At 40.7% G+C, this 288,358-nt stretch overlaps 1 protein-coding gene across 4 annotated transcripts; it reads right to left on the bottom strand.

Moving 5' to 3' along the window:
• Positions 1 to 63,456: 63,456 nt before the first annotated feature.
• On the bottom strand, positions 63,457 to 229,144 carry RB1CC1 (RB1 inducible coiled-coil 1). Of its 4 annotated transcripts, none has more exons than XM_084620270.1 (24): positions 228,904 to 229,144; positions 214,294 to 214,411; positions 209,199 to 209,328; positions 203,162 to 203,288; positions 202,635 to 202,805; positions 173,921 to 174,123; positions 173,149 to 173,584; positions 167,365 to 167,535; positions 153,327 to 153,511; positions 152,207 to 152,393; positions 152,030 to 152,111; positions 150,606 to 150,667; positions 149,215 to 149,318; positions 146,558 to 146,684; positions 132,553 to 134,444; positions 115,265 to 115,424; positions 112,569 to 112,677; positions 112,177 to 112,417; positions 99,396 to 99,450; positions 96,830 to 96,877; positions 76,950 to 77,008; positions 71,958 to 72,094; positions 65,121 to 65,191; positions 63,457 to 64,400 (listed from the first exon to the last, which is right to left on the bottom strand). In XM_084620270.1, the coding sequence occupies exons 3-24, from the start codon at positions 209,267 to 209,269 to the stop codon at positions 64,323 to 64,325; spliced, it is 4,776 nt and encodes a 1,591-aa protein (XP_084476396.1). In that variant the 5' UTR covers positions 209,270 to 209,328; positions 214,294 to 214,411; positions 228,904 to 229,144; the 3' UTR covers positions 63,457 to 64,322. The 4 variants fall into 4 exon arrangements, with proteins under 4 accessions (XP_084476396.1, XP_084476397.1, XP_084476399.1 ...); XM_084620271.1 differs by having other exon boundaries at positions 71,967 to 72,094; XM_084620273.1 differs by lacking the exons at positions 173,149 to 173,584; positions 173,921 to 174,123.
• Positions 229,145 to 288,358: the final 59,214 nt, after the last annotated feature.

Raw genomic sequence — 288,358 nt, 5'->3', positions numbered from 1 at the left:
GATATAAATGTGGTGTACAGAAATCTGCTAGAGTCACTCTTACTAATTCTCTTTATCCACTCATTCTCTTAAAAAAAATCGTGTGTGTATGGGATGATTTGCTGTTTATAAACTCCTTTCTGCTGGTTGCTTTGAAATAAAAGTAGAGCAGATACTTATGTCTTACAAGAACGCCATGTAATTGATCAGTGTTATGAAACTTTAAAATAAAGCTGATAAGAAAACACACATCTCTAAAAGTGACAGAGATTAAAAAAGAAACCCAGAAATCTGTAATAGTAAGTAGTCTCATGAAGGAAACTCATATTACACTAAAATATCCATATAACCCTAATGCCAATCAATTAATCTGTTCTCAAAATGTGTTTAAATACCTAATATATCACAACACAATAGCGGAAATGCTAGCATTATTTCAAAATGTGGGAAAGGACAGATCAAGTTTATTATCAGTAAAAATTAATCTCAGATCAGAATATATTAGTGAAACAAACAAACAAAATATATAAGCAAATAAAGAATATTTGTATATATGGATATCTTTTAAATCTAATGCCTGAGATTGCATACAATTTCGCTTATTCCCTTGGAAATTTTATACTAGCAATAATTTTTATTGACTTCCAAGCTTTTATTGGCAACGATGAGAGAAGCACAAGTGAATTTTAACTTGATCACTCTACCACTATTAAAACTGAAGAGTATCTCAATCTTGTCTAGCAATATAATTTACCACATGTATGTATGTATATTTAAAATCATTGTCTATACAAAGTTAAATGATACACAGGAAAGGTTCCTAAATACCAGTTGGGAAGCTCTTAAAATAGTAATTTAATTACTAATTACTCTTTCTTCAGTACACTTGTAAAACATGAGACCCAACAAACAGAACCTACTAGATCAATGAAACAGCTTAAACAGACTCCGGCAAAACACAACATCACCAGGTGCACATAGGTAACCAATAAATGATAGATGGAAATTAAACACCTAATTAATAGAATGCATCAAGGGCTAAGAATAATTAGACACATTTTTTTGTGAGAAAGCAGACAGCAAAGCAGACAAGGTTGTTGGAGCCTATTAATTCTTTTCTAAAATTGACTCCAGGCAATAGGTTTCCGATACTGTGACCATAGTACAAGAGACTGAGAGTTTCTATAAAAATCTATACAGCTTCCAAGGCATTGATGACCTCCAATCCACAAACAATCCCCTAACAAATGTGGAGCTTTTATACTGTGTGTAAATGAGCCTACAAAATCTAGACAGGATTTGAAATGCATCTCTCTAATTAATCCCCAGGTCCAGATGGAGTCTCTGTAGAATTTCACAAAACCAAAACTAACTTACCAAACATTTGCCTAAAGCTTAAAATTATATCAATTGACCACCTAAATGCTTGAAACCCAAATTACAGTATTATTTAACTAACCAGCCCCCAAGTCATTTTGCAGTTTACAGACCTGCAGGAATACTGAATAGGGTGAGCAGTATTATAGTTTAAATGTTAACCCACAGGTTTGAGGAACATTTCCATGTAATAGTTAAGGACTAGATTATTCCTGTTTGCCCCAGGCTCCTAAATAGGGTTGACAACCCTCCAGGATTGGCCTGGAGTTTCCAGGAATTAAAGCTTAATTTTTAATTAAAGATGTCATGTGATTAAATCTCCAGGAATACATCCAACCAAAATTGGCAACCTTACTCCTAAAATGGCCCATGTTAAACCAAATACGAACATGAATATTAGCAGGCAGGCAAAATAACTAAGTTCAGATTGGTTTAGTTGAGGTTAATTAAATTTGTTCCATGATTTAAACAGGACACTTAGTTTTGACACAAAGAAGAGGAATTTCTGCACAAAGATTCATGTTTTAGTGGCAGATCCTGTTTTAAAATTCTATAAGCCAAATAAAACCTTCAGGAGAGAAAGATAGAACTCATAAAACTTTGTTAGGATTTCTTGCAGGTTTTTATTTTTCTCCTGCCACAAGTTCCACCCATGTTAGTCTCACATGGTGGACAAGGGTCCTTCAGAACTCAAGTTTCTGGAGTAAAAGTGAATTGCAACCCTGGAAACCCCTAGGGCCTCCTCTCAGATGGATTTACCCTTTGAAGCTGATACCTACTCTGCCCCTCCTCCCAGCATCATGCTTCCTTCAGCTGCCAGGCTGCAGTCAGGTCCTTCAGTGACACCTATGCCTTAACTTCTCCTGCACTGCTGTCACTGAGCCCAACTTAATGATTCTCTCAACAACATTAACTCTTATTGGCTTTTCAGGCAAAGATACTCCCTATGTTTGAAGGGAGAATACCATGTGGAGTAGCTGCTCCTTAGCTCCATGCCTTCATGGCCAAATAAATTTCCTCCTATGTATCACTCTGAATCAGGAAGCCACAAGTGAGTGGTGAATTACTAATAGTGTATAGTGAATAGCCAAAGCAAACAGTTTGCAAACATCCCAGAATCTAAATTCTGTTCAGATAATCTATCATTCGGGAAATACATTCACAGACATCAGAATAACATTTTCAAATGATTCACAGAGAGAAAAAGTGCTACCTTTGTTAGATGATTTATTTGTAAAGAATAACACCGCAATGTAGTATATTTATAATGGTATAGGTCTTTCTAAGGTATGTAAAAGGCACCTTTGTATAACAAGGATCAGAGTCTTGGTTGGGATATATGAAAGTGATTTCAAAGAGTTTTCATGTTAGAACTAAAAGCCTTACCTCAATAAGATGTTCTGCTTGATACGTGCAGTTCTTTTAATATATCATTACATTTCCTTGCACACCTGAGCCTTCAGGGCAGTTTCTCCAATTACAGGAAGTCAAGAACTGTCAGCTCTCTTTGAAGATTCTGGCAGAATTGTCAGTGCAACAGGAATTCATGGTTCCATCCATCAAGGTTCTGAGAGAACCCCCAACTTCCACCAACCTCAGTGGGAGTGGTGGGGAGCTCAGCCCTGCACAGAAGCATCCAGTGCCTTGCAGGTTCACAAACCCAGTGTTCCTTTTAAAGAAAACCTTCAACATTGTGCTGTATGTTATACTGCTGCTCAGACTGCCCCAAGACTGCCCATAAAGTGTAATATGTGGCAGCAATACATGCAACTTATCCCATGGAAACAGTAGATCTCACACTAAGATAATTTGAAAACCTCATGAATAGCCAGCCACTCAGAATAGGTTAAATGTTTGGAGTAGATTTAGTTTAAAGCAAATTAGTTTGTTGTTTTTTTTAAAGGGACATCAAAGAAAAAACTCATTTTAATCTTTGATGTGCCCTAGATGGTATTTGTTCCTCAGAGTTTCCTAACGCATGACTGGGTACCTGAGAAATAATAAAGAATAGCTATTCCTTTTAATTGCCAACTGCTGTCTCTGTCATTTTAAAATGCTCAGACTTGAAAGCCATTTCAGACCCCAGAGATTTATTAAAGGTGCTGCTTTCTCATCAAAGGGCTAGGTTTCTCTTCCAGTAGCCTTGAGGAGGGTCGCAATAGTAGCACAACCAGAAGTAAAGTGCTGTATTCTTACAGGGATTTAGGTCTTGATGCACATGATAATTCCACCACAGTTTTCAAAGAGAAATTGCAGGGTGTCTATTTTGTTTTTTTGTTCTTTTACTTCCTGCAGTTGGAAAATCTGCCCCAGGGACCCATTTGGACCAGGATATTTAAAGAAGGCTGTTTGCATTAAAAGAACAGTTTAAAACAGTAGGAATAGCTAATCTTAAATCTTCTATTTAAGGCAGTAAAGAAGGACTAGCAATGGAAACTTTCTATTATCCACACACAAAACCTAAATTCATATGTTTTAAGGCCACATGAGACAATCATGATAATTAAGTCTCACTTCCTGCATAATCAGAAGCCAAAGACCCCCACCCAGCCATTTCTGCATCAAGCCCAAAATATGTCTGAGCTATGACATACCTTAAAGATCGCAAGTGATGGTGAGTGAGTCCACCACATTCCTCGGTAAGTTGTCTTATTGCCTGATTACCCTGCTGCACATTTAAATTCACAAAATCTCAGGAAGTGCAAGTTAAAAATCTATACACCATGAACAAAGGCTGTTTAGATGCTTGGATATGTCATGAACATTATGCATTGTGTGACAAAGCTCCTGCTCTACCTTGGTGGGTCTTGCGCTTATTGCTGGATTTGCTCGTCTTGGAGCTTCACGGCAGCCCTCAGCTTGGCCTTTTTTCTGAATCCACAGTCCAGGTCAACTCCTCCTGTGTCTGACCAGGAGTTGGGAGGATTTGGGGGGAACTCGGGCCCACCCTCTACTCCGGGTTCCAGCCCAGGGCCCTGTGGAATGCAGCTGTCTAGAGTGCCTCCTGGAACAGCTGTGTGACAGCTACAATTCCCTGGACTGCTTCCCCATGGCCTCCTCCCAACACCTTCTTTATCCTCATCATAGGACCTTCCTCCTGGTGTCTGATAATGCTTGTACACCTCAGTCCTCCAACAGTCCACATTCTCACTCTCAGCTCCTAGTGCATCTTGCTCCCAGCTCCTCACACACGCACCACAAACTGAAGTGAGCTCCTTTTTAAAACCCAGGTGCCCTGATTAGCCTGCCTTAATTAATTCTAGCAGCTTCTTGATTGGCTGCAGGTGTTCTAATCAGCCTGTCTTAATTGTCTCCAGAAGGTTCCTGATTGTTCTGGAACCTTCCCTGTTACCTTACCCAGGGAAAAGGGACCTACTTAACCTGGGGCTAATATATCTGCCTTCTATTACTCTCCTATAGTCATCTGGCCCAACCCTGTCACAATCGTCATAGACTTTCCAATGCCACCTACCTTCACACCTTCATACAAAAAAACCTAATACTATAGCTACATTCACCACCCATACAAAGTCACCAGCAGAGTTGGCAATTTAGGAAAACAATGCAGAAGGACCTCATTTACCCAAAAGCAAGCAGGCCAGCCATCCTGATTTTAGCCCACAAGCAAGATTCAATGAGGCCAGCCATTTAACAGAAAACAGTGGTAGATATAATCCAGGACTTCAAGACAAACATTTATGCACTCTCGTCGGGCCGATACATAAAAGCAAATAGGCAATGAGGATGGGACATTAATTCAGATCCCTGATGAGAGGTCTAATATGTCTACACTTGTTTTTGTCGCATCCCTAAAACTGTCAATGGTGGTAGATGAAACAAAGAAGGAGAGTGTGGTGACAGTGATTATTTTGTTGCCAGAAAGTGCTGGTGGTGTTGGGCAGATTATAGAATCTTAGTACTGATGACCTTGTGGAGCTTCAATTTTGTAAAAGTGACCAGAGCATATTGGCTTTATTGTTTGATTGTAAACCAAACTCAAACTGAAGTGTGTGGATATACACATCACTTTGTTTTACAGCTGAAAAAGCTTGCTCTGATGCATACCCCCCAACAACTATGACCTTGTGCTTCTCAGGCTTATATCTCTTGTCAACAATTTAGATTTCTACATTTGCAACTGAAATCTAAGACATCATGTTCTTATGAACCCAAACAACCCCAGGACTGTTCCTTGTGATGTTCCAGACACCCTTGACCTCTTGATGCTTCCATTTAATTACTGTTTACTGTTTGAGGCAGTTTTTCATCCAACAAGCTCTTCCATATACCACTCAGTACCCTAGTCAATGACGATAGTATCTGATGTGAAACTTTGGAAATTGCTTACTGATACTCCAAATGTATTTTGTCTATTTATGGTTTCATTAACAGCAAGTTAAGGAAGTATGATCTCCCACTCATATCACCATGCTGACTGTTTCTAATCAAGTTATGCTTTTCTAATGTTCAGATTTGTGAAGCCCATACTGTGCTTTACTAATAATTTTCCTACAACTGATGTTAATGTAGTGGTTCAGTTGTTATCTAACACTGTACATCTCATGGACATTTTCAGAAATGACGTTCTGTTTCCCACTTTGAAATTCCTTGGAATCTGGATGGAAAGCAGCAAAATTTATAAAGATGTCAGCTGCTTCTTCTCTCACTTGCAAAGGAATACAAGAACCAGGCCTTTGCTGGTGGGATCCATGCAAAGACATTTACAGTTAAGGCCCAGATGGAAATTAGATTCAGAATAATCTCTAGATCAAAAATAAATCATTAATAAGAACACTTCTTGACTTCTCCTTACTGATTGAATGTGTATCTATAGTCAAAAAAGCTAACAAGATCTTAGGATGCATAAGGAACAGGATGGTGAATAACGCAAAAATATTATAATATCTTTATACAGATCAATGGTGTGGCATCATCTGTAATACTGTGTGCAGTCCTGGTCACCCACTCTCAAAAAGTACACTGCAGAATTAGAAGGTGGGGGGTCTGAAGTGCAGTGAAAATTACTAAGGGCATGGAAAAATTCTCATAGGAAGAGAGATTGAAAAGATTGGGATTGTTTTTATTAGAAAGGAGATGAATAAGAGGGGACATGCCAAAAAAATCAGTAACTTCTTTTCTTGCAGTCTGATAATACCAGCACATGGAAGCAATTCCATGAAATTAAAAGGTGGGAATTCAAAACTGATAAAACGGAATATGCTTTCATACAACATGTGATTAAATGCCGAAAACTCATTGCCACAGGAAGTCACTAAGGACAAGATATTAACAAGATTCTAAAAGGGATTGGACATTTAGATGGATATCAAGAATATCCAGATTTGTCATAATGAACTGTAAATTTAGCATAAGGGATATTAACACTCATGCTGTAGGGCAGAGGTAGTCAATAAGCAGAACACGGACCAAATATGGACTTCTAGATGCTTTTGCTCAGACCCTGAAATCTTTTTATTTACTTTTAATTATTGTTAATTATTGTTATTATTTGATTTTTTTGCTCTAAAGTCTGGACCTTGAGCATACCTTGACCAAGAAATTTGGATCTTGAAAAAAAAAAAATTAAATAATATACTAGGGCTGTCAATTAATTGCCGTTAACTCAATCAATTGATGCAAAACAAATTAACTTGATTTAAAAAAATTAGTTGTGATTAATCGCAGTTTTATAAACACAGTTAAACAATAATAGAATATCAATTTAACTGTATTATAAATATTTTGGATGTTTTTCTACATTTTCAAACTATTGATTTAAATTAAAGAACAGAATACAAAGTGTCAGTGCTCACTTTATATTATTTTTATTACAAATATTTGCACTGTAAAAAGATAAAAGAAACAGTAGTTTTCAATTCACCTCAGACGAGTATATAGTGCAAAATCTCTTAATCGTGAAAGTGCAACTTAAAAATGTAGAATTATATATATTTTTTTACATAACTGCCTCAAGAATAAAACAATGTAAAACTTTAGAACCTACATATCCACTCACTCCTTCTTATTCAGCCAATTGCTAAGACAAACAAGTTTGTTTACATTTATGGGAGCTAATGCTGCCGGCTTCTTATTTACAGTGTGACCTGAAAGTGAGAAAAGGCATTCACACAGCACTTTTGTAGCCAGCACTGCAAGTTATTTACATGCCAAATATCCTAAATATTTGTATGCCCCTTCATACTTCAGCCACCATTCCAGAGGACATGCTTCCAAGCTGATGACACTCATTAAAAATATAATGCATTCATTAAGTTTGATTAACTCCCTGGGGGAGAATGCTATGTCTCCTGCTCCGTGGTTTTACCCACATTACACCATATATTTCGTGTTTAGGCAGTCTCTGAAGACGACTCAGCATATGTTGATCGATTTAAGAGCACTTTCATTACAGATTTGACAAAATGCAAATGAGATTTCTAAAGATAGCTACAACACCCCATCCGTTTAAGAATCTGAAGTGCCTTCCAAAATCTGAGAGGGACGAGGTGTGGAACATGCTTTCAGAAGTCTTAAAAGAGCAACCCTCCAATTTGGAAACTACAGAACCCAAACTTCCAGAAAAGAAAATCAACCTTTTATTGGTGGCATCTGACTCAAATGTTGAAAATCAGTGTGCATTGGTCAACACTGCTTTGGATTGTTACTGAGCAGAACCTGTGATCAACATTGAAGCATGTCCTCTGGAATGGTGGCGGAAGCATGAAAAGGCATACAGATGTCTGTCATATCTGGCACATAAATACTTTTCAACAATGGCTACAACAGTACCACGCGAACACATGTTCTCACTTTCAGGTGACACTGTAAGTAGGAAGTGGGAGCTCCAGCATGGACCGAAAGGGAGACACTGGATCTGATTGCTGTATGGGAGAAGAATCTGTGCAGGCTGAACTCCAATCAAAAAGAAGACATGCTAATATATATGCCAAAATCACACAGGGCATGGTGGAGAGAGGCTACAACAGGGACACACTGCAATGTCGCATGAAAGTTAAGGACCTCAGGGAAGCCTTCCAAAAGACAAAGGAGGCTAATGGTCACTCCAGGTCACAGCCCCATACATGCCGCTTCTATGATCAGCTGCATGGCATTCTAGGGGGGGACCTACCACTACCCCACCACTGTCCGTGGACACCTGCAAGGGGGGGGGAGTCTCACGCAACAGGGAGGAGGATTTTGTGGATGTGGAAGAGGAGGAGGAGAATGTGTAGCATGCAAGCGGTGAATCCGTTCTCCCTGGCAACCAGGACCTTTTCATCATCCAGGAGCCAATACCCTGCCAAGATGGGATCCCCGACCCTGAAGCTGGAGAAGGCAGTTCTGGTGAGTGCACATTTGTAACTACAGTACAGGGTTTAAAGGCAATAGAGTTAAATGTTTGATTTGCCCTGAAGAATTGGGCTGCATTTGCGGCCAGTACAGCTACTGTAAAAGTCTGTTAAGGTGTCTGGGGATGAAGCGGGAATCCTCCAGGGACATCTCCATGAAGCTCTCCTGGAGGTACTCTGAAAGCCTTTGCAGGTTTCTGGGGAGGGCTGCCTTATTTTGTCCTCCACGGTAGGACACTTTACCATGCCAAGCCAGTTGCAAGTAGTCTGGAATCATTGCAGCACAAAGCATAGCAGTGAATGGTCCTGGGTTTTGGTCGCATTCAAGCAACATTTGGTCTCTATCTTTCTGTGTTAGCTTCAGGAAAGTGATATCATTCATGGTCACCTGATTGAAATAGGGGAATTTTTGTTAGGGAACAATAAAAGGACCCCGTTCATGCTGGGTTGTTTGCTCTTGGCTAAAAGGGATCATCCCGGAGAATAGCCATGTGGCGGGTGGAGGGGTGAAGGGATCATGCCAGAGAATAGCCATGTGGTGGGGTGGGAGGAGGTATGTGCTGCACATCCACCCGAAAACCAGAGTCCCTCCTTTTAAATATGAAATCCAACCAGCATTGCTTGCTCTGGGAAAGGATGGCGCTGCAGTTTGAAACCATTCCCACATGTTATGAAGGTGACAGAAGCCAACCCTGTGTACCAAAAGGCTTACCATGGCTTCCTGGAAACCAAATTCTAATTGCCCCGCCGTGTGTGATGTGTCACCATACCAGCAGGTGCTCAATATAAAAGGCAAAATGCAACCTTGTACTTAAAGCATGTGCTGTCTGCTGTGAATTGCTTGATTCGCTGTGAAAGAGTCTCCCTTTTGTTTTCAGAAATGTATCATTTTAAATTTTATTCTCTCTTTTTATTTCCACCCAGGTGCAAATGTTTCTACGCTCCCCATATCATCTCCATCCCTGAGGTTATCACAGATTAGAAGGCCAAAAAAACACACTCGTGATGACATGTCTTCCGAGCTCATGCAGTTGTCCCACACTGATAGGGCACAACTTAATGCATGGAGTCATTCAGTGGCAGAGGCCAGGAAAGCATTAAGTGAGCGCAAAGAGCAGAGGCAGGAGGCGATGCTGAGGCTCATGGGGGAGCAAACGGACATGATGAAGCATCTGGTGGAGCTGCAGGAAAGCCAACAAGAGCACAGACCCCCGCTGCATCCATTGTATAACCACATGCCCTCCTCTCCAAGTTCCATATCCTCCTCACCCAGACGCCCAAGAATGCAGTTGGGGGGAGACTCTGGGCACCCAGTCACTCCACTCCAGAGGATAACCGAAGCAACAGAAGGCTGTCATTCAAACAGTTTTGATTTGTAGTGTGGCTACAATAAGCAATTTGGCCTTGTCCTTCCCTCCTCCCACACCCCATCCCACCCGAGCTACCTTGTCAGTTATCTCACTTTTTTTTTTATTTAATAAAGAAAGAATGCATGGTTTCAAAACAATAGTTATTTTATTTCCTTTGCCAGCTGTGATTGAAGGGTGGAGGGTGGTTGGTTTACAGGGAATTAAAATCAACAAAGGGGGCAGGTTTGCAGCAAGGAGAAACACACACAACTGTCACACCGTAGCCTGGCCAGTCATGAAACTGGTTTTCAAAGCCTCTCTGATGCGCAGCATGCCTAGCTGTGCTCTTCTAATCACCCTGGTGTCTGGCTGCTCAAAATCGGCCACCAGGTGATTTGTCTCAACCTCCCACCCCGCCATAAACGTCTCCCCCTTACTCTCACAGATATTATGGAGCACACAGCAAGCAGCAATAACAATGGGAATGTTGGTTGCTCTGAGGTCTGACCTAGTCAGCAAACAGCATCAGCGAGCTTTTAAACGTCCAAAGGCACATTCTACCACCATTCTGCACTTGCTCAGCCTATAGTTGAACTGCTCCTTACTACTGTCCAGGCTGCCTGTGTATGGCTTCATAAACCATGGCATTAAGGGGTAGGCTGGGTCCCCAAGGATAACTATTGGCATTTCAACAGCCCCAACGGTAATTTTCTGGTCTGGGAAATAAGTCCCTTCTTGCAACTGCTCAAACAGCTGAGTTCCTAAAGATGTGAGCGTCATGCACCTTTCCCGGCCATCCCATGTTGATGTCGGTAAGACGTCCCTTGTGATCCATCAGCGCTTGCAGGACCACTGAGAAGTACCCTTTGTGGTTTATATACTGGTTGGCAAGGTGTGACCTGCACAGTATGACCTGCACATTTCCCAGTCACTACCCTTGACAGCAGAACATCAGTGATTGCATTGGCTACTTCGATCACAGCAGTCCCCACAGTAGGCTTGTCCACTCCAAATTGATTCCTGACTGACCGGTAGCAGTTAGGTGATGCAAGCTTCCACAGGGCTATCGCCACTCGCTTCTCAGCTGTCAGGGCAGCTCTCATCTTGGTACTCCTGCACTTCAGGGTGGGGGAAAGCAACTCACAAAGTTCAAGGAAAGTGGCCTTATGCATGCAAAAGTTTCGCAGCCACTGTGAATCATCCCATATCTGCAACACTATGTGGTCCCACCAATCTGTGCTTGTTTGCCGGGCCCAGAATTGGCATTCCACTGTATCAACCAGCCCCACTGCCACCATGATGTCCCAATTGCCACAGCCCGTACTTTCAGGAATGTCTGTGTCCATGTCCTCATCACAATCATCCTCGTGCTGGCATCTCTTAGCCTGGTTCTGCACATACTCCAGGATAATGCATGAGGTGTTTACAATGCTCACAACAGCAGTGGTGAGCTGAGTGGGCTCCATGCTTGCCGAGCTATGGTGTATGCAAGGGTTACCCAGGAAAAAAGGCATGAAATGATTGTCTGCCATTGTTTACATGGAGCGAGGGAGGGGCAACTGACGACTGGTACCCAAAACTACCCTTGACAATGTTTTTGCCTCATCAGGCATTGGGAGCTTAACCCAGAATTCCAATAGGCAGCAGAGACTGCAGGAACTGTGGGATAGCTACCCACAGTGCATTGCTCTGTAAGTCAATGCTAGCTACGGTACTGAGGAAACACTCCACCGACTTAATGCGCTTAGTGGGGACATATACAATCGACTGTATAAAATTGATTTCTAAAAATCGGCTTCTATAAATTCGACCTAATTTCATAGTGTAGACATACCCTTAGTGACTGGCTGAACAAGAAGACTGAGTGGACTTGTAAGCTCTGAAGTTTGACATTGTTTTATTTTTGAGTGAAGCTATGTAAAAAAAAAATATAATTCTACATTTGTAAATTGCACTTTCTCAATCAAGAGATTGCACTACAGTACTTGTCTGAGGTGAACTGAAAACTACTATTTCGTTTTCTTTTTTACAGGGCAAATATTTGTAATAAAAATAATATAAAGTGAGCACTTTGTATTTTGTGTTGCAACTGAAATCAATATATTTTAAAATGTAGAAAACATTCAAAAATATTTAAATCAATGGTATTCAATTATTAACAATGCAATTAAAACTGTGATTAATTGTGATTAATTTTTTTAATCATTTGACAGTCCTAGTTTAAACCAATTTCTAATAACTAGAGATCAGAACAACACCTAATATTTGAAGCAGATTATATCATAGCTACCTATTTTGGGGTACTTGCTCTTTCCTCTGAATCATCTGATATTGGCCACTCTCAGAGACAAGATAATGGATTAGATGGACTTTGGGTCTCATCCAGTATGACAGTGACTATGTTCCTGTCCTGTTCTAGCCGCAGCCTGTAGGATCCACTTCCAACTCACCATAAATAAAGCAAATGGCATGTGCTGCCATCATCACATTTTCAACAGAACGCCCACCAGCTGTGCATCTTTGGCACACAAATGTTCTCCATTCTCTCCCTGCATCTGTCTTAATTTGCAAATCATTTACATCCATGGTTACAAGTTACACAAATAATCCTTCTTCATAAAAGAGTCAGGGAATGAGCTTTTCCCCTTAAGTATAAAAACACTAGCCAAAGATCCCTATTTTCTATAATGCTGACAAGAACTAAGGAATGGACAAGCTGGTGCAGGAAAAATATAGAATTGAGTCAAACTTTTTTAGGAATTCAAAAATGAACAGTTTTGTCTCCCTGTTTGACATTGTTTCTCAACTCTGCTTTTTCCATTTCTATGCTGGGCTCAGAGTGAAAGTGCAAAAACACTTTAGAAATGCTGCTTTTTGTGAGATTTCTAGCCAAGTTCTGCAAACACAAGAGCTTGGATTTTTCATATCATTTTTGATATTATGAAATTCACCAGCCTGTGAGGATCTACTGAGATACCCAGTACTGGCAAACCCAAGCATTCAAACATCATGAATCAGCCCACCCCACTTGCCCCTCAAAATCATGACTTAAAAACGGGAGTATTTTTTTTAAATAATACATTTTAAGGTGTTTTTTTTTTTCTGAGGGTGGGGGTCTTATGGTACATGACCCTTATGATTTATGTGGGTATACTCAGGCCACATTTTTCAAACTTTCCCCCAGCCCCAACCATGAGAGCTAGACACTTTAAATATAAATAAATATATAAATAAAGAAAGTTGAGGTTTTTATGAGAACATTTTAATTCTAGTTACTGGGGTTTAAGCAAAATACCAAAGAGCATGAGATTTGCCACAGAATGATGAGAATTTGCAACACTGGCCATCGATGACACTATCTGAACACCCAGAAATGCCTATTTTTCTCCTCATTCTATTCTTTACTGATCAAACTCTAAAAAGATCAAGACCCAGAGGAAAATCCTGGCCTCATTGAAGTCAGTGGCAAAACTCTCATTGGCGTCAATGGGATCAGGATTTTCATCCTGAGTTGTCATAAGATGATCAAGAATTACACACCAAACCTATACAACCTTCAACCAAACCAGCACCCTGCCTGATGACAAGCTCAAGAGCCTTGATTTCGATAAGCAGGCAAAAGTTTGAAAGGACTCCTTGGAAATGAAAAGGTCACCAGCTCCATTATAAAGGATGAATGCAAAGAAGCTGAACTATCCTAGTTTTTCAAGTCGTGAACAGATTCACAGAACACTTCAATTTCCCCTTGCAGGGATATTACTTGATTTTGCTGAATAAAAAATTTTGCATGCTCTGTCTTCTCTCCTTTTTCCCTGGACCTATCCTACAAGCACATATTGTATCAACCTCTAGTGCATGGGTAAGATAAGTAAAAGTCTGGGAGGGTTTGGACTGTTCCAGTTTTCTGGGGTGTTCAGATTGATTATACTGAAACTGGCATTTTGTTCCAGCTTCAGTGTCTAATCATCTTCCCAGCCTAATTACAATTCTCCTACTCAGCCTCTTCAATACAAGCTACCCATTGCTCTCTCCCTGGTGATAATATTAAGTGACACCAATTTTTAAAAGACCGTTCATGAGCACACATGCCCTGAATCATAGAATATCAGGGTTGGAAGGGACCTCAGGAGGTCATCTAGTTCAACCCCTTGCTCAAAGCAGGACCAATCCCCAATTTTTGCCCCAGATCCCTAAATGGCCCCCTCAAAGATTGAGCTCACAACCCTGGGTTTAGCAGGCCAATGCTCAAACCACTGAGCTATCCCTCCCCCCAGGCTTTTTTGCTTTGCCTGTAAAAGACTTGTCAATACTAGTCTACGCTATTCTTGGTACTTGGAGAGAGAAGTCAGCAAGGTTAGATACATGGCCTTCAAAGAGACTGGAGACAAACTCCCAAGGATCATTCCAAAAAGACAAGAGGAAAAGGAATAATCCATTTCATTGGCTCCTTCCATTCCCCCTACTATCTTGGTCACTGCTGAAGCCGCTCTGCATTTTTGTGATTTCTTGATTACTAGGGGACCTCACTCCTTTGCCTTTCTAGAGGCATCATGGGGAACAGCTGTTGTCATTTAACTAAAACAGTGGGCTCAGTGCTCCAAACCAGAACATGTTTATGTTTGGGACAGAAAAAAGATAAAAGGTGGAGATCATTAACTAGAGTGTTGTTCCTTTTGTCAACAGATGTTTAAACTATATGTATTACTTTCTGTGTTTGCAATGTATATACTTGCGGCTCATGAAGCAGGATGCATTTGTGTGGATCTGGATTGTAAACACTGACTAAGGTAGAAAGGGCATCTTTTTGGGTGGTGCATGCAATGGAGCTGTAATTTAGGATTCCCAGTGATCATTTACCTTTACCCAAGATGGCTGGCTGAGACTTAGGAATCCCCCCCTGCCTGGGTTTGGGACATGCCATTAATACAAGTCACATAACTAGACTTGTGCACTCTTTTATGTCCTGTTTTTAATTTGCATCTTGTTACTCACTAATATGTGCCACAACTTTGTGACAACATATTGCAAGGAGAACACAGAGATGGGTTATTTAACCAAGTTAGTGCTGTATCCAGCAGACGTATCTGGAGAGAACACACGTGCTGTGCTGCCACATGGGAATGTAACACATACGGCCTAACGTTCCATTCATTGAAAAGGAATGTTAATGGACAATGGTAACTCTGTAGGCGCAATGGAGAACCATTAGCAAAAGGGTAATTGTGTGTGTGTGTGTGCGTGCGCACACGTGAATGTGTGGATATGCCGTATAATTTTAATTAGAATTGGTGCTTTCTTTTATTGTCTTTCAGGAGATTTAATTTAGCTGGCTGCTTTCATGTAAACACAGTACGTTAAATGGCCATGTTTCTCTTCCCTGAAGCCAATACAATTCAACCCTTTTCTTTTTACTTCATTTAACCCCGTTTAGTAGCCTGTGCCCCTCTTACATAGCTTAGATAGCATTGGGCTGAAAAGGAGAGTTCTTAAGTTCGAGTTAATTGGCCGAGCTAAAATAGGATCTGACACAGGAACATAGGAATTGCCATACAGGATCAGACATGAGATACATCTAGTTTAATATCCCGTCTCTGATAGCTGCCGTTATCAGATGTTTCAGAGGAAAATGTAAGAACCCCACAGCAGGCAGAAGTGGGGTGATCTGCCCCCTACAATAGGTCTCATCTTGTTCTATAATAGCTAGTGATTGGTTCACGATTTGAAGCACAAGATTTAATACACCTTTAGGCAGGGAAGGAATGCCTGGCAGACATATCGCCCTGAGCTCCCTGACATTTATATGGAGGGAGTGATCCTCCTGGGACCAGAGGCCCAGCATACTGAGGTTGCCAAGGTGGGCTCCCAACCCCAGTTCTGAGGTATTGGAGATCAACGTCACCAATGGGAGCGGGGCCACGAAGGGAACACCTGCCAACACCGATCACAGATCTGTCCACCAAGTCAGGGAGAACAGCACGTTTAACAGAACTCTGACCTCTAAGTCCAACTGGTGTCTGCCAGGAGTGTAGACCGTCACTGACCACATCTTCTGGGGTCTGAGGCACAGCCACGTATACCAGACTATGTAAGTGACCTAGAAGCCTGAGGCATACCCGGACTGGGGTGGGGCAAGGATGAGCAGATGAGCTCTGACATGTGCGATGTGCTCCAACATAGCTCGGAATCAGGTCTCCGCTAGGTAGAACTCGCTTGAGGAGTTCCTGGTGGGCCCTAAAATCGTCCGGTGGCAGCAGGTTGGAAGGTCCCTCAAATACCTCATTGATGGAAGACGAGGAGGAAGCTATCACTGCTGGTGTGGCTCACTCTTATTCCACTGCTGATGTTGATTGTGCCAGAACTGCCAGAATTTTGGTACTGGGGCCTGGTTCTGAGTCAGTCTCTGGTGCTGATCATGTCAAAGTCAGGCCTCATCCTTCAGAAATTACTGAGGATGCCTGCTGGGAATATGTTCCCAGGATGGGAGGGAACCCCCAAGCATTCCAATAAGGCCATTGGGCCAGCCATTGAGCTGGTGACAGACCTGCAGCAAAATCGGCCCATAAGATTCATGGCAGTGCTGTCTCGGAGGAGGACTGGGTTCACTCTCGGACTCCAAGGAGGACACCTCCCTCGGAAACCAAGGGGGAGCTGTCTCTGCCATGGTGAGCAAGACAGTCATGCCACACTGGGAAGCGGTGATGTGGGACTGCTGACCAGTGCCTCGAAGTTGGAGACATGCAAGGTGGTGCTGGAGATCAGTACCAGGCAAATGATGCAGTGGTAACGGGGAACATCGAGTGGGCAAGTCAAAACAGCAATCCATGCCACATCAAAGGACAACGAGGTGGCCTCATAGGTTTCCCCTTGAGGGACCTTCCTTTGAGGACTCCCCCCAGCACCAGGCCCAGGTCTCGAGGCGTGGGCTGCACTGAGAGAGACATCAGGTCCCTTGCCACCTGAATGCCCTCCACTGTCAAGACAGCTGGTAGATACAACAGGCCCTGACCACTTCTGAGAGTCGGTGGTAGGTCCCAAACCAAGTTCAGTGCCCTAGGTGTCATCACCACTGCCAATCATGGTTCTGGGACAGATGAGTGTCTTGGCATGGGTCTCAGCTCATTTGGAGACTCCCACATGGCTGTCCACAGTACTAGAGAGCATCCCATGTCAGTCCATAGCATCTTGTGCCTCTTCTTGTGCACAGGTAAAGGGAAGTGGTGCTGGGAAGGGCTTGCTGGAGCACACTTCACTGAGGCAGACATACTCTGTGACAACTTGGAGTGGCACCGGTTCCTAAGCTGGGCTGAGGGCGGCTTCCATCAACAGGGCTTTCAGCCAAAGTCCCTGTCCTTGAGAGGGCATGTCCTGAAGCCCGTGCAGATGTTGCACTTCTCTTTAACATGTGCCTCCCCAAGGCACTTAGGCAGCTCGTGTGCTGGTCACCCATGGGCATAAGCTGTGACAGGCAGCACATGGCTTAACACTCAGGGACAGGGGCATGCCCCGTCCCTGGGACAATGTCCCAGATAGGACTCTTAACTATTTACAAGGGAAAGTCTAAAACAGTCGAAGAACTAAAGGTGAACCACTAGGGAACTTGCAATCGCAAGGACCATTCCTGCAAGCATCACAGGCGATAAGAAGGAACTGAGAAGGCACAGGGCCGGTGGCACCCCATATACCGGCACATAAGCAAGGGGCTCCAGGGGCGCCAAAACTGGCCCTAAGGATACCACTGAGGGAAAAATCTCTGGAGAGCCATGCATGTGGGCACGCAACTCACCTAACATGGAATCGACATGAGCAAGCACTCGAAGAAAAAGACATAGTTCTCAATGCACGAAAGGACATGTAAGGTGGATGCCAAGGTTCAGTGAGTATAGTGACCAAGGAGGGAAGTAGAAAAATGGTCAACCTTAATTCTGGCATAACTCAACTTGGTTTTGATTGCTTGATTTTGCAATCTTAATATTTTTAGTGCAGGTTTGGGGTATAGATTGTTTATATAATGCCATAAAGTTATACAGCATTTTACAAAATTACATATGTTCACTTATCAGAACTAAAAATATATATTCTATGAAAGAAATTAATTTAAACCATAATTTGTTTTAATAGCTGTTAAATAATTTCAATTTCTCTTTCACTGCACAACCATGTTAAAATTACATACATACACTGATACTACAGTATAATATGGACAATTAGTGGAGCTGGTAATGTAATTAATAGTTTCCTCGTGTCTGTTTGCAAACGGGCCAGGAACAGACTGTATTCATTGTTTACAATTATATACTGAATAATGTAGGCTGCAGCATGATCATGAGTGGTTCATTGCAAATATTTGAAATTTGAGCAGTTTGGATTAAGCATGTGCAGTAAGTATGTTTTTCTTCCCCTACTAGAGCAATATGGCTCAGGGTTTGCTTATTCCTGGGGATTTGGGGGATTTGTGTGCGTGCTTATTACAAAATTCACTTTTTTCAAATATTCACTTAAAATGTGCTGTTTCAGCAAACATTCCTGACTGTAAACTTGTTAGGTTAAGCTTGAAAAATGACCACCAGGAGGCCATAGTCCAAATGAATTCATTACATAAAAAAGCGAATAGCTGTGGAAATTTATTGGAAGTGGTCAGCCAGCTATACTACCGCAATACTCTGCCAGAATAACAGAAGGTCTATGATTTAAGGAGTGCTGAGGGAACAAGCTTTGAGGAAAAGTTGGAAACCTATTTCTCTCAGTTATGTATATGGCCCCACTACTGTAGTATCTGAGCACCTCACAATCTTCCACGTATTTAGCCTCTCAACAAAGTAGGGAAGTTCTGGCATTCCCATTTTACAGATGGGGAACAGAGATAAAAAACAGGCTAAATGACTTGTTCAAGGTCACATAGAAAGTCTGTGGCAGAGCAGAGATTTCAGCATCAGGTCTCCCAAGCACTGGACCTTCCTTCCACTCAGAAGGAAATCTACTGATAGATACATCGTCATTTGCTGATCGGTTATAATAAAATATGGGTTCTTTTCTCAGGCACAGTTCTTTGCCGAGGAAGAAGGCCAAAGGGGAGGGGAAGTTAAGAAAAGTAGTGGACAGATTTTGGAGGGTAGAATGCATTGGCCATGCAGATGTTTAACATAGGCATTAGTCACTCCCATAGTAACAACTTGATACCTATCCTTACGGGGCACCAGGTGAGGAGAATGGATCAAATCGCAGGGGAGAAAAGCAGGTTAAGAGAAGAAAACTTGCTTTTCTTAAGAGAGTGAATGATCTCAATAAAGTCCAGAAAGGAGGAGAAGGAAAGGATAAAGGTGGACAGAAGGGGAAGTCATTGGGAGCAGCAGAATTGTCATCATGAATTAGGGTACCCTTAGACAAAAAAAGTGACAAAGGGGTAGATAAAGCCAGAACAGCTTTCTTACTGAGGTGAGTAACAGGAGCCACTGGAGAGTGAGCCCTGGTATGTGACAGGATATAAATTTGTCAAGTCACAGAGCCAGGAAATAAAGAGCAGTTGTTTACCAGCATGTCTGTGACCCACGTCTTCATTGCAGGGAGGAAAGAAAGGAATGGCAAGTGGCCAGGAAAGTGTTTCAGAATGGGGAGCATTGCAGTAGAAGGAGTGTTTGGGGGAAGTGTGAATAAGATCTGATTTTGTTTCACTGAAATCAGTGAGAGTTTTGCCTTTGACTCCACTGGGTGCAGGATCAGGCCTCAAATGAAGAAGTCGTTTCCACATTCCCTGTATCGATATACCTCATTAGACATGGAGCTTGCTTCCTAAATCATATAAAATGCCAGATTTACCAATCCCAAAGGGCTCAAAGTAGATGCATGCCTAATTCGCTGGGCAGTACTTTGAAAGTGTGCCCCAAAGTATATGAAGTCAGAGGGATGCAATATTGCACTTCTTACCACAGTTATAGATTCAATGCAAAATATTGCCCTCAATTCACACAGCTAACTTCCACTGACATCAGTGGAAGTTATGAGCCTGACTTGAGTGCAGTATAAAGGTTGCAGTATAGTATGCAATGCTCAGACTAAGCCTGTTTAATATGGGTACGAACACACAGCAGTTACGCAGTTGTCTCTAACATGACGAAAGTATCAAAGGTGAAAGGTTTTCTGTAGACATAGTTTATATTTTGTGACATATGCACGCTGACATTTTCCTGAATCTTAAGCATAACAGCTCTTTATTTGTGGGTTTAGAGCTCTCCTCTGTGAATGGAAACATTAGCTACTGGTAAAAATATTCATGTGCTCTTTGTCATGCTGTTTTTATGGATGGAAATTCCATCTATATCTTGATCATGAACTGACAAGTAAAATAATCTTTGGTCTTGTGTGTTAGTCACATTTTCCCTGATGCCTTTCACAGAACTAGTGGCATACATGTATTCTATTCTCTGTAAATGTTCAACTGTACCTTTATCAGATGCTATTATCTGGAGCAACCATAGGTGCTTATAACTTTTTAACCATTGGACTAAAATTTCTCAGGCTTACTACATATATACAATATGACTTTAATCAGAGCTTGTTTTAGGTGTATTCACCTTAATGCTGATTTGAGCATAACTGTGACATTATCCAGGGTACAATCTAGACTGATGGACAGCTGTGTTCTCTCAATTCTCCAACCTGGGATGCCTTTTACTCTGCTTTTCTGTGAGAACCACTCATGGACTGATCACACACAGCCTCCAGCATGTAAATCACTCCCACTATACTGTATGAGTGCTATTGCTGGCCACTCATGAATTACACTGCAGGGCAATACCAGCAACTCCCAGTTCCAGACTTTCCCCCAGAAATGTGCGTCTTGTACTGCCCAGCACCCACCTGGATAACACAAGCTCATATAAAGTCCATCATTTCATTAATAGACAATGATATGCGCAAATCCTCTTATCTCAAATGAAGTTTCCCAAGCACTTCAATCCAAACACACAGGTTTAGATAAAACAATAAAACAAGTTTATTAATTACAGAAAGATTTTAAGTGATTACAAGGAATGAGGCATAGAAATCAGAATTGGTTGCACAGAAATAAAAGTCAAAATGCAACTAATACCTAACTTAACAAGCTAAGTGAATTCAAAGCAAAGGTCTCTCTCACCACAAGTTCCAACAGTCTTACTGGCTGAATCCTTCCGTCAGGATCTCCCACCACTCCAATACTGCTTCTTCCTTCTTCAAGTGTTGTTAATGCTGTTGGTAGAGAGAAAGGGAGAGAAGACTTGGGGCCTTTGTTCTGTCCTTTTATAGCCTTTTCTCTTACCAAGAATCGTCTCCAGTTGATGTTCAGGAGACAAAGCCTGTGTGGACAGCAACGTTAAGCTACTTCTTTGTCAAAATGTAGATTTTTTTGCTCACATCCTCTTTCCCGAGGAAGAATGGTCACTTAATCAAGTGATTTGATCTTACTGACACCTGGCTGAGGCATTGTCTTTGGGAAACTAGTTTGTGACTGCCCTCCAGAACATGTTGGAGCATAGCCCAGTAATGCCATACAATAGAATCTTTTAACTTTATATATAATGTTGCCACACATATTTTACCAGTACAATAATGATAAGCAATATTCATAAGTAATGATCATGAATACTCAAATGATACATATTTTGTACAAAATTTATTGTAATTCTGTGAACATAAGAACAGCCATCCTGGATCAGGCCAATGGTCCATCTAGCCCAGTATCCTATCTTCTGACAATGGCCATTGGCAGGTGCTTCAGAAGGAATGAACAGAATAGGTAATTATCAAGTGATTATGAAAGGGATGAATGTAGGAGTACAGACTGTCACAATAACAAATACACCGTTTGGATATCCTTTTAAGAAACAAACCTATAAAAATTAGGCTTTCCATTTTTAATTATTGTTTAAATTTGTCATAAATATAAAGGGAAGGGTAAACCCCTTTGAAATCCCCTGGCCAGGGGAAAACTCCTCTCACCTGTAAAGGGTTAAGAAGCTAAAGGTAACCTCGCTGGCACCTGACCAAAATGATCAATGAGGAGACAAGATACTTTCAAAAGCTGGGAGGAGGGAGAGAAACAAAGGGTCTCCGTCTGTCTATATGCTGTTTCTGCTGGGGATAGACCAGGAATGGGATCTTAGAACTTTTAGTAAGTAATCTAGCTAGGTATGTGTTAGATTATGATTTCTTTAAACGGCTGAGAAAAGAATTGTGCTGAATAGAATAACTATTTCTGTCTGTGTATCTTTTTTGTAATTTAAGTTTTGCCTAGAGGGATTCTCTATGTTTTGAATCTAATCTAATTTGAATCTAATTACCCTGTAAGGATCTACCATCCTGATTTTACAGAGGTGATTTCTTTACTTCTATTTCTATTAAAAGTCTTCTTGTAAGAAAACTGAATGCTTTTGCATTGTTCTCAGATCCAAGGGTTTGGGTCTGTGGTCACCTATGCAAATTGGTGAGGCTTTTTATCCAACATTTCCCAGGAAAAGGGGGGGGTGCAAGTGTTGGGAGGATTGTTCATTATTCTTAAGATCCAAGGATCTGGGTCTGTAGTCACCTAGGCAAATTGGTGAGGCTTTTTACCAAACCTTGTCCAGGAAGTGGGGTGCAAGGTTTTGGGAAGTATTTTGGGGGGAAAGACGTTTCCAAACAGCTCTTCCCTAGTAACCAGTATTTGTTTGGTGGCGGTAGCGGCCAATCCAAGGACAAAGGGTGGAATATTTTGTACCTTGGGGAAGTTTTGACCTAAGCTGGTAAAGATAAGCTTAGGAGGTTTTTCATGCAGGTCCCCACATCTGTACCCTAGTGTTCAGAGTGGGGAAGGAACCTTGACAAAGTTACTGCATGAATATATTTATTGCTTTGTGTGCCGATATTGTCTAATTTTCCTCCAATTAATGTTATTAGTGAAGTCCAAATATTGCTCAGAGAAAAATTAAAGGAGATGATATATCTGATGCATTGAAATCACCAATGTGCATGCTTTTTTTCCTGTAAGACAATAAATGGTTGCTACTGTACATATTTATCACTTACGTATGTTAGTTCTTCAAGGTTTTCAGACCACCTTTATGTGACATAAAACAAAGCAATGATATATATCAAAGCACTAAATCTGAATGGTTTAACATTTAGGGCTTGTCTACAGTACCCACCGGATTGGCAGGCAGTGATCTATCCAGAGGTAGACGCGATAAATCGAATGCTGAGCACTCTCCTGTTGACTCCAGTACTCCACCAGAATGAGAAGCGTTAGTGGAGTCGACAGGAGAGTGTCAGCTGTCGACTTACCACAGTGAAGACACCGTGGTAAGTAGATCTAAGTACCTTGACTTCAGCTACGCTATTCATGTAGCTGAAGTTGCGTATCTTCAATCGACCTTGCGCTGTAGTGTAGATAAGACCTTACATAGTTTTACAGGATATTACAGTAACTATCTTATTAATTTTATGGAGAGTATCTATTGGTTAACAAGAATTGTAGGTGGTATATGTAGCTTTCCAAGATGATTGGTTGTTGTCACTCACTGAAGCCCTTTTAAAGTTTCCACATTTGTTTTTGTCCTTCTCTGCATTACAAAAACAATGTACCCACCACAGTCTTCATGCAATGGGGTCTTTTGTCCAGCTACCTAGAAGAAAAGCAGCATTGCCCCTTTAAGAGCTCCTTTTGGAGGCTATCAAGTGCAGGTACTCTGTGTGGAAAGGTGACAGTTATCAGATAAAATAGATTGGAAAAGGCTTTGAAAGAAAGCATCCTTAAAGGAGCTGAGGGAGGGGGTTGGGGGCTCCTAGGACTTGTATAGCATGAAGCCCAGGGCTCGCCTTTTCCTAACCATTTTCAAGGGAGTTGAGGAAGGGGGTTTAGGGCTCCTACATCAGGAACAATGGGGAGCTACCCTCCTCCTTTTATAGTCCCCTTTCACCTCATGCAAGCTGGGCCCTGATTGGGGATTATTTGGAAATGATTAAGGAACAGATGATGACCTGCACTATACTATTGGTTGCTGGGTACTCCCAGATATTTTAAGTGAATAAAGTTTCAGCCTAATTAAATCACATCCATTGCTTCCTGTCTTTCTTATGGCATGGCCAGACAATATCAGTGAGGGCAATTCAGATATTCTTACCTGGAAAGACACGTTCAAATATCACTCTATAAACCTTTCAGTTACCATTGAAGGTATTACATCATTCCGCTATTACATCACAATAGGTGTTCACGCTGTCATTAAAGCTGATGATGTCTGAGGTCACTTTTCAACCTGGTATTATTCACATTGTAGAATTTCAGAAAATTCATCTCAGGTTTGTTCCGTTGAGATGGTATGGTTGGAATTAGTTGAATGGGGGAGGGGAAGGAATGCTTATTTAAGCTGCACGATCTTTCTTCTAGGTGTTTTTATACCAGTGAAATTTGCTGTTAGATTCACCGGTGAGCCATTCAGTTTGGTAAAGGGTGGGTTCAGGCATTCCAGAGATATGCTGGTAGGCAGTAGATGTCACTGATTACTACCCATTGTACCAATATGCCTTTATCAAATGGAAAGGATTTTTCACTTGTTTTAATTCACTACAATACTCCTATGTCTCTCTCTCTCTCCCCGCTCTCTCTCTCACACACGTACACACAGGCTGGAATGTTTTGTCCGACTTTTTTTATTAGTTATTACCCTGTACGTCTGTAATGCAGTTCTTCAAACAGTTTGTATTAGCTACAGCACTCTCATCTGTCTCTGTGGCAAATTCCATAACGTCTGGGACGTTTAGGAAAAAAGGGAAGTTTATACTTTGCTAAATAATGTCTCTGTTTTTTTTTTTAAACACACGTTTATTAGCGTTTATGCACCTTGGGGAACATTTGGAGATTAGCCTGTAAAGCAGAACCGTACTGGAAGTGTAACACCTACCACTGGGCTCGCTTCTAAGAGGATGTAAACCTAAACTGCATGCAAGTCTCATCACATCTGGCATTTGATTAATTAGCGCTAGTGCACACATGAAAGTAGTACAGTAGAGTAGACTTAATGGCATCATCCCAGTTGTTGGTCTTTCATCCTGTTTTAGCAAAATGCTTAAGATGAAATCCTGACCCCATTAAAGTTAATGGGAGCTTTGCCATTGACTTCCTTAGGGCCAGGCTTTCACCTTTGGTTAGCAGAGAATGTCATTTGTACCTGAAATAACCTCTATAAGTTGGTGCATGTTTCCCATCAAACCTCTTGCCTCACCATACTGTTCACAATCACTGAAAAAAGGTTAAAAGTGATTTCCCCCTGCCCAGTTGAGCTGACATGCATTTGAAACACACAGGCCACCACGGCTCAAGAAGACATGTAATATTGTCAGCTTGAAGAGAGTTAAGGCTAACTAATATTTGACAGGTTCTGGAAGGAGGACGTGAAAGACATTTTGGTTTGCTGAGCCAGCATTAGTAGATGCCTTTTAACAAGCATTAAAGCACCAGAAATTGCAGCGTATATACTTAAATGAGCACAAACAAATATCCCAATCAAAGAGCAGAACTTGCATTAATTTTAATGTGTTTCCTGGTACATTATTCTCCTTATTAAGATACCGAAAACTTATTTATTTTAAAGTTGACTGTAGTCTGCAACTCCCTGCCGTACAGAGCCCTATCTTCCAAAATGGAGTCTGACCATTGATATCCATGGCCATGCCCAGCATTCTTACTTGACAGGAGCTGCTACGACACTCAACCCTATTACGTAGATTTCTCTGGCCCACGTAAGTCAGGGATGGGCCAGAATTGTGCTGTAAAGTAGTGCATTGTATATCTCATTAAGCACTTTTCAAAAAGAATAAGCAGAAGTTACAAAAATGATTTATTTACTGAAACACAAAAGCCTGAATTTGTCGAACAATTTTGCAGTTTAAGTGTGTGCACATTTTTGCATAAAAATCCCCTCAAGTGCAGATCACAATTGCACTTTTGCACAGATTTATACATTCAGGTCTGGTTCATGCAAGTGTGCCTGATCTTTGGTGAACATCTGGTGGGTACTTTGGACCAAAATGAAGTTGTGATAAGAATTACTGCACTGTGTTTTCTGTACATGAACAATGGTGCCATAATTAATCACCCAAAATAAATAGCTAGGCTATTCCTACTGGCCATCTTAGAGCTTGAGTCTAGAGCTAGGTGAATTTTTTTTTGGATTAAGCTATTTTCCACAGAAAAATGCAGATTCAGGTCACCCAGAACACTGAATGAATTTGTGTCAATTTCTGCAAATTGTTTCAGTGAAAACAAAAAAAGAAAAAACAAACAAGTGTTGTGACACTTTGTTTTGACATTATCAAAATGAGACATTTTGATTTTGCAAGCTAGATTCACAAGGGAATTTAGGCACCGTTCACAAAACCAGAAAGGAGGGGGGGGGCACCTTTTTTTTCCCATAATTAGGGCGCTCATCTAGGATGTTAGAAATCCAGGTTTGAATCCCTTCTCTGGGGGGAGTAAACCTTTTAATTCAAAAATAATTCAAAATCTTTTAAAATGCCATACAGGGCTCCTTGTATTTCAAATTATCAGAGGGAAAATTTCAAGAACCATTTTTTTTTGCCTTTCCAAAATTACCAACAGCCTCCTCACCATTTTTTAGCTAACTATGAGCCTGGAAACTTGTGCCATTTCTGTGGCAAGGTCTGCAGCTGAGAGGAAAGATTGCAACCTCCTACCCAGATGCAGATGGACCTTGGCTGCTTCTGCTCTCTGGACTGCCCTTCTCTGGAAATCAATTGATCCTTTCTTTCTGTGTGGCCTGTATAACATGAGAATCACATCCAAATTATAACAGCTGACTCCTGGTGTCCTGAACTGAAACATTTCAGATACTCATCGGTCACTTATTCTGCTCTATAAGTTCTTGGTCACCATAAGCAATATTTCTCCTTAGTTGAGTCACTCTGAAGAGTTTTGTAATGTCTGAGAATGCCAATCCCACATCACAGCCCTTCATAAAATATTTGGGTGCAATCCTGACTCCTTTGACCTCAGAGGTAAAATTCCTACTGATGTTAATGGGACCAGAATTCCCCCCTTTATCTTCATAAAAATGATGGTTGCTGCCACATAACTTGAACTTTACAATGCCAAACGTGACATGATTTTTGTTTCGTGTTTACTTGATGTAAGCAGCCTATTTTGTGTTTATTGTTCATTGATCTTCTTAGTATGGGGTGCTTGCCAATGCAGTGTTAGCTCAGATGTCATGCTTCCAGTGTCCCTGCTTGTGAGGACTTTGAGAAAAAGGTCCAGTCATTGGCAGAACCAGGAGAAAATCCCCCTTTCATAGTGTTATGGAAATGTGGGATGTTTTTGCTTGTTCAAATCAAAATTTTTGCTTTTTTCTTTTTCTTGGAACTGAGGGAAAACTGGGGAAAACTATCAGGATTCAGCTCCTGCCTGTTTCCCTGAAAAGAAAGAGACACTTTTTGTTTTTTTTGGGGGGAGGGCGGGGGGAAGGCCCCCCATGGACCATCACTTTCCTATCTTGGGAGCCACAAGAGATGGGGAAAGAAGGAGACAGTGGAAGAGGGGAGACAAAAGTGAAATGTCATTGTTTACAGATATGGAAAGTAGTCATATGGGCATGGTACCCAAAGGCCCTGGTGTGCATGTACTGCATAACCACTGGAAGACATAGTCCTTGCCTTGAGGATCTTATGGTCTAATTAAAGACAAAGTGTGAGAAGTAACTGTGACTAAGAATGGCTAGGGAGGAGCAGGGCATCATTGACAAGTTCATAAAGTTACATAGGGAAGCTGAAATTGAAAGACTCCCATTGACTTCAATGGTTTTTGCATCAGGTCCTAAGGGCATGACTTCATGTCTCCAAGTCATTCAAAGGTGTTTTGATGGAGGTATTATTCCCCCCCACATCTATCCATTTCAGATTATATTTGTGTAGGTGCCACAGTAGAAATGGGCTACAGGAGGAACCTTTCTGTGGTTGGGTGTGACAGCACTGAGTACCTCTCTACAGGTTGGTGAAAGGCTATTATAGCTCCTAGATGGACCCTAAGAGAGCTTAAAGATAATCCTGACTTTTTAAGGTTCAAAGCATAGTCTATGTGGGAGAGTCACGGATGTTGGGGAGATTTGTTGGGACGTGCACCAGATCTGAAACCTGGACCATTTCTGCAGTAGGTCCATAGTGTGGCGGCCTTTCTATGTGTAATAGAACCTCTTGTAACTCCCTTGAAAAGGAGCTTTCTAGAGGTTGGAAGTAAGCAGGAGCCATGCCTGGAAATGGAGAATCCCCAAGTTGAGATGTAGGATACATCCTATGTTCTGTGAAAGGAGGTGCGGAATGGTCAGGGGATGAGATCATTGCGAGCTGTGACAAGTAAGGTACCATATCTGTGTCAGTGAGGTAGGAGCACTCAGAAAGATGTGGGCTCCATCCCTCTTTATTTTCAGCAGGACCTTCAACAAAAGGGGAAACTGAGGGAAGGCGTAGAGAAGGTCCTTGTACCATGGGAGGTGGAGAGCATCGCTCATCAAGTGTTGTCCAATCCCTGCTATGGAGCATTTCTTGTTTAGGTAAGTAGTGAACAGGTCTGTGGATGGTGTTCCCTATTGTATGAATAGGTTGTGAAGTACTGACGGTGTATCTCCCACTCATGGTGGTCTGGTAATTTGAGACTAAGATGTCCACTATTGAGTTTTGTTTACTCGGGAGATAAGCCGTGGGCAGTGTAACGTGGGAGATGCACCAATTCCATAACCTCATCACCTCTGCACATAGGGAGGGTGACCTGCCTCCTCCCTGCTGATTGATGTAGTACATACAGGCTATGTTGTCTGTTAGGACCTTTGTGTGTGATGCTGTGATCAGAGGGAGGAAAAGGATGCAGGTTTTCCTAAGAACTCCCAGATTGAGGAGATTGATATAAAGGGATATCTCCACGGACAACCATTTGCCTTGCATCGTGAAGCCATTTAGATGCTCACCTCACCATATGAGTGGGGCATCGGTGGTGAGGAGCAACAACAGTGATGTTTGCAAGAAGGATATCCGTTTGCAAACATTGGTTGGGTTTTTCCACCAGTCTAAGGAGTTTTTGATCCTGGTGGGTAGTGATAGGTTTGTACAACCTGTCCTTGTTTGGTCTGTAAATGGATCTCAACTACATTTGGAGGCATCGTATGTGAAGTCTGGCATGCGCTGTCATAGCAGTGCCCACTGCCATATGTCCCAAGAGTTGGAGGCAAAGCCCGGAAGGTATTTGTGGCCTGCTTTGAATGGTGTCTGAGTGTGACTAAGGATAGGAACCTGTGTTGAGGTAGGAGCGCTCTGGCCTGTAGTGAGTTGAGGTCGGCCCATATGTGTTCTGTGCTGGAAATGGGGACTAAATCATCTCTTTTTTCCTGGTGTAAAGATACCCAGTGACTGGAGGGTAGCTCTGGAATCCTTCAGAGTGTGAAGGGAGGCATCAGTCTTCTCGGCAAAAAGCTTCATGCCCTCAAACAGAAGGTCCTCAACTGTGGACTGCATCTCTTTTGAGAATCCTGACAAATGAAGTCATGATGCTTGTCACATCACCACAGCTGTGGAGATGGATGTAGCTGCCATGTCGGGTACATCAAGGGCAGATTGCAGCAATGTCTTTGCCGCTAATTGGCTTTCCTGGATAATGGCCTTAAAGGAGTCACAATGTGCCTCAGGCAATTTTTCAATAAAGTCATTCAGTTTATAGTGGCATTTCGTCATGAGGACCTGGTGGTTGGCAATACAGAATTGTAGAGTGGCCAAGGAGTATGTTTTTTTTTCTAAAAAGATCAAGACGCTTCCAATCCCTGTCATAGGGAGTAGCCCTTGACTGGTATTGTCGGCTGTGAGAGTTGACGGCACCCACCATGATGGAACTGGGTGGCAGCTGAGAAAAAAGGAATTCAGATTCCTTGGCAGGAACACAGTATTTTTTGTCCACTCACTTGCAGTTTCGCACCACTGATAGTGGGGTTTGCCACACAGTCTTTGCCGGGTCTAAAACACACTCATTAATTGAGATAGCGATCTTTGAGAACAAAGAGTGGAGGATATCAAAGAGCTGCTAGTGAGTGTCCTTGACATCCTCCAATGGTATCTGGAGGATGTCTGCCACCCTTTTCACCAGCTCTAGGAAAAGACAAAAGTTTCTGCCAAAGATGGGGGGGGAGGGCATGATGGCTTCATCTGGAGGACGAGGAGGATATGGTCCTTGGTATCACTTCCTCCTCAGTACCACCTTCTTGTTCCTTTATGTCTTGAGGCAGTTCCAAAGCCCTGGATGCTGCTGCCAAGGGGATGTGTCTGGAGGATTCTCGAGCAAGGCTCTAAGCTCAAGAGGTATGTTGTCGGTGTGTGTCCCAAGGGTCCCTATATGGCCAATGGTGTGACATATAACTCATTGGTGGCACCGATGGGTAACCATACCAAGATGGTGGTAGTGGAGGGGCCATCTGTGGATACATCCTTGGGTCCTGCTGGTAGTGAGAACCATATGGAGCTTGGGAGGAGTACTATGACACTATCTCCTCTGGCTCACTGTCTGGATCCTTGCTAGAGAATGGAGGGGCATGGCATGGCAGCAGGGATACTTCTCGAGCTTGGAACAGAGGCCTTGGTACCAAGAGGCAGGGACTCAGGTGCATCTGGCATGCAGAGGTCTCTGGAATGGTGGTATTTTGCTGGTACCAATCGTCCTGGCATTGGTAGCTGTGCCAGTGGGGACAGAGACTTTGTTCATACTGGTCTTTCAGGTACCGGGCAGAGTGTCGCTGGTGGTAACAAAGTGGACTCATGTACTGAGAGCATCTTTTCAGTGTGTTTACTCTTGTCCTTCAGTACAGATGACTTGGTGCTGGTGCCCATTGAATCTGTGGGCCTGTCAGCGGTACCTATAGCCATTAGTCTTCATGAGGTACGGGTGCCAGGCTGAGGTGATCTCAGTGCTGGCGGTGCTGGAGATACTGAGCGAGATGGTGATTGCTTATGGGTATCTCAGGGCTCACTAAGAGGACTCTCCACTCTCTTCTTAGATGATTTGTGAGAAGGATCTTCAGCCTGTTTCCTCAATCCACATCCCTTATATGTAGAAGACTCATGTCTACTAGACGACTGGAGCCGGAGAGCTGCCTCCATGAAGATGATCTTCTGGCAGAGCTCTCTGTTTTTTAGAGATTTTGGCTGGAGTTGTTGGCAAAGACCACACTTCTGCTGGATGTGACCTTCACCAAAGCAGCAAATGCACTGAGAGTGCATACCGCAACTGGGATCGACTCTTTACAGGTGTGGCATTTCTTGAAGGCCTCTGAACCAGGCATATCCTGTTGAGGATAAGGATTCTTGGTGGGGGGGAAGGGTGGGAAGAATATAAAGTATCTTTCTCTTTTTTTTTCTTTTAAAGGTAAAATAAGAAAGGAGGTTTTAGAAACACATGAGATGAATAGATAACAATAAAAATGTATCCGGCCTCAGAGTGCTTCTCACCATCAACTCTCAAGTATATTACTTAGTGCAGTGGCCCTCAGCGTTTCCAGACTACTGTACCCCTTTCAGGAGCCTGATTTCTCTTGTGTATCCCCAAGTTTCACCTCACTTAAAAACTACTTGCTTACAAAATCAGACATAAAAATACAAAGTGTCACAGCACACTGTTACTGAAAAATTGCTTACTTTCTCATTTTACCATATAATTATAAAATAAATCAATTGGAATATATATATATATATTATCCTTACATTTCAGTGTGTAGTATACAGAGCAGTATAAACAAGACATTGTCTGTATACAATTTTAGTTTGTACTGACTTTGCCAGTGCTTTTTATGTAGCCTGCTGTAAAACTAGGCAAATATCTAGATAAGTTGATGTACCCCTGGAAGACCTCTGTGCACCCCTGGGGATACATGTACCCCTGGTCGAGAATCACTGACTCAGTGGGACTTATCTACCTCCTTGTTTTTCCAGGACTTTGTATATGATGGGGAGTAATTTTAAACATATGCTGTGTAAACCCATACTTACAAACATCTTGGACCAGATTATCCTGTGTTAGAAGGTATCACTCAACCAATGTAAAGCTGACCTAAAGTTATCTTAGGGTGACACAGTTGGGACCTTCTCATGGTGAAGAGCTGGGTCAATGGAGAATTACAATACCACATTGCACATACATCTTGGAGCTGTACTCTGTGCTACTCAGCTAGAGATGAGTATTAGGGCTGTATTATTAAGTATTATTAATAGGTTTTTCCCAGCTTACCTTTGATTTAGGAATTAGCAGGAGTGATCTTCAGATCCACACTTTCGCAGGTAGTGGCACTAATAATTTCAGTGTCTTTCATGTGATCTGTTGCTGAAGATTCTCAACATGAAACAACTAATTAACCCATTTTGACTTTAAAGTGCCTGATTCTGCAAGCTTTACTCACATAAATAACTCTTATTCATGAGTGTTCCCCATTAACTACACTGGGGTTGTTTGCATCAGTAAGGGTTACAAGGTCAGGCCCTAAATATTGAGCTTTTGGCTGTTATATTGTAGCAATTATTTATTCATACTGAGTGCCTGGCATTTTACAGGCAATAGAGGTAATTACATTGTAATGAGCTGGATTGGAAATGGAGGATTGATATTGCCTACATAAGAGAATTAAGAAGAAAGTGTTGGTGCATTTCAACTGATTCATTGCTTGTGGAGGTATCTGGATGGCAAAGGTGTTTTGAGGGGTGGAGCTCTTGGGATGAGTGTGATGTGAGGTCAGGGCACATGATCAGATGTAGCTAATGAAGAAATTGTATGAATTTAAAATGGAGGTAGAGTGCTGGGAGTTTCTTGTATAGTCACCTCCATGATTTCTTCTATTCAGCCCCCACAACGTATGGTCCAGCCTCCCTTAGGTCATCTGTAAGGCCCCTAGCTGTCCACATTTCTGTCCCTCTTTAAGACTCACTTCTGATGAGCTGCTTACAGTGAATCAAGCTGACTTGTATGTGAATTGCCTATTATTATTACATTTCTCTTAACTGCTGTCTGTCCTCAGATGCCCTTTGAAGTAGGGACCTTCCTTTCTTGAGTGTTCTGGAGGCATCTAGCAGATCATGGGCACTACCATAAATAAATAAATTAATAATGTGATTGTTTCTGAAGAAACCCAGAAGGGGGATAAATCTGCAGCTGAGATTAAAAAGTCTGGCAGCAGAGGGGCAAAGGAGCTAATTATCCCGGTTCAATGGGTAGTGATAATTCCAACTTTATAGGTCAAGCAGTTTCTAGTCTGTAACAACTCTAGTAATATCAATAACTGACTGACTCTTGAATGGGCAATCAGTTTTTCAACATACCAATACTGGAATACTATGTCCAGGTCTGATGTTCACATTTTTAAAAGGATATTGGGGGGAAATGGAGAGAAGAGCTACAAAAATGATTCAACGGAGGACTGAAGAAAATGCCTTAAAGACATCTATCTGTTCAGCTTATCCCAAAGAAGACTGAGAGCTGAAGTGATTACAGTGTGTAATTAACTTCAGAGGGAGAAAACTCTAGATACTAAAGGGCTTTGTAATCTAGTGGAGAAAGGTACAACAAGAACCAAAGGCTAGTAGCTGAAGCCAAACAAATTTAAATGAGGAATTAGGCACTTTTTCTTTTAACATTGAGAGTGATTAACCACTGGAACAAGTGGACAAGGGAAGGGGTTGATTCTCCATCTCCTGATGTTTTCAAGTGCCTTTCTGGAGGCTATGCTTTAGCCAAACACAAATTATCGGGTCCAATACAGGGCTAACTGGTGAAATTTAACTGCCTGTGAAATACAGGTCTGGCTGAATCATCTAATTGCCCCTTCTGGTCTTAAATTCTATGAAGAAATAAAAGCATGGAGAAAAATGTCAGTGTCCCCTTGGGTACAAGGGTATCATTTTCAGAAAAAAAATCAAGGGTAGGAAGGAGAAGGCAAACTCGTATCAGCATACAGAACAGTATATGTGATTATATTATAACCTGATAAATTGGGGGTGGAGACAAAAAGTGGAATACAGACCTATGAAAAAGTCAGAAAGGGCGGGGGAGACAAACCAAGGTTGAGGGTGAGGGGTGGGGACCTGCCTTCCTTGCCTCAGAACAAATGAGACCCCTGCTTGAGTAGCAGATTGAAAAACAGCTTCACTTATTGTAAAACTGTTACCCTATATCCTAAATAGCAGCTCAGGCAAAGATTAAACAAAACCTAAATAATTATATGTTTCAATATAGATTGCTCACTGAATTATGTGAAACAAATCATTCCCCAATTGAGGTTAAGAGTAGTCCGTTTTCCATCACATGAATTCCAGTAATAATTCACTTGGGCCTTTAAATTCAGAGCTATTAGTGTCAGTGACTATTTCAGCAAAGTGCTGTAGATGAGCTAACTTTGTAGGAGAACACTCTTGCAAAGGACCAGATTCTGCCATCCTTACTTGAACTCAAAACTCCTACTGATTTCAGTATTCATTGTGCTTGAAGAAGATCTGCAGGATTTAGCCCCCTTTAAATAAAGTAACGTGTGTGTGCTTGGCCTCTGAGTACAATAACTGTAGGCCTTAAAGGTAAATTATTAACCCTCCCTGGGTAAAATAAAGCCAATTTCTGATGTGTTTTTAATTTTTACATTTCTTTTAGATTTGACTGGCTTTTTTTAAACAAAAGCAGCCTTCTACAGACATCACAGACTTCAGCCGATTTTTAACGATACTTGGCATGAATATAATCACCAAAGAATTATATTGAGTTTAGATTAGATTTCCTTTCCTTTTAGAAAGCAAGCCACGCAGTTGTAGAGATTGGTTATTGAAGGATTTTGTTTATAAAAGATAGATAAGAAAAACAATCCTTCAATTTATTTTCATTGGACTCTTTGGAATTCCAAGGATTCCATTTGCATTCCATATAAATGGATACTTGTCCATCAAAATTATATGTCTAAAATAAAATACCTGAAGACAGACTGCTCACTATGTACCATTGTATTTTGACTGGAAGAGTCAAAAGTTATTTCATTTACTTGTCTTCTTTTGGTTTGTGCCCTCTGCCATAGGTCATTTTCTAATTCAAGGAAGGGAGCTATTTCAAGACTATGGCGCGGAAATGTTTGTGATTAGCCTGGCTATCCCTTAGGCTTTTTCCTAGTATCCTAGCTACTGGAAAAGGAAAGAAACACTTTACCTTTACTCTGGTAGGTGCAGTAGCCACTGGTTGATTTCTTTTTCTTTCAAAAACATTGTCTGTAACCTATCTCCGTTCTCTCATTGTTCAGAGTTTCAGCATTGTGCATGGTATTGGGTATTCTCTAGCAGGACGATGAACAAGCACTCTTTAAGAAAGAGGCATGCTGAGAACACTCTTTCCAGGGTATTGTTGCCACTTGAGCCTATGCACAAAGCTAAAATGTGGAGCCTTGCAGGGTTCTTTCTGTTTGGATGAGAAATCAGCGAGAGGAGTCAGCTGTATTTTTGGCATAGTCTTTTTTATGCACAAAAAATGTGCACAGAGTCTGACTCCTGTTTCCCTGAACACAGTGGAAACAAACAACAGCAGGAAGTTTCCTTGCTTAGAAATCCCCTGGTCTGCTATTCCTGCTAGCTCTGTGCTCAATAAGCTCTGTCTCATATCACATACACACCTTTACCAAGTAGGCCCACCTTTTAGTGTAGGTTCACCTCACCTCACATACTGACTGCACCTGAAGTGCATGCAAATAATTGGTTACTGCCAGCTCAAAAAAACAAAACAAAACAGAAGGTGGTATGGGCAACCTTTTTTCCCCATGTTTTTCCTTCAATAGTGTTAGATGGAATTCTGTGGGTGAGGTGAAATGGGCTGTAAAAGTTGGTGAAGAGCTTATACATGTCAGCAACCATGAAGCTGGCAGAGTAAAGGTGTGTCCGTTAACAGGGCATATTGGGGTATTGCTGAAAGAAGGTACAGTTAAGGTTGTATGGGCAATCTTAACTGTGCATTGCTTGGTTTTCAAAAGTAAGTTTTGCTCAACTCAGTGCTTTGCAACATACCTCCAAGCAACCCGAACTCTGCATTAATGTCATTTTTTTCTCCTTGAATTTCCTAGTTTTTTTAACAGGAAATGATATGTTGTTGATAAGTTATTTAGGCAGTTGCACATGTGTTCTGCAATTTGCATATCAAGCCAGTCAGTCCCCATCCCCATCCCTATCAGCTTGGCCCCATTAGCCCTGCTTCAGTACACTTCCCCAGCCACACCACGGCTCATTCACTGCATTCCCCTCTTTAATATCTCCTCCCTTCCCCCTGCTGCAAGCACAGAACAGGTCTCCCTGAATTTTTCACTCCCTGCCATAGTAATGTTTCTATTGCCATTAATTCCCCTACACTCTGCCCTGAATAATCTGACTCACATGCAGTACCTGGAGAGTAGGACAATTGTGTAACAGTGGAATTGTGTTCCTGATCATGTTTCAGAATGGTTCTAGGGAGGCGTTTCTGGCAGGGCCAGCGAGAGAAATCACAGACAGTGTCTCTGTTCCTAAATACTGACAGTTTTCTTTGAGAAAAAGATCCTCTGATCCTTGTCCAACAGATGTACCCCCTCTCTGAGAAACGGTGAGAGTTAGATCTTGTAATGTTTCTATATATGCTATACAGTACCCATTTTCTGGTCAGCCACAAACCCTCCAATTTACTACTGATGTTCTTCCAACACTTATTAATAGCTTCCATATTGTCTCAATTGTAGCAATTTTCAGACGCTTAGCCAAATCAGGGAAAACTATCACAGCTCCTGGATGCAAATCTCTGATGCAGGCCAAATCTGCTCTCATACATTGTATGAGGCATACACCAGGAATAAGGCCCAGATCATGTCCACACAGGTGAATCACCACAATGTCTGCATAGCCTTGAATAGATTTGAGAGGGGGCAATATTACACTAGTGACAAGTAACAGGTTCATCACTAAGGCTAAGATTATGTCACGGAGGTCACAGAATCTGTGACTTCCAGTGACCTTCATGACAGTGAGGGCCCAGCAGCTGACCAGCCTCTGCGGGTGGCAGGGGACCCTCCTGCACTTGCCCAGCAGCAACCCCTGAGCTGCCCAGCCACCGCAAGCAGCCCCGCCACCCCCTCTGCAGCTCCCAGCCAGCAGTGGCAGAGGAAACCTAGAACTGCTCCATGCGGGCTGGGGACCCCCTGCAGCTCCCAGCCCCTCAGGACGGTGGGGGGACCCTCCCAGCTCTAGCCCTGCAGGGCAGCAGAGGGACCCCTCCCAGCCCCTGGACAATGGGGTCCCTGTAGCTTCCAGCCACTGCAGGGAAGAGCAGGGTGCTGGACCCTCCTCCCTCCCCATTTTGTCAGGGATGTTTTTAGTGAAAGTCAGGGACAGGTCATGGCTTCCGTGATTTTTTGTTTATTGCCCGTGACCTGTCCATGACTTTTACTAAAAATATCCATGACAAAATCATAGCCTTATTCATCACTCAAACTGGCTACTTTAGAAACGTATTCAGGTTCAGTTTGAGATTGGTTAGACACACACAGAGATCTAAACATCTTAATCAAGAGCCAATGCCATCCATAAATGAAAATTATCGAGCAATAAGTGGATATAAAGTACACCGCAATTAACAAAGTTGACATTTTTCCAACATCATGGACTGTTGAAAACAGAGATAGAACAGATCAGTCAGTGGAGGTCACTGTAATTGGTGATGATGGTTTTGGCTGTCACCTATTATGTCATTCCAATATTCCAACTGTAAACATGGATATGCCCGTTTTTATAACTCTGTTTATACAGAACGTATCTTCAGCCATATTTTATTAAGTCTCTCCACATGTGGCTTTCCAGGTAACCGTAATTGAGTTTTCGATTGCTGACATAGCTATTTGCAAAGGAATCCGACTAAGCATGTTGATTTCAGAGGACTTAGAACAGTCAACGTTTAAACAGAAGTCATAATGCAACCTTAACTATAGTGGTGCTACACTGTAACAGAGACTGTCCCTGCCTCAAAGAGCTCACAGCCTAAGTGAATTGCGGGAAGGTGTGTGCATGGGTTTGGGTGCATTGGCAGAGCTGTGGGGTGCGGGAAGATTGGGGGGGCCTTGGCAGCACAGGGAGTGCAAGGGGTTGTTGTGCACTGACAAAACTGTTGAGTGCAATAAAATTGGGGTGTACTGGCAGACTTATGGGATGCTAGAAGATTGGGGTGCATTGGCAGACATGTGAGGGGAAGAGAGGTTGGGGTGCATTGGCAGAGCAGGTGGATGCCAGGCTTTCCACACCTGAGCACCCAAACTCTCTCCCCTCCCCTACCACCCATCTCCATTTATCCCCCTCCCCTTTCTAGAGCCTTAAATCCCTCTCCCCACCATTCCCCAACTCCTCCACCCCCTAATACCTCCTCCTCTCCCAGGAAGCATTCACATGCTTAATTTCCCACCCCCAACCAGACACTTGCATTACATTGACCTCAATATAAAACTGCCACCCATGACTTCAAACTGTAGAAACCTCCAGCCACTCAGTCCAAATCTCCTTTTGTCTTAGATGGGCATTTGTGATTAACTTATCCTTAGTAACATTAATTGAAGAGTGAACTCTCAACCATAAATCTCATTTTGCTCTGTGATTCATCCAGTCATAAATACCTCTCAAAGTAGGTCTACACCACAAAGAAAACAAACAAAAAAAACCCTTGGCTGGCCCATGCCAATCGACGGGGACTTGCAGGACTGAGGCTATGGGGCAGTTTCATTGCTGTGTCGACTTCCAGGCTTAGGCTGGAACCCAAGCTCTGGGACCCTCCCACCCCGCAGAGTCCTAGAGTCAAGGCTCCAGCCTGAGCCAGGAATTCTACACAGCAATGAAACCATCCTGCAGCCCGAGGCATGAGTCAGCTGCGGGGGTCTAGCTGCTGTGCAGGCATATCTTCAGTTTAACAGTACAAAGCACTGGAAGGAAAGGGGTTGGGGAGGAGAGCCTGGAACTCAGGAACCCCTTGGTCAAATGACCCTGAATTCAGATCACTACATCTATCCTGCAGCCCCCAGGAGGCACGCCACATTTCAAAACACAACAAGTAATGGGATTGTAGAAGATTTACAAGAGTCATGCTTTAAATCATATGAAATGGTGAGAATGTAAACCATCTAAAAATGTACATTTCCTTAACTATCATTCTCAGTCTCGGTTCTGCAAAGATTTAGTGGGTGACATGCACTGCTTTAGATAAAATGTGACAGACAGACCATTTTGACCCACACCACATCAATAGTTTGATCTCTAGCCTGTTTGAACTCAGATCTTCTATCACTGCAACCCCAAGCTCAAGTAATCCCAAATCTGGATCACTATCCCTACCCTGCACCCTACTGAATCGCACCAAATTTCAACAGGTTCTGACTAAGCATGTCTACTTTAGAGCAGTGGTTCTTAAAGCCAGTCCGCCGCTTGTTCAGAGGAAGCCCCTGGTGGGCCGGACCGGTTTGTTTACCTGCCGCGTCCGCAGGTTCGGCCGATCACGGCTCCCACTGGCCGCGGTTCGCTGCTCCAGGCTTTCCCTGAACAAGTGGAGGACCAGCTTTGAGAACCACTGCTTTAGAGGACTTAGAAAGGTTGACCTTTAAACAAAAGCCATGGTGCACTCATAACTATCAGTGGGTCTGCCACACCACTATAGTAAAGGGGAAAGCTTCCATCCACAGACTGAAATTAGAACTCTACACTGCTAGTATTAAAAAGCTATCCTATATATGTTGTGTTCACAGAAATACTTGGGGATGACATCGAAGAAGAAAAACCTGAAAAAGCAAAACCATGGAGAAACCTGGTCCCCTACCATTGCTTTGTCCATCCCTTCTCCCAAATAAAACATAAAATAAAATGCTTTATCATCTTTTACTCTTAAAAAAACACAACACACCAACTTTTTCACAACTCTATTGCAACAACAGACAGGATCTATGGTGAGGCCTAAAAACAACAAGAAAAGTGTACTAAACCCCTGATCCCGCAACTAGGTCCACACTGACAAATGCTTAGCCATGCACAAAGTCCCACTGCAATCAATGGGATTCCACATAGACACAAAGCCCTGGTCTACACTAGGAGCTGAAGTCAAATTTAGCAGCGTTAAATCAATTTAACCCTGCGACCGTCCACATGACGAAGCCTTTTTTTCCAACTTAAAGGGATCTTAAAATTGATTTCCTTACTCCCGACAAGGGGATTAGCGCTGAAATTGGCCTTGCTGGGTCAAATTTGGGGTACTGTGGATGCAATTAGACGGTATTGGCCTCCGGGAGCTATCCCAGAGTGCTCCATTGTGACTGCTCTGGACAGCACTCTCAACTCAGATGCACTGGCCAGGTAGACAGGAAAAGGCCCGCGAACTTTTGAATTTCAATTTCCTGTTTGGCCAGTGTGGCAAACTGCAGGTGACCATGCAGAGCTCATTAGCTGAGGTGACCATGATGGAGTCCGAGAATCGCAAAAGAGCTCTGGCATAAACCGAACGGGAGGTATGGGATCTAATCACTGTATGGGGAGAGGAATCCATGCTATCAGAACTCCATTCCAGTTTTCGAAATGCCAAAACATTTGTCAAAATTTCCCAGGGCATGAAGGACAGAGGCCATAACAGGGACCCGAAGCAGTGCTGCATAAAACTTAAGGAGCTGAGGCAAACCTACCTGAAAACCAGAGAGGCGAACAGCCGCTCCAGGTCCGAGCCCCAAACACGCCACTTCTATGATGAGCTGCATGCCATTTTAGGGGGTTCAGCCACCACTACCCCAGCCATATTGTTTGACTCCTTCAATGGAGATGGAGGCAACACGGAAGCAGGTTTTGGGGACGAAGAAGATGATGATGAGGAGGAGGTTGTAGATAGCTCACAGCAAGCAAGCGGAGAAACCGGTTTTCCCGACAGCCAGGAACTGTTTCTCACCCTGGACCTGGAGCCAGTACTCCCCGAATCCACCCAAGGCTGCCTCCTGGACCCGGCAGGCGGAGAAGGGACCTCTGGTGAGTGTACCTTTTAAAATACTATACATGGTTTAAAAGCAAGCGTGTTTAATGATTAATTTGCCCTGGCATTCGTGGCTGTCCTGGATAAGATTGGGCATGGTAGGACACTTTACCACTCCAAGCCAGTGGCACGTACTTGGGAATCATTGTAGAACAAAGCATTGCAGTGTATGTTTGCTGGCATTCAAACAATATCCGTTCTTTATCTCTCTGTGTTATCCTCAGGAGAGTGATATCATTCATGGTCACCTGGTTGAAATAGGGTGCTTTTCTTAAGGGGACATTCAGAGGTGCCCTTTCCTGCTGGGTTGTTTGCCTGTGGCTGAACAGAAATGTTCTCCGCTGTTAGCCACGGGGAGGGTGGAGGGGCTAGCCACGCGGTGGGTGGAGGCAAAATGTGACCTTGTAACGAAAGCATATGTGCTAAGTATGTAATGTTAACAGCAAGGTTTACCGTAAAAGAGTGTACCCATTGTTCTATAAAATGTGTCTTTTTAAATACCACTGTCCATTTTTTTTTCTCCACCAGCTGCATGTGTTTCAAGGATCACAGGATCTTCTCCTTCCCAGAGGCTAGCGAAGATTAGGAGGCGAAAAAAATGCACTCGTGATGAAATGTTCTCTGAGCTCATGCTGTCCTCCCACACTGACAGAGCACAGACGAATACGTGGAGGCAGACAATGTCAGAGTGGAGAAAAGCACAAAATGACCGGGAGGAGAGGTGGCGGGCTGAAGAGAGGGCTGAAGCTGAAAGGTGGCAGCAGCGTGATGAGAGGAGGCAGGATTCAATGCTGAGGCTGCTGGAGGATCAAACCAATATGCTCCAGCGTATGGTTGAGCTGCAAGAAAGGCAGCATGAGCACAGACCGCAGCTACAGCCCCTGTGTAACCAACCGCCCTCCTCCCCAAGTTCCATAGCCTCCTCACCCAGATGCCCAAGAACGCAGTGGGGGGGGGGGGCTCCGGCCACCCAGCCACTCCACCCCAGAGGATTGCCCAAGCAACAGAAGGCTGGCATTCAACAAGTTTTAAAGTTTTAAACTTTTAAAGTGCTGTGTGGCCTTGTCCTTCCCTCCTCCACCACCCCTCCTGGGCTACCTTGGTAGTTATCTCCCTATTTCTGTGATGAATTAATAAAGAATGCATGAATGTGAAGCAACAATGACTTTATTGCCTCTGCATGTGGTGATCAAAGGGAGGTGGGGAGGGTGGTTAGCTTACAGGGAAGTAGAGTGAACCAAGGGACGAGGGATTTCATCAAGGAGCAACAACAGAACTTTCACACCGTAGCCTGGCCATTCCTGAAACTGGTTTTCAAAGCTTCTCTGATGCACACCACACCCTCCTGTGCTCTTCTAACCGCCCTGGTGTCTGGCTGTGCGTAACCAGCAGCCAGGCGATTTGCCTCAATCTCCCACCCCGCCATAAACGTCTCCCCCTTACTCTCACAGATATTGTGGAGCGCACAGCAAGCAGTAATAACAGTGGGAATATTGGTTTTGCTGAGGTCTAACCAAGTTAGTAAACTGCGCCAGCGCACTTTTAAATGTCCAAATGCACATTCTACCACCATTCAGCACTTGCTCAGCCTGTAGTTGAACAGCTCCTGACTACTGTCCAGGCTGCCTGTGTATGTCTTCATGAGCCATGGCATTAAGGGATAGGCTGGGTCCCCAAGGATAACTATAGGCATTTCAACAGCCCCAGAGTTCCTGAAGATGCGAGCATCATGTACCTTTCCCGGCCATCCCACGTTGATGTTGGTGAAACGTCCTTTGTGATTCACCTGTGCTTGCAGCACCATTGAAAAGTACCCCTTGCAGTTTATGTACCTGCCAGCTTGGTGCTCCAGTGCCAAGATAGGGATATGGGTTCCGTCTATGGCCCCACCACAGTTAGGGAATCCCATTGCAGCAAAGCTATCCACTATGACCTGCATATTTCCCAGGGTCACTACCCTTCATATCAGCAGATCTTTGATTGTGTTGGCCACTTGCATCACAGCAGCCCCCACAGTAGATTTGCCCACTCCAAATTGATTCCCGACTGACCGATAGCTGTCTGGCGTTGCAAGCTTCCACAGAGCTATTGCCACTCGCTTCTCAACCGTGAGGGCTGCTCTCATCTTGGTTTTCTTGTGCCTCAGGGCAGGGAAAAGCAAGTCACAAAGTTCCATGAAAGTGCCCTTACACATGTGAAAGTTTCGCAGCCACTGGGAATCGTCCCAGACCTGCTACATTATGCGGTCCCACCAGTCTGTGCTTGTTTCCCGAGCCCAGAATCGGCATTCCACCGAATGAACCTGCCCCATTAGCACCATGATGACCACATTGCCAGGGCCCGTGATTTGAGAGAAGTCTGTGTCCATGTCCTCATCACTCATGTCACTGTGCTGATGTAGCCTACTCGCCTCGTGTCGCTTTGCCAGGTTCTGGTGCTGCATATACTGCTGGATAATGCGTGTGGTGTTTAATGTGCTCCTAATTGCCAAAGTGAGCTGAGCGGCCTCCATGCTTGCTGTAGTATGGCGTCTGCACAGAAAAGAGGCACGGAACAATTGTCTGCCGTTGCCCTGATGGAGGGAGGGGTGACTGACGACATGGCTTACAGGGTTGGCTTACAGGGAATTAAAATCAACAAGAGGGTGTCTTTGCGAGAAATTGAATGGCCCCCTCAAGGCTAGAACTCAAAACTGGGTTTAGCAGGCTGTTGATTTCACAGAGGGAGGGAGGGAGGAGAAAATGAATACAAAACAAATCTGGTCTATTTCTTGTTTTGAGCCACTTAATCTATCTTTATACATCTTGCTGGCAGCAGACTGTGCAGTACAACTGCTAGCCATTGTCAACACCTGGGTGCTTGGCAGAAGACGGTGCAGTATGACTACTGGCCATCATCTTCTGCTAGCTGCAGATTAAAAGACAGTGCACTGCCAGTAGGACTCAATCGCCATGAGACAAAACAAGGGAAATGACCTGGCTGAGTCACTCCCATGTTTGCCCAGGAGCCCGGTTAAAAGAGCACCCAGGACTACGTCGATGACGGCTACCAGTCATACTGCACTGTCTGCTGCCAAAAAGCAATAAACTGCTGCTGTGTAGCAATGCAGTACCGCGTCTGCCAGCACCCAGGAGACATACGGTGATGGTTAGCTTGGCGGGCTCCATGCTTGCCATGGTATGGCATCTGCACAGGTAACTCAAGAAAAAAGGCGCAAACGATGGTCTGCCCTTGCTTTCACGGAGGGAGGGAGGGAGGGAACGGGGGCCTGACGATATGTACCCAGAACCACCCACGACAATGTTTTAGCCCCATCAGGCACTGGGATTTCTACCCAGAATTTAAATGGGCAGCGGAGACTGTGGGATAGCCACCCACAGTGCAATGCTCTGGAAGTCGACTCTAGCCTCGGTACTGTGGACACACTCCGCCGACTACATGCACTTAGAGCATTTGTGTGGGGACACACACAATCAACTGTATAAAAACGCTTTCTACAAAACCGACTTCTATAAATTCAACCTAATTTCATAGTGTAGATATACCTAAAGATTCCAAACACACTAATTCATTTGCAGAAGGAGGGTCTTAGGAAACGAGCTAATCAATATAAATCTAATATCCTAAAAATCCTAATACTAACCCTATTGCAGGGGATGGATTAAGTTTTGGATCCACTCATGTCAGTGGAAAGAGAGGCCGTGACGGACATCTTTCCAGGGGTGCTGGAACTAGGGGTGTTGGGGGATGCTGCAGCACCCCCTGGCTTGAAATGGTTTCCATCATATACAGGGTTTACAGTTTGGTTCAATGGCTTTCAGCACCCCCACTCTAAAAATTGTTTCAACGCCACTGCATTTGCTTAATCTGCTTCCCATTGTGGGAAGTACTTATACCATCTTGGATTTGATGTCACTTCTAACACCATGTAATGGTTAATAAGCTCTCAGGGGGCAGTTTGGCTAAGGAGAAGGCTCATGCAACTCATTAATTGCAGGAGTACTTAGATCAGACTGAGTCTATTCAGGCTTCTGGAACCATATAATTTACATTAGGCATGCTCAAAAACATCACATATTCATTACTATAGTTATCTGCATATTAATGTTACACTGTCTGATTTGCCTAGTGACTCCCTTACCATAACCTATATAACAAATGCATGTACATAGCTGCACCGTGCCATGCTTCTGAAATATATTTTCTAGTGCTGTCGCAGGTTTACCATCATTCAGTTATGATCATTTAGTTGTAGATTATAATGTGGCAAGAGATTCAGATGATTTACTGTAGATTTTAATTACTAGTATTTTGTTCTTCATCCACTTTTCTAAAACTTATGTCTGTATCTATTTTCATAATTCAGATGTAGTCTAATAATCCTACACAAGAGTTATCATCAGCTGTGAAAAAAACCACCTAAACCAATTGGCTTCTAATAGGACTTACTCTATAATTATACAATACATATCAAAACCCAGCAGCCCAATTGGAGAAGGAAGCCCCTGTCCTTTAGAAAATAAAACCACTAAACATAGTGAAAGGTGTTGCATATAAAAACAAACATTTATGTAATTAATACTTTAGTTTTGTTTTTTTCAGTAAAATAAGCAAAGAAATTCCTTTAGGATGTTATAAAAGATTCCTTCCAGGCGCTTTACATTTTTTAGCTGTTAAACTACTGAAGGAGCAGCTTATAAACAGCCATATAATTTATATAGTTCCTTTGCAACTCGAGTAATAACCCTCCTTTGGATCAGAGTTTCAGCACATTATTTTCACATATATTTGAGTTGTCTTATAGGAAATATGGATATGCAGCCAAATGTGTCAACTAAAAAAACCCCCAAGACAAAAACATAAAACTGACATGACGTTTCTGTAATATATCAAATTAAACAAGCAAAAACAAATGTGCCACTATTGTTTTTCCATGTGCCAGATACCTGTTGTCGGGGATTTAGGAAAATGTTTTCACATTAGCACCCAAAGGTTAGTATGTGGTGGTGATGGCTGAGATTGGCTCATACTATTCTTGTGTTTACAGTTTAAGGCTAACAATAAAATGGAAGACTAATTTTTTTTGCGGGGGGGGGGGAGGGAGGCATAATATACTGGTTGTATTAAAGACAAGAGTTATACATGTAACCCTTCTGCCCATCAGAGTTGGTAGCAACAAGGGCCGGGTTCAATATCTAGGGGATCCATTCCAATAACACAATGCAAACCGGCTCGAGCCCCCACCCAGTGACCTGGGACAAATATATACCACCCCCGCTGGGCGCCTCCAAGAGGCAATATTTCCCCTCTCGCAGGCACATAGTCTGAGTGTAGCAAAAGCCTTTTAATAACAGAGAGAAACAATGTGGCATTATGTTGGGGAAACACCACCAACAGGATTCATAACACAACCCATGAGCAAAAAAACCCCACCCCAAGCAAATTGGGGCATGCCCTTTTCCCTTTGGTTCTTGAGTCCAGCAACCCCAAATCACCCAAAGTCCCAAAAGTCCAATGACCCAAAAGTCTCTGTCCCTGGTCAGGGCAGCCCCAGAGTTCGAAAGTTTATCTGCGGAGCTTTACCTCCCAACCTGGGTGGAGATGGGACGGGGGTAAGAGGCACCTTACATGATCTGAAGCTGACCGCCCCATAGCTCCATAGCTGCACTCCACTCCGCCAGCCGCCCCACAAACTCCTTCGCTCAGTTGCGCTCCGCTCCGCCAGCTGCCCCACGAACTCCTTCGCTCAGCTCCGCGGCCCACAAGCAGCTCCTGCCATCCACAAACTGCTCCGCGTCGAACTGCTTCACCAGCCTGTCCACAAGGCACTCCAGCCGTCCCGCAAACTGCTCCACAATATATCTTCAGGCTCCCCCACTACTTAACACAACACTCAGTGATTTCAGCTCTTAGGTGAATTCAGCTTGTAGTAGGGGAGCCCCAGTGCTGGTGCACTGTCAGCCCAAAGTGAGCTCAGCAGCCTATAACTAGACTTCTAATGAAATCAAAATTAGCTCTGATATTTCACAGTGGAGAGAGGAGGAAATGCAATTAGCATGTAAGGCCCTCACCAAGGGGCCCATGCCATCAAGTATTAATACTTGTCCCCAGCCTCTCTCCATTCACAGAGTTTTGGAACCCATGACCCTTGCCTAGCGAGTGCTACTTAGTTGATGGTGAATCCCTCCATCATAACAAAAGGCCACGTACAGTTCCAAGCACAGTTCCCATAATCAGGGTAATAACAATTTATTCTTCCTGCCCCAATAACAGAGACACTGGGGATCCCACAGCAGCCAAAGTGACCATTTGGGCAGCTATGGTCTCATTCTAGGCGGGGTGGGTGTGCCTATGCAAATGAGATCGGCCCCTGAAGTTCTTTTCCACAACTTGCCACACCTCACCACCAGATGTCAGGGTGGAGCTCATCCTGACACTGCTTACATACATGTGAAGTTTGAATTGCTTGGGAAAGGGGACAGTGGAAAGTGATGGAGTAATAGGTTAGATTTAGCTCTTTGTGTGTGTGTGTACATAAGTATGTCACATTACATTCAATAATCTCTGTCAGTTGTTACCGGGTGTTCCTTATGCAACATAAGGACTATAGCCTTGACAGCAACACACCCTGTGGGAGAGGACACCGTTCTCATGTAATGCTTGGATTTTAATTTCTCCAGGAATGGTGGGTGCACAACTCTTGCAACAACCACTCTGTGCACTGTTGGTCTCTGCCTCAAGCATTGTTCAGGTACCGCACAGCGCCATCCACAACCCCAGTACAGGGCCACTTTTCAAAAGCTCCAGAAGAAGCTTTTTTTCATGATGCTGAGCAAGGAGCAAAAACTGAGCATTCAGCCTGGCCTCCATTTTGAAAAAGGATTTGGAAATAGCACCTGTTTCTGGGGACTTACGGACTTAAGTGTTCCAGAGAGTTATGGCTACTCCCAGAAGGACTTTCTACATATCCCACAAGCCATTGCTTCTAGAAGCTGTGCCAGGAACTGTGGGATAGACACCCAGATATCAGTGTAACAGGGCAGTTCAGTGCAAACATGGGCATGGAGCAAAACGACATCCAAAGTACTTACATCACTACGGTCCCAGCTGTTGCTTCACCACAGATTCAGATCTCCAGCACAGACACAGCCCTACTGCACTTCATCACACTCCTTTTCATTGTGTAATTGAAACCCTAAAAATCATCCAATATCCAGTGCTCATAACACACAGAGACCAACTGAATGCCAGGGGAAGTGAGGAAGCAGCAGCTGCCCTGCCCATTTTAGGAGTGGGCTCTTACTGGTGAAGGACCGTATGGGGAATGATGCAATTGGGTAGATAATTATTTTAGTGTGTAACCGAAAACGTCAATGTGCTACTAATGATCAGCAGTCAAAACATATCAAACAAATCACCAAAGCTGCAGAACTCTGGCCATAAAATGTGTGTGTGCGCATTGCTGTTATGGAATGTATGCCACTGACAAAACATGGACAATCACAGAACACTCTGTAACCCAGTCTGGAGCAGAAAGAATGTTGTGATTATTGCGCTAACACTTCTGTTACAATTCTGGGCCCAAACTAATGTGTTTGGTCTCTAGCTGAACAGTGCTACCAGCTGATTTTGACACAAGTAATTTCAGCAATGTGCTGGCAAGAATCAACTGTATTTTAAAGGGGCTTTGCCATTGAAGTCTAGTGAACTTTGCCATTCAAATCAGCAGAAACAGGATAGCCACCCCCAAATATAATAGTCTGATTTGCATTTTGCAGCAACCAGCTAACTAATGGAAGCTGCACACAAATGCTATTTTCTTATTTGGACAACTTTGGGGCATAAAAAACAAAACACTTTTATAGTATTTAATACTAATGCAGACAGTTTCTGTGAAAAACAGAAGAACATAACGTCCTTTTTAATACCTATCTCCTTTCAATTGCCCAGTAGTGCAATGATAAGAATGTGTTTAAAATTCTGTTTTACAACTCTAACCCACTGGTCAGTATGTATTGTGTCCCTCTCTGCCAGCTCCTTAAAGGATGAGACTCTATTAGCTCTGAAGCAACAAGTCTAGTTCTTTAGCATAAAGTGTAAAGATTCATGCTTTTAATTCTGGAGGTCTTCAGTTCAATCCTTCATGTTGGCCAAAATGGCAAGCATCACATCTGATCCCAGAACATTAAAGGGCTTTCTACTATGCTGGTCGATATAATCAGACTCATAGGAACACAGCTAACAAAGCATATCGGACCAATCTATTATCCTGTTGCTGATAGTGGCCAGTAATGCATGTCTTCCAAGGAAGATGCAAGAGCCCCAAATGGGCATTTGTGGAATAGTTTGGCCACAGTGGAAGTTTTTCCCTACCCCACTGAATTACAGATTCGTTTTTGCCCTAAACCATAATAGTTTTTCTCTCTTACAAACCTTTAATTTTTTAAAAAATAATCTTATCTAATGTAACTCTGGATGTTTTCATTATCCATATACTTATTGTTTTATTGAAAGTTCAAGGCTGTAGGAAAGGGAAAATTGTAAGCGAACATTTATGTCTATAGGTTTTAGATCTAAAATTTAACCTCCTATACCATCAAAAGGAGTTGAGAGCACTCAGAGATTTGCTAGAATGGGCTCTAAAAATGCGATTTAATAGGGAACATCGTACACACATCCACGATTATAAAAGCTGCATTTTCTGCTCCCCTTACCCTCTGCCTATTTAGCTATGCAGCAGCAGTGAAGTGACAAGCAGCATCTCCTAGAGTTACGCTGACATTAGATGACATCACTCCAAGATGTTTCTCCAGGATAAAATGTTGTTTAAGTTTGTTGCTTAACAATAACAGCCATGTTAGTTTCAGCTCTACGTAAAAAAAAAAAAAATGTTAGTTTTTGCCAGATGGAAAAATACAAAATGAGTAAATGGGGAAAAGTTTCAAACTATTGAATACATCAGTTTCCTCACTGTTAAACATTTGAACCTTATTTCCAGTTTGAATTTGTCAAGCTTCAACTTCCAGCCATTGACTCTTATCTTTTGTCTGCCAGATCAGAGATTTATCAGAAATCTTCTCCCCATGTAGTTACTTAAAGACCATGATTAAGTAACTGGCATTTTGGGAACCATCCAGACCAGAAAGGGGCTCTGTCACTGCCTCCCCTGTAAACTTGGATGCCCGGGTGCTGTGCAGCTGTGGGTCAGACCGACATGAGTAGCCTGCCCACAAGCATAAAGTCTCACCCTGGCTTTCACCAGCCTACTTACTCCTTGCAGGGTGACACCAACACATTTCCAGTCCCAGGCCTTCCCAAATCCATCCTTCCCGAGTTCTTAACTACCTGACACTCGGACAAATCTGCTCTGGTTTGTCACCCCCTGAAGGCATGAACTCTGCGCCCCAGACACCAGCTTACTTTGGCACACACACTCCACACAGTTTGCCCAACAGACACCTGCTTGGGATAAAAATAATCTAAAAAAATTATTTAATAGAAAAATCACAGATCCAAAGATGAAATAGCAAGGGAGAGCAAACACATGCAAGATACACAGAAAAGAAACATAAATACACAACCTCAGCCTTTACACTTCTATCTTAGATAAAATTGCTTTTCTAATTCAAGTTACATATTGCCTTTGAACAGTTTCCCAGTGTACTTGCCAGCTATGTGAGGGACCCAGCGTTCACGGACAGCTTGCTACCTAGAGGCTGTCCCTCAGTTTCTGGATGACAAGCCTCTGTTCCAAGCTTCTTTTAAAAGTGTAGCAAAGATAATTTCATTATGCTTGTGAGACTCAGGCTCTCTCTTTAACACTGCAGCATTTCTAGTATTTTAATATATAATTAAATATGATTCATATTTAATTTTAAATATAATTTTTAACATAATTGGAATTTAACATATACCCACTGAACTACTGTTTCTAGTTTGTAAAGGGCCTGGGACTTCTACATTAAAGTCACTATCTAAATGTACAATATACATTTTACTTAATTTGGAAAGCTTTAGAAGCTTGCTGGCTATTATTTGTCAAAGCTCAGTGGAAAAATATTCAATGCATGCATCATATTTCTCGTAAATCTTCAAGTGTGAGTACAAGAGGTTACTCAGAGATAACAGTAAACGTAAGAATTAGTAATACAATGAAAATTTAAAGAACTGACATTAAACAAAAATATTTTAGTGCTTAAGCATTATGTTGATTGATTGCCTTTACAGCTGCATACTGTTCTCATTCACAAACTCTAATTCACTCTGTATAAAGGATGTTGGACAAAAACTAATTAACTAAACCAAATCCAAAATATAAAAGGCTGATGTGTGCTCTGAAGGATAGACTGTCAACCTGGAATCTCATTAAAATAGATAGAACTGATTCTGTATTTCAGTGAAGTTTGTTCTGATTTACACTAACACTTTATTGTCTGTTGAGTTTTGAGTAGAATGCATATACTGTCTATACAAGATAATCCTCTTCTTGAATTTTTGAAAAAACTTTGATAAATTATTAGTTTTCTAAAACAGTATCAGGAAGTTTTTCTTGTGCAATTTGAAAGCAAATAAGTTTATAATGGGAACAAAGTCCACTTATGTTCTGAACATGAATTCCATCCATGTGCAAGAGATGTGGCATTCATAAAGAATATCACATTAATCTGCATACCGGTGTTTGGCATAACTAAACATTATTTCCTAATTACGGTTTCAACAGGATTTTTGTTGACAAAATGTTTTTAAAACAGAAAATGCCAGTTGTCAGAAAGCTCTCTTAGATCTAGAATGGAATTACTGGTCAAAATCACAGAAAGTCCAGAATAGCTCAGGGGCTAGGGAACTCACATGGGATGAGGGAGATCCAGGTTTAAGTCCCTACTTTGAATTTGATAGACTAGGGACTTGAAACCTAGGTTTCCCGTATCTCAGATGAGTGCTCCAACCACTGGATTACTGGCTATTCTGGAGTGTGTCTTTTTTTCCACAAAAAAATCCAGAGGGTCTCCTTCCAATGTGGAATGGAAACAAATTCCAAAACCTCAAGATATTTTTGTGAAATTAAATTCTTGTATTCTGTTCAGCCACACTTCTGAATATATTAAATCCTTCTAATAATAGCCACAGAACACACTTCAATTTTTCTAATTAATTTTGGCTAAATGAAAAAAAATTTTTTTTGAGTCAAACTAAATACTTCGTTTAGTTTCCAAGGCTTAAAAAAAACCCTATTTCCCCCCTCCCCCTCCTATAAAACTGAGATAAATTCCAAAATGAAACCTCTTTCCAAAATGAAAATTCAAAACATTTCATTTCAAAAATACCAAAACAAACCACCTAGACATTTAAGAACTTCCCCCCCTTACCAGAACAAGTCACTGAAGTCAACCTGAATTCATGAATTGTTTCAGTCAACCTGAATCTGTATTTTTTTTGATGAATAAATCATTTGCACACAAAAATTTGCCTATGGTGGCTCTTTGTTATCTATGGCAGTGGTGGGCAAACTGCGGCCCATCAGGGTAATCTGCTGGCGGACCATGAGACAGTGTTTACATTCGCTGTCTGAAGGCACGGTCGCCCGGAGCTCCCAGTAGCTGCGGTTCGCCGTTCCCGGCCAATGGGAGCTGTGGGAAGCAGCGTGAGCCGCAGGCTGCAGGTTGCCCACCACTGATGGATGGGTTTCAAACAGAGCAGTTTACTATAGGCAGTGTTCTTTTCATATTTTAATTTATATAACTTTAATCATGACACTATTTTGATGTATATATGAAAAATTAAAGCAATTAATATTAATTTTTGACCAATATCTACAAAACAGAACATTCCCACTCTATCCTCCCTGACAAATGCCCATCCAACTACTGACCCAAATCAACAAGCCAGATTAAACAACCTGAATCTGAACATTCAGTGTGGAGGAACAGCTGACACAAGGATTTTCCCCAAAATAAATGAACAAAGACTATAAATTGATCCCAGGTGGGCCCGCCAGATCCCACAGATGAGTCAACAACTTCAAAAGCAATGAAAGGGTTTATAAAATCAGCATGAACCTTACTTCTGCAATTCCTCAAAAGGGGCTCATCAAATAAACAAATATTTAAAAGAATTGTATCAATGAAATATAATACTTATTGACTTTTGTATTTCAGTTGTGTCTAGAGGCCAAACATGTTAGGGCCCCTCTTGTTCTAGATGCTGCACAGTGTAAATGACAGTCCCTGCTCCAAACATAGGGAACACTTTGCATTCACAGCTATCAGAACACATTATAAAGGGGAGTAAATCCTCACCCTTAGAAATGGGGTGAGAATCAGAGGATTAAGAGAGAAAAAAGGCAGTCTGCTTTGGAAACAAGATCTGGAGATGAAAAGCCTTGCAATCCTTTGCGTGTGGAACTACCGATTACTGTGTGCACGCTTGTGGACACACAGCTGAGAATTTTGCAGAAGAATTTAAAAAGAGAAGATGTATTTTGGCTTTCCTATGCAAGAATTTTGGGACAAATCCAGATTAAACTTGAATCACAGGGAGTGACATCTCCTGAGAAAAGCAGTTTGAGATAAATAGGTAAAAGGCAATTTAAGCAACGAGACAAGCAGCTGCTGGGGCATTACAGCAAGGCTGTCTTGGTTAGTTTCACAGGGCACAAGACCAAAATTATTGACCAACCACAATGTAGAATAATAAGCTTCCATAAATGCAATGCCAGAGGGTTCTGGTGCTACTATGAAATGGAATTTGTCAGTGTGTGCAAATAATGAAAATAAACTCACTGTGATTTCTGGGAATAAATATGGTAATGCCATCTCCTCCGGCAGCTAATCATAATGATTCATTGTGTTTGAAGTTCAAAAGCCATTTCATGACAAAAATGTGCTTATACCTAACATAAATCAAAGGTAATGATGTGTATTTGGGAAAAATATACAATCTAAACATTTTCTGTACCCACCACTTTTAACCTACTGTTCAAAGGAAGAAGCGTGTAGTTTTACATAATCAGAAGTCAAAATGCTGCAAAATTCAAAATTTGCAACAGAATTACTTCAATTTTACAATACCCAAATATGACATTGTTAAACTTCCTAGCATTGTTGAACTATTAAGCAAGTAAGTTCAACCTGAATTAAAATACTCAGAATGAACATTCATTTATGCGAAATTACAATAGAGTTAATAAATGGTTCCATATAGACGTTATTAATATGGCTGGAAAACAAGAATTCTGTTTCTCAAGAGAATGAAACTAAGACCTTTCCAAATTTTCTGTGGAAAAAAAATTAAACTCTGACTCAACACTAGTCAATAGCCTGGCAGTTGGGGCATTCACCTGGGATGTGGGAAACCAAGGTTTGAATCCCTGATCTGCCTGATTCAGAGCAGGGACTTGAGTCCGAGTCTCCCATACTCCAGGTGTGTGCTCTAGCCCCTGTTCTTTTGGCTGTACTAGGGTGGGTTTCCCGCTCTCTAACCAGAAATTCCTTCCAGGACCTGAGAAACCTTTCCTGTCAAAGTTTAGTCAAAACCAATACATTTGCATGAAAAGTTTCAGTTTGGATGAATTGGCATTTTCCGACAAAAAAATATGTTCTCAAAAAAATCCTCACCAGCTCTATTAAAAGACATTAATAATTTTTTTTACAATGGATGCTAAAATAATTCATAATCATTTGCCACTTACTGTAATTTATCATTATTACACTGGTACTGCAGACTGCTTGGAAAAGCATATAAGAGCTTCAATGAATGCTAATTATAGCATATAGAAATGTCATTGAAGTATAATATCCAAACAGGTGATATGTGATAAACTCCCTTATTACCAAAATTAAACATTTCAGTGTAAGAGCTGGGAATAATTAAAATGCCTCTTTTTAGCACTTAATTTTAAATGAATGAGCGCCACATGGTGTATGTAGGCTCGGAATGATTATTCTACTATAACTAAAACTCTGATATTTAATCACTCTCTCTTCCAACTAAACAATGCCTCCACCTGCATGGGAAGAGGGACACCTGGAGCACTTACCACTCCGTATGGCACAGACACATTCTGAAGAATATTAGGGGACAAGGGGCAGTCAGCTGCCAACACAGCTAGCAGCCACAGAAGGGGTATTGCTGGGTGAAACAAAGACAGGTCCTTGATCCTGCTTCCTACCCATGTGCACAAGGATGGCTGTGTTTGAGGGAGAGCTAACTACACTGGCCGCACATATGAAGTATCCCGTACTCTGCCCTCAGAAATCATAGAATATTAGGGTTGGAAGAGACCTCAGGAGGTCATCTAGTCCAATCCCCTGCTCAAAGCAGGACCGATCCCCAATTAAATCATCCCAGCCAGGGCTTTGTCAAGCTGGGCCTTAAAAACCTCTAAGGATGGAGATTCCACCACCTCCCTAGGTAACCCATTCCAGTGCTTCACCACCCTCCTAGTGAAATAGTGTTTCCTAATATCCAACTAAGACTTCCCCCACTGCAACTTGAGACCATCACTACACTACACAAATCACTGCACTTTTCATAAGTAAACACACTTCTGCTCACGTGGTTCCACCCCCATGCCATCCTACAACCATAGGAGCAATAACTGAACCGTAAGCACTGCCATTTCCTGCCTTCTGCTACACTGGTTGAACCAAAGTGGTGCAAAGAACCTTAAACCTGCTCTAAATGGGCAGTTGAGTATTCCCCCAGCATGGAAAAATCCTTTACTGGCATAAAGTAGACAGATGGCTCTTGTGATCACCTTATTCTGGCCTACCTGGTGTAAAGAGTTTCACCTTTGACATAATGGCTCAAAAGGGAAAGCATTAAAGCTGCTGTAAATCTCCTTGAAATGATTCCTATCACCTCCTTTGATTGGAGGAAGGGCATAAAAATGGCTTAAAACAAAGTGCTACTAACCCCAAAATCCTTCAGGTTATTCTATTTTGTTAAACTCTTTTAGTCTTGGAGCAGGTATTTCATCTCTTTCAACTTAACCTTGTTTAATAGCATGTAAGTCTTCTTCTGGATGTAGCCTCTTCCAGAACACAGAAAAGATCTTAAAAATAGCCCCCATTTGTGGTAAAGTATATAGAATTAAAACTTTATTTCAATTGTTTTTGTGTTTTGTAACTCAAGACTGTTCATTCCTTTTTAGTTTATCATTCATTTCAAAATAGATCCACCACTGTTCAAAGGCGAGACTAGTTGATTAAAATTTGTTCAAGCAGCAGCATGACATTTTGCCTTAAAAAAAAACAAACCCTGAAAACCCCCCAAAAAAACAGTGACTTGCAATGATGCAAGTGTATACAGAATCACATAAATCAGCAATGGAAAGTACCTATTAGAAAATCTAGTCCCTCCTCTACCCTGGGCAAACACATCTTATGCAAAATATAAAGATATATACCAGGTTATATTGTTATGGGGCAAGATGAAACATAAAGGTGGTGCATAACATTCATAGTTCCAGGAATTAGTAAGGCTGCACCATCTAAAAAGTATGTAAACTAAATATTTTTTAAATGACTGTTCAGAATCATTACCAAACATGTTACGGTTTTGTTTGACAGAATTTCCATTTTAAATATACATAAAGATTATAAAATGAAACACATGACAAATATTCCTAAAATATTCAAGCTATTGCTGGTTGTTTATAGTCTAGAAGTATGACTTCATGAAACAATTATAGTCCATATCCTGACATTCTTTTTAATGGTGAATATAAGCAAGGAAGGACTTTTCCTTTTCAGAGTCTGCATTTATGATTAATAATTCCAGTGCTTTATTTCTTCAGGTGATTTATATATTTACTTTTCACACTCTGACTTCTGGTCCCAAGCTCGAAGAATTATCACAGATGTGATAGCTATTACTCTTATACTGTTCAACTACTATCATTTGCCTTGAGTAGGAAGAAAAGAGACATGATTTATATCTGTAAATATTAATAGAAGCTAAATCAAAGAAATCAAAATGCAACTTCCACAATATTACATGTTCTCAGTTCCTCCCTCACTTTCCACATGTAAGATGACCGGGTTTTAGCAGATTTTATCAAACTGTTGAGTCAATGACCTATGGGGCTATTTACAGTTAAGAGACTAGCTGCTTAGTTAATAACAGAAGATAAAAGGAACAGACAGACTTCTTGTTCTTACACAGGGGAGTGCTAATCCTGAGTCTGGCATGGTATCTGGTTTTAGGTATCTTGAGTTTTGTGAGCCCGCACATAGGAGAAGTGTTGAGGCTGCAGTAACTCTCATGAAGTGTGGAAGTGTGTGGAAGTGAGAGAGGGGCCAGGTATTCAAGGGGCTTAGATCACCAAGATAAGTTGCTTGGTCAAGTTAGGATAAGGAGGTGTTCTCATGGGCCGTGCTACCCCCTCTACCACCGATTAGCCTGGAAAGCAGGTGTTTTTGAGTCAATGAGAGCTTTGTTTCAGAACAGTTAATGTGCTCCTGTGTCTCAGGGGCTGGGAGTCACTTGGTTGTCCTGTCCTTTTCCTGAAAGAGTTCCCCAGTCAGAGAGTTCCTTCCTCTTCCAGAAGAATCACTGGGGGAACTTTTACTTGTCTGCATTCCACCTGGGTTATAAAGCAATGGAGGTGGAGGAATCTGATTCCACATCTGGAAGAGACGAGGCTCCAGGCCTGCTGCTGTTGGGGGCCCTTTCGTTCCCAGAAATGCAAAAGCTCTGTGGGTATTGAACCTTGCTCAGGTTCCATGCCCAGTGAGCCTGCAGATAAGGGTGTTGACAACTTAGATATTTTGTCACTAGATTTAGTGACTTTTTGGTTTCCTGAGTGAGAAAATAAGTGTTAAAGTGACTAGTGACAAATCTAGCAACTTTCATTGCCAATTACAGTGACATTCAGAGAAAAGTTTCAGAGTAACAGCCGTGTTAATCTGTATTTGCAAAAAGAAAAGGAGTACTTGTGGCACCTTAGAGACTAACCAATTTATTTGAGCATAAGCTTTCATGAGCTACAGCTCACTTCATCGGATGCATACTGTGGAAAGTGTAGAAGATCTTTTATACACACAAAGCATGAAAAAATACCTCCCCCCACCCCACTCTCCTGCTGGCAATAGCTTATCTAAAGTGATCACTCTCCTTACAATGTGTATGATGATCAAGTTGGGCCATTTCCAGCACAAATCCAGGGTTTAACAAGAACGTCTGGAGGGGGAGGGGGGGAGGTTAGGAAAAGACAAGGGGAAATAGGTTACCTTGCATAATGACTTAGCTGCTTCCAGTCTCTATTCAAGCCTAAGTTAATTGTATCCAATTTGAAAATGAATTCCAATTCAACAGTTTCTCGCTGGAGTCTGGATTTGAAGTTTTTTTTGTTGAAGAATTGCAACTTTCATGTCTGTAATCGCGTGACCAGAGAGATTGAAATGTTCTCCGACTGGTTTATGAATGTTATAATTCTTGACATCTGATTTGTGTCCATTTATTCTTTTACGTAGAGACTGTCCAGTTTGACCAATGTACATGGCAGAGGGGCATTGCTGGCACATGATGGCATATATCACATTGGTGGATGTGCAGGTGAACAAGCCTCTGATAGCGTGGCTGATGTTATTAGGCACTGTGATGGTGTCCCCTGAATAGATATGTGGGCACAGTTGGCAACGGGCTTTGTTGCAAGGATAGATTCCTGGGTTAGTGGTTCTGTTGTGTGGTATGTGGTTGCTGGTGAGTATTTGCTTCAGGTTGGGGGGCTGTCTGTAGGCAACGACTGGCCTGTCTCCCAGGATTTGTGAGAGTGTTGGGTCGTCGTTCAGGATAGGTTGTAGATCCTTAATAAAGAGTTGGAGGGGTTTTAGTTGGGGGCTGAAGGTGACGGCTAGTGGCGTTCTGTTATTTTCTTTGTTAGGCCTGTCCTGTAGTAGGGGTGACTTCTGGGAACTCTTCTGGCTCTATCAATCTGTTTCTTCACTTCCGCATGTGGGTATTGTAGTTTTAAGAATGCTTGATAGAGATCTTGTAGGTGTTTGTCTCTGTCTGAGGGGTTGGAGCAAATGCGGTTGTATCGCAGAGCTTGGCTGTAGACGATGGATCATGTGGTGTGGTCAGGGTGAAAGCTGGAGGCATGTAGGTAGGAATAGCGGTCAGTAGGTTTCCGGTATAGGGTGGTGTTTATGTGACCATCGTTTATTAGCACTGTAGTGTTCAGGAAGTGGATCTCTTGTGTGGACTGGACCAGGCTGAGGTTGATGGTGGGATGGAAATTGTTGAAATCATGGTGGAATTCCTCAAGGGCTTCTTTTCCATGGGTCCAGATGATGAAGAGGTCATCAATATAGCGCAAATAGAGTAGGGGCGTTAGGGGACGAGAGCTGAGGAAGCGTTGTTTTAAGTCAGCCATAAAAATGTTGGCATACTGTGGGGGAATGTGGGTACCCATAGCAGTGCCACTGATCTGAAGGTATACATTGGCCCCAAATGTAAAATAGTTATGGGTAAGGACAAAGTCACGAAGTTCAACCACCAGGTTAGCCGTGACATTATCGGGGATAGTGTTCTTGACGGCTTGTAGTCCATCTTTGTGTGGAATGTTGGTGTAGAGGGCTTCTACATCCATAGTGGCCAGGATGGTGTTATCAGGAAGATCACCGATGGATTGTAGTTTCCTCAGGAAGACAGTGGTGTCTTGAAGGTAGCTGGGAGTGCTGGTAGCGTAGGGCCTGAGGAGGGAGTCTACATAGCCAGACAATCCTGCTCTCAGGGTGCCAATGCCTGAGATGATGGGGCGCCCAGGATTTCCAGGTTTATGAATCTTGGGTAGTAGATAGAATATCCCAGGTTGGGGTTCCAAGGGTGTGTCTGTGTGGATTTGATCTTGTGCTTTTTCAGGGAGTTTCTTGAGCAAATTCTGTAGTTTCTTTCGGTAACTCTCAGTGGGATCAGAGGCTAATGGCTTGTAGAAAGTGGTGTTGGAGAGCTGCCGAGCAGCCTCTTGTTCATATTCCGACCTATTCATGATGACAACAGCACCTCCTTTGTCAGCCTTTTTGATTATGATGTCAGAGTTGTTTCTGAGGCTGTGGATGGCATTGTGTTCCACACGGCTGAGGTTATGGGGCAAGCGATGCTGCTTTTCTACAATTTCAGCCCATGCACGTCAGCGGACTGGACTATGTAGAAGTCCAGTCTGCTGTTTTGACCTTCAGGAGAAGTCCACCTAGAATCCTTCTTTTTGTAGTGTTGGTAGGGAGGTCTCTGTGGATTAGTATGTTGTTCAGAGGTATGTTGGAAATATTCCTTGAGTCGGAGACGTCGAAAATAGGATTCTAGGTCACCACAGAACTGTATCATGTTGGTGGGGGTGGAGGGGCAGAAGGAGAGGCCCCGAGATAGGACAGCTGCTTCTGCTGGGCTGAGAGTATAGTTGGATAGGTTAACAATATTGCTGGGTGGGTTGAGGGAACCATTGCTGTGGCTCCTTGTGGCATGTAGTAGTTTAGAAAGTTTAGTGAAGAATAAAATGGACACAAATCAGATGTCAAGAATTCTAACATTCATAAACCAGTCGGAGAACACTTCAATCTCTCTGGTCACGCGGTTACAGACATGAAAATTGCAATTCTTCAACAAAAAAACTTCAAATCCAGACTCCAGAGAGAAACTGTTGAATTGGAATTCATTTTCAAATTGGATACAATTAACTTAGGCTTGAATAGAGACTGGGAGTGGCTAAGTCATTATGCAAGGTAACCTATTTCCCCTTGCTTTTTCCTCACCCCCCCAGACGTTCTTGTTAAACCCTGGATTTGTGCTGGAAATGGCCCAACTTGATTATCATACACATTGTAAGGAGAGTGATCACTTTAGATAAGCTATTGCCAGCAGGAGAGTGGGGTGGGGGGAGGTATTTTTTCATGCTTTGTGTGTATAAAAGATCTTCTACACTTTCCACAGTATGCATCCGATGAAGTGAGCTGTAGCTCACGAAAGCTTATGCTCAAATAAATTGGTTAGTCTCTAAGGTGCCACAAATACTCCTTTTCTTCATTCAGAGAAAAAAGTCACCAATATGCATAGTCACAAAATCATTCACAAGCAAGTGTTAATAAAATCCATTCCATGCTCTTCTTACTACACTCTGTTGCACAGCAAGTCATTGTCATTACATCTCAATTGAGCATATCCTGAGAAGGAATCACATTCCAGGGTTTTTGGGGCTGAGATTGCTATAATCTGCAGGAGAGGAAAAGAAGTTGGTGGAGGCTAATTAAATGTTTTGCTAAAGCCAGGCACACTTTGGAGAGAGCAGCACATTAGCCAGGGCTTATTTTTACCCAAGTGTGTTTTCTCACCGCTCCGTAGTAGGTAGCGCATCCTATGATGCAGGGAAAGATGGCTAATGAAGGGGGCTGGGCCGGGGAGGCAGGCTAGCCAGCGTGAGGAGAGCTGCACAGATGGAACGTGGGGTGGGATGAGACTGGGCCGTGTGCCCTCATGGGGCGGCAGGCACTATGCCTCCAGGAATGAAGCCCTTATTACAGGATCAAAAGTGGAGCTATCTTGATTTCAGTTCCTCTTTACACTCCCTCTGGCTTGGCCTGGGGTTAGCTGCCCAGGGGTTTTCAGAAATGAAACCCTGGAAGCGGTGGGAAGGGGTCTGCCTAGCAGACTTTTGTTTTTAAATCTACTGAGCTGCCTGCAGCGCCGAGCTCAAGTCAGGTGAATGCCCTCTTCCCTCTGGTTCTGGGCTCTCCCTTTCACTAACCTGTCGGCAAGGAAGGGAGGCTCAGCTGAACTTAACCAACCCCAGCCAACCTGGGCTGCAGTTTCCTTCCCAATGAGCAGAGGGCACCCTTCTGATGATGACAGTGTACTGTTGTAGTTGCTTCTCGTGTGCAAGAGAATGCAGTAAGAAGAGCATGGAATGGATTTTATTAACACTATTGAGCTGCTTGTGAATGATTTTGTGACTATACTTGCCTGTGTGTGTGTGTGCGTATATTTCTGTGTTGAATTCTTGGGAAATTTTGTTCGTTTTTTTGACTCCTTTTGAGTGCTTAAACAACTATATCTAGTGACTTTTCAGGGTTTGTCAGGTGACTTCCTGCTATGTGCCAAGAAATTAAATGAGAATAATTCATTAGTTAAAAAAACCCTTTAATTTCACTTAAAGTAACAATTGTATAAACAGGCATGCAGAAGTAATGGTTAAGCTATTAAAACATGGCATATGTTGAGAAAAAAAACTTGTAGGTGCCAGGCCTTTTTACCACTCCATATGCTAAAAGGAAGAATTGTGGTATCCAGGTATGTGCCAACACCATGTATAACCCAACTCACTAAGCAGACTAAAAAATGCTATTGGGTAAATCTTTCAGACCTGGAATCTGACTAATTTGGAGGCAAAAGTCATTGGTCAATAGAAAAGTACCATTTTAGAAACTCAAAAAGAAACACCACCCATTTAACTGGCAATCAACACCTATCTCACTTTTGCAAGTATTCAAAACTACTGAAATACTTTTGCTGAAGAAAAAATTATGTTTCTACTCAGAAGTCATCTAACTCATCAACTGGATTAGTTTTCCACAAGTTACACAAATTTGACATCCAGCAAGAAGTGTGCCTTGAAGCTGTCACAGTTTTAATTTACTCACTGATATCTATTGCAGTTTGGCAGATGGAAGATGAGAAGCAAACTAGATTTCTATGCAGGCCCTTCAAAAGTCTTCAAAGCTGTGATTTAAAAAACTACTTCTAATACTCAATAGGTGTTTGATATCAGAACATTTTAGATAAATAAAAGAGCATGTCCAGGAGCTTTTTAAAAGTAACGTGGATCAGCTGGATTGAAAAATTTCTTTGTGATTATGTTGACAGAGTCTCTGAGCTTTGTGTGTGTTTCTTTCTTACATACAGCCCACCTCTGTGTAGAAACCCCAGGTTGAACTCTAAGCCCAACTTACTTGCTAAATCCAGACCTCAAATTCCCCAGTGTTCACAAAAGCAAATGTTTTGGAACCAATGTTTTCATTTGCGCCCCATCTAATTATTTCCACAAAACATTAAGAAGAAAGTACCTTTAGAAAACAAAGTGTCATTTGTTCATTACAGTTTAGTTAGAACAGTATACAAATTATCTTCCTTGACCTCAATAATTCATTTGAATAATATGTCCACTCATCGGATTTGCTGACAAAACATGGATTGCCATTTAATTAAATCCTATTTGTCAAGAGGAGCCCCATCTATCTACTGAAAATTACAGAATGGTATTATATGAAGTGGACATTTAAAAAGGCACACACTATTCAGACATTTTCAGGTTCAAATCTTTATTGTTTTAAAAGTCTACATGTCTTTTACAATTACAATAATTTGTTACTTAAATGACTCTTGTATGGTTAATGTACAATGAGTTTTTTCCTGAAACTCAACCATGAAATACAATTTTCATCAATATGATTTTTCTAAATAGATTAATAAAAGAGTTCTGTGTTGTTGGGAAGGTTCAAGTGCTTCACTTTAAATCTAACAGCACAGGGATTCTTCCCTTCAGAATCTATGTGATCAATCCATCAAAAGTGCTTTTGAAGATTGCAGATTTACCTGTGACTGATTTTCAGATCAGCCCATCAAATTACAAGGTTGTTTTTTTAAACATTAAAGGGCATTTTAACGTAATGAAAGAAGATGCAGCAGTTATCTTTGTTCATCTACTGAGGCAAACTCATGTTGAAGAAAAATTATGATTATTGGCATGCAATGAACACTCCTCTTTAAATAGTTGATGAATTTATACATATTATAAAGAATCTGTTAAAGAGTGCAAGTATTTAAATGATTTCACAAAAGGACATATGCTGGTAATAATGGTAACTAACATTTAACATCTGAATACAAGCTAATTTATTTAACAGGCATTTAACATGGCTAATAATAAGCCATGATGCACAAGGTTTGCCCTTTGAGAAAATGAACTCCTTTGGTCCACACTCCTAAAGTTATCTGGGTAAAAAAATTGGAACAGTTATAGGACCAGGGATTTTAATGAAATTCTTGTTTCTAAAATGTAACCCATTAAAAATTAAAAGTAGTATATCTGTGAAGCATATTGTCACATGACCTCAGTATAAAAAGATGGCCTTCTACTTGGAGCGATGAATGAGCACTGAAGGACAATCCAGAAAAGAATGAGACAGAATGAACAGAGTTCCCACTGTGTTATACTTTTTTGTTCCACGGCACTGCTTTCACTCTGTAGAACTTTGTACCTAAAGGAACTTTAAATCTGTTTTGTGCCTAAGGAAAAAAACAAATACAAATACTTTAAATTACATCGCAAAAATGTTGTTCTATTTTATTCTGCTTTCACTAAGATTTTTTAGAGCAGGAAGTTATTTGCACCCCCAGCACTCTTAAAACTGGTACATGGAGGCAGACTAGACAACCCTATTTGTCTGAATTGACAGCTGAGACCAGCCAGTGATAGCTTACCATTAACAGGGAGATGTGCCAACTGGCTAGTAGAACTATTGACTGCTCTATGCTGCTGCAGGGGTTAGTCCTCTGGCCCTGTGATGCAGCGATGGCTCAGAGGTCAAAGCCTTTTAGAAATGAGTATTTTCCTCCTGATTTATGCAGTCTCTCCAAAATAGCTCATACAAAGCAGTGGCCCCTGTACCAGGTAGGATGGGAAAATTATAGATAAACTACTTCCCCAAATTCATTTTAAGATTTGCATAGGACATTTCCAATTAATTCATCCAGGCAAGCATAAACACCCTCAGTTAAGAATCTATCAGTGTGAATATTTCTAATCACCAGTTAGAACTATTGGGTAGATTCTGCCATATTTACTCAAGCTGAGTAGAACTTACTCCACAAGCAGTCTCATGCATTTCAGTGGTGCTACTTGAGGAGAAGATAGTACTGTACATGGTTAAGAGTAGCAGAATCTGGCCTCATTTTCCTTGTATACTGATCTTAATAATTACATATTTTTCAGTAGTATTCCTGTACCTTTTTTGCCTGGCAATATTCCTTTTCCATTACTTTTCCTAGCACCCAAGGTCTTCTAGATGCACCTGAAGCTAAACAGAATCAAAACAGAGCATACAAAGAAGACTGTGAATTTGTAGGTCTTTAGTAATTCATATTAAATAATACATTAGATGGCATATTATAGCTCTTAAAACTAGATTTAGCGTTTATTTTTATACATGCAGTTATTACTTATATAAATTGAAGTTTTCCTTTACATATAAAACAAAGGAACCAAGTAGTGCAATGAGACACAGATACTAAATCATTACTAAAAGTATTTACTGTATATTATTACCACAACCTGAGACTAATACAACTGGAAGAGTTTAAAAATCACATATATTTTTCAGCATTTATGCTGTTTTATTTTTTTAATTTCTCTGTTTAGTTAATGAAAACAGACTCACTCACTTCTGAGTTTTCATGAACTAGCTCAGTGCATCAATGTCTGGGCTGTGCACTTTATAGAGGAATATTTAAATAAAACAAAAAGAAAAGGAGTATTTGTGGCACCTTAGAGACTAACCAATTTATTTGAGCATGAGCTTTCGTGAGCTACAGCTCACTTCATCGGATGCATACTGTGGAAACTGCAGAAGATATTATATACACAGAGACCATGAAACAATACCTCCTCCCACCCCACTCTCCTGCTGGTAATAGCTTATCTAAAGTGATCACTCTCCTTCTGGGCCATTTCCAGCACAAATCCAGGTTTTCTCACCCTCTGCCCCCCCCACACACAAACTCACTCTCCTGCTGGTAATAGCTTATCCAAAGTGACCACTCTCCCTACAATGTGCATGATAATCAAGGTGGGCCATTTCCAGCACAAATCCAGGTTTTCTCACCCCCCCACTCCCATACACACACAAACTCACTCTCCTGCTGGTAATAGCTCATCCAAAGTGACCACTCTCCCTACAATGTGCATGATAATCAAGGTGGGCCATTTCAATCATGCACATTGTAGGGAGAGTGGTCACTTTGGATGAGCTATTACCAGCAGGAGAGTGAGTTTGTGTGTGTGTGTGTGTGGGGGGGGGGGGCGGAGGGTGAGAAAACCTGGATTTGTGCTGGAAATGGCCCACCTTGATTATCATGCACATTGTAGGGAGAGTGATCATTTTGGATGGGCTATTACCAGCAGGAGAGTGAGTTTGTGTGTGTGTTGGGGGGGGGGGGCGGAGGGTGAGAAAACCTGGATTTGTGCTGGAAATGGCCCAGAAGGAGAGTGATCACTTTAGATAAGCTATTACCAGCAGGAGAGTGGGGTGGGAGGAGGTATTGTTTCATGGTCTCTGTGTATATAATATCTTCTGCAGTTTCCACAGTATGCATCCGATGAAGTGAGCTGTAGCTCACGAAAGCTCATGCTCAAATAAATTGGTTAGTCTCTAAGGTGCCACAAGTACTCCTTTTCTTTTTACGAATACAGACTAACACAGCTGTTACTCTGAAACCTTAAATAAAACAAAAATCTGTTTTCATTGACATTTCAAATAAAAATCAAAACACACTTGTAGTTAATATTACAGGTTTGTAAAACCTCAACTTCCACTACAAATATCCTGGACCTAACTGTTAACCACCTGACAAGTGTTTTTTAGCAAGAAGTAGCCTTCCATCTCTTCATACTGCCCGCTGCTCATAATCCCAAGTCCTCACCAAGGCGCTCATTCCTTACCCCTCCATGTTCCCATGACCCCTCATTATCACTTATCTGGCCCAAACATGAATAGTGGCGTACCATTCGCCAGGCTTTGGTTCCATTGGGAAAAACTGGAGATGGTCTTTATTAGTAAAGACAAAAATAGTGAGAAAGCCCTGACACGAGTAGCTTAAAACATTTTAAACCTGAGATTTGCAAAAATATTGCAGAAATGGGCAACTCTGCAACCAGTTTCAGAGTTTATCTAATCCCATCTCTCAAAACAAGCAGAGGCAGATTAATGCAAGACTGAATAAATAATATTCAGCATAATAGGTGGACATGTGAGGGATTAATATTACTGTGAGAAGCAGATGTGCATGCCTGAGTGTCAAAGGGCAGATACAGACACAGCATTTTTGGGAGTCCTAAAATGGTAACTTCCTGTACTTGAATACATATTGATTAGTGTCCATCACAGCCATACCATTATGCTCATGGCTGATCTGGGAATATGGGAGAAGAATAGTGATATGGTTCTTTAGAATTTATCCCAAACTTAACTTGTTTCATGAGGAGGTGAATGAGTGATCTCTCCTTTCCCCAGCCTTTTGCTGCACAAGGGGAGCCCAAGTGCTTGTTTCTTTCAACCCTAGCACTCAAGTTTATATTTCTTTCAACTCAAGGACACAATGGTAGCACTCAGTTTACATTACCAAAGATGCCTTTTGTAAGGAAATGGGCCTGAAACATTTAGGAAAAGGAAAGTGAAATTCTACTTTATATTTCTAGTTCTTCCAAATTTTGGGCCCCCAAGACACAGGCTTTGCCGGTGCCCAAGTAGCAAGATCTGTAAGTGGTGGACAAAACTAAGTCGCTTGGAGGTAGAAAGGGGGCAATGAAATGGGAATGTAAATTATAAGGGGTTGACCTCACTGGTTGATGTTAAAGCATGTGCAAGGAACATAGCAATGTTTTTAAGAGATTACTGTAAGTGTGAAGCAGTTGCAGTGTGCCTCTCTAGATCAGTAATATCTGCAAGAACCATACTCCATTCATTTTCTTTGTGAGATGCTTTATGTCTATTATTATGTCTGTCACCAATCTTCACAGCATTCCCAGCAGTTATTAAATTTATGACTAATAACTTAAAACCAAACTCTAAAAAAGTGGTTCTATGCACATCCTCCTCTCCACTTTGTAAGTCACAGTACTTTTATCTTGCCATCTTTATTTGCCAGATTCACACAGAAAACAGGGAGAGATCAATTTCCCAAAACCACTTTTAATAAAGTCTTATTATCCTGTATATCGTGTGTTTCATCCAGACCTTTAAAATTATCTCTGGCCTGAGAAAACCTGTAATAAATTTCAAATTGAGATGCTATATGTGGGAAGTTAAAGGACATTTGTGTATGCACCAAATTTGTTTTTTTGTTGGAGCCCTCCTTGTAATTAGCTGAGGCTGGACACACCTTTCCCCATCACTGTGTCTCTTGCACCAAGTCCAAGTATAGCCTGTTTACCCTCCTTTCCTTTTTTCCATCCATTCTCTCCCACACCTCCCTTTTCTGTTTCCTTCTTCTTTTCAACAACTTTTTTTTTGGCTTGCTTTTCTGAAAAAAATCTTTTAGTGAAGTCAGGGTTGGTGGGCTGCTGCTTGAGTTCATTGTCCCATATACGTAAGATACTACTTTGCCCACATGCACTGGAGACTGTTGAGGGAAACACTGGGGAAGATGGGCAGGACTAAAGGAGCTGCATGCCACTTCCCATTGGCTGTGTTTGGGTGTGCGCACATATTCAGGGTTACGCAGCTTGCCTTGCCTCACTGCTCCTTTCTCCTGCCCTAGTCATACTAGACTACTCACATATGCCCCAAGGGGAACCACAGCCAAAGCTGGGAAACACTAAATTATAGGTTTATAAAAAAATGGCAGAAGTATGATTGGCTCAATGTGCACAATAGGGTCCTTTTTATGCAAAGTGTCTAGCAACCTTAATCATGAAGGGAGAGTACCATCTCTCCACAATTTAAACACGTAACATTATTGGGAATCAGGAACTTGTACATACCCTATAATTACACAAATAAAGGATCTTCAAATTTGAAAAAAATTAAACAATAAATTTGTGCTTATAGTTATACACTTCTTAACATTCTCTTTGCTGAGGATGTTCATGTAACCTCACATGTGTAAATCAATGGCTATCAAAATGAATTGGAGGGAAAAACATGTTGGTTTGGATACCATTAGCCTTACTTTAAATTTCATAAAATTATGGCTGTGACACTGCGATGCCATTGTTAAGGTTGCATTCCATTTTGTATTTGACGTGGGAGTTTAACCTGTTTTATAGGAAATGCATAGTGTATCAGTCCCAAATTTTTAGCACAGTCTCTGTACTCTGTAAGAGTTTGGTGGGCTATTGGGAACTATGTAATTATTTTGCTAACTAACAAGAAGTTACTGGCATTATTCATCATAATTCTCTTCAATGGTTTGCTAATGGAGAAAATGTTCTATGGTGGGAACTTTCCTTCTGATGCCTGTGGAAGCCTTTATGAACAGATTAGGAGAGGAATACAAAACTGTCTTTTGATACATGCCCTCACTAATGTTCACTGCATCCAAAACTGGTGGCACAGGGAACAGATTTTAAGAGGCCATGGCCTTTGTGTTGCAGAGAAGATTTTCAATGAACTCGCTACTTTAAAAGTTTAAATACTTATTTCATGAATTGCATATCATAACAGCAAGCAAAACACTAGGAACATTGAAGTGAATAAACATAAATAGCAAACAGAAAGGAAGCTGCAGTTTCCTAAGCTTAATTGAGGGAAAACTGAAATAAGTACCCCACAAAAACCTTGAAACACTTTAAAACCACAGAAAAACCCTGCTGCGCTAAACTTGAGTGCAAAGGATTAACACTATCTAAAGCAGCAGTTCTCTGGCTGTGGACTGCGTCCCCAAATGGGGTTCCACCATCAGCAGATGGGGTTGCAGAGATTCCCAGCGTGCAGAAGATGTAATTTTGCTCTGCACAGTATGACTTCACCAGTGAGGAGCTGCCAAAACCTTAACAACGGGTTCCCTCCTCACCCCACTAGGGGGTCGTTGCCTACCCACGCCCCCCTGGGACTCCTGCCCCATCCAACCCCCCCACGTTCCTTGACCCAACCCCCAGGACCTCTGCCCCCAGAACCAGGTAGGAGGGTCTCGTGGGCCACTGCAGTGGGTGCCCACTCACCCCTAAGAACCAGAAGGACCTGCCAGGGGGTGAGGTGGGGAGTCCTGGAGGTGCTTACCTGGGACAGCTCCCGGGAAGCATCCGGCAGGTCCCTCTGGCTCCTAGGGACGGGGGAGCATAGCTAGGGGGGAGTGGGGGAGCGGCCGCTCCTGCACTGAACACATCAAAAGTGACGCCTTAGGCGCCAACTCCCTGGGTACTCCGGGGCTGGAGCACCCACGGAAAAAATTTGGTGGGTGCAGAGCACCCCACCCTGTGCCTGGCCCCAGCTCACCTCCGCTCCGCCTCCTACATTGAACGCGTTGCCCCGCTCTGCTTCTCTGCCCCCGCCCCTAGCTTCTCGTGAATCAGCTGTTCGGCAGGAAGCCTGGGAGGGCTGAGAAACAGGCCGTGGCTTCACGCTCAGGCTGAGGGTGGTGGAGGTGAGCTGGAGCGGGAAGCGGTTCCCCTGCGCCCCCCTCCCCACCAGGTTACCTGCTGTGGCGCGGGTGGCCCTCCTCGCACCTACCCCCCCGCCCCAGCTCACCTCCACTCTGCCTCTGCCTCCCTGGGCCTGAGTGAAGCTGCCGCCTGCTTCTCAGCCTGCCCCAGCTTCCCATGCAAACAGCTGATTCACGGGAAGCCGGGGGGATGGGGGGTGGGAGAGGGGGGCGGGCAGAGAAGCAGAGCAGGGCATTGCGTTCAGGAGAGGAGGCAGAGCAGAGGTGAGCTGGGGCCAGGCGTGGGGCGGGGAGCTGCTGGTGGGTGCTCTATATCCACTAAATTTTCCCCTTGGGTGCTCCAGGACTGGAGCACCCATGGAGTCGGCGCCTAAGGCACCACTTTGGGCCTGTTAAATTTAGAAGCCCTTTTAGAACCGGTTGTCCCTTGCAGAACAACTGGTTCTAAAAGGGCTTCTAAATTTAACAACTGGTTCTAGCGAACCGGTGTGAACCGGCTCCAGCTCACCACTGGACTTCACATGCACGGTGTCTGCGAGGTCATAATGCTCTACAAAATGGCATCCTCTGCACAGCGTGACCTCATCTACCATATGTACCAGGCATGCTGTGCTCTTCAAAATGGTGGCTTCCATGCTGTCTGAGGCCCACAAGGAAATAATTCACTAAAATGGGTCGTGCTGGCAAAAAGTTTGGGAACCCTTGCTCTAAAGCAAACATTTTCCTGTAAGAAAATTTGAGCCCTGCTGAACTTCATCTATGTCGGGTTGAGAAACAGCAGCAAAAGTAGGCATTTAAAAATCATGAAATAAAAAGTTATGGTTTCCAGTTCTCTCACACTGAACATATAGATCCATAAAATTCCATCCATGCTACAGGGGATTTCTTTGCCTGGAGGGAAAATACCTTTAAAATAAAACTGAGTCCTTGGTTTTTTTTTAAAAAGTCAATTCCTTCTACAGCACAGGTGGAAGTTCAAGCCTCTGCAATGGGCTCACACCTCAAATTTGTAAATGGCAGCACAAAAACAGACCTACACAGCCATCATCAATACTTTGTAGTTATTTTAGAACCATAAATAGTAACATGACTAAGCCAAATGGTAATTTCATATGGTACATGTATGAAATGTGCATGTATGTATGAATAAATATAGTCTGTTTTATAGTATAAATCAAAAAAGGATGAATGCATTTTGCTCTAACTGTCCAAAGTATTCACTTCTGGGACAAAACGTAATATGGAAAAGTGCTGCCCAAAAAAAACCTTTCAGAAAATTACTGAATGAGGCTAAAATGAAAAACTCAATGCAAGATTAACTACAACTTTTGCTACAAATATACATTATGTCTATAGCTAAAACATACATCTATATATGTAATTATTAAAGAGCTGTTAGAAAAATAAGGATATAAGATCATGTTACGTGCCTCAGAACATTATGCCACAGAGTTATCTGACACTTACCACACTCACCTGGCTTCAGATCCAGCGCAGCAAGAGACTCTGAATGTAAGAAATACAATGTTGGACTGACAGTAAATAATACATAGTTGTCATGGCGTTCGTCCAAGATAATGAGAACCAAATCGCCAACCTGAAAACTAGATAAAGTAAGAATACTTAACAGCAAAATATAAAAATATAGTATTGAATATTTACACTGATTACTAAAGCACTTTTTTCAAGCATTACACAGACCTACTTATCATTGTCTGAAACACACTTTAGAATTTATGCATATCTGTACATTATGTAATGCCCAATAATTATTAGGTTTCCTATGAGGACAGTGTTAATTCCTCTTGGTTTTTTAAAAAAAATGTTTTGGCGCCTCTTTTTTCTCCTAACAATGTGCTTCAAACAAATTTTTCTGCACGAAGTTACACATAAGTAACTGTGATGCTTCCCAGAGCTACCCAGGGCTGTGAGGCACCTTGCCACCACCTGCTATAAGCATGACGTAGTCTTGTCTGTTCCTGCTGTGGATCAGCTCCTTAACTCCACCAGCCTCTGGCAACACAAGCACTACTTTCCGGGCTTCTGCAGGCCTCCTTCTTTCTATACTGGTTAGCAATAGGCACAAACCAACCTTTGACCATCCCTCTGGAGAGATCAGCCTCTGTTACACGGACCATGCACTGAACTCTCAGGTCATCCTCTACTCACAAAGGAACAGCACAAACCAGCTTACACAATTCAACTCAGGATTGCTACTCTGCTTAACACACAGCATTTAGATATATTATAGTGAAGGCAAGAATAAGCTTATAATCAAATGATAGTAAGAAACAATAATGGAAAAATGATTACATATAAAACAAAATCATAACACGCTTTCTAGAGCTTAAACTTAACTCACAAGACCTACAGGATAGCTTATCTCAAGCCCTTTTCCCAGTTTTTTCAACCAGGATGACTGAGATCCCCCTTTCACAAAATCTAATCTGCTGGCAGCTTGTCTTCAAAGACTGAAGGATGCCAAGGTGTGTCTCTGCCCCTTCAGATATATCACAGCAGACCTTTGATCTTCACCTGAAAACAGGGTGTTCCACCTTTCTGCTGTTTACCTCTTCCTGTGTATTACTTCTGAAATCTCCAAAACTCTTCATTAGCAGTTGATTCAGCGCTTGTCCACACCTAAAATGAAGCTGTGCCACTGTAGCGCTTTACTGAAGACACTACCTAAACTGATGGGAGGGGTTCTCCTGTTGATATAGGTATTCCACCTCCCTGAGAAGCGGTAGCTAGGTCAGCGGGAGAATTCTACAGCGGGGGTCAGTTTAATTGCATCGCTCAGAGGTGTGGATTTTTCACATCCCTATGTGACGCAGCTATACCAACCTAATTTCCTAGTATTGATCAGGCCTCAATATGTTAATAAACTTCTGCTGTAGGACACACCGTATACAATAGTCCACCAGGAAGATAAGTATCTTCTACCTCTTGTCTGGAGAAGTTCGGCTCAAGGTGCACTACATTTGAGTGACCTGCCTTTAACTACAAGACTTAGAGAACATAATTCTCAGCACATACACATAATTCCTCACATATTGTCATGCAAAGATTATGATGACTAGTGTAACACAGGCATTTATTAGAAACCTTACATGACATTCTTTTGGGGAACTGAGGGGATACTTATCATAGAATCATAGAATATCAGGGTTGGAAGGGTCCTCAGGAGATCATCTAGTCCAACCCCCTGCTCAAAGCAGGGCCAATCCCCAATTTTTGCCCCAGATCCCTAAATGGCCCCCTCAAGGATTGAACTCACAACCCTAGGTTTAGCAGGCCAATGCTCAAACCACTGAGCTATCTCTCCCCCTTGAACCCCTATGTAGCCCTGTGCCCTCTGCCAGTTGGCAACAAGAGGTCCTTGGGCCACAGCAATACATTGTTGGGGGTGGGAAATATCTCTGAGCTGTAACAGCTAATTTAGACCTCATCGTTTTGTATGTGTAGTTGGGATTATGGTTTCCAGTGTGCATTACTTTGCATTTATCAACACTGAATTACATCTGCCATTTTGTTGCCCAGTCACCCTTTTTTTTTTTTTTTTTGAAGATCCCTTCGTAACTCTTCGCGGTCTGCTTTGGACTTAACTATCTTAAGCAATTTTGTATCGTCTACAAACTTTGCAACCTCACTGTTTACTCCCATTTCCAGATGATTTATGTATATGTTGAGCAGCACTGGTCCCAGTACAGATCCTTGGGGGACCCTAATATTTACTTCTTTCCACTGAGAAAACTGACCACTTATTCCAAGTCTTTGTTATCTATCTTTTAATGAGATACTGATCCATGAGAGGATCTTCCCTCTTATGTCATGACTCCTTTTGCTTAAGAGCCTTTGGTGAGGGACCTTGTCAACGCTTTCTGCAAGTCCCAAATACACTATATCCACTGGATCACCCTTGTCCTTTCACTGTTTTTTTTTTTTAAATTTGGGTATACATATAGTTTGAGCCTCTATTATGGTGTTTTTAAAAACTTTCCATGCAGCTTGCTTTTAATTTCCATTTAACTAATCTACTCATTTGCATATAGTTCCCCTTTTTGAAGTTAAATGCTACTGTGGTAGGTTTCTCTGGTATCTTTCCCCCTATGAGCATGTTAAATTTTATTACATGATGGTTGCTATTACCAAGTGGTTCAGCTATATTCACCTCTTGGACCAGATCATGAGCACACCTTAGGACTAAATCAAGAATTGCCTCCCCCTTTGTGGGATCCAGGACAAGCTTGTTCAAGAAGCAGTCCTTAATGGTGTCTAGGTTTCAGAGTAGCAGCCGTGTTAGTCTGTATCCGCAAAAAGAACAGGAGTACTTGTGGCACCTTAGAGAATTTGTTAGTCTCTAATGGTGTCTAGAAATTTTATCTCTGCATTTGGTCCTGAGATGACATGTACCCAATCAATTTGGAGGTAGCTGATATCACCCATTATTATTGGGGTTTCTATTTTTATAGTCTCGCTAATCTCCCTGAGTATTTCACAATCACCATCATGATCCTGGTCAGGTGGTCACTAGTATATTCCTACTGCTATACTCTTATTCTTCAAGCATGGAATTTCTATCCATAGAGATTCAATGGTACTGTGAGTCATTTAAGATTTTTACTAAATTTGACTCTATGCTTTGTTTCACATATAATGCCATTCCTCCAACAGCATGACCTACTCTATCATTCCTATGTATTTTGTACCCTGGTATTACTGTGTCCCTTTGCTTAGCATCTTCTCACCAAGTTACTGTGATGCCTGTTATATCAACATCCTCATTTAATACCAGGCACTTTAATTCATGTTCCTGCTTAAAACTGAAAACTCTGTCTCATGCTTTTCCTTAGATGATAAAAGATTGTATGGACCTCTTTTGAGACATACATTTACAAATGTTTTGCAATCAAATGCAAGCATCTTCTAATGTAAAAACTTCCTAATGTCGTTGCTATGTTAAATGCAAGATGCTTTATGGACCATTATGGAACTAAATGACACTGCTATAACTGCACAGCAATGAGTACAGGATATTTATATTAATTGGGGACTTAAGTTATTTAGTTAAGCAATTTCCTTTCCAAACTCAGAAAGACAAGGACTTTTAAGAAGAGCAGTCAATGCCTTCTTGGATGGCTATTTAATTTTGAAGACCCTCTTTAACAATTAAGTTTAAAAAGAACTATTTTAAGAACTGGAAAACTTATCTCTAATATAAGGATGTATAAGCCCATCTGAAACCAAATTTCAGTTCCTATTAAGCTCTGATGGAACTCAAGCGATATTTAAGAAAATGGATGGAATAAAAGAAATAGTTAAAACTCTATCAGATGCTGAAAATTTCCTGCCACAAGAACAAAGACAATTAAATGTACACTACATATGAATTAACAGACTACATGTCACGAGCTGAAGATATTACTAAGACCAACCCATGAGCCAGTGAAAGGACAACCGCAGATATGAATCCTGATATGAAGCCTGAAAGAGGTATTTTTCTCCTTCCAAGGAATCAGAAGAAAGAGCGGGATAAAGCTTCTCTGAACTGAGGAAGCAAACTAGCAACACTCCCTGCTCCTATCTTTCAACTCCATAAACCCTCTCAATGCAGCCTCTCATCTCTGCTCATTGTCTCTATAAAACAGCCACAGAGCTACATCAAGAAGCAACTTTCCAGTTCAGATCCAACATCTCTCAGACCTTCCTTTACTTAATAATTATAATAGTCATAGTTAATTGCAATTATCTTGCTTGTTCTTAATCATGATAGAATTACTTGGCACTCAACTGGAAACACCCCTTTCTACCTCACATTATTATAAATAACAATACGAACTCGGATTATTAGAAGTGGGTACTAACGCACAGAATAAGATACCTTAAAGGAAAGGACGACCCTGCTGTAAACATCAACAGTGAAATCTGAAGTCAATAGCAAAAAGCCCATTGGGTCCAGGATTTGCCCCCAACAAATTTTAACAGCACCTAACCAGTTACCCATGATACACATCTCTTTGAAAAAAGGCATCTTCACAAGTAATCTTAGGAATTCACATGATATATTTTTAGCAGAGTTATTCTGAATGGAGTAATTATTTCTTGGACATAAAATCATAGCTGAAATCCCCAACTAGATTTATCATTATAGAAAAGCCATGAAATGAGAATGAATCCAAATTATGGTGATGATGTTATACAAATCATTTAAAAATACATTTATAGCCTCGTGGACCATGTATTGAAAGCTTGATTGTAAAAGAATATAAAGAATCAAATTTAATAAAGATTTATTACTAAGGAAATTCACTGTAGTCTCAGATATGAATTTGAGGTTAAGATGCTGAAAAGAATTACTACACATTACCTCCACATACTTTACCTGTACATTTGTTATTGAAGACATAAAATTTATTGAGCCATATCAAGAACAAAATGTGAGAATAAAATTATACTTACTCTCGGATAGCTATTTTTTCAGAATGTCTTGAAGACACTGAAGACATGCTTTGGGACATCTAGAAAAATGATGAAAGAGCAAACAACTATAAAATATTGGCAGCATACATTGTAGATAGAGGACAATTAAGATTGATTTAATTTATATATGAACCATGACAAAAATATTAAAACTAACACATGTTCTTATTACCATCTTGACCATTTTGCTTGTGTGTATACTTTCCCTTTTCTTGTATTTTGCTTTGGTCCTTTTAAAATGTAAGCTTTTTGGGACAGGGATTGAAACACAGCACATTTCAGGTGCTTCCGTAATATAAAAATTATAGTAAGAATAATAATTACAGTAAATTAAATTTTTATTTTGTATGGCCTCTCAACACGAATAGCCCAAAACACTTTAAAGAGTTAATATCAGAGTGAAAGAAAACTTAAGTGGTAGAAAAAGATGATATTTTTAGATGAGATAAAAATAAGCAGAGCATCACTAAGGCATAAGAAAACTACTGCATATGGAAGGCAGTTGAACAGACAGTTACTTTTATACTAACCGTGGTGGGACTGTGTGAAGGGTCAGAGAACTTGACAAAGCTAGACAAGAGAAAGGAGCAAGGAAGAGGATAAAGTTTATGGAAGGTTTTAAAAACAATCAGGACAATTTTGGAGTAGAACCTGCAATAATTAGTGAGCAAATGAAGTGTTTAATGATTGGGCACAACATAAATCAAACTACCTGTATGTGTGAGAAAGTGGGCGAAAGCATTTAACACATGCTGGTGCAGGTAGGATAAGACTGTGGAGACCAGGCTGAAAGAAGTTGAAGACAAGGATGAAAGTTTCAGCAGAGGTGCAAGTGATGCAGCAATGTTGCAGAAGATGCGGAAGGCATATTAGCAAACAAAGGAGATGAAAAAGTTCAGGTTCAAGAATTTATACTCAGTCCTGTGGACAGTGGAGGGAAATACCTCATTTGAGAAATTCTATGACGTTTTGTTTTTCAGGGTAACTCCTCTTGCCCAAAGGAGTATACCAAAAAGTACCTCACAGTACCACAATTTTACCTACAAGAAATTAAGGGCAATTCATTGCACTGCTTTTCAATATTTTTAAAAATAAATATAAATACATCAGCTTCAATCTCGCTGAATTTGAGCTCCTCATTTGAAAATGTACTTTTTCACCTCAATGACCACACCTCAAAAGGTATTTTTGCTCCGTTGTTTAACTGTGCAGTAGGTGTACTTTTAAATGTATTGAAAGTATTCAAGTGCATAAAAACGTTTTTCAATAAGATAGAGCTGCACACATGTTCAAACTGATTAACAAAAACACTGAACATATGAAAATACTTAGGAAAAAAAAGAAAAGAAATGTGAAGGCCAGATTTAAATATGGCTATCTATAACTTTATGCAACCGGCATATACATTTTAAGCCAAATCCAATAATCACCTACTTTTGACAACAATCCTAGGACTAGGTTACTGTGAGAAGGAACCCTTAGTAGCTACATACCCCATTGAGGGGAAAAAGGATTAATCTCCTCAAATATTAACAGGTTTTCATAAGTTAAACCTGATAAGTTTCATAAGTTTTCATAAGTTAAATACATAAAGTGTATTTATTCTCTGAGAAATTACTTCTGTGCTGCAGATTTGTGTCTTGATTCATTAGCACAAGTGCCAAACAGAAAGGTTGCTTCCTCTTTTCCCATCCTATATTTTGGAAAACTTCTAGGACAGTTTTACTTTGTGTAATGACCCATCCACTCCCAGTCTTTATTCAAGCCTAATTTAACGGCGTCCAGTTTGCAAATTAAAAAGTAAAACTATTTCCCCATGCTTTTTTTCCCCCTACTGTTACTCACACCTTCTTGTCAACTGTTGGAAATGGGCCATCCTGATATCACTACAAAAAGTTTTTTTTGCTTTTGTCATTTTTCTCCTGCTGATAATAGCTCATCTTAACTGATCACTCTCATTATAGTGGGTATGGCAACACCCATTTTTTCATGTTCTCTGTGTGTGTGTATATATTTATATCTTCCTACTGTATTTTCCACTGCATGCATCCGATGAAGTCGTTTTAGCCCACGAAAGCTTATGCTCAAATAAATTTGTTAGTCTCCAAGGTGCCACAAGTCCTCCTCGCTCTTTTTGCTGATACAGACTAACATGGCTACCACTCTGAAACCTGCATTGTGAATGACTTCTTTCCCAACTACTTATTCTCTTTCCTCATTCCCACCCGCAAAATAAAGAAAAGCCTTTCTGCCAAAGAAGTAAATTTCAGAGAAAAAACAAAAAGAAAGCCTTAGAAGAAGCCATTTTCAACTCCGCAAATGTACATAATGAAAAGCTCAGATCTATGTACTTTAAAAACAGCTTGTCTTAGAAAGATGTGTAACTGTCTTGTCGATGCAGGCACTCGCACGCTACATTTAAGATACAATTTTCAAAGGTGCCTAAAGGTTTAAGTCTCCCAGCTCCTACTAATATTCAATGGGAGCTGGCTGCCTAACTTCTTTGCATCCCTCCCTTTTGCCCAGCCTCAAATGACAGCTAAACTCAACACCTTGCGGAGTGTTGTCAAATGGCCAGACACAGAGAACTGAGACTGGATGTAATAGTTCCCTATGACAGAGAGGTGTTCTAAGGTTTAATTAAGGTGAAACGTAATTGCAAATCATTATCACAGTTCACCTGAGAACCACAGTAGTTAATTCTTACTAATACTTTTCTGTACTACTGAATAAACAAACTGTCTTGTACAGCTAAGTAACTGGTTGCAGGTTTATTTTAGAAAACTAAAGAAGAACAGACTTCTGAATGCTGAGCCACACTCAATACTATGAGAAATGAAATATTTTAATCAATACTTTAAGTTCCATATTGCTCAGGTTAATAATAGTCCCTTTCAGAGTCAACCCAAAGTAAGCACTGATTATGGCTGAATAGTTTTAATATATTTCTCTTGCGGTGTGTATTTTATATTTAATATGAAAGCAAATGGAAATACCCTACGGATTCTCAGATACATGCTTTCTTTAGTCTCAAGTATATATTGTAGAATCAGCCTGCTAGTATCATTACATGAGATACTGCAAAACCTTAATAAGACAGTAACAAGCTAATGTTAGGTTGTTTTTTTTTTTATTAAGTAACTTTGCATGATATTTCATAATAATTAGAAGATGAAAAAGTCTATTATAGGATGCACATAGAACTCAACTAGCAAGTTTACACTTCTTTTTTCTAGACTGGTTTTGGTCTAAAAGAAAACAACATATTTCATAAAAAACATGATCTATAAAAACTCTACTTTTGTAAGCATCATAATCTTCTGCATTCTTGAAGACAGTAGATATTTCCCATTTCCTCTGCTAGAATAGCATTCCTAATTTCCTCTCACTCCACCTTTAGAGAGTCAACTGATGGGCCATTTCCTCACCATCCCCTATTCAACTGCATAGGGAGTAGGAAGGAGAAACTTCAAGAAGTAGCTCTTCCCCTGGCCTTCACCTTGAACCATGGAACTTTCCACCCCTAGAACCTATGTGGGGAAGGATGGAGGTAATCAACGCTCTAAGGCTTTCCTGTGCACCAATAATTTAAGCAGAGAGGGGAAAGAAAAGGGTAGAAGGATAGAAGGATTCTTCTATCCTTGAGGACAGAAGAATTCGTTAGTATGAGAAGAATCCTATAGGTATGCTCCCCTTGCAATCAAGAGTACTGGTACCGAGCAATCAACCCATAACTTTCTCCTACCTTCATGGTTTATTGATGAATGCTTGTGTGATAGAGGACTAGAAAGACTTAGAAGTATTGACCACAAAAAGGTGATTTGAGGGATGGGGAAGAGTCACACATCTTTGGAAATGTGAAATATAACCAAATGAATGAGAGCAAAGAACATGATGGGGGGGGGGGGTGGAAGTTGGGAGCAAATGCAGATAGAAAGAGAAAGAGATGCATCAGAATACTTGAAATGAAAAGAAAGCGTGATTGAAGGGAAAAGGATAGGGAGGAAGAAAAAAGTCAATATAAAAGTTGTATTAAAAATATTTAAAGTTGAATGACATTTAGTAAATTGTAAATAATGTCTGTCTGCATATATGAGGAATGGAGTGATCTTCCTGCCTCTGGTGGATATTACCCTCTACAGATTCTAGTGAAGCATACAAGCAAGGATGACTTAAGAGTATTTTTAATAATACCGTCTCTTCAGGCATCGAGGGTGTCCCCCTCCTTCACTGGTGATTTCAATCTCTTCCAGAAACTCAGAAATGACAAAAACAGAGATGCGAATCCAAAGGGAAAGATAAGGGAAAGACTCTCAGAAAAAGAACCTTGAGTGAAAAACAAAGGAAGAGAGGAACTGGCTTTTTACTCTACAGAAGTTCTCATGGGGGAAAATCACACAGGTCCCTCAGGGGAAGCCTCTCTCATTGAGACCAGTCTGTTGTTAAGGACTTTTATGTCTATTTTTTCCAAATTCACCCTCCTCAGTGATAACCCACCTCAAATTACGTTCTTGCACCTGGGTCCTGACCCAGTTCAACACTAATACTATTTATATTTTCCATTTCTGGTTAGCTACCTAACCCAACAAGCTTTGCTCACACACCTGCCAATGACAAAAGGGAGTCATTTCTCTGCAATTGGCAGATGCTTCACAAAGCCTGCTTGGCTGTAAATGCTGCATAAAAGATCTCCAGCTGCACAAAGCAGAGGTAGGATTTTTAAGGAAGCCTCAAACTTATTCTTCACAGGGAAGTCCACTAACATTCCATGACAAAGCTCTTATGGGCACTGGATTTTCACTTGCTTCAAGATACAACTTTTCATTTCCAACAAGAAAATAGACTGAAATACTAAATATTTAAACATTTTTATTATTTCACACTAAGAAAAATTCATAAATACCATAACTATCAGCTCTAAGAAGCACTTTTCAGCTTCTCTCTAGATTGCACAACCCAGGTTTTATTGACCTTCAAAGCAATCCAGGTTCCCTCTCTCTACTTTATGTTTTTCATACGTCAATATATATATTTATATATATTACAATAGCTGCACTAAATATGATACAATGTTTGTAGTTCATAGTACTACACATTATATAAGGCCAGGAAAATAAAAGTATTTAACTTGTTCCCATTACTGAAGAAAGGTGATAACCTCTTCACAGTTAAAGCTACATGAATAACTTTCCATTATAAGCCTGATTTTGACTCACAGTTCACCAAAACTAAATGAATTCACAGTAAGTTTCTGAAATTTCCTTCTCAGAAGAAACTTTCTTCGGACAGCCTGGGGTGAATGTGGGAGGAGGGGTCAAGCCATTTGTCAAATGACAGATAAGTCAGTTTGCCAAATTGCCAAAAAACTGCTCCAAATTCTTAATGCTTTGGATCATAGCTCTTAAACACAGATTGGCTAGGGAACTCCCAATTATTTTATTAGTACATTCACAGCAAAAACATATCAACTAATCTCAAGGAAGCAGGTATGGGAAGAATAAGTACTTTTACCAATGTTAAAGTTTGTCTCCAACTATTTTAGAACAGTCGTAGAAGCTCTGTAATTTGGAGGAGGAATCTGAAATCCCTAGGGTCAAAGAGATGTATTTTCTTGTTCCTCTCAAAAAAGTCAGCCAGATTTAGCCAAGTTCTAAACGTTACAGAAAATCGCCATTTGCACATATGCAAAAGAACCTTTTACACTTGCCCCTAAATTTTCCAGTCACACTACCAATCCCTCACCGCAGAACAGCCTTTTGGGCTAGGAACTAAACTTGGCTAATAGTGAATTTCTTTCCCCGAGTGGTATTTCTGTGCCCTTCTTAACACTTCCTGAACAAAGCCTTATATCTCTATGCTAGGCCACAACATACTATCAGTGTCTGCATTTTGCATGAGGTAACAAAGTCTTACGTCTTTTCTGGCAGAGGTGGGACTAGGACCCAGATCTTTCATAGGGCATGTCCATGTCAAATCAACTTAGCCAAACTCCCTTTGTGTTATATTTGTATTACCTAAAATCATCACTGATGAAGTTTGCAGATGATTAGTAATAATAGTGATCTGAAACACTTGGTAAGTGGGGTACAAGTGAACAATACGCATGTTAATACAGACAAATGTAAGTTTCTACATCTAGGGACAAAGAATGTAGGCCATGCTTACATGATGGGAAGCAGTGACTCTGAAAAAAAAACCTGTGGGAGAAGAGGGGGTCATGGTAGATAATCAGTTGAACATGAGCTTCCAATGTGAGGCTGTGGTCAAAACTGCTAATGCAATTCTTATAAACCAGGAAATCTCAAATAAGGGTAGGGAGTTTACTTTACTTCTGTATTTGGCACTGGTCTGACCACTATTGGAATAGTGTGTCCAGTTCTGGTGTCCACAATTCAAGAGGTTGTTGATAAACTGGACAAGTTCAAGAAGAGCTAGGAGAATGATTAAAATACTCCTTACATAGTGAAAGACCCAATCTGTTTTGTTTAACAAAAAGAAGGGTAAGGAGTTACTTGGTTATAGTCAGGAAGGGTGCAGAAATTTGAAAATGGACTCTTCAATCTAGCAGACGAAGGCATAACAAGATCCAATGGTTGGAGGTTGAAGCTAGACAAATTCAGGCTAGAAACAAGGTACACATTTTTAACTGTGAAGGTTAATTAACCACTGGAAGGATTTATCAATAGTTGAAGTGGATTCTCCTTGACTAGAAACTTTTCAATTAAGATTGGATGTTTTTCTAAAACGTATGCTCTAATTCAAATAGGAATTAATTCAGGGAAATCCTATGGCCTGTGTCATACATGAAGGCAGAGCAGATGATCACAGCGTTCTCTTCTGGCCTTATAAGCAACACTTTAACCACTACTGAACACTTCCTTTACTGAGCCAGAAACAGAACTTAGGAATGTTGAATCCCAACAGTATAATGCCATCTCGAAAAATTGTTCAAGACACTGGCAAAGTTTGTGACATTATCTATTACTGCTACCAGTTATTTCTTTAATTGCAGTGGTACTAGAGGTCTGTGCCATATATACTGGGGAACCATAACAACGGACTGCCTTTTTTAAAAAAATTAAATAGCTGTGTTCTAGTAAGGTTGTCCTAAGTAACTGATTCCTTTCCCTAGTGCTCATCCATCTTCTGGTTGGCACCAGAATTGCTCCGTATGCCTGCATAGGTGTTAAAACAGCTACTGTCTCCTTATTTGCCAAAACCACTTCTACAGTGCAGTTATACATTCTAATACAAATATATATGGCATGTTGAAAATTTGGTGACACAATACAATAAGCTAAAATAAATTAAAAAACACTGTACTTATTGCATTAGATAGTTCCATAATTAAATTTATACCTTCCTTTTTAATGTATTCAAAGTAGTCACATAATTCCCAGTTTACTGCAGTAACTAGAATTAGACACCTTCCAACAAAATTAGAGTCCAGCTTGCCACAGAATAAACATGGTATTGCTTATACTGTTATGTACATTTTTTATTATTTAAAATTTGCCTTTTAATTTAACTAGGTGACCTTATTAAAGGTACAAGGGAGTGTCTAGAGCAGTGGTGGCCTGCGGGCTGCAGGCTACACGTGGCCTGTCAGGGTAATCCACTGGCGGGCTGCCAGACTGTTTACATTTGCACAGCTGCCTGCAGCTCCCAGTAGTCATGGTTCACTGCTCCTGGCCAATGGGGGCTGCAGAAAGTGGCGCAGGCTCCCATCGGCTGGGAACGGCAAACCTTGGCCACTGGGAGATGCGGCAGCCGTGCAAATGTAAACAAACTGTCTGGCAGCCCACAAGTGGATTACCCTGACGGGCCACATGTGGCCCGCGGGCCGCAGGCTGCCCACCACTGATCTAGAGGGTCTCTAAATGGCCTCTATCCTGCAAACATTTACATATGCAAGCAGTCCCACTGTGTTTACCAGTACTACTCACATGTTGTGTAAGTATTCACATGATAGGAACCTAACTCATTAGTCAGTAGACAAGTATGATGTATCCTATCAACAGCCTCCTCTTTAAAAAAAAGAACAAAACCAGTATCCGTACTCTTTGCAAGTACGGAAGCCCCTTCATGACTAATTTCTCACATCACTCTTCTCCAAACTTTCTATTTCTGCACTTACTTTAAGATGAAGAGACCAAAGCTGAAAGCAGTGGAAAATACGCAAGCACTGAACTTTTAATAATGACATTTCCGGCATCATTCTCTTATACAGTCTAAAATCAGATTAATTTTGAGCACTGCTATACATGGGAGACAATGTCACCTATGAATCATCCACAATGCACAAATAAGTCTTTTTTCCCCCTGAAAGTTCACAACTAATTTGGAACCTATCAAATGTGTAAAAGTAGCTTAAACTGTTCTTCCCAGTTTGCCAAACTTGAAATATCTTGCAGAATTTGCAGTACTTGAGAAAGTTATCTAGTTATCTTCAGATTTGTAAAGCCAAAGTCTTACATTTCTTGGTCTTTTATATATGTAACATTTTATTCCTGTTTTAGTTTTAACATTTTCATATTTTAACAGTTTTCAGAAAATTTTAACCCTGTTAAGATAATTACTTAATTTTTGTTTTAAAACTGCTCAACATAGAGCAGGTTGACCACCACTGCTCTAGACACTCCACTGAACCTTTAATAAAGTCACCTGGTTTGTTTTAAAACTTCTTAATGCTGACAGACCCCAGTTGTCTGCAGGTGGGATTGAATCTGGGACCTCTGAAGCTTAGTGCATGAGTCTCTACTCCATGTTTAGCTAAGGCTGTAGCTCATTAATCTCTAAGTGGTCTAGGTGTCACTAGAGAGGGACAGAACACCACACCCAGCAGTCATGGGTTACAACAGCACTTCTAATATATCCTTGTGAGATTCATAAGCTAGACAAACAGTCTGACAACCTTTCAATAGAAAGAAATAAACGTTTCTTATTGCCCAGTGTTTCCAAAGATTTAAAATAACACTACCATTCTCTTTTGCCTTTATTGGTAATGTGAAAAATAATTAAAAATTACAATAGTATCATTTCTTAAAAGGAGCACCTTCAGGTATTTATTTTGCTGCTGCTAGGGTAGACCCATACATTAACTTTAGTGAAAAGTGAAGTATTTAGTGTGTACATTATATATTATACGTAATACTTTAAATGTATGAATTCTCTATCTTAATGCAACAGCATCCAAGCAAAGAGGAGCATTAAAACATTACTGCAAACCCAGGTTTTACAAACAGATCAAGAAAAACATACTTTCCAGGTTTGTGCCTCTTGCAATTCAGGCAGAGAAGAACAATGGGAGGCAAACACTGAAGTAATTATTTTGTAAGAAACTTAGTTTGAAATGTAAGCATGTTCCCACCATCAACTCTGGCATAGTATCATATAGGCTCTCCAGTTTCTGTACCAGTGTGAAGCCGAGTAATAACATAACAGCCAGCATGATTTCCTAAAATAACAACTCTCAAATAAATCAACATGTCCTTTTTCAATATCTTTATATTTTTTATCTGTAAATTGATACTTGTGCTTACATGCATTAACCTCGGTTTACTACTTAGTTACCATTAATTCACAGAGCTCATTTTTTGGCAGATGGCATAAAGGTTGGGAGCTATAGAGTTTCTACAGAGAAATTTCTGAAGTGGTGTACCAGGAATAGAACTAGTTGAAAAAAATTCCATCTAAATGATTGTCTGACAAAAATATCTTTTTCACAGAATTAAAATCTTCTGTGAAAAAAATTCAGTGTTGCTGAAAAATGTTGATTTTCCATCAGGAAAATCAATGTAACAGCTGCTTGCCTGGAAGACTTTTATCAGTTTCACTTTCTGCAAAGTAAAATTGACAAAAGCTTTCCCAGGTGCTCTGACTCCCCAGAAACTCCTCCCCTGCAGAGTACCCTTCCAGCACCATTGGCTCTGGGACAACCCCACCATGCCAGAGGTTCCAGGCTCTCTGCCATGATGCGTCTCACTACTATTGCATTTCAAATAAATAAATAAATAAATAAATAAAAATAGTCATTAGCTTTTCTTAATCACCATTTTTTTTTCCAAATGTCGTTGGGCAAACAAGTTAAAGGAGACTTAAATACATCAAGTATGCATGGGTAGTGCCGCAGAGGAAGACAAAAATGCAAGACAAAGTAATAATTTTCAGATCAGACTAATTTTTTAACTCAAAAAGTATTCTGTAACAAAAACAAGTTTGTAAAGTATGACAAACCTTTGTAACTCTCCTTTGTCCTCACAATAAATCTTACAATTTTCAAATCAAACCAATTTTCCAAGATAAGGTTATAGTGAGATAAACCAGGGTTTTATAATTGAAAGGTGGTTGCAAACCAGTGGTGTATGCAGAAATTAAAATTTGACCCCTTTTGGAGGGACACATTCTGTTGTCCCCCACTCCAGGACCTTGCTCTCCCCCCTCTGCACCTGGTTTCAGGAAGAGCTCGCTGCTCCCCACTGCCCCAGCCCTGAAAGGAGCTAGCTCGCTCTTTCCCCTGCCCCGACCAAAACAGGAGATTGCTCCCCTCTCCCTCCCGCCTCAATTGCAAACTTAACATGAAAAAGCTACCATTTCACCATAATGATACATTTCTGGCTCCTTTACCCTCCAGAAGTTTTGATCAGAGTACATTGTTGGCTATTGATGATCCTGTCAGGTTAAAAAACATGTCTGCACTGCAAGTCATGGGTGAAATTCTGTGCTGGGCATCTATAAGACATCTCTGTCCACTTTCCTGATTCTGGGCTGCTTCAGGGCTAGAGTGGCCTGTGGTATAATTTACTATGAACAGCAGCACTGCCCACAATCTCTGCAGTTCTACATGCTATAGCCCTGTCCTGACATGCCCTTCCACTCCCAGAAACCCACTCCAGTAAGTCTCCCTATGCCAGGACTTGCAAGGAGGCCTTCAGAGAACACAGTCTGGCTGCATTACTCAAGCCTGGTCTACCCTTAAAAATTAGATTAACCTAGTTATGTTGCTTTTGGCTGTGAAAAATAATGTGCCCTGAGCACAATAGTTAGGTAGACCTAACCTCTGGTGTAGAGGTGGCTAGAGCAACTGAAATCTTCCATTGACCTAGTTACCACTTCTCAGAGAAGTGGATTAACTACATAATTGGAAAAACCCCTTTCATCGATGTAGGAGACATCTACAGCTACAGTGCTCCAGAGGCACAGCTGCAGCACCGTAGTTATGCTGCTATAGTGTAGACATAGCCTCAGTTCCTGTACTGGGGGAATTCTCCTTTGGGGCTGGAACTAATGCCCGGTGGGCTTTTTTACCTGGCATACATGGACAGAAACAGGTGTGAGAATCTCACCCAAACCTTCCAAATCTTAGAATTCTTCCAGGCAGTTAAGTGTGAAATGGTAAACCATTACATGCCTTCTCTTGGGTCTGGAATGAGTTGCAAATGTCCCATGAATGAACCAGCCCTGGTTTTGGCAGTGAGAATAGGAGGTCTGTAGACACCTTGTACAACAGCAAGTATTTGTCAATCTATTTTTAATCTCTCCTGAGCACCAGGATTTAGTTCAGGCAAGCCTCTTGCAGCATGCAATCAGTAAAAGAGAATTATATATTTATATTTTGCTTTTTTGGTCAGCCTGTTTCATATTTGTTAGATTGAACCACTAGTTTGTTCCCTAGAAAAGGAAACAGTCTCCTCAGCTGTTCAATCCTTGTTAGAGAACATACTTCACAGCTTGCCCAGCCTTCTATCTCAGCCTCACCATTTGCAGGGCTATCACGGACAGGTTATAATGTGAAATTTAGACTTCCTTAAATGACATGATTTCTCAGCAAACTGTGGGTCAATGTTTATGACAAGGTCTCCTAACATATACTTTTATTCATCTGAATTTATTTATATCCACAGATATACCTAAACCATCAAGTAACTTCTGGACTTCTCCACCTCACAAGCATACTTCATACTTACAACACTCTGGCTAGAAAGGCCAGGTAAATATGCAAGTTTTATTTATTTGGAAAAGTAGCTAAATGCAACAAAATATTCCTGTTTTTGTAACTAATAGATATTACTCCTTAGTTCTTCCAGCACCTGTCTTGCAACTATTTTACTGCTACCGGTTTCTAAAACCAAGTGGATATCCCCCCCCCAACCCCCCCAATAAAACTCTGTTAGCTCCAAGTGTTTGGTCACCTTTCCCAATTCCCAGACAGATATTTTTAACTTTATTGATGCACTGATGTAAAATTGGATTAATGCAGTGCTGATTCAGGCCCTTGTGTAATAATGCAGTGCTGATTCAGGCCCTTGTGTAATAACTTTTCATTGAAATGGTGCTCAAAATTGGACATAGGACTGAAAGTCATCTTGTTAACTAGCTCTAGAGTTCTAAGTCACAAGTAATAGGAATAAATTCAATGGGGTATGGATTGTCTTAAGGGATTTGTAATAAGATATGAGGCCTTTCACGAGACTGTAGGTTCCAAATCTGATTCAGCTTACTAGTTACCAAAAATTATTACCCTCTGATGGCTGTTCAGTGACCCATGTGAAATATAACTCATACAGTAGAGCCTCAGAGTTACAAACACTGGAGTTATGAACTGACCAGTCAACGGCACACCTCATTTGGAACCAGAAGTACGCAATCAGGTGGCAGCAGAGATTCTTCCCTCCCACCCAAAAAAACCCCACCCCAAGTACAGTACAGTTGTGACTGGGGTTCTAGTGGGGAGCCAGCTGTGGTCACTCAATTAGGGTGAACTGCAAAGAATGGGGCAATATCCCCAAAAGCTGGTGGATATTCCTGCTTCAACCACCATTCCAGGGGACATGAGTCCATGCTGATGACAGGTTCTGCTCGATAACAATCTAAAGCTGTGTGGACTGAGGCATGTACATCTTCATTATCTGAGTCAGATGCCACCAGCAGAAGGTTGATTGTTTCTTTTTTGATGATTTGGGTTCTGTAGTTTATGCATCAGAGTGTTGTTCTTTTAAGACCTCTGAAAGCATGCACCACACCTCGTCCCTCTCAGATTTTGGAAGGCACTTCAGATTCTTAAACCTTGGATCGAGTGCTGTAGCTATCTTTAGAAATCTCAAATTGGTACCTTCTTTGTGTTTTGTCAAATCTGCAGTGAAAGTGTTCTTAAAATGAACACCATAGTGCTGGGTCATCATCTGAGACTCCTATAACATGAAATACATGGTAGAATGCAGGTAAAACAGAGCAGGGGACACAATTCTCCCCCAAGGAGTTCAGTCACAAATTTAATTAATGCATTATTTTTTTAACATGCATCATCAGCATGGAAGCATGTCCTCTGGAATGGTGGCTGAAGCTTAAAGGGGAATACGAATATTTAGCGTATCTGACATGTAAGTACCTTGCAATGCCAGCTACAAAAGTGCCATGCAAATGCCTGTTCTTTCGGTGACATTGTAAATAAGAAGAGGACAGCATTATCTCCTATAAATGTAAACAAACCTGTTTGTCTTAGTGACTGGCTGAACAAGAAGTAGGACTGAGTGGACTTGTAGGCTCTAAAGTTTTAGATTGTTTTGTTTTTGAGCACACTTATGTAATAAACAAACAAAAATCTACATTTGTAAGCTGCACTTTCACAACAAAGAGATTGTACTATAGTTCTTCTATGAGGTGAATTGAAAAATACTATTTTGTTTATCATTTTTACTGTGCAAATATTTGTAATAAAGATTAATATACTCTTTGATTCCAATTACAGATATTGTAACAGAATACAATATATATGAAAATGTAGAAAACATCCAAAATATTTCATAAATTTCAATTGGTATTCTATTGTTTAATAGTGTGATTAAAACTGTGATTAATTAATCATGATTAATTTTTTTATCGCGATTAATTTTTTTTTAATCACATGAGTTAACTGTGATTAACCGACAATCCCTAAATACAACATACCAACATTGTTATAAACTGGATAGATTCTATCCCCATCTTTGTTGTTGAGAGGAGCTGGCTTTTTAGTATGATACAGTTCCTGTGGTTCCTTCATTCGAGTTGGAGCTTACGTCTGTCAACTTTTGCCTTAGCTTCTAGTTCCTGCAATCTAATATATGCCATTTTTTGTTCATGTTCAAAACACAGGCGTTCTCTTTCAGCAGCTTCTCTTTCCATATCAGCTATTTTTTGTTCATGTTCAAACTGCTGGTTTCTCACTGCAAGCATTTTTGCTGGGTCTGCTTTCTTATCACTGGCAATTAACAGATTTTTCATTTCCTGCTCTGGAGCTTTTTTCTTAAAAGACAACCCCCCCCTGTGAGCACAATTCTTCCAGGATTTTTCTGTTAGGATTTTGATCATGGACCACTCACTGTAACTGATTTTTAACCCTTAAACTCTCCAATATCAAAATTAATTTTTTGACAAGCGTGGGGTTCTGATCCAAAAACCCAATTAACCCGTGGCAATGTGTATCCTGCTGAGTACGCCTCTGTGACCGGGGTCCTAGTGGGGAGCCAGCTGTGGTCACTCAGTTAGGGTGAACTGCAAAGAATGGGGCAGACAATCCCCAAAAAGCTGGTGGATATTCCAATACCTAGATTTAGAATCATAGAATATCAGGGTTGGAAGGGACCCCAGAAGGTCATCTAGTCCAACCCCCTGCTCGAAGCAGGACCAATTCCCAGTTAAATCATCCCAGCCAGGGCTTTGTCAAGCCTGACCTTAAAAACCTCGAAGGAAGGAGATTCTACCACCTCCCTAGGTAACACATTCCAGTGTTTCACCACCCTCTTAGTGAAAAAGTTTTTCCTAATATCCAATCTAAACCTCCCCCACTGCAACTTGAGACCATTACTCCTCGTTCTGTCATCTGCTACCATTGAGAACATTTACCAAGACAGCATAAAACAGCTTATTTATTACCTTACTGGTTACTCAGAAATCCAAACAACACAGTTCCCTTAAAGTGATCCAGCCTCAGGCCTCCATCCAGTACCTAAGTCAAATATGATGATTTCTGAAAATCTTATTTCATCATATAAAAGAAAAGGTTCTACCAATCCCAAAAGGACTGGACACATTACCTCCAAGAAAGAAAAGGAGTAGTTGTGGCACCTTAGAGACTAACAAATTTATTTGAGCATAAGCTTTCGTGAGCTACAGCTCACTTCATCAGAGGCATTCAGGCTTATGCTCAAATAAATTTGTTAGTCTCTAAGGTGCCACAACTACTCCTTTTCTTTTTGTGAATACAGACTAACACGGCTGCTACTCTGAAACCTGTCATTACCTCCCAGGTTACTGAATATTCCAGATCTTACCCAAATACACGCTACAGCCAATTCTTATTAAACTAAAATTTATTAAAAACAAAAGAGAGTATGGTTAAAAGATCAATATACATATAGACATGAGTTCAATTCACTGAGGTGCAGATTCATAGCAAAGATGGTGGGCTTTGTAGTTGCAAAGAGTTCTTTCAGAAATAGTTCACAGGTTACAGTCCAATGTCCAAATAACATATTCAAGTCGTACTAGCGTACCTGGGACCTCAGTCTTGCGACTCAAACTTCCCCAGATGAAGCTTAAGCAGATCCAAGATGACAGAATCAGGACCCAAGGCTCTTTTATACAATTTCATGTCTTTTGACAAGTTGGGAGTTCAAAAGGAAATTAGCATGACTATGAAGGAGGTCCATCACCTGTACCTTAGCTACAGATTTAACATAAGGCAATTTTCTTGTTCCTCCACCATTCACGGATTATTTGCTATACATTTCAAAGAGAGATGAATACAGAGATATCCCATGTTTACAATTCATTTAAATGATAGGATGTTCTTTTGACCTCTGAATGATCAGAATACAGCATAGAGGGACTGTTGATTACATTGTCCACCCTACTCATACATATGTAAAACACAAACATTATCTCCCCACATGTCTGTTGAGGGTTATTTATTTTGCAGGATCTTTAACCCTTTCTAGCCATGCTGTCACAACTGTGTTAAATGTAAACTACTAAAAAAACCAAAGGGAAAGTTTAAAAAAAGATTTGACAAGGTAAGGAAAGATTTGACAAGGTTTCTGTGCTTGTTTCATTTAAATTAAGATGGTTAAAAGCAGAATATTTATCTGCATAGTAAGGTTTAAAGCTGTATTAAGCCAATGTTCAGTTGTAAACTTTTGAAAAAACAACGATAATGTTTTGTTCAGAGTTACAGATTATCTCTATTCCACTCTGAGGTTCTACTGTAGTCTCATTAATTCCTAGAAAACAACTGTCCACATAAAAAGCTTCCAAATTGTCACGAAGACTGGCAATCTCAACAGTGAGGCCAAAAAATGAATAGGTCATAAAGAACATTATCCCTTCTCATGTTCAGAGGAATTCTCTCCAGCTCACTGCTGAAGCATGCTGCTAAGAAGAATTTGTAGAGAAGCAAGCCTAGGTGCAATGGGGTCAGGAAACAAGGCTTTAACTTATGTACAGCTCTAACAAGAATTAATGAACTACCACTTCTTGATTTGACACTGGCATGACTAAATTTTGCCTAATCAGTGATCCTATCACTCATTAGTCAGTAACCCCTTATGAACAGTGGCTTTTTTTTTGTCCTTAGCACAGTGACTTCCAAATGACAATTTCCTCTGAAGCAAACAAATTTCATTATCTAATTATGTTTTTTTTTTTAAAAAGAAATGAGGGGAACAATTAATAAATTGAAGAGATTCACCTGTACAAAACGATTTATATATTGGGACATTGTTTTTAAAACTTTCCTTCCCGCCCCCAACACACACACACACAGTTCTACATTAGTTAAGTCATACCAAAGTTTTATTAGCTATTTCACAGTAAGCTTTCTATTTCTTGCCTGAGGATCTCTGCACTTGTGAAAGAGTCTTACATCTGCTATTTTATGCCGAAATGAACATTAGCAGATGAGAAAACTATTCTGAGTTTTGAGGTTTTGTTTACCAGAGTGTTCCTAGCATTAATTAAAACAAACTATTCAGATGGAAACGGTAATTTAATCATCACACAAGTAGACATAACTTTGAAATCCAGTCTTTACCAGACTGTTACAAAAGTGTTAAGAAGGTTCAGTTCTCAAACTACTGAAGACAACAAAAGACAGTGGCAGCAACTCTTGGTGGAATGTCCTCAGGTGTCATCCCATCACACAAAGCACCCCCATGTCTACATGAATATAATGCTGTTGAAGAGGAAAGGCAGTGAGATGCATTTTCCCCTCTCAAGAACTAAGCGTACTGCTATTTCATTGCTCCCTTCTGTTGTTCTGGGAGCTTCAGCATATGAACTTTGATCTCCCAATGTGTCCGCATGATGCAATAACCAACTTGCCAGCACAGCTTTAGGGTCCTGTACTTCCATCTCCTGTTTGGTCAGGAGGGGCAAACAAAACTATATAAAGGGACAGAAGCCCACAAGCCTGCAGAAGCAGAAAGAGGGGTCACTAGGATATACTCCCTGGATGCTTAAGCCCATGGAAAACCCACTGCTCCCTTTAAAGACAGGCTAGTAACTGCGTAGAGAGCTCCTGCACCCCTCCAGTAGGCATTGCTTTTCTATACAATTCTGTAGTCAACTCCAGACGTGATCAATCCCATTAGTATACAGCGAGAATTTACAGAGGCCCCTGAAGAACCATCATTGCTACCCTAACAAATCAATTTTAGTGTTTCAGTAACACAATAGGTAATACACATTAGGATGTATAATCAAGATTTTTTTTTTAAAAGGGGGCAAAAATTCGAAAAAAATACTCTCTACAATGTGTGAGGAATTTAGACCTGCAAAGTATACCATAATTATCAACAATTGGTTACATCAGACCACAAAGGTGCATAGTACTTCACAAACCCAGAGTAATGTATTTCAGTTCATACATCATTTGTGAAGATATTCCCAATCTTGATGGCTGGATTGTGTCTTTAAACCACAGCCTTGCATTGGCAGGAGGTGGAGAGGCTGTGTAACAGTGGAGCAACAGCATCACTATCCTTTCAAAGAAGTGCAGCATCTACTCCTTTCTAGCCCAGCCAGCTGTGTCCTCACTCTGTATCTCTTTGTCCCACTAAGGAAGCTAGTTCCACTGATGGCATTAGCAAAGAGCAATGACTCCACTATTCAGCTACAGTTCTACCCTGTCCCCTATCTGGTGCACCTATGCAGGTCCAGCTGTAATCTGGCTCCCGTGATACATATTTATTCAGACTTCAAAATAAATTACACATTAATCTCTTCGGCCTTAAGGAAAGAAAAAGTAAATAACTGGACAAAGTAAATTAGAAAAGAAACTGAAGACATCCATTGTTTTATCAACCAGCTATATCACAGCTGCCTTTTTAAATGTAGATGTTTTTCCTATAGGTGGTTTCTAGTTCTTGCCATATGCTATAATTAATATCAACTGAACTCACAAGAAAAAGAATGAGGTGTATTATGCAATTGCTTGTAACAAAAAAGTTTAAATATAGCTATACAAGAGAAATTTAAGCCATATAGAAACAAATACATGTCATCAAGTACAGACTGGGACATTTTTGTTGTTGTTGAAGAACTCATGAACTTGAGTAAACTCACCAGAATTAAAGAATTCAAGTTATCCAACCAAAATCTCCTCTCTCCCCCCTACAACTAAGATAAAATAATTTAAGAAACCGCAATTTAAGCTTCCACTTCACTATGGATATCTGAGCATGGTCCCCTGGGGACTGTCTTTCCCTCTCCAGTAGCCAGGAAATGAAAGATGTAGGTACAGGCAGATCCTCATTCTGCTTTGGAAGGGGAAATCACACAGTGGACTCTGAATGCTTGATATGAAGCAGATTTAAATATATATTCTGCAATCTCCAAAATTATGAAGATTTGTCTCAATTTGCACTGCTTTATTTTGTTGCCAGGAAATTCAGAAAGAATCTTCCTCCACAAGAAATCATGTACTTAAAATCTGTCTTGCTTCTTTAGGCCAATGTTCTCTAACCTTGTCAAGCACCCAAGACCAACCTCCCATCTTCTTGTGGTACTTACCCCAACTTGAGCACTTTTTTTCACCTACTCTCCTAAACTGAAATCTGAGCAGTTGTTTGAATTGCATGCCCCCATTAGGGTGACCAGAGGTTCTGATTTTATAAGGACTATCACAATATTTGGGGCTGTGTCTTATATAGGTGCCTATTACCCCTCACCTATGGTCCCGATTTTTCACCCTTGCTATCTGGTCACCTTAACCCCCATATAATTCATGTGGGTTGCAGTCTGACTTACCCACATGTTCCATCTGAATTATATGGCAAGCTGTTATGTCTCCTGTCTCATTTCCATTCCCTCACATGGCTCTAATCTCCCTTTCGAGTAAATTTATTTATTTTTTAAAAAGCTAATATAGTCCATAAGCCATCTGAATTATTTTTTCAAAAGGTAACTATTAAATGGCTATTAGTTGTACAAATGCCTGATGTGCATGTGTGCATGCATTTTTGCAAGTTTACCTTCTTAAAAATGTGACTCTTGGAGTTAATGCTTTTGCCTGTCTTTTCAAAAGACTGGTTTGGCTTGTATGCTTTGTGAGAGTAAAAGTCTCCCTTTGCTTTCCCCTCACCCCGCTGCCTCCAAGTTTTCTTCTATGGAAAAAACTGCCCTTGCCCCAACAATGAAATAACATCTTATATGGAATTAGATTACTCCTGATTGCCATTTTTTTCTTTTCCTTGCTTTGTTCTACTTTGCATGTAAAACTCTAAGGAGTGCAGAGAATTACTAGAGTTTACATTTTTAAAATTCTTGTTTATTTTTTAAAAAAGTATTTTATGGACAAGTGCACAAATATTTAATGTACTTACCAATCTTTGATTTAATCGCTTATTTTCCTCTTCTTTAAGTTGTAGTGTCTGTAGGAGACAGTAATCTAAAATGAATAACCAGTTTAATATTTATGTTCATTATATAGCATAAACCTGTAATAAATACCAAATAGTTGAACACTGCACTGTCCATGAACAAACTTTTTGTTGTAGGTGTCAGAATTTTAAGAAAACGTTTATAACAGGGGTGGCCAACTTGAGCCTGAGAAGGAGCCAGAATTTAACAATGTACCTTGCCAAAGAGCCACAGTAATACATCAGCAGCCCCCCATCAGCTCCCCGCTCCCAGTGCCTTCTGCCCACTGGCAGCCCCGCCGATCAGCGCCTCTCCCTCCCCACACCTCCCGATCAGCTGTTTCATGGCATGCAGGAGGCTCTGGGGAGGGAGGGGGAGGAGCGAGGGCATGGCAGGCTCAGGGGAGGGGGCGGGGAGGGGTGGAGTGGGGGGCAGGGCCTCTGGCAGACCCAGGGGTTGAGCAGTAAGCACCCCGCAGCACATTGGAAAGTTGGTGCCCGTAGCTCCAGCCCCGGAGTTGGTGCCTATACAAGGAGCCACAGGTTGGCCACCCCTAGTTTATAATCTCCTCATAAACAAAAGGGTACAGACATTTAAAATTAGAAAAAACCTGGCAACCACCATGATGCTGCTGAGCCCACTGTCAAGCTACTGGGGGAAGTGTCATCTCCATGCTTTTACTACAGTTTAACCATGAAACAGAGATAATCTGATTGATTCTACTGAACTAGAAGCTGGTGTGAAGCTCAAAATAGAATTTTAAGTGAAATAAAAATAAAGCCTGAAGAAGAGAAAGGAAGGCAGCTGGAATGGGACTGGAGACAAAAAAAGGAAATAGGAAGTGGGTTGTTAAACCTTTCAGACTTATACTTTAAAGAAAAAATCTAATTAATTAAAAACAGCAGATATTTTTGATGATGTTCCCAGTTCACAAGTGGGAGTAGCTACACAGTTGTGACTTCACCAACACAGTCCAATCAGTGAGAAATCAGTTCAAAGCAGTACTCGAATACAAAATACAACACACAGAAGAATGACTTACAAAGGGAAAATAATCTAATTTCCTGATCTGTGAACTGAAATTCTAGACTAAAACACTGCATTTTAAAAAAACACACAAAATAATTGGACTGCATTATAAGAAACACTTACTGTTCTATTGTCAGTTTTTTTATTTTTGTTTTTTAAAGAACTCTCACACCAAGATTATAGTACATTAGACTTTTAATTAAGATGATATAAATTAACACAGTGCTAGAGAAGTGGATGAAATCCTTTTACTTTGTTTCTTCTGAAATTAGTTTCAAGCATTTCTCATACTTCATGTCTCAGTGTTTTAATTGCCTTGTTTTGAAAAGAGTAAATACTTCTTAGATTAATATGTGAAAAGAAAAATTGGTCTGCAACAACTTGCATGGAATTTATTTAATCTCTGAATTATTTCCTTTATTACTACTATAAAGATCCATTATTCTCTAGGAAACCCAGATGTTCCCACTGGTTAATTTCTTGGTTAATTTTCTGCTATAAAAACAAACAAAACAGTGAACATTCATACAAAGCCTGCTTTACATGTTACGTAAAGTGTAAGTGGTCCTTAAAGACGGAATAAATTATATATAGACTCACTTTCAGATCCTGTACACTAAGAGAATGGTGTGAATTAGTCTTAATGTAAATGAAAATCAATCCCATTATTCCATGGTGTGACAGGGTCAGGCCAGATGGCTATTGGAGAGTAATAGAAGGCAGATATATTAGCCCCAGGCTAAGTAGATCCCTTTTCCCTGGGTAAGGTAACAGGCAAGGTTCCAGAACAATCAGGAACCTTCTGGAGACAATTAAGACAGATAGGCTGATTGGCTGCAGGTGTTCTAATCAAGAAGCTCTTAGAATCAATTAAGGCAGGCTAATCAGGGCACCTGGGTTTAAAAAGGAGCTCACTTCAGTTTGTGGTGCGTGTGAGGAGCTGGGAGCAAGAGGCACTAGGAGCGGAGAGTGAGAACGCGGACTGTTGGAGGACTGAGGTGTACAAGCATTATCAGACACCAGGAGGAAGGTCCTGTGATGAGGATAAAGAAGGTGTTGGGAGGAGGCCATGGGGAAGTAGCCCAAGGAGTTGTAGCTGTCGCACAGCTGTTCCAGGAGGCACTCTAGACAGCTACATTCCACAGGGCCCTGGGCTGGAACCCGGAGTAGAGGGTGGGCCCGGGTTCCCCCCAAATCCTCCCAACTCCTGGTTAGACACAGGAGGAGTCGACCTGGACTGTGGATTCAGAAAAACGGCGAAGCTGAGGGCTGCCGTGAAGCTCCAAGGTGAGCAAATTCGCCAATAAGTGCAAGACCCACCAAGGTAGAGCAGGAACTTTGTCACAATGGATAAAGCACTTTCCTTTGCAAATACTCATGTGCACCGGAATTTAATAATCATTTACTCCATCATAACTTTACACATGTACTAGTCAGCTTCAAAGCACTTTACACACCATTAAGTTGCTGAATGAATATAATAGAAGAGAATCTACTCACTCTTTCTAACAACATTATCCTCTGTTTTTCTTCAGACAACATATGGATGTTTTCACTAAGGACAAAAGAAAAACATTTGAGAGGTTAAGAAAATATGAAATAATGCAGTTTTCTCTTTTCCAAAATGTTTATCTACTGAAAGTTACTGTTTTACGGCTGTATCTCCTGTTTTATTTGTGCTATTTAAAGGAAATATATAACAAAAATCATATAAAATTTGAGGTTATTGTTTGAAATTCTCAAATATACTTGAATGCAAAATTGTCCATTTTAATGGCGAATACCACATGCTGCTGTCCTTCTCATGATGCAAGAATCAATATAGCTACCTTGCTGTTTTTTCTTGGTATATGCACCAGCATTACCATTTCTCAGTTTTCCATTACCATTTCTTAGTTATTATGGTGTGTTCAAGTTAAATGGAAAATTTAGTACCCAGGAATTTCCTTTCTGGGTTTAACTTCTGTCAGTCACTAATGGGTAGTGTTGTGTCTTGGTCTATGTGGATCTCAAAGGCTTCTAAGAGATTCTAGAGAAGTCCAGCCCAAAGAAAAGCCCCTCATTTCTACATGCTAGAACTCATTTCTATATGCTATAACTCTTCCAGAGCTGTAGAAAGACAAATTAGTAAGAAATAAAACCAATTATAATTAAAACTAACATTTTCACCCATAAGGAGAGAGGATTGCTAAATAAAATCACTTCCTGGCTCCCAATATGAAGACAATATGGGCAGGTCAGATTGCGTGAGATGTTAACTTTCTTTCTGGAATTATCAGACACTAAATTTTAAGATTCTGAATCCTAACATAACCCAAGGTATGGAGAGTAATGAGCAATACAACATAGTAGCAAGAAGAGGGGGGGAAAAAAGTTAATACAGATTAGAAGTACCTTGATCTATACATTCATTGGGAACTGGTTCTGGCAGCATCTTCCTACCAAAAGGTACCAAGTAGTCCATTTTGCGGTCTTTGAAAAAGATCTTAATAAACACCTGCAAAGACATTTTTTCCCCCAAGATGGTATAATAGAAGATGTGGAATGAGCTCTAAATCCCTCAATAACTAGCATGTCAGATGGTTTACATGATTCGACGATATATTTTTTTTTCTCCACCTGTCCAGAGTAGCTTTAGATGCTCAGAGGCCTGGGCGCATCTGGCAAAAAGAGAGGACTATAGATGTTGACTTCAAGATTGATTGCATATTCTTGGAATATACTTCGGAATGCTGCAAGCACATCTAAATTTATGTTAAAGCCTGTATGTACTCTGTGGAATGTTGAGTGTTTGAGTAGGTGGAAGAAAAGAATTTCCTGAGAAATACAGAAAGTAAATCCAACTGTGTTAGGAATTATTCTGGCATCCTGATAATCATTTTTTCCATCGAACGAACACAACAGCATCCCAGAATTTAGAGAATCACCAGTTTGAGACTAAGACTATAAAAGAGATGATAGAGTCTAACTAACAGATCTTTATAGACAGAGATTATGCTTCAAAAGGTGCTGTTGTCACAGCATGTAAAACAAGAGCTAATCCTATTTTTGAAAAAACAATCTTGCTGTTTTGAAAAGTCTTATTACTCTGGGCTATAAGATGATGTGGGTGTGCTTTCCATTCAGAGAGGCTTGTACCAGCACAGCACTCGAGGATTTGGTAGCTGAACTGGAGAGCCTGTCAATACATTCTACATCACTGTCCATCATTCTAATGGAGGATTACTTGAGGGATGAAACTTGACATCATGCCATACCTGGTGAGTGGTTCTGGATGCTCAATAAAAATATCTGTAGCTCTCTTATATAGAGCTTCACCCAGGATGGGATGTCTTATGAACACCCACTAATTTTGTGTTGATGGAAGCAAGCCCCACTTGATTGGGATCACCATCTCTCTTGCAAAGGCAGCTACCATCACTCCAACCTTGGGTAAAAGTGTTGGGTTCCCTAACTTTGTAAAATGTTATGGTCCTTTTGCTAAGGGTTTCCCATTGTTAGGAGGGTTATTCCACTCCTCTTGAATAAAATCCTTGAATGAAGGTCCCTGTCTCATTTACATTTTGAAAGGAATTATTTAAGCAGTAGGGTACTTTTTTTGTTTCCTGCTTTTTTAACTCTGTCAGTTGTGACTATCACATTGTAACATACTGTCTCAAACTGTCAAGAAGAACAAAATGTTTCCTAATTTTCTTTGATGACCGTTCATGGCTAGATTGGAATCAGGGAAAGAGGACCAATGTTGACTTGGATATTCTATTTTCCTTTGCAGCCCGTTGGTCTCAGATTCTTGACTGAATTATTTGCATATGAAAAAGAGAATCTCTTGTGTCCTCCGCTGTTCTGAGAAATTTGCTTGGGCCATGTGGATTCTCTCTCTCTCCAACTTAACATTTGGGACACAAAGCCCTACTGGAATTTTTTCTACCTACTCCCAAAAAACAAAATAACCCTCCTGAGATTAATTTGAGGGGCTAGAAGCCACTACGGGACCGGTGGAGGTGAGGAGGGAGAAAAAATGAGACCTAGGATACTTTGAGAGATCCTCATTTCTGTGGTGTATATGTGTTTGAGTGATTTATGCCCTGAATGGGCAGGGGAGAGCTCTGCCTTGTAAATATATGGCTCCTGGTGGTCTATGTTCTTTCTGTTCCTGAAAGGGAGGAAGGGCTGGTCAGAGCCTGGATGCCTGGCGGCTGAAGCTCGGCGTCCTGAGCTTTTAGTTAAATGGTTTTCCAACTATTTAACAGTACCCACTGTGTACTAGTGGGTACTAATATTTTTTTTTTCCAAAATATAAGTCACTTAACTGCAGGCTTTACTAAAATACTTCGCTGCACAGTTTTGTTGGAGACTGAGAAAGCCATTAAGTTTTTTGGGGTAAAATGATAAGTTATGCATATTAGTGAGGTTTTACTGTAGATTCATTTGCAATCGTATGGAAACCATTCATGGAACATATTCTTAGTAACACTACCAACACTAATCATTGGAAAAGGAAATATACTGGTTAATAAAACAATACTTACCTAACCAAAGGAAAGAAACGTCACTTCACAATCCCCCTTTAATGTGTTATTTATAATTAATTTGAATTTGTTTTAAGAGATAAATAAGAGGAAAAAACAGACTACCAAAAGTACCTGAAAGTAAGACTCAAAATTACTACCAAGGTCACCGCAAAATTTCTTGGGAGTTTAGATTCCAATTTCCTGTAAACCTGGTGGTAAAAAGGGTACTTAAAAGGAATAGGAGAGTCTAGTGGCTTTATAGATTAGTTTGAAGAAAACATTCCATCTATGAGAAGACGAAGAATGTACAAAGATGCTAATGGGAAGAGTGAAAAAGTAGGTGGACAAGTCTGATATCACTGGTGGAGAGAGGAGGAATAGGCAACTTGATAAAATATAAGCAAAGATAAGCAGGTACAGGTAGAGTTGTGAAGCACCTTAATGGGGGAGAACAAGAATTAGACATTATGGAAAAGGGAGAACCACAGAAAGCATTAAAGAAGTAGGGGGGGACAATCGGAAGAATGGTAAAGAAAGATTATTTTAGCAGGGGTGGGAGAGGGAGAAGAGAAGAAATATGGATAGAAACACAATTACTTCCTTTCTTCAACTTCATAGTAGTTTCCCTCCCTGCATGCCCTCCCCCCGAACTTTGCATTAGACTTTAAAGAAAAACAAAACTACTGACTGCTTAAAAGGAGTGCTTTTTCTGAGAAACATTGATACATTTTTCACATAGGCTATGTCTACACTACGAAATTAGGTCGAATTTATAGAAGTCGGTTTTTTAGAAATCGGGTTTATATATTCGAGTGTGTGTGTCCCCACAGAAAATGCTCTAAGTGCATTAACTCGGCGGAGCGCTTCCACAGTACCGAGGCTAGAGTCGACTTCCGGAGTGTTGCACTGTGGGTAGCTATCCCACAGTTCCCGCAGTCTCCGCTGCCCATTGGAATTCTGGGTTGAGATCCCAATGCCTGATGGGGCTAAAACATTGTCGCGGGTGGTTCTGGGTACATATCGTCAGGCCCCCGTTCCCTCCCTCCCCCCGTGAAAGCAAGGGCAGACAATCATTTCGCCCCTTTTTTCCTGAGTTACCTGTGCAGACGCCATACCACGGCAAGCATGGAGCCCGCTCAGGTAACAGTCACCCTATGTCTCCTGGGTGCTGGCAGACGCGGTACGGCATTGCTACACAGTAGCAGCAACCCCTTGCCTTGTGGCAGCAGACGGTGCAATACGACTGGTAGTCGTCCTCGTCGTGTCCGAGGTGCTCCTGGCCACGTCGGCTGGGAGCGCCTGGGCAGACATGGGCGCAGGGACTAAATTTGGAGTGACTTGAGCAGGTCATTCTCTTTAGTCCTGCAGTCAGTCCTATTGAACCGTCTTATGGTGAGCGGGCAGGCGATACGGACTGCTAGCAGTCGTACTGTACCATCTTCTGCCGAGCAGCCATGAGATGTGGATGGCATGCAGTCCTTCTGCACCGTCTGCTGCCAGCCAAAGATGTAAAAGATAGATGGAGTGGATCAAAACAAGAAATAGACCAGATTTGTTTTGTACTCATTTGCTTCCCCCCCTCCCCTGTCTAGGGGACTCATTCTTCTAGATCACACTGCAGTCACTCACAGAGAAGGTGCAGCGAGGTAAATCTAGCCATGTATCAATCAGAGGCCAGGCTAACCTCCTTGTTCCAATAAGAATGATAACTTAGGTGCACCATTTCTTATTGGAACCCTCCGTGAAGTCCTGCCTGAAATACTCCTTGATGTAAAGCCACCCCCTTTGTTGATTTTAGCTCCTTGAAGCCAACCCTGTAAGCACCCCTCCCAGCGTCAGAGCAATGGCAAACAATCGGGCATCTGAGAGTGCTGTCCAGAGCAGTCACAATGGAGCACTCTGATGGGGCTAAAACATTGTCGCGGGTGGTTCTGGGTACGTGTCGTCAGGCCCCCGTTCCCTCCCTCCCTCCGTGAAAGCAAGGGCAGACAATCATTTCGCGCCTTTTTTCATGAGTTACCTGTGCAGACACCATACCACGGCAAGCATGGAGCCCGCTCAGGTAACCGTCACCCTATGTCTCCTGGGTGCTGGCAGACGCGGTACGGCTTTGCTGCACAGTAGCAGCAACCCATTGCCTTCTGGCAGCAGACGGTGCAATACGACTGGTAGTCGTCCTCGTCGTGTCCGAGGTGCTCCTGGCCACGTCGGCTGGGAGTGCCTGGGCAGACATGGGCGCAGGGACTAAATTTGGAGTGACTTGACCAGGTCATTCTCTTTAGTCCTGCAGTCCTATTGAACCGTCTTATGGTGAGCGGGCAGGCGATATGGACTGCTAGCAGTCATACTGTACCATCTTCTGCCAGGCAGGCAAGAGATGAGGATTGCTAGCAGTCGTATTGTACCATCTTATGCCAGGCAGGCAAGAGATGAAGATGGCTAGCAGTCGTACTGTACCATCTTCTGCCGAGCAGCCATGAGATGTGGATGGCATGCAGTCCTTCTGCACCGTCTGCTGCCAGCCAAAGATGTAAAAGATAGATGGAGTGGGTCAAAACAAGAAATAGACCAGATTTGTTTTGTACTCATTTGCCTCCTCCCCTGTCTAGATCACACTGCAGTCACTCACAGAGAAGGTGCAGCGAGGTAAATCTAGCCATGTATCAATCAGAGGCCAGGCTAACCTCCTTGTTCCAATAACAACGATAACTTAGGTGCACCATTTTTTATTGGAACCCTCCGTGCAGTCCTGCCTGAAATACTCCTTGATGTACAGGCACACCCTTTGTTGATTTTAGCTCCCTGAAGCCAACCCTGTAAGCCGTGTCGTCAGTCGCCCCTCCCTCAGTCAGAGCAACGGCAGACAATCGTTCCGCGCCTTTTTTCTGTGCGGACGCCATACCAAGGCAAGCATGGAGGCCGCTCAGCTCACTTTGGCAATTAGGAGCACATTAACCACCACACACATTATCCAGCAGTATATGCAGCACCAGAACATGGCAACGCGATACCGGGCGAAGAGGCGACGTCAGCGCGGTCCCGTGAGTGATCAGGACATGGACACAGATTTCTCTGAAAGCATGGGCCCTGACAATGCATGCATCATGGTGCTAATGGGGCATGTTCATGCTGTGGAACGCCGATTCTGGGCTCGGGAAACAAGCACAGACTGGTGGGACCGCATAGTGTTGCACGTCTGGGACGATTCCCAGTGGCTGCGAAACTTTCGCATATGTAGGGGCACTTTCATGGAACTTTGTGACTTGCTTTCTCCTGCCCTGAAGCGCATGAATACCAAGATGAGAGCAGCCCTCACAGTTGAGAAGCGAGTGGCGATAGCCCTGTGGAAGCTTGCAACGCCAGACAGCTACCGGTCAGTTGGGAATCAATTTGGAGTGGGCAAATCTACTGTGGGGGCTGCTGTGATGCAAGTAGCTCACGCAATCAAAGATCTGCTGATATCAAGGGTAGTGACCCTGGGAAATGTGCAGGTCATAGTGGATGGCTTTGCTGCAATGGGATTCCCTAACTGTGGTGGGGCTATAGACGGAACCCATATCCCTATCTTGGCACCAGAGCACCAAGCCGCCGAGTACATAAACCGCAAGGGGTATTTTTCGATAGTGCTGCAAGCTCTGGTGGATCACAAGGGACGTTTCACCAACATCAACGTGGGATGGCCGGGAAAGGTGCATGATGCTCGCATCTTCAGGAACTCTGGTCTGTTTCAAAAGCTGCAGGAAGGGACTTTATTCCCAGACCAGAAAATAACTGTTAGGGATGTTGAAATGCCTATATGTATCCTGGGGACCCAGCCTACCCCTTAATGCCATGGCTCATGAAGCCGTACACAGGCAGCCTGGACAGTAGTCAGGAGCTGTTCAACTACAGGCTGAGCAAGTGCAGAATGGTGGTAGAATGTGCATTTGGACGTTTAAAGGCGCGCTGGCGCAGTTTACTGACTCGCTTAGACCTCAGTGAAACCAATATTCCCACTGTTATTACTGCTTGCTGTGTGCTCCACAATATCTGTGAGAGTAAGGGGGAGACGTTTATGGCGGGGTGGGAGGTTGAGGCAAATCGCCTAGCTGCTGGTTACGCGCAGCCAGACACCAGGGCGGTTAGAAGAGCACAGGAGGGCGTGGTATGCATCAGAGAAGCTTTGAAAACCAGTTTCATGACTGGCCAGGCTACGGTGTGAAAGTTCTGTTTGTTTCTCCTTGATGAAACCCCCCACCCCTTGGTTCACTCTACTTCCCTGTAAGCTAACCACACTCCCCTCCTCCCTTTAATCATTGCTTGCAGAGGCAATAAAGTCATTGCTGCTTCACAGTCATGCATTCGTTATTCATTCATCACACAAATAGGGAGATGACTACCAAGGTAGCCCAGGAGGGGTGGTGGAGGAGGGAAGGAAAATGCCACACAGCACTTTAAGCACAGCACTTTAAAAGTTTACAACTTTAAAATTTATTGAATGACAGCCTTCTTTTTTTTGGGCAATCCTCTGTGGTGGAGTGGCTGGTTGGCCGGAGGCCCCCCCACCGCGTTCTTGGGCGTCTGGGTGTGGAGGCTATGGAACTTGGGGAGGAGGGTGGTTGGGTACAGAGGGGCAGCAGTGGCAGTCTGTGCTCCAGCTGCATTTGCTGCAGCTCAACCATACACTGGAGCATACTGGTTTGGTCCTGCAGCAGCCTCAGCATTGAATCCTGCCTCCTCTCATCACGCTGCCGCCACATTTGAGCTTCAGCCCTCTCTTCAGCCCGCCACTTACTCTCTTCAGCCCGCCACCTCTCCTCCCGGTCATTTTGTGCTTTCCTGCACTCTGACATTATTTGCCTCCACGCATTCGTCTGTGCTCTGTCAGTGTGAGAGGACAGCATGAGCTCGGAGAACATTTCATCGCGAGTGCGTTTTTTTTTCTTTCTAAGCTTCACTAGCCTCTGGGAAGGAGAAGATCCTGTGATCATTGAAACACATGCAGCTGGTGGAGAAAAAAAAAGGGACAGCGGTATTTAAAAAGACACATTTTATAAAACAGTCGCTACACTCTTTCAGGGTAAACCTTGCTGTTAACATTACATACATAGCATATGTGCTTTCGTTACAAGGTCGCATTTTGCATCCTCCCACCGCGTGACTACCCCCTCAACCTTCCCCCCTCCCTGTGGCTAACAGCGGGGAACATTTCTGTTTAGCCACAGGCAAACAGCCCAGGAGGAACGGGCACCTCTGAGTGTCCCTGAAGAAAAGCACTCTATTTCAACCAGGTGACCATGAATTATATCTCACTCTCCTGAGGATAACACAGAGAGATAAAGAACGGATTTTGGTTGAATGCCAGCAAACATACACTGCAATGCTTTGTTCTACAGTGATTCCCGAGTACGTGTTACTGGCCTGGAGTGGTAAAGTGTCCTACCATGAAGGACGAAATAAGGCTGCCCTCCCCAGAAACCTTTTGCAAAGGCTTTAGGACTACATCTAGGAGAACCGCAAATGCCAGGGCAAAGTAATCCTTTCACATGCTTGCTTTTAAACCATGTATAGCATTTTAAAAGGTACACTCACCAGAGGTCCCTTCTCTGCCTGCTGGGTCCAGGAGGCAGCCTTGGGTGGGTTCGGGGGGTACTGGCTCCAGGTCTAGGGTGAGAAACAGTTCCTGGCTGTCGGGAAAACCGGTTTCTCCACTTGCTTGCTGTGAGCTATCTACAACCTCCTCCTCCTCCTCATCTTCTTCATCCCCAAAACCTACTTCCGTATTGCCTCCATCTCCATTGAAGGAGTCAAACAACACGGCTGGGGTAGTGGTGGCTGAACCCCCTAAAATGGCATGCAGCTCATCATAGAAGCGGCATGTTTGGGGCTCTGACCCTGAGCGGCTGTTCGCCTCTCTGGTTTTCTGGTAGGCTTGCCTCAGCTCCTTCAGTTTCACGCGGCACTGCTTCGGGTCCCTGTTATGGCCTCTGTCCTTCATGCCCTGGGAGATTTTCACAAAGGTTTTGGCATTTCGAAAACTGGAACGGAGTTCTGATAGCACGGATTCCTCTCCCCATACAGCGATTAGATCCCGTACCTCCCGTTCGGTCCATGCTGGAGCTCTTTTGCGATTCTGGGACTCCATTATGGTCACCTGTGCTGATGAGCTCTGCATGGTCACCTGCAGCTTGCCACGCTGGCCAAACAGGAAATGAGATTCAAAAGTTCGCGGTTCTTTTCCTGTCTACCTGGCCAGTGCATCTGAGTTGAGAGTGCTGTCCAGAGAGGTCAGAATGGAGCACTCTGGGATAGCTCCCGGAGGCCAATACCATCGAATTGTGTCCACAGTACCCCAAATTCGAGCTGGCAATGTCGATTTAAGCGCTAATCCACTTGTCAGGGGTGGAGTAAGGAAATCGATTTTAAGAGCCCTTTAAGTCGAAATAAAGGGCTTCATTGTATGGACGGGTGCAGGTTTAAATCGATTTAACGCTGCTAAATTCGACCTAAAGTCCTAGTGTAGACCAGGGCTAAATTTGGACCCAATTTTTGGACACTATACTCATTTCTTATCTAACATGGGAACATGCTCTCCAATAATAATTTATTATCTGTAGCCTCTGTTAGTGAAAGATAACTAACTAAGGCAACCGTACGTTGACAGTTTCAAAGATCTACATAATAAAAACTGTGGTGTTGTTTTGAAGTTTTTTTTAAATTACTACTCTCCCATTTTAATGATAATTGTAATGTAATTTAATTGTAATGTTTAGATAATTCAGAGGAAAACTAGTTGTTAGTGATGAACACTTTTTTTCTACCTGTAAAAACCACTTACTTATTTTAATTACTAACGAACACAAACTAGTCCTTTTTCCAGTGCTGCATATAAAAATAGATTACTTTGATTTTAATGAAGTATAAAGGAAACTGATAAACCATATAGAAAGTGTTCAGGAAAGAATATTAGAAATCATTGTAAAATTCAGAAGAAACAGTAATTGTCAAAGTGAGGAAGATGCAGGAAATCCAGATTCAAGACTGAACCTGTAACCCTAACTCACTCTTTGCTGAAAGAATCGCCCCACTGATGCTAGGGCCTTAGAGGGGACCACTACAACTGCAATTTTTAATAAAGAACATCAAAATTAAAAAAAGAATAATTAGTCATGGAAATGAATGAGAGCTGAGAACTGTTGTCATTTACTGAAATAGACTAACACCTCTATAGTTAGCATTTCTTCAGTTAACTGTGAAATAAGCTACACTTAAGAGATTTTTCTTTCAAAGCAAATTTTAACCAGAGAGACCATAGAAGCTCATAACAATGTAAAAAACAATACATTTTAGAGATTGCAGAAACTATTTCAGAAAGGTTGTGGTCTCCAGTTTATGTTGCTTCTGCATAACTAACATTTCCTATGAATGGTTAAGAACTATCAAATTCTGAATATCTGACGTTTGTAAGACTACTATAAATAGAAAAATGACAGGACTGAAAGGATTAAAAAGGGAAAACTGCTACAATTCCAGGTTCCTGAATTTTTTTCCAATAATGGGGATAAATCTTAAGAAGGAGGGTCTTGAACAGGTGCCTTCATCCATTTGCTATTGCTTGGCTTCATCATCTCTCCTAAACACCCAACATGCATGACCATCTCACCTACCACTGGTGATTCAATAACTTTCCTATGACAACTACAGCAATTGTTTACATGGAAAAATAATGAGAGCAACATATACGTGTTTTACATTCTTTTAATGTTATTTAGCACTTGCAAACAAGGAGCCAGCACCATATACTCAGCCAGTTCTCCACAGATCACCAGAATGCACCCGCTGGGGTTTTTGTCTGGACTGGCAGGAAAAACGGGTAATGGCTCCTTTCATGGTCTTGTCCCCCACTCAGGGCTAAGAGATGGGGAAGAAACACCTAAACTGATGGGGCTCAAGTAAGACAGTGGCCCCTGTGCATCTGGAGAAGAGTATATGAGCCCTGTTCCTTTGGCCAGAGACCCCTCTTGCATCCAGTTTAGTAGTTCCCACTACTGGGATTAAGGTAGGACCATGTTTTTTGGTTTGCTGTGTGCATTGCTTTATTTGGAATCAGGAAGGAATTTTTCCTTCACTGCCAGAGTGACTGGTACAGGGCATGTTTTTTCCCTTCCTCAGAGCAGTTCAGGGACTTGACAGGCTAAGTCAGAATGTAAGAATCAAGATATCGCAACTTAACAGGTGGCAGGTACTTGCCCCATAAGGGTCCAGTTCCCTGATAAACCAGAATTATAAGTGGATTTAAGACTATGTCTACGCTGGACTATGTCTTACGGGAGCTCGAGGTGTAATTTCTAGCTAGGGGAGACATACCTGCACTACCTTTCATCAAGCATAGCTGCAGTTTGTATGAGCAGGAGATGTACAAGTCTCCCTATATATGTACCTAGGGTTTTAGACTAACTGTACTGGAAATGTCTAGCTGTTTCTGCTGCCCATGCTACACTGCTATTGTAGAGTGCTAGTTCAATCAGACTTAGAGTGGGTATGTCTACCTGAGCTGGAGATTGCAACTCCAGCATAGATGTACTCTTAGGGAAGGTGCTCCATAAAGAAACTGGAGAATAGGTTTTGGGTGCCTCAGATCTGCTACAGCAAGGAGACAACTCCCAGACAACTCCCTTTCCCCAGCATCTTAACCTTTGTATGAGGAGAGGGCAGTGGAGTCCCAGGAATGGGCTGGGACAAAGTGTGTAGGGGTGAGGGGATGACAGCAGCCCTCCAACTAGGTGGAAATAATTAAGGAAGGAGTGATGACCTGTCCATAAAAGTTACTGCCAAATAGTTCCCAGAAGATAGTAAGAGTTGTGGCCTAATTCAATCGCATCCCTTGCATCTTGTCTGTCTTCTTCGTGAGTGTGAAGGACAAAGTATATATTACTAGTTTTCTACTGCTCAGTTTTAAAACGTTCATTACTCACTGAAGCCTATTTCATCTTCACTTTACCATTTTTTAGCCTCTAACTCAGTGGTTCTCAACCTATTTACCACGGTGGGCTTCATATGCAGCTCTCTATGTGTTGTGTGGGCTGCATTCACACAATATATATACTACCCATACAACTACAAAAAAAGATTAGTATTTGTTATATGTCAGCAATACAATTCGACGCGATATAGGACCTTTCATTTCAACACTGGCAAATATCTACCAAGAGAATTTTAAACTAGCAAAGTCAGTCAAAAAATTAATCATTTACTGTAAGAGTGGCATGGCATGGTGTATTGCCACTCTGACTTCCGCGCTGCTGCTGGTTGTGTGGAGGGGCCTGATCCTGCCCACCTATGAGGATTTAGGGACACAGTTGATATCGCTGGGCCTGATCCTACTGGGGAGCTGACGCTAGGTCCGATTTTTACTCCCCCCCACCCTCCGCTCCCAACGGGTTCTGTGCCTGCGGCAAGTGCCCCTCCCATCCTGCCGTAGTTACAGCCCTGAGGATGTCACATGGGCTGCAGCTGTGTGCTGACTGGGCTGTGGGTTGAGAACCACTGCTCTAACTTCTCTCTCTTCTAAGTCACCAGAAAACATACATTTCCTATAGCTGGTGACATCTGAACATTTTATACATGCATCTCAAAAAAGGCATTTTGAGCAAGAACATCAGATGAGTTCAGATCAGATAAAAGGAGTTCACTGAACAGCTCATTGGTACACTGAAATATTCAACTATACTCTGGTGTAATGATCTAAATATAGTCTACATATTTTAATATAATGCCTCTTATATACTTACTGCACAGCCATCATGCTAGTTTCCATTGCAGAATCCAGCCTTCCTTCATCTGTAATCTCTGAAGCCACTCTCTCTGTTTCAGCTGGGAGATCAGGTGCACAGGCTCCACAAGACTCTGAAGATGTAGGTAAATGTGCAGATGGAATAAAATTACTGCTTCTCATCTTATTCACGTCTTCTTCAAGTTTTTTCTTCTCTTCCAGTAATCGAGCACGATCTTCAGAAAGTGTTTCAATCAAATCTAGATGATAATAGAAACATGTAAACACTTTTATCTAAAAAAAAAAAGCAGCACAGTATATTATAACAATTATTTGGATTTAAACTGAAAATACTAAACTGAAAATATTACTACTTCAAAATAGATCAGTGTTGACAGAATATTTACTTACCCTTATCCCTTTCTTGCTGTTGGGTTATTGTTTTTAATTTGTCACTAAGATCGTTTATTATGTTTTCTTTCTTCATTTTTTCTCTTGTCAGCACGGTGTTAAAATTGGTCTGAAAAGTCAGAAATAGCATTAGGTAAAAGTAGTACACTGTAAATGAAAGCAACACATGTAAGACAGGAAAAAAAGGAAGAACCCATGGTATTGCCATTTGCAGTTTTCCAAACTAAACTGAAAGGCAAGGAAATCAACTTAAATAAGTACATTTTTGATAAAGGGATACACACACTGGAAATGTTTCCCTATTTGTTTTAATTAGAGTTCAATTATGAGGGCTTTTGGGTAAGGACTGGTTCTAATTTTGTTTTGTGAGGTGTGGTGTACATTTGTAGTCCTAATCACCACAAGAAATATATTAGCTGTGAATAAGGCCCTTTGTATTCACGAATACAATTAAATTAAAAACACTGAATCTGTACATTTCTGATTCTTGACAAATCCAGTAACACACTGTTCTCAGAACCAGTTATTCTTTAAGACTAGAGTGGATGTTATAGGATCTTGTACTAAACCAAGTTATTTACAATTAGAGATAAGCATAATGTGGTATTCATATTACCACATTAAAATATTAATACTTTGAAAGAACTTGAAATAGATTTCAGGGCACTGCATGAGGTTTTAGAAGGCAGAATTTCCCAATGCCAAGCAGGTGTTCAGACTAATTAGCACAAATTTGTAAGAGTCCTGGCTAATTAGCACAAACTAACAACTTTTAACAAAACAGCTGCTAGTCAGTACCATGCAATTATTTGCCTATATCACCCTCCTCCATGAACCACTTCACTGGCTTTCCCTTTCTGCACTGTATCTAGTTCAAGCTTCTTGTCTTCACCTTACAGCTTCCCATTCAAATACCTTTTTAAAAATCTACGTCTGCTGGAATACACAGAAGAAATCACCAACTAATAACCTAGTAGAGTGGCAATTGGAGGTAGTAATTTACGCAATGAAAAAAATTAAGACGTGAAACTAGACAGATGTGTGCCAGTCATCACCTTGACCTGTTTAGTAAGCTGTATCCCCTTCTTTCACAGCCATCTATTTGCATACCTTAAAGCTGTAAACTCTTTGGGGCAATGAATGTGTCTTCCCTGTGTTCGCACAGTATATAGCACATTTTGGGTGCTACTATAGATATAATAAAGCAAACTTTATATAGTTCACTAACAACTAAAGCAACAAGTAATTTTCTAAAATACTGAACACAGAAGAATGAAAACTGCCTAAGAGGTCCAGTGATTGCTATATCAATCAGATACACTTTCAGCATTTTTTACTGCTACAATACATTTTAAACAGGTGGAATGATGTTACATTTTGTGGGATTTGCAGTATGTGAAAACAAACTTCCCTGGAAAAAAAATGAAGAGTGGAGATTTTAATAGAATGCCATCAGGGAGATCTTTCCTCAAATACTCTGCTGCTGATGGGGAAAATGGCATGCTATGTATCGATACATTAAGGTGAGAGAAATCTTACAAAAGTCAACTTATTGTACAAAACATTATTAATTATTATCTGTTCTGTGGCCATGAAATCTTAAAATCCTCTAAATAGGATGCATGGATGGGCAGCTGCATTCTGCACCCCATTCACAGCCTACAATCCTGAAAATGAAAGTAATTATCAAACACTTCTATATCAGTTATTGCTCAGATTATTTGCTGTGTAAGATCTGCTCTGGTTTCAGTATATTTTTAGAAATTTTTCATTTGTCCATGAAGATTCTACCCGCTTCTCTCTCTCTCTCTCTCTCTCTCTCTGCCCCTAGCAATTCATGACTCTTGTCCAAAAAGTTGGATGGCTCAAATGACTAGAAATAGTGCTGTGCCTCAGTCCTTGTCCCATACTGATGTTGCTGAAACCAGAAGAGGTACTAAAGTGGAGCTCCCTTTTCAGTCTATTAATGAGATGGAGCTGCAAGGCAGGGCATGCTCCACAAAGAGTCCTTGACTTTGTAACCCTCACTTTCACCCTTGGTCCACCAGAGCCCACATTTGTTCACTTTCTAACCATGCTGCAAAATCAATAGTTTTAAAATACTTTTGGGGATGGTATGAGTTGGAGGATATTTTTATGAGAACAATCTTTTTTTGGTGGTTTTGTATTTTTAATTTATTGACTAGACGTTCATTAGCATAGGATGGGTGTCTAGAGAGATTTTTATAAATCTACAGTGAAATACAAAGTTGGGGGTTCGAATAGATTCTAAAACTCAGTCTCTACCTGAGCTGGCTGTTTGGGAACAGTCATGTGACAATGAACTGCCTGGTATTGGAAAGAGTGAGTTTAATATTGCTCAGAGATACTAATCAGAAGTTATGTTTAATGGGGTTCACCCTGGAGCTCAAATTTAGCCCTCTTGGCTGTAGAAGAGTTATGGTAACACAAGCTTATAGAAAAACAATGACATAGTAAGACTTCCCCTAAACTGGACTCTTTTCTCCCAAGTAGCAGAGAACATGCTTATAAAAATTCAATGCATTCCTGAACTGTGAAATTTAATATAATTTTATATAATATGTTGTCAGATGACAATGTAAATTTAGGAAGTACCAGATGGCAACCTAGAGATGGCAAAAATCAAAAATCTCTAAAATCCCAGAAAGAACATACCAATTTGATGACTCCTTTACCTGCTGTTCTGCAGTCAGAGACATTCTAAAGTTTTGCATTTCTTCATTCTTTCTTTTCTCTTGCTCTTCAAGTTGCTCCAGAAATTTTATTTTCTCTTCCTCAAGTTTTTCTTGAAGCTCAATAACCAAGCTTGATGCAGCAGATAATTCAATGGAAGGACTTTAAAAGAAATTTTTTAGAGTTTAAATATACATTACAGAAATACAGTTCAAGAACAGATAAATACAAGCAAAGAAAAACCTGATGAGTCCTTGCTCCTTCCTTACTCCAAAGATAGAGCAGTGGATATGCTTGTCCATTACAGTAATTGTTTGGCTACATGGACATGGCCTGAAACCATGAAATATGAAGCAATAGCACTGAAACATGGACACCAAAGCTAAGTGTTTAAGTCTGTAAGCATGAAAGCACTAAAAATAGGCATTATATTGCTGAAAAGTAACACTAAATAGCAAAGCAAGCATTGAAGTATAGGAATTAGGTGACAAAACAAACAGCAAAGCATTGAGAAATAAGCCTCAAGAGACTGAGGATAGTCACTGAAAGTCCTTAAAGTGCTGAAGTGAGTATTTATTAATAACAGACTGGCTGGAAGACTGGGACATAGAAGAGACAGCCCCTGAGCACATTTCATTGATGGTGCTCAAAAGAAACTGACTAAAAGGTCCCAAGGGCAGAAATTCAGCTTTGAGGATTGTGGGTAACTGCCAGTAAGCAGTTTGGTTTACATTCCATAGGATTACTGCTGTCCTTAGGGGTGAAAAAACTTCAGAAGCTAGGGCAGTTCTGAGAAACTGCAATTCAGGAGTGAGAATCCTGGTGGATTGTATCTTTAGAGATACATGCCTTTCCCATTGCAATCACAGAATGTATCTTTTTAAAAATCTAACTTCTATTCTACAGCAACACCTGTCTTAAAAAAGCCATTTGAAAGAACCAACAAAAACTGACTGCTCAATGAAGATAGTCTTCTAACATAAAAAGGAGTCAAAATTTCATCAAAATGGGGAGACTGAGGCACTCTTTTAAAACAGGTTTTCTAGTCAGGGTGATGGTCTCCTGCACAAGTTTCACAGACTATTTTTACATACTTTTTCAATGTTTGTGCTGCTGTCAAAACTTGGTGCTTAACTATCCTGTTAACAATGTACACAAACGTGTTAAAATATCTAAGGTAAACTTTCCCTCAAACAGTACAAGCCATGGATTCAATTCAAAAATTCCTGCCACTCCTAAATAAAGGGTTCATTTATTAAACCCTATTTTTAGATTTCAAGCCAATCACATAACTGTAGGAGCAAAAAAATAGAATAGCAACAACTATGACTGGGATGAGTTAATAGTAATTTAAGCCTGAACAGAAGAGCTCGCACTATGGGGATAAGTTTTGCAGAATTTATTCTTTTTAAAGACTTCTTAAAACAAAGAACACTAATATAAATGTCTTTTGGCATTGTAACTTAACAGCTGGCACTTTTAAATGTACGGAAATTGGTATGAATACCATCCAGCTCCTGTGAAAGGTTGATCTGTCAATCACGACTACTATAAAAGTAGTTGTTACAGCATGCTAGTGTAGCCTCTCTAGTCCCAGTTTTAGCAATTATTCATGCAAAGCATGGAAGAAGCTACTCATGGAGGAATTAATCTACACTAAATTATAAATGTTTTACAATTTGGCTGATTTTTTCTTAATATTACTGATTTAGGTTAACAGGCAGACGGACTGTTTAACTCATTGTTTTTCACACCTTGCTGACCCACTGTATCACACTGAAAGTTATTTGGTTTTCCCTGTGTGACACAACTGAATATTCTTCCTCACGGTCATATAATTAAAGCCCTATTTGAATCACGGGATGATTGTCAAATAATTGCAGCTGAGTTGCGGACAAGACATGGAAAATTGCAGAAAAGCTATAATGGACTTTTATTAATTGCAGTAATTTGGAAAAGCCAGGGAAGACTATTCGTTTAAGACAAATTTGCTTGAACAATATAAGCACTCAAATATTATGCCTGCTAATTTTTTTTGATAACCAGACATTTTGCTGCAACTATATTCCAGTCATTAATGTGCAGGGCTGACAGCCTAAGCCTCAGCCACTGTCAGCTCAGATAAATGGGGATCTACTTTAATAATGGGGAAAAAAGTGTGTGTTGCATACCTCAAAATGTATGCAAAAGTGTGGACTGTGAAAAGTAAGCTAATTAAAATCAAAACTGCGAAGGAACCCTAATATTGCAGGATTCGTAATATCACAAATTAAGTAGGGCTTTATATATAAACTCTAAACTTCTCAATGTTCAGAAAATATAACTTAATTGTGACAGCCAGCGCAACTTTTGGGGAGCCCTTTCTTTTAAAAGAGTGGCTTATATGTGATTGTATTCTACTCTGTGGGGGAGGGATACCACAGCTCCTCCAGGAACTAAAACTGTGGGTGGTGATTATGGCAAATCAGCAAGATTATAAGTCCCACAGAGTTACCACCTCCTGTGGGGGCTTGCATATAATAGTTCAAATTGGATTCTCCAGATACTGACAAATTAAATAAATAAATAAATAAATAAATAGCCAAAGTTTAAACTGACTCAGGGCTTTCTTTCTCATCCAGCAAATGGACAGGACCTTCCATCCAAAGGGGGTGGGAGGGAATAGAGAAAATCCTTGAGTGTTGGAGTGACTTGACCCACTGGGACCCCATAAAATTGATGGGTGACCTCCGGTAAGCTTTTAAAATATGTGTAGGTTATTTTACAGCTTTTATGTTTTCTCTGTAATGCTTTTATCTTAAGAATAAATGTGCTTGCTTAGAAGGAGCTGTGTGGTAATTTATAACTGCGGGCAATATACTGGTCATATAGCCTTCGGAGAGAAAGCAAAATGTAGAAACTATCCCATTTAGGCAGTTCGGCTTGCTGGGGATATCACAGTGTAAAATCAGGGAGCTATGCAGCCTTAAAACCCCAGTCAGGAATGAGAAAGATGCAGGTCTCTGCCCAAGAAAGGCGATGGCTGGGAATCAGAAACCCTTAAGCAGGTGCCCTTGGGAGACAGAGAGGGAAACACAAGTATAGTCTATCGTAAAACTGTAATACTGATTTCTTATCTATTTTGTCTAAGGTACTAAAATATACACAAATTTATAAAACTTTTTTTACTTCCCTATAATAATTTCTAGTATCATTATGGGAGAGGAAAATTAAAATTGTAAATCAGTGTTAAATGGTAACAGTGTATTTACCTGCCTTTAACAAGTAGCTTGATAATCTTCTACCCCTTTTGAACCTTCCTCAAGGAAACTCCATTGAAATTTAGAAGAGTGAGCATTTGCAAAAACTAGTACAGATTCTCTATGCAAGTGTATTAATGCTTTGGATACCCTCAGCTGCACTGAAAACCAGTTACAAGATTCTAATGCTCACTGGACAATAGGTAAACAACCCACTGGAGGAGAAACCTAATAGGGGAGAACTTTAGTCAAAGGGAAACTTTAACTTGAAATCTAATGAAGTTAAATTAGTTAAAAGGAGTTGCACAGATTACACAGTCCTATATCATGCCAATTTTTGTGATTTTACAGTTGCACTTTCCTACTTTTTAAGAATGTTTTTGTCTCTTCTGTTGCAGTGACCTTCACAAATGGAAAATCTAATTATACAAGAGACACAGTGAGATCCACTATTAAAAAAAAATGCTGTCAAAACATACATAGCATAGATGCAGTTGAACTGCTGTAGTGCTTTAGTGAAGATGGCAGAGCTTCTCAAGTTAGCGTAGTTAATCCACCTCCCTGAGAGGTGGTAGCTTTATCAACAGGAGATGCTCTCCTATTGACAAAGCACTGTCTAACAGAGGGTTAGGTCAGTATAACTATGTCACTTAGGGGAGTGCATTTGTCACACCCAAGCTAGATAGTTATACAGATATAAATCTGTAGCGTAGACCTGGACTTACTTATTCTAGGTGCTCTTTCTACAAACAGAAAGCAAAAAAATTACACTTATCTCTGAAAATTTTAAGATGTTATTTAAACTTTCCCCTCTGGATTTGGGGCTCTCTCTAAATTTCCACTGTTGGAAGATTGCAAAATAGTGTATTTTCTGGGGGAAGAAGGGCTGGAAATTATGAAAAAAGATTTTGCTACATTCCATAATGAAAGTGGTCATCAACTTTTTAAACTTGAATACACATAATAACATGTAAACTTTAAATATCAGTCTAATCAGTATGGGTCCACAAACACTAAAGTGCCTTCATCAAAAGTGAAAGTTTTGTATGGTGCCACTACAGGCCAGAGTTATGGTTTCCACTGAAGGAGAAAACTTTCAATTATGAAGAACAGGAAAAAGTGACCACTGATCCTAAAATAAGTTATTCTCATAAATTCTCAGAAAATTCATTTTCTAAGTGCTCTAATTTTGGGGAGCATATTTTTGTATGTTTCATATGTAACCAAGAGGTTGAATCCCTGCTTCCAGTGCAAAATTCAACTCAAATTTCTCTATCGAGTCCCTACTAATGCCACCATAATGCTGATTATTTTTCATGTTGACAAAAACATTTAGCTGGCTAGCAGATAGAAAAATGCTGTGCATAGTTTGTTTTACGCCATCATAAACAAATTGCTCGTGAGCAATAAACAGAGGGTGATACAGCAAATTACAACTCGTGAACTGCAATTAAGCACCCAAGCTGGAGCTTTTAGGGAACTAAAAGACAAAGCAGCTTTCCAATAATTCTGAAATATGAAAGTACACTCAGGTAGCAAATATATGCCCCATGATTAAAGGGGCATTTGGCATCCTCCTTAGGAAGGAGACAAGGATGCTTTCTTAATTTCATATGTATTTTAAAATGAGACAATGAACAATAAATCATTTAATGGAGCTTACAACTCATTCCCCTAGTTGACTATATACCCAAATTATTAGAACATCTGGTCAAAAAAGTGAGGATGGGCTTTGTACAACATATGAATGCCCGCATACACACAAGTGCTCCAAAATATTATTTAAATGTGAAAAGTGATCGTGCAAAATCATAATCTGATTGTGTCGTTTAGACCTTTTTCTTGTCACACCTATGTATTTATTTCCATCATCATCAATTTTCACTTCCACCATTTGGTAAATGGATGCAGCAATAGGAAAGGAGGCAGGGGAGCATTTGGTATATTTCCCCTCATTTCTTTTTCACAGCCACTTTGTTTTGGGGAGGGTTTTCTGTTATTTTTAAAAACATAGAAGGAAGCAAAAAAAGGGGGTAAAAGTTCAATTTTTAAAAACTGTTTGGCAGATTGCTTTTAATGGCCCTTAAAACATATACACAACTTTACCCTTTGTTTCCCAGAAGTCTTTCACGTTTCCTCATGAGTTTAAACAAATATAATGCATATTTTGCTTAAATATATTTGACAGTAAGAAATTTCCTGTACACAAATTCAAAATGAAGTCATTTTTCCTATTCTTTGCAACCTATAAGTCCATATCTTCTCCACAGCCAAAAGCATCCAGTTTCTTGATCCTATTTTCATAGTCCCATAGTTCCTATATGATTTGTATGATTTACTTTTGAAAACCTGTGCTTGCTCCTTGATCTGCATGGTTTTCCCAAATTTCTCTCCTTAAGCCTTTATCAACAGTCTCCTGTCCCAGCAACTTACCATAATTACAGTCTTCTCGTTCCTGAAAAAAACTCAGATATTGCAGCATTGCTGGTTGCCTGGAAGCATGCCAATGTCTAACCTAAGTCATATTTTTCCAAAAAAACAACACCAATCTATTGTACGTAATTGATAAAACTAAAATAAGACCCCAGGCCTTAGTTTAATTTCAAGGTACAAGGGTATACATACTATATCTTTCATCCACCCTGTTGTTACATAACAATTATAATACAACATTTTATAGTCACAGGCTGTCTTTGTCTTGCTTCTGTTAGGTTTGGTGTTCTGGCTCTGGGGAGTTTTTCTGAATTGGCTCCAGCATCACCAGTCTTACCTTGTGTCCAAATTCTTTGATAGCCTTATTGGTCCTTCAACTCTCTCTTTTTTCTGCTCTAATTCAGAAGTAGTAGGTCCAGGCATGTGGAGAACTGCTACATGTTATGGCCATGCACAGTTTCCCAAAGTTTCTTGTCCAATTACTGATTTTCTTCTCTTTATCTAGATCCTGTCTGAACATCTTTGGATTTATTCATCTTATTCTGACCCTGTTTTCGTTCCTATGCTGACCATGGGAGAAGAAAAGCATCCAACAGGGAGTCTGTCAATCCTCCGAATCGAGCAGAAAACATGGCATTTTCTGTTCTGCCTGGATGTGAACAGGTGCACCTGGGCAGTTCCCCACCTCTGGAAGATGAAGCTGACCACTTCCAGATGGAGAGACCACTCGTGACGAGATGAGAAGGTCCTGCTGAGGTGATCTGCCAACGTGTTCCAGGCCCCAGGGAGGTGTGTGGCTATGAGATGGATGCCATGCTGTATGTCTACAGTAGTTCCAGAGCCTGAGGGTTTCCTGGCGAAGTGCAGACAATCTGGCTTTGCCCTGATTGTTGATATAGAACATAGCTGCTGTATTCTCTTCAGGACCTGGACCACCCTGTTTTTTAAGTGAGGTAGGAAGGCTTGTCAGGCCAGGTGAATCATTCTGAGCTCCCTGACGTTGGAGGTGTAGGGAGCAATCATAACTTGACCAATGACCTTGCATGCTGAGATCGCCCAGGTGGGCTCCCCACCCTAGGTCCAAGGCATCGGAGACAAGGGTCACTGACTGAGACGGAGCCACAAAGGAAACTCCCTCCTATACTGATGCAGGACTCTGCCACCGGGTGAGTGATAACAGTACATGATCCGTGACCCTGACCACACAGTCCATGCTGTATGTGTTGGAAGACGTAGACCGATGCCAGCCATGCCTGCAGAGGACTGTGGCGGAGCCTCACGTGCCAGACCACATAAGTGCAGGCTGCCATGTGGGCGAACAAATGCAGGCACGTGTGAGCGGTGGTAAGAGGGTGGGTTTGCATGTACGAGATGAGGTCTGCCATGGCTTGAACCCGAGCCTTGGAGAGGAAGGCTCTGGCCTGAGTAGAATTTTTCTCATTTATTAACAGCCCCAGGTCATGACAGGTGGAACAAACCAGATAAAGATGCTGCTGCACCTGATCCCAGGATCAACCCTTTATAAGCCAGTCATTGAGGAATGGGTAAATCTGAACAACACTGGTGCAACGTGCTTTGTGAACGCTCTTGGGGCTGATGAGAGACCGAATGGCAATACCATGAACTGGAGATGGCGGTGGCCCAGCATAAAATGAAGGAAGCACCTGTGCCCTGATAAAATGGAAATACGCATCCTTCAAGTCGAGTGTGGCAAACCAGTCTCCTGGAACCAAGGACGGGATGATGGAGGCCAGGGAAACCAGCAAAATGTCAACTTTTTGAGAGGCTTGTTGAGATGACGTAGGTCCAAAATGGGTCTGAGGCCCCTTTTGCTTTAGGGATTAGGAAGCAGTGGGAGTAGAACTCCCTTCCTTTCATGTCTTGAGGGACCTCCTCCACTGCCCCTAGGCACAGGAGATTCTCGACTCTTGGGATGAGGAGTTGCCTGAAGAGGGACGGGGAAGGGAGGTGGGTGGGAGGATCAGCCACGAACTGTAGGGTGTAACCTGAGGATATTACTTGGAGCACCCAACAGTCCAAGGTCAGCCGAGACCAGGACAAACAGAAGGGGCAGAGGCAGTTGAGAAAAGAGTGGGAGGGTGGATCCTGGGAGGTGACTGGGGCGTCGTCCTCGAGTGCACCCTCAAAACGACTGCTTCTGGCCTCCTTGGTTCCTGGAAGGGCCAGGCTGAGCAGATAAACGGGAAGATGATGGGTGTCACCGCTTAGAACCCTAGTCTCTATCCTTTCTGCTGTAGGTGCCCAGCTGGGGAGTCTCCCAAGACCTAAACTATGGAGGTGGTGGAGAGAGAGGGCAGAACGGCTTCCTGGCCTGCTGAATATGGAGGCCCAAGGAGCGGAGAGTGGCACGGGAGCCTTTAAGGCCATGAAAAACAAGGAGTCCGGTTGCACCTTAAAAACTAACAGATGTTAGGCCATAGTGTCTCGAGTCTGTGAGCTGGGAGAAGAAACCCGCCCCTTCAAATGGTAGCCCTTATAGTCGCCTGCATCTCCTGGGATAACCCAGAGGACTGCAAGAGCTGCGCCTCAAAGCCACTGAAGCCATCTGAAGGTCCCCCTTGCCACCACTGTGACTTCATCCACTAAAGCTGCGAATTCCTTTGCTTGGTCCTGCGGAAGGGCCTCCTTGAATTTGTTAAGGGTGTCCCACAGGTTAAAACTGTACCCGGCCTAACAGGGTTAGACATCCGAAATTGCAGGCTTGCCATCAAATAAATCTTTCTGCCAAATAAGTCCAGTCTCTTGGCATTTTTACTTTTCTGTGTGCCACTGACTTGGCCCTGCCTGTCCCTAACAGCAGACATGGCCAGTGACGCCGCTGAAGAGTGTGCATACAGATACTCTAACCCTTTCGCAGGGATTTAATATTTCTTTTCTGCCTTCTTAGAAGTAGGTGGCATCAAAGACAGGGTCTGCCACTGCGATTTGGCAATCTTAAGGACTCCTGGGTGGACAGACAGTGCGACCTGGGCCTAGAGGACGATATAATGTTAAAGATGTCTTCAGACTCCTCTGCAGCCTCCTCAGTTTTTAAGTTCAAGTTGGTAGCCACCCTTTTAAGGAGGGTCTGGTGTGTCTTGAAGTAATCAGGGTGGGGGATGCCCAGTTGGGAAGGATCCGCCACCGCTTCATCTGGAAATGACGACGATGATTACACCACTGGGGGAGGGGCACGTTCCCCTTCCTTCTCCAGGGATGGCTTCTTAGGTATTGGAGTCTGATGCACTGCCCCAGTGTCAAATTCGGTACCGTGTTTCGATTCTGGTGCCGGCGATGCCAGAGATGGTTTGTTCGAGGTGGCCAGGGAGGACTGGTGGGAATATGGGCACACCGCATGGGTTCCAGTACAGCCATTGAGTGGGCTACTGTCCTGCTGCAATGCTGGTGGTGCAGGGTGCTGCACCAGCTTTGCTGGTCGGCAGCAAATCATCCCTCCTTGGTGGGGGGCTGAACTCCCAGTTTGAGACCAACCATTGCCCTTCTGGTGACAAAGGCAGAGCCTTTGAGGCCTGAGTCTGCAGGATAACCCTGGCCGACAACAGGCAAGGATCTGTGCCTGCCCAACTAGTGGTACTGGGGGGATGGAGACCTGTGCTGAGACAGGGAGTGATCACGTCCCAATGGAGACAGACATCTGTGAGACCGTCTGGGTGAGGATGACATGCGCTGTGGAGACGTTTGATGGGAAACTCACTGGTACCGGTGGCACAGGAGAACAGTGCCTCGATTCCAGTATCCCGTGTCTCATGGGGGAGAGTGGGGCATGAGGGACCTGGGTCTTCTGACCAGAGTCGCGATGCCAGGATCCTAAGGCATGGAGATAGGGACGTACGCCTGCGGTCTGGGGACTGAGCGCACTCCACTGCCCTATAGGGCAGGCCTATGATCAGCTTGCACTTAAGTGTTGGACCTTAGCCGAGTCTGGCACCTGGCACGCTGTCTGTGGTGCTGGTTGGCCTGCTTGTTCTTTGGCCACCAGGAAAGCCTGGGTTGGGCACATGGCCTGACATACATAATTTGCCCAAGGCCACCATCCCTTCTGGTGCCAGGGTGGGATCCGAGTGGGAGCAATCCGACACCGGATGAAGTGCAGCCTCCATGAAGAGGGCCCTCAAGTGAATATCCCGCTCCTTCTGGGTTCTAGGGCGAAAGTTCTTATAGATTCTGCACTTGTCCTTTATATGGGACTCCTCCAAGCACTTCAAACAACTGTGGTGGGGTCACTCAGACATCGGCCTGTTGCATGATGAGAATGGTTTGAAGCCAGGAGAGCAGGGCATTCCCCGCTCCAGGGCGAAGTCCCAGCTGGGACTCTAACTACCAAACTAACCTAACACTTAACTTAATGGCTAACTAAGTACCGACAAACTATATACAAAGACAGACAATGGGCTGTGAAGAACTGCTAACCTTCTTGCAATGCAAGACAAGGTGCTCCGACCAACCATCACAGGAGGTAAGAAGGAAGTGAGAGGGCACTGGGTCAGCAGCACCTAATATACCCACGCATGAGGGCAGCCCTTTTTTTAGTCTGTATTGTTACAGACACACTTGCTGACATCTATTTTGAAATAATTTACCAAAGTAACTGAAACTGATTATACTGTATTATTTTGACAAATAAGATATGCAGAATTTTAAAATACTATGTGCAGATTTGGGGTGGGGGGGCACAGAATTGCCTCGAGTATAATCTATAATTATACTTTGCACTCAATTTTAAAATTGCCAAAAAAAGCTTATTTAATTCTTTAAAAAGTCTTAATGGAATCAAAATGTTCTACATATTAGAAAGACTGTTACAAGGAAGCCTGGAATCTGCCTGGATCAGCATGTGAAAGCAGAGAATTTTGGCAAGTTTTCCTAGTGGATAGTCCTAAACCTGGAAATATAACTGATGAAAAATGTCTGGTCTCTGTTTCCACCTCTGGAAGCAGATGAAAATCCAGTATGAGGATTGTTGAGTGAGGACAGGATAGAAAAGTAGATTTATACTTTTGATTAATAAAATCTGAAAACTTCTGCTCCATCCATAACTATATATAACACTGAATCATAATAAAGTCCCAAATCTCTCAAGATTTTATATATGTGAAGAACAGGCATCAGCTGTGGTAAACAACAATGAACTAAGATGATGTGTGCCTGTCATAAACAAAAAGTTTTCTTCAGAAAAAGGGCTTCTCAGGGATACTACTGAAAGCTTGCACAGTTCCATCTCAGAGACTTCAATTCTATCACCTGTAATATCATAAATTCTAACATCCACTCTTCAGAAACATGGCTATTCACTGCTAGCCCTGGGCAGAAGCATGCATTGTAATTAAAAAGCTATTTTCAAATATTGTTACATTTTATTGATGATGATGAGTGCTTCAGATATTGATCTTTCAGACTGCTATGTTTTGTAAAATGACTGGGTTTTATTTTAAGTATGTACTATACGCAATTTCTCTTTGGTTAAGTCATGGGGTTTATGGTTCATTCTCCTCCTCTTCCGCCCCCTCCATATTCTTAAGTATCTTCATAATTTAGTAATTTGGCTTTCATGGCACTGTTCTTGTTCTCCTACTTATCTGACTACCACTAAGAATCTCCCCTAGCAGTCCCTTGTATTCCCTTTGCCCCCTTCCTGATGGGGTCGAACAAGCCTCTGTTGTAAGTTGATACCTGTTCTTTGGGCATCTTAGTCCTATATGACAGTGCGCAGACACAGATTTAACCATTATCTCTGCGCTGACCACTTCCAAATGTGTTTCACTCTTGGCCTCCCTCTTTTTGTCCAGTCCTATATATCATTATGTCTGAAACATATCAATGGAAGGTATGTCATCAGCTCTAACCGTAATACAAATAAAGAATTTGGGTTTAGTCATCTTTCTTCCTAAACACTCTTCACTTCCTCAATTCAAATCTACCCTCCATTGCCAATATTCACAATCTGGAGTCATTCTCCCTACACCTCTACACCTTTCAAAATCTTCCTGCATCAATGTCCATATCTGGAAAATAATTACAGAAACTTGTCTCCTATTACATACCCTACCATGCTAGGCATGATGCTCAGTTTCTGTGCATCTCTCCAAGCACATCTGAGGTTACTTCTTCAACTCCCATCTCTGTGCCTAGCATATCTTTTATGCAAATTCCTTCACATTCTCAAACTGCACTTGTGTTATTTTCTTTGCAACCAAAGCAATAGCGGCCAGTGAGCAGAAGAAGCTGATTAGTTGCGTTTCTCAGTTACTAATGCTGGAATCAACAAGAGAGTTCTTTTAGATTTACAACCTTTATTTAAGCAACTGATAATAGGAACCATTGAATTCATTTCCCCCTTCCTCCTCCTTTCCTTACAGACCTATGACCTCATTCATTATCAACTATAATGGTATATCAAATAAACCTGAGATTCGAAGTGTAACAACAAGCCTAAAACTAATGCAGTTTGAGAAAAAAAAACTAGATTTGATTACCTTTATTAAATAATCAAAATTACAATCCCTTTATATAAAACAGACAATATGCACTTTTAAAAATCATTGCAACTTTTGTACAAGACATTAAAAGTTTCAGACTTTACAGTATACTAACTTGTAAATTTGCTTGCTCTTTCACTTTTGTTCTTGTACTTTACTCATTCTAAAAGAACTTTCCAATAAAAGGCTTCAACACAATGTATAAAAAAAACTTTACCCACTGAGTACATTTCTGTGTCTGAAAGATGAAGCAAGCCAATATTACTTATTTCCATTTTGCCATTGACTTTAATGGGATTGGAACTGGGCCTAAAGTTGAACATAGTTAATAAGTGTGAAAGCACACAACTCCTTTAATTTAAAAAGTATATACCTTTAAAAGTTGTACATTATTCTTTGAAAATATGGTGCTTAGACCAACATTTAAATATGCACTGTTTGCAAAGCTAGATTATTAAAAAAACATAACTCTTTAGGCCCTACACAAACAAAACAATGTACATATAATATCATAGCCAATATTGCATACTCTGCTTTGTGTACATGCAGAAGCTTGTGTAAGTGTTGCTTTCCTCTTTTTTTCCCATCACACATCTATGTAATTCAGAATGGATGGATTAATGAGCTAGAAACCGGATTTGAAATATCTAGACTTCCTTGAACAAGTTTAAATCATGCAACAATCAACTCAACTCTTCATTTGTGAAGGGAATTTATTTATTAAAGTGCAGTATACAGCGTGGGCATATTTGGGATGAGACCTTACAAACAAGGACCTTTCTGTTTTACATGAGCACAAAAGATTCCATTACACGATTCATAATGGGCAGAGAAACTGCTCTATTTGCAAAACTTTCCCCATCCTGGATATTTCTGCAGCATACTCTACACCAGAGGTGGGCAAACTACGGCCTGCGGGACCATCCTGCCCGGGTCCTGAGCTCCTGGCCCAGGAGGCTCGCCCCCGGCCCCTCCCCCGCTCTTCCCCCTCCCCCGCAGTCACGTCACCGTGCGGGCAGCAGGGCGCCAAGCTCCTGCCGCTCTGATCAGCATGGTAAGGGGGTGGCGGAGGCACGCGTGGCGGGGGGTGGGTTGAGTAGAGGGTCCCGGGGGGGGGGGGGGGGAGTCAGGGGCGGAGGGTCGAGGGGCAGAGGTTCTGGGGTGGTCAGAGAACAGGGGGGGTTGGATAGGGTGTGGGAGTCCCGGGGGGCCTGTCAGGGGGCGGGGGTGTGGATAGATCGGGGCAGTCAGGGTACAGGGAGCGGGGGGGCGAGGGGGTTGGATAGGGGGTGAGAAGTGGGAGGGGGCGGATAGGGAGCGGGGGCCAGACTTTTTGGAGGACACAGCCTTCCCTACCTGGTCCTGCATACAGTTTTGCACCCCGATGTGGCCCTCGGGCCAAAAAGTTTGCCCATCCCTGCTCTACACTATGTGTTGCTTTTTTATTCACGGACTAAGAAAACACAGAAAGGGAAAGGTTTACCATGCTGCCCTGTTAATGTGCTTCAATGATGTTCTATAGAGACCACCAATAGACATTTGAAGTTAGACTTGGTATGATGACTGAATTATCTTTCACCTTTCTAAGATGGCCAACATGGGTGCCAATTAGAGTTAAATTTTGGAGGAGTTAAATTTCTTGTGTGGAGAAAAAACCCTATCCACTAAGGACAGAATCATTGTACATATTGGCTTCTGTCCAGATATTAGTTGCTTTTGTCTATTTGTCATTACTCCACAGTCAAGAAATGAACTAGTGATCTTTTAATGACATTTTCCATATCCTATTCATCTCCTGAGTCATCCAGTCACACAGAAGAATCCATTAAAAGACCTCATATCAGTGTTTATGACTACATTAAGGGCTTGTCTATACAGGAAGTTAGTGCACAGCAAACTAAGGTGTGAATTTACTGTACACTTGCTAGTCTGATTAAGTCCCCATGTGGGCACACTGTGCATTAAAAATGCCTTGAACGGTTTAGTTTATTACACTTTAAAGAGTATTTAGCTAAAGCACACAAAGGCACTTTTAGTGCATAGTAAGTGCACACATGGGGCATTAGTGTGAAATAGCTTGTGCACTGTAAATTTATATCTTATCTTGCTGCTCACTAACTTCTCCATGTAGACAAGACCTAACACTTCTGGGAAATTTCCCACTATAGCAATTTTATGATATGAACAGGTGTACACATGCCCCATAACTGCCAGAGAAAGCTTCCTATTTGTCACTGGTAATAGCTTTTTCAAGTCCCGTTTTAATGGAAACTTGTCTAATATAGATAGCTTGCAGTAAAGTTTGCCAAATAATTTCTATTATAAAGATCCTCCAATAAAAAAAAACTTCAAAAACAGACTCCAACGAGAAACTGCAGAATTGGAATTAATTTGCAAACTGGACACCATTAAATTAGGCTTGAATAAAGACTGGGAGTGGATGGGTCATTACATCAAATAAGAACTATTTCCCCATGCTTATTTTTTCCCCTGCTTGTCAACTGTTTGAAATGGGCCATCCTGATTATCACTACAAAAATTTTTTTTCCTTCTGTTGGTAATAGCCCACCTTAATTGATTAGTCTCATTACAGTTGTTATGGCAACACCCATTTTTTTCATGTTCTCTGTGTATATCTATCTTCCTACTGTATTTTCCACTGCATGCATCTGATGAAGTGGGTTTTAGCCCATGAAAGCTTATGCCCAAATAAATTTGTTAGTCTCTAAGGTGCCACAAGTCCTCCTCAGTTTTTTTGTTTTTAATTGATTATATCTTTGCCCAACTAACTGCCTGGCTGAATTTTTCTATGCTGGGTGTCTGCCTCAGGCTGAATGGTTTTTTTTTTTTTTGGAAAGTTTCAGTTCTCCTAGTTCAGCCATGTCCAAGCAAAATTAGGGATGACATTCTTTTGCTTATATTAATTCCTACAGTTATTTCACTAAGAAGCTCTACCAACTCCTTGCCCTGGGAGCAAGAATATGATATTTGGCAGAGTGTAACACTAATATCCAGGATGTTCCTTTTGCCACCCTCGTGAAAATGCACCCTAATTTGACAATGTCATAAGCATCTGGAAAACTGCTTGTGACTTAGTACTCAGTAGAGCAGTGGCTCTCAACCTTTCCAGACTACTGTACCTCTTTCAGGAGTCTGATTTGTCTTGCATATTCCAAAGTTATACCTCTCTTAAAAAGAACTTGCTTACAAAATCAGACATAAAAATACAGAAGTGTACACTATTACTGAAGAAACTGCTTACTTTCTCATTTTTACCATATAATTATAAAATGAATCAATCAATTGGAATATAAATATTTCACTTACATTTTACTGTATAGAATATAGAGCAGAACAAACAAGTCATTGTATGAAATTTTAATTTGTACTGACTTTGCTAGTGCTTTTTATGTAGCTTGTTGTAAAACTAGGCAAATATCTAGATGAACTGATGTACCCCCGGAAGACTTCTGGGTACCCTCAGCGGTATGCTTACTCCTGGTTGAGAACCACTGTAGTAGAGGATTGTTACCTCTTCAGTACACATCACCCATTCTGAGCACTGAATGAGGCAGGGGTGCTATGGAAAAAATAGTATGTGATCATGTAATTAAAGACTACCATAGTGTATAAACAGGCTGAATTAAAGTTGCATTGAATTAAAGAGTACATGACTGTATAAACTTAACCTTTTAATGTACATTTTTTGTATGTAGTACTGACAATAGAGATTTCACCATACAAACGATAGTGTTAAAATCAAACTGATGTGGATAAAACTAGTATTTAAATCAAATTTCACCTTTTTAAAATTTTGTACTGCAAACGTATAATATTTTTGAATTCTACATTTCAAGAAAAAACAGTAATTTTAGAACTCTATCATACTCACTGACATTTAAAAAGAAAAGAAAGATCTCATTTAAATTTGTATCCAGATCTTGGGCCACATTGTTTTTCTTCTGAGCTCTGTCTATTTCATTGGTATTTCATAATCTCAATTTACTCCCCAAGCCCATTTGTCTGTTTTATCTACCTACCATATCTTCAAATCTAGACTGAAAACTCAGAGACTGCTTCTCTTACTCATCTGTACTATACCGAGCACAATGAGATCTTTTATTGGGGCTACTAAGTGCTAACAATATAAATAACAATATGCCCTCTGTTATATTTATGTGACTATGGAAGTAAAGGACGTTTGCACAGCACTTAAAAACATTTGATCTTCTTTCTCTGTAAACATAATGAAATCCTGGTTGCCACACTCACACTTTCTTTCAGAGGCATAAGATGATATATTTCATGTAAGTTATCATGGAACAGTTGCTGGCAAGTGGCAGGTTTATCTGCTGCCAGCAAATGAGTGGTTGGTTGCCAAAAAAGGAATATGGTTTCTTAAAGCAGCTTTTATGTACCATAACAATATACTCGCTTCTGAAATGTCCATTGTACCATGGACCAGCACCATAACTAGATATTTGCAGAGTGTGTACCCTGAAATAATGTGGATGATGTACAATCTACATAGAACCAACCCTGAGTTACTCAGATTTTTTTTTTTAATAGATGTCTTTTTTTTTCGGACAAGATGGCGAGAAGATAATATTGCACACCCCAAGTGAAAGGATAAAAAGGTTTGATGTTAAAATAATGAATCTACCAAACTCTGCTTGTGCTTAGGATCTCTGTGTGATAGTTTTCAGTAGTTTATGAAGTTGAAATTCAAAAGCCCTATTTTTTTAAAACATTTAAAAATATGTTTCAAACCTTAAGATTAATTAGACACTGACTTTTTTAAAAGCTTGTATTAAACGTGGTTTTAAATCCACTATTCATTTTAAAGTTCTTTCCAGAGTGTTAAGGAACAGTAATGTAACTTAGCTCTACAAAATATTGAGTTAATTCATTAATTTAGAGTCCACTGATGCAAAAAAACGTTACCATCTATGAATCTTAACAGTTTGAAACTCTAAGTCAAAATAGTTAAACTGCATCATAAATGTCTAGGAACCAAGGTGGTATATTGTAGACTACCTTGTAAATGCAGTACACCACAAAAATTGTTGAATTATCTTATTTTTAGATCACTAACAAAGTACAACTTAATTCTTACAGTACCTCTGATTTACTTGCATCTCAAGTAGTTGTATTTTTTCCAAGAGTTCTTTTTCAACAGCTTTCCTCTGTAATTCAAACTCTTTAAGGGTCATTCGTATTGCATCCTCTTTTTCAATATTGAGCCTTTGAACAAGTAGTTTTCTTTCCTGTTCCTGGTTAGTTATTAACAGTTCTTTTTCCTCCTCAAGATTATGAATAAGATGTTCAAATTTGTCCTTCTGTTCAGACACAGCCAATTTTTCCTTTTCTAGGGCATTCGCTTCCACTTCTAATTTACTCTGTAGTTCTATTACTTGTTCTTTGAGACTTTTTTCTACTTCAAAAGCTTTTTGATGTAAAGAGGTTACTTTGTTTAATTCAATTTTAAGTACATTTGTTTCTTCTTCATGTCTGTCCACTAATTCTGAAATACACTGATCTTTCTCAATTGTCATTAAAGTTCTTAGCTCTACTAGGCCCACTTGATATTCATCATTATTAACTTGTATCTTATGGTTTAAGTTATCTAACTCCTTTCTTAAATTTTCAGTTTCCTTATCAATAAAGGACTTTAGGATCTCTTGTTGCTGAGTTCTGCTTTCTTCCAACAACATCTTCATTTCATCGGTTTCTGTTTCCTTCAGTGCAAGTTCAACTTCTAATTTGCACCTCAAGTCAAACAGATCAGAAACTTTGAGTTTTAACTCCTCTATCTGTTGCTCCTTATCTTGGACAACTGCTGCATGAGATTCCTGCATTTGTTCGAATCTCTGCTGGTTTTCTTTTTCTAACTTATCTAAACAATCCTTGTGCTCAGCTATTAGTTTCTCAAATTCCTGAGTATGCCTGATTTGTAGATTGTTTTCCAATTCTTTAAGGTGACTTTGCTCCAAACTCTGAAGCTCTGCCCTCAAAAGATGAATTTTTTCATCATTTTCAATATGAAGCTTTTTCAAATCTTCCAATACCATCTCACGTGACTGTCTCAGTTCTTTAATTTCACAATTCTGATTCTTCATTTGGCCTTCCAATACAAGTAATTTCCTATCTTTCTCATTCTGCAGACAAACAACGGCTTCTTTTTCATTCTTCACCATCGCAAATTCATTATCTTTATTTTGCAAAACTTCTTCAAGACCTATTAAGTCTCCCGTTAACTTTTTAATCTTTTTTTTGTTTTCTTCAACGTCTCCTAGCAATGTATCAATTCTAGTTTCATACTCACTTTTCAAAGATTGCAATTCTTTTTGATGTTTATCTTTCAGTGTTTTTTCAAGTGAAAATTTTACTTTTTGTATAATATTCCTTATTTCTACTGATGTACATTTTAAAGAATTTGAAAAGTCACACTGTTCTTTTTGTACAAATGTTCTAAAGTGACAAAGGTCTTCTTTTATGTTTCTTAAATTAAACTGTGATTCCTGGGCAACAACTCTACACTTCTCCATACGAACATTTAGAGAATCCTCCTTTACACAAATATTTGTGTCTTGCATACGTCTACTGTCTATTGCATTGATAACTGAAGAATAGAGGGACTCCACCATCATTTCTGGACTTTGTGGATCACTTACAATATGAGGAGATGATGGATTTTCCTCTATTACAAACTCATTCACTGCTGACATAAAGTCCGACTCTGGACTTTCTGCTAGTGAATCCAAGTCCAAAGACCCTTGCTTAAGGGCTTGCTCTAAGTTTGGATGAGCGATTGTTTCAAAATCAAATGTATGAGCATCAATGCTGTCTGGAGACAATTCATCTAATGGAGCTGGGGGACACACAGGTGGACACAAGGGACCCTGAAGACTGAGTGATGGAGGAGTTCTAGAAGAGGTAGCAATTGTGGTTCCTTTAGCACTTTCCATCCTTGGTGTAGTAGCAGATTGTGGTGATGCTTGACTACTGGAGATCTGCAAGTATAAAATTTAAACCAAAGCTTTACAAACTGAATGATAAATACATTAATTTTAAGATTTAGCTACAACTTGGCAATATCATAACAAATAAAGTAACCCGAGCACTAGAAAGTGTCACAATCATTATACATATAACTTTTCAAAAATGGACGCTAAAAAGTTAAGGAAATGTAAACTCAAATGGTTTTGACAATTTCAGCGTCTTCCTTGAAATCTTCAGTTAGCAAGTGTGTTGTGTGTGCAACATTAACTATATGTATACCAAAATTTACTATAATTACTGTGATTGTGAAGTATATGTAGTGTAATTTAAGGACTGTAATGTAATTTTATATACTGTACAAACATCTGAAAGTGATAGCAGTTGCCAAAAAATGCTAGGAGCCAGGAAATTAAAGAAAACCATCACATATTTGATATGAAAATTAATTATCTTTGCTACTGTGCTTTGTTTTCTAAAACTGTATGAACTTGCTTTTCTGAAAGTATTACTTAATGAAAAAAGTTGACTTCTGATTTACACTATAATAATATGAATAATAGGATGCAAAATTAAGATCTAGATGAAGAGAAAAATATGTCTAATGAAGGCTTCTCTCTGCACACAATTCCCTTTCTTCTTTTTAATCAACTGTTAAAACATTTTATAATAAAGTACATTTTTAGTATTTCAACAAAAATATAAGATTTCCCAACATATTTATAAAATGTTCTTGATGCAGTAAAACTCATCCACAGTAATACAGACATCGAAGGCAAATCAGGTTTCTCCTCTTTTTCACAGACGCAGAAAGATGCAACAACAGGGGCCTTCAATAGATAGCACAGAGAAGGGCACAGAAGAATGAAAAATAGCCTACCTGATGATTTTCTTTCTCAAACTAACCCTCCCCCATTTGGGCCACACCTCTCTTCCTATAAATACTGGAGAAAGTTCAGACTTGGTTAGGGAGCTCCAGAATTTGGCCATACCCCTTCTTTAAAACACTGAGGGCCAGATTAACCAGCCCATTAGATCCATGTTCTGCTGCCAGAATAGTACAAAGCAGACAAAGCTGGCTCACTCAACTTTCTGGAACTTTCCCTTGTGAAGTAAACTGAACCAAGGGGTCTTGGCAAATTTTTTATTTACTCCAGAGGATCCAAGGGCAGTCTCATTTCAAGTCTCAAGTGCTGGACAGATTCTTGAATTAGAAAGTGAATCTTATCCCAGTGGGGTAGAATAAGCCACCCAGTCTTGAACCTTTCTCTGATAAAGCAAGGGTTAATGGGCTATGATTATCTAGGTTATGTAATGTAAAGCAATTTCTGATACTAATGTAAAGAAATTTGCATGTCTCAGTGCAGTTTTCAGCTTCTGAATCACAAAATTCCCATCACTACTAGAGCTGAATGAATAATTGATTTGTTGGTTCACTAGCAATTCTGAAAAATTGTGGGGGGAAATTGGATCAGGTTGAACCATAAAAAAAAAAAATCCAATAAAAATGCAGTGAATTCAAAAAATCTGTTTTATTTGCCCCACTACCTGTGATGTGGGAGACCAGAGTTCAGTTCCTCCCTCTGCCTGATGTGGAGAACGACTATGAACTGCTACTGTGAATGACAATGAAGTCATTGGGCCAGAGAGAGAGAGCGTGAGAATGACACTACAGCCTGCTGCTTAGGGTATTCTCCTAGGATGTGGGAGACCAAGTTCAAGCTCCTGATCCAATGACTAAATTATCCACAATGGAACAGCCTGACACATCAGAATATCCCAAAGCCCAGTGGCTAGGGCCAACTCCTGTAACATAGATGACCCAAGTTCAAATGCTTTCTCCACATCAAGCAGAAGGGGAAGTCAAACCTAGGTCTTCCACATGCCAGGTGAGTGTTCTAATCCCTGGGCTTAAAGTTATAAGGAAGGTTTCCTCCACCTCCTCATGCCACTCAAGGCCAAAAGAGTATTTTTTTTTTTATTATTTTGGTCAAAACTACTGGACAGATTCATGTCTAATTTGTGAACAGGTTTGGGTCAACCAAAAATGCATTTTTCGGAGAAGCTATTCATCTGATACATTTTGCCCAACTTAAAACATTACAATTAGCTATAACTAGCAAGCTTTTTTTCAGTCTCAGCAAAGCAGGCAAGGACTGAATGAACAGAGACTAAGTTAGCTCCCCCTAGGTCAAGGCTGAGCCACAATGGCAGAGTGTAGGCTTTTTCTTTTGTGGATACCTAGAGAACTTTATTCTCCAGGACTAGCAACTGTCAAACACTAAATTCACACTCATGATTTACTTGATTATTTAGAGGTTTTCCAGTGCTGTCACTCCGAGGACTATGTTACTTATCAGTCTATGTATATTCCAAAATAATTTTCTGGAATATACCTTTTATTTCCTAAATACTACTGACAGAAAGAGTGGTACAATTTTCAAGCAGGCCAAGTTTGAACCTCAGAATCACAAATAAAACTTAAAACATTCATTTAAACAAGCATAAAAATCAGGACAAATAAAATGTAGATGATTTTGCTCTGTACTGAGTCTGAATTTATGTTATGGTTAATATACGGTTTTATTTCTAAATCAACATTCTGGAACAGAGGTTAAAACCCTACTTTAAAATGTGTATCTTATAGTTAACGTAGGAGTCTCATCACAAAGAATCTTGTTCGTTAGTGCAGAATTGCAAAGCACTTCGAATTCTGCTTGATATTCTGCTGTAATCCCAATGAGTTGATGCACAGCAATTAAAAAGACAAACCTGAGTAAGTTACTCATATTTCACCCACACAGACCCTCCAGATTCGCAAAAGAGCAGAAGTATAACTGAAATCTGTATATCCCAGGGAAATATACACGTAGAAACCAAAATGAATTTAATTAAAGGCATATTTACAATATTTAGTGTAATTGCTGAAGGCCAACTGGGCAATCTGCATGCTGCCCCCACCCCGAGCACTAGTTCCATAGCTCCCATTGGCCAATGGGAGCTGCAGGGGCAGCGCCTGCGGGCGGAAGCAGCATGCACAGCTGCTTAGCCGCACCTCTACCTAGGAGCACTCAGATCCGGCACCCCGCACACCCCCTCCTCCATGCCCCAAGCCTCTTCCTGCACCCATACTCCCTCCCTGAGACTGCGCCCCAACTTGAGCCCATTTCTGCACCCAAACTCCCTCCCTCTTAGTTAACTGGAATTTTTGACTTACCAGCACCCCTCATTCCTCCAACATGCTGGATACTGTACCTTTAATGTACAACAGGCATCCCATGACAAAGTAGAAATTTTTCAGAGACTGTTGCCCTTATGTTGTAACTATTTTTTAGGCCTCACTGCTGCAAAGAGTTTCATGAAAGTGGATACTTACGCCTACACAGATATCTCTGCAGGATTAGGGCCTTAGTAAAGTTACCACTGCCTGCAGAATTGTTCAGTAGAAAAATGAAGCGAGGCAGTTAAAATTCCTCTATTGCTATTTTCTGCCCTCCACTGGTTTACTTTCAGAAGATTACCTTCAACTATAAATGCTAGAAACTAATGGAAATCTTGCACTCTGTAGAATAGTATGATATGAGTACTCTTAATTGTCAAACATAGGCAGGGCATATGACAACCTTGACTTATATGGATAACAGCAATATCACTAGCACGAAACATAAAATTACCAGGTTTTCAAGCCTCAAAGCTTCAGGCAACAATTCCAAGTGGAAATTAGAAAGAGTAATGCAATTAGGTATATTAAAGAGTTTTCATGCTTCTCTTTTGCAACTAGCCACTGTCTAGAAAAGGATGCTGCACTTGTCTGTCTCAGTAGGCATTTCCTGTGTTCGTATTCAATACGGCCTTTTTAGCTATGAAAAAATCAGGTGATTTAAATATTAAAAAAGGGGGAAAAGTCTCCAAGAAGAGACACTATTTTTCTTAAAGGGATTGTCCCATGTTTGATACTACTATCAAAAACATTTTTTCCTTTGGGGTTAAATTTCAATGTATGTAATTTCTTTCAGTAAAACCTGTAAAAAATATTGCAGGACCCCTGCTGTAGTGACAAGCATCTGGATTCACAACAGATGCTTTAAAAATATATATATCAGCGACGCTTAAATATATTTAATATTGGCCAAACGAGAAACATGTTTTGATGAACATGAGCCAATACTGATGTCAGAGTGAGCATACTAAATATTACTTAAAAAGACATGTAAGGTTAGGAGGTCCCAGGGATTTCAGAAATCCAAAATTTAAAGAACGCAGCAGTCTTAATACCATATTTTAGGAAAGACTGAAATCATCCGTTAAAGATTAGCTTAATTCAAAGGTGAATGATTATTATTCAGAATTTGTATGGTGCATACCAGAGATGCATGACATTGTATAATGAATAGACGCATGGCCCCTTTTCCGAACTGATCACAAAAACATAGGGGCACTGGGGGAAACAGCAGGAGAGGAGGAAAAGCAGGAGAGAGCGAGGGAGGGAGAAAAGAATACACAATAAGTTTACAAGGTTGCTTGGATAGTAGTGTGCTTCATGTTAGTCATGTTATTTTTAAAAAAGTTTTATTTTACTGCAAAGGAATGTGTTTGAAGATTATGGAATAGTGTGGTTTGAAGCTGACCAGGACACTAGGGTAACACTTCTACTCTCACAAAAATGACACAAAAAAGGCTCTTTACTTAAAAGGTATCAAAGCATTACACATATCCATCCCATCTGAGAGCCAGCCTCGCTCATAATACAGAAGAACCTCAGAGTTACGAACACCAGACAGTTACAAACTGACCAGTGAACATACCTCATTTGGAACCAGAAGTATGCAATCAGGCAGCAGAAGAGATTAAAAAAGGGAAATGAAGAGTATGTTTTTAAAAACATAATTTGACGGGGTAAGGAAACTGTTTCTGTGCTTGTTTCATTTAAATTAGCATTGGTAAAAGCAGCATTTTTCTTTGCATAGTAAAGTTTCAAAGATGTATTATGTCAATGGTCAATTGTAAACTTTTGAAAGAACTATAAGGCTTTGTTCAGTGTTACGAACATTTCTGTTATGAATAACCTCCATTCCCAAGGTGTTCTTAACTTTGAGGTTCTACTGTACAGTGATTTTTAACATCACACTGGCATAGCGATTATTTACCTATTCAGAGAGAATAATGTTACTTAATGATCAAAATCACTACCTGAAGCACCCTAAGATCTCTTTGGACATCTCTCACTCAAATACTGACCAGGCTTATCTTTGTTTATACAGCGAGTTGAGAAGGCATGACAATCACTTTGTGATAATTGCACAAAATAATTTAGAGTAACAAGAAAGTGTTGGGGGAGGGCAGGTCCAAAAAAAAAAAAAATCACAAAATAAAAATATAGAGTGACAAACTGTCAGTGTTCATTAATACTTCAATGCAGCATGAAAAATAGGATGCACCCTACAATGAAGGGAAAAGTAGGTAAAAAAATCAATATTACTTAATATCAGGAAATTAAGAGTTTAAAAGTTGAAATAATCAGCTTTGAGGATCTTTAGAAAATGATCAACACCAGCATCCTTAAATAAATACCATAACCTATGATACTGTATATGTTTCCAGGGTTATTTAAACTTGTACATCATGCCAATGATATGTTGTTAAAAACATGTTAAAAGAATAAAACAGAGGTCCTATCAGGACATTTATCTACTGCATTTGGAATAGTATTTGAAGTTATTTATGCAGTTTGGGTATAAATGAGCCCCCATTTCCTTTCTTCTACAATTTGTCTTGTCAATTTTGGCTTTGACCCTACAATTCACTGAGTATAGATGGACTGCTGTGCCCACGCACAATGCATCACAAGAATCACAAGGTAAAAACCTTCGGAGTAATGGAGAGATTGAAAGATAATACATCTGTGGTTTGAACTCAGGAGATATTTATTTGAACCCAGTAGATATCCTTATAGGGATATGGAAATAACGTTTCTCAGTTCAAGAGCAGCAAACCAATCTAGAGTAGGCAGGGAGAGAATGATTAGAGACAGCTGAAATTTCCTGATGTATCTGGAGTAACGGGAGTAGAACTCTCTGCTTCTGGTGTTCAGAGGTACTCATTCTACAGCAGTGGTTCTCAAAGCCGATCCATCGCTTGTTCAGGGAAAGCCCCTGACGGCCTGACGGGCCGGACCGGTTTGTTTACCTGCCGCTTTGGCATGTTCGGACGATCATGGCTCCCAGTGGCTGCGGTTTGCTGCTCCAGGCCAATGGGGGCTGCGGGAAGCGGTGCGGGCCAAGGGACGTGCTGGCCACCCTTCCCGCAGCCCCCACTGGCCTGGAGCGGCAAACCGTGGCCACTGGGAGCTGCGATCAGCCGAACCTGCGGACACGGCAGGTAAACAAAACCGGTCCAGCCGACAGGGGCTTTCCGTGAACAAGTGGCTGACCGGCTTTGAGAACCACTGTTCTACAGCACTAGTACTCAGAAGAGCCTGTACTTTTTTTGTTAATAGCCCTTTGTGGGAAGGGTCCTTCAAAAGGGACGAGATGAGGAGCGTGCATGAAGGCTTTGAATTGGGTTCCATAGCCTTCCTTTTCTGTATCTAAAATCCATCTGTCCAAGGTAATAGTTGTCTATGCATTGTAAAATTTGGACAGAAGTTCTCCAGAACCATAGATGGGATCCTCCAAGATTGGTTAGAAGCTCTCGATTAACATGTCAAACCCATGGCCTGACATTTGGTAAGGAAGATGTGACTAAGGAGTTCTTTGTCTTTACATGAGGTTTTAAGATTTCTTCCTCTCCTGTGTCTGCAAAGATGTTTGCTGTCGAGGATGCTGTTGATAGTAAGGCTGCCTCCTCTGGTTATGGTACAAGAAGGATGAAAAATGTGGGCTACATTGCCAATGATACCTAGACATCCTCTTTCTATAAGGAGACAAATCCTAGACATCTTGCTATGGATCGAGTATCTTTCATTTTTTCCAGTATCTCATCCATTTTTGCACTAAATAGGTCAGCGATTCTCAATCAGGATTCCGAAGCCTCCTGGGGGACTTCAGGGGTCCATCAAGCAGGGCCAACATTAGACTCTCTGGGGCCCAGGGCAGAAAGCTGAAGCCCCATCGCATGCCACCCGGGGCTGAAGTCGAAGCCTGAGTAACTGTGGCATGGGGCCCCAGACAATTCCCCTGCTAGCTACCCCCTAATGCTGGCCCTGGCTTTTATATGCAGAAAACCAGTTATTGTGGCACAGGTGGGCTGTGCAGTTTTTATAGCATGTTGGGGGATGGCAAGGATCAGAAAGAAAAAGGTTGAGAACCCCTGAAACAGGCCACCCCGTTCAAAGGGTATGTCCTCCATTTTAGATTTCATATCAAATGGGAGAAAAGATGAATGTAACCAAGCATGTTTTTGTAGAGCTATTACAAATGTCCCTGATCTTGAGGTGGTAACAGAGCATGCCTGGCAATATTTTGACCTTTCTTAATAAGGGCTGATGTTAATTTCCTCTGCTCTTCTGGTAAATGTTTAATAAAATTGGACATCTTCTCCCCTAACTGAAATCTCGCCATAACTGCTTGGTAGCTAGCTATGTGCATGTTTAAGGGTGTGGAAGAAAATGATTTTCTGCCCAGAAAATCCAATTCCACCCTGTCCTTTATCTATGGTGCTGGACGGTTTTTCTTATCTAGACTTTTTCATTGTTGCTGTTGTAACTAAAGAGTTTGACTGAGTATGCACATGAGAACAAGAAAATCCCTCCTGTGGAATTTGATATAATAATTTGTCTGTCTTTTTAAAGACTGTTGACATGAAGATGACTATTGACAAGAAGGTTTGGACCAAAAGGGACTTTTGCCAGTTGCCAAAGCCCTTCCAATATAGGCAAGGAGACTATAGCCTTGGCAGTAGATCACAGAATATCATAAACTGGAGGTGAGATCCACAATTTTAAAATCCTATCAACCAATTCACAAAATTGAATTGCATCCTGAGGAAGATGATGCTGTTGCTATCCCGACATTGTCATCAGGAGATGAGCTACTGTGTATCTTTGAAGCATTATGTTGAAAGTCAACCTGTGGAGGTCCTTCCTGGTCATCCTCTTCTGAGAAGACCTGTTCTAAATGGGGGCAAGGAGAATTCTTTAACTCTCAGATCTGTACCTCACAGGTCTGAATCTCTCAGATCCACAGATTGCATTGATGATGCTCTGGCACCCAAGAGTTTGACTTCTAGTCTGCTAAGCGAAGAGGGAAGGAGCTGGCTCGTACAATCAGGATATCTAAGGAGGCATAGGTCAGTCCTGCCAATTTCCCCAGTCTGGTATCATATCCCCAAAGAATACACCGGGAATCTGGCATTACCTTGAGCATGAACACTTCACTTGGGAAAAGCCTGTCTCTTTGGCGTAATCATGGGATCTGGATCAGACTCTGATTATGGATCCGACCCCAGACCTGATATCAAAGCCATCGGTGAGATCCACAATGTAGGGATCCCAAACCTGGAAGGTGGAGAAAAGTTCTTCACTGGTGACCCTGTAGAGGTTTGAAGTGGATGTGGTAATGATTCCAGAGACCTCTCTCTGTACTTCTTCCCTTAATCTTTTGTCTGGCAGAAAATGCAATCTCTTTGGATCCAAAGAAGAGTGAAGATGTGGATGAATTTGAGATGTAACCTCCACTGCATGTTGTTGTCTTTGCCTGAACGGATCCGAAGGTCTCATCTTCAGATCTGTACTCTTGAATCCATGTTGAGGTCTTGAGTCTTTAGATTTCAGATCTGTGATTTGAAAGTGAGGAACAGTGGAGATATGCTTTAGTTTGGCCTTTCTCTTCCTCAGAACTGAGGCAGATGCTCTCAACACATTCTGCGGATCCTTAGGATGCTTGTCCAGATATGGGGCCAGAGAGGAATGTACTGTGGCTAAAGTTGGATCTGATCAATGGGACACAGTTGATTTGGAAATAGCATGAGTCTCCAAAGCCAAATCTCTTGTCTCGAATCCGGACATAGTTGTGTAGCCAGACAGCCAGCCCCCCCCCCCCCCCCCTCAGACCAGCATTGCTGGAAACACAGGAGGAAGCCGGAACAGGGCACTTAACATATATTCCAGCACAGCCTTTGAAGCTGTGCCTCTGGGAACATATACGATTAAGCTCACAGCAGGCAGAGGCCCTGTGACAGACATGGCTCTTAGCCCCTACTAAATAGCGTGATGCACACACACCAACATCCTAGGTGGGAAAATATTTACCCTGATAAAAGAAATGTCCAGTAGTCGAAACTTATTGTTTCTCTCCCTTGCAAGTGTAAACTACTCTTGCGAAAGCTGGCGTCACCCCAAGAGACCAGCCTCAATTTCGCATAAGAAAGGAGAAAGAGAATAAAGGAATACAGAGGTATAAGTAGGGGACCTACAGCACCATGATTTTTGAGTGCTTTTCACTATCTATCTGCTGGTCAGATAAGTGACAGCCTCCCAAGGCTTCTGCAGCTAAGAGGGTCCCTACGCCTTGTCCCTTATTCGTCTTTCCGTGGAATTGAGTGACCGATCCTGGCTTGGCACCGCTGGAATCGAGAGCTGCAAGGAGGGTAAGAAGCATCCACACCTGATCTCCTATTTTTAGTGTACACATATTTTGAAATAGAGCTCTATACTTTGTTTTCTTTCTTTGGGATTGTGGCTTCAGTTTTGTAACTTGTTTGTGTGTGTAACATCTCTACATTTAAATAAGTAGGCACTAGCAATTTTGTAACCACATGATTAGAATCTAGCTTAATAAATTTTGGTAACCGTTTGTGCATAAGCCTGACTTGTTTTCTCTGGTTTACTGTAAAGCAGCCAACACAATTAAAGAACCTCAGCTGTTTTGGCTCTAAAGCCTGGCCATTAGGTGAGAGTACTAAGAGCCTAGCATTCAGTTGTGCCGCCTCCACGGGGCAAACTCTTGGGGCACCTGTCAGTCAGTATTGACTGCCCGCTGCGAAGGAGCTCGGAGCTCTAGCAGTTAAAGTCACGGGTGGTTAGGACCTTGGGGCATCTGTCAGCCTAGCCCGGGCTGCCCGCCGTGAAGGGACAGGGCGTCCTAGCGGTTAAAGTCACGGATGGTACAAACGGGCATAGCTGGCACCTCACCAAACATCCTTGGCCGTCGGCTAACAAGTTGGTGCCGATTCTGGTCTCTTATTCTTCTTTTTGGATCCCTTAGAGCTATCGTATTCCAAAGGTTTAGCTGAGAAGGTCTCTGTTGTAAAAGAAGAGCCTGCCGTCTATTTTCTCTCATTCCTGGCACAGGGAGTGAATATGCTGCATATCTGACAGTATGCTGGTGAAAGATTTTCAGCCAAGCATTTTTGACACTGGACATGCCTAACTGAAGATGGGAAGACCACTGTGTTACCCTGGATTTGAGGGGTGGGTGTACATCAGAATGTGATTAAGTTAATTGCAACCATATTACGTTCATTCAGCCAACATGAAAAAGCTCACACCCTTCTTAGAGAAAATCTCAGGACAGCCTCTCATACAATGAAAAGGCTTTAAATCATAGTTAAGTGGTGAAACTTTTAAAAAGGGGACCTGGTCTGGTTCCACAATCATAGAATATCAGGTTTGGAAGGGACCTCAGGAGGTCATCTAGTCCAACCCCCTGCTCAAAGCAGGCCCAATCCCCAATTTTTGCCCCAGATCCCTAAATGGCCCCCTCAAGGATTGAACTCACAACCCTGGGTTTAGCAGGCCAATGTTCAAACCACTGAGCTAGCCCACAATCCTAGGAGAAGGAAGGGTAGGAGCCCTAAGATGGATGAACCTCAGGAGGGACACTATGCATACTGTCATTATGCAGTACTGAGACACATAAAAGAAGTGGTGTATAACAGTATACAATAGGGTCCCAGAACAAAATCCAAAGTCATGCATAAAGACTATATGAGACATTATCAGGTGGACAGAATCTCAGCTTGACTACCCTGAGAAACTAAGAATGTCGCTGTGGAAGCTGAGGCTGAAAGAGTTGCATCACAGATTCCCATTAGAACAGAAGCAAATGTCTCAGCCAGCAGAACCCACAGAAACAATGAACCGTCTTCAGGAACCCACTGGAAGCAGCCACTTCCTGGCTGGCTGAAAGGAAACCAGGTAGGAAAAGACAACTCCAAGAAGATTTGAATGGAAGTAAAATTGATTTGGGTTGGTGATGTGAAAATAATCTCACAGAAAAATACTATATAAATTAGCAAAGACTTAAACATATATATTTTTTAATTTGTTAAAAGTATTTCTTTTCTTTCTATTTTGGATAAGTCATTCATGGCATCAATGTTTTAAACTGCATTGGGATGTTGGGCAAAGCCTCAGCAGGGCTAAACCAAGTTGTCTGAGGGTTTCTCTGAAATTAGCTGCAAACACAGGAGCTAAGGATTCCTTGGCAAACAGAGTGCAGTAGAGGCAGAAAGTGAGAGTAGTCATGATAGTGCCTTGAGAGGGAGCAGAAGGACAGAGCTCCTTGAACTCACTCGAAAGGCAGTCTTGGAAATTGAGGAGGGAAATACCTGCTGTTTGTTTCTAGTGATTAAGGGAAACAAGACTTTGTGTATACTCTTTGTGAATAAACAGGATTGCACCAAAGAAATACCGGACTTGTGCAATCAATTTATCCTAATGGAAACAACCCATCTAAGCCCCAAAGAGGCAACAATAAAAGAAAACAGAGGAAAATAAAGAGATTTAAAACAAAAAATAAAACCATTTTAAATTAAATTTACATTTCAATTATCTAAATATGCAAATAAAAAGGCAAAAAGCAAAAACGTGCACATTTGCACACAGCAGTTTGATAATTTGGCCAAAAGTTAGGAAATGTTACCAGAATGATCCAAATATAAACTCTGGGGTGTTACGCTTCCTGTATTTTTTCAAAATGCCACCATTTTGCTTTCACTGAAGACTTTAGACTCCCAAAATCTTTGATAGTACATGATGAGACTTTCTCTTTAGGCCTATGCGAAAAACATATGCCCACCACATTAATCTTTGGATTTTGGAGAAAAGATTATATAATGAGCAACCTATTCAAAAAATTTATGAAAATATTCTTTTTTCTTAAAACCTTACCAAAGAAAAACAAAATACCTTTTGCTCATTCAGCAGGTCTGTAATGGTCTGCGACATTTCATCCAAACTTTGTGCTGCTTTTACCAGGTTATGTAGAGCAATTACATGCTGGTGAAGAGGTTCAAAGTCACAAAGTATGGGAACCCTTCAAAAACAAAGTATTTTTAAATTTTAATTTCTTCAATACTACAGTACCACAAATTCAATTTAAAATGTATAGATACAGTAAACAACCTAATCCTGATTTATTCATTTTCTTTATTTCACCAATTTTGCAGGCAATAAACTAGGGCAACAACTTTATTCCAGGTTCTTTACATTAGCAACTCCAAGCAGTTTCAGCGATAGCGTTCTTTCAAATGACAAAAGAAACTATTTAGATTTGAAGTACCATTTCTAAGAAGCTTTAGGTTAAACTCCAGGTTATGTTCTGCCTCCCTCCCAGCCCCCAAAGGAGAGGTTTATGAATAATACCTAGAGTTACAATAACTCTAAGAAGTGATGAAAACTATAACTAAAGAAGATTGAATTACAATGGATTTCTCAGCTGTTTTTAAAAAGAAACGGATTGGAAAGATTTACTGTATATCAAAGTTGACAGAATTTAATATAACATTGCTAACCCATAAACATTTTCCCCATAAATATTACAATAAGACTTTGGGAAAATATATTAATTCTTAACAGATGAACTCTCGATGCTGTGTACATAAAAAGACAGGATGATGAGTTTGTTGTGATCATGATGCAAGTGTCTCGTGCCAAGCCTCAATACTTCCCCCCCTTCAAAACTTCAATCCCTTTAAATTACATATGAACAGGAAAAGTAACATTAATACTAATACAATTAAAGTTGAACTATGAATATAACAAAAAGGGATGCGGTTTATATTAAAAAATAGACCAGCATTAAACAAAATAAAATTATTAAAACCTTAATCAAGGTTTGTGTGTGCAAAATATCATACGTTAAACGTTTTCACTGATTTTAGATTCATAATAAATGTAATATTAATTTAGCAATTCGACACCTCATTGTCTGGTATTCTTATATAAATAATTTATTGCAGGAACAAATGGTGATCTCAAAGGAAAAATATTGACTAAAATATTGATGGACACTATTAGAAAAGATATTTTAAAGAGAATTCTGTGAGTAGATGCCTTGTTATAAAGCATGGAAGCTTTTAAGAATTTCTAACCTACCACAAACAGTGAATGCACTTAAACTATCCTAACTACTTTAATTAATTTATTCACCCAAACTTGATCAAAACACTGCTTCCAATTTTAAGGATGTACTCTCTTCCCACTGAGGGCTGGTCTACACTAAAAAATGAGATTGACAGTCATGTTGCTCAGGGGTGTAAAAAAATCACACACCTAAGCAACATATTTAAGCCAACCTCAGTCTGCAGGCAGACAGAGGTAGATTGACGAAATAATTTTTCTGTTATCCTACCTACCGCCTCCCAGGGAGGTGGATTACATATGCCAACAACAGAACCCCTCCAGTTGACATAGGTAGTATGTACACTCAAGCACTAGAGAAGCACAGCTGCAGCACGGCAGCTCTACTCATTGCAGCATTTTAAGTGTAGACAAGCCTTGGGATACAAACATGTAGAGCCAATTTCAGCCTCAACCGGCCACCTAAACTCAACCCCTAGACCAGTGGTCCCAAAACTGGGGGGTGGGGGGGCCACAGAGGAATGTTCGGGGGGGAAGGGGTGCAGGACGGCCTGGGCCAGCCCCCACGGAGGCGTAGGGAGGGAGCGCCACCCTGCCCTGCTCTGCCCCAAGCTGCAGCTCTGTTCTGTCCCCAGCTCTGTCTTCAGCCCAAGTTTCACTGCTGAGCCAACTGTGCAGTAATGGCGGGGTGTGGGGGAGGGGTGGGGTATGGACAGTTTCCATTACTGGTAAGGAGATGGCCTTAGACTGACTGCCATAAATGACAATCAGGCCCTGAAGAATGTGGCTGGGGGATCCGATGACCATGTTTAATACATTTCCTATTGTCCTGTATGGGAGGGAGCTGTTTATTGCTGTCTGACCAAAATCAGTCAGGCAGAAAAGATTTGTAAAGGAGTCATGTAATCCAATGTTGAACAATCCTCGTGATTGCTCCATAAGGGAGCTACAGTTGTGAGAGAAGAGAGGCCCCACAGGCCTGATTTGTCCTTTTCAACCACAAAAGCCAAATGCTAATTGCAGAGAAAAGAAGACCTGATCAAGGTAACCCTGTCAAGCAGCTCACTACCGCTCCAATTTCAAGCTATTGGCCCAGTGTTTTTATACATTTTGTACACTGTCTATGTATTAAAAGGTCTAATCTTTGATACAACAGGCATAGAACTCCTGTTAATATTATGTGAATTAAGGGGAGGAAAAAATATAAATACAAACCTCTTTAAACAGGACAGTTTCAATGCCATTATACAGAAACAATGATGAACTGCACTGTACCCTTTTATCTGTCAGGTACTCTCTCACATTTAGGAATAAAGCTGCACCCTACTTAAATGACATCCAGCATCTCCTCTCCATCTTCTGGCATAGCCAGACAATGCTACCAAAATTTTTTTTTAAATGTTTTATCTTTGTTTTGCTTTTTCATAATGGAGGTTTTCGTGTTTGTTTTTTGTTCTGTATTTTCCATTCACTAAGCCACTTACCTGAGTAATGGTTGCACTTCTGAAGGACAAAAAGACTGCAGAAACTGCAAGTCAGTTAATGAGATATCTGGAAGTTCACTGTCAAACCTGCGAGGCTTTCGTGTCTGTATAAAAGAGAAAATTTGCACAGTGATGAAATGATGAGTACAGTCAAAATGACGAAGGTAAGATTAAAAAGGAAAATAGTAAACAACATATTAATAGAGAACTGATTTTTTAAAAATCTGTAGGATCTCAAAAGTTTTTATTCTTCTTATAGAAAGCTTAGTCTCAGTTTTATTAAAAAGTCTACATGCACATATATTCATTAACCCTCTCTATGATGTTGTGAGTAGCAATTCCTCCTTCTTACTAAGTTTTTTGAATCATAAATGTGATGTGGGGGGGGAAGAGAAGGGAGAGCAGAGGCTTGAAAATTAGTGTACTGCTAAACAGCTAAATATTAGTTTAACTGAGGAGTTATAATATTAAAACAGGGGGAATCCTTTATCTGACTATGTATGGTACTATTATAAAATGCCAAGGAGCAAAATACTGAAAAAGCACTTTATGGGACAGAAAGTCAAAAATATAATGACATGAGCAACATTTCATAATGATCAGAAACATGGAGACATGCCATTGTTAGAGTCAAACAAGTTGAATCAAATCAAAGCAGAAACCTGTCCAACCCACAATCATGTTATATTTGCTAGCCACTTCAGACAATTTAGGATGGTGAATATATTCCATTCTACCATCCAGTGAATGTGTGAAAAATATTCTGCTTGCTTTTATCACCTAATAAACTCTATGGCTGTATTATGCAGGTTAGAGTAGATCATCGTACTGATCTCTCCTGGCTTCAAAATCTTAAATCTATTTTTTTTTTTTGCTCCCTGAAAATATCTGTATTTATAATCCCACAAAATTTTAACTTGACTTCAAAAAGAGAAGTACCAAGTTGACTCTGCCCCCAGTATCATATTGCCATCCATGAACAGTTCTGAATCAAAGTGTCATTATACAGGTTAAATCCTTAATTTTTTATATCCTCTTCATAGCAAGAGACAGTACAGGTATTCTGAACTCAAGGCTCAGGGCAAAACTGGTTTAAAATGTGCCACTCAACAACAAAAATTCAGAAGTACTATCAACCAACCTCCCTAATTTGAGAGATTAGTATTACTTAGTATAAAACACTTGAAAATTGATTTTTTTTTTGTTTAACTTGGCAAAAGTGTGTTCAAATCCAGGCAGCCAATTAACTGCTAGACTTGCAAAGTAACTTTGCCTTCGCTAGTGTGTGAATATTCAGATATCGATTTTTCTACAGAAACTATGATTATAAAAATACATTTGAAAGCCTCAAGTTTCTGAATGTAGGAGGAGATATAGCATGGAATACATACACAAAAGGATGGAGGCCAAGAGTCAAGTCCCCTAAACAAACGATTCCTTAAAAAAGACTTCCCTGTACAAAGAAACAAACTTTGGTTATTTAGCAGTCATGCACACAACATTCAAACACACCACAAAGATGGAACATAACAATCTATTGTACATGTAAGTGTTGCACTAACTTTGGCAGCTCACTACACACTGGCATTTTTCGACAGATAATAATGTCAAATGACTGCAGGATTTCAGACCAAAAAGCATGTCAGAATTCTGTCCCCCATTCAAGCCTTTTTGTTTTTTCAGGATGGCCCTCATACCCAACCAATCATCCTCTTTATAGATCTCCAAGTATCTTCTCTCCTCTTTGAAGTTTCCCTCCAAAATCCCTTTTTACTGTTAATCTTTTTATCCAACACTATCTACTACTCTTTGTTTGCTTTGAATTTCATAAAGTAGGGCAAAAGAAATCAATAATAAGCTTTACAGCGGGCTGACATTAGAGAAAAAGGTGCCCTGGGCGAACCTATATTTTGGCACCGCTGGCCCCCGCTGTCTCCCCAGGTCCCCCTCATTGCCCCTGCTGCCTCCCTGGACTCCCTCCCACCTCCCCCGCCATCGTCCCCAGGCCCCTGCTGCCTCCCTGGGTTCCCCCCCAAATCACTCCCAGGCCCTGCTGCCTCCCCACCACACTGTCTCGAGCTCCCTTCCACAGTCTTGCACCCCAGGCCTGCCCCAATCCTTGCTTCTTGACCACAGAGTCCCCGCCCCCCCGACCATAGCACTCTGAGTGGTCGCCCACATTGCCCACCTGTAAGGCCGGCCCTGCTTCACAGAAAAAAAAATAAGATTAATCACATTTTTTTTGTTTTTAACTTTGTCCTGCCTTTCTCTATTTCTTTTGCCTGTTATTTCAAGTGTTTGCCCAAATGCTCTTCAAGAAATGATTTTTTGTTGTTGTTTCTGTAAAGCACACCACAAGTTCCACCACTGAATATTAAATAGCAACATCAAAAAGTTACCTTAATAAGATTAATACAGAAGTTTGTATAAATCAGTTTAAAGTAGCTATTGCATTAAAGTATAAACATGTTAAATAACTGAAGTTTTTTAAACAAAGATTTTAAATTAACTGAGAATTTTTAACAATATTTTGAATAAAATATATGGCAGGGTTTACTAATTTGTTGGCTTACTTCTTTGTTGGCACACTTTAGAAAAGTAACTCCATTTTTAATATATTTTGTATTGTATATATTTTGTACATATCAAATTGAAAGTTATTTTTATTCACATGATCATCACTTATAGTACATATCATTAATCTAGGTGTTCCAAACTAAGACAGCTCAACTATACAGCGTTCGTTGTTTGAAAACTACAGAAACGCACTAAAATGGTAGTTGTGATTCAAGTTACAGAAGAGGAAAACACTTACTAAACAATTTCCCAAAAGATTCCCTTTTTGCCTTTTCAGCTTCATATAGATGTTTCCCATCTTTTATTAAAGCACCAGCCCACTACAAAAGGGAAAACATATACAGTCAGCATGGTAAGCCAATTTCCATGATCACACAAAGGTAGAACCTTGAAATTATTCATTTAACTCGCTTACCTCCCTGTAGTGTTTTATAAACATTTTTCTCCTTACAATCTCAACAACAGCTAAACAGTACATTTGAGGAACAGTACTGAGAGCCTCTACAATCTTGACTCGTTCTAGCAGCTCTGTTACAAGGCGAAACAAGGCTTGCAGTTTCTCTCCATCTTGGTCCGCATGAAGCATCACAAAGCAACACCATCTACAGAGTAAAATATACCAGTAGTTGCAAGATCATCAGACTTCTAAAAGGAAAGCAAGGATGTTATACTAATGCACATTTATCACAATTAAGTTCACACCCTGGATTATTTTTTCCTTAGAGTCTCATTTTGCTTTTAAAAAGATATCTGTTGATCAGTCACCTGTTTGTTTGTTTACATTGCGGACAATATGTCTACTTCCTGAAAAAGACACTAACAATCCTTCCCAAACACGGTTTTTATTCATATTTTTCATGCTGGCAATGCCCTGAAGCGTACAGGACAGCCGCAGAGTGAGCAAGACACTTTATTTTCCGTTGAGCAGGGCTGAATGTGATTACACTGATCATTATTTAGTGCTGGACAGCATCTGTCTCGTATCGCAAATGTTAGACAATAATTTCATTTTACTGTGCTGTCATTGCATGAAATCTTTATATCAACATACTGTAAATAAATGACAAATTACTAACTAGTTTAACTTATTCTATCTCATCACAAACTGCTGAAAAGTATTCTGTTTAAAACATGTATTCTGAAAGCATTACTCCGCTTTTAAAGCACCAAAATCTACATAATTGCTTATCATAGGTCACATGAGACATTTTGTCCATTTACTACCAATTCCTTGAAATGTTTTCACCAATTTGGATTGTATTAAGGTACAGGAAAAATAGTTTTAGCTATTGTACAAAAAACACAAACTAAGCCATATTACTGTGCCTGATTTACATCACAGACATCATATGATATGCGTAATTTCAATCTTCATCACATTTCTTCCCTCCAAAACCAAAAAACTATATGTATTAATCCAGAAAAAAATGAATCCAGTAAATACTGTATTTAAGATTTATTCATATGACACTTTATATGATAAATTCCAGTGACATAAACCAAAAAAAGCTTTAAAGAAAACTGACATCACTTACTTTAGTCTGACTTGTAGATTATTTGCAAGCTCTTGTTTGGCAGTGGTACATTTCTGCTTAATATCTAACAGTTTCCTGTGATTAGTTAACATAATCATCAGCTGATTTGCATGACTCAAACACAAATCAGGTAGCACAGAAGGATCTTTCAAGTTCTCAGCTCTCTTCTGATTAGCCAAAAATCCCTATAAGAAGAGAAATGCTTGTTAAGCGGATCTGTGTGACAAAATGAAGGATGTTCGCCCCTTAGTTGGTTCTACATCAGTGTCACTGTTTACTTATTTACATAGCACATTCTATCTGTAAGGAAGTGAAACAGCTTTAACAAACTTACCTGGCCTCACTCTGAGATATGATTTGATCACTGAACAAGGTGGTATTGTTCCAGGGTTTTATTCCTTAAATAAAATTCTATTAATTACTATCAACAAATAAAGAAAAAAAGAACCACTGTATATTTAAATATTATTAACAAAGACTGGTGCTATTTTGTAAATGGGCAAATTTAACATCCCACAGCAAACAAGGCAGCATACAGGGCAGTCTATTTTGTTCTTAAAACTATAGTCATCGATATAATGAAGTGCAGATGGAATATTTTCACACATCAAGAGGAGAACTGTCACTTTAGTCCTTTTTAAATCTTAAACTGTTTTGTCAAGTCTTGCAACAAAACTATTTTATAGGCTAAAATCATTCCAATTATGTAGTTGCCTTAATCAGGCAACTTTTTCTTATTATTGCCTGCATCATAACAGAGCCTCTTTTAGACCACTTTTCCCACTCTCAATAACATGGACCACCTCCATACCTATTTGACATAATGTAAATATTTTTAAAATATACCGCCAATAATTCACATTTTAAAAATTCAAATAGTAAAAAAAAAAATGCTCAGTTTGACAAAAACAATACATGAAAAATAAAATAATAGCTACGCATAGATGGATTTATTTCAATGATTCTGCACAACAGAGTTGACTTTGACGTTTCTGTAAAAGTACTCTCATATTCTTATTATGTAATGCCACCTACTGACCATAACTATACATGCAACTCCCAACTTTCAAAGCTCGAAAATGTTCTTTAAAGTTATATTAACCCAGAGAGTAATGTTTACTTTTGACTTGTGCTTGAATACTTGTATTACCTGATTCCTACATGGAAAATAATTAAAATATTTTCCACCTGGGAATCAAGTGCAGCCAAGACAAGTGACTGTCTAATACTATTTTGACTTCCAACTAATATTTTGGCTTCACTTCATGTATTATTTGTATTTGTTACTATGGCATCTGGCATGTCATTTACTTCACAAATAAATATATATATATAAAGCTAGAAGTTATTTACATTTTTTTCATGCAAGATTAAAACTATTTATATTATGTTTCACTACTATATATATATTTTTAATACATAGGTGTGCCCATCACTGTCTTGGGAACTGAACAGTATTACAACATTCCCACCAGCTTCTTTATATTTATATCGAGGTACTACTGGTTTGAATAAGCCAGATGAGGTTAATTGCCATGGTGCCACATAGGGAGTGAGGTATTTTCTCAGGTAGTCAGGACACAAACCAGACATAGTTGTAGTAATCCAAGTTAACAGACTGAACTGCACCCAAACTAAAAAGAGAGCCCATTAATTCTTTGCAGAATTGGTGCTTCCTGAGGTTCACACCATGAAACAGGCAGGCAACTGCAAATCAGTCAATCATTTAAACTCAAACATTCAACAATTCAAAGGCATAATATACAGAAACACCTTTTGTGTCACTCTCCCTACAATTTCCAAAACCGTGTGCTGGAGGAGGAAGGACTACAGCAGGAACAGAACAAAGGTGGAGATTTTCAAATGCACAAATGACAGAGATACACTGACTTTCAGTAGGCGTTACCTGACATTTGGCTCTTTGAAAATCTCTACCAAAATGGCTAAAAAGTTAGTGTCTTGGAAGGTGTCAACAGTGAACTTATTACTGAAGTTTCCTGTAAGTTTTAACAATTGTTCCAAGTTAGTACTTTTTCATCAATTTTGTAATTTCTAAAAAACATAACGTGCTAAAAACAGATAGTTTGCAAAATGTTAAAACTTGTTCAATTGCCCTAGTATTTTACTATGGTTATTCACTGCTCTTGGAAGAGTGCAGTAGTAAACAACAACTGCAACATCACTACGCTCTCTTCCTCTTCCTTTATTGGTTGGTAAACTTTTGAGAAAAAAATGTTTTCCCAGGATCTAATATTAATAGATTTCAGAAATTTCAATAAAAGATCTTTTCTATTTTATCATTCCCTTTATGGCATTTTCAACCCAAACACTAATGTATTGCACAAGAGCACGAAACTCGCTAGTCTAGTTTCAAAATCTGAACATAGTGAAGAGAAAAACTACACAACTGGCATAAAGGGGAAAAGTTAATTTTAGCAATGTAAGAAGTTTTAAGTAAAAGGTAGGGGTTTTTTTCCCCTTTAGGTATAAAAGCTAACCAGAGTCATTTCTAAAAACAGTATTTCATAGAGCAGTTAGCATCGGATGAAGTGAGCTGTAGCTCACGAAAGCTTATGTTCAAATAAATTGGTTAGTCTCTAAGGTGCCACAAGTACTCCTTTTCTTTTTGCGAATACAGACTAACATGGCTGTTACTCTGAAATAGAGCAGTTAGGCGTCTTCATAAAGGCATTGTTTCATATTTTGAAGATTAACATATTATCCTTAATAAATGAACTGTGTCCTTTCACTTCTTGATATTAATTAGCTCTAATATACATATTCTACATTTTCCCATCAGATCATTAGACACCAAAAAGATGACCGTTGGTAGCTGGGGAGAAATGCTAAAGACTTCCTTACGTTAACTGCATGTTACTATGGTCATAAGGTGATGTAAATGCTAATGAGTTATAAGGAGAACTAGCCAATTGGCCTATCAGATTAAAAGCCCTCGGATAATATCAGGGTAACACTACAAAGATGGACAGGAGTTCAACCCTCATGTATGTTAATAAGTTTTGGTAGGTGTATGAGTAACTTATTGTAAATGATGTCAGACTGATGGCGGAACGTCATCCCTTCCAGTCCCTCAACAGGAGCCAGCCACCTCTACTCTTCTTCAGGATTCCATATGGATATGTGAATATGAAAAACCTGGAAATACTGGTGCTGGACTCCCTGCAATTTCTAACCATTGCAGTCTATGTGGCAGCTATATTTGTAATAAAGCTTTTAATAACAGTACAATAGATGGGATTGTGCTTGCTGTTTCTCATGTTCCTCAAGTCTACAACCCCAACAGTGCTCCTAGCCTACATGGTGCTGTTAGCCCTAATGTTTTGAATAGTACAGTAGTCATGGAGATCAGATTTTTGCATAGGCATGGGAAGGTGCAGGGGGTGCTGCAGTACCCCCAGGTTTTGCGCCCAGCATCCTGACTGCCGGCTCCACTGCCATCCCAGGGTCCTTCTCAACCGCTGGCCCCAGGGGCTCCGCTGCCAGCCCAGGGTCCTGGTTGCCGGCCCCAACTCTAGGAGTTGGTGAGGGGCGTGGAGGGTGCAGCTCAGCACCCGCACTCCAAAAATTGTTCCAGCGCCACTGGACTTTTGTCTAATACTAGAGTTTAAAGAGGTCATCAGTATTATGCAATACCATAATCAGTAAAGGCTACAATTGTGTGGCACATCTTTCACTGTGTTTTGTCCTATGCAAAGTCAACTATTACCTCTCCACAATGGAGGCCGTGGCAACTGTATGCCCTACCTCCCACAATGGAGGAAAAATGCACTGGTCATTTTGTTGACTGGAAAGTGTACGCTGTCCAGGCACTAACATAGCCCATGCCTGTGACAGTAACCCAAGAGAGCATGAAACTGCCAAACACATTCACACCTTCTCCCATGCCAGTCCTTACCTGTGGGAAAAGCTCCCAATCAAAATCCTCCTTCAAGTCTTTTTCAAAACTCACCTATTCTGTAATGCATACAGAAAAGTGCCGTTAATGGCTAGATAAGTAGAGAGCTGTGATTACTGGTTCTGACTTGCTAATAATTGCCCATATCCTCTTATTTCTGTTACTCCATGTTCCCCAATACCCAGACCTCAGCCTCTTGTTGGTCTGATCCACCTGGTATTTTAGACTAATGTTTTGTGAGCATTACCGGAAAAAGCAAGCTTAATCATCATAGCTATTGGTACCTGCAATGGTTTGAGGGAATTGTGATCTACCACAGTACCACTGCATCTGTTATTCTGATCCTGCAAGATGCCCTGCCCAAATCAAGCCAGAGGGAACCAGTTGATATCAAAGGCCCTACCAGCTTCAGCTGAATCTTTAATACCACCAGTCATGTGACCATAAGGTACTTGCCATCTCTGCCTGTCTCATATGAGTCATTTTTCCTTCCTTTGCCTATTTCCCCATTAACGGGTTTATTTGGGCATAAGCTTTCATGGGTAAAAACCCCACTTCTTCAGATGCATGGAGTGAAAATTACAGATACAGGCATAAATATATATTGGCACATGAAGGGAAGGGAGTTACCTTAGAAGTGGAGAATCAATGTCAAAGGCCAGTTCAGTAAGGGGGGATGTGCTCCACTCCTAATAATTGATGAGGAGGTGTCAATACTAAGAGAGGGAAAATTGCTTTTGTAGTGAGCCAGCCACTATCAGTACTTATTCAAGCCCAAATTGTAGCTCAGCAGTTTAATTTTCAGTCATGCATCTGAAGAAGTGGGTTTTTTACCCATGAAAGCTTATACCCAAATAAATCTGTTAGTCTTTAAGGTGATACTTCGTTGTTTTTGTGGATACAGACTTAACACGGCTACCTCTCTGATATTTCTCCATTCTCACTTTCTTCTTTTTGCCTTCCGTGTAATAAGAATTTTATTAACTTAACTGGCCAAGACAAATCCATCCCTGGTAATACTGAAGATTATAACCAAAACATCAAGCTGAAAGCAAGGCCTCTGACAGTCCACTGCTGATGAAAGGATGCCAAGTCTCAAAGACCATGTGCTTTTCCTACAATTTCACAGCAACTAGGTTGCAAGTGAGAAAGTGTCAGAGACAGAAGCTGCACTTTTCCCCACATTGTGTAAGTTGTTTTTTGTTTGTCTGTTTTTGTATCCCAAAGGAAAAGAACTGAACAATAGCAGCTCATGACAATCTAAACAAACTTTTGTTTTCCTCAAAAAGACAACAAATACAAACTTTAGTAATAAAGGACTGTTAAGAAGACCATATATACCTGAAGAGAAAGCAAATAAGCAAAATTGTTAACATGTAACTTTACTGAATTTTTTCCATTTCAAATGCTTTCACTGTTTTTCGTCTTTCTGTGCATTTAATAAAGCATTAAGAAAATCTGTAAAGATGGTTGTTCAAATGGGAGGAGGCCAGTTACAACTTGACACAAAACTCAAGACAACACTGGTTGAATGTTTTAACAATAAATAAGGGGTGTGGTTTGTTTTTGTTTTTTTAACACTTAACCCTTGTGGGGCTAGACACCCTCTCATCAACACAACACTGTGCATGGCATCTGGGTTAGTCAAGCAATGGCAAAACTGGTTAAAGGCTATACAGGAAATGTCCTATCTCCCTATGCAGACACTGCTTGCGCTCCCTATATGCACGCACAGCACCAGTGTAGGTTTTAAGTGGCATAGAGAGGACTTTGGTGGCTCTGTCATTCTAAGGGTAAATCCCACCCTTTTTAAAATTTAACAGATGAGTGTTGAAGCAAGGTAACATACACGTTTATGGTCTCACCTTTCAAATTTCAGTTTAAGAAATTGTTTTACTTCTGCATCTCAATCAAAAGGGTCTTTGGTTAAAATGAAAGAAATTTTGTGGAACTGTCATTTGACTGTTAAAGACTTCAAATACCATATATTGCAAAATGGACACACTTAGCTTGGGAACAGAACTGGAGTGAAATAGGAGCTGTATTTGGCTAGAGTAATGTGAGAGACAGCACTTGTACGTACCAGGATGGATTCTAATTTGACCTTGCTTTTCATGAACTCAGTTCTCTCAAACATTTTTTTCTCTCTTACTAAGGACTCCTGATTCGAATGAAAGAAACCTACATACATATCTGCATTTTTTCTGGTTATTAGAAATCCAAGGTGAGTGAGGTAAAAAACTATTACTCATCTTCTCGGAACTGTTGTTCTTCGAGATGTGTTGCTCAAGTCCATTGCAATTAGGTGTGTGCGTGCTGCGTGCACAGTCATAGGAAGTTTTTCCAATAGCAGCACCCATCAGGTTGGCTATGGAGCCCCCTGGAGTGGCGCCTTCATGGCGGTGAATATAGGTGTCTGCTGACCCACCACCTCCTCAGTTCCTTCTTGCCAGCTACTCCGACAGAGGGGAAGGTGGGTGGGTTTGCAATGGACAGGGGATTGGTCCTGCTTTGAGCAGGGGGTTGGACTAGATGACCTCCTGAGGTCCCTTCCAACCCTGATATTCTATGATTCTATGAACACATCTCGAAAAACAACAGTTAGGAGAAGGTGAATAACCGCTTTTTTTCTTCGAGTAATTGCTCATGTCAATTCCAATTAGGGGACTCCCAAGCCCTAACTAGGAGCTGGGGTCAGAGTTCATGGAACGCTGACTGGAGCACCACTCTGCCGAATGCCGTATCTCTGTTGAAGGGAGGAGAAACGCATCTGCGAGAGAGCCCAGACTGATTCCGGAAGGAACAGAATCAAGAGCATTTTCTGACACTCTTCATGGCAAACAGGTCTATTTGGGGAACTCCCCACCTCTGGAAAATGTTGTGTACTATGTCCAGGTGGATACACCATTCGTCATTGTGGAAGGATCTGTTGAGAGAGTCTGCAAACTTGTTCTGAGAACCTGGGATGTAAGATGCTTCCAGGCGAATAGAGTGGGTTATGCAGAAGTACCACAGCTTGAGGGCTTCCCAACATAGGGGAGAGGAATGAGCCCCACCTTGCTTGTTTATGTAGAACATCTCAGTTTTGTTGTCCATCATGACCCCCACGCACTTGCCTTGCAATTGGGTTTGGAAGGTTTGACATGCCTGTCGGACTACTCTCAACTCCTTGACATTGATGTGGACAGAGCTCGTCCTGCGATCAGAAACCTTAGGTCTGTAGTTCGCCCAGGTGAGCACCCCATCCCAAAGCTGATGCATCTGTCACCAGGGACAGAGAGGGCTGGGGCTTCTTGAGGGGGACTCCCCTGCATACCTCCTGTGGGTTGAGCCACCAGTGTAGAGACTTGAGAACTTGCACCGGAAGGGTAACCACTGTGTCCAGGCTGTCACGTCCCAGACAGTAGGCCAGCACCAGCCAAGCTTGGACAGGCCTGAGCCTCAGCCTGAGCCTCGTGTGCTGTACAATATACGTACATGCTACCATGTGGCTGAGGAACCTCAAGCAGCCCCGTGCCATTGTAGTAGGGTACCGCCTGAGGCTTTGCAATGACGTCCATCATTGACGAAAGCAAGTCTCCAGCAGGGATGCCCTGGCCTGGCCAGAGTCCAAGACTTCTCCGATAAACTCTATCCTCCGTGTCGGGCATAGGGTTAATTTGTGCTTGTTGAGTAGGAGACTGAACCTGTCGAAGGTGGACCTTACGAAGCTGACCTGTCTCTCCACTTGGTCCCTGTAATGTCCCCTGAGCAGCCAGTCGCAGAGGTACGGATATACCTGCACCTGCCTCTGGGGTAGGAAGGTGGCCATGACCAAAATGCACTTGGTGAATACTTGTGGAGCCATTGCCAGGCCAAAGGGGACTGTGAATTGGTAATGGTTGTGGTTGATCACGAACCTGAGGAATCGTCTGTGGGCAGGAATTATCGAGATGTGAAAGTATGCATCCTTGAGGTCGAGGGCCGCACACCAGTCTCCCAGATCCAGAGAGTGAATAACTGCACTTAGGGAAATTGTGCGGAATCTCAACTTTTTCATGAAGCTGTTGAGGCCTCACAGGTTGAGGATGGGTCTGAGACAACCCCCGCTTGGCTTTGGAGATTAGGAAATAATGAGAATAGAATCCCTTGCTCCTTAGCTCCTGAAGAACCTCCTCCACTGCTCCTGAGGTGAGGAGCATTTGGACCTCCTGTATGAGGAGATGCTCGTGAGAAGTGTCCCTGAAGAGGGACGAGGAAGGGGGATGAGAGGGAGGGGAAGAGCAGAATATCCCACTTCTACCATGCGAAGGACCCAGTGGTCTGATATTATCTGAGACGAAGCACAGTAAAAATGGGACAGACAGTTCAGGAAACAGGAATGAGGCTCTGGTACGTTGACTGGTCTGCCGTCCTTAGGTGCACCTTCAAAAGGCCTGCTTAGGGCCTGACGATAGCCTCGCCGAGCCCTGGCCGAGGCTGGGTGGAGGCTGGGAAGGCTTATGCCTGCCATTCCTGCCACGCTTCTTTCAGAAGTCCTGCTGGGCCGGGGGGAGGGAAGCGTTGTGTGGGCTGAGGCTAAAATGTTTTCTCTGGGTAGCAGGGGTATGCATGACCAGTGATGTTACGTAGCCCACAAATATTTTAGGCTGTGAAGCCTGGAGTCTGTTTGCTCCGCAAAAAGGCCTGTGCCATCAAAGGCAGGTACTGAATTGTTTGTTGTACCTCCAGGGGGAAGCCTGGATGCTTGGAGCCATGAGCTCCTCTTCATTGCTATGCCCAAAGGCAAGGTATGCACGGCCAAGTCCGCATCATCCAGTTAGGCCTGTAAAGAGGTCTGTACCACTGCCTTGCCCTTATCCACTATGGCCCCAAACTCTGCATTGGATTCAGTAGGTACCAGTTCTTTGAATTTCAACACGGGGTTCCATGAGTTGAAGTTGTACCTTCTCAGGATTGCCTTTTCCTTGGCAATCCTGAGCTGGAGTCCCCTGGTTGAGTAGACCTTCCAGCTGAAAATGTCCAGCTTTTTGGAGTCTTTTGGGGTCGGTCCCTTGTGCCCCTGCTTCTCTCTAATTCACTGCGGCCACCACCAAGGAGCAGAGCTGTGGGTGAAGAAACAAGTACTCATACCCCTTAGAGGGGAAAAAGTATTTTCTCTCTACCCCTTTCGCTGTCGGGGGAATGGAGGCAGGGGTTTGCCACAGAGTTTTAATGCTGGCTTGGACAGTTTTGATGTGGTGCAAAGCCACCCCCGATGGCCACTGGCTCTTCCGATTCGACTAACTCCTTGGCCTACAGCCCCATATTGTGAGCCATCCTGCGCAGCAGGTCCTGGTGTACTCAACTGTTAATAGGGGGCGGCCCAGAGGAAGAAGTCCCCGCCACCATTTCATCCGGAGAAGGCACTGGGCATTCCTGGCCCTCTGGCTCCCTGGGTATATCCTACTCAGTACCATGCTCCTTGGTGCCAACCTTGGGTTCAGCACCGGTGACAGGCTTGCAATCTGGACGCGGTTGCGTAGCTCGTACCTATGTCATCTCAGAGTCCTGAGGGGTGGGACAACTCGTGGCTGGAAGGGGCACTCGTGGTTCTGACACCAGCAAGTGGGAACCTTTGTGAAGTGAGTGCCCTCAGACTGGTGGTAGGCCATGGTGTCCAAAAGTGCCACTGAGCTGGCCCCTGCCACTGCACTTGCTATGCACTACTTCCATGTCCTGCCTTCTGCGGAAGGATGAATAATAGGACTCTGCCTCTGAGTCAGATGATGTGGATCTAGAGCATCAGGACCATGGCGGTTCCAAGCGGGGCGGTGCCAGGGATCGGTACCGCATGGCCAGTGCCATGGGGAGCAGTGCCATGGGGAGCAGTGACCTCCGCAACAGTGCAGGCTTGCCTCTGAATGGCACCCTGCGTTGCACTGCCAGAGGTCTAATCCGGCTGGCAGGGGACTGCAGAGCCGTCATGGCAATCAAGTCCCTTGTGGCCTCGAAAGTGTCCAGGGTGGAAGGGAGTTCTAGCTCCTGCACCGGGCACTTGTGCTCAGAAGAATTCATTGGCACAAGACTCGATGGTCCCCTCGTGCCCCTTTAGCAGGACGCACTCAGGAAACACTGGCTGATCCGGCAGCTTTCACCACAGGAGAGTGTCCCCTGTCTGTTTTCCTTGACACTTATGCAGCACCGGGGAGTGTGAGCGGTGCTGGGCTGCCTCCACTGGCTTCGGTGCCAGGAAGCATCAGTGCCGAGGGTCTCTGTGGCCAGAGTCCTCCTTCAGCGCCGCCTCACGCACAGAGGCTGGGCTACTCCGCACTGAGGTGCTTAGTGCCGGATCCTGCTCGGTGCTAAATTCCATCAGAATCTGCTTCAGCCTGAAGTCCTGCTCTTTCTTTGTCCTCGGGCAGAACCCTTTGCAAATATTGCACCATTCTGTTTGGTGAGCCTCCCCCAGACACTTGACACAAGAGTCATGGGGTTTGCCCGTTGGCATGAGCTTATGGCAGGTTCCACAGGGTTTAAACCCTTGGTATGCCCTGAACCCCAAAGGAGGAAAGGGAATTTGGGGTGGGAAAAAGCCCCCACGCCTACTAAAACTAACAACTAAACACTAGCAACTTCACCTATTTACAAAACTAAACTATGAGACTACAAAACTAAGGGAAAAACACTTGCGAGAGGAAGCAACTACAGTTCCAATGACTGTCACTGGCGGTAAGAAGGAACTGAAGAGGCGGAGGGTTGGCAGGGACCTATCTTCACCGCCACGAAGGCGCCACTCCAGGGTGCTCCATAGCCGACCCAAAGGGTGCTGCTATGGGTAAAACCTTCCGACAACTGTGCACGTGGCACGAACACACTTAACTGGAATCAACATGAGCAAGCACTCGAAGAAGAATACCTTTATTAGACCAACTTCTGTTGGTGAGAGAGACAAGCTTTCAAATTTACACAGAGCTCTTCTTCAGGTCTAGAAAACTTATTCAGGGTCACAGTTAAATACAAGGTGGAACATTGTCACGCTGTATGGAGTTGCTCATGACCGTGAATGCCAACCTCAGAGCAGAATGTCAAAAAGCCGGGTAGACACTCCAAACTGGTGGTATGCTCTATAATTAAAACTTCACTAATCCAGTAACAAGTGTGTACTCCTAAAGCACTATAACAGTCTTACTACAGAATCACAGAAATTCCAGTCTATTTTGCCATCCACGGCAGCTGGACTTAGAGACAAATGGTCACTCACACCAAAGATCAAAAAATATCAAACCATTATATCAAACCAGTTTCTGTAGAACATGAAACTGCAGATTTAAGAATAGAAATATGTCACTACATATTATATTCCTTCAAATTCTAACCATTTCTCCTTAGTTTTCTCAAATTGTAAGCAGTTTGATTTTTGCACACATTCAGAAAAGGAAGAATAAGATGTGTACTATTCCAGAAATTAAATCAGAATAAAGCTAATGTCTCTCAGAAGCAAGGGTTGGGACCCCAAGTATTGTTTATAGATTCATAGATTCCAAGGCCAGAAGTGACTATATTCATCCTCTCATCTGATCTCCTGTATATAACCCAGGCCACAGAACTTCCCCAAATTAATTCCCAAAGCATATCTTTTCGAAAAGAATCCAATCTGGATAGGAGAATCCACCACTACCCTGGGTAAATTATTCCAATGATTACTCAAACCATTGAAAATTTACACCTTAGTTCTTTCCAGTCTGAATTTATCTAGTTTCAACTTGCCACTGGATCATGTTATATCTTTCTCTCCCAGACTGAAGAGCCCATTATCAAATACTTGTTCCCTATGCAGATACTTACAGATTAATCAACTCACCCTTAACCTTCTCTTTGTTAAACTAAATAGACTGAGCTCTTTGAGTATCTCACTATAAAACATCTTTTAATAATTTAATCATTATTGTTGCTCCTCTCCCCATTAAACTCGCTCCCATTTATCAAGCTCCTTCTTGAATTGTGGGGGACCAGAAATGAACACAGTATTCCAGCAGCAGTCACACCAGTGCCAAATACAGAGGGTAACATAACCTCTCTACTCCTACTCAAAATTCTCTTGTTTATGCACCCCAGGATCACATTAGCTTTTTTGGACAGAGCATCACACTGGGGGCTCACATTCAGCTGATTTACCATGACCATCAAATCTTTCTCAGAGTCATTGCTTCTCAGGACAGAGTCCATCATCCCCTAACTATGGCCCACATTGTTCTCTTTGATATAATATTTACATGCCATATTAAAATGCATATTGTTTGTTTGCACCCATCTTACGAACTGATTCAGATCGGTCTGAATCAGTATACTGTCGTCTTCATCATTTACCACTCCCCAATTTGGGTCATCTGCAAACAATGATGATTTTATGTTTTCTTCACTGATAAAACTATTACATAGCGTAGGGACATGAACCGATCCCTGCAGGACCACACTGGAAACACACTAATTGTATGACAATTCCCCATTTACAGTTACATTTTGAGACCTATCCAGTTTTTAATCAAATTTAATGTGTGCCATGTTAGTTTTATATTGTTCTAGTTTTTTAATCAACATGCCATGCCGTACCAAGTCAAACATTTTACAGAAGTCTATTACATCAACACTACTGCCTTTTATCAACCAAATACGTAGTCTCATAAAAAAGAGATATTATGTTAGTTTGACATGACCTATTTTCTAGAACCCATTTGCATTAAATTACATTACCCTCCTTTCATTCTTAAATGAGTTCTGTATCAGCCATGATCTAGCCTGGGATCCATGTCAGGCTGACAGGCCTATAATTATCTGGGCCATCCCATCTGAGCATTTTGGTGAATTGGCACATTAGCTTTCTTCCAGAACTTTCCCAGGGCTTCAAGACTTATTAAAAATCAACATTAATGGTCCACTGAGCTCCTCGCCAGTTCTTTTAAAACTCTTGCATGCAAGTCATCTGGATCTGCTGCTTTAAAAAATCTAACTTTAGTAGCTTCTGTTTTACATCTTACAGAGATACTAGTGGAATGGAAAGAGTTATCTTCACCATATAATGAGACTACATCATTTATTTTCCCCCTCCAATAAAGAATATTTATTGAACATTTCTGCCTTTTCTGCATTACAATTGATAATTCTGCCATTTCCATCTAGTAATGAACCAATACCATTGTCAGGATTCATTTTGTTCCTAACACCCTCCTGCTGCTTATTTTCCTTATCTCTGCTGGCCATAGCCGCCTTCTCCTTGTGTCTCTTAGCTTCCCTTCAATAATTTACACTAACTTTTTCATGCCCAGGGTTGATTTTGTGTTTACCATCTTACATGTCCAACTCATACCAAAATGCTCAGACATACAATCAGAAAAATAACCTTGATGGAAACAAAGGGGACAAGATTGGTCTACTTCATTAAATATATTTGTAATTTACTCAGCATTTGGGATTGTATGATGCAAAAAATGATTACCAAAATAGTTGAAAATTTAAATACAAAAAAGTGAGGACATTCAGAATTATGGTTCCCATAGAAATTTAAACATGATCACTTGGCCATATGTGGTATTTTGTATTATTATGCTGTTTGTCAGAGCTACAGTTACAGTGAGAAGTGTAATTTTGGATGTTCTCTCTGCATTTATTTGACCACTGTTTTATAGCTAAGGTTTACAGTTTCATTTGTTTTACTCTATAGAGTGATGGGGGGAGTGGGTTAATGTGTACAGTATTTAAGAGTTTTGTACTGGCAACCACCACATCCAATGTTTTAAAACAACAAAAATCCTTAATTTTTTTTTTGAATGAATGACCCAGTAGTATGTCTACATCCATGATAGCTTAAAACTACCAAACTAAATTATCAAATTTGCCCTTATGGACTGAAAATAAGGAGAAGACATTTCAGCCAAAAGGTTAATTTTTAGAACGTGAGAAGTAACCCCCCCAAAAAAGAAGAATTATAAGGAAAATGCACCTTCTATCATAATAAAGCCACAGCTACCATGCTTTTGTAATATTCTTGTACATAAAGTTAAATGTGTTGGAAACTGTTTCACATAAAGAGATATGCTTAATTGTTTTATTAGAGTGTTGTGCTACATTAATCTATTTCCCCCACCCCAAGAAAAAAAAAATTACCTGAGCAAGGTCTTTTTGTTCATTTACTAGTCTGCTGCAGCTAGCTATCATCTGGTCCAATGCATAAAGCCTGTCCTCAAGCCCTTTAATCGCCTTCATGTTTTGATTATCTAGTTTGGCAATAGTTTGTCGACATTCTACCAAAAAGGGCTGAATGATCTTTGGATCAAGCTAAAAGATGGAAGAAAAGAGAGACTGTAATTATACATATATTTAGTGCCTTTTAAAAAAAATATTTCACACTGTGTACAACAGATTGCAACTCATTAATAAAGAGACAATGACAACACTGACATTGAATGGCTGGTACAGGAGCAAAAAAATAAAATAAAAAATAAAAAAAAATGAAATGAATATGTTACAGAGAAAACAAAATTATTAAAATTCATCCAAATTATTTTGCTCTCTTAGTGTAGGTCTACACTAAAGCCTAGAGAGGTGGGCTTCAGAGCCCAAGCTCTAGCATGAGCCCCAACAGCCACACAGCTATTTTTAACGCCATAGTACTAGCCTGAGTCTGTAGACCCAGACTCAGACTCACTACTGCAGGCTGCTGCTTACTGTGCTGATGTACCCACAGTTCCTTAATTTCTGATTTAGTTTTTCACTGGGAATTTCTTCTGTATCCCACATATACTGTTTTGTTGTTATTATTTTACAATTTAGTCTTTGTTCTTACTTGTGGCATAAAATTAGAAATAGTTCGGGAACTATTAGACTATGCAATCCAGGTCCTTGAAGATGGAATCAAGATTAATTTTAAAAAAATGGAAAACTAAAGTGACAGCTCTTTATAAAATAGGCAGATATATTCACAGACAAATAACTGAGTGATGTTACAGAGCTGTACCACCTCTGATTATGTTTAAAACTTTTACTACATTTAAACTAGTCACTAATTTTTTGCTGGAGGAAAAGTTTGACTCATCCACCCTTACTTTTTTAACATCTGTTGGTGATAGTGGGTTTGTAAGAGGTTACATCACATCTACAGGGCTTTGGGGTGATTCCTCCAATTCAACTTCAAAGTAGTGAAAAAAGTAGAGCCTTTCGATACAAATCCTTTAGTTATAAGAGACTAGGGAAATTACTGTTTCAATGGAACACGGTTCTGAATAAACTAGTTAAGAGCATAGAGCATGTCATGCGTGGGTAGCGTGGCATAACAATTTATCTAAAAGAGCTACTGCAAACCTGGTGTTGCAAGAGAGTTCAGTAAAAATTATTTTTAGGAAACTACTCTAACATTCAGAGGGGTAGCCGTGTTAGTCTGGATCTGCATTAAGAGTCCTGTGGCACCTTATAGACTAACAGATATATTTGGAGCATAAGCTTTAGTGGGTGAATACATGCATCCAACGAAGTGGGTATTCACCCACGAAAGCTTATGCCCCAATATGTCTGTTAGTCTAAAAGGTGCCACAGGACTCTTTGCCGCTTTTACTCTCAGATTTAGTCACATGAGAATTCTCACCCTGAAATCTATGATACCATATAAATGAGTGAATGCCTACACGAAGAAAATGCCTACATAAAGGCCAGTAGTACATAATCTGGGACCTAAGATACTGTTGCAAATGGCAGTATTGCCGCCATTGTAGCAATGTGAAACTTTGAAGGAGGGATACAACAACAACATACAGAGGTACTAGAGTTAAAGAGATCCCCATTTACTCCAAAATAAAATAATAAAATAATAATAATAATAATAATAAAAAGGAAAGTGGGAAAAAGAAAGCAAATTGGAAAGTGATTGAACTTGGAAGAAAAAAATTAGAATTAGCCTTAATTTCCAGAAGAAAATATTAGTGCAAAACAGCTGAAGTTAAATGCCCACAGCGCATTTCAAATACAATACTTCAGGATTTTTTAAAAGCTTTTTGAGATGTCATGAAAGGCAGTTTTAAAACTGTCCTATCTTGTCATGTCTTTCTAAATGTACTATTTGTACTAAGGGTTCTCAAAGATTTTCAAATACTGGACAAACTCTTAACAGAGTCATCAACTGAATCCTCCTCCCAATCACAATCCCATTCATGACTATATATTGTCCTTGTCACAACTAGAACAGTTGTTTACATGGAAAACTAATATTAGGGAAGTACATTATTTTTAACTAATGCAATTTGTGTTTTGACCTTTTGGAACAAAGAGGATCTCTGTTTCTCTCATTTCACTCTACCTCCACATACTAGGAGGTCTGATCTCCTCTCTGCCCACCCTGGAACTGCTCCTGCTGCCTTTGACTCTAGCCCCATTTGCAGGATCTGGCTCTTCCTTCATTGGCAGATAGCAGTTTCTGTCTGTGGTAGTTTCTTTCCGTCCCCTCTTGATTACATATCAGTAGCCCCTAATAGAAGCTCCTTGTTGCTAACTACTTTTACAAGAAGCTATGATTTTTGCATTAAAGAGTCTGGATGTCTTTAGAAGCAATTGGAAGCAAGGAGCCAGCACTATGCAGAACATACTAGTTCTCCCTGGACCACCAATGGTCACAGACAAGAGCTTGGCAACTGCTGCTCTATAAAGAATTCAAACTCCAGGAAGAATTCCATAAAGGAGGTTAGCAAGAAATGCCATCATAAATCAGTTGCATGGTTCATATCTCTAAATAGCAATGAAAATCAATAAATTAATGCTAGCCTATTCCAGTTTTACATGTCAAAATGTCAACTCAGGATAAATATAATATCAAATAACCATTCTGCCACAGGATAGGTATTTAGATATTACGGCTGTCAAGCGATTAAAAAATTAATCATGATTAATTGCACTGTTAAACAATAACAGAATACCATTTATTTAAATATTTTTTGATGTTTTCTAGATTTTCAAATATACTGATTTCAATTACAACACAGAATACAAGTGTACAGTGCTCTTTATTTTTTATTACAATTACTTTCAATGTAAAAAAACAAAATAGTATTTTCAATTCACCTAATACAAATATAAGTGCAATCTCTTTATCATGAAAGTTGAACTTATAAATGTAGATGTAAAAAAACCCCACTGCATTCAAAAATAAAACAATGCAAAATTTTAGAGCCTGCAAGCTCACTCAATCCTACTTCTGGTTTAGCCAATCGCTCAAACAAGTTTGTTTACATTTGCAGGAGATAATGTTGCTCGCTTCTTGTTTACGTTACCTGAAAGTGAAAACAGGCATTCTCATGGCACTGTTGTAGCCGTCATCGCAAAATATTTACATGCCAGATGTGCTAAAGGTTCATATGTCTCTTCATGCTTCAACCACCATTCTAGAGGACATACGTTCAAGCTGAGGACAGGTCAGGCTCGATAACAATCCAAAGCAGTGCAGACCGACGCATGTTCACTTTCATTATCTGAGTCAGATGCTATCAGCAGAAGGTTGATTTTCTTTTTTGGTGGTTCAGGTTCTGTAGTTTCCTCATCTGAGTGTTGCTCTTTTAAGACTTATGAAAGCATGTTCCACACCTCGTCCCTCTCAGATTTTGGAAGGCACTTCAGATTCTTAAACCTTGGGTCAAGTGCTGTAGCTATCTCACACTGGTACCTTCTTTGCATTTTGTGAAATCTGTAGTGAAAGTGTTCTTAAAATGAACAATTTGTGCTGGATGATCATCCGAGACTACTGTAACATGAAATATACAGCAGAATGCAGGTAAAACAGAGCAGGGGACATACAACTCTCCCCCAAGGAGTTCAGTCACAAATTTAATTAATGCAGGTTTTTTTTGTTTTTGTTTTTTTTTTAAATCAAGCGTCATCAACAGGGAAGCATGTCCTCTGGAATTGTGGCCAAAGCACGAAGGGGCGTACAAATGTTTAGCATATCTTGCACATAAATACCTTGCAATGCTGGCTACAAAAGTGCCACGCAAATGTCTGTTCTCACTTTCTGGTGACATTGTAAATAAGAAGAGGGCAGCATTATCTCCTGTAAATGTAAACACACTTGTCTTTCTTAGTGATTGGCTGAACAAGTAGGACTGAGTAAATTTGAAGGCTCTGAAGTTTTACATTGTTTTGTTTTTGAGTGCAGTTATGTAACAACAAAAATCTACATTTGTAAATTGCACTTTCACAACAAAGAGATTGCACTACAGTATTTGTACGAGGTGAATTGAAAAATACTATTTCTCTTATCATTTTTACCATGCAAATATTTGTAATAAAAATATACACTTATTTCAATTACAACACAGAATACAATATATATGAAAATGTAGAAAAACATCCAAAGTATTTAGTAAATTTGAATTGGTATTCTATTAACAGTTCAATTAAAACTACAATTAATCGCGATTAATGTTTTTAATCACGATTACTTTTTTTAGTTAAATCGCAAGAGTTAACTGTGATTAATTGACAGCCCTATTAGATATCTTTTTTTCAGTTCCAGATTAGTTCTGATTTCACGGAAGCCTTCGAATCATTCTGAAAAGGTACCAGATTTTCTAAAAAAGCCAAACAAACAAATGGGGAGGGGGACAACAACTTAAGTTCTTTGCAAACAAAATTTAGGAATCCTAATGAAATCTAAAATATGTCAAATCTTCACTTATATACCATCATTTGCATAACTGCATTGCTGCTGTCAAGGGGAAACTGGGTAATTTAGCAGTTGGGTTGGTCTCTGCAATTACAAGTCGGGAGAAAGCTGGTTCCTTTGTAGTGACCAAACCAGATGATATGAAACTAGTTGTAGGCAGCTGGGACATAAATTTCTATTTAGAGAATCTTTAGCCTGTACTCCTTGAAGCTGACTCAAATACCAAGTGGACAAACTAACACAGGGAACACCTACTCACAGAGTGCCCTTCGTTGCTCCTCATGACACCAGAGACTTTTGTTATGTTGGTTCATGGGGAGCATTTTACTGGAGTTGCACAAGAGCTGTAGCTCACGAAAGCTTATGCTCTAATAAATTGGTTAGTCTCTAAGGTGCCACAAGTACTCCTTTTCTTTTTGCGAATACAGACTAACACGGCTGTTACTCTGACAACTATAATGAACACAAAACTAAGATCCCAAAATATAAAATTTAAAAAATCTGTTTTAAACTAAGAATTACATATTACCACTAGTAAGTGAGAAATGAGAAAAGATTCATGAGGAAGAGGTTTTTAAATAAGCTACAAAGCTCACTATTAAAAACTAAGAAAAAGATACATCACTATCAAACAACCATCTAAAAACTACTCAGAGCATGATGCTTCTCTATTGGAGACAGAAATGGAACACCCAGCTAGATATAAGCTACTCTGAGAAAGTGTGTATATCCATCTGCTGGTATAAAATATCAAAACCCATTTAATGGGCTCAATTTTTTTTCCTGTGTTTTTAATATGATAGAGGATTTAATCTTTTTTTTAACAGAAAGTATGTTATACATCTGTGGGACCAGGAACATCCTTGATTTCACACAGGTTTGGGTATATTTTGTTGGGTAATTAACATCACAAAGTTAGCGAAGAAAACAAAAATGTGTTACCATGCTAGCCACAAAAATAAATGCTGCGCTTTTTTTTTTTTATAAAACGTTTTGGACAACTATTCACATGAAATTATAACAAATCTACGGACGGTCAAATTTTCAAACTAAGCAGCGCTCTAATTTTTTCTTCTCCATTTTCTCCTTTGTTTAAATGCAGAAAGTTGCAGGAGAAACAAAGTTAAAACAATTAAAGTCAGATCAACATTTACTTCAATAACACCAGCATCTGGTAACCAAACAGAAAGATTAAATGGGAAATTCCTATTATTTCATTAAGACATCTTTTTTAAGTGTGAACTTACTCTGCTCATAGAATCAAAACATTTTCTGACTAATGATTCCACATCATTAGGTCTATCTTGAACATTTATCCAGTCCAACAGAGAGACATTGAAGGAAGACAGATCACTCTCGTTAAGCTCCTCTGAAGTTTTACTCTCCTCAATAGTAGTGTTTTGACTGGATTCCCTATTTTCTTTGACATTTCCGGGATCTGTGCTGTCCAGGGCTGAATGCTCCACAGACTTGCAAAATGAGGCTAAAAGTGATTTATTGTGCACTCTAGGTATATCAGAAGAAAGCACCAGTTCAGCAGACTTCTCATCTTCAGTTTCTTCACTTTTTGCCCCTCCATGCCCAACAGAAGAATCCAATCTTCCTAAACACTCTCTGTAACTATGTCTGGTTAGGCACTCCAGCAGTGGGATCTTGGACATGACAGAAACAGCTGTCCCCAAGCTTTAAAATAAAGGACAAACAAAACATCTATCAAGGAACCAATCTTACAAGCAGCTTAAGGTAGGCAATTTTTTTTTGCAGAATTTTAAATTTTTTGGTGCAGAATTCCCCCAGGAGTAAGCTTTTTAGAAAACTATAAGGAGTGAATGTTCTAACATATTAAGTTACCTACTGTATGATACAAAATACAACAAAAGTACTACAAATGTACAGAATTCGGAACTTCTACTGGTTTACTAAGAATTAATTGTGGAAATATAAAATCATAAAACTTATTTTTAAATGCAGTGATTGTGTAGGGCACTTTCTTATTGAAGAGTCTAACAGCAAACCTACTGTGTGAGTTTCAGCTTAATATCATCTATGGACTGCAGATAGTTTGAATATGCATTTTCAAACTTGAAAAGCAGCTTTTGATAAGAATATGTGCAATCTTCCAAATTGGCCATTATGGCAGCCCAGCCTTGGTGCTGAAGATGTTCATCATGGACCAGACCTTCACAAAAGGAACAAAGCTTCTTTGCAACCTCATACATTTCCTATGCCAAAAAAAAAAAAAAAGAAAGAAAAAAAAAAGTAAATTCACAGAATTAAATTATCAGTCTAAACCTGTACTCAATGCAGTAATGCATTCAATGCAGTACTCAAATGTTTATCATACTTCAGAAAAACTATTGACTGTGACACCTAACAGAAAATTAAACACTGAAAGTCTAAAAGGAAGTGTTTAAATATGAACAGTTGTTTGGCCCTCCCTAAACATTTACTGAAAGTAATACAAACTTCCTTTACCTTTTTTTATTTTTTAACAAAAATTGTATTAAATGACAAACTGAATTTACTCAGACTGTTTACTGAATGTCATATTAATCCAAAAGAAAGCAAGACAGTCCTGGCCCCAGAAACCTACAAATTAGCCAGTACTGTTCCAACAAGAAATCAGATCAAATATCAAAGCCGTGTACATTATCACTTTTTATGCACATATGTATTATGCTATATATTTTTGGAGTATGGGGTTTACAGAAGAAGCATACTAAGGACGAAAAACATTTTGTCGAAGAAGTGGTCATTTGGCTCATAACAAAAGGTAGGAGATCTAAATGTAAAGAGGCAGCTTGAAAAACAGCACAGCAAGAAGATGGTAGGAGGGTAGGTTGGGAGAAGTGTAGGAGGTGAGAAAAGTAATCAAAGGAAGATTTAAATTAATTATTAACAAACCAGGTGCAATGTGAGTAGCAATGAAAAGTGCCCACAATGCAACCGGTGACCATCATGAATTTATTTCACATGTCATTTAACAGCCATCAAGAGTCAAGAGTTCTGCTATCATCAACCCAAGGTACAGATGAATCAGACACTAAAAGCTCTGCATCCTATTAACAATGTACTGAATTACTGCCCCTTTACAACTACTTTTGTTTTGCTTTTCAAGTTTAAAAACTGCAAATTTTCCTATTGTAACAACATAAACAGGAAATGTACTAATTTACAGCTAACAGTTTAGAAAGAAAACTTTATTTAAATTTAGGAAGACAATTATATTAAAGAAGGAAAGATAACTAAAGGGAAGTCTTTTGGTTTACACCCCAATCTTTACATACCTTTGAAGTTGCATATTCTGTTAAGAAATGTCCTCCTGATTATACTTATGTGTTTGGTTTTAATATCAACCTCTCTACCTATGAAAAAAGAAAGGAAAGAAAACAGTGATACTTATTGTAGATTCCACACTTAACTAAGCTGTGACTGCACATCATCCATCGTCAACTGTACACATGTACAGCTTTGCGTGTGGAAGCTAGAATAAGGCTGATTTTCCTTTTTTAAGTTATTCAAATATGGTGAGCTCAATATTAAAACCCAAACACATAAGCATTCTGCAAAATACATTTGCTACTGAGTGTGTGATGCTGTAGTACATTAAATTCAGGGCCAAAATGCTAGGCAATTTGTTCTAGAAAGATAATCTACCATTGTTTAATGCCCAAATTTTAAGTTACTTAGGCAATGCTGCGCTCAGTGTTGTAGCACCTGCTTTAGAAGCCTAATCTCATTTTCAAAAGGGAGCCTGACTCTCAGTGACGGTCAATCAGATTTGGTCTCCTGACTGCCTAAATTCCTTTTGAAAATCCCACGAGCCCATAGATCAGTCAGGTATTGCAACGATAAGAGCAACAAGACCTAAACATTTTTAAACATGTAGACCTCTCAAAAGACGTTAGAATTGACTTTAAAACATCATGCAACTTTTCAGATCCTGCTTCAAGTCTCTAGCAACATGACAATATTCCACTACATCCAACTTAATAATGTTTTGGATATTGGTATCTTCCAGGCTATTGGAAAAATAAGTTATCGAGTAGCACCTGTGTTTATAAAGCTGTGTATTTATACAGTCTTCAGAAAAACCTGAAAAATTTCACAGTAAAGTCTCACAAACACTTAAAAGAAAACACTTCACCATATATAAAACCCAAACATTTTGGGATACATTCTTAAATTTGTTTCTGTACACCAGAAACTCTAGGAGTTGTCCAATAGCTGGCTGAGGACTGGAATTGCTGCTACTCTGTTGTCATATTAAGCCACTGGAAGAGGGGATAGTTTACCCCGTACTGTACATCAGTGGTTCTCAAAGCCGGTCTGCCACTTGTTCAGGGAAAGACCCTGGCAGGCCAGACCAGATTGTTTACCTGCCGTATCTGCAGGTTCGGACGATCGCGGCTTCCACTGCCCGCGGTTCGCTGGTCCAGGCCAATGGGGGCTGCAGGAAGCGGCGCAAACCAAGGGACGTGCTGGATGCCCTTCTCACAGCCCCCATTGGCCCGGAGCAGCAAACTGCAGCCAGTGGGAGCCACGATCGGCCGAACCTGCGGACACGGCAGGTAAACAAACCGATTCGGCCCGCCACGGGGTTTCCCTGAACAAGCGGTGGACCGGCTTTGAGAACCACTGCTGTACGTTACTCCTAGGGGAATTCTGTGCCACTGCACAATTCAGAATTTTGCAGAAATTGACATTGTGCGCACAGAATTTCCTTTCCCCCACAAAAATGAGATGCAGTGCTGCTTGGCACCACTAGGTGCCACTGGACTCTGCAGAGTCCAATTTGCACATACAAGACACTGCTCGGGGGAAGGAGAAGGAGCTGGAGGGTTCCCAGGCAGCTGAAGTTTCCAAAATGGCCTGAGGGAAAGAGAGGGCGCAGGAAACTCCATGCAAGCCTGGGACCAAGCATCAGGCTATTTCTCCCTCTGGGGGGAGGGGAATAGGTGTCTGGGGAAGGGGGAAGCAGCAGCTGGGCTCTGGGGGGAGATGGGGTGCGGATGTATTGGCTGGGAGGGTCTCCGCAGGTGGGCTCTGTGAGGGGGAGGGATTGTGGGTGTCTGTCCCCCCGGCTGGGCTCTGAGGGAGTGGGGTACGGGGCAGATAAACAGGAACTGGGTTGTCATTGAACTGGGATTTCTTTAACTCTCTACTCCTGGGAGAATGTGTGTGTGTGTGTCTATCTGTCTGTATTGTTACAGACATACTTGCTGACAGGTATTTTGAAATACATTACCAAAATAATTGAAACTGGAGTGATTATGTAGTGTTATTTTGACAAATTACATTTGCAGAATTTTGAATTTTTTGGCGCAGAATGCCCCAAGGAGTATGTATATATGAAAGAGTGTAACAAGACTAAAAACAAGCTACCAAGACAGCAAAGTGCCCCACTGTGCTCACTGTAGGGTAAGCAAGCATTTACCTTCTGACACCACTCAGTTCTATTCCTCTTTTCGCCACAAAAAGAATACCATAAAGATGTTTAATAAAGAAAAGTGAGAGCATGTACAAAGATGCACAAGATTGCAAGTGTGCCTAAACAAAACACATGCAAAATGAAAATCTGACATCCACAAACACAAACAGATTTATAGAGCAATTCCTTCAATTGAACACCATGGCATGGTACACTGAAGGTACGTGCTGAGAAGTCTAAAACTGGTTAGACTGTTTGCCAAGTGATTGGGTTTCCCCCATCTGCTTGATGACCATCTGAGCAATAAGACTTCTCCCTATTCAGGAAAAAAGATTGGACCACATTCCAGTACTCCAGGTATTCCTCTGTTTATAACAGTAGTGGATAGTTCTTTTGCCCCATGGGAGATCAAAAACTATTCTAGCACTGTTGGACTTCAAAAAGGGGTTATCTACTGGAGATAATATCTCTTTATGTTATGTGTTGGAGCTATGCCCCGAGTTCTGACATTTTGTTCCCCAGCTGGCTTTAACCTTTGCCAGAGCCCATGCACTAGAAGCATTACAGTCCTTCCCCCGCCATGAAATCCTTCATTTCCTTGTAGTGGATTACCATCCAAAAGGCTCTGTAAATAGAAAATTAATTGATGCAAAACTCCACCTCACTTACTCAGTATATTTTGCTCCAAGAACTAAACTTTCCTATTGACTGTGTCTCCTTGCACCTGACTCACCATCCAACTCTGCTTCTTTCCCCCATCTTTCCTCTACTATTCAAAATTATTGTCCTCATCTTCTCCTCAATTCTTTCTTACAAGCCCTCCCATACTAAACATTAAAATAGAGATAAAGAAATTTAGTATGCAAAAGATAGAACAGATAAGTAAAGAAAAATCAGAATTTAACATCACAACATCCAGAACTGACAAGAAATCTACCTAACTGATACAACTCAATTTACATGATGTCTTCAGAGTCTTACACCAATTCCCCCCTCTTTTCTATCTATATACTGTGTCTTAGAAATTGTAAGACATTCAGAGCAGGGACCATGGTTTAGATGTCTGTATAGCGAGATGAATGCAAGGTGGTCAATGAATAATCTTGCCCCACCATCTCACATCTACATCTCTGCTGACAACTACTCCAGGCTCAAGATGATGTAAGTACATTCAAAAAACTCTTTAGAGGGACCCCACACTCCATACGTGATTTACAAAAGTTGAGATTGTTGATACAGGTATAGGTGTGGGAAAACAAAGGGAAAAGATCCAGAAACAGTCCCACGACACAATAGAAATACCCCAAAAAGATTTTGAGAAGGCAAGGAGCATGCATCATATTACTGTGTCACCCTAGGAGGACAATACATTGCACTGAAGTACTTTGAAATTATCTAATGTAAGACACACACACAAGTGAATATGTATATCCCAATTTTAGATACAAAACAGGTTCTGAGAAGTATCTAACCTAAATCCCCACAGTCAGTGTTACAGCACAGGAACAGAATCTCTGACTCCCAGTCTCTTGCTCTGTCCATTAGTGACTAGTGAGAGCTCCATGAAAGTCTGAGAACGCATATCCTCCACACATCATGAGCAATACATTTTTGTAGGGTTTCTGCAAAGGGCTCTAGACTTGGCCTAGACTTAGCAAACTGATTAGTTGGAGAAAAGCATAAGGAAGAGCCCTGAAAGAAGGGAGGTCTACCCAAAATCACTTCCTTCAGTCATCCTACTTTTTGTAATGAAGGTCCTGAGCTTGTGGTATGCTTCCCCTAGCATGGGTTTCCTTCAGAGATAAGTCTGAGCATCTCTTACAAGTCAAGGAGAAAAGTCCTGCTACAATTTGGCTGTATGCTGGCCTAACAGCATGATCACCTGACATAGATATATCATGATGCTTATGTTGCCTCACATTCTGTTAGAAAGTCTCCTACATCTCATTTGTGAGCAAGCCACTCCATCTGCTGAAGACAGAAACCGCTCAAGTGAGAGTATGCAAACCTCTGAAACATGTGGGATGATATACAAGACCATCTGCTCATTGGATAAAGTTGTCCCAGAGTATCTCAAATTAGGGGGAAAAAATTAAAATAGTGGATTCATGTAAAAATGATTCTTGCCAGGTCTTAGTAAAATAAGGAATAGGAAATGCTTAGTGTGCTGGTAAGGAAAGAACATGATAGCTTATGCCTGACGAGGAAATGTGATGTAACCTTTATATACTTATCACTTCCTCTCTCATTACCAAGTCCACTATTCCTTCTATGACAGGTTTCAGAGTAGCAGCCGTGTTAGTCTGTATCCGTAAAAAGAAAAGGAGTACTTGTGGCACCTTAGAGACTAAGCAGACCTAGAGGCAAGACTCTCCAATCAGTAACTAGGATACTATATGGTTTCTCCCATCTTAGAACTCAGTGAGGTTTTTTTCCTTCCTCCAAGAATTCAGGTGATCCTCAGTCCTATTCATTTGTCTGCAGATATAGTTTTCCCTCAGATCTCCTAATCTGCCTTAAAACTTACCTTTCCTATATCTGCCTTGTGCCTTTTCTGGGCCTTAAAATTGTCTTCTTCCCACACCCACCCCGTTAAACTCCTTTTACTTTTATATGCCACCTTGCAGTCAATTCTGCCATCTCATCCAACACACACAACTGTTCCCCAGTAAAAGAAATTTAACATTTATCTTGAGGGTTTTTTATAGTGTTCATTTTAGTACACTAAGAATCCTCTACAAATTGGGGCAAAACCAGTCCCAAAGAAAGAGAAGTGAAAGGGAGCTTAGTCTACCCTCTCTATTTGATACTGAAATATTCTAGTGGTATCACAGCAATTTTAGACATTAAAAGGCTCAAAAATTATTCAAAGTCAAAACTGAAGATGAAGACCATACATATTTGCTCCAATATCCCCCCCATAACTCTCCCTCCAGATCTCAGAAAAATCATGTCTCCACAGTCACTTTCAGCCATCACACAGGAGGTTCTGTTGCTTTTCCTAAAGCCAGGATAGTTACCAGAAAAGCACTCTCCCCTGGTAACTGAGGAATCAAAGCTCAAGAAAGTCCAGATGATCAAGAAACACCTTATGCCATTTCAAACCATTTACGACCAAGGTTGAGCACAGGACTTCATGGCCAAAAGAGCTGTGAAGCAACCTTTCTCCCCTAATCAAGTCCTCTCTCTACAGGTAACAGCAAAGCCCTAGTGCATAAATGCACAGCCCTGATCAGCATTATGGGTGGTCTTTGACACCAACAAGATAGTAAGAATTTTTGCCTTGAAGCTAGACATGTGCAGGGTGTAGGGCTCCCAGTGAAACCAGGAGGCACAGAAGAATCTTGATTACTTACTCTGTACCAGAGAGTACTACCTTAGGTAAAATGGGAGGTTTCTTTACAAAGGAAAAGCAATTGACAGTCATGCTGCATTGCCTTGAGCCCCTTCCTTACTACAGAGGAAAATGAACAGATTTTAAAGCCAAAAGGAAATATGATCATCTAATCTGACCTCCTGCATAATGCAGACAAAAGAGCAGCATCTAATAATTTCTCCATGAAGTCCCTAACTTCTGTTTGAGCTACAGAATATATTTTACAAAGATATCCAGCCTTGACTTAATGACAAAATGATTGAGAATCCAACACATTCCCAGGTAAATTGCTCCAGTGGGTTAAGCAAACTGTTAAAAGTGTTCCCTCTTTCTAATCTAAATTTGTCTTGCTTTAACTTCCAAACACTGGATCTTCTTATTCCTTTTTCAGCAATGTTAAAAAATCATCTACTATCAGATCTCTTCCCCACATATATACTTGTAAACCATGATCAAATTAGCTCTTAACCTTCTCTTAGATAAACTAAATAGATGGGGCTTCTTTAGTCACTCTCTCTAAGGCATATTTTCTAGATATCAAATCATTCTTGTAGCTCTTTTCTGAATCATTTCTACATTGTCAGCATCCTTTTTGAAGTGAGAACACCAAAACTGGACACCGTATCCCAGTAGTGGATATGCCACATATAGAGGTAATGCAGAAGAAAAAGCTCCATTCGGAAATCCAGCTTTCATATCAGTGGTAAATTACAAGAGGCTGCCACGGATTACGGATGTTACTTTTGCACCTCAGGACCAACCCTATACTTTAGGGTTCTTTACAACAGTCAGGTTGAACCCTTAATTTTATTTACTAAGTGTGCAAGAAAAAATGCAAGTTACAAAACCAACATTATTTAATCCCTTTCTTACACGAAGATGTTAGTGTTACAACATAAATATTTTCAGCTGATTTGAAAAGATGTGACATTTGTCAGATCAGTTTCTCCAAATACAGAAAAAACACAAACAGATAAGAGAAGACTAGACATTTTTGGTCACCACAAGCTTAGCAGAAAACAAGATGTCTGCACATAGACTAAATTTACCTGTAGTTTAATACTAAAAGTGGTCAAGAGGTCAGATAACAGTAGTTCAGATTTTCTTCCAGTGGAGAACGTCAGAATGTCTTCTTGTGACCATTGCTGAATAAGGCACTTAGGAGAGACCACGCTCACAAAAGCCACTTCTTCCTTCTCCTACGGAGAAAGAACCCTGGAATCCATTTCTACTAGTACTTCTGGTAGCAAAAGATCATGGTGAAACCGAGGAGATTGCCTAGACATCAGAATATCAGACTATTTGAATGTCCTGGCTAACATTTGTTCTTAGTTCTTCTACTGTAGTTGGCTAACATTGATGCCATTTGTCTGGGAGTCTAGCCCAAAATAACCACTTGCAACATCTCAACCTAGGAACTTTCTTAACAGGCCAGCTACTTGCAGAGTAAAGCTCTGTAGAAATGATGTTTCCAAGCAAGGTGACTCAAGACCTCTTCACCGTTTGCAAACCATATACCAGAATAATGTATGATTAAGTGGGAAAGGTATGACTGTAACGCAATCAGGTCCACCTGGACTCCAGTACAAAAATCATTTACTACTTTCTTCACTTTTTGGTTGTAACTTGAAGGCCAACTCCAACTGGGTTCATTTTAGCCTAAATCATACTATCTAAAGGCAGACCAGGATCACTGCAGCTCTTTTCTGTCAGGTTCATGTGGGACTTGACAATTTATAAAATCTCCAATAAAATCCCTGCATGTCATGGGTCATAAGCGTGATCCTATCACAGGCAATGAAAATTCCTTATGAACAACTTGGTAACTCTGAGATCAAATTGCTTACATGGAAGGTTGTTTTCCTAGATGTAGTGAGTGCAGCTCACATTTAGCTAACTTCAAGCTCTAGTAACCAATCCATTTTATACCAAGTTATACAAGGATACGGTGATGCCACAGCTCTTCAAATTCCTATCCAAGACGGTATGACGTAATACCACCTCAAATGAAACTATTGTCTCTGAATATTTTCCCCCTACTCCTGCGTTCCATTCCTTCCAAGCTCTTCTCTTTACAAACTCAATGTTCAAAGGTCTTTGGGGTTTAACTTAAACAACACTAAAACATAAGGCCCCTTCAACTTTTTATTTAATTTGACACCAATTCCTTAAATAATGATGTCAATAGAAAGATAGTGTCTATTCTGCTGATCATATTTTGCATTTCTATGACCAGACTGGCTTGAAGCTAGAAAGCATATGGGTTCAATCCATGACAGAGCAACTTTTTTTGCATTCTTTCTTAGCCATTCACTACCTTCAGAGGTTGGAGAGGATTCTTTCAATGTGGTGTTTTATCTTCCACTTTTCATGTTCCTTTGTTCCAACTTGAGGCAACCCTCCCCTTTTTTTTTTTTTTAAATTTTAAGATTGGTTACTGTGGAGCCTTTGCACCCTGATAAAGACAGGAACTGACTGGGAGGTTCCAATAATGGCAGTTAAGACATACCATAGCAGAAGTGGCTCACGCTTCCACTACTTCTGTCACCCTTTTGGACCACAAAACCTTAAAGAGATAAAGAGCTTGGAATATTCCTCTCATATACTAGGGAATTCAGAACCAGAAGTGAGAATCCTGAAGTCTAGTATTTTAACTAAAACTGAATAGCGGGGTAAGCAATTTTCCATTTCTGGGGGCTGGTATCTAAGTTGAAGAAGCAAGAGAGGTCATAATAAGAACCTTGCACTACAACTTATGAGGCCAACGGGGTGCTATTAGAGTATCTGTACTTTTTCCTATCTGATATTTTTCACTGCAGTGGAGATTAAAGGATTCAGTAAAGACGGAACAGAGAAGATCCATTCAGCCAAGATTTAGAAAGGTCCACTATGTTGTGATTTGTGTGTCTGGAAAAGAGTAGTTGTCGTGCCCTCTTTGGAAGCAAAAATAAGTCTGTAAAGCTAAATTATACCTGGCCATTTGAAAGTTTCAGTTTATGGTGCAGAGCTAAGCACATTAAACTCAGACTATGCCAGTATTTCTTAAATTGCCAGCATCCCACAGGATAACCTCTCACTGTACTTAAAAGAACACCATGTACAAAAATATGTCTGCTACTCCTAGCACTGGAGGATGGACAAACCCAGGTTAATGTTCTGCATGCTGAGCAATTATTGAAGGTAACATCACTCAATTCCTCCAGAAATTCAGAGAGGCTCTTCAGAAACACAACCTAGTGCTGGATGCTTTAACAGAACCTCTATTTAAATTACCTCACTCTGACTTTCCTAATTGTGATCACCTCAGTTCAATAAATCTGAACCTCACATGCTGTCAATGGAGCTGATGACAGCATACGGTGTTCTGTTACACAGAACTGGAATTCACTGCTAAAACTAACAGTTTTCCATAATTTTCAATGAATTCGCCTTCCATCCTATTGCCCCTACTAATCCCATTCGCTTGAAGGAAAAAAGTATGTCACACATTGTTTGTGTAGAGAGCTCTTCAAACTTACCTCAAAAGAACAAAAGTTTTCAGGAAAGCCAGGGCTCTTTTCGTCCTCTACCATCCTGCGGTAAAAGGAAACAAGTCATCAAAGTCCTCTATTGCTAGGTGGCTGAAATTCTGTTTAAAGGACTTCAAACGGTTTCAACATCCTAAATCCATTTTAGTCCATCAAACCAGGTCGGTCTTCACCTTATCACTGAAGTCATACACATGTAAGGTGGCTACTTTGTCTTCAGTCCATATGTTACAGTAAATTGGAGAGAGGCTGCCTTGCTTCTCTTGCTTGCTCAGACAGATGATGCTTTCAGCAGACTACACACAGTAGCATCCCTAATTCACATAACAACAGTGTTACATAGCTCTGTAATCACTACTTTATATTTCACTGCTGTTTCTAAACCAGACAATAAATATAGCAAGCAACTCTGAGAAATTTCAATTTGTCTTGCAATTTCTCTTCTCTTGAATAGTTACATTCATTTTTCTTAACTAGTCTTAATTACGTTGGGTGATTATGTTCTGTATGATGTTTTCTATATGCAGCAGAGGACCATTAGTATATACTTGCAAGTTATTGATTTCATTCTCATATTACAGGCTTGGAAGTATTCATGGGCTGATTTCTAAGATGCAAAGAACAAAGTCTTATCTCAGTGACTGGCAGGTCTGGTTCTGCCTTCTAGGGCAGCATTACTCAAAGTGGTGGTCCGCAGACCGCTGCCGGTCCACGAGCCATCAGCTGCCGGTCTGCGCGCACATTGGGAAAAAAAATTACCGGTCCCTCACATCAGATAGCTTGAGAAGCACTGCGCTAGGCTACACAGCTGAGGAAAACAGCATAGTATGAATAGTGAATCTTGCTAATACTATTCACATATCATGTAAGAACAAATTTATCTAGCACATACCATGCCAGCCAACACTTACAGTTGTCAAAACACAGAACTCAACAGTAACAAAATTAAATGATCCTTGTATCATATCCTTAACTTCACTAGCCTCTGGCTCTAATGGACTGTCAAGGGGAGGGAAGGCCAAGCAGGAAGTCATCAACTGAAAAAATCCTGACACTGGACATGATGTATGTAAATTTACATATGAAAAGGAAACACCTACTAGTCAATTTACAACTATAATGGAGTACAAGGGAAAGCTACAAAGCCATTTCAGTGAAGCCTTTTAGCGGATGGTCTAATAGTTCCACAAAATACATTTCCAGCTACAAAGAAGAAGCATCAGATTGTAACGAATGAATAAGTTCTCCTATTCTTGACCCACCAAACTAGGAATGTAGCCAAAGTAGTCATACTATGGATTGGCCCCAGATCCAGTCACACAAAGCATAAACATCAATTTATGGATGTGTCTGGACACAACTTTCTTAGACAGTGCTAAGAGCTCACCCAGCAATTCAACCAATAATTCAGCTACAGACAGAATGAATGGTAATGGCAACTTGGCCAGCCAAATATTCATAAGATTTTAAGAATGTCTTTTTTCTAAAAAAAAAAAAAAAATAGTCCTTTCAAGAGAGTCTATAAGAGTGGCTTTCTAGTGACTGGAAAGGGAGGGTTTCCTAGAGCAGAGATTAGTGTGTCGACTTTAGAAGCCAAGGACCTGAGTATTGTCTTAACGTTAGTGAACCTTTATAGCTGAGCCAAGAGAGTAAATGGTATAAGTTCAGTCACCCAGATGTTATGTGGACAAATGAAACACTTGATTTCTCTTCCTCAGAAGGGAAAGTTGCCCTGAATTGATAGCGTGTTTATTTCAGACACAGTGGCAATATCTTGACATACGAAAGGCAAATCTGTTAATAAGGGCAGTCCAGAGTAGTATGAATCTTCTGGTGATCCTTCAGTCAAAGATTAAACCTCATCATTTCCAATATCTGGGGAGGATTACCAGTGTGAGTGTGAAAGGGGTTCATGGTTCTTGTTTCAAAAATAGATCCGCACATTCAGACTTTATTATTCTTTCTTCACTGGAGTAAAAAGAACAATCTGGGTAATGGCTTGGGATTTGTGGCATACCTGTTCAACCCAGATAGGGAAGGCTAAATCAGAGGCCTGCCTTACCTCTAGTCTCCACAGAAGCATTTGCAATTTCCAAAAGCAAAGAAGAGCCCCAAACTGAATGGTGAGAGGCAACAGCACAGGTAAGTTGAGGCTAAGTGTAAGTAGATCACTTAATTAGTTTTAGTAAATATATTTGATCCTTGAAATCAAATTAAATAAACCACTAAAAGCTTTGCCTTAAACAAAGACTATGCATAGAATAATCTACTAATCAGAGAGCTAAAACTCAGTTAAAGTATGGAGGTAGACGACCAGTAGCAGATTACTCAGGGTCAGAAATATCTCATTCACTGCACAGAGTGTATGACTGCTTGCCTTATGGTAGCACATGGATCAACTGGTGCAAACAGTTTATGTCCCTCAGAGACCACATACTGAACCTTGAAGCCAGAACTGCTGAATTGGAGCAGAGAGAATTATTTATAGAGTTGACAAACTGGGTCATTGTAGAGTGAGCCCATCTCAGAACTTTAATTAAAGGGGAACCTGACTTTTGGCACATAAACTGAATAAGGTTTTAAATGACTGTTTAGACTAAAAGTTGGATGAGAGCTGATAGATGTCAAGGATCACTAAGTTGGACAAAGAGGTCTGCTAGAAATGTCAATAATACAAAAAATATCTCTGGACTCATGATATGATAGAAATTGCAGTGTAACTGGTACATGAAATAATTTCTGTTAAACTAGCAAATTGTTAAGCTAAGGAGTTTAACAAGATTGGATAGTTTAGATACAATAAATCCTCCATCTTGGCAAGGGGTTAGATTAGATGACCTTTGCGGTACCTTCTAACCCTATGATTCTATGAGGCCCGTGTTTTAAAAAAAAAAAAAAAGTGTATATACATATGAGAGAAGCTTAAAAAACTAAAGCCCAGCAATGAAGCAGTACCTTGACATAAACAGGCATTACTGACCATCGTGTAATCACAAAAAAACAATGGGATACTGAACATGTGGCTATAAACTATGCACAAAGGACTTGGGCTAAAGGTGTAGAAAAGCAGTGCTAGATCTAGACTAGAAGATTCCACAGAATCCACTGAAATAGAAATTCTAAGCAGAGAAGATCAAACAGTTGAATCCATATGAATACAAATTACAAATTATAAGAATACAAATATTCTAATAGGCTTATGCTACTGGCCTCCAATTCAGAAAAAGGATATTTACGAAAGTAACATGCTGGAGTTGGTTCAAGTAGTAGTTACATTTGAGCCACAAAGTGACAATGACTCACATATAATTAAGCTTAATATGCTTGAGGAAAGAAAGGTACCAAAAATTAGTGCAGGGACACCGAAATGTAAATAGGAGGGTTATATTTAAAAACGTAGGAAGACTAGTTGACATAAGGTATTTAGACTTTTTAAAAGCCTTTGACAAAATGCTTCAAAAGAAACTCAATAGTCATGGTGTGAAATGCAAGGTATTGTTATGTAGCCAGGCTCTGATTCAAGACTGACCAAGAAAGAATAAATGGTCAGTTTTCATCATAGCCAGAGGTTAACAGTGAGGTGCCACATGGTTCTGTCAAATGCATTTATCAATGATCTGGAAGGGGTGAACATGGAGGTGGAAAAATTTGCAGATGGCTGAAAATTTAATCCATGCTGCAGCTTATCCGAACGGGCAACAATTACAGATAAAATTCAGTGTTGACAAATGCAAAGTAATTCACATTAAAGGGAATACTTTGAACTACTCATGCACCTTACTGGATTTTAAATTAACTGTGCAACAAACAGAAAAGAGACCTGGGCATCACTGTCGTTAACTCAATGAAGACCTCTGCTCAATGTATGGCAGTGGTCAAACGCATCAATGTTAGGACACAAAGAATGAAATGGAAATCATCAAAAATATGTCAAATCTATGGTATACCCTCATCTACTATGGGGTATTCCGTTCTGGTCATGCCATCTCAAAAAGGATATAGCAGAAGAGAGAAGGTTCAGAGATGGGGAATATGAAAGATTAGGGGCATGGAGAGACACTCGTATCAAGAGAGACTGGAGGTATGTACCATAGAGAAGAGATGAACAAGAAGGGCCATGATGGAGATATACAAAACGATGACTGGTGCCAAAAAAGGAAAACTGAAACTTCTATTCATTTGATCTCATAATACAAAAAAACAAGGAGACATTCAATGAAATACAAATATGGAAAATGCAAAACGGATAAAGCAAAACTTTTTCCTAGAACATATGAGTATATTAGGGAACTGACTGCCACAATATCAATGAGGCTAAAAGCTTAGGAGGAGTCAAAATTTTGACATTTATAAAGGATAAGAAGGAGTACCCAAGAATTAATAGTAAATACTTAAAAATTAGACCTTTTTTAGAAGGGACATAAAACTCTCATTACTCAGGACAACAGACAACCTCTATTGGCATTTAGGATAAAACTTCTCTCAGTTTTCCCAAAACTAACTGCAGGGTTTTCTTGCACCTCTCTCGGTAGCATCTGGTTCTGACCACTGTTGGTGACTGGACACCAAATCAGAAATTAGTTTGATCCAGTACGGCAGTTCCTATGTTCCTGTGATAGTGGTAATACCATATCCCTTACAGAAACATATTACCTTGCTCTTCCAGATGTTTCTGTCCTCCTGGCACAGACTAAGAAGGTTCTATGTTAAATTGGTGATCAAGCAGCCATACTTGAAAAACAGACCCTGTTAGTTGCATGGTACTACTCTCCAGGTGAAGTCTTCCTGTTTATTTGGTTAATCTGTTTATATCTCATTCTGATTTTGATAGGACAAGGGTAGGAGACAGCTCAGTAAACAGGTTTAAGTGAAGCAGAATGAGAATTGGATGGAAAAAGGGAAAGGAAATGCTAGGAATCCTCCATACCAAAATCTTGAATACAAATCCGTAGCATTTTTGGAATAGCAAGGGGTTGGACACCAAGTAACATTACCAAAAGAAAACAAACAATTATTAAAATTGATAATTGGGAGAGAGTTAATTAGATGGAATTATTAATTGCTTCTCACAAAGTTAGTTCAGGAAAACCAAATCAAAATACTGAATTACTGACTATGGTTATTAATGAAAATGCACTCATGAGGTAATCCACATAAAATTTACCAAGGACTCTTTTTCCTATACATTAAAGTATGCCCATAAAATAAACAACTGAATTTGACTTTGAAATAAACAAAATGTTTAAGTAATTAAAAATGACAAAAGGAACTAACAATTAAACCAATAAGAATTATGCAAATGAGTTAAGTATATAAAAGAAAGGTACATAAAATGAGTGATGCAATGTAGCAATATTTTAAAGGTACATCTTAACTAAACATGAAATTCTAAAATACAAAGCAAGGTTGGTTAACTATATTGACTTGACTAGTACCATAAATTTGAGTGTAAAATTCAAAAAGCTATGTGCATCAAGCATAATGATTTCACTTAATTCCTTAGGACACTAACAGTATCAACAGGTTGTTTACCCTAATTAAGATTAATGAGTAGCTAAGCATTATTAACATAATTCAACAGCTAAACTTAAAGAAACAGTATCACACAACCAAGTATAACATCAGTTTAACTAATTTACAACAACAACTAGAATTCAACTTGACATCAAAACTTTTAAACTAACGAATGAATTTGGATGAAACTAGATAGGTCATATATGACAATGTAATTGAAAGCAGCATCAACTTAAAAGCTAGCAAAACCATTACTACGTCTCTTACTTCTGTCTTAAGGAAAAAGTATTCTGAGGGCTCAACATGATTTTTAGGACAAATCCACAGGCATATGACAACTACAGCTTCAAAATAAGCAATATTCAGGTAACACACTTCAGCTAAGAGTATGTCCTATGACAACATGGAAAGCAAAGATATAATAACCACACACAGTGTGACTGTTAAAATAATAATACAGGGTAAATAAACTAGCTTTGGGTTTGGTGGAGTTACACAATTTTATAACTGTGAGAGTTCAGAAAGTAATTTGATTAATCAATTTGATAAAACTGAAGTTGAACCAACCAGGCTTGGGGAACAGTCTTTAGAGAATCGATAGGCAAACAGTGTATGGCAGGGAGATACTGGTGTTTGAGTTAATTAGCAAAAGAAAGAGCTCTCTGAGGGTACATCTACACTGCAAAAAAAAAAAAAAAAAAATCACAGAAACAAAACACACACACACCACAGTAACAAGTCTCAGAGGTCAGGTCAATTGACCCGGGCACATGCTACAGGGCTAAAAACAGCAGTCAGAGCCTGGCTCCAGCTCAAGCAGCAATGTCTACAGAGCTATTTTGAGTCTTGCAAGCCCAAGTTAGTTGACCTGAGCTCTGAGACTTGCTGCCATAAGGCTTTTTTATTTATTTTTGTAGTGTAGATGTAACCTGAGAGAGTATTGAAGGTAATGACATCTACCAATGGGTAAGCCCTGTAACAGAAACAGAAATATCAAGAAATATATTGCTCTTGGTATTTGAAATAGACAAAAGGTAAAACAGTAACTATTTAAGTTACCACAAGAAGTATGGAGATAAGGCTAGTTTGGCATGCACAGTATTAACACATTATGTAACTCTAGTTAGAAACACACAACACAGTTAAAGTTAGTGTAAAAATATTCTAAAGTTTATAACACTCAAATAAGGACAGAAGGCAGATTTTGAAATTACTCACTCACAGTGTAATGTTACAAGACAAAGGGATCTGAGGATGCTTCTCTCATTGGAAGGTAATTCTCACACATACAGAGACATCACAGTTGTGAGGGGTAAATGTGTAGGATATGGGGAAGAAAACAGAGTTTGTTTAAATCAAAGTAATTTAAATCAGCAATTTCAATCATGATTTAAATCAGCAAGTAGGAAACCTTGATTTAAATAACTGATTTTAACTGCATTTTGTGTTTGTAAATTTTAGATTTTTTCCTAAATAAAGTTCAATTCTCATGGTTGGTAACCATTAAAACATGTTGATTTGCCTATATAGCCTTTACACTAAATTTGGTGCTTCTTTTTCCTAACTAGGAGGATACACTATAGCTATACACATTTATTTAAGCAGTTATATAGCTTAACCTACATGTAATCAGCATCTTAATTTTTTACATTTTTTAGTTTAGAAAATGCCAAAAGAGGATTTCTTATTTACTAGCTTATTTTTTACTTTTGATTTTTGTCAAGCTCTATCTAGATGGAAATTCAATTTAAATTAAAAATGCACAAAAACAGCATTTAAATTTTCTTTTTAATTAGAGAAAATTTCTTTAAATGTGCTGGAGACATAACAAAAAATCATTTATCAAAACATTTTGCATTTAAAACTGATTAAACAAAAATATTTCTGTAATCAGTGAATTGAACTGATTATTTCTGGTCACCATGCCTTCAAGATTTTAGAACTAAATGGATCTCACCTTGTTCACCTAGTTTTCACTCATAGATTTGAAGGCGGGTGGGGGGGAAGAAACAAGCTTTCTTCGTTTTTCAATTCCCAATGGGTTTCTGCATTTTGAATGACCTAGTCATTGAAATGAACTAGTTGAATAAACTGAAATTAAGAAAATATTCTCTCTGCACTTGCAGAAGAGGCTATTGCTGTAAAAAAAATGATTTAGCACTTAAACTCTTGCTCCAGATGCTTAGCCAATGACTCCCAGCAGTTCAGTGGTTTGATTTTCCTTAAAAATTAGCAACATGTACTGCTGTTTATCTCGTATTTAATTTAAATGATTTTAACAGATAACTAGTTTAGGCCTTAACATAAGTTGTCAATTTAAAATTAAGTTTGAAATAGGTTAAATTTAAATTTAAAAATTCAATTTAAACAAAAAAATCTGATTTTTTTTTTAAAAAGTCATTGATTTTTATACACCCTTGCAGAGCAGAACAGTGATTTAAGAAAGCTGCTAGTTTTCGGTAGCCTTTGAAGTTAGGAACTGAGTTTAAACAGGACAACAAAGTTTAACCATCAAATACTGAATTTTCACAGAGATCTAACATACAGTACAGTTCCAGATTTTTAAATGTAGTTATGATCTCAAGTCTAGTTTTTTAAGCAACAGCAAAAAGTTTTAGTAACCTGGTAACTGTTAGGTCACCCCGAAGATACAAAAATGCAAATATTATTTCCTTCTCATTACAGTGTTCTGTAGAGGAAGACCAAATCATTTTAGGCACAAGTACTTAGTTACAAGACATTAGGTTTAAATCATGTAACTCAGGCCACTTGTGATTCTTAGGAAAATATTTCAAATATTAAGGTTGCTAAAGGCTTTATTTCTTTCTTGGTATTTAGTTTGAATCAGGATATCTTAAGTTTATTAATTTGGAATTTCAATTCAAGGATCCAGAACAATGGTCTGGATTTATAGAACAAGATTCTGAACTACAAGGGATTTAGAAAGGCAGTATTTTTGCTCTTCAAGGCCGAATTCTGGCTTCCCTCAAAGCACAGAAATTCCCTGGAATCTTAAATTCTGACTTTTAAATATTCCTATGCTTTAGAGCAAAGTGGGATTGATCTCACCCTTCAGTTGTCCAGGAAGTCTTCTGGCTTGGAGATAATTTCTTCTTGGCATCTTTGATCTTCATGAAGGGACCATCTTTCTTGAGGCTGCTTATATTTGGCGACTTTGGACCTTTACGCTTTCAAAACCCAGGTTAATGTCCATAAAGGACTTCTAGTTAAAGATTCCCTCTCTTGGGAGAGGAAAGTCACTTAACACTTCTTACATGAATAGGAGGGCTCTTCTTGGGTCAAGATCAGGATGCCTCAGCATTCGGAACCTCAGGACCTGCACTGGATCTCTCAGGTGAAGAGAATTGCCTCTCAGAGGGGTGAGAGCAGTGAACTGACATTCTGTAACACTTTTCATACTGTTATTCTTCCCATTGTATTGAGGGGCTTGGTCTACCCCTAAAGTATGCATTTTCCCACTGGCCTTTTTAAATTTTGGCGAGGTATTTCCTTTTATTTACGCTTGGTAGAATTCTATTTTTATATATATATATTATATATATAAAAAACTTAGGCAGATAATATCAGTGTTTAATTTTAAGCATTTTTCTATTTTTATCTGTTTACATTTTCACATTTTCAGGAAGTTATTCAAATCAGACAGGGGTGGAGTCAGACAATTATGTAAGGACAGAAGATTTTGAGATTCAAGAAGTTAAAGCTTCATAACTTTAGCTTAACACATAAAATTGTATATCATTATCATGTCAAAAATAAATATCCTTAAACTCTAGTAAGTTTGGAGGCAGCATTTCTTTTATGTTGCCTCTATGTAAATTTTGATCATCATGAATAATACTATGTTTTCAGGTTTCAGAGTGGTAGCCGTGATAGTCTGTATCAACAAAAAAACGAGGAGTCCTTGTGGCATCTTAGAGACTAACAAATTTATTTGGGCATAAGCTTTTGTGGTCTAGAACCCACTTCATCAGATGCATGGAGTGGAATATACAGGAACAGATATAAATACATGAAAGGATGGGAGTTGCCTTACCAAGTGTGAGGTCAGTCTAACGAGACAATTCACTTAACTGCAGAATACCAAGGGAGGAAAAATAATTTTTAGGTGGTAATGACAGTGGTCCATTTCAGACAGTTGACAAGAAGGAGGGGGAAATTAGTATTGGGGAAATTAGGTTTAGGTTTTGTAATGACCCAACTCCTCCCAGGCTTTATTCAGGCCTAATCTGATGGTGTCCAGTTTGTAAATTAATTCCAGTTCTGCAGTTTCACATTGGAGTCTGTTTTTGAAGTGTTATTTTGTTGAAGAATTGCCACTTTTAGGTCTGTTATTGAGTGACCAGAGAGATTGAAGTGTTCTCCTACTGGTTTTTGAATGTTATGATTCCTGATGTAAGATTTGTGTCCATTTATTCTTTTGCGTAGAGACTGTCCAGTCTGGCCAATGTACATGGCAGAGGGGCACTGCTGCCACATGATGGCATATATCACATTGGTAGATGTGCAAGTGAACAAGCCCCTGACAGTGTGGCTGATGTGATTAGGTCCTTGGTGATGTCCCTTGAATAGATATGTGGACAGAGTTGGCATTGGGGTTTGTTGCAGGGTTTGGTTCCTGTGCTGGTGTTCCTGTGTGGTGTGTAGTTGCTGGTAAGTATTTACTTCAGGTTGGGGGTCTGTCTGTAAGCAAGGACTGGCCTACCTCCCAAGGTCTGTGAGAGTGAGGGATCATCCTTCAGGATAGGTTGTAGATCCTTGATGATGCACTGGAAAAGTTTTAGTTTGGGGACTGTAGGTGACAGCTAGTGGTGTTCTGTTACTTTCTTTGTTGGGCCTTTTGGGTACCCTTCTGGCTCTGTCAATCTGTTTCTGCACTTCACCAGGTGGGTACTGTAGTTTTAAAAACGCTTAGTAGAGATTCTGTAGGTGTTAGTCTCTGTCTGAGGGATCGGAGAAAATGCGGTTGTATCTTAGAGCTTGGCTGTAGACAATGGATCGTGTGATGTGGTCTGGATGAAAGCTGGAAGCACGTAGGTAAGTATAGCGGTCAGTAGGTTTCTGATATAGGGTGGTGTTTATGTGACCATCGCCTATTAGCACTGTACTGTCTAGGAAGTGGACCTCTTGTGTGGACTGGTCCAGGCTGAGGTTGATGGTGGGGACCGCAGCTTCCCGCAGCCCCCATTGGCCTGGAGCGGCAAACTGCGATGAGTGGGAGCCGCAATTGGCCGAACCTGCGGATGCGGCAGATAAACAAACCGATCCGGCCCGCCAGGGGGCTTACCCTGGAGAGCCACGTGCCAAAGGTTGCTGATCCCTGCCATATAGTTATCCTATGTTAATGCATGCCTTTACTGTTTTTCTCATCCTCTTACTGTTTATCGTATCCTAATGTTATGTCTCGTCAAATTATGTATTGTGTGTTCTAGAGCAGGCACTATCCTATTCTGTTTGTACAATGAGCTCAAAGATAGAGGCTCATAGGTGATGCTGAAATCGAAGTAATAAATATCACCCCCCTAGTTTAAACTGTTCCTTGAAACCACTGTTTATCATTGGTAACAGGAGATAATGTTTTCAGACATATACTATAAATCATATTGCATTTGGAAAACGGCATGTCATATGAAATATGACCTGCAAACTATTACAGACACAGCATGGGAACATGATTTCCACATTCCCCAACTAATTAGTATGGGGAAAATACTTAAGCAAATATTGTATCCTGGGTGTGGAATGCAGCAGCAGTCACAACTCTCCCACCATTGCGATATCAGGAGATTGTACAGTGACTAGTAACATTTCCACCCTCCCACCGCCCCGCATTTGTTCTGAATTCCTCTTCATATTGCTTCAAAACAGACACCATGAAAAACTACTCTGTAGAGTACAAGGTTACAGAATCCTTCTTCACAATCTCTCTGAGAGCTGTACTATCATGCAACAGAGTCACCATGGTTTTATTATACTTATGATCTTCCAATCACAGGAGGGGATTATAGAGATTTCCCAAGAGACAGATCTTGCTGACGTGTTTCATAAGCTGTCTAATAAACAAGCCTATCATATCCAAAGACAAACTGCAGGACAAAATTAACTGTGGAGAAGGAGTATGACAGTTTATTCATTTCCCCCTTAATAATAATACCACCTAGCTCTTATATAGTGCTTTTCATCCCTAGATCTCAAAGCAGTTTACAAAGGAAGTATTATCTTCATATTACACATGGGGAAACTGAGGCACTGGGCAGTGAAATGACTTGCCCTAGGTTACCCACAAGGCTAGTGGCAGAGCTGGAAATACAAGACCCAGATTTTAAAGCCCAGAACAGTGCTCTCTTTAAATGCTAATCTTTTTTTTTTATCTGGAATAATTTGAAGAATTCCTTGCATTTTATGGATATGCTTCTTTTGCAAAGCAAAGCAGCAACATGGCATCAGACAAGTAACCACACCATTTTACCCCTTTATTGCTTACGAGCAGAAGACTGCCACAAAAAGGCACACCACACACAGCATATGCTCATCCTTCTGGGATCCTTAGTATAGGTGATCAAGACCCATAAGAGGCATTCCGAAATATGTGATTTCCTAGTTACTGGTGGCAAGATAGTTACTGGTGGCAAGTATTCTAACACTTCTGAATAGGATCTACATTATGTGTTTATGGATAAAAATAAGAGATTCCAGTAAATAAAAAACTGCACACATTGTCACAGGTTATTAGTATCTCCTTCAGATTTAAGAAAAATTAATCTGACTGATTTGTATTAAAATTATAATCACATTTATTTTCTATACTCAACCCAGCAGACACTCGCAATGTAAGGCTCTGTCCAGAAGAAATAGAGCCTTAAGCACACACACTAACTACGTAGTTTGGTCCATTATCACAGCTAAAAACAGAAACCACAGCTCCAGACGGGAACTGAAAGAACTGCTTATAGAAGGGAGGAATCTTGGAGGAAGAGGGATGGGCAACTCAGCTCTCCACCTGCTACTCCATATCCTGGGTCCAGTTCCCTCCTGTGTGAGGCAAGGGCATGCAGACATCGTAATTATTACAGTCCTTGACCTGTATTACCCCTCTTACACAGTGCCAATCAAAGTGGGGGAGAAAGTTGTATGGATGTCAGTCTGATTGTCTCCATAAATATTCAAATATCTTATATAGCCCTTATCATATTACTTGAGCACTTTACAGTTCACAAATTTATCCTCACAGCAACCCCGTGAGGTACAGAAGTATTATCTACTTTCTTATAGATGGGGGAACTGAGGTACAAGGTAGATTAAGTGACTTGCCCACAGTCACACTGGAAATTTGTGGCTGACCCAGGAATCCTCATTAATCCCAGGGTGTGGAGCACAGGTGCAACCATTCCATAACCTTCCCCACAGGGATACTGGGGTACACATTTTAATAGTCATATCCCCACTTTTCTCCACCCTTTTTTTCCAAATCCCCTCCATGCTGCTTCAAAGAACCATCATTGTCCTCGTCTTGTGCCTTATCCAGTAAACTAGGGTTTCTGGGTCATAAAATGAATCAAAGGGTTACGGGGCTGACTGATGTCATCTCCCTGCTCTGGGCATTGAGACCTGATGCATAGGGTCACAGCACCATTGAGGTTTGGCTCAGCTGACCGTCCATCATGATGCAGGGGTGGGGAGGGAGTAGACGGTAGCCGCTCGGTAAATCTGGGTGAATGGCCCTGTGTGACCATATGCACCAGGTTGCAATACCATACACACATATTTGGCCCCGTCCGTCCCCCTGGGCCAAATATTTGTACATGGTGCTTGGGCTAGGCCACACCTGAGTGATGCTGAGACCCCAGTGTTTGCAATGCTCAGAGTAGGGAGCCAACCCCAACCAGACACACAGGATATGAGATGTGAGGGAGGGGTTGGTGTCATATTCTCCAATAAGTAACCTCCACAGCCAGATGACAACTGCCTTCCATACCTTGCCCTGCCAACCCAGACCTCCAAGGTTCCCTAGCTCACGGCCATGAACTCCCCCCACATACCAACCCCCCAAAAATCTTTCCCCACTGTACCCCAAATCCCACCTTATCCTGCCCCACATGGGCCATGAATGGGGTCTGTGTTTGGAGGGTGGGGTGAAGACTATCAGCTTGCCACCCTTCCTCGGGCCCTTCTGCCCCGCAAGTCCTTTCCCAAAACCTCCAAACTCTCAAATCCTACTGCATTACAACCCAAGACCCCCAAATCCCACCCCTCACACTCAAGCCCCCATGGACTGTGCGGGGAGCTGTGTGGGTTTTTTGGTGATGTGTCAGCTCACCTCCACCAGTTGCCAGTGGGGCATTCCATAGCTATTCATCTCTGTTCAGAGCATCTATAATCTTAATTCTGAGTCCTTCCCACCCCAATAGGCCACTGGAGGGCAGGGGGGAATTGGGTCAGGGGGCCTCTCTGTGAGGGGGGGTCCTCTGGGTCGCAACAACCTACCAAGGTTTACAAGGGGGGAGGTTGGGCTTATAAAAGGTTGGCGTACCACAGCATTAAACCACCTTCCCCCCACAGGGAGATGGGAAATCTCTCCAAAGTTAGGGTGAGAAAGTAATGTGCATGTGGGGGGCAAGAACACTTTATTCTGTTCTCCACCCCCAGAATGTTAGAGATAAGTTTGATCCCATTAGACCAAAGATTTGTCCATGTCCTCTCTCTAAGGACACACGGAAGTCAGGTTATTAAAGCCAATTTAAAAAGTTCTTCCTTGGTTGACAAATTAGCAGGCAAGGGAAGAAACTGCCCTCCACACTGGGGAGTGCATCAAGCCCAGCACATCGCCAACAATTCCTATTAATACTTGTGGTGGGGCGGCTACCCCACACAGGGAGAAGAGGTTAAAAGCAGCACCAGGGAGGCTGCTCAGAACCCACTAATCAGGAAAGGGCTTATTGAGCCCACTAATAGGAGGAAGCCATGCTGAAGCAGCAGATCAGTGCCAGCAAGGGCCATATATAAAGGGCTGCTCAGAGAAGAAGGGACTCTCTCCCTGTAGGGCAAGGGAGGAGGACTGGCTGCCTGAAGAAGTGCCATAGATAGAGGAGTGCTGGGCAGGGGCAGCAGACTGCGAGGGTGAACTCCTGGCTGATGCCTTGCTACAAGGGCTGAGCAGGTGCAAGAGCTACCAAGGAAGTGGCCCAGGGAAAACAGGCAGCAGGTTGGAGGAGGGCAGTATCTGGCTGCCAACTATAGGGTCCCTGGGTTGGAACCCAGAGTAGCGTGAGTGCCTGCCCCCAGCCTTTTGCGCCCCACTTGCCAATGAGGAGAGTGGTCAGTATCTAGACTGCAGAGTGCCCCTGAGGAGAGGGGCTGGAACTGGGATTGCAGTAGGCCGCTGAGGCTAGTGGCGGGTCTAGGGACTGCTGGTCCCCTGGCAGGGGGGAGATACAGGAGTGGGGGCACAGTCGGAGGACCGTGCCCAGAAGATGACGCTGCAGTCCGGGGAGTGACGCCAGGCCAAAGAATGGAGACAGCAGAGATGGCAGGCATGCAAGCCAGACACCACCAGCTGAAGGCAGACTGGCAGGGCTGAGAGCTAATTCCCATGACAGCCAGCAGGAGGCGCCAAAATGCTGAGTCCCGCCCCATCACAATACTGTTGTGTCATATTTTGCACTTTTATTTCAAAAACAGTTGACAAATTTTATTTTGGAGTGCACCAGACACATCAGTCACCAGAACTGAGAGAACTTTTTAGTCCCAAGACAGATAGCCTATTAAAATACTATTGAAAGGAAGGATTTGTATTTCCATTATGAATCAAGTTGGATCTGCCTATTACATGTGGTACAAAACATCTTCCCATGTTTGGAGACATCAACAGTTACCTGTGTACAATGAAGATGATTAACATTTTTATCATTTAGCTCACTTCTCTATTGCCTTCATTTTCTTCATTAACCTCTATTAGTATGAAGAGAAGCAATCAGTCCAGATATTGAATGCAGTGTTCCACATTCCTGAACCTGATCTACACGGTTGTCAATACCATGTACTTCATCTGTAGATGCCTTTATTGTAGGAAACATTCATTTCCTATCTGTACAAATACACTAATTCAGAGAGATTCAAATGGAACTCAAGAGTGTTTTACTATCTAAGTGGAAAACTAGCACTCAAGGACAAGTAAGTGAAGAACCAAGATCTACACAAACTTTTGGGAAATGAATCTTATTTTTGTAACCCCTCCAAAACTTAGACAGGAGATTGGAAAGGTACAATTTTTAAAACTGTATCCACCAAGATTCTATTTGGTTTAATAATATTTGAAAAACAACTGGTAAGTTTTCCTGTCCTCAAGCTGAGATAGACTTAAGCATGTTGAACATAAAGCAAAAGGCATTAAAGCTCAAACAACCAGAGAAAAGTGATAGTGTCCATATCAGCAGCGTACAATACATTTAGCAAATATCATGAATCCACAAAAATGTTTCCTGGAAGCTCTATTACTGTGACACATGCACCTCAAAATGGCATCCTGTAACCCCCATATTAATTATTCATATGTGGTTGTGCTATTTTATAATAAACATGCCATGTAAGATATCATATGAAACGTCATGATCTGCTGAAGCCCACTGTTCTATGCAAATATGTATACCATCAATGAGTATGAAGTTATGAGATTTTGTTGTATAGTTGTTACTGAAATATGCTGTAAATTTGCTAGAATCCACAAAAGGAGGGTGTTCAATGACCGTTAATTAGCAGAGAAGTTGCAATCAAGGGATTTACAATTCAATGATAGTTGCCCAAACACCACACAATGGGGACTGCTTAATTCTATGACTCAGTTGCACAAGACCACACCAGGAGGACTGCTCAACCTATTGATTCAGCAAAGCCCACCAGGACATGTCTTACAACGCAAGTGTCTTACAATCACAGAATATCAGGGTTGGAAAAGACCTTAGGAGGTCATCTAAGTCCAACCCCCTGCTCAAAGCAGGACCAATCCCCAACTAAATCATCCCAGCCAGGGCTTTGTCAAGCCTGACCTTAAAAACCTCAAAGGAAGGAGATTCCACCACCTCCCTAGTTAACGCATTCCAGTGCTTCACCACCCTCCTAGTGAAAAAGTTTTTCCTATTATCCAACCTAAACCTCCCCCACTGCAACGTAAGACCACTCCTCCTTGTTCCGTCATCTGCTACCACTGAGAAAAGTCTAGATCCATCCTCTTTGGATCCACCTTTCAGGTAGTTGAAAGAAGCTATCAAATCCCTCCTCATTCTTCTCTTCCGCAGACTAAACAATCCCAGTTCCCTCAGCCTCTCCTCATAAGTCATGTGTTCCAGTCCCCTAATCATTTTTGTTGCCCTCCGCTGGATGCTTTCCAATTTTTCCACATCCTTCTTGTAGCGTGGGGCCCAAAACTGGACACAGTACTGCAGATGAGGCCTCACCAATGTCGAATAGAAGGGAACAATCACGTCCCTTGATCTGCTCGCAATGCCCCTACTTATACAGCCCAAAATGCCATTGGCTTTCTTGGCAACAAAGGCACACTGTTGACTCATATCCAGCTTCTTGTCCACTGTAACCCCTAGGTCCTTTTCTGCAGAAATGCTGACTAGCCATTCGGTCCCTAGTCTGTAGTGGTGTATGGGATTCTTCTCTCCTAAGTGCAGGACTCTGCACTTGTTCTTGTTGAACCTCATCAGATTTCTTTTGGCCCAATCCTCTAATTTGTCTAGGTTCCTCTGTATCCTATCCCTACCTTCCAGCATATCTATCACTCCTCCCAGTTTAGTGTCATCTGCAAACTTGCTAATGGTGCAGTGCACGCCATCCTCCAGATCATTAATGAAGATATTGAACAAAACCGGCCCCTAGGCACATGGACTAAGGATATAAGAAACAATGGCACCTTGCCTTGGCCTTTCTCCTCCCTCCACTTATGCTTGAAGCAACAAGAACACTGAGAAGACAAAAACTTCAACTGAGGAAACTGGTCCAGGCTCAAGAGACACCTGTGTATTAAGAACTGTAACATGCAGTGAGGTGAGAAAATTGCTTGCTAAATACTACCTAGCATCATAAAGTTTAAAATGTAGATTGTGTGCTTATCTCTTATTTTCTTTGGTAACTATCTCTGACCCCTGATGCCTTCTCTCTTTCCATAATAAAATCTCTCTTTCCATAATAAATCTGTTTTATATTTTATCTAGAACAGTGTGATTTGTTTGAAGTGCTTGGAAAATCTCAGCTCAGGTACAAAGGCTGGTGCATGTCCTTTCCATATTGAGGGAGAGGGGCAGACAGGGTAATAAACTTACACTGTTCAGACTTCTGGCCAGGGTGAGACAGTATAGTCTGGGGGTGCAAGGCTGGGAAGCTGGGGGGAATTGGCTGGTGCCTTTCTCTATGTGATTCGTGAGTGGCTTTGGGAGCATTCATGCCATATAGCTGGGTGTGGGGCTCCACATGCTGTTGTGCTGAGTTATAGCAGTTCCTGGAGAGGTTTGTTGCTTGTCACTAGCAAAGCATTGTGAGAGACAGACCAGGTGGAAGAGTTAAGGGGGTATAGTGGTACCCCAGTTTCAGGCTGCACCATGGGGATGCCATCACAATTACAATTTATGTTGAGATGCTCTGAAAATTCTTCAAGCGACATCAAGATACAGAAGACCTTAGCACACTTCAATACATCCAAACGTGAAACTCAGGCATCCGAAAAACTGCCAACACTTATAGGATGCATTTACCGCTTTTTGAATCAACTCATATTGATGACTAGCCTGGAGTTATTATTGATGTGACACAGAGTTATTCTAATTAGTTTTAAATCCACTAAATTCTCAGGATTCAAATATAACTTACCACAGCAAGCTGTGTCCGCGAAGCTACCGTGTGAAAAACTGCAGGCATCATGAGAGATTCTTCAACTTTTAATTCCATCTCATTCTCTGCTGAAAATGTGGTTTTGGGAATAGCTGGTGGGCGTTCACATAAGATCATCTCTTTGTTGAACAGAAAAATTGGGTTTGTGTCCTATATTAAAATTAAAATATCCTCATAAAGAACTTTGAGAAATAAAACATGCATGCAATCCAATCAACTAATTGCACTAGCATGTTTTGGAAACAGCATAACTTACGTAACTATTCATGGAAAATTACTTATATGAGTATTGCACCCAAGAGAATTATACATAAAACCACTAATTTCCTGATATTAAAAACAAGAATGAACAAAAAAAAGGTCTCCAGAAAAGAAGAAAAAAAAAAGAGGACACAACCCTCACCCCCCTCCAAAAAACCCACACACCATTAGGAAGGTGTAACTCTTACTTCTCTTCAACACTTTGTTTTGTAAGGGGACAAAGAAAGACTATAGCATACACTTACTGTTCCAGCACTGTAACTACAGACTCTTCTGTCTGCTGCCATACACTCCCCTCCATTGACAACCAGTACCTGGTGCTGAATGGCAATCTTATACTTGGTTTGGATTGCATGTTTAAGATCAGACACACTAAAAGGGAAAAACAGGAACTTCAGTATCAATATCTTATTTAAGCAACTGATCTTCTCTCATGCAAAATATTCCTGTTATATACAAAGTAATCTTTAACTCTAACAGCAGTAGAGTAAAAACTAATTGTGAATAAAGGCAAAATGCTTGGTTGTGTAAATACTGAAATCCGCTGTATTCTGGCTATCCAATTAATAGACTAAGAGCAAAACATGACCCATCCTCAGAGAAGTTTGTTTACAAAATGATACATCTCAGCTATTTACACAAGAAGCACATCTGCAACTGTAATGTTGGAATCCAGGATTAACATGCATTTCTGGCAATTACAGCCGAAGTTATATTAAATTCTCTGAACATGAGCCAACTATTGACAACTACCACAGTCCAAACACTTAATATTATGTTAGGGGACGTTATAAGAACATAAGAGCAGTCATATTGGGTCAGACTAATGGTCCACCTAGCCCAGGATCCTGACACTTCCAACAGTGGCCAATATCAGATGATTCAGAAGGAATGAACAGAACAAAGCAATTATGGAGAGATCCATCCCATGTCATACACTGCCAGCTTTGGGCAGTAAGAGGCTAGGGACACCCAGAGCATGGGATTGCATCCCTGACTATCTTGGCTAATAGCCACTGATGGAGCTATCTTCCCTGACCTTATCCAATTCTTTTTTAAACCCTGTTATAGTTTTAGCCTTCACAACATGCCCTGTCAACAAGTTCCCCAGGTTGACTGTGCAAAAAAGTACTTCCTATTGTTTGTTTTAAACCTGCTGCCTATTAATTTCATTGAGTGACCCCTGGTTCTTGTGTTATCTTAAGGCGTAAATAATACTTCCTTATTCACTTTCTACACACCATCCATGATTTTGTAGATCTCTACAGTATCCCCCCGTTGTCTCTTTTCCAAGATGAAATGTCCCAGTCTTTTTAATCTCACCTCATATGTAAGCTGTTCCATACCCTTAATCATTTTGTTGCCCTTCTATGTACTTTGTCCAATATTAACATATCTTTTTTGAGATGAACTGACCAGAACTACGTGCAGTATTCAAGATATGGGTGTACCATGGGCTTATGATATTTTGTCTTATTAGCTAACCCTTTCCTAGCTTTTTTGACTGCCGCTGAGCATTGAGCAGATGTTTTCAGAGAACTATTCACAATGATGACAGTATCTTTCTTGAGAGGCAGAAACTTATTTACACCACATCATTTTGTATGTATAGTTAAGATTTTTTTTTCTAATACGCATTACTTGCATTTAGAAACATTGAATTTCATCTGCCATTTTCTTGCCCTGTCATCCAGTTTATGAAATCCCTTCGTAATTAGTGGCAATCTGCTTTAGACATTATCTTGAGTAATTTTGTATCATCTGCAAACTTTGCCACCACACTGTTTACCCCCTTTTCCAGATCATTTATGAATTTATGAAACCTGGACCAAGTACACATCCTTGAGGGACTCTGTTATTTACCTCTCTCCATTCTGAAAACTCGCCATTTATTCCTACCCTTTGTTTTCTGTCTTTTAAGCAGTCCACGAGAGGACCATCCTTCTTATCACATCTGCTTACTTTGCTGAAGAACCTTTGATGAGGGACCTTGTCAAAAAGTCCATATACACTAAATCAACTGGATCAGTCTTTCCCACATTTGTTGACCCTTTCAAAAACATCTAGTAGACTGGTGAGGCACGATTTCCCTTCACAAAAGCCATCTTGATTTGAACACGATTTGTTGGTCCTCTACGTGTCTGATAATTCTGTTCTTTACTAGAGTTTCAACAAATTTCCTGTTATTGAACTTAGGCTTACTGGCCTGCAATTGCCATAATCACCGCTGGAGCCTTTTTAAAAAAAATTGGTGTCACATTAGCTATCCTTCAGCCATCTGATTCAGAGGATGATTTAAGTGATAGGTTACATACCACAGTTAATAGTTCTGCAGTTTCATATTTGAGTTCCTTCAGAACTCTTGGAAGAATACCATCTGGTCCTGGGGACTTATTGTGTTTAATGTATCAATTTGTTCCAAAACCACCTCTACTGACACCTCAGTTTGGGACAGTTCTTCAGCTTTGTCACCCAGAAACAATAGCTCAGGTATGGGAATGAATCTGTTGTAAAGACTGATGTAAGAATTAATTGAGGTTCTCCGTTTATTGCTTCCTTTAGTGCTCAGTTAGAACCTCAATTGTCCAGTGGCCCCACTGATGATTTAGCAGGCTTCCTGCTTCTGACGTATGTTAAAAAAAAAAAAAAAAAATTCTCTTAGTTTTTGTGTCTCTTGCCAGTTACTCTTCAAATTCTTGTTTGGCTTGCCTGATTTTACTTTTACTCTTGACTTGCCAGAGTCTATGCTCCTTTCTATCTTCCTCAGTAGGATCTGATTTCCAATTTTAAAGGATGTCTTTTTATCTCCAACTCCCTCTTTCACTCTGTTTAGCCATGGTGGCATTTTTTGATCCTTCTCTCCGCCTCCCCCCTTTTTTTTTAAAATTTGAGATATACATATAGCTTGAGCCTCTATAATGGTGTTTTTAAAAAAAGTTTGCATGCAGCTTGCTGGTATGTCACTCTTGTGACTGTTCCTTTTCATTTTCATTTAACTAATCTACTCATTTTTGTGCAGTTCCCCTTTTTTGAAGTTAAATGCTACTGCGATGGGCTTCTTTGGTACCTTCCCTCCGACAAGGATGTTAAATTAAATTACATTATGGTCACTATTACCAAGCTTTCAGCTGTCGTCACCTCTTGACCAGATCCTGTGTGCCACTTCGGACTAAATCAAGAACCGCATCCCCCCCTTGTGGCTTCCAGGACCAGCTGCTCAAAGAAGCAGTCATTAATGCTATCTAGAAATTTTACTTCTGCATCCCATTCTGAAGTGACATATACCCAGTCTATATGGGGATAGTTGAAATCCCCCATTATTATCGAGTTTTCTATTTTTTATATACTCTCTAATCTCCCTGAGCATTTCATAATCACCATAGTGGTCAGATGGTCAGTAATATATTCCTACTGTTAGACTCTTATTCTTCAAGCATGGAATTTCTATCCATAAAGATTCTATGGTACAGTCTGATTTAATATTACATTTGATTCTATGCTTTCTTTCACATATAGTGCCATTCTCTCACCAATACGATCTACTTGGTCATTCCTATAGATTTTGTATTCTGGTGTTATCATGTCCTACTGATTATCACAGTTCCACCAAGTTTCTGTGATGGTTATTATATCAATATCCTCATTTAATACCAGGCACTGAATTTCATCCATCTTAACTTTTAGACTTTGCGCACTTATATAGAAGCACTTATAAAATTTGTCAATATTAGCTATCTTCCTTCATGTGACTGGTGCTCTGCTGTCTCTGACAGACATATTATAGTTACAGATATTTTTGGGACTTATCACAGAATAAATGAATGCAACTTTTCCATTTGACTGTTTCTCTTCAGCTCCTACCTGTACTTTATCAACTTCTATCCTCGCCTCTTTACTAGGGTATAGAGAATATCCATTAACAGATTTCCCCCAACCCCCCCAAAGAGACGTGTCTGTCTGAACCGTGAGCTCCTCCGCAACTGTTGGCTTTCCCCCAGACCTCAGTTTAAAAACTCCTCTACAACATTTTTAATTTTACATGCCAGCAATCTGGTTCTGCTTTGGTTTAGGCACAACCCATCCTTCTTGTACAGTAGCTCCTAGCTTAACGTTATAGTTATGTTCCTGAAAACTGCTATTTTAAGTTAACAATGTTAAGTGAATCCAATTTCCCCATAAGAATTAATGTAAAGTGGGGTGGGGGGGTAATTTTTTTTTCACCAGACAATAAATATATATACATATATATATATATATATACACACACACACAGCATAAGTGTTAAACGATTTAATACTGTACACAGCAATGATGATTGTGAAGCTTGGTTGAGGTGGTGGAGTCAGAGGGTGGAAGAGGGTGGGATATTTCCCAGGGAATGCCTTATTGCTAAATGATGAACTAGCACTTCGCTGAGCCCTCAAGGGTTAACACATTGTTGTTAATGTAGCTTCACACTACAAGGCAGCAGGAATGGAGAGAGGAGACAGAGCATGGCAGAGAGAGACAGAGAGACACACCGTGTGTGTGTGTGTGAGAGTGAGAGAGAGACTTGTGCTTTGCCCCTTTAAGTATGCTGACCCCACTCTAAGTATACTGCCTTTTTAAGTAGATCAGCAAGTTGAGAAAGGAGCTGCTGCCAGCAAGCTCCCTCCATCCTGAGCCCTGTCATGCCGCCCCCGCTCTGTGGAGATAGAGTGCAGGAGCAGGGGGAGGGGGACACCCTGACATTAGCACCCCTATTTTCCCTCCCCATCCCTCTACACAGCAAGCAGGAGGCTTCCAGGAGCAGCTCCAAGGCAGAGGGCAGGAGCAGCACACGGCAGTGGGGGGAGGGACACCTGAACTGCCTAGCCATTGATAGCCTGCTGGGTGGCTGCAGCACAGGGAATTTAGGGGAGCTGATAGGGGGCTGCTGGTCCACCATGGTTCCAAGCCCCCACCAGCTAGCTCCAAAGGGCTGCTCTTTCTGCAAGCAGTGGACAAAGCAGGTGGCTGCCACACAGCAGTTATAAGGGAGCACTGTACAACTTTAAACGAGTATATTCTCTAATTGATCAGCAGCGTAACAAGGAAACAATGTTAACTGGGATGACATTAAGTGAGGAGTTACTGGATAGGCTCCTTCTTTCCTAACAAACATAAAACCCTTCCCACACTATCCACGCATTGAGACCCCACAGTCCTGCCTGTCTACCTGGTCCTGCGTATGGAACTGGAAGCATTTCAGAGAATGCTACCATGGAGGTCCCGTCACTGGTACCTACATCTACCACGACCACCAGCTCCTCTGGCTTCTCCCCAGCACGGCATGTAAGTCTGTCTAGATGTCTTAAGAGATCCACAACCTTTGCACCAGCAGGGAATTTACGATGTGGTTCTCCTGGTCAACACAAACCCAACTAAATACATTTCTAATAACTGAACACCCTATTACTAACTGTCACTTCTTAGTAACTGGGGTCCCCTCCCCCTCATTGTAAAAGGATACCATGACATCTGGAAGGAGTTGCAACTACAGGATTTTTTTTGTTTTTAATATTTTGTGTATTTTTACAACCTTGTATTGACTGGTCCATTATACATCCAGTAAATGCTAGAACGCTTTAGAAAATTACATTTTAACTTCAGCAGGAAATATACAGTGAAATCACGATGTTGCATTGGAACATGTCAAGAATATTGTCTTCAGTATGGATTGTCTAATGTAACACTACATTAGACAATCCATACTGAAGACAATATTCCAAATGTAGCCAGACACAAAGCTTATGTCAGCAAGGCACTGTTGCCTGTTATGTGCACCATTCCAGCAGCCTTTTATTTTTTCTTCCTGATGCTACACTATGCCCACAAACACCACATCAGGCATCTTTCTTCCAGTTTCCCTTTCTGGGCATATTTCCTCAATGATTAAGAAAATACTTCAGAGCAAATTAGAAATTTTATTTTAGTTTTGTTTTATCATTTTAAATACTAGTAAATTCCTGGCTGCTTCAGATTAAAAGAATGACATTTTATGTATAAAAGTAATGCACTGTATATCAGTTACTGACTATGCGAGATAGTACATTTTGGCTACAGCTGCATATGAATATTAAAAATTGTATGGCTCCACATTCATAGAAACAGGTAGATTTTGCTGGTAGTTGATAATTAAAATGAGTACTAGTTGCAGAGACTAATGTTGCTGCTTACACAGATGGTGGATAATTTCAGTATTCTGTCTAGTGTGTGTACACACACACACACACACACACAGCAGTTCACTCATTTTCTTACTTTTGTACCGCAAGTTCTGTGTCAAAGGTGAGGGTAGTTCCAGTGTTGACCACAAATACATATAACTTCATGATGATTTCTTTGTGTTCCTGAAGTTTATACCTTCCACTTTGGTAGTATCATTTAGAAACTGCAAAGAAACCGAAGCACAGCATATCACTTACAGTTAACTCACTTTTTAAAGAAAAAGCTAGGAAGGTAGCTAAACCACAAAAGCAGCTTATTAGATCTTAAATCTTTCAATTGAGAACATACTGAAAGGGCCCATGATGGGTTATTCCAGTCAGTACACCTGCATTGTGGCAGAACTGATGTAATTGCTTCCAAATCATCTCCAGCAGATGGTGAGGCATTGTCAGGTATTGCCATTTATTATTCCGGACTATTTTGTGGCTATTTGTTTCAGTAGTATGAAATAAAACTATACAATTATTGTATAATGAACATAAAAGCACATCACACAAACCAATATTTGCTTACATCTCTAGTATGTATATTTGCAGTTTATCATCTACTATGTGTTTTAATCATGTCCTCTTTCACCACACAAAATCCTTAACAACAAACTTGGACTAGCTACCAACCTTTTGAAGGGCTTTATCTTTGTCCCCAGTTTTTGTCAGTCAGAATTTGTTTGATTTAAAATCCATTTTAAATATATGGACAGAAAGGTCACGGCAGTAGTTACCACTCTTATTTTTGTTGGTGTTCATCTTACAGTGGATTGGCTGACTGGTGTCCCCAAGTTCCCTCCCCAGTACCCCAGCAGTGTGACCTGATATAGGGTATGTCTACACAGCAAAAGCTGTGCACAGGCTTGCCTACCTGAGCTAGCTTGAGTCAAAATATAACAGCAGTAACAACAGTAAGGAAGTATGAGTGAGTAATACAAGCCTGGCACACACTCTGAGTACGTACTTGGCTCATTAGCCTACTACGTACTAGCAAGATTCAATCCAATACAAGGGTAGGTTAACCCAGGCACAATTTTTGCTGTGTGGACATACCTATAATTGGCACCTTTTGTCCTTTATTATGACCCCTCTCCCTCCTGGTCTATTGTCTGTTCTTGTTTTTCTTTCGTTTTACCTTTGCATCTATACTGGTCCCCCTTCTCACTCCTCTACCCACTAGAAGGCTAAATGCTACTTAGAGTTACTCCTGGTGGGAATTCTGTGCCAGAATATTACAAATTCTGCAACAGAAAATTAAAAATTATGTGCACAATATTTTAAAAGTCTGCAAAATTCTGAATAGTTTATTTGTCACCAGTTTCAATTATTTTTGGTCATTTATTTCAAAATACCTGTCAGCAAGTATGCCCATAACAATACGGACAACAAAAAAGATTCAGGAAATGTTTTTTGACAAATAGATTCCTTACTAGGCATATTAATACTGAACTGTGAGATAATTCAATCAAACTACAATACAGAATCATATTTCCTGCACCCCTCAGAAGCAGTGCAAAGGCTTGGGAGAGTCAGGGATAATGGAGGACCTGAAGGAGAGGGAAGTAATTGCTGGGAAGGAGTCTGGATGTGAACTTGGAGGGTTGCTGGATATGGGTGGGAAAAGTATGGAACAGGATTTTTTGGGGGGGCAGGGAGGGATTGTTAGGCAGCTTCCCCCATGCAGACCCTGGCTGACCCTTAGCCTCTCCCATTCAGTCAGGCACCTCTGCCCCTGTCCCCATGTGTCTCTGCACTCCCGCAAAAGGTAGAATGACAGCAACTTTCCGGCAAAAGCTTTTTTCTGCACAAAAAATTAAAAATATGCATAGCTCATGAAATACGCACACACAATTTCCCCAGAAGTATTAGAGTGGGAATATGTCCACTGCAATTGAATCCTGGGTTTTTCCAAAGACTCAGCCCATGCTTCCCTGACCAAACACAGCTATTGAAAAATTAGATGCTTAGAGTTGGAGAAGCAGCAACCTACTATCTAAGAGAAGGCAAGCTCTTTGGGGCAGGGACTATCTTTTTGTTCTGTGTCTGTACAACCACCAGCACAATGGGATCCCGGTCCACAACTAGGGCTTTTAGGCACTACAGTAATACAAAAAAAATAAGAATTTGCTTTTGAGCAGCTGCACACCACTTTATGTGACGCCAGAAGACCACACTTGCAACATGGATACAGAACACAAGGGATACAGAACACCATTTGCCACATGGATACAGAACACCATTTGAACTTCCATGCTGTTTCTTTTTCTCTGCCTTGTACAAGGAGGGAACACGTCTCCTCTCAACTTTTCAGACTGAGGAACACTCAGCTGAAGGGAAACATTTCGATCCACAGCATCACCTCCGAGTACTAAATCAGTGGGTGTGCATATCCACACTGCAATCACACCACTCTCCTTTTACAGCAGTTAAACTAAGTCAGGCACATAATCCAACATAGCATCTCGTGTACTGGCCCTATACATCAGAAAAGCAGCAGTTTATGGAGGTTTGTTTTGTTCTAATAAGTAGTTTCTCGCATCCTTCAGTGTCTACCTCATGCAAAGCAAAAGGTATCTCCTGTTCTTTATGAGGAAAATAGTGCATTTAGTTGGCACAATGTGACCAACCTGATCTGACCTACCTACAGGAAAGAGATTCATGTGTTTAAAGCCTATGGACAATTAAATCCTTCCCCTTCAATGCTGAAAAAAGGCTTAAACACACAAGCAAAGCAATACTAACAAGAACCAAATACACGCTGGGAACTTTTGTTTTTGAAAGCTGGATTTGTTATCTTCCTAAACTGTCTCAAGGTTGTTCTGTTTACAGACTAAGAGTGTTTGAGTTAAAGACAACTACTAGAAATGACTGCTATTGAATCCTGGGTCTTTCCAAAGACTCAACAATTATAAAAACCTAAGGATATTCTGAAGAGGAAGCGTGGTTATTTAATTTGGTGAGTTCGATATCTATTCCTTTTCTTCCCCCCCACCCCGCCTCCATTCTGAATTAGGTTCTAATGGGTGTTACCATTCTACTGGACTATGGCACATGGCATTTTTCAAGTCTGACAACATAGGTTAATAGCCCCAGATCCCTGCACTAGTCTGCTTGCCAGATGCTGTACCTACTATATCTGACAGTAGGAAAGAGGTGAAGTCTGCCATCTGAGAAGGGGTCCTCGTGTTCTGATGCCATCTTTCTGACCTCACTCTTGTCCAGATACACTGCCAAAATTCAAGCCCATAAGTTTCCACCAAGGCAGATGGAAGCATTAGTATACAAAAGGCTCAATCATTTTTACTACCACGTTATCCAATCTTGCACTAGTGAGGAATTAAGGGTATGAATTTTGCTACCACAGATACACTCAGAGAAACCAGAGATCCTCCCTGCTTGAGAAAGGAGACACAAATTTTGTCAGAGCCGAAAACAATTACTACTACCCCACTATCTGAACAAAAATGAGCACTCTTTCCCTCTTTCTTCTCCTGTCTTCAGTTGCATGTTTGTGTCTGGCCCTGGAGAAGCAGAATTTGACAAAACTGAAAGCTTGTGAGCAACCTCTTCCAAATTAGTAGCAATTCTGAGCCAGTAAACAGCTGTAGGAGAAATTTCAAAATGTATTTCAAACACACTGAAAAAAGCTCTTCTGCTGCTGGAGGAATTCTGGAAAGTTAGGTCTTGTCTACTTGGAAGAATTTTACTCGTTATAAGAATATATAACCCCATTTGGACATACTTATTGCAGCATAGTAATGGCTTTTTTTTCAGTTTAGCTTAAATTCTTTTCCAAGTGACTTAAGCTAAACCTAAAAAAGCCACTATTATATTAGAATAAGTGTGTCCAAACAGAGGGATATGGCAGTATAACTATTGATTTAAATTCAAACTTCAGGTTATTCCAAAGCAAAATGCACTTTCCTTTGTATACAGACACTAACAACAAAATACAAGCGGCAGAAGGAGTCAAACAAAAATGGAAGTGTGGGAAAGGCACCAGACTAAATAGAAATTGAAATGGAGGGCGGGGGAGACAAATGGGCAAATAAAATAGCTACCAACTCAAAAGACTAGCTCCGGAAAAGTTCAGAAAAATCTTCCCTTCTAAATTCTGGAGCTGTGCTCTCTCCCCACCTTTTCAAACATACATTATAGGAAATACACAAACTAGTCAAGACCTCTATTTTTACCTCTGGGGTTCAGAGACTAAAACATTGTTTTTAGGTAGAAAGCAACACAACAGTGTTATATACAGTGCACCCAATTCTCCTCTTACTTCCACCTATTTAATCCCAGGTAAAACATTGAATTTAGTGCTAATTTACACTGGTGAGAGAGGAGTACAGTCTCAAAAAAAATGTTAGACTGTGGAATGATCTGGTGGATTCTGAAGAATGGACTAGCAATCATTGCTATAATTCCAAATCTTAAAAATACAACTTAATTATAGGTTTAGTAGCAGCCGTGTTAGTCTGTATTCACAAAAAGAAAAGGAGTACTTGTGGCACCTTAGAGACTAACCAATTTATCTGAGCATAAGCTTTCATGAGCTACAGCTCACTTCATCGGATGCATCTTAATTATAAATCAGTGTCCATAAACAAGTTATCACAATAAGTTGTTTTCACCATAACCATACCTGAATCTCAGTGATGAAGAATATAAAACTGTTTCTATAAATCACACAAACTTGCTAGACAAAACAGTCAAACAAAGCTCAGCAGGAATTAAGTATGATTTGTTATCCTCTGGTGTTTCGGTATGGAAAAAGCTAATGGTGCTAATCATCATCTATTCTCTCAGGATGAAATTCATCCCTATGCAGAGGGCTGGAACAAGGCTTCTTCAACGCTTGTGGAAAAAAAAGTCCTATTTTGCAGATTTAAGTGGCACTCACTTGGTAAGTGGGCCAAAAGCTTTGTGCTGCCCCTGTACACAGGGGTTAATTAATCCTCAGAATTCTTTCATAATCCTTAATGATGAAGCTAGTATTGCCATTTTTTACATTTACAAAAAACCAAAATCATTGACAAGATCAAACCAAACATAAGCCAATCTATAGGATAACTGTCACACATCACCATGTAGTAGACTTAACTTAAAAAAAAAGTTACAACTTCAAGGGAAAAAAGGATTACCTTCAGGAGCTATACAGAGATACCACCTTCTTTAAAACACAGCAGGATAAGGTGCACATTTGCTTCAGTTGATTTTGGCAACAGAATGGAATGAGTGTTCAAAATGAGAGTAAAATACCTGCAAACAAAAGATACAGAATGTAATTAGGAATATCCATAGAATGTTTGGTTAAAACTGAACAATGAAGAAGTTTTTATTGCCAGTGCTGCACCTCAGAGGAGCAAATTGATGTATCTATGTCACAAACATTTAATTACTCTAATTTTGTGACATTTTGCTTAATATTTGTTTTAAGTATTACACTTTCAACAAACTTTTTCAGTAACTACAAAAAGAGTTAGATTAATTTAAGATTAGTCAATTGCTGTAAAAACAAAAATTTAGTTACATATGCTAGACCTACTCAATTAAACTTGAGACAAAAAACACGACCAAATTATAAGTTTAGATACAGAAGGAGCAGAGAACTCAATATCCAGGGGATTCTTCCACAAATTAGAATATTTTCCCATTTCCTTAAGAAACTGAGAACCAGTAGTTAAATTTTAAATATAAACTGTAAATGTTTCTTCACACACTTCCAATACTACTGCTTCACTAGATTGTCCAAAAATACTTAAATGGGAACTCAGGTTAAAAAAAAAAATAAACATAAAAATCAAATCACTACACAGAGTAAAAACAAAAACAACAGGAGTACTTGTGGACCTTAGAGACTAACAAATGTATGAAAGGATAAGCTTTCGTGGGCTACAGCTCACTTCATCGGCTGCATAGAATGGAACATATAGTAAGAAGATACACACACACACACAGAAGGTGGAAGTTGGCATACAAACTGCAAGAGGCTAATTAATTAAGATGAGCTATTATCAGCAGGAGAAAAATAAACTTTTGTAGTGATAATCAAGATGGCCCATTTAGACAGTTGACAAGAAGGTGTGAGGATACTTAACACGGGAAAATAGATTCAGTATGTGAAATGACCCAGCCACTCCCAGTCTCTATTCAAACCCAAGTTAAGGGTATCTAGTTTGCATATTAATTCAAGCTCAGCAGTTTCTCCTTGGAGTCTGTTTTTGAAGCTTTTCTGTTGCAGAATTGCCACCCTTAAGTCTTTTACTGAGTGGCCAGAGAGGTTGAAGTGTTCTCCTACCGGGTTTTTGAATGTTATGATTCCTGATGTCAGATCTGTGTCCATTTATTCTTTGACTAAAAACAGCATTTTTAAAAATCTAATTCAACTTTTCCTATTAGTGCTAATTGCTTAACTTTTTCCTTTTCAGTGGCACTCCTGTGAGAAGAAGAGATATCACAGGTGTGACAGAGAGAGAAGGGAGAGATAGAAAAGGAAGAAATGGAAGGGACAAACACGAAGTGGAAAGACAAAAACAGAACAGGGGCTAGGACCAGATACTGAAGGCACAGCACAGTCACGACCTAACTTGTGATCAGGGGAGTTCTATAAATGAGATCTTTAAGACACAAGATAGGAATCTGTATTACCAGACAAAATACAATAATTATAAATCATGCCATTCAGCTTAATGGCTAAGCTATTATTTAAACATAACACTTGCTACAGCAGACAGATGATAGAAAAACATGAATACAAGAAAAATGCAAAGATTAAAAAAAAATGAAAAAGCTACCCAAATCAATACAAGTAAAAGAATACAGCATCTAACAGAAAAAAAAAATCAAACACAAATTAACCATGTTGTATTTAGATCTCCTGCAAAACGTTTTCACTATTTTGTGTGGTGAATTTGCAGTCAAAGTCCAATTATTAAATTGGTTTAGCTTCTCAAAATATTACAAGATGCAGGGTTTTTTTTCAGGTTAGTGGCAACTCTGAAAAGCTGAGTTAATTTTAGAGATGATTCAGGAGGTGCAGTTAATTGTTTTGTCACAGAGTACTTTAAAGCTTATTAATTTCATTTAGCACATTTAGAAAGTTAATTCACTTAGCTCAACACTGCTTATTGAAAACAAAACAAAAGCCACCCACCCAACAAGTGCTTAATTTGTAATGAAAGAGGTGATGGGGCTCAAGCAATCTTTTTACATTCATAACTGATGCACCAAGCCCATAGGTGCCAGGGATATGAACTGCCAAGCCTAGAGGTGCCTCCAGGCCTCAGTCCTGGCAAAAATTAAGCACTGCACCCAACCAACAAAACCCTCTGTTACATCCATAAAAACTGGCCAATGTAAAAGCCTCCTTAAAGGCATACAATACCAACTCTTCTGTAACAACGCTATAACACTATGGCTTTCATTCCAAGCTCGATGCAACATGTAAATGGTACCAAAGTAACTTTTTGGTCCATTTGTGCTATATGTGCAGAATCTCCATGTTCCATTGTTTGATTTTGCTTGAACAATCCTTTCAGACTACAAATCATTTCCATGCTCATGAGTCGAAACTGGATTACTGCACTTCTGGATAATGGAGAGAGAAACAAATACAAGTTCCACAGTTCAGCTTTAAAGGTGCACTGCCAATTTGATTTTATTTTTTAGTTGATAAATTTCAAATAATTCAAGTTTCTTATAGCATGTTTAAAAAACCATGTACAAATTTCCTTTTTAAAAACAAAATAGTGTTTCTGATCCCCTGTTGATTTCCATAAGGGTCCTTTGCAGACAGGAAAGGTGAATGGGCAGACCCAAGCATGACAAAAAACAAACAAAACATGCTTATACTTAGATCCATCCTTCCTTCCCTTTCCTCTGCCAATGTACTAATGGTAAAGAACAAGGAGTATAATCAGTTTACAGGACATTATAAACATAAAAATTAAATGTAAGTTAAGAATTTTATGTTGCTAAAACCTTAGTTTATTTAAAGTGAAAATTCAGAAATGCACTGTGTCACTTTATGTTTTCTTTACTCTGTTATCTAAGCTAGAGCAGGGACGGGCAAACTTTTTGGCCAGAGGGCCACATCGGGTTTCCAAAATTGTATGGAGGGCTGGTTAGGGGAGGCTGTGTCTCCCCAGACAGCCAGGCGTGGCCCAGCCCCCGCTTCCTATCCGAGCCCCCTGCTTCTCGCCCCCTGACGGCTCCCCCAGGACGCCTGCCCCATCTACCACCCCTTGCTCCCTGTCCCCTGACCATCCCCCAGACACCCCACCCAACTGCTTCCTGCCGCCCCATCCAACCCCGCCCCTTATTTCTGACTGCCCCCCCCCGGACACCTGCCCCATCCAACCCCCCTGTTCCCCACCTTCTGACTGCCCCGACCCCGATCCACACCCCCAATCTCTGACCACACCCTGAACTCCCCGACCTCTATCCAAACCCACCCCCTCAACCACACTGCCTGGAGCACCGGCGGCTGGTGGCGCTACAGCCGCGCTGCCCAGAGCACCAGGTCAGGCCACGGCTCTGCAACTGCGCTGCCTGGCCGCCCAGAGGGTTGCGCCGGCGGTGCGGCGCGCTGAGGCTGCAGGGGAGGGGGAACAGCAAGGGAGGGACCGGAGACAAGCCTCCAGAGCCAGGAGCTATGGGGCTGGACAGGAGGGTCCCGTGGACCGTAGTTTGCCCACCTTTGAGCTAGAGGCCCTTAATACACCAAAATTTGAATTTCAAATTCTGTAGGGAGTAAGCCTGTTTAAATACAACTATTTAAACTGGATTTTGATTAGTTCTAGGCTTTTTAAAAATATATTTAAGCTAAAACTCAAGTTGTCATGGCTCCTTTAAGGCTGAGATTTTAATTTAAATTTATTAAATTTAAAGTTAGATGTTGCCATAGCAACTTTAACTCTGCTTTTGTGACTATGCATTTCAGGGTGGATAAAAATTTATTAAAAACAGATTTTTTTTTAAATTTAAATTAAATACAGGGTTTTTAAAATAAACCTATTTTAAAATATTAAATTATGACAATTACAATCATTTTAATTAATTTAATAAAATATTAAGCAGTACATGTTTGCTGCCAAGTTTTAAAGGAGCACAGAATCTGGTGCAAGAAGTGGAATATAGCTGAACTGGTTGGTAATAGTAACTGTACTATAATTTAATTGAATAGCCTTGTGGAGAGAGGACAGGATGACACCAAAGAAGCCCAACACAGTAGCAATGAACTTCAGAAAGGGGAACTACACAAAAAATGAGAAGCTAGTTAAACGGAAATTAAGTGAAAAAGTCACAACAGTGAAATGCCTGCAAACTGCATGGAAACTTTTAAAAAACACCATAATAGAGGTTCAAATTAAATGTATACCCAAAATGAAAAACACAGTAAGAGGACCAAAAAAGTGCCACCACGGCTAAACAAAGTAAAAAAAAAGAGTGGTTAGAAGCAAAAAGACATCTTTAAAATTTGAAAGTCAAATCCTACTGAGGAATATAGATAGGAGCATAAACGTTGGCAAATCAAGTGTAAAAATATAATTAGGCAAGCCAAAAAAGAATGTGAAGAGCAACAAGCCAAAACCTCAAAAATTAACAACAAAAAAAGTTTAAGTATATTAGAAGCAGGAAGCCTGCCAACTGATCAGAGGGGCCACTGGACGACCACGGTGATAAAGGAGCACTTAAGGAAGATACTGCCATTGTGGAGAAGTTAAGTGAATTCTTGGCCTTGGTCTTCATTGCAGAAGATGTGAGGGAGATTCCCATATGTGAGCTATTCTTTTTAGGTGACAAATCTGAGGAACTGTCGCAGATTGAGATGTCAATAGAAGAGTTTTTGTAACAAAATACATAAATTAAGCAATAATAAGTCCCAGACCTCAGAAAACTTCAAAGAATGATATTTAATAAATTTCACTTGATTACCCAAGAATGGAAGCACTGCAGATGGCAGAGAAAGTAAAGGAACAAGATTTAAAAATACTATCAGTATGTATGAATCCCATGGAGACTCATGAACCCTTAGTATACACATCAAGCTAAGCATCACCCATAGCTCTTTACAGAAGTACATTATTCCATACCATATACCTCAAGTTTATCACACATATTGGCTTGCATGATAGCAGCAATCTATGGAGACACCTAAAAATTCATGCAAGGAATTTAGTATTCTTGAATCTCACTGGACCTCAAAACATACACAACTTTGCAAATGTTTTTTTTATTATTATTGTTGTTTTTTCATTTTTATTTTAAGGTACATCTAGTTTCACGTAGCTTAAAAATAGCTAAGGAGCTACTGACATCCATTACAGGGACACTGCCAACAATATCTAGTCAATTTCAGCTGCAGATACTACACTTCTCCCTGATTCTTCACAAGGAGAGTTTTGGTTTGGTTTTATAGTCATATTGTCCCTTTTTAGAAAATGTTATTTTCCTCCACAGTTGCTGTGTGAAAGACCCACAAAATCAAAAGCAACTAACTATACAAGGGAAACAGCGAAAGTGATAATAAAAAGTGATGTCAAATGCAGAAAGTAAACCATTTTTGTTCTGTGTTTGTAAAGCACTTAGCATAATGGAGTCCTAGTCTATGACAGTACAAATTCAGTAAAAAATAAATATGACAAAAAAACCTGATAGCTTCCATTTAAGAGTATACCTTGGTGTTAACTGAACATCAGTAGGTAAAAAAATTCAGACTGGAATGAGATTTTTTAGCTGACAGTGTCCCTGTTTTGACCAAAATTGCCATTTACTTCCCTAAATTAACAAATCCCCTTCAATCAGAATGTATCACATCTGAAGTACCCAATCCAACTATCTATTACAATAACCAAACAAATCTGAGTTTATGAGCAGAACAGTGATTAGACTGGCAATTAAGCATAACAAATGTAAGAGAAGTTTGAAAATTAGATTGTGACATTATAAAAATGAACACAACAAAATTAAGGAGACATACAGATTAAGTAAAACAAAACTGAAATTGTGACTTCTGTACACAATAGCAATCTGTACTCCAAGTCATTAAATGTGCCAATATTTTTTTTGAATAATATGAAAATAAAGAAGCTCATGTTCACTTACAACTGTCTTTTTTGTAAAGCATTAAGCATAACAAGGAATTATGCCTTTTAGGCTTTGTCTACACCCATGTTAGGATGACCGACAGCCACTGCAATAATTACTGTAGTTTTTCATTTTCACACTACCCTTCTTCCGCCGGTGGTGTGTGTTCTCACCAGTAAAGCTTGTAAGGATTTAAGTGGGTGGCTGACAGCCCAAGCTGTCAGCACCCAGCAGTGGGGCTTACAGCTGTGAGCTCTGTGCAGTGCTGACAGGCTATGTAAATAATGCAGTGTTTACACAGACACTGCGTCGCCCTAACTACATTGACCCATGCGCTACACCTCTTGTGGAGGTGGAGTCATTAGGTCGGTCTAATGGAGGACTGACATCAATGGGAGAAACCCAGTAGTGTAAACCTGGCCTTAATGTCCTCCACCTAAAAGTGAGGCATTTCATTCTGTTGTATCAATGTTTTTATGTAGGTACCCATCACTCATTTCCACAGTATCTCAGGACTGATGTTAGCTAGCAATACAAAAGAAATATACAAATATAAGGTGTTTAAAGACCTAAACAAGGTTTAATTAACTGAAAATCTATTTTTAAAATGTACACTAACAACATCAAGATGAATAGTTGCCATGACAGAAAAGGAGAACTGTTTAAACATTTTTCTTTCTCCAAAATAAATAGGGATGGCAATTTAAGATGGTATATGTATAGTGTTCCACACCTCAAGTATTTATCCATGGCACGATCAGTATATATCATTGGACTGCACACTATAATAGAACACAGACAGTGGCAGGAACCACACAGTTTCACAGTTGAGCAGAAGTGTTTTGGCTGTACAGTGAATTGACAAAGATGACAAAAAAACTGTACTCAGTTTTACATGGTCATATCATTTCTGCAAGACCTGTGTCGCTTCCAAGAAGACAGGAAGGAAGTTAAAAGGTTGCTTAAAGATCAGGTTCTTTGTGGGAGAAAAGTGAAGAAGATACTAATATTAGTATGCCACATTTCCCGTCCCCTCCTCCCCGCCTCTGTCTCACACAAGAGATTGAAGCTTACCAAAAGTATACAAAGGAGTTACTTTTCTGGTAGTCAATAAATTACACTAAAATCAACAAGTCTGCATCCAGCTAATTTAACAGATATATCAAGAGTTGAGAAAGTAGTAACACTATGTTCACAAAGGATAATATGGAGAAACTTCATCTTGAACCACCTCCTAATATTTAGGGCCACTGGCAGACAGGTGACACATGCTTCACAATCAATACCAAGAAAAGTCATCCCATGTGGATGACAACTCCTATAGGGTGCATACATAATCTATGAAAAACAAAATGAAACCTTACACAAGTGCTGGATAACATGAACAAACAAATTATGTAAGCATATAAAGTGTTGTACCATTACTTTCATAAAACTAACAATTCAAACAGAACTGAGGGACAATTTCATATGCTGAACTCTAGAATAGCTGCCTCAAATCCTTGTGGAGATAAGCTATCGGAATATATTATTGTCAATTCTGGGCTAAGTTTGTATTTTAGCTGTACTATAAAAGCTTTTACTTTGATATACTTTAGTCAAGGACTGGGAAATCAAATGTTCATTTCATTTGTTTCTTTAAACTTTGCTGATTGCTACTTAAAACATATTTCTTCAGTTTGATTTGATGTATTTATTTCAATTTATATAAAATAAAGGATGGTACCTATTGCTTCATACTAAGCACCCTTTAGATCCTTTAAAAACACAATGACAAAAATTCCTTCCTTATAACAGCAGCAGTTTCATCTAACCACACCAGAAAGAAAAAGAAAAGAAAAAAAAAAGGGCAGAAGCAGTTTAAAGACTGAAACAATATTCTTTGTCCATCATCAGCCCCTGTCATAACTTCTCCCTGCATCCTTCTGTAAACTAAGGAAGAGATATTGCTTTGCAGAACCCTAAAAATCACCACATTTGCATTATTTTCATGTGATGGGGTGAACTCACCTGGCACTGGACAGGGAAAGGTTAAGTCACATCCCCACAAGTCTACCGGGCATGCTCAAGGTGAAGCACTTCTATAAAAGAGAGCAGCCCAGCTCAGTCTGGGCTGACTGCTGAGGAGGAAGGATGTTCCCTGCTGGCTCCAGCACAGGAACAGCTGGAACCCAATTGCAGAAGCCAGAGGTGCCAAAACCCAGACAGATGCCCAAGTGCATGCGGACACCCGAGAGGGACCAGTGGCACCCACTAGAAGCCTGGAGACCCTGATGATGCCTCAACGAGGACTCCCAAAGACATGGTAAGAAGTGGCCTGGGGGGGACTAGTTATAGTCCTGTGGCAAGCCGGTGTGTTTAGGTCAGAGTCCTGCTAGCTCGGTGGTGGAACGCTCAGCCACTGCTAGGGCCCTGGGCCGAGACCCAATGGAGAAGGGAAGGCCCACATCCTCCTAGGTGACGGCCCACTGTCCTCTAGGCCTTACAGCCTTAAGTGCTGGGGCAACTCTGACTCTGGCCACTAGGCCTTAGAGCCCTGAGGCCAAGAACAGTCCTATGGACTTATTCACGGAGTAAACTTACCCTGCACTGGACAGGGTACCCCAACCCTGTCACTTCTCAGAAGAGTAAAAAACCAGTTCCAAAGTCAAAGAAAATTCTCTCCAAACAAACTCCTTCCTTCCCCCACCTTGTTTTGTTTTTTTTTAAAAACCAGCTCCTGCATCTCTACTTAACACAACTGTAGAACTATGACCTAAGACTACCTCTCCCTGTATGCAAGTAGGTCTAAGACCATTGAGGGCTTTATAGGTAAATACCAGAAACCCTGCATTCTACACAGAATCCAGAGTCCGTGAAAATCACAAAGCCACAACCCATGCCAATGGCAGGATACTCCACTAACAATCAGGCTACTGCATTTTGCAGCAATTTAAGTTTCCCAATATATTTCAGATAAAGTCTTCTATAGAATTCACTGTAGTAACCTAACCCTCAGTTGACAAAGGTGTGGATGGCAGCTGCAATAACTGCACCCAAAAGAATGGACATAAATAAAAGGAAGACAGATAATCTAATCATTAGAGCTCCACATTAAGGAAAAGCATGAACAGCATAATATAGAAACAAGATAAAAAACTTATACCACAGTGGCAACTCCTGTCCCCACTCCAGATGTTGTGGTCTGGTGTACAGTGTTGCAGTGCTGCTCAGTCAAATTTGGCCTGTCTGCCCCTCTGTCATGATGGGAGGAGTGGACAGGCCAAATTTGAGTGAGTGGCACTGCGACACCGTGTGCCAGGTTGCAATGCCTGGAGCAGGGTGTTAGTCCTAGCCCCACAGGACTGGAGCTGCTGCTGTGGTGTACTTGCTTTGCCAACCACCCCCAGGGTTTCCTACCCTTCCCCCTGCCCCTGCGTGGCAGGACCCCACCCCCATGTCTCCTGTGATTAAAATAAATATAAAAAAGAATTTAATGGGATTCCACTGATCATCTAATAGGACCAGGAAATCCTACCAGAATCCTACACTGCAAACTTGAACAAAAGGCAAACATACACCTTCATTCAAAGGGGAAAGAGTCAATACTTGTGTTATTTCCTAGTTGCTCTCCCAATCAACCCAGCATCACTTAAGTTCTATCTGGATTGAGCCTCAGTTTACAAACTGCCTACCACCCCGACCCCTCAAAAAACCCTACCTCAGATCAAGGCCTTTATGCTTTCTTTTTGCCTCTCCCATACCCAAGCTATTAAGACTTACAACAAAAGAAACCCGCCCTCTCACAATCAGTTTCAGCTCAAGACTTCTGCACTAGTGATCTAGCCATCTTCCCATCTGCTTCATTTGTCAAAAGCAGACTCGCTGTAAATGCGGATGACCTGTGAAGCTGAACCCAGGGAGGATGGTACCTAGGAACCACTTCATCAATGGTTGAGTACAGTATTCCAAACCACTGACTACATGGTTTGTCAGGGGGACAGTATTGTCCCTCAGAGTCCTCTAGATATGCTTAGGTCACATTAGACTTAGACGGCAGATCATGAGAGTAGGACCTGCCCTGATAAAAAGCTGTGCTCAACCTCAAATTAGAGAGAGTAACCTATGCTGACGTAAATGTCAGTGAGTACTATCATTGCACCAGCACTTCATGGAGACTCCACTATATCATGAGGAAACAGATACACTAAAACCAATCTCATTTTAACTCCATCTCAGAATTCTTATATACAAGATGGACACACCTAGAATTGGATCCAATTATCTTGGGTATACCATATTCTCACCTAGCAGGCACCAAATGCACTGAAACAAGTCCTGCAACATTCTCACAGTACATGCATCTGTGTAGGCCTCATCCCTTATCAAATAACTTATCTTACTGACTACTAACCACGCACTGAATAACAAGAAACAAAGGCCAGGATTCTCCTCCACGGACACCTTCCTTTACAGATTTAAATTTACAAACAAAAACCAAAGGAAGCGGGAATACAATTTTCAATTCTACCATATGCCTTAAGTTCTCATCTTGCCTCATCTCCCCTTGACACACATGAACAAACCCAAGTTCTGGAAACAGAATCCAATCTCCAGTTGATGGCACCATTATTCCTTATATTCCTTCCACCACTCCTTACAGTGGCCAAGAGTTCGTGCAAAAGATCACCATCCACCTTGCAGCTTGTCCTGGAGAAACATCCTGATAATATCACTATTCACCCAACAGAGAAGTCCTCAATACTTCCACAAAAATTCCCACTCTCATAGACTTTAAGGTCAGAAGGGACCATCATGATCATCTATTCTGATCTCCTGCACACTTAATTACAAATATGAGTATTTCTAATGAGGTAAACAATGTCCATATTTCATCTCTCCACTGGTTTCTCCCATTACAAGGAAAAGTAGTAATTCACATTATATGAATTTATGCCTTCTCCATACATATTTAACAATAACCTCCAGCAATTACAAATAAAAGTTAAACAGTTTTAAACCTGTGTGCTTTTTCCCCAAATGTGAAATCTTCCAAGCATGTACAATCTTGTTTATTCCACTGTGTGGCCAGGTACAACACTAATAAACTTCTAATATAGCCAATAAGTCTTCAGAAAATGTTTTCCAAGGACAAACCATTTTTTTCCCCTTTAAATACCAAAGAGGCCCAGTTCACTAAGTAGATCTCAGGCATTTAAGACTTTATAAAGTTGCTGGTATTGATCCATATTCCACACAGAATTCAACAGGTAGTCAGTGCAGATCAGAGTCAGACTAGCATAATATGCTCATGGTGTGATACTGCACTTATCTACATGTGTAATGTACTTCAAAATGTAGTAGATACAGCATTCCTAATCCTGGCTTTACCACTGGCTTCTTATGTTCTCTTGGACAAGTCACTTAACTCCCCTTTGCCACAACTTCCTTCAACATCCCTGATACTAGGATAGTAAAATGTTTTGAAATCTACAGATAGCACTTAGAAAACTAAGTATAAATGTAGCTACCTTCCATTTATGCCAAGTATGGTGACTGGATGAAAAACTATGCATTGTCCTCCTTCTAAATGTCTCATTTCCTTCCTGTAATTAGCGGATGTTCTTTTTTGAGCATATGTAATTACCACTAAAATACATGACATGCCTTCAACAGCGGGGACTTGCACAAAGTACTCAAAGCATCTGATATTTTATCTAAAAACTTAGTAGCTTCACAATGGGGGAAAATGTTTTTACTTTGATTTTTCCAAGATAATGGAAGACTTCTCAATTATCCAGTTAATCAAATAAGAACACTATCTAACAACTTTGGAAAGAATCTCCATTCCTATCCCATATGTTTTCTAGTGTTTTCTATTCCAGTTTATTTATAGACTGGTGGAAAAAAAGTGTTAACATGTACCAAAGAAAGTTTTAAATATGTATAACATTGAAAAAATGCCTCACCCCATCATCTAAGGTGAAAACCAAAATGGTATAACAAAAATGTACACATTCTCAAGAAGACTGAGTTCAACCTGCCCATTTTCAAATTCATTTGAACAGCTGAATTTTATTAACAGTTTTACTTCTAGATCACAGGTCTGACCACCATTTGGTAGGAACCAAGAGTATATGATGGCTGTTTGGAAACATGTATGAGTAAACACTACCCACTCATTTAACTTTTAAGTGTCCACATCTCAATTTACCCATTTAATGACAATTGCAGTAAACAAGCTAAACACTGAATTGACATGCAGAACAGTCTTATCTCAAGAGGCAGCCCCTCCAGACCAGCACTGACAACTGGAAAGATTTATGCTCTAACTCTTCTATGCATTGTTATTGTTTAAGAGCAGACAATATGTTTGTCAAGAGCAGTCCCTGCCCTAGAAAGCTTATGATCTAGAAGATGTACATAGAAAGACACAGTATGCACCGTGAGATGGGGAGAAAGGAGCTATATTTATTAAATATTCTTAATTGATCTTCAGGGTTTACCTGCTACATGCAGGCGGGCTGAACCAGCAAGGGTAATAACCTGGTGAGAAGCCCAGCCCATTTGCTACACATGTGCTGGTGGGAAAGAGGGCAGTACCAGGGTGCTATTCTTTTTTCATATCCACTTCTGGCTGACAGCTGTCAGATAAATGTGATGCTCCCCCACCCACTTCTAGCTAATGAAAGGAAGTGCATTTTTATCCCTTCTCCAGCCTCCTTACTGCCCCCCTTCCTTCTCTTAAAGTTTCCTGGCTGCTCTGTGTGCATGTATGTCTAGTGGTAGGGAAGTGTCTGTTACTCTGCTCTTCTCAGCTACCTACTATAGATCCTCCTCCTCCTCCTCTGTTAAGAACTCCATGGCCGGGTTCTGCTCCACTTCTCCCAAGCAGCCACATGAAAAGCAGGAAATGCACTGGCACAGTTTGTCTACAGATTGACGGAAGTAACACTAAATCAGTTTTCAGAGTAGCAGCCGTGTTAGTCTGTATTTGCAAAAAGAAAAGGAGTACTTCATCCGATGAAGTGAGCCGTAGCTCACGAAAGCTTATGCTCAAATAAATTTTAGTCTCTAAGGTGCCACAAGTACTCCTTTTCTTTTTATTAAATCAATTTATAATTGATTCATATTTGGAAGGTTAGCAGCAAGGATTGTAAAGCTTTTTAAACTAATGCTTACATTCTGCGTAAATAGCATATTTAGGCACACACGTGCCTCAAGGAAAACATCCTAACCTGCCACTGGGAGCAGATTTTAAAGTCTTAACATATCATTTATCTGTGGTGTAACTACATTCACTTCAGTGAAGTTCACACCTCAGCATATTTCATTAAAGTCTCCCATTAAAGTGTTTCCAAAGTTCTCAATTGTTAGGGAAAATTTACTTAATCAAAATGCTTAAACTAATATGAAAGGTGACATCTATAATGCACTTGATGTGATAACTGCACAGTGCAGGGAGAGAAGGTGTTTTCAGGTCAGACATCCGTATGAAAATCCAATATACAAACAACTGTATTACATTAAAGAGGAGCAGATTGCTGGTGTAAAGAGTAATCTGTTCAGCCTCTCCTGATAATGCAATTATTTAAACATGTGCTTAATTTTACTAACAGAGTACACTACTTACATTAGTAAACTTCAGTGTGTACATAAGTGTTCATGGGATTAGGGCCTTTACTGGCAATAAGCAATGACTATATCCTACATTTTAGCACTGAAGTTATAGCAGGGTGTATGAGAGTCTAATGTAAAGACGTGTTTTACAAAATATAGCACTTTAACATATTTTAAAATAGGATTAATTTGTACAATTGTAACTGTAAAAAAGTACATTTGACATTATTCCTTTTTAACTTTAAATGTGCTCAACTACTCACTAACTAAAAAATAAATTACTCTACTCTGCAAAATCTGTTCCCAATCATTTGTACTAACAGTCACAAGAAAGAGCAGATGAACCCTAAACAAGGTAAAAAGAAAATTCAACTTGAGTGTACACTGTGTAGTTAATAGTTTGAAAGTATTATTCTTAAGAAGTAATGACAAGGAGAATCCAATGTGAAAAAGAGCAGTAGACAACATGTGTTTTCCAGTTTCTATGAAACACCAGAAACTGAAGATACAGCATGCTCGCAGACCTAACACTTCTTACAGGGTTTGACTGTTGTCAAAGGCGGGGGGCACAGAAGCGTGGACAGGCTGAGTCATTCCCTGTAGTAACTTCAGGGCGAATCCCCTTCCCGATAGCGGTGGGAAGGGAACACAGAGGACAGCCCCGCCCGGCCAGCCCCGCTCCCTCGCGCGCTGTTTACAAACAGCCTCTGCCAAGGTACGGGTCGGCCCCAGCCCTCCCCAAGGAGATGCTGCTCCTCGGGTCACTCTGAGGGCAGCCCCCCGTCCATCTTCACAGTGACCCCCCGAGGCAGGGGAGGGATCCCACCTCCACCCCCACTCGCCCTTCTCTGCTGCGCCCAGCGGGTGTCAGCCGGGCGCGCTGCTGGGGACAGGCCCACGCAGCCCAGTGAGCCACTCACCCCCACGAGCCTGCGGGGAGGGGGAACCGCCACCCCGGGGGCAGGGCCTCGCCAGCCTCCCCCCACTAGCTCCTGCCTGGCTCCCCCGCCCCTCAGCGGTCAGGAGGGGGCTCCGGGGTCCCGCTTCCCCCAGGCGAGACTCACCCACAGTGGCGAGGCGGCCCCGCGCACCATCCTGCGGTGACCGGCAACAGCGGCTCCTCACTGCGGCTGGGTCCGGCCCATGGGCTCCGGACGCACCCAGCAGAGCGCGTTCGGGGGCTCCCTGAGGGGGCCTGGGAAAGCGCCAGACCCGGGGGAGGCGGTTGAGGGACTCTGGGCACCGCTCGAGCCCCCCCACCGTCCTCCTGGCGCAGCCGCTGCCGCTGTTTGTTATTGTCGTCACTCTCTTCCGGCGCAGTGCACGCTGGGTAAAGGAAAGCCGGGAGCGGGAGGGGAACCATAGAGAGGAGGCGGGCGCCGGACAGAGCGGAGCCGGAAGGAAGGAGAAGGCTGAGGGGAGGGGTCCCGGAGGATGCTGAAGAGCAGGCGGCCGGGCTCGGAGGAGCTGGGGGGGGGAGAGTGGCATGCGCGTGCAGTGGAGCGTCGCGCAGAGGGGGCAGCCGGGCTTGTGAGCGAGGTCCGGGGGCGGTGGCAAGAGGCTGGTTGTGGGACTGTGGGGCTGTGGGACTGAGGCCCACGCACTGGGGGCCGCTGGGTATGTGAGTGAGGCGCCGGGGGGGGGGGGAGAGAGAGAGACGAGAGTGGGTGTGTGTCTGAGGTCCAAGCCCTAGCCACTCCTACCCCATTTTGCGTGCTCAGGTAGAATTACCTCATGTGACACCAGTTCTCTTTTCTGCTGGCCTCCATAGTCCCAGTCACGTAGGGTAGCTAAGTGGTATGTCTACAGTTGGAGCTGGGCGCGTGATTACCAGCTTGTGTAGACATAAATTATAGCTGGCACAGGCAGCAGCTAGTGGCCTCACAGGCTAGCCATGGGAAGTAACCTGCCTGAAGCCAGAGGGTACGTGGTAAGGGCAGCTAGCCCAATCTGCCACCCAGCACTGTCCCTTCTACCCCAGCTGTGCCAGGGGTGCAATTTAAGAGGAGGCGGGGCAGGAGACACCCTTGAGCTTCATATAGGAGGTGTGGGATCTCCCAGGTGGAGCTGTTAGCTTCAGCACAGCATTAGTGTGAAATGTAAGTTCTGCAGGGGAGATGTGCCCCTGGGGCAGGGAGTCAGTATTTTGTTTACAAACAGTGGCAGGGTGATTAAGATAAAGGGCTGGTGATTAAATTAAGTGTCTGGAAGTCTAGCCTGTAAAACAGGAATACCTGTGGGAGAGGGGGAGGTATATTTTTGAGAGAACATATGGGACTCTGAAAGAATACAGACAAGCCCTCTGAGCCATGGTTACATTCAGAAAAGGAGGCAATTTGGGGGTGTAGGGTGAAAAGAAGAAGCCAAAACCAAGGGAAAGGATAGCAGTAGTACGGAGAAGTTCCCGTGCTACCTGTGGTACTTATGTAGTCCCATCACCATAGTATTTGAGTCCCTCACAGGGTCTAAAAAACAGGAGTATTTGTGGCACCTTAGAGACTAACAAATTTATTTGAACATAAGCTTCTCTAAGGTGCCACAAGTACTCCTGTTCTTTTTGCGGATACAGACTAACATGGCTGCTACTCTGAAACAAGGTCTACACTATTTCTCCTCACAGCCTCTCAGTGAGGTGAAGCAGTGCTGTTATCCCCATTGCATGGATGGGGCACTGAGGCACACACAGACTAAAGGCCAGATTTTCAAAAGTATTTAGATACCTTGTGGGATTTTCAAAAGCACCTAGAAGGTTAGGTTTCAGAGTGGTAGCCGTGCTAGTCTGTATCAGCAATTGATGAGGTGGGTTCTAGCTCATGAAAGCTTATGCCCAAATAAATTTGTTAGTCTCTAAGGTGCCACAAGGACTCCTCATTGTTTTAGAAGGTTAGGTGCGTTGTAAATGCCATTAGATGCTTACTGCCTCTTTGGGCACAGGCGCCAACTTTTGTTGGTGCCAGTTGGTGCTCGCGCCCCTGGCCCTGCACCCACCCCCGCCCCAAATCCGCCCCTCCCTGCCCCTATTGGATCCCTCCCCAGATCTCTGCCCCAGCCCCGCCTCCTCCCCCCTCCCTCCCAGGCTTGCCTCAAGAAACAGCTGTTTCGCAGCACAAGCGCTGGGAGGGAGAGGGGAGAAGCAGGACCCAGCGGCACGCTCAAGGGAGGAGGCAGAGGTGAGCTGTAGCAGGGCGGGAAGGTGCTGGTGGGTGCAGAGCACGCACCAATTTTTTCCCATGGGAGCTCCAGGGTGCCTAAAAGGTTTTGAAATTCTGTCCTTAAGGTATTGGCCTGAAGTCATACAAGAAGTCCATGGAGGGAGTAGAACCCAGGTGTTTCAGGGCTAGCTCCCTATCCAGCAGACCAGCCTCTCTCTCTCCTGCATGTTGCAACAAAAGAGGATTCTGATAGATGGGAGCAAAACCAAGGTGGCCAGTTCTCTGAGATTCCAGCGAACGGTCCAAGGAGGTTGGGATGGATGTCATGATTGACGACATGAAAAGCAGCACAGAGGTCAGGAAGGCTGGAGAATGAGAGTCAGATGAGAGGAGATCACTTAAGTCCCAAAGGGAGGCAGGTCCTGTCCCATACTTGGTTGTAGAGCTATGGTTGCTGTGCAATTTTACATTTTAACTGAAAACTATTTTGTCGTCATTTTTTGTTCTGAGTTCGAGAAAAGGAGGGAATCAGAAAGTGTCATAAAAGTATCAGATGTGTTTATGCCTCAATTTTTTAGGGTTTCAGCTGTATCCAGGCCAATTCCAGAACAAAGAACAGAAATTTTATCCACAGAGTCCATAAAGTCAATGATTATTGTCCTTATATGTACTATTCACTGGGCACCCTCTGATTGCTCAGCACTGTTCAGAATATGCCAGAAAATGTCACATATTGTGTATGCTAATGTGTATAAAATGTGTATTCCTGGATAAGATGGGACTCAAATATTTAAGTATGAAGTATATAGTTATTAAGCATATGTTAATATTTGAGTGGAGGCACTGATGGCAATAAGAATTTTACTGGATTAAGGACTAGAAGATTTGATCCTAGAACTTTCTTTCAAGAGGAAGAGCTGCCCAGAGCTCGTGTGCCTGTTAATTTTCCTTTCCTGCCTGCAGTGGCCCTGATATACCTCAGTTTTTTTCTCAATTTTAAAATGTTGAATTTTCTTGGTCTTTGGTTTTTAAATATTCTCCTGTGAGAACTGCAAGTCCATCACTGTAGTGTTGTGTTTAAAAGCCTTTTTGAAAATAACTAGCCTTTAAATCAGTGGTAGGAACCTGCAGCCCATCAGGCTAATCTGCTGGCAGGCTGCAAGACAGTGTTTACTTTGGCCGTCCGCAGGCACAGCTGCTCGCAGCTTCCAGTGGCCATGGTTCGCTGTTCCTGGCCAATGGGAGCTGCGGGAAGCAGCGCAGGCTGCAGGGACATGCTGGCGCTGCTTCCCACAGCTCCCATTGGCCATGAACAGCGAACCGCGGCCACTGGAAGCTGCAGGCGGCCGTGCCTGCGGATGGCCACTGTAAACACTGTCTCACGGCCTGCCAGCAGATTACCCTGATGGGCCGCAGGTTCCCACCACTGATTTAAATAGAAATAAAAGCAGTGTTGCCAACTCATGATTTTGTCATGAGTCTCATGATAATTATTGTTTTCCTTAAAGCCCCAGCTCCTGGAGTCAAGTGAAGGCTGAAATCATCACATATCCATTCTTAAAGAAAAATTAAGTTTCTAGCCCTTGTGGAGAAAGCTTCAAAATATAACCCCAGTGCACCCTAAAAGCTCAAAAAGCAGAAGCAAATTAAAAAAAAAAAAACCAAATCTTCTATTTTTACATAATCTCATGAGTTAAAACCAATCTCATGATTTTTGGTGAGACTGATTCATGGTTTTTGAACATTTGGGATTGGCAATACTGTGAAAGTGACTTGAAAGTGACTTGTCACTTTCACTCCTATTTAATGTCAGTTTCTAGTCTATTATTTGTAGTGGGGTAGAAAACCCTACAGCCCCAGGCAGGGGCAGTATAAACTCACAGGGCCTTGCTCTAGTAGGACGTTTCCAAAGTTATATGATCTATTCCAAGCTTGGTGAACTGCAAATAAGTGATGGAAGGTCATCTAGATTTTTCTACAAGTATTTCATTTTTTGTATTCAAGAGTTAGTAAAAAAGTAAGAATATATATTAAAATTTTAAGTCTAACCAGTATCCGTTAAGTCACTTGACACAAGATGTGAGAACATGTTAGTATTAGAGCTGAGTGGGTCTAACATTTATTTAATTCTCTCTTTTAATATAGGAATTAGAAATTAGCTGATAGGAGCACTGTCTCTAAATTTTTATCTTCAGGAAAACCTAGCGTTTTCAGGTGCCTAAGTAGCCTCTAGAATCATGGTTAAAGTTGCCCCCCCCCCAAAAAAAAATCTGAAATGGCGCCCCTGTGGTGCGCTACTGTTTTTAATCCTCTGGCTCAGTGAGAGATAGCACCTGTATGACTACACAAGTTGGGAATTTCATCTGCAGCTCCACGTGAAGCTACAGCCTTAGACTCACGGCCCCACTCCAACTCAACAAGAGCCAATCCTGCTGTGTTCAATATTTCTCACCATTCCTCCTTTTGGTTATCTTTGTCCCTACCCAGTTCTCTGCTGTAGCACTGATCTCCCTCTCTATTTCCTCTTCCTACCTTTTCCTTTGCTTTATAAAAACTACACTATTCTACTGAAGTAACCCAGTTCAATACAGTATCAGTATAGTAATTAGGTCTATTACCACAGCATAATGTAGCCTTTTCCCAAACCTTCTGCTGCTCTCTGTCTAGCACTCCTTTTCCAAAGCCTCCACCCTATAAATCTAGTCTTTTTCTCCTCCTGCATCTCTAGTTATTCTGTATCTTATTAACAGTGTTGTTGTACACATATATGGGTTTTGTACCACTTCCCACAGACTAATCTTTAAGCCAGGCATAGCCTAATGCTGCTGGGTGTTCTGAAGCTTTAAGAGTTTTGTGACTGGATAGCTATTACTGCTTGGCAAAAGCCTTCCTTCCTTTCTTTCCACAGTCCAGCTATTTCTAGGCAGGGAAGAAAAAGAAAGCTGCAGTGGTTGACACTATCAACTGGCAGGATGTAGGAGGCACTCCTGGAAGCAGTGATGGCTTCTGGAAAGCACAGGTATTAGTGCCTACGTTGCCTCTTGCTGCTCACAAGCCTGTCCAGGTGTACATATGACCACAAAGACAGGTGTCCTTAAGAGTAGCTTCTGGATTTTGGATCCAGTTCATGATAGTCCGTTCTAGGTTACGAGAACATTACATTGACTGCTGGTGGAATATCAAATCAGGTGAATTACAGCACACCTAACATCTAGCTAGTGAAAAAACTTCACTCTTGAGTTGACGGTCAGCAATAATGGGGTCAAGATTAACAATCGAAACAAATTAATCAAGAGCTTTATAATTTGTTTTAAGAGGCAGAGTTCCAGCCCTATCACATTTTAATTTCCTGCTTGTGATTGATGTTTTCACTCATTAGTATCCTTGCTGTGGCCCTGATCCTGCAAACTATCCCACACATGAGGTCAGTGGGGCTTTACTTGGTCACAGGAGTCCACCTGCCTAGAGTCACTTGCAAAACTGGGGCCTGCTGTAGTTCCAGATATCGTTCCAAGACGGAACAGAACTCGGACTAACCACTCTTTTTCCAGTGAGTGAACTAATCCTTGCTGTATTACAAACATCATGCCAGACAGTAAGCCAGTAATATGATACCTATTGTAGATGTATAACATCTTCCTCAATGTTTTTAGCCAGTGCTCTGAACCTGAATCAGAGAACTCTATAAATACTACCCAGTTCTCTAATGTTGTAAAACTGGCTGCCTACATAAACATGAGTATATTTTGGAAACTGATACCCTGGATATATGGTACCTCTGCAAGAAATGGCTGGATTCAGTGAGGATTAAGACGTCTGTTTTTCAGTTTTATAAAGCATATCATACCTTTCCTCTCACAGAAGCACAAATGGAAAACTACTAACTAATAAACACTCATGGGAATACATACTGTGGTAACAACTTCCCTCCCCATCCAATTTTTTCACATTTACTCTGTTTGCTTCCCCACCACACCATGGAAAACAGGGTAGCATTTGGCCCTTTATAGGTAGCAAACACTCACTCACTTTCTCATGTCAATATAGTGCTTGAACAGTGAGATGCTGACAATTCCAAAACCTGAAAGTGAAGATTTCATTAATGTCTGTCTTGTTCTCTCAGATTAAATCTAGCTCAGAAACTTCCTGTCTTGCCAGTAGTGTCATATGTCAAGATGGGAAAAAGAGGCATTGATAGAACTGTAATGTAGACAATATGAAGAATATTTAATCAAGCATGTACTGTATATGTGGGGACTTGTGATAATGGCATCGTACAATTCTGAAAGAACAGAACATTCTTATGTAAAAAGTTCATGATAAAGCATGTTGAGCTGGTTTATTCTTGGGTCATTTCTTCATCTTGCTCAGGGTGTGGTGGCTTATGACTGGTTAGCACAGAAACATCTAATTAGACTCTCTTTTTCTTTTAAGATCCTGTCTCAAAAAGTTTGTTGTAAACTTGTACCACTTCTTGTATTAAAGGCAATGGTTACTGGTATTTATACTGGCATATTTGTAAAACAGGATTAAACAGATTGGAGGTATGGGACACCTACAGCTATGGGAAGAGTTGTAGTGCTATATTAATATTAAACGTATCATTGATTAAACCAGTGGTTCTCAACCTTTCCAGACTCCTGAAAGGGGTACAGTAGTCTTTGTCTTGTGTACCCCCCCCCCAAGTTACACCTCACTTAAAAACTGCTTGCTTACAAAATCGGGCATAAAAATTAGGGCTGTCAATTTAATGGCAGTTAGCACAAGCAATTAAAACAAATTAACTTGATTAAAAAAACTGATTAATCACATTGTTAAACAATAATAGAACAATTTAAATTTACTGAAAAAATTGCTTACTTTCTCATTTTACCATATAAAATCAATTGGAATATAAACATTGTACTTCAGTGTATAGTATCTAGAGTAGTATAAACAAGTTATTGTGTGAAACTTTAATTTGTACTGACTTCACTAGTGCTTTTTATGTAGCCTATTGTAAAACTAAGCAAATATCTAATGAGTTGATGTACCCCCTGGAAGGTCTACATACCCCTAGTCGAGAACCACTGGATTAAATCTTCATGCTCCTCTCCCCTCAACATTAGTGAAGGGGAACAGACCCCTATGCAAGGGTGTGTGGATATGAGGAGTAAGTGGATCTGCTGCATGTTGCCTCTTACCACCTGAAACCTCTTCTCCAAGCCTGTAAGGTTATGACTCTGTGTTGGCAAGCAGCAGACTAAAGAAGAAGCCAGACTCATCAACCTGCTCCTCTCAGAAACCCACAGAATCAGAATAGCAGTTTAGACTGGTGTTAACACCACTTCAAGGAATATTGACTCCTGCTCCACAATGTTATCCCCATCATGTTGTGATGGTGTTGATTATGCTCTTGGGAAACAGGAGATAGCTTCCTCATGAGTAATGGTGCTATGTTGGCCAAGGAAGAGTCAGCCAATACTGCTCATTGTCCTGCTGTACCGAAAGGACAGAAGACACTTGATACGGTTTTAATCAGGCCACAACTTTATTATTAGATGTCTAGGACTACCTGGCAGATAAGTGTTCAGTAACTCCATGTTCACTCAATAACCACTGAGGGGGCTTTTGCCAGCCCCACTTCTTTTTCCATCTAGGTCCTTACCTGGGACCTTACCAAACACGCCCTCCCCTAGTACGAGGGTTAAGATGGGCTATAAGCAAAAGGTGTTAGCTCGCTGCTGAACCGTTCATAGGAGCCCCAAATGCCATCACTCTCTCTGCCCCCCGTTCTGTTCCTTTAACCAACACCTCCCTTTTAAGTCCTTTACCAAGACATGCCTTCCCTCTGAAGTACCTGCACTAGACATCTGCCACATGGAGGATCCAATTAGCTTGGCTGCCTTCCACACACCCCCAATCCAGTCTGGTTCCCAGATATCTCCCACTGCCCCCCTTTTATATTGGCCAACCATGTGTCTGCTCCCCAAATCTGACAGGTGAACCTCATCCCCCCAAAATAACTCCATTGCCCGTATGCTATGCCAAGATCTTTGAGGATGCCAGTTGCTAATGACACCATGTACTGCAGCACAAGCTCTTCTGTAATGGGACATATTGGTGACCAGCTTTCTAGATCTTGAAACCTCCCTCATAGCTCAGCTATGTGCCTAGAGCCACTGATCTCCGCACCACAAACATCATCATACACCAAGACTCCATAACGCTAGCAGCATCTGCTCAGGTTCCTCGCTGGCTCCTGATGCAAGCTCTTGAAATTTGTCACACTGAAAACAAGACAAGGCATCTGCTATGCCATTATCAACCACAGGCCCGTGCTTGGAAGAAAACCAGATGTTAAGATGTAAACATTATAGCACAAATGCCCTCACAAACCTCAGAATCCTGTGTGATCTGGAAGTTTGGCTATTGTTGTCACACCAGAAACACACCCTTTTATTAGCCAATTCTGGTTCCCAAATAACCATTGCAACCAAAATTGGAAAAAAATCCAGGAAAATCATATCACACGCTACCCCATTTTGCTTCCAGAGAGCAGGCCATTTTTGAGCACATCACCTGGCCTGGTAAAACAGCCCAAAGCCCATACCCTCAAAGCATCCAAATGGATTTTCAAACCAGCTTCTAATATCCCTTCCTCCCTCAGTAAAGACACCCCATTAAATTGGGTCAGAAACTTCCCACACCTTCAAGTCCTCTTTTATCTCTCTAGTAATTCATATAAAATGGTGCAGCCTTGCTAGGTGTGCTGTGGCTGCCACCAGCGGAGCACAGAATATCCACCCCAAGGCAACAACGCTTCAGGCAAAGTTAAGGTGCCACATAATAGACTGCAGCTCTTGGAGCGTGAGTTTCTTGGCTCCTACAGCTCTCTGAAACTTATCCTAAGGGAGCCACAATATACCTGCCCTTGTGTCTAACTCAGTCCCTGGGTAAGTCAACATCATGGAAGGGCCCTCTGGTTTTTTCCTGGTATAGGGGTACCACCAACTGTTTAGCTAGGGCCTGAAATGTGTTCAACAGGTGAACATAATCTTCCAATCCTGCCTGTCCTGCAAACAAAAAATCGTATAAATAATGCACTATATTACCTAGACCAGCTGCCTCCATCACTGTCCAGTGCAACATTGTACTACATTTTTCAAATATTAAACAGGATACTGCACAGCCCTTGGGCGTCACTGTGTCAAAATATAATTGTCCCTCAAAAGAAAAACCCAAAAGGTTGAAGTCCAACAGACGCTCTGGCAGCAGTTGAAAAGTAGACTTGATATCACACGTAGCCATTAGTGCCCCGAGCCACGTGACCTAACCATACGCACGGCTTCATCAATGGATGAAGAACGCATGGAACACAGAACCACCGGTCTTCATGGTTAACAGAGCTACCTCATGAGAATGAAAGGTGATGAATTAATTGGTATTCTCCTGGAGCCTTCTTGGGGACCAAGCCCAGGCAGGAAACCCACAAGTTCTCCATAGGTAATTGCTTGAATGGCCCTACTACTCTACCCTCATTTAATTCCTGTGTAATCTTTTTCTGTACACTATGACTTATCCCTGCCACTAACTTCAAATTTTTTTGACATCACATTAGTCCTAGTCCCCATAAAGGGGATCTGAAATCCCACAGTAAACCACTCCCACAAATATGACCCATCTGCTTTGTTAGGGGAATCTCCCAGGAGCTCCTTTAACACCTCCATTTTAACTGGCCTTTGTGCCCTTGCCCATCGCATTGCTTTCAGCTCCCCTGCTCCCTGCTCCCCTTCCCCTGCTCATGTTCTGTCCCCCAAAACTGTGGCTGGCACTTGACCCTCCCCCAATCTTGTTTACCCCCCTGTGACCTTCCTCTACCTCTCAGGCAAGAATGGGCTGAATGGCCCCCAGAACATATTTTGCAAGCATGCCTGAATGTACAGATGCTGTGAAAACAACCACAGTCATTAAATGCCCAGTAAATATCATTGTGTGACTCAGGCCCATGCCAGACTTGCTGTGAAATGAACAGGCCACTATCTATGTGGGCTCCCAGTCTGCATAGCATCATCCACTCCAACCACAGCGTAATGGTGTGGTATGTCCCACCAGACCTCCGTTTGTGCTGCCACCCTCAATCTAAACTGCTTGTCATAATTAAACCAAGACATGCCCTAGAACGTGTCTTTCTGCCCACTTTAACATTTCCAGTCTGTTCAGTGGGGCCCAGGGAGTCACTCTGCCTCTCCGCTCGAGCCAATACTCAGCACACTATTCTTAGAGTGCCCATGTTGGTTCATCCTTCTGGTTCCTTCTCCTGGTAACAGTAGCTCCTCCCCAGCCTACGATCTCCCTGCCCTATGCATGGTCCTCCTATTTGTGATTTCTCCCCGCCCCCATGCATGCTCCTTCCCCCATTAGTGATCCCTCTCCTCACTGATGCTCCCCTTCCCCAGTCTGTGATTCCCCCATCCCCATCTGTGATACCCCTCCGTTATGCACACTTCTCCCCGTCTCTCTCCCTGCATGCTCCCTCCCCTGTTTGTTATTTCCATGTCCCCACCCCTTCCCTGTGGTCAATAAGGGGCCGACAGTCCCCTTACATTCCCCCTTCCTAAAATTCTGCAAAAGACAGACACCAGCATATCCAGGTTCCATATTAACAACATTTACCAGCATCATGTTATATATAAAAAACATTAACAATTAGCAAAAGAACATTTAACATATTTAATATTCCATATCCACTTCTTTGTACTATACTTGATAATAATCATTAAAACGCTATACAGAACCAATAATATAACCACTCTTACTTCTCTGCTGCTGCTGCTGACAGCAGCACTGCCTTCAGAACTGGGTCCTCAGCCAGCAGCCACCACTCTCTCCTCTCTGCCTTCAGAACTGGGCAGCTGGAGAGTAGCGACTGCTGGCCAGGTGCCCAGCTCTGAAGACAATGCCGCTACCAGCAGCACAGAAGTAAGGGTGACAATGGCATACCATGCATCCTTACTTCTGCATGATGGTTGACCTTTGTGCTGGAAAGGGTGGCTACAGGGGTCTAAGACAAATTTGGGGTAGCCATAGCCCCCGCAAGTCCCCCGTAGCACTGTCCCTGATCCTGCTTCCGTCCCACCCTGAAATACCCACTCTATTTTTATCCTGCTATTATGGCAGTAGTTTCTTCACACATACCCAGAGAACCTCTTGCACCCCCCCAGGGAAGCATGACCACAGTTTGCATATTACTGACATAGTCAATTTAGGCACATCCAAATTGGCAGCAGCACTGGCAGGGGGTATCTAATACCAGTCTCTCCTGTGGTAAGACATGTTCCAGAGGACTGGGAAGGGGCAAAAATAGTGCCCATCTATAAAAAGGGAAATAAGGACTGTGATACAGTATGGAATATGTGGAACACTTTGTGATATTATTGATACCAATATAAAATTGCAATAAATCTGACCAGATATGCTGTGTAAAGTATTTGCGAAAATGTTATAATTTGCCAAGTGTGATAATAGTGTTTATATGTTTGTATCATCTTTGTATTGTGAGTTATAGACATATATTGTATATCTGTATTTCCAAACTTGTGCTGTGTTTCTAGTGACACCCCCAGACAGATTGGTATGAGCACTATGTAGTTTATTTGATGGCCCATCCAGGGTCATCAGCTGTACAAAGAATCAATTGAAAGAAGCCAGGAGCTACACCTTCTGAGTCAGCAGGACTTATAGGGGCATGCCTATGGACAGGAGACTCCAAGGTTTGTCCATGCCATGTGCCATGAGTTTGTGTTTGGGACAAAGGAAGTACAAACCACATAGCAAAGGATATAAAAAGGCAGCTGCATCATCTCCATTTTGTCTTCATTCCTGCTCCTCACCTCTGGAGTAACTTCTCTACAAACTGAAGCACTGAACAAGCTGTGGATGTGTTCCAGAGGGACTTTCAAGCCAGCAAACTCACCAACACTGTTAAGAACCTGATATATAGACTTTGTAATCTTATCTGTGTATCTGATTGCTTGACCATTTAAAAACTGTCTTCTTGTTCTTTCTTTCATAATAAACCTTTAGTTTTAGATGCTAAGGGTTTGGCTGGCAGTGTGGTATTTTGGATAAGATCCAAACTAATATTGATCTGGTAATGTGGCTGGCCCTTTGGGGTCAAAAGAACATTTTTTATAGTGAGCAGAGTTTTTAAATAACTTCTCACTGTACTGGACCTATGTGCTGATTGGGAGCCAGAGAACTGGAATGCAATAAAGGGGGTTGTGTGATTTCTTTTTTAGCTTCTTGATAACCAGTATGGGGGGATCAGTAGCATAGTTTGTGACTGACTGGTAAGTCTAACTTGAGTTTTAACCACCAGTTTGGGGAGAATCTGCTCGCCCTTTTGCAACCTTGGCATTTTCAGTGAGGGGTACCCTAGGGCAGCGTTTCTCAAATGCAGCCACCGTGGCCACATGCAGCTACCAGGAGCTTTTCTTGTGGCCACAACCTCCTGCAGGGGAGTAGTGGACCCTCCCCCAGAGCCACCAGCAGGGGTTGGATCCTGACCACTTGTGGAGCCACAAACACGGGAGGAGCAGGCAGCCAGTGAGTTCCCACCTTCCTAGGGGCAGTGAGGTTCCAGCTTCAGGCTTCAGCCCTAGGGTGGCAGGTGGCAGGCTTCAGTCAAGGGGCTTTGGGCTCCAGCCCTGGACCCCAGCCATGTGGCAATGGGTAATGGCCCTTGGCTCACCACCACCCCTTCATCATCCCTGGCCCCTGCTGTCTCCCTACCCACTTCCCCATCGAGGGCTTAATTTGTCCTCTGGCTTGCCAGGGTTGTCTAAGTCTGTTGTGAAAATCAATATTTGTATGTTTGTTAATATCATTTTTCACATCCTCCCAACTAACTAGTAAGTCTGCTGTGAAAAGTGATATTAACAAATATTACTTTTCACAGCAGCAGACTTACTAGATAGCAAGTCTTTTAAAAAAAGCAATCAAAAAAGCAAAAGAGACAACAACAAAAAGACAAGAATGTTCAAAGCAACTTATTTCTGTTTCTATTCTGTTTAGAACAAGTAAAAATTAGAGACAATTGTACATTATTTTTATTGAGTCTGCAAAAAGAAACTCTACATAAATAAATTATGATGATTTGTACATGTATATTCATTTGTTCTTCCTAAAGTTAATTAAATATTTTAGGAAAAATTTGTCTGAGTGAAAAGTTAGTGGCCGGACTCTGAGGCTACCAAAAATGTGTTGTGAGAACCCCTGTCCTATGCAGTCTGGGTCACAAGGACATCCTGGGGAATTACAGACCAGTCAGCTTAACTTCAGTACTTGGAAAGATAATGGAGCAAATAATTAAGCAATCAGTTTGCAAATACCTAGGAGATAATAAGGTGATAAGTAACTGTCAGCATGGATTTGTCAAGAACAAATCATGTGAAACCAACCTAGTAGCTTTCTTTGACAGGGTAACGAGCCTTGTGAATAGGGGGAAGTGGTAAATGTGGTATATCTTGACTGCCGTAAGGCTTTTGATACTGTCTTGTATGACATCATAAAAAACTAGGGAAATACAACCCAGAGAGAGTACCTATAAGGTGGGTGCATAACTAATTGGAAAATCATTCCCAGAGAGTAATTATTAGTGGTTCACAATCGAGCTGGAAGGGCATATTGAGTGGGTTCCCGCAGGGATCAGTTCTGAGTGCGATTCTGGTCAATATCTTCATCAATTATTTAGATAACAGCATAAAAAGTATACTGATAAAGTCTGCAGACAATACCAAGCTGGGAGGGGTTGCAAGTGCTTTGGAGAATAGGATTAAAATTCAAAATGATCTGGACAAACTGGAGAAATGGTTTGAAGAAAATAAGATGAAATTCAATAAGGGCAAATGCAAGGTACTCCACTTAGAAAGGGAATAATCAGTTGCACACATACAAAATGGGAAATGACTGCCTAGAAAGCAGCACTGCAGAAAGGAATCTGGGGATCACAGTGGATCACAAGCTAAATATGAGTCAACAGTGTAAGGCTGTTGCAAAAAAAGCAAACATCATTGTGGGATGATGAAGGGAAGAAGGAGGATCCTGGGAACTACAGGCCAGTCAGCCTCACCTCAGTCCCTGGAAAAATCATGGAGCAGGTCCTCAAAGAATCAATCCTGAAGCACTTGCATGAGAGGAAAGTGATCAGGAACAGCCAGCATGGATTCACCAAGGGAAGGTCATGCCTGACTAATCTAATCGCATTTTTTGATGAGATTACTGGTTCTGTGGATGAAGGGAAAGCAGTGGATGTATTGTTTCTTGACTTTAGCAAAGCTTTTGACACGGTCTCCCACAGTATTCTTGTCAGCAAGTTAAGGAAGTATGGGCTGGATGAATGCACTATATGGTGGGTAGAAAGCTGGCTAGATTGTCGGGCTCAAGGGGTAGTGATCAATGGCTCCATGTCTAGTTGGCAGCCGGTGTCAAGTGGAGTGCCCCAGGGGTCGGTCCTGGGGCCGGTTTTGTTCAATATCTTCATAAATGATCTGGAGGATGGTGTAGATTGCACTCTCAGCAAATTTGCAGATGATACTAAATTGGGAGGAGTGGTAGATATGCTGGAGGGGAGGGATAGGATACAGAAGGACCTAGACAAATTGGAGGATTGGGCCAAAAGAAATCTGATGAGGTTCAATAAGGATAAGTGCAGGATCCTGCACTTAGGACGGAAGAATCCAATGCACCGCTACAGACTAGGGGCCGAATGGCTAGGCAGCAGTTCTGCGGAAAAGGACCTAGGGGTGACAGTGGATGAGAAGCTGGATATGAGTCAGCAGTGTGCCCTTGTTGCCAAGCAGGCCAATGGCATTTTGGGATGTATAAGTAGGGGTATAGCGAGCAGATCGAGGGACGTGATCGTTCCCCTCTATTCGACATTGGTGAGGCCTCATCTGGAGTACTGTGTCCAGTTTTGGGCCCCACACTACAAGAAGGATGTGGATAAATTGGAGAGAGTCCAGCGAAGGGCAACAAAAATGATTAGGGGACTGGAACACATGACTTATGAGGAGAGGTTGAGGGATTTGATAGCTGCTTTCAACTACCTGAAAGGGGGTTCCAAAGAGGATGGCTCTAGACTGTTCTCAATGGTAGCAGATGACAGAACGAGGAGTAATGGTCTCAAGTTGCAGGGGGGGAGGTTTAGATTGGATATTAGGAAAAAAATTTTCACTATGAGGGTGGTGAAACACTGGAATGCGTTACCTAGGGAGGTGGTAGAATCTCCTTCCTTTGAGGTTTTTAAGGTCAGGCTTGACAAAGCCCTGGCTGGGATGATTTAACTGGGAATTGGTCCTGCTTCGAGCAGGGGGTTGGACTAGATGACCTTCTGGGGTCCCTTCCAACCCTGATATTCTATGATTCTATGATTCTGTGTATTAGCAAGAATGTTGTAAGCAAGACACGAGAAGTAATTCTTCTGCTCTATTCTGTGCTGATTAGGCCTCAACTGGAGTACTGCGTTCAGTTCTGGACACCACATTTCAGAAAAGATGTGGACAAACTAGAGAAAGTCCAGAGAACAGCAACAAACATGATTAAAGATCTAGAAAATATGACCCATGAGGGTAGATTAAAAAAACTGGGTTTGTTTAGTCTGTAAAAGAGAAGACTGAGAGGGGACATGATAATAGTTTTCAAGTACATAAAAGACTGTTACAAGGAGGAGGGAGAAAAAAATTCTCCTTAACCTCTGAGGATAGGATAAGAAGCAATGGGCTTAAATTGCAGCAAGGGCAGTTTAGGTTGGAGATGAGGAAAAACTTCCTAACTGTCAGGGTGGTTAAGCCCCGGAAAAAATTGCCTACGGAAGTTGTGGAATCTCCATCACTGGAGATTTTTAAGAGAAGGTTAGACAAACACCCGTCAGGAATGATCTAGCTAATTCTTAGTCCTGCCATGAGTGCAGGGGACTGGACTAGATGACCTCTCGAGGTCCCTTCCAGTCCTGAGATTCTATGATTCCACATAACTGCTGTGGAAGAGAAAAACAACTATTAAAATCAGCGGCATGCAAATTGCATACAATGTGGTCATGGTTGCTTAAATCAATCTGCTACTCTCATGACTACAGCACAGCCTGGCAAACACTCATGGAGTAAACAAATCTGAAAGCACACAATGGATTCCCTGTTTCCAGTGGGAAAATTATGTCTCACTGACACAGGGAACACGCCTGCATCTCTGTGTTGTGGCTTGAGATTAATACAGTAAAAGTCTGTTTATATTTCTTACTGTTATATTTCTGTTTTCTATTTAAGAAACTGTGAGTCGATATCCGGTTAATAATGAAAAATATGAGCTAGTAAAGCATTACATGTTTAACGAAAAGTAAACTTTATGTTTGTTAAATGTACCTAACGTAAAACTTTTAAACAGTATTACATCGTAAAAACCATTACATCCTGACCTTCATAGTTTAAGCATGTACTCCCAGTCCTAAGAAGCCTGATTATATTTTTCCAAATAAAGCTCACGTGCCCTATATTAAAATAGAGAACATAGTTTCTACTATGAGGCTATATTGTTGGAGCTTATTCTCCATTACTATTACTTGTATGTTATCAGATTATACGCATCAGTAGTACAGACATTTCCCATGACTCAGAGGTGAAAGCATTAAAAAAGAACTCATTCTGTTTAGTCAGATAGGTAGATGCTTATACAAATGATTGCTCTCTGAGGTCACAGCTTCTGGAAATAATCAGAAATGTCATGAATACCTTTAGAGTGGTCACTTTGGATGAGCTATTACCAGCAGGAGAGTGAGTTTGTGTGTGTATGGGGGTGGGGGGGTGAGAAAACCTGGATTTGTGCTGGAAATGGCCCACCTTGATTATCATGCACATTGTAGGGAGAGTGGTCACTTTGGATGAGCTATTACCAGCAGGATAGTGAGTTTGTGTGTGTGGTTTTTGGAGGGGGGTGAGGGAGTGAGAGAACCTGGATTTGTGCAGGAAATGGACCACCTTGATTATCATGCACATTGTGAAGAGAGTTGTCACTTTGGATGGGCTATTACCGGCAGGAGAGTGAGTTTGTGTGTGTGGGGGGGGGGGGGGGGGGTGGAGGGTGAGAAAACCTGGATTTGTGCTGGAAATGGCCCAACTTGATGATCACTTTAGATAAGCTATTACCAGCAGGACAGTGGGGTGGGAGGAGGTATTGTTTTATTATCTCTGTGTGTATTATAATGTCTGCTGCAGTTTCCACGGTATGCATCCGATGAAGTGAGCTGTAGCTCATGAAAGCTCATGCTCAAATAAATTGGTTAGTCTCTAAGGTGCCACAAGTACTCCTTTTCTTTTTGCGAATACAGACTAACACGGCTGTTACTCTGAAAACTTTAGATAGAATAGTTTTTAGAGGACTGCATGCTTTCTCTTACAAATGTTATTAAAATTGCAATTGATCTATTTGTGACTCTAGCAGACTACATGCCAAGGCCCCTAGGCCTCAATGAGCACTGAGAAATGCATAGCTGGAAATCAGTCTGGCTCACCTGTGTGTTAGCATTGTTAAAATAGGTGTTAAGTTGATAAGAATGTGTTTAGACTTGATAAAATGCTTGTAGGATGCTGCATGTATTGATCTCACTTATAACATCTGTAGCCCATAGTACAACATTATAAGTAAAAAGAAAAGGAGGACTTGTGGCTCCTTAGAGACTAACAAATTTATCTGAGCATAAGCTTTTGTGAGCTACAGCTCACTTCATCGGATGCACTTAAGCTTATGCTCAAATAAATTTGTTAGTCTCTAGGTGCCACAAGTACTCCTTTTCTTTTTGCGAATACAGACTAACAGGGCTGCTACTCTGAAAAGTTGTAAGTGTTTGCATTGTAAACCTCTGTGACTCAAACAGGAACGAAGCGTTAATTAATGTAAAGTGCTGGTCCTGCACACAAGAATGCCCACTGAAACCAAATGAGTCATTGTGAAACATCAAAGGACAAAGACTTTGTTGATTGCCTCGTAACCCCACCCATGGAGAGGAGACTGACACTTATGCTACCAGTTTGAACTCAGTGGGGAAGGAAATAAAAATGCCTGACCAGAAGGAACTGTATCTCTATGCTGCTTGGAATTTGGAGAGAGAAATGTTTCTAAGCTTAAGCAAAGTATCCCCAAGCTGCTTAGCTTGAGTTATCCCTAATGGATATATAGAGCTTGCATATTACAGCAGCTTCTATTACCTTTTGGAACTTAAGACTAACTCATTTGTATGTATGTTTACATGCTTTAACCTTGTAAATAACTCATTTCTTTTTCTCCGTTAATAAATCTTTAGTTAATGTACTATAGGATTGGCTACAAGCATTGTCTTTGGTGAGGGATCTAAGGTGCAATTGACCTGGTGTAAGTGACTGGTCCTTTGGGATTGGGAGTAACCTGTATATTGCTGTGATTTTCGGTGTAAGGGACCATCTATGTGGAAAGATAGACTAGAGTACCCAAGGGAACTGTTGTGACTCCATGTTAAGGCTGTTGTAGTGCTTGAGGAGTTCACACTTGGTTGGTGAAATTTAAGTGTAGAATACACAACCAGTTTGGGGTGTGTACCCTGGTTCTTAACAGTCTGCCCTGAGGTTGGCACTTACGGTCATGAGGCACTCCAGACAGCTTGACAGTATTAATCAATTTTATCCCAAAGTATGTTTGTAGCTCTTGATAGTAAATTAACACAAAATCAATCAAGTTGATAAACTTTCACTGAAAATAATAAAACTTTATAGCCTTGTGAATCTTCTACTTTATTTAGAGTTGAATTTTGCCTGTACTGGTAGAGTGCTTTACTTATGGCAAACTATGCATTTTTGTGCAAGTTATGGATAGCCTCTTATATGTTTATTCCCATACAGTCAAATTGCCTATCTGTCAGAAAGTTTGGCAGTATACAGATGCGCACTTTTCCTTATTTATGTTCCTCCTCTCACATCCATCCTTCATGTCCCACTGTGTCAAACTTACGGTCTAGTTTCTTGATGCTCTCAAATCCTACATTTGCAATTTTGCCTTTTCTGCCACTTTGCAAATATTACGGATTTTTCTAATTCACTACAGGTTAGCAGGACCCCGTTTTTAATTGAAAAAATATCTTAAGGGGTCAACATTACAAGATGGGATCTTGAACTTCAAGTCTAACCCGTTCCTTAGTATTTCTTGTGCCCTTTGCACTTGTGAGAAAAAAGTCATAGGATTCATTCTTTCTAATCATACAATAAACTTCCAACTGTACTGTGAGCCTTTCAAAATTGGGACAGGTTTCAGAGTGGTAGTCGTGTTAGTTTGTATCAGCAAAAAGAATGAGGAGTACTTGTGGCACCTTAGAAACTAACAAATTAATTTGGGCATAAGCTTTCATGGGCTAAAACCCACTTCATCAGATGCATGGAGTGGAACATATAGTAGGAAGATATATATATATACACAGAGAACATGAAAAGATGGGGGTTGCCTTACCAATTCTAATGAGACAAATCAATTAAAGTGGGCTATTATCAGCAGGAGGAAAAATCACTTTTGTAGTGGTAATCAGGATGGCCCATTTCAAACAGTTGACAAGAAGGTGTGAGTAACAATGGGGGGAAAATTAGCATGGGGAAATAGTTTTTAGTTTGTGTAATGACCCATCCACTCCCAGTCTTTATTCAGGCCGAATTTAATGGTATCCAGTTTGCAAATTAATTCCAGTTCTGCAGTCTGGGAGTGTCCATAGAGTTGAGCTGGAAACTAAGGCCTTGTCTACATGGTCCAGCAAAGCACATTAGAAGTGTGTGATTTGTAAAATACTACTGTGTTGCGTTCTAAGTGCCCTGCTAGTCTGCTCTAAAAGGGAGCTAGCTCATGTTAACCGAGTCCTTTGGACTATGTTAACATCGTTTCCTGTACTTTTCAAACTGGACTATGTTAATGCAAACTAGGTGCCTTTCAGAGTACATCAACAAGGGTAGTTGGAATGCTGCATGCTAAAACAGTTTGCAAATCATAGCCCTCTACTGTGCTTGGCTGATAGCATGTAGACAAGGCCTTAGTTTTCCACGATTGCTACTACCAATTCAGCTGTCAGCAGGAGCAACAGCAGGAGTGCTAGTGTGTAGACAAAATATAACAGGTGGACAGCATTTCAATTACCTTGTTTTCATGGTGACATGGCATTTTAACCACTGTATCAGAACAGGACTAGATGACACAGTGGTTAAAATATTGGTTGTTGTCAGCCTCTTAAGTACACTAGAGCTCCTACCATTGCTGCTGCTGAACTGGGGATAGCAATGGCAGGACATTTTAGGGAAGAAAAGTTAATATAGATAAGGCCTCTTACAAACAACAGGGTGATTGCATGACTTAGTGCAGTTATGTTTGTAAAGTAGTTGAGATCCTCAGAGGAAGAGTGCTGAAGTTTCACAAACTATTTCTGTAGCTTTATGCAAGATTGTTTAAGCATCAAGTTGTGCCAACTTATATCCTTGAACAAACATAACTTTCCAATTATATCAAAAACTTCTGAAACTTTTAGCATGTATTCTTTTTTTTTAATTACTCTATGAGGGGATATCCATTTTATTTCCTAGAATAGTAGTGTCTGTAAAAGTAGATGTTTGTTGATGTAGAAAAAATAATCAATTTTCCTAAAATGTAACATTTATTTTTTTCGACATCAACAAAGATTTACTTTTATTTGCATTAATAGCTATATATAATTTAAATCTCCACTTAGGCTATGTCTATATTACAGACCTGTACTGCTGCAGCTGCACCGCTGTAAGGTCTCCCAGGTAGCTGCTCTAGGCCAATGGGAGAAAGTTCTCCCGCTGGCATAATTAAACCACCCCCAATGAGTGACAGTAGCGTCTCCCACTGACATAGCGCTATCCACACTGGCGTTCTATCGATGAAACTTAAGTAGATCAGGGGTGTGGTTTTTTCATACCCTTGACCAACAAATGTTTTACTGACAAAAGTGCTAATGTAGACATAGATTTAGTGTTCTCTGTCAGAATATATATTCCCCAATATGAAACTTTGTTTGGCCCTCTTAGCTTAAGGAGTTATCTCAGAGATTCTTGGCCTATTTGTGATATTCCTATTGGTACTATTTATTATGTTTTTTCAAACCTACATGCACACTGATGCAAAGGGAATTCAGATCCTAATAGTCTCTATTCTGGCCAGATCTATAAGCATGGCCTGGATACTGCTTAAGATCATTGCTGATAAGGTCACCAATCAGTGGCACAGAGACTGTAAGCTGTACAGGTTGCTGAAATGACCTCATCCATAGAGGGTCTGCTAGGGAGCACTATTATATTTTGCTGGGTAGATGGCCTATACTGGGCTGTTACATCCATAGGATAAAAAAATAACACCCCAGAGAGTGCTCTGACTTCTGCTATGGGTGTGACATAGCACTGCAGCTGCTCCAAGAATACCAAAAGGGCAAAGGTGGCTTACATAAACCTGGAACACTCTCCACAATCCTTGTTACTGTCTCAAGAACAAGAATGGAGGAACAGAAAACTGAAAAGTAGGAGCTACACTATCCAAACTACTTTGTGTTTAAGAGCTTTGATAACACTATTTATTTCTGCTAGCTGCTAAAGTTAACTTGGAAATCACATACTTTTTGTCTCTCTTTTTCTATAGTTAAATGCCTGAACTATTCATCTGTCTCTTAGTTGCTTCATATTTTGTAGTATGCCATATAATCTATAACACATTTCCTCACCATTTTACAGCTGGTCTTTGTGGTTTATCAATTGCATATTGCAGTTTTTTTAAGTCAACACTTGAGGTCATTATAAACCTATAACTTGAATTTTGAACTTCAAATCCCTTTCAAGATTACATCTAGCAATTTGTTGTGAGACTATACAGGAAAACTGCAGTATCCTTTCATGTAAGCTAAAAACTCTGGGGTCTTCTGTTTATTTGTTGTGGTTACATGTTTGCTTGGATGAAGAGAAAAGAATTCTTGGATATGGTGAAGTCTAAATGAAAAAATCTTCAAGCAGAGAAAAAAAACACTGTGCAATGTTCATTTAAGGACTGAATACATTACAAGGGGTCTATAGAACCTGTATTTCACTCCTTTTCTTCAGTCTATTACTTATCCTCTCTAGACCATTTGTTTTCCTGATTTTTTTTGAGTTAGAAAGGATGAGTTTATCATACTGGAATTTTTATAAAACATTGTGAATTACTGTATAGAACTGACATTTTTGGTAAGGTGAGGCCATTCTTTATAAATACATTTCTTACATTTATTTATATTACAGTGATGCCCAGACCCCCCTGCAAGGAGTAGGGTCCCCACTGTGCTCTGTCATGGGTCTTGCATTTCAAATTACCTTTACAGTCAAGGATCTCTAACTTGTCTGTTCTCTCTTCATCTATCTGTCTATCTACAAATAGACCCAAGAGCAGCACTACTATTCTCACTGTATATTTATAATGTTCCAAAGGTGGGGAGACTGAATTTAGAGGTCTGGGAAAACTTGACATTTGGGAAGCCAATTCGATTAGAGTTCTGACTAGAATTAGACAGAGGATGGAAATGTTATTTCACAAAAGACTTGAGTTTTCAAAATTTGGCTTAGTTCTTTATCAGAAGGAACCCAAAAATTTCAAAGTTCTCTGTGAAAGAAAATTAAAAGTGAATAATACTATATAATATTTTGACAAAGTAGAAACAGTACGTTTTGATGTTTAAAAAATTGTTATAATTAAAGCTGTCTAAAACACAGGATTTCCACTTCATGGGAAATTATGTTTTCAAAATTTGTTTTTGTTCTGAATCAGAACATATCAACATTTTTCAAAATTTCCATGAACAAGAAATCCTGAAAAAAATGGTGTATTAGAGAAACCAAATCTGCTCCATGGAAACCTGGCAGCTGTTGAGTAAAAATGACAAAAGTGTCACTTTCACTCAGCTGCCACTCCTAAGGTCTGTGGGTCTGGGATGTCAGCTGCCCCTTGGAGTCTAGTAGTCAGCATGGCAGGGCTGTCCCAAAACTGAAAACCTTAGAAGACCAAAAAAAGAAAAGGAGTACTTGTGGCACCTTAGAGACTAACAAATCTATTTGAGCATAAGCTTTCATGAGCTACTGCTCACGGACATGCATCCGATGAAGTGAGCTGTAGCTCACGAAAGCTTATGCTCAAATAAATTTGCTAGTCTCTAAGATGCCACAAGTACTCCTTTTCTTTTTGTGGATACAGACTAACACGGCTGCTACTCTGAAACCTTCGAAGACCAGGCTCCCCTGCAGCCCAGTGAGCGGATAGATTTCCCATGGATTTGCTTTGATTCGCCGAAAGTTCATTGAACAAGAGCTGCTTCCGTGAAACGTTTTGGATTCAGCAAGTCAGCATTTTCCAGCAACATTGTTTTATTGGAAGTTTCCAACCAACTATAATTATAATATATGATATAATACAAAATAAAAATATCAGAATGAAAAATTGTTAAGAATAGCACTTTTATATGCATGACTAAAATAGATTGAGTAAAATGGATGTAACCAGGATCTATAGAATTTGTACCATTTAAAATAATTCAAGGTATGGAAATGCACAGTGAAGGCACCAAACAATCTTGGGAGGATATGAAAATTATGGATCTGTCTTTAAATATAAATGTTGTCTAATCTGAAGCCACAAACACTAAAATTCCCTAGTCATAATTATATTATTACACAATGTCACTATAGGACAGAGATAAGGTTGTATGCCTTAATTGTGTATCTATATACCTTGAAGTATTTGGATTTCTTTTAAGTGCAATCTTAACACTGAATTTCCTGAGTTTGTCACACTTGGTTTTAGGATCATTACAACTTCCCTATAATGTTTTGTCTTTAAGTTACTAGTATTCACTTTAACACAGTTTTTAACTTGAATATATTATGGCTTTGGAAAACGAATGAGCAGTGTGGTGGCAAAGTGTTAGACATTGCTCCACAGTGCCTTTCTGAATGAATAAATCATTTTGGGTTATCTTATCTTTAACTACTACTATAAATATATACTACTTTCCTAGGATCAGAAATGAACTCCAGGATCCCTTATCACCAGTATTCTACTGCTGCCTAAGAGTTATGTAACCCACTGGGAAAGTGTATGTCAAGACTTCTTCCCGTGACTGCTTAGTAAAGGAACTAGCACTTACTGCTGCAGCTCAAATAGTATGAGTCTAAACTAGGAATCTGAAGGTCAAGATGATGTGTGTCAAATAATGCTGCTGATCTATGTGGGGGGATAGCATGATCGTATATGATTCACAGTCCAAAGGTGTCTACAGAACAGATTTTTGTGCTTGGAAACTATAATAATCTGTAAACTCTGATGTGACTCACCAAAATACCCATTTCACTGGTAGGATTTTGTATTAGAATTCAAATTTGATAAAGATGGAGTACCAATGCTTTTTAGTATCTGCTGAAGATGGACGTGAAAGCCTTATGGAGTGCTGGAGTTGGTTTTTAATAGCACTGTAGGCAATATGAAGTTGGAGAAAAACTTCAACTGCCACTAACTGTGGTTTTTGTTTGCTAATATGACCCAGGTATCTTGATTCCTAGTCCTATACTTTAGCCACAAGAACATCCTTTCACTTTCAGATATTGTTTTAGTTTCCATGAGCAGAGTTAGTATTTGTTCATCCTTTTTTATTACATCAGAAAGTAATTATCTTTGACAGATTAACTTGCTCTGTCTTCTGTACATTGTCTTTGTTCTGAACTTATGTATATGGACTTTGGCTCTGAACAGGCTTCAGGCTTTAATATAACTCAAGAAAGTTTGAGTCCTATATGGATGTCAGCTGCCTAGAGGCAAACATTTTCACAACAAGATGGTTCAGCTCAAAATCTATTAGACTCCAAATAAGAAAAGAATATACAAATTGAGGGTTTTGATTAATTAATGTGTTACTCCAGTTTTATGTCATCATCAATTTCAATGGAATGACAAGCATTAAACTGGAGTAATTCCCCCGGTGCGTCAGGCCCTGAATCGTTTCAATACAAATCCAAGCTTTGGCAAACTGAATGGAGGCTGATAATCTTGTAGTATTTAACACTTGCTACAGATGAATTCTGAGTCATGTGCGGAACGTGTATTTCACAAATTTGTTTTTAGTAAGATATCTGACTTTTCTTCAGTTTACATATTTTTACTGTGGGAGTTGAGCACATGTTTAAGTGCTGACCTGAATAGAAATGGACCTAAATACAAAAGATATCAGGGCCAGGGTAGAAATGCAATGGTTGTTCACTCTGAGGTCTCTTTATGAACCAATTCATAACAATCCTTCTAGGTAAAGCGAAGATAAGCTGTTGTGAAAGCTGCTGATGTATCAAAAGGGAGCAGAGGAAATAATGGGATAGAAAGGCATTACAAATGAAGAGGTGGGAGGGTAGCTTTGGTGCTTGGACTGACCTAGCCTTGGACTCAGTTACTTCATAGTCCAACTAACTGGCACTGTAAGAATTATGATGAACAATTTATACCCATAAACTTTAGCTCTTAAATTATATAATTTTAATTTTAGATAGTATTTACACTGAAAAGGTAAATTTGATATAAGAAAGTAAACTTGAGAATTAAACAATAAAGAAATGTGTGATCAATTGCTTTCACAGTTTTCCTTAATTATTGCTATGAGGGTGCTCAGGAATGTATTGCACATCTTGCATATATATTTCTAAATTGCATCTAAATCTGTAACAGCTTTTAAATCAGGCACAGAGCATGTATTTAAGCCAATAGTAGCTACCCTCATGAATTTAACAAACCTATTAATCCAGCGTTTTTTAAAATATGGTTCTATAAAGTATCTCTCTAGGTCAGGGGTCGGCAACCTGTGGTACACGTGCCAAAGGCGACATGCAAGCCGATTTTTACTGGCACGCTGCTGCCAGCCAGGGTCCCGGCCGCTGGTTCCATTCAGCCTGCTGCCGGCCTGGGATACCAGCCACTGGCCCCACTCACCTTGCTGCTGGTCTGGGGTTCCAGCCGCCCAGCCCCCTGCCAGCTGGGGTCCTGGCCACTGGCCCTGCTCAGCCCACTGCCAGTCTGGGGTTCCGTCGGGGGGCCCCTGTAAATGTAAAATTTATTACTGGCATGCAAAACATTACATTAATGAAGACTTGGCACACCACTTCTCAAAGGTTGCCGACCCCTGCTCTAGGTCATTATTTATTTTGTAATATTCAAACTTCTCCAGCCAAAAGTTCCTTGTCTTACAGTGTGCTGGCAGCTTTTTAAAGAATAAGTTACCTTCTTTTCAGAAAATGTATTAGAGCACTTCCAAATGCATGTGGTGCTGATACATAATTATGTGCTAGGTGAGGCAGGAGACAGGATAATAAAAAATATTTTAAAAATGCATGTTTTATATAGTTGTGTTCCAAGTATCATCTGCATTTACCATATGTATACCTCTAGATCATTTATGGGGACACTGATTGTCACATTCCCACTCATCTCATTATAATACTCAACAGAAGTTAACCAGAAATCTATAACAAGATATCACAAAAGTATAACATTTTTGTAATGTTAAAACAAATGGAATTAAAAAGATTTGGGATTTTCCTAGCACAGAGGGAGAATTGGTAAAATGTTTCCTATTGCATAGCTTAAATATCGAATGTTACTGAAGGAGAATCAAAAGCTATGAAAAAATCTCACTAAGAGAGTCAGAACTCCCAGTTTCACTACCAGTTACATTCAATATTGACAATTTTAAGAACACGTTTATTCTTTATTCTCATTAATTATGTAATTAATATATTTAAAATCAAACTATTAGTCTTTATTTTTATCCATCTTTATGTTTAGTTAAAATCTAAATTCCCTTATAAAGATTATAGGCCCCCAATAACTTCAGTACCCTAGAGAATACTGCCTTACACATTTGAATAGTTTGCAATCCTTCATAATAACATTACAAGAATTGCTACAGTTAACATACTTCTCTGGTCCTTCTTGCTATTCTGCTTTCATTTATAAGTTCAGTTGAATGTCCAGAATTCCCCAAAGATATATTCAAAGTAAATTTCAATCTCCTCAGTTCTTTGTGTTGCCAGGAGAAGTTGAACTCATATTTTATTTTGCATTTTATTTAGCACCTGCCATTGGAAAATGGAGATAGCTTTTTGAGCAGGGCTGTCATTTATTATGTGGTTTATACAGCATCTAGCACAATGTGGCCTAACCTGGTTATGGCTCTTAGGTTCTACCATAATACAATTGTTAATAATATCCTATTCCAGAGATATTTAAATAGCTAATGACTAAGATCTGTTCTTTCCATACCTGTATGAACTTCAAAACAATGTAATACTTAGCTGAAAAAAAAGTTTTCTTTCTTCCCTTATTATTATACATATAATAACAATGAAATTCTAGATAAGGGATTTTAGTGTTTGTAGTCCGAGATGATTTTTTAGATGATTTTAGAAAAAATAATATTTCCACCGGCTGGAGGTCACAACAGAGTAGAGTTAAGGTTGTTAGGTGCTTTAACTATGCTTTCCCATACCTTAACAAGTTTGTATTGTATTTATTTATTTTTAAGATAAACATATAGGCAATTCAGAGTTAGTTAAATAGTTGTTTTGGGAATAAGGCTTGTGATGTTAATGGCATGTACTCTCAACCTTACCTGGCCCAGATGGGGAATTTGTGTCCATTATAATTTATACAAGCAAGCCTATTGTATGTGGCCTGTGTAAATTAAATTAAATATAAGGCGCTGCATACAAATGTTTAACAAATTTGTATTGCACATATGGCTGTAGAATTTAGGTCCAAGCACTGACTTTATTTTGTTGCTTAATAGAGATGGTGAGCCACATTCATCCCTGAAGAACTCCACAGATGTTAATGGAGTGGCACCAGCAATGAATGTGGCCATGCATGTCTATATCTATTTCCTGTTTACCTGATTTTTTCTCCTTGATATGTGTTTGTCCTTTGAGTGTTCATTTGGTTACTTTTCTTCCTTTATTCCTCTCACTATTTGGAAGGGCCCAAAAGGGGTCACACAAGAATGAGGTGACATGATTATTTTTCCTAGGATTAAGCCTATATTTTTCATATATCTTTCATTTTCTACCAGCCTAATAGAGTGAAGGACTGACCTTTGTCCTGAATTTGCATGTTCATGTGGGTGTGGAAAGTGCAAATAGAATAAACAAAGCTATACATGGTCACTGACAGATCTACTAAGGGTAATGGCAATGAACATGATGGCAATATCCTAATATTTACTCTATTGATATTCCCCTTGATTTTAATTATTTATTTATTCTGGACACTACCATTTTTCCTATTCATTATTTCTTTGTCCAAGTCAGTTACTAGTAGATTATGAAGCAAAGTTTGTTTCTTCATATTGTAAGCCAATTGCAAAGGACTGGTATTGACTGGTTCATTTCTGACAAACATTTCCAAAAATGATCTAAATAGAGTGAAATATGAAATCTTTTAGAAACATTGACTAATTCATCCACTGCTTGTATAAACTTCTCTGGCCACTAGGTGACAGTGGAGGTTAAGTAACTGCAGCAAGAAAGACTTCAAGGTAAAGTAAATAGGAAACATAGAATCAGCAAGATAAAATAATACTGGAGGACGATATTTTACATGTACTAAAGAATGTTATTGTTTTTGCTAGAGCTTAATAGCTTTACACCGAAGTGTTTATTTCCCAAATTACAGTAGTTATTTAGCAATGGTTAAACTAAATGTCTCACAGCAGGAGTGATCTGGAATAGAATGCTAGAACACAAAGTTGTATTCTAGCTTCAGAGACAACAGGTGGGATTATCAAAAGCACTTAAGTGTATAATTGATTGAAATTGCCCATTCAGAATACCTTTTCAATGGAAAATGGCTTTCCAACTAAATGGAATTTTTTTGCAGAACCATTTTTGAAGAATAATTTAGCTGAAAACAAAAATTGTTTCACAAGAAAAAAAATATTTCCAAAGCAGCTCCACCTGAGAGTTTTAGATGAATAAATCCCACGGAAAAACAATGGGACTTATTCTCTCAAGGAATTCAGGAGCTTTTGAAAAATCTCACCCAGTAAATCTATTGGTTTATAGATTCATAGGTTCCAAGGTCAGAAGGGAGCACTCTGATTGTCCAGTCTGAACTCCTATATAACCCAGGCCACAGAGCTTCCCAAAAATAATTCCTAGAACAGAGCTTTTATAAAAAAAAAAATCCCATCTTGATTTTAAAATGACCAGTGACGGAGACTCCACCACAACTTTGGTAAAGTGTTCCAATGGTTAGTTACCCTCACTTAATAATTTACACCTTATTTCCAGTCTGAATTTCCCTTGCTTCAATTTCCAGCCCTTGGATCATGTTATACCTTTCTCTGTTAGATTGAAGAGCCCAAATCAAATATTTGTTCCTGAGGTGGGTACTTGCAGACTGTAATCAAATCACCCATTAACCTTCTCTTTATTAAACTACATAGATTCAGCTTGTTGAGTCTCTCACTATTGCTTGTACCCAGTTTACCAAGCGATCCACATCACTCTATATTAATGACCTGTCCTCTTCATTATTCACCCCTCTCCCAATTTTTGTGTCCTCTACAAACTATCATGATGATTGTAGGTTCTCTTACAGGTCATAGATAAAAATGTTACATCACATAGGATCAAGAACAGATCCCTGAGAGACCCACTAGAAACACACCTGCTCCATTGTGATTCCCTGTTGATAATTACATTTGAGACCTATCAGTTAGCTAGCTTTTAATTAATTTAACGTGTGCTTTTGGATTGTTCTAGTTTGTTGATAAAAATGTCATGTGGTACGAAGCCAACATCTTATAAACATGTAATTATATTACATCAGCACTACTATCTTTGTCAACTAAACTGTTAATCTCAAAAAATTAAAAGCAGGTAAATTTGACAGGATCTGTTTTCCATAAACCCATGATGATTGGCATAAATTATATTACCCTCTTTAAATTCTTTATTGAGTCCCATATCACCCACTGAATTATCTTACCTGGGATCAACATCAGACTGACAGGCCTATAATTACCTGGGTCATCTCATTTGCTCAGCTATAACAGTGATAGATGCAGTATAAAAGCCTAAACAGAACAGGAAATGGGTGTAAACAGGCATAAGATGTTTAAAAATTCAAATAGTAGCAGAAAATGTTTGCTAGTAGTCACCCAACTAGAATACACCTCCTTTCCTTTGTGTATGTTTGGTCTACATTTGTGACAGGTAATATTTGTAAAATATTATCCTCATGATTAAGTCGTCATGAAATAATCATTTGAAGTAAATATTGGGACCCAATTATTTCAGCATAAACATATGTTTCATATAATGCTGTTTAGTATGGGTAACAATCAGTGTACTTCTGAACGCAGGAGACTGTGTTGTGGTTTGCAGCCAGAAAACGGCTGTTTATGGGGCAATCTAGTTCTAGGTACAGTACTAGGTCAGGTCTAGAGTAAGAGCACTTTACCAGTATAGGAATACCAGAATATTATACTAGCAAACCACTTGCAACATGGATGCCCCTGACACCAGCAAAGGCAGGAGCTTTGACTGGGCTCTAAAAGGGAAGCTGGAAGCAATGTTTTATTGGTTTTACATAATCTGCAAAATGGATGTTTGAGTATAGAAGTCTCATACTCCCATATTATATCCATAGCTGTAGCTACAGTAATCTAAGAAGAAAAGCATTGCCACCAAAACATGTTCAGTGTAGAAAGTAGAATGTTCTAAGGCTGAAAAAGGCTAACAAAAGACTAAGGTAGTGTATTGCCTACTCAAGAAACAAAATAATTCTCCTCAATACAGGTTGCAAACTGAAATTGACATCTGGACTACTGAAAACAGAAATTTAATTCACAGAGAGATGGCATTTGACCCTGAGTCACTTTTCAGGTAGGGAATGGTGAGAAGGCTTGTCATACTCTAGCAATGGAATTTTTGCCATTAGTAAGAGGGCTGCTGCTAAAACCAATTTCTAACTCTACCAGCAGAAAATGTGACAGTCAGAAGATATATATTGTACTCTCAAAGAGAGTCTGGAGGTAACATTTTGTACAAGTCTAATTTAGAAAATAAAGATTCTCAGAGACAATTGGAATAAAGAGAAGTAACGTATTTAAGAAAAAATGCATATAAAATACACAGGATATGAAATTAGAAGTGAACAGGATTATAAAATACTTGAGGTTGAATATGTATCCGTAGTACTAATTTGATCAAAAGTTTTAACCAAATTACCATTTTTGCTTAGTTTTGATTGATTTTATCTTCAATATAGGATTTCCTTGTGGAATGAGACTTTATTGAGCTTTATATTCAGTAGTTGTTGTTTTACATTGATTTCACTAATTTTAGCTTGACATTTGGACTGTGTTCCTAATAACATGTCTGGCGTGTGATACGAAACAAGGGCAGAAATGTAAGGCAGATTGGATTTGTGTAAGGTATTGGGTATGGGGCAATGGGGTTTAAATTTAATATAGTGGAAAAAGTAGAATTTCTTCCTTCAGATAGCTTTTTATGTTCTAGACTGTTAATCTTTTTATTACAAACCTCTTTCATATGTGTAGGTGAATTTTTCAATATTTGTGATCAGTGGTGCATTTTTAAAAAAAATACACAATCTGATGTTGCTCCATCACAGAGGAATTAACTTTTTCTTTCTCAGCCATAGTGCTTTATATTTATTCTTTTCTGTACATTTAGCACCCCCATTTGTCTTGTTGCTGAAGTTTGTCTCTCACACATGAATAATTTTATTTTGTTGCATTTACCTAATTGTTGTATCAGAGACTCCTGAAAACAAATAAAAAGACAGATTTCTGGCTCTATTCAAAATAAAGAAGACATTATAATCTCTCTGTCATAAAAATAAAGGGAAGGGTAACCACCTTTCTGTATACAGTGCTATAAAATCCCTCCTGGCCAGAGGCAAAACCCTTTCACCTGTAAAGGGTTAAGAAGCTAAGATAACCTCGCTGGCACCTGACCCAAAATGACCAATGAGGGGACAAGATACTTTCAAATAGGGAAGGGGGGAGGAAACAAAGCGTCTTTTTGTCTGTGTGATGCTTTTGCTGGGAACAGATCAGGAATGCAGTCTCAGAACTTCTGTAAGTTAGTAAGTAAGCTAGCTAGAAATGCATTAGATTTCCTTTTGTTTAATGGCTGGTAAAATAGGCTGTGCTGAATGGGATGTATATTCCTGTTTTTGTGTCTTTTTGTGACTTAAGGTTTTGCCTAGAGGGATTCTCTATGTTTTGAATCTGATTACCCTGTAAGGTATTTACCATCCTGATTTTACAGAGGTGATTCTTTTACCTTTTCTTTAATTAAAAGTCTTCTTTTAAGAACCTGATTGCTTTTTCATTGTTCTTAAGATCCAAGGGTTTGGGTCTGTGTTCACCTGTACCAATTGGTAAGGATTTTTATCAAGCCTTCCCCAGGAAAGGGGGTGTAGGGCTTGGGGGGGATATTTTGAGGGAAGACGTCTCCAAGTTGTCTCTTTCCCTGTTCTTTGTTTAACACGCTTGGTGGTGGCAGCATAGGGTTCAAGGACAAGGCAAAGTTTGTACTTTGGGGAAGTTTTAACCTAAGCTGGTAAGAATAAGCTTAGCGGGTCTTTCATGCAGGTCCCCACATCTGTACCCTAGAGTTCAGAGTGGGGAAGGAACCTTGACACTCTCCTTGTACAAAACACTGATGGGGTGTGAAAATTAGTTTCAGACTAAGGCTATGCAACGCTGGCAATTGAACAACAAAACTTTTGTCTTTTCAGTCTTTTTTTGTGTGTTAACTCCCCCCCTCCCCTCCCAAAAAAACAAAAGTTTTGCCATGACAAGCACCAGTGTGAACAGCGCGTTGTTGGGAGGAGCACTCTCCTGTCAACAACACAAACACCACTTTTTGGGGGTGGAAGTTTTTTGTCAACAGGAGAGCTGACAAACAGCGGCTACACTGCACGACTTTTACTGGCACAGCTGTAAGAACATAAGAATGGCCATACTGGGTCAGACCTAAGGTCCATCCAGCCCAGTATCCTGTCTGCCGACAGTGGCCAATGCCAGGTGCCCCAGAAGGAGTGAATCTAACAGGTAATGATCCAGTGATCTCTCTCCTCCCATCCATCTCCACCCTCTGGCAAACAGAGGCTAGGGACAACATTCCTTACCCATCCTGGCTAATAGCCATTAATGGACTTAACCTCCATGAATTTATCCAGTTCTCTTTTAAACCCTGTTATAGTCCTAGCCTTCACCACCTCCTCAGGCAAGGAGTTCCAAAGGGTGACTGAGCGCTGAGTGAAGAAGAACTTCCTTTTATTTGTTTTAAACCTGCTACCCATTAATTTCATTAGGTGGCCCCTAGTTCTTATACTATGGGAACAACTAAATAACTTTTCCTTATTCACTTTCTCCATACCACTCATGATTTTATATACCTTTATCATATCCCCCCTTAGTCTCCTCTTTTCCAAGCTGAAAAGTCCTAGCCTCTTTAATCTCTTCTCATATGGGACCCATTCCAACCCCCTAATCATTTTAGTTGCCCTTTTCTGAACCTTTTCTAATGCCAGTATATCTCTTTTGAGATGAGGGGACCACATCTGTACGCAGTATTCAAGATGTGGGCGTACCATGATTTATATAAGGGCAATAAGATATTCTCCGTCTTATTCTCTATCCCTTTTTAAATGATTCCTAACATCCCGTTTGCTTTTTTGACTGCCACTGCACACTGCATGGATGTCTTCAGAGAACTATCCACGATGACTCCAAGATCTGTCTCCTGATTAGTTGTAGCTAAACTAGCCCCCATCATATTGTATGTATAGTTGGGGTTATTTTTTCCAATGTGCATTACTTTACATTTATCCACATTAAATTTCATTTGCCATTTTGTTGCCCAATCACTTAGTTTTATGAGATCTTTTTGAAGTTCTTCACAGTCTGCTTTGGTCTTAACTATCTTGAGCAGTTTAGTATCATCTGCAGACTTTGCCACCTCGCTGTTTACCCCTTTCTCCAGATCATTTATGAATAAGTTGAATAGGATTGGTCCTAGGACTGACCCACTGGGAACACCACTAGTTACCCCTCTCCATTCTGAAAATTTACCATTTATTCCTACCCTTTGTTCCCTGTCTTTTAACCAGTTCTCAATCCATGAAAGGATCTTCCCTCTTATCCCATGACAACTTAATTTACATAAGAGCCTTTGATGAGGGACCTTGTCAAAGGCTTTCTGGAAATCTAAGTACACTATGTCCACTGGATCCCCCTTGTCCACATATTTACTGACCCCTTCAAAGAACTCTAAAAGATTAGTAAGACATGATCTTCCTTTACAGAAACTGTGTTGACTTTTGCACACAATTTATGCTCTTCTATGTGTCTGACAATTTTATTCTTTATTATTGTTTCAACTAATTTTCCCATTACTGACATTAGACTTACCGGTCTGTAATTGCCAGGATCACCTCTAGAGCCCTTCTTAAATATTGGCGTTACATTAGCTATCTTCCAGTCATTGGGTACAGTAGCTGATTTAAAGGAGAGGTTACAAATCATAGTTAATAGTTCCTCAATTTCATATTTGAGTTCTTTCAGAATTCTTGGGTGAATGCTATCTGGTCCCAGTGACTTGTTACTGTTAAGTTTCTCAATTAATTCCAAAACCTCCTCTAATGACACTTCAATCTGTGACAATTCCTCAGATTTGTCACCTACAAAAGACGGCTCAGGTTTGGGAATCTCCCTAACATCCTCAGCCGTGAAGACTGAAGCAAAGAATTCATTCAGTTTCTCCGCAATGACTTTATCGTCTTTAAGTGCTCCTTTTGTATCTCCATCGTCCAAGGGCCCCACTGGTTGTTTAGCAGGTTTTCTGCTTCTGATGTACTTAAAAAACATTTTATTACCTTTTGAGTTTTTAGCTAGCTGTTCTTCAAACTCCTTTTTGGCTTTTCTTATTACATTTTTACATTTAATTTGGCAGTGTTTATACTCCTTTCTATTTACCTCACTAGGATTTGACTTCCACTTCCTAAAAGATGCCTTTTCATCTCTCACTGCTTCTTTTACATGGTTGTTAAGCCACGGTGGTTCTTTTTTAGTTCTTTTACTGTGTTTTTTTTAATTTGGGGTATACATTTAAGTTGAGCCTCTATTATGGTGTCTTTGAAAAGTGTCCATGAAGCTTGGACTCTAGTCACTGTACCTTTTAATTTCTGTTTAACTAACCTCCTCATTTTTGCATAGTTCCCCTTTCTGAAATTAAATGCCACAGTGTTGGGCTGTTGAGGTGTTCTTCCCGCCACAGGAATGTTAAATGTTGTTGTATTATGGTCACTATTTCCAAGCGGTCCTGTTACAGTTACCTCTTGGACCAGATCCTGTGCTCCACTCAGGACTAGATCAAGAGTTGCCTCTCCCCTTGTGGGTTCCTGTACCAGCTGCTCCAAGAAGCAGTCATTTAAAGTATTGAGAAATTTTGTCTCTGCATTTCGTTCTGAGGTGACATGTACCCAGTCAATATGAGGATAATTGAAATCCCCCACTGTTATTGAGTTCTTTACTTTGATAGCCTCTCTAATCTTCCTTACCATTTCATCGTCACTATCACTGTCCTGGTCAGGTGGTCGATAATAGATCCCTACTGTTATATTCTTCTTAGAGCATGGAATTACTATCCATAAGCTTATGCTCTAATAAATTGGTTAGTCTCTAAGGTGCCACAAGTCCTCCTTTTCTTTTTGCGAATACAGACTAACACGGCTGCTACTCTGAAACCAGAGATTCTATGGAACATGTGGATTCATTTAAGATTTTTATTTCATTTGATTCTACATTTTCTTTCACATATAGTGCCACTCCCCCCCCCCCACACGCCCCACGACCTGTTCTGTCCTTCCGATATATTTTGTACCCCGGAATGATTGTGTCCCATTGACTGTCCTCACTCCACCAGGTTTCTGCGATGCCTCTTATATCAATATCCTCCTTTAACACGAGGCACTCTAGTTCACCCATCTTATTATTTAGACTTCTAGCATTTGTGTACAAGCACTTTAAAAACTTGTTACTGTTTATTTATCTGCCCTTTTCTGATGTGTCAGATCCTTTATGTGAATGTTTCTCATCTGATCTGGCCCATACTTTATCGTCTTCTGTAGTGACATGGCCATGTCACTAAAAGCTGTGCAGTGTAGACAAGCCCTAAGAGATAAATTCTGTGGCTCTTATGCAAGTACTCCACCGATGTCAGTGGGACCACTTATGAAAAAGGGCAGCATGGGCGTATGTGGAAAATACCCTGCCCCTGTATATAAAGAGAATGAGAGTATGAACATGCGTAGAAGGTCCTGCTAAAATCATCTGTAAGTGTGTTTGATTGCAGGCATTTAATTAGCAGGAAACAGTTCCAAGAACAGCAATATTAAAAAAATATCTAGATTAATGCTTGGGCTCATGTCTGTAGAGCTGATTACATGGAGGTCAGTAAGTTATGGGCTGTGTGCTTCAAAGCATGACTATGAATGATATAGTTTTCATTTTGTCCACATTATATAATAGAAGAAAAACCTAACAAGCATTATGTTTTCGGGCATTTAGGGCAAAAATTTTAATCTGATTACTCTTACCTGCTCAATGTAATGCTCTTGTCAAGTCTTATCTTTGAGCTCTGTAAATTAATGTGTTATAAAATTCTAGCATTTTTCTCAGAGAATTGTGTGGCGGTTCAATGATGAGACAGAACACAGCTTTATTCAAGCAAGCAGGCTGGTCAGCTGAGATGGGCTGTTCTGCCCCCCCGCCTTCCACCTTCTCCTTTTATTATATTTCTCCCCCCTAAGCATTACACACTGCTACCGCAAAAAGATACACAAAGGAATGTATGACGTTGATTAATATACTTATTTACCATCCTTTATCTACTACAATCCTGGTTCTCAGGCCTTGAGCCCAGGCTGAGAAAGCTTCCCACAGTTGCTGTCCCAACAATCAAGTTCTCATGGTTCATATCTAGCCCTTGTCCTTGGATAGAGCAATGTGTGCATTGCTTCTACAAAACAGTCAGGGTGTGCCCTGCCTGCTTCCAGGTGGAATAGCTAAACATGAACCCTTCAGAATTGTCTAAAGCTTGTTGCATTTTAATACACTCATACTTTTACTAAATGTTTATGAAGTTTAAACTTGCTAATAGTCAAACAAAATATTCAGCCATGAATTTAAATATCTATAGAATAAACTGCAAAAATTAGCATCACACAAGCAAATTACTTCTTGTTTTTTTTTTTCCAAGCACAAACAGCATACAAACAATTTATTATGAATCTGGCTAACACAATTTAAATTTCAGAATGTTCAGGTATCAGGATAGTTCAGGTATCACAGATACAATGAAAATGGGTGCATAGCATTTTTGCTTATCACCATATTTAAATATTTTGCTTGTTAAGGTTTGTTAGGGGGCTTATTCCTTCACCCGCTTCCTTCCCTGGTCCTTCTTGCATGAACTGAGAGCAACAACACCTGAAGTCCAAAGGTGCAAACAATTCAATGTTTATTGGGGTGAACTTCCAGCAAGCATGATTCCAGTTTCCTTCCTTAGTGTCCCCCTTCCCAGCTCTTACACCACAGAGCCTTACACCTGTGTCCCTGTTCCCATTCCTGCCCTTAGCCAAACATGATTCCAATTTCCTTACCCACATTCCCTGTTCCCACCTCCCCCTTCAGCAAAACATGATTCCAATTTCCTTACCCACATTCCCTGTTCCCACTCCCCCCCGATTGACTCCAGGCTATATAGTAAAACTTGAGTTCTGCTTTGCTATACCTTAACCAATCATTTTCCTGAAATTTAACTAACCAATCCTAACATATTGTAACATGATTATGTAACCAATTATATTCCACCACCTTAATTAGTTTACACCCAGCAAAATTAATTATACAGCAGACAGGAACAATCACAGAACCAGACAGAGATTATACAGACAAACAATAGCAAAGTGGGAACTATAATGACAAGACAATACAGAAGTGAGGATTTCACATCCCAGCTATTGCTAAGTGAGTTCTTGCCAGACAGGATGCTATCAAACTAAGTTTCCTTTTACATTTTCTAGGCACTTCCCTTTCTCTGGAGGTGATAGGCATTATCAGGACAGGATTGTATTCCTAACAGCACAATAGCACCTTATTTCAATGTGACTAGTTTGGAATGTGAGGATGTGACAGGTCGCTTCCTAGCTTATGGCTGCCTCTGCTGCTTAGCCAAAGGCCTTAGCCTAAGCACAGGGCCTCAGACTCACAGTAAGAGAAGGCCCTTACACTGGCAGACAGTGATTTTGATTCTTTCTTTTGTACCTCTATAACTAGCCAAGTGATAAGAATAAACCTAAATTCTTAGAGTATAGGCCTTTACAGACTGGCCTGAATATCTATATCCTAACAAGGTTCATTTATTGAGGGCAATATTTCTCAAATTCTGCAGGTACAATCTCTTCCAAGGTAGGCAGATTCTACTCAGCGAAAATTAAAAGAATTTTTTTCTTGCTTGATCATTTTATGTGGGTCTAAGCCAAAGTAGACCTGTGCAGTAAGGTACTGAATATAGTCTGAGTCTGAAGTACAAGTGATCTAGGAAGAAGAACAAAATGAGGGGCTGCCCCGTCCACACTTCCAAACACAGATTAATCCTTTTAGGAGAATAGGGCAAGTGATGATTCCCTTGATGCACCTTCTTAAATGGTATGTACTAGTGTTACCTGAGGTACTCTCAAACCAAAGGTCGGGGTAACTGTACTCTTTGCGAAGTGGCGTCAGGAACAAATCAAAGGGGGACACAGCACATCTGTCTGATTAAAGATTGGCAGAAACCCAATCCAAATATACTATTTTATTAGATCTCAAGCACACACAAATATGCAAAAGGTTTAGAACGCTCCCAAATAATAGTTCCCCATGGTCTTGAGTGGTCAAACAACAAAGTTCAAGTTCAGCTATCCGCATGTCTCTGGGGATTTGTGGGGATTTCAAGAGATGTCCAGAAGGTCAAATCCAAATCACTCAGACATCTTTCCCTTTTTACGCTCAAAATGTCACATAGCTTGGCAATCACCAATAACTGCTGAGCAAGCAGTTTGTTAAGCAAGAAGTTTCAAGCCACTAGTTATACAGATGTGGTTTTGCAGAGACTGTAGTTGCCTGGGCCCCCATACACACACACCAGAAGTCAAATATAGATAGACTTCCTGTCTTTCCAAAACCGCATACTTCAGCAGTTTGAAAGAAGTAAAACAAGATGGTGCAGGATCATGCTCAGTTCTAATGGTCACTCCCCCTCCTCTCCTGGCCAGCCGAGTTATGCTAATGCTGCTACAAAGGCCTTACAGGTGCTTTTGACAATAGGCATAATAATCAGTATTCCAGTATTGGCAATGGCGTAGGCATTCTACTGCACTGCCAATGTCTCCCCTAACACCAGGGGAGGTCGGTGACCCCGTCCGGTTCCCTCCGTCTGACCCTCTGATTGAGGGAAAGAGCGAGAGCCGCCAGTCACAGCCGTTAGTTGCTGTGAATACCATCATTACTGTCTTCTAGGAGGGGTCCTATAATACATGGGTGTACCCCCCTCCCTCCCAACCACCCACCCCGCAGCCGTGCCCATCTTGTCGGGCACTCTCAGGAGAGGGAGGGTCGGTGACCCTGGGCGCGGCACTAGGTAACTTGAGAGGGTGGAAGACCACGAGTGTCGAGGAAGCCCCCCCGCTCTAGGCCACCAGGTAACTCAGGAGGGTGGAAGACCACGAGTGTCGAGGAAGCCCCCCCGCTCTGGGCCTGGGCTAACCTGAACACCTCTCCCTCCTGAAAGCTGTTGTGTTATACCTTTTGATTGCGTTGTTTTGTTGCTAAGTTTTTTTTTTATCCCTTTGTATTCTTTGTAACTGTTACAAATAAATTTCCTTTCTGTTTCAAAAAAAAAAAAAAAAAACACCAGGGGAGGCCTAAATATTTTAACTGAGCCTTACAGAAGAATACTGTAACAGTATTTAAGAATTCCTGGCACAGGGGAAAGGTTTTGATTTAATTTATGTTTGCTCGGGTTGATCTTCTACTAGCCAAATATTTCATTTTGTAAATACTATTTGGCACTTATGAAACACTTTCATGGACTGTTATTCCTATGTATTTCCCAGGTAACTCTTATTGTACCTGTTTTATACATAGGTGAAATGTGGTATAAAGGTTAAGTATTTATGAAAGGTCACAATAATTCAGTGGCAGAAATGGAAAAATAACCCAGATCTCCTGACTCCTCAGTTCTTTACTCAAATCACAACAGCACATTGCTTTCCCAATAGATTAGATATATAAAGAAAAAAGGTAGCACACGAGCATGGTTATTTTTAGTTAGATCTCTTTTGTAGTATTCAAAGTCATTCCATCTCAAAATCAAAATCAGAGAATCAAATAAAAAATGAAACCACAAGGCCTTGCTCATCAGAGCACAGGCTCTGAGAGCCTGGTTGATGTTGAACTATTATTTAGTTTATGTTAGCCATCACTGCATTCTGAGAAACAAGATTAGTGCAAGCATTCTTTTCAGTTCCTAGCTCTCTAGATTATTAACCTGTGGAGAGATGTCCTTTGTTTTCTTCCACTAGCAAACCTACAAATGCTTTTAGAAACATTTCCCCACATAATTATTTTGAGATGAGCAATGGTAGAAGGGGGAGGAGGGTTCTGGTTTTATTGCCTATCATCTGGTTGCCAATTTGCAAGCTGATAACCATTAGCCACTCAAGGGTCACCACAGATGATCTGAGGTGAAATCAGATGCACAGTTCAAACATTAGGCTTTACAAATACCAAGTTCTGGTAAGCTTAGTAAACTTTCTTAAACAGGTAAAACATAACATAAAAGCCCAGAGAAACCTAATAAAGAAAGATAAGGACAATGAATAGGGCCTCCACACTTCCTACAAAGAGAAAAAAAGATGCTGCTTTGCACAGAAGTTCATGGTAGCTTGCAAAATGATTACTCTAAGTGAAAGGAGCAGCTTCCCTCTAGAATTTAAAGGGCCACTAGTAAGTAGAGGCATATGCTGGGAATGATTCCTATCTATACAATTAATAGGTTTGTTAGGAAGAAGGTGATTATGGGCTATGTCCCTGATTCTGTAAGCACTTATGTATGCAAGTAGTTCTATTTATTTCAATAGCACTATTCATGCGCTCAGATAGTAATGTGTAAGTGTCTTTAAGACTGAGTTGTAAGTATGTGAAAAAAAACATACAAACAATTTAAGACTAAACCTGTTTGCATTGAAATAAATGCAGAAGCAAGTCCTCTGCTGGAATATTAAGATAAGTGAACTAGATTGAGTTTTCAGGTTTCCTTTAGTGGTCTCTCAAGCTTAAAATGAAGCTCTACTCTGGAAAAATGAGTACAGAATAGTACTACTTTATTCAACACATGTATATTTTGTTTGTAGTCAGGGTAATATCTATGAGAGTGACAAATGTTTTCCTTCTGTTAGAAATACAGATGTAGTATTGCTACAGGAGAGAGAGCATTACATATAATTACGTGAACTAAATTCGAATTGTGGGCCTAATTCTGCTGTAAGCTGCAACTTTGCAACCCAGAGAAGACAATGGAGGTTTCACAGGTATGTCCGAGGTCAGATTTTTAAAGGATTATGCTTTATTATTGTTGGACCAGAAAGAACACAACTTGAATTTCAGATCCCAAACAGTGTTTTCAGGGCTGACAGTTGTCAAAAAGTGTTTTTGTTTTTTTGTGGAGCTGGTTTTTGTGTGTGTGTGTGTAAGCTAAGTATGGTTTATCTGAATTCTGAGTGACTATAAACAGATTTTTCTCAAGGTAACTTCCACAAAGGTAGTTTTCAGAGAGGTGGTGCACTTCAATTTATGTTCTCCCTTTAGTATGTCTACATTTTTAATTAGTTTTCTTAAATTACTTCATCTTGTATCTTAAGCCTCCACCAAACCCTCATGTATGTTTTGTGGATTTAACATCAGCTGCAGGGAATTATCTGTAGGAAATTTTGTTTAATCAAAGATGCATAAATCCACCAGGTCCTTAAAATTCTTTTACCTACCAGTCAATCCAAATGAGAGCCTGTGGTGATGGTCAATCAATCTTTTGGGATCTCTTTGAAAGGAATGCTTGGAGAGTTGGTTGAAAAATTTGCAATGGAATAGTTTTTCATTAGAAAATGATGATTCAATGGAATAGAAACATATTGTGGGAATATGCAGATTCTGTCAAAACATTTCATGGAAACCAGGCAGGCTGTCTGGCAGCCTGGCTGGTGGGCAGGCAGATTACCTGACTTCCTCACTGGTTTGCCCCCTGGCTGCCAAGATCTTTGGTTAGCCATCAGGCTCCTTGGCTACCAGGCCAGCTGGCAGGTGGACACGAAAACAGAGTGTTTTCTTTCATCAGAAATTTGTAGTGTTAACGTTTTGTTCTGATGTGAAATGAAACAAAAGAAAGATTAGTTAAGCAGTGGAATAGGCTTCCAAGGGGAGTTGTGGAGTTCCTGTTATTGGAAGTTTTTAAACACCTGTCTGGTATACTTTGGTCCTGTCTCAGTGCAGAGGGCTGGACTAGATGATCTCTTGAGGTTCCTTCCAGCCCCACATTTCTATGATTCTATAAAATGTCAACAACCCAGAATTTCCCACAAAATGGAAATTCTTTTCTGGCCAGCTCTGAAGGAGTGTAGTCATTTTAAAATGACCAGGCATTCCACCAGGCCAGGTCTTGTCGTTGACTTAGCAGCACCTCATGAACAACTGTTCTGGAGGCCACTAACAGAAATCACAGGAAATAAGTATGTCAGGACAGATGTCTGATCTCTTGTCAATTTCTCCGAGGAGATCAATAAACTAACACTGTGTCTGTATCATATTCTGATTTGAAGTTTGACTGCTTTAGGAACTAACAAAAGGGAAATAGTAGATGCTACTGTTATCAGTTAACTAGCAGCTTCTAAATTCTCTTCCCCAGTAAGGGGCGATTAGAGAATGAATGATAATGAATATCTTGCAATAGTTTCTTGAGGAATGACTGTGTAGTCCAGAGCAGAAGGACATGGCCCCATGTCTTAGATTTCCATACTGAACATAAAGCAAGAGAGTTGTAGTGAAAGTAGGTGCTTCACCCCACATACTGTATAATTTAAACTACTGGTCCAGTCTCAGTCTAGTGGAAGTATCTGGTGAGTATAGAAGAGTATTATGAGTTGTCTTATCAGGAGTAAAAAGCTTTTCATATCCTAGATTCTAAGACCAGACTGGATGATCACAATGGTGCCTTCTGATCTTCTATGTAATACGGGCCCCAAAGTAATTCCTACAGCATTTCTTAAAATATATATATATATATATATATATATATATATATCTTGATTTTTAAAAATTGCCACTGATGGAGAATTCAGCATAACCCTTGCTAAATTGTTCCAATGGTTAAATGCTGTCATGTTCCTGTTGCAGCACAGTATATAATCCAAAAGTTATTGCTGAATTAATAAGTCAAAGTCATATCTTGTTGTGTTTAATGGTGAGCTGTCTATATTAAAAGTGACAGTTTATGAAATACAGTTAAGAGAAGAATTGAGGAAGGGAAATGCTTTTTTAAAAAATGTGAAGATTAATGAAATTTACTCTAAAAGCAGAAAGGAATCTGTAAAACTAATGCCCATACAAAGTTCAGACTGTCTTTAAAACATTTCTATGCTACAAAAATCTACAAATAAAAATTTATTTGGGGAGAGAGTGCAACCCCTGAAAGAACCAGTGTGTATCTTTTCAAACCATCTGAGGTTGAATGATTGACATCACTCCTAAAATGAGTATTCTCACTCTCAGAGAGTGGCTTTATTAGCCTCTCATTTAAACAGGTGGTATGCTGGTGTCAATCCACTGTGGCAACTGAGTTACTGCTGACTTACATCTGTTTAAGTAAGAGGAGAATCAGGCTCAGTATGTTGTCAATTGGACTCTAGGGTTGCCAAGCAGTGTGTGGGTGGTTTGAACAAAAATCTCATTACTAGCTACATTTTGTGTATGAAATGCACCTCCCACACACTGCTTTGAAAATGTAACCTTATGAATTCTTATTGTGTATCCATGGTAAAATAATTTCATTTTAAGCTCCCAGTCTGTGACCAGCTGTCCTACTAGTGGATCTATGTGATTGATTTTTTTCCTTAGCCTCTCAGAAACAACACCTTTTTTCACATGTAGATTGTAAGACTTGATTTCAGATTACATGGTACAGCCTCGGGGATCGGCATGTTAATATTGCATGATGGATCTGAGTTTTGATCTCATGACAGGAACTACACATGAGGAAAAAACAAGGTTGCTTTTGGGCAATGTTCAGCCACAGTCACCAGAATTGTGAACAAGCATCTCAAAGCTTGGGGGCTCTAGCTCAGTAGTTTACCATCATTTGCCCAATAGCATCCCTCTCAATTGAAAGCTTGAATGTATTTCTTAGTCTTAAAGATCAAGCCTAAAAAATCCATCGAAGGTCACGCTGTTAGGCAGGATAAAAATTCACACTTCCCTCAATAAGTGAAAGGGAAGTCTTAAATTTTTGATCAGTTGGAGTAAGTTGCAGCAATGTTCTTCCTGACATAACAACGTTATAGGTGTAATAACATGTTAATTAGTAAGGGAAAAGGTGCATAGTGCTTTTCATTCATGGATCTTAAAGCACTTCACAGAAGAAGGGAAATATTATCACGCCCGTTTCACAGAAGGGGAAACTGAGGAGCTTAGTATTGACACACAAATTCCACCATCTTTAAGAGGGGTTTTTGTTTCATTTTGGTTTAAGGAAATGAATCAACACTTTACATTTGGATTTGCAGCATAGTATAGTTAGCACATTCTTCAATGTCCCTGGCTTCTAAATCTTCTGTTTTCTGAAGCATCTACAGCTGTTGCTGTCTGTGCTGATTTAACTGCAGTTTCTGTAAAAGCTTTGTTTTTGAAAAGCATCATTTGTGGATTCCTTTTGGATTTTGGGAACTCTTTCTTGTGGCCCTTCCTTCCATGCACTTTCATGAAAAGACATGAAGAAATCCCCATGTAGTTTACAACAAAGCTAATTTTGCATAAGAAGCCAGATGCATTTGACCTTGTTTCCTTTCATTTATGGGTAATCATGTTTGTTTTTATGATTAATCACATTTTATACATAAAGCTGTGATCTATTTTTTCTTGATATATGAATTCCTATATCATATGGTCTATAATTTGAACTTAGATGTCTCAGTGATGGGAGAATTTTAAATACCTAGACAGATGGATTAGATAAACAGAGCTTTGTTTTGCTTCTCTTTTATTTTATTAGTCTCCACTGCTGCTGTCAGAGGCTGCTGTTTGGATGTTAGAATTAATAAGGAATCTGGACTGAGCAGCACTGTCACATGCTTATGAAACAGAACTATAATGTCAATCCCACGTTTCTAGTTTCAACACCGACACTATATATTCACTTATGTGATCATGGTAACAGATTTGCCAAGAAGCCATCATCATGTTTCATACCAGAACCTCGAACCTCTTCACCTGGATAAAGAATGAAGGAAGACTCTAATAAATATTGACTTTGGCTACTGCACAAACTTACCACCTACTCTTCAAACATACCTCTTTATTTAATCTTCTCTTTTCCCCCCTCTCTGAGCTAACATCCTCTGTGATGGATCCATCCTAATGGGAGCTGAAGCTGGGACCTGTCCGCCCACTTGTAAAAGCATCATTGACTTCACCACTTGAATGGAAGAAGAATAGTCTGTATCTGTCAGTTGTAGTTCAAGTATCGTATTTTTTTAGAATTCCCAGCGTGGGATCCAGTTACATTTTTGTCAGGAATCTATTGCTGACCATAGAAAGATTTAAATGACTAATCTTATTCACAAATCATCATTCACTCCCTCTTGGTGCAATGGTATATATCTCCAGTGGATCATGGTTAAGGTTATGTTTATGTCATGGAAGTCACTGAATCCGTGATTTCCAGAGACCTCCGTGACATTTTCTGCTTCCGTCCCTGGAGCTGCAGGACTGGAGCTGGCAGCCAGCAGGGCCCTGGCAGGGTTCCAGCAACAGGCGACAGCCTCCTCAGGGTCTCCCTGCAGGGTTCCTGTGACCAGGGATAGCTTCCTCAGGGGGGCCGGCCTCAGGGTTCCAGCAACTGAAGACAGCCTCACGAGGGGGGGAGGGAGAGAACCCTGTAGCTCCCAGCCACGGTGGCAGGGGAAACCATGGAGCCGCAGCACCAAAAGTCATGGACAGGTCACAGCTTCCGTGAATTTTTGTTTATTGCCTGTGACTGGTCCGTGACTGTTATTAAAAATAACAATGACAAAAGTAAAAATGACCCTGCCTGTCATTTCCCTCAGGGTGCTGTGGTATCTAATTAATGCATGCATTGTTAAGAAACACAAGGTAATGCATAAGAGGAGAAATAATTTCAACTACTCCTAAGCATTGCTTGATTCTAAATCAAGTCTAGTCACTCAGGAAATAGCCCTGTGGAGTCACTGTGGATAGCTTAATGAAAAAATCTGCTCAATATGTGACAGTGTAAAAAAAAAAAAAAAAAAAAAAAAAAAAAAGTCAAGATGCATAAAGAATGAAAGAGGAAACACAGAGACTGTTATAATTAATGTCACTAAACAAATAGATGGTATGGACTCGTTTGGACCCTCCCCTTTTCAAAAAGATATAGGAGAATGGGTCCAAAGACGGGCAGCAAGAGTGATTGTGGCACAAAAGGCTTCCATATGAGAAGATATTGAAAAGATTTGGGCTGTTTAGTTTTGTCTGTCCCCTACTGTGTGGAAAACGGAACTCCCTGTGGTTTCCAGCCCAGGAAATTATAAGGCATTGCTTTCTTTGAAGCCATCTATACAAAGTGGAAATTTTAATCAATTCAATGCAACAGTTTTATGAGAACTGTTTCTTTAAAAGATCCATCACAAAGGAGAGAAATAAAAAATTGCTGAAATAACAGCTTATGAAAGATATTGCAGCACCTCTAACTGATGCCATTTGTTTTTCATATTTCTGTCCTGCATTCTTTATTTCAGAAGCACTAATTAGAAACTCATAGCTTTAAGTGAAAAGTCAGAACTTGCGATCAAAGAACAATGCATAAGCCTGGTTTTATACCTAGCTCTTCCCCATTATCTTTTTTGTTTGTTTACATTTCTCCCCCTTTTCTCCTTCTCTTATGTCTTCTGTCATGCTGGGATACGATTTCCAAAAGCATCTAAATCCCATTTGCAAAAGTGACTTAGGAGCCTAAATCCCATTGACTTTCAGTGAGCCTTAGAGTAGGTCTACACTTAAAAAGCTGCAGCAGTGCAGCTGTCGCACTTTAATGAAGATGTTACTATGCCGATGGGAGAGCTTCTCCTGTCGACGTAGTTAATCCACCTCTGCGAGAGACGGTAGCTCTGTTGATGGGAGAAACTCTCCCATTGATATAGCACTGTCTACACCAGGAGTCAGGTCAGTATATCTGCATCATTCGGTGTGGATTTTTCACATCCCTGAGTAACTTAATTATACCGATGTAAGTTAGTAATATAGAACTGGCCTTAGGCTCCTAAGTGCTGTCATTTTTGAAAATGGACGTAAGCACTTCTGAAAAAATTTACCCATTCTCTCTCTCTTTATTTATGTATCACAGGATAACACTAAAACTTTTTGGGTTAATGACACCACCAATAATGACATTCATGATGATTTACTCCATTTTCTACAGCAAGATTCAATATCTGAGACCAAAATTCTATGATCTGCTATGATCTAGTTTGTGGTTTGCAAGAGAGAATGATATTGACCATGTAATAAGACACAAATGAATCTTTAGTTCAAAGAGTTCAAAACTGCTGGGACATTTGAACAACACAGAGTAAGTTGAGTCCATCCAAAGTTTTTGGGGGCCCTCTATGAAGAATCCCCAGTTTCTTAAGAAGGGCCGAGGCAGACTTACATCCCAGATAGCCAAAACTGTCCCTAAGAAAGCTCATAATGGAGAAGGTCTGTTGAAATCTCATTTAACATCTTAAAAACAAAACATAGACTTTATAATTTGCAGGATTGGGAATTTCTCCTTTAATGAGGGAAGATCCCTCTGCTATAATCTAAACTTTGCAAACCACTTTTCAGTAAGCAGTATCTTATAGGATTTGATCCAATAGCATTTCAATGGGCACTTAATCAGGCCTTTGCTGAATTTCCTAAGATGTACACAGCTTACAATTTAAACACCAGCTAGTATCTAAGAAACATTTTTTTTCCTCCCAACTAATAAATTCTTGTATGGATAGGAGTATATTTTTTTCAGAAAGTGTTTTTGACTACAATGTGAAGGGACCCATTCCACATTTATATGGAGAACTTACACTGGTGAAACTCCGTGTATTTTGATGGAGTACTCCTATTTGCACTGGTATCAGTGAGGAGAGAAAGAGACCTGTTATGCAGACTGAAGCTAACTTGAATATGAAAATATTACATTGGAAAGGTGAAACATCTAAGTATAATTACATAATGACAGTGTGATATGTTCTGAAGTCTAATTTGTTTCTGCTTCAGTTGCTTCATTTACAAGTAAATCTAGTAAATGGTCTGTGAATCTATAATCCACATATATCCCCTTTATGTTATATTATTCTGGTTCTTGACTGAAAGCACTGCAGAGAATGTCTGTGAATTATAGATAATAATGAAGGAGTTGTTGGCTCTAAATAAACATTAAATTCAGTCAAAATAAATATATTCAATGATTAAAAGCCACTGAAAATCATGTCCTCTTGATCTTGAAACAAATGGAATCAGCATGATTAAAAGTATGTAGATTTATTTTGTAGGCACAGAGTATACTTTTAATAGAACTATTTATATTTACATATCACTGAACTCTGAAGGAGGCCACGCAGGTCAAGAAGTGAGTCACAATAGCCCCTTGAGTAGATATGCGGACGGAGTTGACAATGGGTTTTGTTGTAGGGGTTGGTTCCTGGGTTAGTGGTTCTGTTGTATGGTGTGTAATTGCTGGTGAGTATTTGCTACAGATTGTGGGGGCTGTCTGTAAGCAAGAACTGGCCTGTCTCCCAAGGTCTGTGAGAGTGAGGGATCGTCCTTCAAGGATGATCAAGGATCTACAACCTACCCTGAAGGATGATCTCTTACACTTACAGACCAACTCTGTCCGCATATCTATTCAAGAGACACCATCATAGGACCCAACCACATCAGCCACACCATCAAGGGCTCATTCACCTGCACAGCTACCTACTGTGATATATGTCATCATGTGCCATCAATGCCCCATGCTATGTACATTAGCCAAACCAGACAGTCTCTACACAAAATAATAAATGGACACAGATCAGACATCAAGAATTGTAACATTCAAAAACCAGTAGGAGAGCACTTCAATCTCCCTGGACACTCAATAACAGACTTAAAACTCTCCATTCTTCAACAAAAAAAGACTTCAACAAGAAATTGTAGAACTGCAATTAATTTGCAAACTTGTTACCATCAAATTAGGCCTGAATAAAGACTGGGCGTAGCTGGATCACTACAAAAAATAATTTCCCTCTGTTGATACTCACACCTTCTTGTCAATTGCTGAGAATGGGTCACATCCACTTTGATTGAATTGGCCTCGTTAGCACTCCTCTGTTGATATTCACCCCTTCTTGTCAATGGGCCACATCCACCCTAATTGAATTGGCCTCGTTAGCACTGACCCCCCCACTTGGTAAGGCAACTACCATCTTTTCATGTGCTGTATATTTATTCCTGCTTACTGTATTTTCCACTCCATGCGTCTGATAAAGTGGGTTATAGCCCACGAAAGCTTATGTCCAAATAAATTTGTTAGTCTCTAAGGTGCCACAAGGACTCCTCATTGTTTTTAAATTTCACAGTTTTAGATATTAAAATCTTAAATTTCATGGTGGTGTAACAGTATGGGTCCTGACCCAAAAGAGGATAGGGTGTGGGGATCGTAAGGCTATTATAAGGAGGTCACGGTATTGCCATCCTTACTTCTGCGCTGCCTTCAGAGCTGGGTGGTCGGAAAGCAGCGGCTGTTGGCCAGACACCCGCTCTGAAGGCAGCACTGCCGCCAGCAGCTGCTGTGAAGGAAGGGTGGCAATACCATACCATGCCACCCTTACTTCTGGGTTGCTGCTGGAGGTGGCAGTGTCTTCAGAGCTAGGCAGCCAGGGCAGTGCCTTCAAAGCTGGGCACCTAGCCAGCAGCTGCTGCTTTCTGGCTCCCCAGCTCTGAAGGCAATGCAGAAGAAAGGGTGGCAATACTGAAAACCCCCTATAAAAGACAGATTTCATGGGGGAGACCAGATTTCACAGTCTGTGAATCTTTTTCACGGCTGTGTGTGATGGGTTGCCCCCCTTTAAGGTGGCACCTGGTGTACTGGGATGCCACTGAGCCCGCCTGTTCCACCAGCCTTTGCCCCTTTTATCCTGTCTTGCTGAGTCAGGCTCTTCAGCCTCCTCTAGCCCACACCCAGCTGCAGAAAGACACAGACACTGAAATCAGCACTGAGAAGACTCAGCTTAAGGGACTTGCCCCAGCACTCAGGTGCCCACCTCCCTTTGAGTGCAGACCCAAAGATATATTGTCTTGCGCTGTATAGAAAAATCTGCGCAGCCTAAGGTCATAAAAATCCACCCTCTTCCTCAATGTGAAGAGAGATATGCTTAGCTTCTTGCCCCACCTCAAATATGGATTGCACAAACTGGGTTATGTTTTAAACAAGAAATTAGTTTATTAACTACAAAAAGACAGATTTTAAGTGATTATAAGGGATAACAAACAGAACAAAGCAGATTACTAAGCAAATAAAACAAAACACACAATTGATTCACTAAAGAAACAGGTTACAAAATGTAATTTCTCACCCTAAATGTTGAATTAGGCAGGATGCAGAGTTTCTGTAGCTCAGAGTTCCAGTTATTTCTTTTTACAGACTGGACCCTTGTCTCAGTCTGCACTCTCCCCGCCTTTCCCTTCAGGTTAGTTCCTTTATCCCTTCAGGTTCTTTCAGCATTCCTCCTTCTTGGGTAGGCAATGGAGAAGAGTCCAGATCAACCCCCTTACCAGCCCTTAAAAAGGATTTACCTAAGGCAGGAATCCTTTGTTTGATCCCCGTTCCCTTGGTGGAAAAGTACCAGCAGTGACCAAGGTAGTATTTTGTATCAGGTGACAGGGCCACCTGACCTGGTAGTGTTACAACTACATCCCAAAATGCCTCTCAGGAAGGAGAGAGATTAGTATCTTCACAGTCTTGTTGTTTCTTCCTAATGAGTTATTCAGGAGGATCGCATACTATCTGGTGGGCATTCCTTCTAAATATACACACAATTGCAATTGTTACATAGTCAATATTCCTAACGTTAAATACAGAAATGATATGTGCAAATTGGATAATCACATTCAGTAAATCATAACCTTTCCAATGATAACTTACATGAGCCATCTTGCATGAAGTATCTTAGTTATGCCATATTCATATCATAACCATATTTATAAGAAGAATATGGGGTGTAATGGCAAACCATGCATTTGATAGGGCCCTATCTATAATGGAGTTAAGGCCAACAGACTAGTAAGAACAAGATACTCCAGCAGCAGGAAGAGTGTAGAAGCAGCCAAAGTAGGGACTGCTGCATTGCGGGTTGTAAAGTAGAGTCCAGCCAAAGCCACCTCTTCCCACCAACCCCACTGGACACAGAATTGAGTAGGGGAGAGACTCTCCTCAGAAGTTGGGGGCACTAGGACCCAGGTGATGCCTTCCCCGCCCCCAACCATGTGGCCTTGAGGGAAGACTGCAGAGAGGAGCCAGCCAGAGACTCCAGCTGGTAGGGGCAGAAGCAGCCTGAGCAGGGACTGCTGGACATTGAGAACTTCCTACACTTTTGTTTGAGGTTTCTCTGTCCTGTGCTGAATGGTTGTTTGTTCCAACCCTTCCTCTCCCTCACAGTCTCTTCTTCTCAGCTTCACTCCACGTCTGCCTTTTCCTCTATCCCCTGCCTCACTCCCCTTCCCATTTCTTTCCATTTAGCTGATTCCCTCCTAAGTAAACCCTCCTAGCAATGAAATATCATGTAACTAATATGGCATTTGCTGCCATCAAATTGTTCATGCTGCTTGTGTGTTCTACCCCTCCCTGCATCCTTTGTCTGCCATGTTTGTTTAGATTTTCAGCTCTTTGAGGCAGGCATCATCTATTAATCTGTGTTTGCACAGCATCTGGCACCATTGGGCCACATTCTTGGTTGGCCCTTAGTTACTACTGTAAGGAACATGATTAGTAATACTAATTACCCTGAAATGCTGGGAAAGACCTAAAACCACTTAACCCAACCTATGTAAGGGTAACCCATGCATGCTAGGAACCTTCTCTTCAGCCTCTTGGTGATATGTTCTGAGATTGTTCAAGGTTACCTTGTTTGTTTTTCTAAAACTAGTAGAGTGTTTTGGAGAGGAGTGCTATAAATGTTTCATGGATTAAGAAAGTACAAAATTTAGGGTAAAACTTGCAGGGGCTTCTTCATTATTTATTGGTCGGATTGTCTTTGCTTTCCTTCCTGCTTCACTCCGAATTATCTAACAATGAGTGTGAAACCTGCTGAACCCCAGGCCAGGGTGTTTCTTGGATTTAACAACGTTCCTTAAACATTTTGATTAAAAAAAACCTAGAAGATAAAGTTAACATAGCACACATTAAATGGATTAAAATTTGGCTAAATTGTAGGTCTCAAAATATAATTGCAAATGGGGGAATCATCGTTGAGTGGGTGTGTTTCCAGTGGGTTCCCCAAGAAGCAGTTCTTGGCTTTACACTATCTAACATCTTTATCAATGAGCTGGAAGAAGACATAAAATCATCATTGACAAAGATTGCAGATGACACAAAAAGTGGGAGAGCAGTAAATAATGAAGATGTCGCCAAAAGCGCTAATGTGATCCTGGGAGGTTTAAACAGGGGACTCTTAAGTAGGAATGGAGCAGGTATTTTATCTTGGTATTTGGGACTGGTGTGACTGCTCCTGGAATTCTGTGTCTAGTTCTGGTGTCCACAATTCAACAAGAATGTTGATAATTGGTTAGGGTTCAGAGAAAAGCCATTACTCCAAGGCAGTAATGTGTTGTCAGTATAAAAATCTAGAACTGTACTGGAACTAAAATGTGGGAAGGATGTAAAGTGTATTGAACTTAATATCAGGAGACAGCTATAATGCTCATGGAGGCAGGACCTGCGTACTAGAGGCATATTCCAAAGGGATTGTGGCCAACTCCTTGTGCATAGACACAAGTGTAGACAGGAGTTCTCTGGCTCTCTCCCACATGATATTGTGCTCCCATGCAGGAAATTACCAAAATCTGGTTCTTTCATTACAAGCTGTTTGGTCAGGGATGCCCTTTTTTATTTGTCTGGGAAATGCCACACATGCTGCAAAAAATAAACAAGAAGCAACATGATGGTTTGAGCATTGGCCTGCTAAACCCAGGGTTGTGAGTTCAATCCTTGAGGGGGCCATTTAGGGATCTGGGGCAAAAATTGGGGATGGGTCCTGCTTCAAGCAGGGAGTTGGACTAGATGACCACCTGAGGTCCCTTCCAACCCTAACCTTCTATGATTCCATTAACCTTGCGTATGAGCCACTGGCCATTGAATACAACTTTGCAGATATAATCAAAGTTGATATTTCATTAAATCTGAAAGGAGCCAAATTAAGAAGCTCATGGATTCTGTAAGAAAAAGACTGAAGAAATACCAGGGCTTGTTCATCTGAAGTACAGAAAAGTCAACATATTGGCAGTAATCCTTGATCTTCAATGATATTCTAAGAGGCATTGGCCTGTGAAATACTTATTTAGCTGTACAAAAAGTAATTGCTACTGGAATTAGTAAAAATGTAGTCTTGTTTTCCCACTTATTCATTGATCACATTTGAATTAAACTGAAATTTTAATCAAAAATTGCATTAATATTTTGCTGATATTGCAGAAATGAATGACTGATACATAAATCGTTTTTTTCAGTATGCATGTTAAATAGACTCTAGAATTGGTGTTGTCTATCTCTTACTTCCAAATATAAAATTATTGTGCATGAGGTCTGATTGAATAGATGCCAACCAGATCTTGACTTTCAATGAACATGTTAATCTCATGCCACACTAAACATAGCAGGTTTTGTATTTCTCTAAGCCAGCGGTTCTCAAAGTGTGGGTCAAACCTGAAAGTGGTTCGCAACCCCTTTCTGATGGGGTCGCCAGTGCAGAAAGCTCCAGCCTGCAGCTACAGGGGTGGTGATGGGACCCAGCTCTCAGGTCTAAGGTGACAGTTGGGTGCTGAAGACCGAGCCTGGAGCTTTGCAGGAGGCGGTGGAGCTGAAGAACAGGCTAATTATCATGTGATCCATCCCCTGTCATCCAGTCCCAGCATCTGGCGGTCAAAGGCTTAGGGACACTCAGAGCATGGGGTTGCATCTCTGACCATCTTGGTCAATAGCCATTGATGGACCTATCCTCCATGAACTTATCTAATGTTTTTTTGAACCCCATTATAGTTTTGGCCTTCACAACATTCCCTGGCAATGGGTTCCACAGGTTGACTTTTAATCTCTCCTCAGATGGAAGCTATTCCATACCTTTAAACATTTGTCGCCCATCTCTGTACCTTTCCCAGTTCTACAACATCTTTTTTGAGATGAGGTGACCAGAACTGCATGGTGTGCAGTCCATGGTGTGGGTGTGCCATGGATTAATATAGTGGCATTATGGTATTTTCTGTCTTATTTATTCCTTTCTTAATGGTTGCTAACCTTGTTAGCTTTTCTGACTACTGCTACACATTCAGTGGATGTTTTCAGAGAACGAGGTGACTCCAAGGTCTCTTCCTTGAGTGGTAACAGCTAATTTAGACCCCATCATTTTGTATGTATAGTTGGGATGTTTTCCAATAAGCATTACTTGCATTTATCAACATTGAATTCTATCTGCCATTTTGTTGCCCCGTCACCCAGTTTTGTGAGATCCCTTCGTAACTCTTTGCAGTCTGTTTTAGACAACTATCTTGAGTAATTTTATATCATCATGCAAATTTGCCACCTCACTATTTACCCCTTTTTCCAAACATTCATGAATATGTTGAACACCACTGGTCCCAGTACAGATCTCTGGGGGATACCACTATTTATCTTTCTCCATTCTGAAAACTGACCACTTATTCCTAACCTTTATTTCCAGTCTTTTAACCAGTTATTGATCCATGAGAGGACCATCCTTCTTATCCCAAGACTGCCTACCTTGCTTAAGAGCCATTGGTGAGGGACCTTGTAAAAAGCTTACTGATAATCCAAATACACTGGATCACTGTTTACCCATGTTTGTTTGACGCCCTCAAATTTTAGTAGATTGGTGAGGGATAATTTCTCTTCACGAAAGCTTCCCTTCATGTTGACTCTTCCCCAACAAATCTGTGTTCATCTATGTGTCTGGTAATTCTGTTTTTTTACTATAGTCTATTCCTAAATGTAGAGCTGGCTACATTGGAGAGGGGGGTTAAAAATTCATACTTCTGAGACATAGTTCATAGAATATCAGGGTTGGAAGGGACCTCAGGAGATCATCTAGTCCAACCCACTGCTTAAAGCAGGACCAATCCCCAATTTTTGCTCCAGATTTCTAAATGCCCCCCTCAAGGATTGAACTCACAACCCTGGATTTAGCAGGCCAATGCTCAAACCTCTGAGCTATCCCTCCCCCCATAGTTAAGCCAACCTAAGCCCCGATATAGATACCACTAGGTCAATGGAAGAATTCTTTGGTCGGCCCAGCTAACCCCTTTGGAGGCAGAGAGGGATTAACTACAGCAATGGAAAAATCCCTTCTGTCACTGCAGCAACTGTCTATACTATGGTGCTATAGTAGCAGAGCTGCAATACCGTAGCTGTGCTGATGTTATTCCTGTAGCTGAGACAAGCCCAAAGGATATTCAGGATATAGCTGAAGTTGATGGAAGTAGCAATATTGGCTGGCTTCCCCATTATGGTTAGGACATCTTTCAGGATTAGGAACAATAGCCGTCTGGAGTAGCTAATTTATTCCTTACCTTTGTTTCCTGTCTTTTTACCAGTTACTGATCCACGAGAGGACCTTCCATCTTATCCCATTACTCCTTACTTTGGATAAGAGCCTTTGGTGAGGGACAATTTCAAAAGGCTTTTGAAAGTTTAAGAACACCCCATCCACTGGATCACCCTTATCCTCATGTTTATTGATCACCTCAAAGAATTCTAAAACACTGAGGGGGCGTGATTTCCCTTCACAAAAGTCATATTGATTCTTCCCCAACAAATTGGGTTCATCTGAGTGTCTGGTGATTCTGCTCTTTACAGTACTTTCAATCAATTTGCCTGGTACTGAAGTTAGGCTTACCAGCCTGTAATTGCCCAGATGTTGTCTGGAGCCTTTTTTAAAAATTGGCATCACAGTAGCTATCCACCAGTCATCTGGTACAGAATCTGACTTAAAATGACAGGTTATATACCAGTTAAATATGAAATTGCAAAACTGAGTTCCTTCAGAACTCTTGGGTGAATACCTTCTGGTCCTGGGTATTTATTACTGTTCAATTTATCAATTGTTCCAAAATCTCCTCTATTGACAGCTCAGTGTGGGACAGTTCCTCAGATTTGTTACCTAAAAACAATGGCACAAGTGTGGGAATCTCCTCACATCTTCTGTAGTGATGACAATGCAAAAAATTCTCTGCAACAGCTTTGTCTTCCTTGAGTGCTCCTTTAGCATCTTGATCACCCAGTGGCCTCACTGATGGTTTGGCAGGCTTCCTGCTTCTGATGTACTTAAACACTTTTAATGTTAGTTTGAATCTTTTGCTAGTTGCTCTTCAAATTCTTTTTTGGCCTATATAATTGTACTTTTACACTTGACTTGCCAGAGTTTATGGTCCTTTCTATCTTCATCAGTAGGATCTGACTTCCAATTTTTTAAAGGATGCCTTTTTGCCTCTAGCTGCCTCTTTTACTCTGCTGTAACCATGACAGCTTTTTTGGTTTTACTATTACTGTTTTTTTAAAGTGGAGTGTACATTTAATTTGAGCCTCTATTTAAGTGTTTTCAATTTTTTTCTTGCCGCTTGCAGACATTTCACTTGTGACTGTTTCTGTTAGACATAAATTAACTAGCTTTCTCGTTTTTATGTAGTTCTCCTTTCTGAAGTCAAATGCTACTCTGGTGGGCTTCTCAGGTATTCCTGCCCCCACCCCACACATGGATATTAAATTTAATTATATTATGGTTGCTATTACTGAGTGGTTCAACTATATTCACCTCTTGTATCAGCTCCTGTGCTCCACTTGGGACTAAATCAAGAATTGCTTCTCCCCTTGTGGGTTCCAGGATTAGCTGCTCTAAGAAGCAGTTATGGTGTCTAAAAACTTTCTCTCTTCATCCCTTCCTGAGGGGATATGTAACCAGTCAATATGGGGATAGCTGAAATCCCGCATTATTATTGGGTTTTCTGTTTTTGTAGGGTCTCTAATCTCCCTGTGCATTTCTCAATCACCATCACCATCTTGGTTAGGTGATCAGTAGTCTACTGCTATACTCTTTTTCTTGATGCACAGAATCTTTATGGATGGAAATTCCATGGTACAATTTGATTCATTTAAAATTTTTACTATATTTTACTTTGTTTTCTTTCACATATAGTGCCACTCCCACTCCAGTACGACCTACACAGTCATTTCTATCTATTTTATATTCTGATATTATAGTGTCCTATTGATTGTCATCATTCCACCAAGTTCCTGTGATCCTGTTATATCAATATTTTCATTTAATACCAGGCACTCAAGTTCACCCATCATCAGACTTCTAGCATTTGTACACAAGCACTTATAAAATTTGCCTCTTTTTATTTGTCTGTCTTCATGCGATGTAATTGAATGGGACTCTCATTTGACTGTTTCTCTTCAGTTTCCACCTGTACTTTATCAACTTCTATCCTCTTCTCTTCACTAGGATATAGACACACCCCGTTAATAGATCCTCCCCTAAAGGATGCCTCTGTCCAAACCACATGCTACTCTGCAGCCCTTAGTTTAAGAACTCCTCTATGACCTTTTTAATTTTACATGCCAGCAATCTGGTTCCATTTTGGTTTAGGTGGAGCCCATCCTTCCTGTATAGGCTCCTCCTTTCTGAAGGGGTTCCCCATTTCCTAAGACTTAAATCCCTCCTCCTTACTCCATTGTTTCATCCACACATTGAGACCCTGCAGTTCGGCCTGTCTACCTGGCCCTACACATGCAGCTGGAAGAATTTCAGAGAATGCAACCATGGAGGTCCTGGATTTTAATCTCTTACCGAGCCCTGGTCTACACTAGGACTTTAGGTCGAATTAGCAGCGTTAAATCGATGTAAACCTGCACCCGTCCACACAATGAAGCCCTTTATTTCGACTTAAAGGGCTCTTAAAATCGATTTCCTTACTCCACCCCGACAAGTGGATTAGCGCTTAAATCGACGTTGCCGGCTCGAATTTGGGGTACTGTGGACACAATTCGATGGTATTGGCCTCTGGGAGCTATCCCAGAGTGCTCCATTATGACCGCTCTGGACAGCACTCTCAACTCAGATGCACTGGCCAGGTAGACAGGAAAAGAACCGCGGACTTTTGAATCTCATTTCCTGTTCGGCCAGCGTGGCAAGCTGCAGGTGACCATGCAGAGCTCATCAGCACAGGTGACCATGATGGAGTCCCAGAATCGCAAAAGAGCTCTAGCATGGACCGAACGGGATGTATGGGATCTGATCACTGTTTGGGGAGAGGAATCCGTGCTATCAGAACTCCGTTCCAGTTTTCGAAATGCCAAAACCTTTGTGAAAATCTCCCAGGGCATGAAGGACAGAGGCCATAACAGGGACCCGAAGCAGTGCCGCGTGAAACTGAAGGAGCTGAGGCAAGCCTACAAGAAAACCAGAGAGGCGAACAGCCGCTCTGGGTCAGAGCCCCAAACATGCCGCTTCTATGATGAGCTGCATGCCATTTTAGGCGGTTCAGCCACCACTACCCCAGCCGTGTTGTTTGACTCCTTCAATGGAGATGGAGGCAATACGGAAGCAGGTTTTG

The sequence above is a fragment of the Lepidochelys olivacea genome, assembly GCF_965140295.1.
Source record: "Lepidochelys olivacea isolate rLepOli2 genome assembly, chromosome: 2".
Classification (NCBI taxonomy): Eukaryota; Metazoa; Chordata; order Testudines; family Cheloniidae; genus Lepidochelys; species Lepidochelys olivacea.
This window is presented reverse-complemented; position numbering and strand designations above follow the sequence as displayed.

What these genes read in the sequence shown, in the direction of transcription:
- RB1CC1 (XM_084620270.1), bottom strand. Translation starts at nt 209,269, where the DNA reads ATGAAGTTATATGTATTTGTGGTCAACACTGGAACTACCCTCACCTTT. An exon ending in ACAGCAAGAAAGGGATAAGG is followed by an intron (nt 112,418 to 112,568) that starts GTAAGTAAATAT and finishes ATTATCATCTAG; the next exon opens with ATTTGATTGAAACACTTTCT. An exon ending in GGATAATGTTGTTAGAAAGA is followed by an intron (nt 96,878 to 99,395) that starts GTGAGTAGATTC and finishes TGTCTCCTACAG; the next exon opens with ACACTACAACTTAAAGAAGA.